This window comes from Strix aluco, chromosome 5 (genome assembly GCF_031877795.1).
Source record: "Strix aluco isolate bStrAlu1 chromosome 5, bStrAlu1.hap1, whole genome shotgun sequence".
Classification (NCBI taxonomy): Eukaryota; Metazoa; Chordata; class Aves; order Strigiformes; family Strigidae; genus Strix; species Strix aluco.
The window spans coordinates 20,687,254-20,975,611 of record NC_133935.1 but is presented as its reverse complement, the minus strand read 5'-3'; positions in this window follow the sequence as shown (position 1 = coordinate 20,975,611).

Below are 288,358 nucleotides of genomic sequence, written 5' to 3'. Positions count from 1 at the left end.
ATTCAATGTCCTTTTTGTAGTGAGGGGCCCAAAACTGAACACAGGAATCGAGGTGCGGCCTCACCAGTGCCGAGTACAGGGGTAAGATCACTTCCCTGTCCCTGCTGGCCACGCTATTTCTGATACAAGCCAGGATGCCATTGGCCTTCTTGGCCACCTGGGCACACTGCTGGCTCATGTTCAGCCGGCTGTCAATCAACACCCCCAGGTCCCTCTCTGACTGGCAGCTCTCCAGCCACTCCTCCCCAAGCCTGTAGCGCTACTGGGGGTTGTTGTGGCCCAAGTGCAGCACCCGGCATTTGGCCTTATTGAAACTCCTACAGCTGGCCTTAGCCCATCACTCCAGCCTGTCCAGATCTCTCTGCAGTCCCTCCCCTACCCTCGAGCAGACCAACACTCCCACCCAACTTGGTGTCGTCTGCAAACTTACTGAGGGTGCACTCGATCCCCTCGTCCAGATCATCAATAAAGATGTGAAACAGGAGTGGCCCCAAAACCGAGCCCTGGGGGACACCACTCGTGACCGGCCGCCTACTGGATTTAACTCCATTCACCACAACTCTTTGGGCCCGGCCATCCAGCCAGTTTTTTACCCAGCAAAGCGTGTGCTCATCCAAGCCTCGAGCAGCCAGTTTTGCCAGGAGAATGCTGTGGGAAATGGTGTCAAAGGCCTTACTGAAGTCGAGGTAAACTACATCCACAGCCTTTCCCTCATGCAATGAGCAGGTCGCCCTGTCATAGAAGGAGATCAGGTTTGTCAAGCAGGACTTGCCTTTCATAAACCCGTTCTGACTGGGCCTGATCATCTGGTTGTCCCGCATGTGCTGTGTGATGGTACTCAGGATGAGCTGCTCCATCAGCTTCCCAGGCACCGACGTCAAGCTGACAGGCCAACATGGGAAACCTCACCCGGCCCGGACACAGACAGGATTGACAGATTGAGAGCTCTTTCTCGATTCCGTGGGTGGTGGTGCATGGCCGTTCTTAGTTGGTGGAGCGATTTGTCTGGTTAATTCCAATAACGAACGAGACTCTGGCCATCACCACATGCATTTTTGGAAGAAAAGGAATGTTCTCCATCTACCATTTCTGCACAGGAGGAAGCACCACACTACAGGAATAAAGAGACTGTGACAATATTTAGATGAAGCTTTTAGCACTTCTAGGATGTACTCCATGACACTGTCTCAGTCTGGAGTACCTTATTCCTCATCTGCATTGTGTCGTGGTCGAGGTGCACTTGAAGGGGCTCTTATCCCACACTTGAGAGAGACTCTCTTGCTTCTCAGCTATGCAGAACTTGTCTACAAGCTTTAGAGACTTACATCTTTCCATACACAGTCAAACATCTCACAACTTAGTCCAGCCAGCCAGCAACTACTACTTGCAGACAGAGGGAATGAGGGAAGGAGACCGTGTAGGGTGATGGCAACCTCTCTCTCCTACTGAAATCAGTGACACTGCGACACCTGCAACAATACAAAGTAACTGGATCAAAACCTCCTAGTTTAATGCTAAATTCAAGTTGGAGATGTTTTCTGGAGATAACAACAAGATTTATAGCTGTGTAAGGGGATCCTCCAGGATGCCCTTCACTCTGGTAAGTACATGGATCTCCAAGTTCTCAGCAATGTAGAGGACAGTAAAGAGAAATATTGCTCCTGGAGAGCACACCCATACAGCTCTGTTGAATCCAGTTTCTATTCCAGACCAAGGTACTATCATATATTTTCATTTTTAGTATCTTCATTAATGGCCAGTTTTGGGCTTTGAATAGTTTTCAATTCCCTCCTAGGAACTGCGTAGAGGCAGAAACCGTGCAACAAGGATCCTTTCTGCATTGCATATCTCATATACTGTGGTATAGCCAGAAGTGAGGTCCCATTTCATCCTGCTCTGTGATCTCATGCTGAGGATGGAGCTGGACAGCTGACTCATCAGCAGCACAGTGCATGTGGCTGGCAGGACTGGATCAGAAAAAAACAATGTGCAAAACAAGGCATGACAAGCTCTGTAAATCCATGCCTTACGTGAGAGAGAATTGTTTGGAAATGCTTTTGGTATCATTGGAACTTTTATAGATGCAACAAGTGCAGAACTGTCAGCAGAGACATACACTATGAATTAGAAATGAGAGACGATTATTCACATGTGGGTAATACCAGGTAAGTCAGTTTACTTTGCTCCACAATGGAAGCCTTCATTGATCTTTGAAGATCGGGGCATCAGGAAAGTAATCTTTTTTGTTTAGGCATTTGTTAAGATATGGAATTTTACATCCTAAATAAGTATATTACTGTTACTAAAAGGAATGTTACAGGAAGCTTGGTACTGGGATTATTCTTTCACCCAGAGTATTGATTTTGTTCCAAGCTGTAACAAAAACAAAAAGAAATGGAAGTGTTCATTAAAAGTTTTAAAAAATATTTAGCTCAGTTACAGTATTTCCTTTCAATTGAAGTCATCCCACCTCAGATTTTGACTTCTGAAGAAAATAAGATTTGGAAATAAAAAGTAGTCTCAAAGCAAACAAAAAAGTTCATTTTGATTTAATTTAACTGAATTTCCTAAACACTGACCTATTCCCAGAAAACAATTCAGTCTCATCAGTGGATGAGACAGCATTTTCCAACAACAATGGTTTTGCTGAAAATTTTCTAACCCCCTTTAATTATTAACTCCATAGTCTTTTTATCTTTGAGTTTTCTTCTCCTTAATCCCACTTAACCCCAAATTTGAAGAGTAACTTTCAATTCATAATCCTATTGATGCATATAAGATTTTCAGCTCATGTTTCCCAACAAGCAAGGTAAAATAGACAGTGCTTAAATATTGTAATAAAGAGATTTTGTACTGAATGACAGTTATTCTCTTTATGATCCCGGCACTGGAGAAAAAGCACTGAACTGATTATATTTCTTGTTTTAAATATTCATGTGACAATGTTGAAGAGAGAAATGAATATCAGAATGAAAAAATGACAAGAAAAAAATGATTACAAGAAATCTCTAGACATTTATCACAGGCCTAGAGGATACAAACCAATCAACTTCTAAAATCCGCTCTTTGATCGAGATGCGCAGTTAAAGCCTACATTATTAATATATGATTCTGTTTAAAAAGTCTATTAATCAAGCAGGGATGAATGATTAAGTGGATAAAGCACTAGCCTTTGACCTGACAGGCAACTTTCACAAATCTCCTGTGAATTCAATTCATAAAAAAAGAAAAAGGATGCTTTGATGCTGTATAAATTATCTGGAAACAATGGTTCTCATTGTTTTTCTCTGTGTCATTAAACGATTTTCATTTGCATGCAAGACCATCTCCATTATACGATTGCTAGGCTGATAGCTTGCTACAGGATGGGGTGTGATCAATAAAACCCATGTTGGTTGTGTTCTATCTAATAATAACAGTAAAACAACAAAAAAATATTCTTTTACTACTCCACGTTTGTCTTCCAAGTCTTCTCCAGGCCTTTAGAGAGATCAATGGAAAAGGCCTCAACCCTGAAAACAGCTCTCTATACAGAGAGTATGTTTTGGTGGGATCCTGAGTGAGGAAACAGAACATCTTGAACACACTTATGCTTTAAAGCCTGAGGATCCTAAAGAGCTCAACACTAAACTCTGTCATGCACTACTACTCTCCAGGAGCACTGGAAAACCAAAGATTTCAATGAAGTGTGTATTGAAGTTAGTATTAAAATTAGTAACAAACTGAATATATGGCACTTTTTAATAACAAACAAATTCAGGTATTTCATACTCTAATAATATTGCTTTTTAAATTTTTTTTAAACATGCATTAGATTTTCTAGTGAAAATCAGTGTTTCCAGTACCTATTTGCACAGGCAGTAGAGATAGGGAGGAGTTTACAAATTCTAGTCGTCTAAGGCAAAAAGGCATCTCTGTCATTTAGCATCATGTGCGAGATCCTGTTGACTTTGGGCACCCTGGAGACTGCAGAGTCTGCTCTTTTTTTCCTTGTTGAGGAGAGGAAAGTGATGTTATTTTAGGCTTTGAACATTACCCAATAACACTAGCTCTATCTGCTCTCTCATTGAGACTTAATTTTTTGTCATACAATATTTATTAAATCATATTGTAAAATATTTCTCAAACTTTCTGTATCTTACTAGAGAGTTCTCCCCAAACATGGGAAATACTGACCTTATATAGATATACAGCAACTATGGACTTAATGTGGAAATTCCTGATTGAGGGTCTGTATCTATGCAATGCTGGTGATTAGATCAGATCATACAATGATCCTTCTGTTTTGAAATGGGGGATGTTGTAAATACTCTCTACAATAAACACTCTTGGCAATTGTTAGGCTTGCCAACTGTAGTTACAAAGCAGTAGAATTTGCCAAATACATCTCAACTCAGGTCAGTGTAGTAGAGCTTGGTGGTTAGCACGCATGCTTGTCCTTTAATTAAACAGTTTGTCTGGAGGACATGCAAAATCCTACTTAATTTATAAAGTAAATTCCTAAATATTAGGGATTATTATTCCTAAATAATAGTGACAACCAGCAACACAAGTAACAAAAGTTCTGCTGACAAAATTATGTCTTCTGTAACATTTTTGTAAATATGTTACCATAATGAGTTTTCTAGATGAAAATTGTTTGGAAATTAATAACCAGTTTTGTTGTTGAGTAAAGGGGAGTAATGAGGAGTAAAAAGAAGATACTATCTACCTCATGCTCTCTCCCTAGGTGAATGGATCCTGATGGGAAAAGAGCACAAAATATTTATTTATTAAAATAAGCAACAGTGGCCCTGGACACATACAGGAAGAGCTGTGTTATATGTTTGTGGTCTCTACTACTGAATTCTGATCCTAGTGTTGTGATTCTGATGTATTCCAAGACCCATTCAAATATCCCAGAAACTCTAGCAGGGATGACTAGAAAATTTCTAGTGTGAATTTATAAATTCAAGTACAATTGCTTTACCGACCCTTTAATTCACTTCACAGAAGTAGACTGAAGTGCCCCTTCTCTGTAGGAAAGGTTTGAGGTGAATCACAAAACAGATACTCTTACAACTCTCTTCCTTTTGAGAAAGGAAGAATACAGTCTAGCTTACAGCAGAAACTGAGCTCAGACATTGGAAGTATTTAAAAATTATAAAGTCATTCCTATTTTTAAATGCAACACAGTCTGAGCAGAGATCTGATGCCTGGCTTTGTTACATGCTTAAACCACATAGTTAACACAAAGTTTCACAAGTTAGATCTGCAGACACTGCACAGACATTGCATTTCTTAGCAAATGCCCCATAAGATTGACTTTATTGGAATTAGGTGGGCACAGGAAGTGGCAGAATATTGAAGACTTGATGTGAAACACCTGCTGGAAGCTATCTCAATCATGTTGCATCCTCAAGCAATCTTTAGGTTTTTGTGGGTTCATTTCAGTGCAGTAAGAGAAAATGAGACACTTGATATGAAATAGCCAATTTCCTGAGAGATACTCAGCTGGGATTCAGCATTGATTCCACCGAGTGTTGCTGTAACAAACAATTTGCTGCTGACATTGGATATGTAGCGACAGAATTAGTTACTTATGCTAATGAATGAGTACTGCTTAATTCTATAATGTCATGTATGATAATAGTTCTGGACTTGTGCAAAGCTTTTGACACTGTTCTGCACAACATCCTTGCCTCTAAATTGGAGACACATGGATTTGATGGATGGACCACTCAGTGGATAAGGAATTGGCTCAAAGGTTGCACTCAAAGAGTTGCGGTCAACGGCTCGATGTCTGGATGGAGAGCAGTGATGAGTGGTGTTCCTCAGGGGTCAGTGGTGGGATTGGCTCTCTTTAACATCTTTGTTCGTGACATGGACAGTGGGATTGAGCGCACCCTCAGCAAGTTCACTGACAACACCAAGCTGTGTGGTGTGGTCGACACACTGGATGGAAGGGATGCCATGCAGAGGGACCTTTAAAGGCTTGAGAGGTGGGCCCGTGCAAACCTCCTACAGTTCAACAAGACCAAGTGCAAGGTCCTACACATGGGTCAAGACAATCCCAAGCACAAATACAGGCTGGGCAATGGGTGGATTGAGAGCAACCCTGTGGAGAAGGACTTGGTATTAGTGGATGGAGAACTGACTATGAGCCAGCAATGTGTGCTCGCAGCCCAGAAAGCCAACTGTATTCTGGGCTGCATCAAGAGAAGTGTGGCCAGCAGGTCAAGGGAGGTGATTCTCCCCCTCTACTCTGCTCTTGTGAGACCCCATCTGCAGTACTGTGTCCAGCTCTGGGGCCCCCAACATAAGAAAGACATGGACTTGCTCAGCGGGTCCAGAGGAGGCCACAAAGATGATCAGGGGGCTGAAACACCTCCCCTGTAAGGACAGGCTGAGAGAGTTGGGGTTGTTCAGCCTGGAGAAGAAAAGGCTCTGGGGAGACCTTCTAGTGGCCTTCCAGTATTTAAAGGGGGCCTAGAGGGAAGATGGTGAGGGACTCTTTATCAGGGAGTGTAGGGATAGGATGAGGCATGACAGTTTTAAACTGAAAGAGGGTAGATTTAGATTATCTATGAGGAGAAATTCTTTACTGTGAGCGTGCTGAGACACTGCAACAGGTTGCCCAGAGAGGTTGTGGATGCCCCCTCCCTGGAAGTGTTCAAGGCTGGGTTGGACGGGGCTTTGAGCAACCTGCTCTAGTGGAAGGTGTCCCTGCCCATGGCAGGGGGGGTGGAACTAGATGGTCTTTAAGGTCCCTTCCAACCCAAACCGTTCTATGATTCTACGATGATCTTCTATAAATAATATCTGGTACTAGGATATGTTATTGTCAGGCAGGCTCAAAGTGAAGGCTGCAACTACTATTCAGGTGTGGGATTTTAATGGTGCCAGAGGAAGTATGAGGACAGTAGCCATCCCCAGGTGAGTTATTTCCTCCTACCAGAGATATCAGCTAAGGTGCTGGGCTGGATAAGATAAATGGGTGAGAAGTGTTACAGACCTTGTGCACATTTGGGTTTACGGAGACATTTGGTTCAGATATGTGGAAAAAGAAGTGGAGTTCCCATAACGCTTACCTAATGAGGTTAGTCACGGAGAACCAAATTCCCATGAAGGGGAAACAGAGCATGCACATTGGCCATGAAGATTCCAGATTCGTTGAGGCAAAACCAATTTTCATTGCATTCTTCATATCATGAGCTAGAACTGAACTGCTAATTCAATGGATAACATCATTAAGTTGTCTCAGGCTAGGTATTACAGAGATCAAACAACTGGTTAGCAGAGGAGGTAGAGGAGGTCCAGTGTTGTCACATGACCAGATGCAGAGGGAGAAAATGAAATAATATCAAATTATTGACCTGCTTTTGCTGAGAACCTTGACTGGGGTTCAGTGCTGAATCCCAGTGCCCCTGGATGCTCTTTTGAGAAAGAGCTCACTGACTGCATTAGATACATAGTGATAGATCTTAAAAAAAAAAAAAAAAAATCAGAGATAAAAATTTATTAGGAGAGATTCTGGGAGGCAGTTATATTTGGAAGAAAAGAATTGAAACTTTAGTCAATCCTCAAAATGATCAGCTATTTTAAATTTTTGACAACATGATGCCTATTGAATTCAGAGGGATTTTTGCTAGTCTCTAACTAGCAAAACTAGTCCCCACTAACTTATGGGGAAGAAGTGCCCAGTACCTCACTGGAAACAGTCTATGCACCTATGTCAGACAAAATCCTTTCATATTGTTCCTCATAAAATTTGGAAAATACATGTCCTCACAAACAGCAGAATTTCCTGACTGGATGTTGTGTCTGTAAAAATCCAAACTAAATTCTTGCTTATATAATCCTCCACATTCCAGAGAGACTCATATCTGAACTGATTTTTGACCTTCACAGATTAGGCTTACCTTTGTTCTTTATCCTGATGTATTTCTTCATTGCATTGCTCAACAGTAACAACATTGTCACAATGATTAGGAACCTTTGTAATATTGTGAAATACATCTGTCATGGACAGACCTACCCACAGAGCCAATAGGTAAATAGGGTTCACACCCACGGTAGAGATAGCAGTTAGTGCAGTTAAATCCTGGATGTACATTATGAACCTTACTCCAAACCTGTTGTTAGGGCTAGAGAAAAAGTCCTCCTCTCACTCCATTAGCCCCTAATGGGGCTCAGACTGATCTTTGAACTAGTTTATCTACCAGAAGTTGCAATGCTTTTTGTTCTTCACTTATCAACTGAGATAAGTGATCATCACTATGTAATAAAGAGGGACCGCACCTGCTTTTCGTATGGAGGGAAATCTGAAGGGAAAAATGACATTTAGAAACAAATACAGAAATGCCCTTGGTGTTTCAGAAGAAGGATGAACTAGGAGAAAAAGTTTATTGAAAGATGCTGGTCTGGGGACATACTGACTGGAATCCATTCATGTTATGGTTACCTGGAGGGTTATTTGCTTTCTCTCATGATTTATGAGAGATATTTCTTGTTAAATGTGTAAGTAGGTAAACATTTTGTTAAAGAGTGCACACAATATTCAGAATTCACAAATGCCAAGAGAGGCTAAAAGACAAAATCCTATATTCTTTAACCATCAAAAGTTCTGAGTATATTCATAAGCCTCTAGGTAATCTTGAAAGGTCAACAGACTTGGATTTTTTCTGCCTGAAGAGAATATAAGTTCCAGGGGGTAGGTTTGTCTGCTTCTTGCCCACTGCCAGCTGTTTAAAAATGCTGGAACTACAAACATGAACATCAAATTAGGAATATTACTTCTGTTAAGTAAAAGTTTAAGTTCTTTATATCTACAAAGCAGGCAATACTTCTTACAAACTGTAACTGGTTATACTAAGGGCTTAACCCAAAAATGTTTGGCTCATGCTTTATGCAACACAAGAGAAGAAAATAATTCCAAATTGTGATTTGAGCCTCTCTTGCTCTTAAATGTGTAAATTTTTGACATTACCTTTCTCACAATGTATATCTGAATACTGAAAATCAGTGAGGACTATAATGTTGTAAATAAGTGAAACAATCAAGCAAACTAAATTCAGTCTTTGAACTCTTCTCCATGCTTTGAGGATAAATTTTAAAAATTGTCACTTGATATTAGAAAAATTGATTATACTTTGACAACACATAATATTTAATAAATTTACTAAGCTGTTTTATAGTCTTTGCACAAGACTTATAAAGGTCATTTCACTGGCAAGTATAACACTGAGGCTACTTTAACACACACAGAAACAATTCCCAACAATTTAGAAGAGGATAGGAATTACAATGTCAGATCTAATTGAGAGTAGAGGGATGATTAAATAGAATTGCACACAGGATTGCTTTGGAAAGGTTAAAATCCCTGTTCTGCAAGTATTAAGAAAATTTTATGTAATAAAAGCAACAGGCAGGATTTCAGGTTTTTGTTTAATGTGTTAAAAGGAAACACTTTGGGTTATTCTGCACCACTCAAGACCTGAGTTTAACCCTGGTTCCAAAAATTCTAACCCCCACAGGTCCCAATCCCTTTTTGTATTGACATCCAGTCCAGAGCTCCAGCATCTCTGGCATTCTGGAGGAAGTTCTTATCCTCTAGAATCTGCTTCCCTCTACAAAACACTGTCCAGTATCTGTCATTGTTGTGAAGATATCCTTCCTACCAAATCAGTGGGGGGGAAGTGACAGATTATCACAAGCTGTGTGAAATATCTCATGGACTTTGAGTGTGCTTATTTTGTTGGCTGTGGGAAATCACCATTCCTTTCTTCTTTTACTCAGCCTTTAACCTAGGCATCCCTAGTCATATTTGACCTACTGATCTGGCAAATACTATTTTGATGAATTTGATCTACTTTCACAACTGAAAAGAATTATTCAAGGTAGTCTGGTAACCAGCTTCACTTTAGGTTCCATTTACAAACAACTATTTTACTATTCATTAAGAAACTTTAAAAAAAAAATCTCCTGTCAAGATGGTTAAAATTTATGAGCTCTACCTCTTAATTCCAGCTTATTTCCAGTTTGAATTTTAAGTAAAAATCTGGCTTGATCAGCTTTTACACATTTGATGTTTCTATATTTTCTGTTGAGCATCTCTGCTTCTGTCATTCAGCAAACTTTGAACTGTATTTCTTATTTTAAATCTACTTAAACATATGCGTATTTTTCTTAAATTCTGGTTCCACTTTGTTCTGTAAGCTTTTTATCTGTTCAGGATTTAATATCCCTATTGTCTATGCAGTATTTATGTACACCTGGTTGTTTCAGATACATTGCAACAACAAATTATTCATGTTACAAAGAAAGCTTAATATAGATACTGCTATAAATATTATTGGGTATTGTTTATAGTTACATGTCTGGTTTCTATCTAGTTCTGTTGAAAAGAATGAATAGAAGTAATATTTAACACTTGCCTGTGACATAAGCCTGAAGACTATATGGTAAAAAAATATCTGTTGTTTGCAGCAGTGTTTGTCCTCACTCTGAGCACTGGTCTGATAAGGCAGGCTTAAATAATCACTTCCCCTTGCCTGGTTTTAATTACAGTGACAGTAAGTAAACACTGACTAGAAATCAATCAGAATCAATGGCCTTATGGCAAACTGGTGGAGAAAAAGCTAATGTGTCAGTCAAGATCCGCCCAGAGAGCCAGTTTTCAGGCTGTTGTGTGGCCTGTGCTTGGAAGGGAAGAATGTAGATCCTTTAGCACTAACAAAAAAGGAAAAAAGACCCTGACTCAGCACATGAATGAGATGAACTGATAATAGAGAAAAAGGCAATCCTAACAGTCTACCTGTCTTTTACCCTAGTAGCATTTCAAAAGAAGAATAAGTAAAGAATGTTTTGATATCTGCTTTCTGATTTTCAGCTGTTACAGCCACTGGAGCAAGGTTGTAGGCTTTGGGTTCTTCTTTCAGTATACACTTAAGCTAAGCAGAGCAGATGTATACCAGCATATATCCAGTTGTTTTCCTGCCTAGTCATTTAACAAAAAAATATTTTCCCTGTATGTCTTCAGAGTCATGCCTTAATTCTGCACTTATATATTCCTTTTCTCTACTGAGTGTTCAGCAACTACCAAGTAATTAATAACCTAGAACCATGTCTTGCATTCCTACCTGTTTGGCTGATACAAGCCTGGCCTCAGAAAAGTTTAAGTGTGATTTAGTCAGGGAGAGCCAAAGTTCTGCCATTAGGATCTCTTTCTTTGCTCCAGTCCCAGGACTTCCCTCCCCCTGTAGCACTACTTAAACGTTTCTTCCTGTCTCTTTCTCTGCCCAAACATGAGACAGCCCATCTATTTCTGAGGAATATATCATGTTTGTCTTAAAGATAAATGAAGGTACATTTAAAGTCTAATGATTGGATTTTACTCCTTATCAAGGCACTTTCATTTTTCCTAAAAAAAAGTTGGATTTTAATTTTAATTTTAATGCTTGTAATGCTAAGGAAATTACACTTCTGAGTAACTAGTTTGTAATTTGTGATCATGCATGATTCTGATAGTGAAGGAATTTCATTACAGGTACGGTAAAAAGAGGAGAATGCATGTACATTTGCATGTCCATGTGCAGGTAAATAAATAGTAAACCACATTGATAACAGAGGCCATTATAATTTGAATAAGATTATATTCTCTCTAGGAGAGATAAAGGGTAATGAAAGACAATTCAAAGCTAGTTTGTTATTACTTCATCAAATACCTCAGCCTCAAGCTGATAAAATTCCCTTGTATAGCTCCCATGAGACATTAACTGCAATGATGCTGCCAACCATTTGTAGTGATCTCTAAAAACATTAATATCACTATTTAAATGAGTTTGTGATGTAGTATAACAGAGGGTAAAGCTAGAGGTGAAACTGCTACATAAGCTTTCATAAAATGACTACAAGTGTGTTACTGGGCATGACAAAATGAATTATTTTCACAACAGACAGGTGCTCCAAAGAGACTTTAATAGAGTTTTGCAGAAGGCAAGTTGGAAAGTGTTCTGCAAAGTAACTTTCACTGTCCTCACCACCCTCAATGAAAGCCAGAACTTTTGTTTTCCTTTCTTTTCAACCAAGTAAGGAGTATCAGACTCCAAACTGTTAAGGAGTTTGACTCATGTCTATTTGTTCCTGTCTTTCCCTGGCATTGTCATGTTTCTTCATCCTTAATTGTTTTAAGAATCTTTCCTTTGTGGCCTATGACGTTTTGGGCAAGGGTCCCCATTATTAACATAACACTATGCATGGAGCAAAATTTAAGCATATGTGTTGGTCTCTGCCACATAGTGACTTTAATGACTCAAAGATGGAGAATTATCACAAGGGGCTTATGTCATTCAGAGAACAGAAATCAGAAGCATGGTTTTACATCAAGGGCATCAGAGGGAAATGTGTCTAGATCCATTATATTTTAGATCCATACATTTTTACTGTGTTAATTCCTCCACTACAACCAGAAACAGCCAGTTTCCTATAGAATTAGGAAGTTGCTGGGACTGTTGACTTGCAAAATAACTTGTAAATCTGAAAAGTAATTAGTTCACATTTTCGGAACCAAGGAAGTGATGGGGAAAATAAGGCAAGTAGGGCAGCTGTTTGTCTTATTTTAGATCAAAATGTTTGTATACTTTAAAAAAAAATCATGCTTCACTACAGACTTATGTTGAAATCTTTTCATTGTAAGTCTGTCTTACTGAGAGTTTCTCAGGGGGAGCATTTCATTAACACTTGGAAAGAAGAGGTACAGAAGCAAAAAGTACTATTGTCACAGTGAGTAACTTGACAGGCTGTGAGGGAGTTTAACATTCTTTGGTAGAAGTTCAGTCCCTTCCAGGAATACTCTGGAAAACCAAAGTAATTTTATTAAGGGGATAAAATAGGCTGGGCTGAGGGATGGCCTAAGGCATGCATATCTTCCCTGTAATGTTTGGGTTTGTTTCTTTTCTTAAAAGAAACAAAAACCAAAATCCAAAACAGTGTTCAGAAGCTTCTTTTGGAAGTTAAGCCCGTCAGTTACATGCTTGTACAGCACAAGACTACGCTCCTCCAACGCCAATAATGAGTTAGTAAAATAACCGCTCCTCAACAAAGACCAATAATGTGGCTGCTGATCAGGATTTAACCATTGGCCATGAACTTCACTTACAAAAACCACGGATATCTAATTTAAAATCAGAATATTTTGACTTGAACTTTTATGTAGGAGATCAGGTTTGCTTAAAAATAATAATAATTATAAAACTCATGAAGAAATGAAGTAGAGAAATTATTCAGGTGTCTGCTAATTTAGAAAGAAATGAAGAAATTATTTACAAAGCTTACTGTAGTATTTGAGGAAAAACATTTAAAGACCTTGTATTGTCTAGTTTATTAGCTGGTGTCTTTAATTCAATGTCTGAAATAAAGTGCACATAATGCACACAAATGCTAGACAATGCTGTTGATTTTTATTCATACCCAAGGGTAAGGCAATTTTTTTCTCTGTTCTTCCACCCATCTATGATACCTAAGACTTGATCAGTAAAATAATTCAGACTGTGCTTAAATTGCCTTCCAAATAAAAATTCTTACTGGAATCATGAGGCTTTTACCAGAATAAGGACAAGGAGAATGTGAATTAATATGGATGTTAATATGATTATTCATTTTAGTATTAACACAATAGGTTATTTTCCCAAGAAGGGACACTACAAATGTTTAAGACTATTTTGTGGGTTTGATTTTCAGTATCCATTTTATAGACTCCTTTTGGGAATAACAGGTAATGTTGTCTTTTTTTTTTTTCCCCCCTTAATTGGGATTTTTGTTTTCTTAAAGGGCAGGAAAAGATTCTTATTTTTAAGATATGTAGTCTCTTTCTTATATCCAGAATTAAGTCACTAAAAAAAATCTGGTTGTAGTCAAATGGAATTTTCCACTTCCAATCTGTTCTTTGTTTGTCCTTTTACAGTTACCAAGTGACTGAGAATATTTCAAACTATATAGTAAGTACTATATGATTTTGAATTCAAAGCTGCCCCTTGTTCAGAGCTTACAAAATAATGAAGATAAGAGTGAAGTTGCAGAGAATAGCTTTCAGGAATAAACATTTTTTTTTAAGTTGATGTTTCTTAAAGACATCATACATATTCTTCATAGTGGTTTGTTTGTTTTTCTTCAGTTAAAGTTAAAAGCAATTCTAACATGTAACAATAAGCACTGGGCCAATAAAATACACGTCCATCTATCTCTTCAAGGATTGATATTTCAATCCCTGTCATACACACAGGCAGATTTAGAGCTTACTTGTCAAGATTGTTTCTGTCAGCGACTGAATCACACCCTTCTGTTGAAGACATGTTGCGCCAGGACTCTGGCAGCACCGACTGTTCTTTTGCAGCAGAAAGGCAACACTTGCTCTCCTTTTGCTTTGCTTCCAGGCTGTTCAGATGAGGATTGACTGCTAAGTGGCAGTGCTCTTCAATGCAATATGTTTAAGGATCTGGGCCTGACCCACCTAAGGAACTTCCCTACTGCATGAACCAAAAGGAGAAATAGAAGGAAGAGCCCTATGGGACAAAACTCAAAATGCTGTGAAACCAAGCCTGATTTCCTTCTGTATGAGTACCTCAGGGTACATTATATAGACAAGAAGCATCTCTTCTATAGGAAAGTTATCAGTTCACTAACATTCATACTACACAGACTATTTTATACTATGACAATTAGCAAAATCATTATGTTCCATCAGGACACAACAAGAAGCCATATCCCCACACAACTCCATCCTCACCAAGATAATCAGTAAAATATTTCCATCCATCTTAGTGAGAGCAGGACTGGGCACATAGTTAACATCAAAAGCCAGGAGGGAGGAGTTAACAAAAATATTTACAATAGAATTGCCTTTGTAAAGATTAGACTAGAAACCAGAGCTTAAAATATTATAATTTCAGCCATAGAGACACATCTAGAAATTTATCAGTATGACAGATCACACATTTTAACGATTTATGACTCAGAAAATATTTTTAAATGCATTTTCTTCAGACTATGCAGAAATATTCTCCTTTGGCATCAGAGACAACTTGCAGGGTAAATCACCTTCTTATGACAAAAGTCTTGCAAAGCTAGGGTAAAACATGCAAGCCACACTTAATTCATTGAGAGATTGTCTCAGTATTACTCTTCAGAAAACTGTGTTGTCATGCAGATGGAGTGAGAAATGAAACTTCTTCATTTTTCAACAGAGGACCTTGTCCTAGCATTTTTGGGCTGGGGAAAATGCAAAGTACTTGCATGGTTCAGCGACAGGATTAAAGACCAAGGCTCAGATCAACCTCAAATCCTACCCTAAGTGTAAAACCCCTGAGTGTCCCAGGACAGTCCTTAGGAGTCCCTCATCTCTCAGCCGAGGACCATTCCCTCTCCTTGTTTGTCTTTGCTTTGGCCTCCTTCCCAGAGGTACAGCTCTGGAGAGAGGAGTGGAGATGCCTACAGCTAGCTAAATAGGGTACTGAGGAATGAGGGCAGCAGCCGGTCTGGCCCTCCCTATAACGAAGCTCTTCTGCCCGTGCAAGTTATCCAAGGATGAATCCCCTGTGTAAATGGTGGACACCCATGCCAGTTATGCTTTAAAAAAAAAAAAAAAAATGCATGTGATATCCACACGTGAAGAGGTTATTTTGACATCTAAGTGCAGAAGTGGCTTTGTGAATTCCAGCCCCACAGCTGGGTTTAGAGAGGTATCCAAGCTTCAGGAAAATGAGCTTGGATTTCAACATTTCCTTTCATCAGCCTTTCCCCCAGTGCAGCTGGACAGCCATGAACATCCAGGTGCTGCCAAAAACCTTCCTCTGTAAGGTTAAGGATCCGGCTGAGGTCTGTGCATCCCACTCCCAGTGGTGGGACGCTGCAGGTAGGTGCTTACGCATATTGACCTTGACTGATGCTGAACCACAAGTCTGTCACAGCTGGTTTTAGTAGAATTATTAATGGAAACTTCAGAAAATGCTTATGAATCTTATACCCAGCTGGCGATGGGGCTTTCACAATAAGAGATAGATCTGCAAAATCAGCACAGATCCACATTTTCATTAAACAGTTCAGATGTTTTTCATGTTCAGCTTTTTCTTTCACATTGATCTGCAAAGTTTAGCTGCAGACCCAGCTCCCCAGATTTGACAGAGATTCAGCTCTCGCATCTCGCTTTCACACTTGGAGTCTTCACAGGGGAATATTATATATTTTCCACAACATGATAAAAAAGGCTAAATGTGTGTTTTAATGCCACAAATAAGTGATATTGCATTTTTCTATTGAAGAGTTTGTTCCCTGGGGAATAGGTTGGGTGAAGATTTTCCAGTCATATCCCAGACCTTCTTAAAATCACAGTAGATATAATCAGTTTTTGAAATGCCATTTATACCTGTCAAACTAAATAAAATTACAGATTTGTCTGCTCACAAAAGTGTGATGTCATATAGTCCCATTTTCTGCAGTTCAAGTCATTATCTATCTTGTCTGAAAGTGCAGTGTGCACGATCTGCAAGATCAATGTTGGGTTTGTTAAAGGGGAAAACCAAATATGACGGCTGCTGAATTCTCAAATGGAAAGGCAGAAGTGAAGATGCCATAAAACATGGCTATCCCTATATAAGTTAACTAGAGACAGGTAATTTCCTAATCAGCAAGAGGCAACTAGTTTAAGGCAAATACCAGGAAACGCAATAGGAGAGGAGAGCATTGGAGGAGCTTAGCTACATGTGCTTCATTTTCAGGCTGCTAAGCAAGATCAAAGCAGCAAGCATGAGCGAAAATAGCATGCCTTTTTTGCACAGATAACTAGAGCTGCTCTTAACCCATCTCTCCAGGTATTCCTGGGGTCACCATGCTTTAGAGTACCAACATTTCTCTCCATGCCACTCCCACACTAGATACACCCAGCTGCAGGAGACAACTGGCTGGTATATAGCATCCCTGCCAGCCCTAAGCTGCAGGGCTATAATTTGGCCTATGGAAAACAACTGGAAAGACTAGATTCAAAGGTTAAGAGATTGAAATTCTTTCAGGTGGAAGCTCTAAGTAGTTTCATCTCTTCTTAGAAGAGTTTTTCACACACAGAGGAAATTAGAGGGTCTTGTAGTGTCTTTCTTTCAGATGAACAGTTCTCCATAGATGTGCCTGAACTGAAACTCTCAACCTGAATTTCATGAAGCTGTGAAGAAATTAATATATGAACCCGGCTGCCAAATCTGTTAATCATTCAGGGCCTGTTCCATCCTCTAAAATTTAGCATTTTCAATTGTTGCCAATTACGTCCTATCCTAATCCCATACCAAAAGCCTTCTTTTTTTATTGTTGTTGTTTTGTCCTAGATATCTCAATGATGTTTTACTATCTGACCCAGTCTCAAGCAAATAGCATTGTAAAATGTCACTGTGTTTCTGTAAGCTTTCTTTAGCTAGCATGATGTTTGTAAGATTTCAGTGGAAGTGTCTGTTGTGGGAGGGGGAACAATGCCAGGCCAAGAATATGAGAGGCAAAATTCCTGGTCCTTAATGGGAAGGAGCACCCATAGAAATGCCACTGTGACTTTGCTTAGTGGCCTTGAAATTTTGCTGGGCAAATCTTTTCAAGAGAGGGCAATTTTAGGAATCTTCTTGATTGTTTGCAGTGACTTCTTACCACTTATTTTATACATTTAAAGATACAAGTCAAAAGTTAGATGACAAAATGAAAGGGTAGGAAAAAGACTGTACTGAGAATAAAGTATTGAGGTAAATAATAATCTATAGTAAAAGCAGTAGCAGTTAAAAAATCTATGAGGATATATCTACATGTTAACAATCAAAATTATTTTGTAGAGGTAAGTTATAAGCTCAAGATAGGCACAGATTCACAGGGAGATAAAAGTGACTCCTAGGTGTTCCATTGTTAAAACAGACCTATGCTTCATTGATAAATTCCTAAACTTAAACCCTGTTCTCTTTCTCTCTCTCTACCGTGTTCTTTCCATATTTGTGTTTGACACAAGCATCTTCAAGAATTGTAATATTATGGTAATTTATCAGCAGAAACTTATAACAGGTGAGAAAAGACATGAAGCTTGACTCCAAAACCCAGAAGAAAATACTGAGGAAGTCCTGGTTTTCAATGTAGAGAGTCCCGTGTCTGCTTTGGGGCAGAATTCTGACTGTTGTTGATTAGCAGAGCTCTAAATGAGGGTGTTCTACTTTGAACTGGGATGCCCTTCACCTTTTTTCTTAGAGACCAGAGCATTCCTAAACCAGCTTGCCTCATCTGGTTCTACAAATAACACTTTATGAGGGCTCAGATACACTTGACTAGGCAGAAGGGAATCTCTTAATTCCTGGTATTCAGTATGGACTTGGCTATTTTACAGTGCATTAACCACACAAAATGTATTATTTATTTTGCTGTCAAAAAAAATGTATGGCCTGCCAACTTTATTTCAACTTTACCTCAAACTGGCTTCACCCTTGCATGTGACTTTCTGACAGCATTAATCTCATAGTCTGTATGTACCATAATATACATATTTCTGGTTGTTAAACTCTGGAGTACAATTCCAGTTTTCTTTCTATACACCTACAAAGGTTTTCACTTCAAATCACCCATGAGCTATAAGCTTATCTTCCATATTTTTTAATGAAATCCCATACTGGGTCACATTGTTTACCAAAATCTCTGTCTTTTGTTCTACTAAATAATTAAATATTTATATATATTTACTATATATGATATTATATATATATTGTGTTAAATTATCATTGTTGCTTAATTTAATAAAAGCCAAAGCTGATACATATCTCCTTGCCTGTTCCATCTTTGGAGGCGAAATGGGACCAGGGAAGGAATGCTTTCACTGTTAAGTTTCAGCATTTTTCTTTGTGCTTGAATATTTAGCAGTTAGCTTCAGGGACTGATGATCTCAGTATTCCAGTCCTATAAATGGGACAATATAAGGAACCTCATAGATATAGAGTGAGAAAACTGTATCCAAACCCCTCATTTCTGACTGAAGTAACATATGCAAAGTTTCTGAGCAAAGATGTCCTTCATACAAAATTGATATTGAAACTTCTAGTATTTCTCTGTCAAAATGATTATGACAGAAATATCAAACTTATCATTGCAAAATCTTCTTTCTCCCTGTCCCAGTTGCCATTATTAGCTTAAGGGTAAGGTTTTTTGGGAGTGCCCAAAGGAAGTGTGGGGAAGAATCTAAGTTATTTCATCATCTAACAATACACAGTGGTGCTTTGTGATATTTTCAGTCATGTTTAAGCAGGTAAAGGGACACAACATTGACTTTTGGTGAGATTATGGGCCACGTCATCAAACTCCACTCAAAACAGTGGGGTTTAAGTGTACCTAAGAACCAAAGCCATAGGTGCCCAATTATTTGGCAGCTATATTCCTGCTGAGATTAAGACATTATGTCTCCCTGAATCTGGCACTTAGAACCTTCCAGTGATTACTCCCCTAATAGAGTGAGAAATACAAACCCCACAAGTGTCTCTTCTTCAATAGAAAGTAATTTGGCTTAGCTACAACTCATCTTTCTCAGCTGTTCTTACAAGTCCTTGCATGCCTCACCTACCTGACTGTATGAGAGGTAAGGTAACCAACTCAACTGCAGACCAGTAACAAACAGTACTGGGAGACAAGGAGATGGAAGAGAGATAATGTTGTTGTTGAAGGAAATTACATGCTTTGCTATTTCTAATTTGAAAAGGAAAAAGAATTTAGCCTGCAAGCTAGAAGCATACAAAAAAACATCTTAAGCATTAAAAAAAAGTAAAATGTAGTTTCCCTCAACTGGAGTGACTCCAAAATGTACTCATGTTGGGGGTGGTGGCGGTGAGGAGTTCATTAACAATTTTATCAGGTGCACATATTTTAGAATAGGTGTTCTACTGATGTAAACACTTAAGTCAATGAAGTTTCATGCTCATGAAATAAAGCTATAATTAATGAAAGTTCAAATTCAAATGTGCAATTGCAAGATATTACCAAAAAAAAAAGGTCTGGCAAAATGCAAGCCACCCCTAACTCTATGATCAACAGGATTGCGTTAAGTCACTCAGTCATGCTAATTCATCCAGTTTTATTACTAGCTCTTCATTAGCACTCATACTCTGTGCAATTATGCAAATATCGCTGAAGAAAAAAAATGTTCATTTCAAACCTGTTTTTTAATTCTGGGGGAAGTGTAACAACATATGTTTTTCAGACACTGAAAGGTAGCACCTATGAATATACCACCACTAATAGCATTTCACTAACTTAAACTGAACAGTTTCCTAGCATCAGTGTGGCCCAACCTTTTCATATACCTGAATCTAACTTTGACCTAATGCTGAAGTTCACTCTCCCCTGAGAAGGGGGTTGGACTTGTTGAAATTCCTTATATCCTTGATTATTCTATGATATCTCATTGCTTAGGATATACTCTGCTGTATTTGAATCTCCAGTTTTGGGAACTGTGTTGGCTTTCTGCATGTAACTGTATAGCCTTTCCTTACAAACCAGGCATGTTTGGGTTGTGAAACCAAATAACAAAAGAGAAGCAGTGGTGGTGGCTTCTTTTGGAGAAAGAGGAAGATGCTGTGTGGAGGGGTGACCCAGTGTAGGACTGAAGGTCTTGCCCTACCAAACAACCTGATGTGCCAGACTTCTGCCGCTCCGTGAATGGATGTGCCATCTCATGTACAAGAGAAGAAAGCACTTGAGAGTTCTAAGCATGATAGACTAGGGATCAAGTGATACTGCATGATTTAAATAATATTGTTTCTCTATATGCTTTATTTGGGGAACAGTCAAATTGAAGGCATTTCAGTACTGACTGAAAACCTTGAATCTGTAGAGATTTGCTGTCTCTGCTCAGAGATCACTGCTCAGTGATGCTAAGGTCAGCAGTCAATACAATACTCGAAAGATGTAAGAGAGAGAAACATCAAGCATTTGGGAGCCTAGGCTGGATCTGTCCAGATGCTGAAGCTCAGAGTCTGCTATATCTCAGTGTCTGTCTCATTGCTGACTAGGGGAAGCAAAAGAAGACATGAAGATAGTTTACTGCCAACTGATTATTCCTAAAGCAATTAGTCACGTGCCCTATGAGAACCTCCAGCCTTCTGCAAACCTCTTAGATCCCACGTCGGATCACAAATCACAATGGGTTGTGAGCAAATCAGGCATGTGTGGTTCCACTTTAATATAAAGTCACCCTTGACATCCTAAGGTGTTCCTCGAGTTGTTATGTTAAAGCATTGATCTTAAAAATGCAGTTTCTCTTATGTTTGTCCCTTGAGACTGGCTGTGTCCATTACTCAGTGCATTCAAAACTGAACCTCAGGAACAGTGGAGCAGTAAGAACCCAAGTAATTCTGATTAGTACAAAGACCAAAAATAAACATTAAATTTCCTCTCTGCACTTTTCCTTTCCTATACAAAAATGCAAGAGAGTTTAACATTATAATTAATTGTTCTGCTCACTGAATAGCTATTGGATCATGTTCAGATTTGACTTCATTTTTAAGGAAGGTTTGGGCGGGTGGTATTGTCTCTTTCTGTAATAGGGAAGATAAGCACTGAAGTCTTGGCCACAATGAATGTAAGAACAAATCAGCCTGCTGTGTTGTGGGAGTGTCAAGTGGAGTGGAACTTCTTTTAAGACAGGATGCCTGAATTACAGTTGCAACAGTATTAAGCAAGCCATATGACTGAATCCAAGATGGGGCACTACTTGGACAAAACACCCCTTGCCTGAAGGTGAGGAATCTCCTCCCAACTCTGCATCCAGTTCTGTATACATTCATCCAGATATCCAATTGCCAAATATCGTTATGTGACAAATACTTGAAATTATTTGCCTCTTGAATTTGGCTGATAACATTATTTAGCAAATATATTTTTTATCTTATAAGTCACTAAGGAAAAGAGCTGGATCTACATGGGTCATGTTATTTCAGCTTCTTAGGACACCATCATGCATAAAATACACACACACTCTCAGCCCGCTCCAGGAGAAGGACCAGTGTATAGCAGTAAATTCAAAAATAAGTGAACATATTATTATAAAGACAAGATTAACATGAAATGCTCTATCTCTGGGCACGTGCACACATATACTTCATTGCTCCATGATCTCACTCCTCACAAAAAACAAACTGTTTAATTCTGATTTTTAAAGAGCAAAATCATTTGCTATATTGAAACAGCCCATTCATCACATAAAGCATTTGATTCTGTCACCTCAAGTACTTGTTAAATCACTTCCAGCTGCTACAATCAAGGGCTAGGTACTTCCAAGGTCTGACACTTTCTGAGCTCTATTACACCTTTAAGTATGATTCTTCAATCCAATTCTAGCCTTCATAATAATCAAGTGCCCACTCCACTTAACTTCAAGGCAACTGGGGAACCTGGAATTCTCCATATATGCCTGTATCTGATTTTCAATCAGATCTCTTCAACCCAAGACTGAAAGCTCCTGAATATCAGCTAAGTATTAAAATGGCATCATTTGCAACTGCAGCCGTGTCACCAGTAGCACTTCCATTGTTAAGCTCCTGTTTTTCCCAGGGCTAAAGCAGTATGTTTAGATTGAGGCTGAAATCAAATATACAAGGCAGAATTTAACTGCAAGCATGCACATGAGCAAACTCTGTCTGCTCACACAATTTGGTTATGTGGGTCTTAACTAACCTGATGCGTGTTGCTAAATTATGCTTTGTATGCTTACAAATAGGGTTGTCACACACACTGTACACACTGAAATGCAGAGCTTAGTGTGGCTCCGGATGTTAGTAAGTTGCTTGTAATATTAACCTCACCATTGAAACACTAACATGAGTCATTCCAAAGGAAGTATCATTATACTTAGGAATTTTTTCCACTTCTATTGCACGAGCTGGAAGAACATCTATCGGTTTTCCTTGTCTTTCTCTCAAAGCATTAGCTCCTGTGCACCTCAGGAGTGAGGCACTTAGATGCATTATTGCACAGCAATTACTGAGACTCTGCAACTGTTAGTAAGACAGGAGATACACATAGATTACTTGAATATCCCTGTCCTCTTCATCCTTGATCAGTGTCACCTGTATTATTTGCCTGCTTGTGCAATCCTGCAGTTGAACAGCTCTGTCTATGCTTTCTTTTTCTTCTAAAGAAAAAGAGAAGATTTCTGTTACGGCAACCTGTAGAAGGAGACAGCAAGAAAAATGGGACAGCAGCACAGTTTTCCACAGACACTGACTAAGGAATCCGACAGAACTTCAATTTTCTCTTCTTCTGACAGAAGAAAAAAACCCACACTAGAGAACAGATGACATTTGGCCTCCCTTCTCTAGTGCCAGTTAGAAAACTACTGAAATATTTATCCCTTTAATAAAAAAAAAAAATCCCAAATGCTGAAATACCCCTCACAAGAGCAGCAGCACAGGTCAGACCTTGTGTAGCTCCATTTTGTGTGGTCTTGTGTACTGTGTTTGGGTTCTTTCATCTAGTAAGGCACAAAGAGAAGTTCAGTCTTTTTCTTGTGGTTGACTCATTCCTCCACCACTTTCAGGTATTAATTCTCTAGGGGCTAATAAAGTTTCCACTTCAGTCTTTCCATGAGAGGGACACTTGTGGGACTCTGTCCACTTTCTTGAAACTTGAAGGGACAAAAAGTGTCCTTAGAACTGTTCCTCTCTGCAACATGGTTAAAATTGGACAATGTATTCAGTAGTTATCAGCAGGGGCGGACAGACAGGTAGGAATTCAAAAGCTTAAGTTTTTCAGAACAACTTAAAAAGAGTCAAAACATACTGACATGCAGAAGCCTTTTTATTTGGTTATGGGTAACAGCGCAAAGGGTATTTCTGTTTAGTGTGCCAGTTACACTATTTAGAACACTTCAGAATGTTTTCTGTTGTTTCCCCTCCAAGCTTATTTTTTTTTTTAACTCTCTATTTCAAAATAACACATTTTTATTTCCTTATGGCAAAATCTTCAAATTCTTCCAACACAATTAGCTTAATAGCTTAGCTGCCTAAATACTCTTGGACAGACTTAATTAAACATCAGAACTGATTGTATGAAACATTTTTAAGAAAGAGGACTGTTTCCTTTATTTTTGAAACACCCCATTCCTATACTCTTCTCTGAATGTTACAGGGAATCTAAATACATTTTACACGCAAAGCTGAATATACAAAGCAAGTGCACACCAGCTAAAATACAAAGTGTCAAAGAACACTATCAATATTTTTTGAATTAAAAACCTCCAGTGTTATATCAGAAAAGCACCCCAAATACTCTTCAAACAAATGTATAAAATAAGGCACTTAAAGTTGGGTATTTTTTTCAGACAATTTTCAATTAGCACTCAGTCTGATTCTGTTTCTGCTGAGAGCTGTGCTACTGACTTCAGGAGGGGCAGGAGCACACTCAGTCCTTTTAATTCTTTCAGACTGGGAGTTGGAAATTCCAGATGCGGCACTTCTTGCTGTTAATGAGCGCACAAAAGCTGGTTGGTGACAGTAAAGAGAAAGAGAGGCAAGGGATATGGACACTATGAAGCACAGATGAGAAGAGCTAAGGTTTGACACAGATGCATTGACTGCTGCCCTGAAAGAAGGAAAAAAAACAAAGCACTATAGCTTTTTCTAGTCTAGTGAATGAATAAATAGAAGATGACAGAAAGTCTTTTGGATGCTTATGAATGTCAAATACTTTTAAGTGGCTGCCTTTCCTTGTCACTTAACATTAAAGAGCTATATAAAAATACACTTATGCTCAGTCATTTGGCTAGGGACAGAAGGCTTAGCTGACTTATAACTTTGATATCAATTAGATACAAATGTTAAGGCTGCCTTTAAAACAGCCCCTCCCTTGCTAGTTTATCCATTATCTTTGTACAGTTCTCCCACCACCTGTATGTATTACTTAAACAGATTAACAAGTAGAATTGTAAATTAGTCCCAAAAGAAACCCTTTCAAAATCAAGATCTATTTTTTTTTGTTTATTTATTCTTTTTCATTCCCAAAAAAGGTGCCTGTAATGGATATATACACAAATACCTTTCTCAGAAAGGTTTTGCAAACCAAGCATTATAGCATTCTGTTGGTGCATGAAAACAAAACAACCTAACATAAAGTGAAAACAACTAATCCTTCCTAACTAGAGATGTAAATTTTGCTTTCTAAGCACAAGTAACTGATCAGGAAAATAAAATCGTTATTGTTTCCTGTTCTCGCATTAGACATTTCCATCCTTTCAGCTGTGCTAAGATGCAAATTAACTCTTCGATGCCTATTCATAGACTGAGTGAGCAGGAATAGGTGGTCCTAAAGAAAACAGGAGTAAACAACAAAGGACAGAAAGTCTGTAATGACATCAAACAGCTGTATCAGCTGTTGTCTGTGAAAGATGGTTGGGTGGTTCTAATTCTAACACATAGGTGAGAAAACCCAGAAAGAAACGAAACAGCACAGTTTGTACTAGTAAGGAGTTAAAGTTTTCCTGCTTGTGACAGTGAACTGTGTTATTGTTAATTAGGGAAAGGAATTATTTTTATCTCCTTTCCCTGTGCCAAGCAAGCATAGTTCAGCTGCACCATTCAAATCTTTCTCTGTCACTGCTTTTTTTTTTTTCCCCTCTTCCAATTCGCTCATCTGCATGAGCAGATTCTTTTCATTTTACCACTGAAACTGCAGTGTATCTAAATCAGTATCTTTAGACTAAAATTAAATCTCAGTGAAGAGTTAGGTGTTTGGGTAGCTGCAGTCATTTCGAAGTCACTTAAAAAAAATTACCAACCAACCAACCACCAATGAACCAACCAACAACCAGCAACAACAAAAAAAACCCACCCCCCAACCCCACAACTCCTGTAGACCTCATATTACTGAGAGTTTTAGATGAAGGAGAGATGTTCACAAGGGTTTTAAGGGGATAGTGACAAAGCCCAAGCCCAGCTGGAGTCCTGTGCAGATATGTTGTTTCAGAGTATTATAGTATTAAAAAAGAGTATTAAATGCACAGCAGGATGGTAGGATGAACTCCAAACAGTCATATTACTCTTTTCCCTTTCCAGTAAGTTCCTGTTAAAACATGGTGCCTTAAATTCATTTTCTTTCCCTCACTTTTCTGTGATTAAGAGTTCAACTGTATTGCATTTTGAACTTTTCTTCCCCCTGTGCCACTGTGGCTTGAAGTTCAGCTACATACAGTAAAGAGAGGACAAGGCAGGAGCTCACCACTGACATGGCTTACCACATACGTAAGATATTTGGAGGTGGGGGTAAATAGCGATGACAAAGAGTGTTCATCACAGACATGACTTGCTGGCAGTACTGAATTGAGAAGTAGCAAACCCAAAATATGGTTGTAAAGATTTGTGAAAAAATTTCATAATACTATCATATAAACGTAATAAAATAGCAAATTAAACTGAGTGCTCATCGTGAAAAATAAGCCATCCCCTCATCTCACGGTGACCGTATGCTATTACCATTAAGGAACAGGATCTTGGAGCTATTTTAGCTAGTTCTGTAAATATGCCACCTCACAGCTTACTAGTGATCAAACAAGCAGACAACGTTAAGAATGAATAGGAGAGGAACAGTGAACAAAACAGAAAACATTGTCATGACACTGTATAAATCCACTGTGCATTCACTTCTCAAATAATCTGTGCAGTTCTGGTCTTCTCTCTTGGAGGGTATAACAGAATTAGAAAAAAATACATGACAGGAAAGCAATAAGGAGTAGCAAAGGTCACACGGCTTCTGTTTAAGGAGTGATTCAGTAGGATTCTCCATAAAGGAAGAGGTGGCAGAGAGAAGGCAATAAACATGAGAGACACAAAGTGACTAGGCAATGATTGTTCACAATTTCTCAGTTTGACCTAAAAGAGATTGAATGAAGTTGTGTTAAAAAAAAAGTATCTTTATTTTTTTTTTTTTTTCATGCTTCCCCACAAAACAAGCTGCTCACTGGCACAAGACATTGGGTTTGGTGGTTTGGTTTGGCTTTTTGTTTTCTTTTTCTTCTCCTTACATTAATTTGTCTAACCCTTCTACACCTTTTCTCATTATCAATCAGGGGCTATTAAAACACAGATGCACAATGTCAAGCTCATGAAGACCTGAACCAGCTGGGAAGGCAAAACAGGGGACACATCAGTAAGTGCTTTGTTATTTATGGCCGCTGCCAGGGGCTGAACACTGGGCTAGAGAGCGCTTCCGTTTTCCGCCAAGGATGAGATTCCCAAATACTCATGTAAATTTTCTGAAAGTTGCCAAAGGATGTGGATGTATGAAAATAGGTATTTGTTAGCATCTATGTCCAACTTCCAAACACTATGAAGTCTTAATGGTTTTGAGAGTTGGGAAAGGGAGGATAGTAAGAGTGAGAAAGTGTCTTCTAGAGCAAGTTTTGTTTAATAATACAGAGATTGTAAAATAATGAACTCCCTCACTCCCAGACAGAAGAACATCAAGTTTTTCAGACCTTCCACTACACAAACCGGTGGGACATGACATGTGAAAACCACACAAGAGTCCTGTTCTCCCATCTTGTGAAAGATGTTTTTATTTGGTAACATAAGTTAGTATAAGTGTGATACAATGCAGAGAATCAGGCACCTGAATTCAGAAATATTAATAAATGGCTAGAACAACACTATGAAGGGTGACCCTTCTTGGAGAAGGAACAATCAAATATTAAGGAAAGTTAAAAAATGGTTTTGATCTTTTGACCAGTGGACAATGGACATTGTGCTTTTATTAATCCTTTCCCATGTTCAATATGTATTAGACTTTTTAATATAAACCTTATTAACTATATAATCAGCTGAAGAGAACTAACCCCATTAAGAGGCAATGACTTTAGCAATACTCTGCCCTTCTGAGTAGAACAGGAGGGGTGCAGACCTACCTGTCCCATTACAGAGCTGGGGGAGTGTGTGCAAGCCACCTCCCTGGGACATTGCTCTCTGCCTTGGATTCTGTTCTGCAAAATAAAGTTAATTATACAGCTCTCCCCTCTTTTTACAGAGGTCTTTGAACTGCACTGCTGAAAAGCCATTGAAGAGCAAGGTATTAGAGATCAAAACCAGACTAGAACTGCAAACACAGATCCATCATCCATAAAAGTTTTGATTTGGAACTCAACTTCAAACTTTGCTCCTTTCTATCAGTTGCATTGGCTGAGGATATAAATATCCCCACAAGCTTCAATGATGTTCTGATACAAACCTGAAGGTGAACTTTCTGGCTCCTGCCCTTCTTTTGACTTTAAAGCTCATCTCAACAGCAGCCTCCTGCACATGGTACATTCTCACTGAAGTGCGTATTTTCCCGAGTAATACCAAGCTCTTCAAAGTACACTCCCCCTTTTCTCTACTGCTCATTGGCTTCAGCGGTGAACAGCAACAACAGCTAGTATTATGTCTGGCTTCTACTTCGATACAACATCAAAGGGACATATGTATATTTTAAAGAATTACAACTACAGTTGTACAAAACTTGCCTTGCAAGCCTCAAACCTTAGTAGTACGTTTCCATCTTCACCTTTTTTTATATTATCCTTTTCAAGCTCTGTGTTAGGTTCACAGAAAAAACACTGATAGAACAACTCCAATTATCCCAAATAAAACAAAGCTACTTTAAAGGTTCAGCTAATGAATGATGTCCTTGGTGTTTACAGGCACTGAGGAGACTAACTTGTTTCAGTTAAGAAGGCATGCCAAATAATCACACAAATAATACATGCCTGAAGTTTGTTACATGCTTGCAGTCCTTCCTTCTTACTCTGATGTGTATTCCCCCAAGTTCTCCCATTGTCTCCAAATCATTTGCATGACTACTCTGCCTCCCTGAAATAACAACACGAAAGAACTCCCCATTCCACAAAAAAACCCCACCACATAAACAATTTGAGAGGTTTTTAAACGTACACTTGACCTTTCTGAGTTTAGGGATGCAAGTAGATGTTTTTGCTGAAGTTGTTTACCTAAAGGTACTTTAGGTGCCCCCATTACCGGGTCACCATACAGTAGGGTCACCATACAGTAGCTACAGCTCTCTCAATCTTTCATGTACGCATCTTCTCAATATTCCACAGGAAGTCAAAAAGTGCTATTATCTCTGGTTTATAATCAGGAAAATGAAGACAAGAGAAGCAAAAAGCATGGTTTCCAAAAGTACATTAGATCCTAAATCACTTAACCCTCATTACAAGCAGTATTGTGCTGTGCTCCAGCAACAGTGTGGACAAGCCAGCAGCCTTTTCTGTACTGCTCGCTGGAACATAGCAGAGTGCTCCTCCGGGGAGCAGCCTACATGCCATGTCTGGAAAAAGAAACATTAGACATGTTTACATATCACTACACCTAAACCAGAAAGGCCTTTTTGAGAACAGCAGACTGTTTTGAGGCCTCAATTTGAAATGTTTGCAGTGTCACATTGTGTTACAGTGTTCCTACTAGCTCATGATCTTTGCACCATTCTGGCTTTATGCTGCAGACAAGTCCTGTTAAGTGATGCTTTGAGTTTGTAAGTGCTATTTAGGCTCCTGCAACACAAGTGTTCCTGAAAATTTTGCCTTTGCACATGTTGGTTGAAATGAAGTTTACCTGAATCTCCAGAAACCTGAAGCCCTGTCTGAACTGAAGCACCATCCTCAGACAGACCATTTTCATACATAAGTGTACACATGTGTGTGTATCTATGCACAGGTATATAGTGTCACTGGTTACCTCTGTCTCTGTTTATCGCTCAAAAAATCAGAAGAAAGTAACATACAAACATGTCTTGTTTGCTGCATTTTACAGTACTGACCATTAAGAAATACCAAAATTAATAAATAAAAAAATAAGCTTCCAGTGAACTTATCCACCTGCACTCATGAAATCCATGAAGTTGATTAAACCAGTGTAACTTGAAGCATGTTTTTCCTCCTCTTCTTCCTAATAAACAGGAAGATACTCTGATTAAAAAAAAAAAAAAATCTCAAGAAAAGCAATCGAACATAAAAATTTTCCCCCTTGCTGGTATTTTATAGATGACAAGTCATGAAATGATTGATCATGTACTGTAATGACGGATAAGGACAATTGGCTGAAAGGTCAAAACTATTAAGTAAATAGTAAAAAAAAAAAAAGAAAGAGAAGACGGTACATTTCTCTCTGAGGCATAGTAAGTTTAAATGGCAGGAAACCTTCATGTCATAGCCACACTGCTTCCATTTAAACTTTAAGAGTACTGAGCTGAAATATCAGCAATCAGTTAAACATTTTCAGTTATTCTTTGACAAGTAAAATTTGAGCAGGATTAAGGGTGTTTGGATTACCTCCAACACATATTCAGATTTTCAAATTTATACATTTTTTGCAAAGCTTTTCTTTAAAATAAGTGTATCATAGTATGACATCGTTACTAATTTCTTCCCCTTCGTTTATGAGTGTGCATCTACACAGTCAAGAACAAATTTAAAAAAAAAAATTGATGAGTATAATCCTGAATTTATCCTTATTTCAGGAATTACAGATATCTCTAGATTTTAACACAGTTATTCCAAGTCTGGATTTAACCAAATCTATAGATCTGATAGCTTGTGTGCTTCTAAAGTGCAGAGAGCCGTCCAGTGACAGCAACTCTTTACTTTGTAGGCTAAGCTCACCTACCTTGGGTAACAAAGGTTCAAGGAACTCAATGCAGTACCAGCTAACATGGCACAGAGGAGAAACCTGCGGAGCTAGTGTCTGCCCTCAGTGATCGTGTCCTGGTTCTCCTGGGTATGGTGCTACAGACTGAGAGGCTCTGTAGAAATTGTCAGTACCCCCTAACATAGCAAGACCGCTTTGTGAAGGCAGTTTCTCACCCCACCAACTATCAAGTTGATTTATTTCAATTTTCTAAAATCCTAAGCATTTTTCATTAACATTAATTTTCAAATGATTAGAGATGACACATTTTTGTTTATAAACAGTGGTTTGGGTTGTTTTTTTTTTTCCTTTCTTCTCTTCCTAAAGAAACCTCTGCAAAAATATGCCTATTACACCTACAAATCACTGAACCTACTTAGCATTTCTTGAAGAGGTGCAATTTTTTTTTTTTTTCAAATGTGACTTTTTTTGTGCTAGTGCATTTGTCAACATTAGAGTAATTAGCTCAAGTTTCATCAACTAGCTGGTGCAATCTGTTCAGAAAGCAACTTGGAATGTTAAAAATCCTAATAAGCTTCTCCAGCTTCACAGTTAAAGCCTGAGGGATTTGATTTCAGTTCTGTCTAAAATCAGAGGAAGCCTTTTAGAAGATAAATCAATACTGCTAAAAAGCCCAAAACAAAACAAAATTACTAAGTAAGAATGATGGTATTAGGCAAAGTTATTTTTCTATTTTAGGTTGTTGCATACTTTTTAAAATTAAGCAGTATTTTACACAGGAAAATCTGAACTAAATCAAATCTGGAGCTCCAAACCTGCAAAAGCTTCCATCCCTCAGTAACCTCACATTTGTGAGTAATCTAACCGAATTCAAAAATGTTTGAATGACAAATAAAAAGTTACCCAATATCTACTCCTAGTGAAATAGATATGCAGAAAATAATTTCTGTGCTGTTTTAGTTCTTGCTTTTCTTCAGGCTGTTTGTGTCTGCACACGCATGTATTTGTGTGCTTTAAGTGCAGATAGAATCACTTAAGTCAGAAACAAGGAAAAATATGCTTTTCAATGCATAAAAAGCACTTACTGATAGTGGTTTGTCTCCACCAAAAGGCAGCACAAAAAATGGAGCCTCTGGAAACATCTTAAACAGCTGCTTGATCAAAAGCAAAACATTATTTTTAAAATACCAACGCAATCTTTCTCCCTTAGCAGCCATTTACTAACACAGTTCAGGAAGACAAGAGGCTTGAAAAACTTTCAAGTATAGAAGTCACACAAAGAAACTACATTAACAGAACTGGATTGTATGGTAAGAATTACATGGGGATATACATTAAGGTACACAAAGGTGCACCCTGGGTAGATGGTGGCTTCACTGAGGCAGTTGTAGGGGAAAACTGGTGTGGGAATGAGACAAGAATGGACACCGACTTGGTTGCCTTGATTTATCAAAGTCCCATAAACCGTGAGATGAAAGCCAGGCACAGACTCAATAAGGATGGAAGGGGAGAGAGGGAAGCTTCACAGCCAGTCTGCTCCATGAAACTGGGAATAAGCGCTTACACTGTGGCTCAAAACTCCTGCTTTTCTTGGTATATTGTCCATTGCATACTCTGATAGAGCAGAATTAATAGTCTTCTCCATGTGTTATTTGCACAGTAATAGGACCAACAGATGAGAAGCAGAGAACAACTTTTCCTGAAAGGAGGAAGAAAATGGAAAGGGCTAGGGAAAAGGCCAGTAAAAATGCCACGGACATAAAATAAGAGCACTGTGTTTCAGCAGCAAAAAGAAGTAAAAAATAACCCTGACAATAGCCTCCTGCCTGTTTCATCACTTCACAGAAAATATCTTTTTCTTAAAAGGTGTCTTCTCTGAAAGATCAAATTAGGTTATAATATGTTTACTAATTAACAGTAATGTACTAGAAATTACAACTTGAAGGGTTTTAGTTAGTACCGATTATCTCTCTTGCAAACAAAATTAAACATTCTTTTACAGTCTGTTCCCTGACAATTTTCCTGGCTTTTCTTCCATTTTGCCTCACGCCAACAAAAATAGAGGGCCATGTTTTGATCTTTAGGCAATACACCTGCGCACCCATCTTCTGAGCACCGCTGGGCTCCAAAGCTAGGGAAGCAGGGAGGAGATGGTCCTTTGTTGAAACACTGGGTAAACTCAGACATACATTCCAAGTCACGTTTTGGTCCCTGCCATGTTTGTGTAGAGTACAGATACCGTAAATCCAGTCCTCAGTAGTTAGCTTGTAAAGCTGAATCTGCAACATCCACATCTCAAGCATGGCATGGGGATGCCAGAACCATGCTGTTCTGCAGGTTGCGCAGCAGCAGCATCTTGCAGGCAACCAAACTATTCTAGAACAGCTTTAAGGGCGTTCTGGGTTAGACTGGGATCCTGGGCAGCCATCAGGGACTCTCAGAAACTCAGAGGAGGGGAGAAGCAGTTTAAATCCCATGTCTACTTGTGCTGCAGCTAAGGAGTTGGGCCAATTTTCATTTACTTGCCTAGGGCCTTAAAGCTGTACATAAGTGAAATAGTTTTCTCACTCCTTTGCTGCTGTCACACCAATCAGCAGCCCCTGTAAGTGCATGTGCATTGTAACTGGGAACAAAGCTAAAGTCCTGCTGCTAAAGAACACCCCATCAGGAAGGATTGCAGGGGGCACTGGTGTCCCCTGGGGGATCACAGTTCTCAGGTGCCTGGTTAGTAAGTTCCATTCATATCTCACATTACACTGATCAAAGTCTGGGGAGTGGAGGGGAGTTTTCCTTCACAGATCACAGCAGTAGGTGCTGTGGAAAGGTTGGGGTTTTGGGGGGGTTGTTTTTGTTTATTTGTTTTTGTTTGTCTAGTTCGGTTTTGTTTGTCTTTTTTAGCGTGGTAGAGAGTCTACTGTTATTCACTGCAATATTGATAGTGACCTTGATCTTTCCTGCTTCAGTAAAACAACTGAGGACTTTGCATAATTTTTTTTTGGTCTCTTTTTCTGCCTAGTGCCCACTTCTTACTTATTCCTTTCGAAAGTGTGAAGTATATTCTCTGTGTCTCTGCTCTCTCTCCCTTCCACATAGTTTGTGGTGAGTTGAACAACTTCTTCCCCATAAAAGGGGTGGAATATGCAATTCAGTTATGCAAGTGAGCCTTGACAACCAGGCCCAGGACTGACACTTTTACCCAGTCTGTTATGACTACAAGAGAAACAATGTGAGCAAGCATATACAAATTGAGAGGGAGCAACACTTGTAAGTTCTGTTTGGGTTTTGTTGCTGTTTGTTTTTGCAGATCTATGTGAATAAGAGGCTATGAATAGTTAATCACATACTACTTATTACACACAGAACATCAATAAATAAATGTCAATTTCCTAAACTATATTTATTGCTTGAGTTTAACATGCATTTTTCAGTCTATTGCTGGGTTTTAATAAAATTGCACTATATATTATTACTTGTATTGCTTTAGTTATCTAGGTTTCCTTGCATATATGGCAGTTATACAAGCAACTTCTTTTTCCCTGAGTTGGTAAGCATAAGTGTTATAACAAACACTCCAGTGTAGAGCTCTGCAAGACTGAATGCACTGAATACTCTCACAGCTTAATTTGAAATTTGTTTTTTATTTCAGCCCTTCATGGTTGAATTCTGACTATATTGAGTATCTTGAGTGAAGGTTTATTTGATCCACTGTGCGCAGCCACAATCTGAGAAGAGAGCAATATCTACCAAAGAAATTAAACTAAATATTAAGCCTCGTGTGATTCAGAGTGATTCAGTCTCACAGGAGTATAGCTATACCATCTCTTCTTGCCAGAATGTGACAAACAACAGTCAATATTCAGCTGGTCCCACCTCAGGTCAGGATGTTGACCAGACTTCAAGGTTGCTTCCAGGCCTATTTTGTCTATTAGCAAAAGGCTGCCTTAAATGGCCATTTGGAAATTCTCCTCATGCAGGGGAAGTCTAACACTCCTTTAATATTTTTCCTTGTTGGTGGTACAAGACATGTAGCTAGGCAAAATGGTATATGAAAGGAAGATATTTATTGTTAGCAACCCCTGATTACAGGAACAGTGTGCTAAGAGCAGTTGCCGTAAGACAGAATAGCCTTTAGTTTGCTCTGACTTATGTTTCTTCCAATAGCCAAACAACTCACTTGAGAAGAGAGTAGATACTGAGGTGGCTTAGAATCCTTGCACACAGTTTGGCAGCATCTGAAGAACTAAAGAACAGAGTTACAGATACACTTATACATATTGAACAGCAAAAAAAAATGTTGGACAACAGTCTTAGTGCTCCATCCTTTCTAATATGGTCTATTGTGGCAGTAACAATTTATTTGTAGTCTTTTAAAATGGTACAGTATGCTATATTTCAAACAAGATTAAGCTGTTGACAAAAAAAGTCTTCCAACAGTCTGCATATTTTATTAAAGTGCTATAGTTTCTAAGTTACCATAAAATGTGGGATTTTTTTTCCATCTAAGCAAAAATCTTTACTTTTTGAATACCACTTGATCTATCAGAAGATAGCTGAGAAGACTGGATATTCATCTGCAGTTAATTTAATTCCACTGTAGTTGAGTATTATAATAATAAAACTATTATTTAATAATTCAACAACGGTCTTAAAGTCAATGGTTTTTCTGTTGTCAATATATTCAGAGGGTAAATCTGTATCACAAGTACAGCAGTATAACCAGTAAACAACATACACATTTCTGAGCTGGTGTTCAATAAGAAAGAAAATGGAAAGCCTAAATAACCTCCTTCAAATTTGATTTTGCAAGCTAAGGCTACACTTGATCTACAAATGGAGTCTCACTGAGGTGAAAAGTACTAATTCAACAAACTTAAAATTGTAAGAAGAATTTGGGATGTTATCAGATATCTAGTAAATTTCTAGCTGAAGTGACTACTAAAACAGAGTATAGATGACTTTTACATATTTTTTTGCTTGCCTGCCTGGAAAAAATATTGAACAGAGAATTTTTCTTGAAGTACTGTCTGGCATCCTTACTCCAAGAGGAGAACTCTCAAAATTCCCAGAGTATCACCCCTTATTTATATTACTGCACTCATGCTATCTGTGGGCCTCCCAGATTTTAAGTGCTTCCAGGGTCTACCTTGCTCCCAGTATAAATCAGAGTAGCTGCTTCCCAGGTTGCTGTAAGATGGGGAAGAAATCAATTCTTAGCTGTGCCATGGGCTCTGTGCCAGTGGAGGACACCCTATAGATATTTTCAATCAAAAACTTGCATCCTCAGAGCAGCATAAAACGTCTAGGGTAAAAAAAAATTAGGCCCTTTGGTTCCTCCCCTTTAGAGATACAGAAATGAGACCAAGCTTATTTATCAGCTCCAAATACACCAAAACTTCACAGAAAGTTTGGATCTATAGCTGTATTTTATAACACGAGCCCATTCCTACTCCTGACATATCTTGCTGTGCCTGTGATTAGGAAAGGTTATGGCTGTGAATCATGGCTTGAGGAAATGTGTAGTACACCTGTGTACAAGAGTAAACTAAATTCAGTTTGCTATTTATCTAGTGTATTTATCTCAGTTAAGTAAACTTTGAGTTTGTCAAGATTTCCTGCTGGAAATTCTCATGATAATACGAGTATAATTGCCTTTTTATTGCCACAGACATCTGCTACAGTTTTCAAACAAAGAAAATACTTCCCCCCCCCCCCCCCCCCTCCCCTGGATTTCTCTATAACAAGAGAAAGATCCTCTCTTATTTCATGTGTAATAGATGACAAAGCCAACTGAGGGGCAGTAGAAACCAACCAGCCAACCTTTCTTCCTCCAGACCCTCTTACCCTCCAGGAGGAAAAGAAATAAAAAGTTGTACAACAAAGGTTATAGTCCATTAAATGAGAAGTCCTCACACTAGAATGTGCAAGGGATCAGACAGTTCTCTCATAATCCTCTATTTTCCTACTAAGGACCTTGAGTACATTTAAAAAGCTTGTGTCAAACACAATGTGGCCAAGAAACCATTTCCCTTAATCCACTGGCCCTTCTGCATTCTGCAAAGAAATCCTATATTTGACTTGACCCCAAGGTGTCCTCCTGCCATTTGAGCAGACTGATGTAAAAGTACATGGACACTTCAGGACAGGTTGAAGGTGTCATATGCCCCCATGCCACCTGGTCCCTTAAGCAGACTTGTGACTTCATCCTCACTGAGGAAGACTGTGGGGATCACAGCTTTGCATGTATTGCCCTTAGTATGTTTTGGTATGAGAACTAAACTAAAGAAACTGAAGGAAAACTGGAATGTTACCAAGGAAGGTAAATATTGTCCTTGTCACAAACTGTTTATAAACAAGAAGCTGTTCATAAAGAGGATGTCTCAAACAACTTGAGTGGATTGCCCTGTGGGAAGGAAGCAGGGCAAGCTCTGTGGAGGTGGGGTGGTGGGCTGTATCTCTCCCCGCCTCCCTCCTGTGTTGCCCAGAGACAGAACTTGCCTCACTGCACCGGTACAAGCCAGAGAAAATGAGAACCTTCTGGAACAGCCTACCGGACATGCACGAGAAAGTCTATGTAAAGGCAACACCCCACATGTGTCTTTGTTGAGCCACCACCTATGGACCATGCTGCAACAACGTGGGATCCAAGGGTGGTGATTCTCCTTTTCCTACCCCTTCCTCCTCTCTTTTCTCTTTCCTCTTTCTGTTCTCTCTCTCTCTTACTTATTCATGTGTATAAGTTTTGTAGGAATTGAATTGGGATGGTTGTTCATTGGTGGGTTATAAGAAAAATAGTGCCTTTATTTGTTCTCCTGACGGTTATCAGTTGATTGTTGCCAAATTGTCTCTATTCACTTACTAAAGTGGTCAGTTAATAAATTCACCAGCACAATTGTTCCTCTGAGTCATTGTCATGACTCAGCCACCCTGTGGCTCTACCAAGCAGAGACCAGCTCTTCCACCAGCACAGAGGCTCTCAGGGAATTCAAAAGATTCACCCCCCTCATAACCCACCACGTGGGATGAGACAGTCCTTCAGCTAAAAGGCACTGACGAAATGTTTTGGAAAAAAGTGCATTATGCCCATGCAGAATCTGTCTTCACTGAAAAGACTTCATCACCCTGCAGGAGGAAGAGAAAAGAGATTCTTGAACTTTCATTTGCAGAGATATTTCTAGAGAGACCTGAAGTGAGGATACTCAGAAGAGCCTTCCTCAGGCTGCAGGATAAGATAAACCACCATCTGCTTTAACTCATCATCACAACGCCACGAGTTAACTTGTCAAGCAACCTACTCCAGGACTGGTTCAGAGATATCAGAGCAATCATCCACTATACGGGGATGAGCAGGAGCTGAGTGCTGATGAGCCATCACTTATATCTTGGTAATAGAAAACTACATGAGGAGAATGTAATCCATAGAGGAGACTGAGACACAGATTGGAGACATTGATTACTGTGGGATGCATCATTTAAAGCAGTTTTTGATCCCAGTCTTGCACTAGCAGCTGGACCTCTGCAGGAAAAGGACTGCCACACAACATTGGCCTTCCACATGTGATATCAATTCAACAAGTAGTTGCATGCCCAGCAGTCACCTATCCAGCAGCACGGTGTAGCCTGATAACAGCATGTTAAGAGGGACAGCCTCATTGCTAGCTTGTTCAGTCACTACAGGGAGCAGCAATTCAAAGGTAATGTTGCAGTTTGGCAGGACTGCTATCCCCCTCTTTCAGCAGGCTAGGCTACAAAGAGCTAGAAACATTTAGTTTCTCCAGCTGTAGCAGCAGATTTCCAACCATGCCCAGAGGAGGAGGAACACACAGCAGCTGACTGTAAGTATCAGCATATCAAGGGGACTTTGAGGTGGCAGCATAAGGCATAACTGGCGATACTGCTATAATCATAGACTCAGCTGCTAGCTGCCTATATTATGAGGAGTCTGTCCTCCACTTTTTTTTTTTTTTAAGACAAAACCAAAACACACAGATCTTAGGAGATAATTCCCCAAGGACTGTTAAGTGTGTGCTTGCTTTGTCAGAAATCACTCCTTCTAAGATAAGATTTTTATCTTCTTATGGAAAAGACAACACGCCAAGGCATTTATCTAGAAAAATGATGAGTTACATGGAAGACCAGTAGGACCTATGCTGAGTGAGCCAGTGATGGGGTAAAGACTTGAAAGTGTGTACCCTGCATCCTCCTTACATGCCTTAGCATGTGTCACAGGTTGTTGCATATTTTGCCTCATGGCAAATGTTGAACAGGGTTGCAGTGCCTGCCCCTTCCCCACCCCCACCCCCACCCCCATCTCCCAGCAGCAAGACAACAGGACAGTGAGGGCATAGCAGGGGATGTATGTGTATGATGTTAGACTTGAAGTGGACAGTTCTCTTCCCAGACAGGCTTTAAAACCTTGATTTCCACACTGATGTTGCCAAATGTAGTAGTCTCGCCACCAGCGGAAAGGGATTTAGAAAGACACTTCCTGACACAGGGTGGATAAGAGTGAAGAAGCAGCCCCTTTCTGTTATTTGAGGTCAAATAGCAAGGAGGTTAGTAGCAAGATGTTTTTATCCAATGATTTCTGAAGGTGACAAAGAATTAGAGATCAGGCTGCCCTGTCTTAGCCAGCTTGATGTCTGCTGTTAGAGCAATAGAAGGACCTGTGTGCAGAGCAAATGGGAAAGGAGACTGGTGCAAGACAAATGGGGAGATGTTTGTGTTGCTTCAGACTTTATTTTCTCTCAAATTCCAAAGTCATGGTGCTTGTGGGGAAGTTGGGTCTTCCAATGGTATACATGCAAGATTCCCACCTGCCAGCCAAGCTTGCTAAGTGATGCTCAGTCTTTTTTGTTGGATGATTTAAGGCCCAAGAGGCATACCACAGGACAGAAAGTCTTGAGTTAGAAGAGCTATCCAGTGTTCTCACACAGACTAACAACTACATTGTCAACCATGGCTACCCTGATACCCATCCAGTTCTTTTGACTGGTATTGAGTTAATCTTGTAATGAGCAACAACAGATCTTGAGATACTTGGATGTATGCCTAAAATATACCTAAAACCTTGCTAAATGTCTTCAGGGGCTATGATTGTTGTTGTAGGGCTACAAAGATCATGACACTAAAGCAACAGATGTGATCTTTTCAATGCAATGCTGTGTGTGATGAGAACAAGGAGATTGATATTTACCTGCTGGAAGAAAACTAAGTTTCAAAACATGTCATTTAGATGCACATAGGTAAATGAAGTAAACACTGCCCTTAGAATATGATGGATTACATGGTTACATGCTGTAGTCCAACAAAGCCCCTATTTAACAAAACACCAGTGGGTTGTTCCTGTGAAGAGTTTCAAACTATTGGATTACAAGAGATGTCAAGAAATCTTATTAAAACATAACACAGAAATGTGCTCTGGGCATTTCAAGTATGTAGTTAAAATTATACTATGGAAAAGTATAATTCTACCCCCTGCTTACACTTGGCCTCTTCCACTTCAAATTCATGAAAAACTTCACTGGCATTAAGATCCAGCTGGAGTCTGATATGTAGGAAATCAAAGATCTGATCCTGTAGTCAGACAGACAAAATTCAGACACATAGATAAAAAATGTGGTAACATGTGTTCTTTTCCATTTTCATATCTCAACCTTTGTTCTCTTCTTTATGATCCCATCATGAAATGTTAGTGATTAAAGGTACTTTTTGTAGATTATTCAATTTATTTCCCTTAACATGTAGGATATTTGAAATAAGTTTGTCAGAATGACAGCAGAAGGGCAAACTCTTCAGACGCACTGTGGTGCCTAAATCCCTACAAATTCATCACTATGTTCTCAAGGCAAACCTCAGAATACAGAATGCAGCAGCACAGAAGATGATCAGGTTTTGCTATGATAGAGATCACAGGTGAAGTCTGTATAGGTGAATTATTTCACTGTTCAGTTCGTGTTATGTATTAATTAGATTAAGGTATATAAAAGCACCAAAGCTCAACACTTAGCACTTACTTAACCTTCATGACAGGTTAAGCTTTCCCCCCAACTTTTCATCAAAAGTAATGGTTAAATAAACAGACAGGAATACCTAGTGACTCAATATGGACAAGTGACTCAGATGAACAAGCATTAAAAATCTGGAAACAGCACCACTTCTGTTAATACTGAACAGAAGAAGAACGCTTAAGCGAAGTTTTCAAATATTCTGGGTTGTAATCAAATATATTCCCAATGATAAGAATCATTCTTATAGTCAGCTACCAGGGACGGCAAGATATGTTAGACAGCTAGCTGGTAGCCATAATTATGCTCTGATATAAAAATATAACCATTCTGTTTGGTTTGTTAATAGCTCTGGAAATTTGAACCAACTTACTAAAAAGCAAAAACTGTATTTGGCTGTCTGAAAGTCATCATACAGCACTTGTACATACATTGCTTACTATAAATAAAGGGTTGATGCTGCATTACAACATTACACAACAGTTACAATTTTTCAAAGGACAGAAGTGGTTGTTAAATCAGGAGTGAATGTGTACTTGAAGTCACTTTTCAAGATGTTCATCACTTGTCCCCATGAACAGCACAACTGTTCAAAAGTCACTGCAGTCTCATTAGAGTCATGATCTTTGGGCGATTTCACCAAATTAAGAACTGAAATCCAGGGAGTGGCCAAGGGTCTCTGAACAACACAGCTGCAAAATAGGCCACTTAAAAACAAAAAAATTAAAGATGTTTTAAAAAAAATAATGAATCACAACAGTTATGAATGGACCCTGTTATGCCTTTCCACATTTTTTTTAATGATCTGGCTTGAAGAAGAGAACATATATCCGCACAACCCTAAACACATCAGAAACAGTGACCTTAGTTTTGCAGTGTGAGTATATAGTGGTAGAAAGGAATCAAAACCCATCAGCGTGAAGAACCTACTTCTGGTACATTGCCCTGTACACTTCTGGATTTCTTCACCTTGAAGTGAAGAATAGCTTCTACCCTCCAGATTTAAGAAGTGCTTAGTATAATGGGGAGAAATAAGATGCAAAACTAAGGGAAATTGAATGTACCCCTCAGGTTTTCCTTTTCTTTGAGATTAGAAAACACCATCATTACCACATTCTCCTGTGCACTTTCCAGAAAAATATTTTTTCAGAAAAATGTCTGGTCACTTAAATCAGTACCAGTTTGACTTAACATGCTGGGGATATAAAACGTACAAATCGGTGAAGGGCTTCATGAGAGACAGTAATTTATGGACTGACATACAACAAACCCTACCTGCTTATTCCCCCTGCCTTGTTCCTATATTTCCCACCCACTCAGCTCTGCCAATGAAGCTCTGTAGAGCTACAATCTAAACTAGCTCCATGGCAAAACCAAATAAAACCCCCCAAACCACATGTTCCTTGAATTTTACTTTTACTTTAATAGCAGATATATTCAGGCTTATCTTCCTTTCCTTGTCCATCAGTGCAGTCATATTTAGAGGTAAAAGCAAAATCAAGACAATCCCCTGCCACTTCCCACCAAAAATATACTACTACTAAAAATCACACACTGAAGCAATTAAAGACCACAGATTTGAACACAAAACTGACTGCTTAGCTATCCCTTTTGCCAGTAACCATCTTAGGCAATTCTTTATAAACAATTTTAACAGTCATTGCTTCCCTCCACTGTTCCCCCTGCTCCCCGTAGTAGCAAAATTCAACATCCATTTATTTATATCTGGACTTAAGCTCTTTTTAGTAACACTAATATTAGGGGACTGGACTGAGGGTGGTTGCATAATTTCTACAAAGTGAGGTCCTGAACTAGGACTGGAATTACTAATATCACTGGAATTCTCCTATTCCTAATAAATTGAAAATGACTGCTTGGATTATCTCAGTAAGTAACAGGAACACATAAAGACAAGTGCACTGAAGATAAATATTGAATATAAACTCCTGACAGCAAGACATCTTAGAATGAGAGATGGGAAGAAGTTCTTTTCCTTGAATTATATTGATTTAGAACAGGAAAAAAAGAGCAGAAGTGGTAACACTAGAAAAAAAAACATTGGACTGGCCAAAAGCACAAGGGGAATGGCAAAGAGGGAGAGAATATCATGACCTAAATAACTTAGATGATAAGCCTTCAGCAATTCAAAATAAGCGTTGGTCTAAAATCTTTTGTGTGATCATGAATAGATCAGTGTTATTAAAATTCATGGGGAAAAAAAAATCAGGAAAGAAAAAACATCAGGCTAATTAATCTTTAAGAATTGATCCACTTCAGACTGCTTTAATAGTTGAATTCAGTCCATCATGAATAGGATTTACCTCTGACATGACTTTAAATATTCTTGTTGGGTGCATCTATAGATACTGATACAGGAGTCCTCTGAAAGAAAGAAAAAAGGGGAGATGAGTTTCTTTATTTTTTCCTACACAGATCCCAACAGCTGCAAGAGGAGGTCCCATGCTTGTATGCAGATGTAGGTTAAAAAAAAAAAAAATCCTGGAAAACTAAATGTCATTTTGTCTTGGAATTGAATATTAGCCTTCTATCAACCTACCTATTGTATTTCTGATTATTAAGCAGACTAGCTTTTAGTGTCTGAGTGTCAGTGAATATCTAGTCTTCCTTACTGGTCAGCATTTACAAATACATACTGTGGGACAGTATCCTCACCTTTTCCCAAATAATAAAAAAGAACAGTTGCCAGTTACTTCATTATGATTTTATGGGTAACTGCTGACTTAAAATTGAAGGTTTATATTCACATTAATGGTAATTGCTGAAAGAGTACCCAAAACCAGAATCTATGTCATTACCTAGTAGCTATCCCACACTGCAATTCTGAAAAAGCTTGATGCTGGTTAAGTGATGCAGACTATAAATAAAGCAGGAATAAGACTTTGAGAACTGAGAGAAGTCAAGGTTTCATTTACGACCCAGACACTTGAAGCTCTTGTCTTCTGTACAGTCATAATCATTTACAAGTTTTGGAAAAATAACTCATTTTGTCATCTGTAGGTTTCAACATTAACCAATTAAATTGTTATGCCTATGGTTTCATAATACTCCAGTTTTCAAGGCAAAATTGACCTCAAATTCTTTTCCCTTTGATTTTCTTCTGGATGTTTGTTTTCCGTCTAGCTAAAGTTCTTTTAATTTTTTTTTTTTTTTTAAGCTGGACCAGTGAATTTGTCCAACTTGCACTGCAGACCCATGGTCCTTTGTAGCAATGTAAGCAAAGGGGAGGCACTCTGGGCCGGGAGGAGTTGGGGGAGAGATGCAGAGGGGAGAGCAGGACCCAGTGGCATGATGAGCAGGTCAGGACTCCTCCACATACTGGCATTACCCCATAAGATAATGAATGGTAAAATTACATTTTTCACCAGTCAACTGACAACTCCCAGCACCTCTATAGTAAACAAAGTGAGTAAGAGAAGGGGAGCAGACTTGCAGCAGGAATTTAACTGCATGTTCCAAATCCCCTCAGAAGTAACGGAAAGCCAATATGGATATCTGAATTAGTTTGTGGGAGTCTCCTCACCCCTCTCAGGGCTCTGCTACAGGGGTGGCTTCCTGCACCAGGAGAACAGCAAGTCAAATGCAACAAAAAGTTGCATGGCTACAGTGGGGTGGGGGGAATTTCACTGTTGCACTGCATTTCTCTCTTAACGACTAATGACAGCTCTCAGTGACTGCTGCCAGCCCCTCTTCTCCATCTTTTTAAAAAAGCAATTAATAGTGTTAATGTCTCATTGTGTTTAGCATAGTGGTAGGCAGGCTAATTTTGAGCTACCTGCTAACAATAAATAAATTTCTACAGGGACTTTGTGATTTTTCTAGTGCTTGAGGAGTCATCTGACAATTTGTGAAGCAGGTGCTGGCTACTGCTGAGGCCAGGATTCCCATGGCAGCAGTGCAGGGGATCAGAAAATTCAAAGCAGTAATGACCCAAGGTCCAAGCTATCCCAGGCTGAGCAAGGCTAAACCTAGCCTTTCAAGTATATTTACATTGCATATAGGCACCTCACTGTGCTGACCCTTGAGGGCACAGCAATTTTCAGAACATCTCAGAGCAAAGGAGCACTTAAATCTGGTTTTAACAAAGTCAACAGGAAGCAGTTCAGGCCTCAAGCCTGGGGATCATCTGGGTTTCACTTGCAGTGTAAACATGCCCTCTCTTGATCAGTGAGGAGTCTGGAGAAACTAGCTGACTAATCTACTGGTGGGCGAGACAAGCAATGCCCTTAAACCATGCCTGCTATTTATTATGGCCTTGAACTTCTGAAGTGCTGAACTTATTTTGGCTTCCAGTCGAATCAGCAAGACCACAGAGGATGCCCTGTCTTCCTGGGGTGTACAATCACAGTCAAGGTACAAAATTAAAGATATAAGTACCTACAAACACCTCCCCAATGTCTCATACCCTCTAATTCACCTGGTCCTGGACCCCAAGGACCTACCCTGCTGGCACTCCACCAGTGAAACCTTTGAATTCTTGATAACTCTCCTGCTGGCAGTCTCAGGTAAAAAGTGATAAGAGCTTGCTGTGATGGCCTTTTTATTCCCCTTCCACTAGGAACCAATTCAGGATCACTTAAAATTATTTTATTCCAGACTCACAAATAAATGCCTGCCACTGTTTATCTACTATAATATTCCTATCTCCAATCAGCTGGGTCACAGATAAACAGATAGAAATGGAATATATACACACACACTGTCTTCCCACATCATAAATAAGATTATTGCCAATATTTTCTGTGAAATGATGAGAGCAAATCTTCAGCAAGAGTTATTCATACAGTAATCACAACAATGCAACAAACCTGTATTTCTAACTTGAGCCTGGTCAGAATAGAATAATGCAGACAACGTGGCTCTGTCCATTACCTATTGATAAAAAACAACTTTTTGTCAGAGGGGATGTTAACAACTCCTCTAATCAGATGTTTCTCACACATTTTTATTTCACCCTGCACCTTCTGTTGTAAATCAGGCTTTGAAAAACAGATAGCAGCACTGTGATCTTATGTCAAGAATGAGAGATGTTTGTTTAATGGGCCTTTAAATTGTTTGTTTTAGAAAATACATATACCACTGCCAACACAATAACTTCCCACCATATTTTTTAACTTGTTCTGTCTTTATGCAGTAAAAAAAAACATGACAGGATAAGAATCAGTATAAATAACAATAAAGCTCTGCTTGTTTGCATTTTACCAAACCACTACCTCCTAGTTTCTCTGTAGTCAGCTCCTGGTTGCAATCAGTTTTTGAAATATGCCCTTTTCAACAATTCAAGAACAAGAAACAACACTGATTGTATCACTCTGAGCTGAACGGATGCTCTGTTTTACTTAGGAATGTTAGTGCAGCTTTGAGGTTAGAATGAAAATCAGAGGTCATAAAGCACATGTAGGTGTTAAAGTTGTGAATCTAGAACATGCCTAGAGGCTTGGGCACTTGGGTTTTGATTTGACTGTCTTGGATCCTCTCAGGGCTCCTTTGGGAAACTCAGCTTTTTTGTTTTTAATAGATGCTTGACATGTACTGTTTAAAACACAATGAATTATCTTGCTCAACTATGTTAAGTTTATGTCTCAGTCACTTTTTATAGATCTGATGAAATATAGTTTATTATGTACATGTATTATTTTTTCAGATGTCTTTTTTCCATTTTTCTATGTAGACTACTCCAAATATTAAAGAGTCCGCTTAGTTTTTTGTTTTTCTTGTGAGGTCACAACTGAAATGAAAATAGTTTTCAGCTTTTCCACAAGATGCACATTTTTCCCCTATTAAGTCCATTTTGCAGGCCTCTAAAACATGAAAGTTTTGAATATAATTTGTTCTTAATGGCAGAACAACTTTTTTTTTTTTTTTTTATTGCCTGTGGATGCATCTATGCAAATCTGCTCCAGTAATAGCGAGCCATTTCAGGTCACAAAAACACTCAGGATATGGACAGAAAAAAAGTAAGTTAGTTCTGAGGGTCTGTTGCTGAGGGCCTGCTGCACCTCCTAGTTTTCCTTAAAAGACAAAATTATTTTGCTGATTAACTTAATAAACTAGACTAATTATAGGAAGTTCCAGAAGACCTTGGACAGCCAGAAATTCCCTAGAACTAACAGCAGGTGATGCTATTTATATTTTGTTCTTATAAGTTACTAAACATTTTAGAAAATAAGCGTGACTTGGGTGATAATAAACAGATTAAGCATAAACTGAATGGAAGAAACATCAAAACACCCCTTCGTCCCTGATCCATAACTAAAGTTTCAAAGGACTGAGAAGGTTGATGAACTAGTTGGCAAAATCAGTTGAACTGAAAAAGGTAAGAAATAACATAGAGCCTAAGCTTTCTACACTTGTAACCCCAAAAGTACACAAATTAGATAGAATTTGTATTTTGCACAAGAGAAGAATCACAGAGAAGGGCTCTGACCACAACAGAATTAGTAACAGTGTTTGAAAGAGTACTAGAAACAGAAGGCTTTCAAAGAGTGGAAGAAGGTATTTATAGGAAAGAAAACTCTGGTCATTCTCACTTAAACCCTATTGTCAGCTATGAACAGAGTCAGACTCAGACTTTGCAAAGTAGTGAAAATAAATAGTAAATGATTCTTCACCCATATAAAATTAGAAGGAAAAAAAATAAAAGCTGCTGCTATGTAAAGGAGGAGTAGAAAATGAAAATAATTTAGATTTTTCATAAGCTAAACTTTGGCTTTCAATAAAAGTCATCTTGCCAAACCTAGTGTCAAAGGCAGGATAGCTAAACAAAAAAGTGGTAAGCTTATATAGATCTGAAGCAGGAAAAAAACAAAGGATCATGATGCATTCATGTCAAAACACTAGCTAATATATGCTCAACTATTATGAAAAGAACAAGGACATGAAATAGCAAGTTATTTCATAAGGATTTAAAAATATCTAAGTTCAGGCGGCATGATACACCATTAGCAACTCTAGTATCATACACGTATTTAAGGACTGGAGAAGAAGTGAGCAACTCTTTCCCTTGTTGAATCATCTGACCTTACTAGTCATAACGCTTCAGGAAATAAATCTGAAGTAAAGAATTTTGACAAGAGAAATGCAGAATAATAAAATAGTGTCATAGTAGAGAGTAAGATAAAATACAACACAGGTTCACTAAAGGTAGGAGTTGACAAACTTGACATCCTTCTTTGATACAATTTTCTAGACAAGGGCAACACAGCAGATCTAATCTATTTGGTGTTGAGAAAAGCACTGGATTTTGTGTTACACATGGCATTTCTAGTTAAAAGGGAGAGTATGGGGATTAGAATTGCATAGTTAGCAGCTATACAGTTACTATTACATAGGAACCAGCTAAAAGTTAACAGGGCTGGCAGGAGTAACTGCCAAGCCAGAGGGATGTCTGAAAATATTTTCTCAACGGCTGACCCTGGAACAACCTTTATTTTCATTCAGTACTCTGACACACAAAAAGGGGGTCTGTTGAAGTTTCCTGAGAACCATGAAATTCAGAAAATATTATCAATATACAGGAAGATCAAAATACTGAAGAGGAGGTGGGGCTGCATCCGCATTAGTGTTTTCATTTGTAGCAGTTACTGTTCTCTTGAAATGAGCTTTTGAAGAGGCAGTCCAGATGTTAATGGCTCTTTGCTTCACCGGACCAGGCTAGGGCTAGTGTCAGTTCTCCTCTGCCTTCATATCCCAAAGGCTTACATCACGGGGGACCTCAGAACAAGCTATTTCACCCATCAGCTCTGCTCCTGTTGCATGGTGCTACTTGCTAATGCAGATGTAGCACTGGTATCCTTGAGGATTTCAGTCACAGAAAAGATATGTAATGTACACAGTTCCAGGTCATACATCTAAGATTAAGAAAAAAGCCCTCATATTTGGAAATGCCAGAGGGGAAAAGAGGTTACTGCTTTATCAGAAGATGATTTTGAAACATAAATGTAACACAGTAAGTGTGCCTGTGAGGAGAGGGAATGCCAGAGCAGACTACCACAGAGTAGTATGCTTGCCTACCTTTAACTCCTAAGTTTGGGCTACCACATCTGCTGTTTCAGAGCCTCTCTGTCCCTCTTCAGCTCTCCAAGCAGGACTTGAATGAACAAGTGCATCTCCTCTGCTCAGTTCCCAGCAGGATGCACCCAGCAGCCCTAGTCCAACAGAGACTAGTATTTAGCCTCCTGAAAGGGAGAGGAGAGGGGCACTGCCATGACTCTGGTGCAGTGCTGGCTGCTCTGGCCTCCTGGGGCAGATGTTAGCTGTGAAGGAGGCTCAGCTCTTTGTGTTGACCACCCAGGTGCAAAGCTCGGTAGATACTTCACACATAAGGTAACGCAGCCATGGATGCTCAGGAGCATGGTTCAAGTGTGGGCTGTCCATCACTTCACTCCACTGCTGGTCAACTTCTTGACTGACCAATGCCTGCTTGAGCCACTGCAGAGAAGAGCAAACACTCAGATTTGAGGTTATTTTCCTTGAACAGAGAGGTCCAGGACTGCCTCTACCCCTTAGTGGAGAGGTGCTTATGAAATTTTCTGGTTCAGAGAGGCTGGCACCTGCTCCCTTCCAACTGAGACTCAAATTGGGCATCTGGAATGGCCAATAGCCCATGCTAAAGCTAGTAAGAGAGTCTGGGTTTAAAAAAACCAAAAAACAACCAAACCAAAAAACCCCCAAACAAAAGCATAGAAAATACAACATAGATGTATACACAAGCTGAAAAAACACCCCATCAGAGAGCTGGAGAGGAGACAAGGCCTGAGTATAAGAGAAATGGAAGGCAGATAAATGTGGTACAAAATTAAAAGGGGTCAGCATAGGCAGCCTCCCCGACACCTCACCCTCCTTGTTCTCTGAGTTAGTGGTCTTGCTAATGTTTTCAGTCTGTGAAAGGGAATCCATCCAGAGACAGTGTTATATGAACTATTCAGATTTACCTGGTAGATTTTGGGGGTTTTTTTGGTATGCTTGAAAGACATTGAAGAAGGAATAATTTTGATTCTTCAGTCTTGGTCAAGAATTCAGCAAGGTGGAAACCTCTCTGAAATCTGTCCTGAATCGTGAGATGTTAGCCTACTTAAGTTACATTATGCTCAAAAACTATGGTGCTGAATGACATGGAAAATCCAGAGAGAGCTAGATCAATCAGAAATTAAAACTTCCAGATGCCATTTTATAAATTAATGATTTGATTTCCCATTTGTAAAAGTGCTGATGTAAACAGCAATTCTCAGAAATCTCCTAGTATAGAAGAAACCAAAGGGCCCAGCAGCGTATTTTAGTGTTGCAGTAGTTCAATAAGTGTATTTATTGAAGTTCCTTGGTGGATTGTGTAATATGTATCATAGACATAGATCTATGTTTTGTGGGACAAATTCTGCTCTCAAACTTCATTAGAGGCGTTAAACTAGCATAATGGAAAATGAATGTAGTTCCTCAGAGATCTTTAAATCTCTTTTGAAATAAGGACAAAAATATTTACCATCTGGAAGGCACATATAGTCTACAAATGAAAAAAGATGCAAAATAGCCACCTACTCATTAGAGCTGATTACTTCTTCCAGATATAAATAGCCATCCACCTAAGTTTTCTTCTTTTGGCAAGCTCTCCCACAAATTAGAACTGTGACAATGATCAGATATGAGCGTGGACTTATTTTTGCTGAAATCATTCTACTTCCCTCCGTTTCCCATCCCTTAAATACCCAGCTTTTGCAATCGCATAGCAGTCTCAGATTTCTCCCCCTGCCCTCTGGTACACTTCTAGCTTCAGTAGTTGCCAAGATGAGCTTTAAAACTGCTAGCTTCAAACAGCAGATGAACAAAGAAGTGTCTACTGTTTGTTAGTTTAAACTCCATAATTTTTAAACCAGTCTCATGATTTTATGGCAGTGGAGTTCTGATGGATAGACCTTGTTTTACTTTTTGGTATAAAAGACATGCCGTGCTGTTTTCAAAGAGCAGCTGGGCAGCAGTGGGGCCAATTCATGTATCCTGTTCTAGTGTTGGACAGAAGATTAGTTTGGGGAGAAAAGTTACCCCTGTTTTAGTAGCAGCTGAGGGAGACACTTCCAATCCACAGGGTGAGGCAGGCAGAAGGACATTTGGAAGAGTAGGAGAACTCAGAAATGGGGCAATACTGTAAATGTTGAGATGTTGCTGGAAAAACAGGGAACTACTGAGGCAGCAAAAGTAAATGCTTTTCCTTGGACCCTAAAGAAGAGTGTGAAGAGCTTAAAGTAGACCAAAATCCCACTCATCTATAAAAAGAGACTGAATGAAGTGACACCTGCAAGATCAGTGGACAGATTTGTTCACAAGCCTTTTTATTTCTATTTTGTCTTACTTAGCTGATTTGATCTATCTTCATTAAAAAAAAGAAAGAGTCATTTGTTCTACTTGCACTTGAAGTAAATGTTCTGGTTCTTTGGGAGATCAGTCTAAGGAAAGATGTAGACACCACCCCATCTGAACTTCAGCTGTCCCATGTATCTTTTTTTGGTTACAGAGGGCTGGTGATGGTGATGCTGGTAACAGCCATACTTTAAAAAAAATTACAAATAAATATCTTAAATTCCTCTTCATTTTGATTTACGGAACTTGCTCAAGATCCTTCTCTGCCTAGGGACAGGAAGGTCTTGGAAGCAAACTTCTGAATGGCTCCTGTGGCAAGCAATTGTAGCTAAGTGTCAGCTTGCCACCAAGCTTACATGCATACATATAATGGAGATATGGAAGTCTAGTCATCCTAGTTTAATTTCTTTCCAGTCTCTTTGAAAGGGTCACTTGACTGATATAAGAGAAAAAAAAAAAAAAAAAAAAAAAAAATCAGAGGGAAAAGGTGTTCCTAACTCTTCTGTCAGTACTGCAGGATCAGCCAGCTGAAGTGAGAACATGAGTGAGCAGGGGGGATGGACGGGGGAAGGAGGGACTTTTCAAACCAAGTTCACTGCTAAAATGTTGTGTTTTGTCCATGTGCACTCAATGTCTAAATAAAAGAATTTGACTAAACTTCTAGAAACCAAACAATCTCTTTATTTTAAATTTCTTCCTACTTTAGTGCTAATTCAGTGCCAGCTGAGAACTGAAGATCTAGGCAGAAAACATCCTCAAGCTTCCAGAGGTAGAGCCAGGTATACTGAAGAAGTTTGTCCTTTGTTTTTCTGATAAAATGTCTGTATAACAAAATTATGGAAGCATTCAGTTACTCTCTATGCTTGAAGTCTAACAAAGACCCTAGAAATCACAATGCTCTTAAAAAGATATATGGTTGTTTTGGTTACTTACCACAATCATTCAAACAGATTTAAAAATACATGCTTCATTTTGCTTAATGTGTTTAAGTCCACAGTCAAGAAAAAAAGTATAAAAATGTATCCCCCTTTCCCCAGAAAAAAGTTATCAAAGCTGAAGGGTCCCTTTTATTCCCCTTCAGGCTTGCAACAAACCAAAGGCATTGCCTGAGAAATGACTATGGATAACTAGGGAAATAACCAGGAAATGACTAAGAAACTATTTTATTATGTCTAAAAGCATCTAGATATAAACCCATTACAAAAAGAAATAATCTTTTGTTGCACTCTACAATTTAGCTGTCTGTTCACTATTTTGAATAAATTAAGGTAATCTCAGAGTGAAGGAACAATGTATTGCCATTTCTACAGTAGGGGTTTGAACATGGCAATAGTGAATTCTGATGAAATAAACTGTGAGCCAATCCTTCTGTCTTGTTGTCCAAGGGTAAAGAGACAGAACTCAGTGAATATGCTGCTTTTCTTCTACAGTGCTGAGACACAAAGTATCTGGTGGAAAGGGATGTTCTTTCCTGAGGAAGGGAAGACAGGAAACAGGAGACTGTGTTTAGGAAGGTTAGAAGCTATGCAAATCTGCTGAATGGTCATCCTATGTTTAGGAATTATATTTCCATTGTGGGTTAACCTATTGCTACTTGCAGTTCCCCTGAAGTCAAATGGTTGCTCCATTATGCTCACTTCCATAGGAACTGCTTATAGTGCAGTATAGAGGTTGATATCAGACTAACCATAAACAATCTGGAGGAAAAAACCCCAGCAAAACAGACACTATACTGACCCATAGATCCAAAGTGCTTGTTATGGACTGCACACGTTCCTACCTGGGGACACCAGTTGGAATCAAGCAAAAATCAACAGGCATTTTTATCTTATGACATTTACTCAGTGCCTTGGAAAAAATACATGCAATAATCTCAGCACATCAGAAAGGATGTCTGCACAAACACACGCACATCAATTGTATATTGGCAAGCATTTTAACATCTGACAGTGAGTGGAGATAGAGATGAATAGAAACAGAGCAGTAAATACGGTTGTCAGCTCTTGAAGCAGATCATGTCTGGGATACATTAGAGGATAGTATAGAAATGGGTTTGAAGAAGCAAGCTATCAGATAAGGGTAGAACCTAACTCCAAGTAACATGCATCTATTGGGCAGTTACTCAATGTTTACCAAGTTCTAGTGGTTAGTTTTACAAGGGCGCACTGAACATGAAAAAACAGCAGGGTTGGGTCAGTAATGAGTTTCTTACTGCTGCTTTCTCAACCACGATAATGCAGCATCCCTACTTCCCAAGGAGATAGGAACAACTAATCAAGAACAAGTTATTTAAGAGATACCATCTGTTTTGTATCTTACTGAGATGAAGGCAGTATTGATTTACAGTCTGGGTATAGTCTAGAATCTACACCTAAAATTGCCCTAAGCAAAGGTAACTGGTTGTGTTTCAATGGAGTTTTGCTAGATTAGAACGTGATTTTTTTTGTTCTGTAGACATACGGGATGTTCAATTTATAACGTCTTCTGGAAGCTAGTTTCACACTGTAAACTCTTATTTTCTTATCGTTTGCAATAAAGAACTAAGAACATAATCCAAAGACAAAAAAAGTCCATCTCCTGACCCACTCCCCTTCAACTGTTTATTATTTCAGTTTCATGTAAGCTTTGTTATGATAATTTCTATAGTTAAACCTTAAGAACTACATGAGATTTACACTGAAACACAATTTTTATCCCCGCATCCAAGTTTCCATGCTCACAAAAGCAGCCAAAACACTTTGGCTAGAACCTTTTAGCTCCACATGAAGGCACTAAATGAATTACAGTATACGCTGTATTCAATAACAGTGAATACTTCAAAGCTTCCTAATAACTAGGGCATGAATGTAAAATGTGTTGCTCTGCACATCTAAGAGTTTTCCCCTTTCTCATCATGTTCTTTGAAAAGGTGGCTTTATTCAGATTTTTGTGACTGTTCTTGTTCTACAAAAGCACTTTTAGGATTTTATTGAGGTTTACATACACCAATGTTCAAGACGAAAGGCTTTCATGTCAATTATTAATAACAAAATCTTTCATCTGTCTATTTAAAAAAATAAAAACATGATCTTTTTTTTTCCCCTCATTTTGATGTTTAATTTAGAATGAAAATCTAACTCTTTAAAAAAGTTTTCCTCACTATCACAAGGGAAACTATGATGTTTTTAAGAATTCTCTCTATGAAGATAATGCCAGATAAAAATAAAATAGAAAATAATAAAATAAAAGGTTTAATCCTTCTAAAAAGATGTTGAGCATACTTAATGATTTTGACAGGTTTGGAAAGATACTCAGGATGTCATGGAACCAGAACACAAAATGCTGTTTCTACTAATATATTTGGGGATAATCAGTTCATTGGCTTAGAAAATGACTCAACAGGGACTTCAAGAGCTGTAAAAAAAGGAATTATTTCTGACTTAAAGAAAACTGGTTTGGTTTGACATCTATTCCTCCAAAACATCTCAGCAAGACCTCAGACCATCCATGTATTACCACTTAGCATGAGAGTTTGTCCTGTGATGACCTAGAAGTCCTGGTGCCCTTGTTCATCTTGCAGTGTAATTGCTCATTCACAGACTTTTAAGACTGTAGTACATGCAATTGAAGTCACTGGTGCTCTGCAAGGGTGCTTTTATACACTTGATTGTAGCATTGCTGCCCACACACCATCTCAGGTCTCTGTTCAGGACCTGTCTGTCATAGAATCCACTTAAAATTCTAATTTTAAAATGCCATTTAATTAATTTTTATTTCTGGAGCACTAACTACTACAGAAAAATTCTCCTCTCCCAAAACAATAATCAGATAAGTGTCACTTCATACAGGCTCCCCTCCAAAATTTCTAATAGTTCTACCAAATTTCATAGTTAGAGCCTAAAATGAAATGATTTCTTTTGAGACAGCAGTGCTTACAGTTCCTGGATTTTATTTTAAAAAGTTCTCGCCCTTCTGATTACATTTATGTTTCAATTAATATTTGATGTTTCTAGTGTGATTTGATGTTTCTAACACATATTTAATAATTTAATTTTAAGCTACAGCTGTACCTTTAAGTACTTTCATACAGCTTCAATAAAATACAAGAGCTAAAACAAGCTGCACAACAGAAGTCAGGCTCTCACACACCTTGTCTTGATGTGGTCTCTCTTGTCAGTTTTAGGAATCAGACATATCAAAGTGTTCTGCTGCTACAATACGCCCTGACTTCAATATTCTTTCGTTTCTTAATGCCTTCAGGACCACAGACTCAGTGCCTTTTGGTGAAACAAAAGTAAACAAAAAGAGAGTAACATGCATGTGATCACTGATCTCAAATAGCTGTTAACTGAATTCAGAGTGCAGGAGCTCTGCTCTTGGGACAGTGAAACTTGCCCATGCAGACACATTTTCCATGTGAACTACTGTGTCATGAGTGGTAGAAATGCACATGAAGTTTTCCTCAGTGTCATTTTGATTAGTTGTGCTCCCAGTAAGCTTAGGGGACACAGCTTTTGAAATCAGGGTAGCTGCCTGGAGAATTATTCTAAGTGCTGATTGCAGCGAGTTGCTGGTACTTGTGGTGGACCACCTTTAATTTATTTTGCTCTTAAAAACATCCTCTAGCTTAAGTCTGAGAACAGGCCTAGGTCTTCAGTTAACAGGACAGTTTGCAGAACAAGCAGGAAAGAATAGCCACACATATCTTGGAACATAACTTGATAAAATGTGACTGGATTTATTTTTTTTAAAAAAGGAACCAGTAAATAAAAGCCCACAAATATATATTTTTAGAAACTTTTCCTTCCTCTACACAATGTAGCTGCACTTCAGAGCAGTTCCACACTGCTTTCTCGGTAGTTGATTTTATACTTAGTTTTCAGCTAGCAGCTCCTACTGGCAATAGAAGCTGAACACCTTTCATGGCTTTCACAAAAAAATAGATGAATCTCTAAAAAATTTGGGAGTCATTCCAAAATACTCTTTAAAAAATCCACAAGAACAAGTCCACATCGTGCACTGGACCATGAAGAAAAACAAAGATATAAAAGCAGCAAGACCTAGTGTTTAGGTCAGGTGATGGGGAGTAAAATATTTGAACTTCCATTTCAACTTCAGTACTTATCAATCATATAATCTCTGACGTACTATAGCCACTCTATGCCTCAGTTCTCCCCTCTGTATTTTGAAGGCAATGATACTCACTCCAATTTCTGAAGAGGTTTGAAAGTTTTGTACAAAAAACACCAGGTAAGTATAAATAGTCATCATCACTAATTCGGGTTAGAGAGCTTAAGGGGCTCCTTTCTCACATGACTGATGGTTGCCTTGGGAGATAAATGAAGTCTTTGGGCAAGAATCTGCCTTTTGTTACCTTTTCTGCCTCTAATTACACACTCAGCTGCTCCTTACTTTTCATCTTCTGATTAAGATGATCTGGAGAACTTAACCAGACTCTTAAGTGAAATAAACCACTCACCTTTTTATTTGACAGCATTGAAAATCTCTCACTGTATATGGAGGTACATTAATTTCTTATTCTTATTTTCCTTCCTTCCCCCCTGCCACCCAAATGAAGAGGCTAATCCTGTTTTACTCTTCCTGAATGATAGCAAAGGTGTGATTCATCTGCTTTAATTTAGGCACCATCTGCCCAAGGTCTGAGGCAGGTACCCTCAGTTCCCTTTATTATCAGCAGAAAGAAACAGGCATCTCCAGAGAGCAATTTATCTTATCCCGAGACAGGGGTGTCTAAAATAGGTCAGAAAAATCACACTCTGGAGATATCTATTGTATTTCTGTGACTATTAAGGGAGCCTTAGGTGACTTGCTCAAACTTGGGCGCATAACTTTTAGATATCCCACCCAGAATATCCACGAGAGCTGTTAAAATGATCGCATGGTAGTTGATCACTTCAATATAATTCTCACTACAGGCTGATACAATCTAAATGGGACCAATAGTACTTCTGCACCTCACAGCACAGATAAAGTCTGGCACAGACAGTCATAGTAAGCAACTGTGAATTTGATGCCTGACATTAATCAGGAGAAAATAGTTAGATTGTAAGCTTCCAGAGACATCAGATGAACTTGACCCAGTCATCATCAATCAAACATACCTTGCTTTTACATCCCATACGCTGGGGCCATTGTGCATGAAGCAGTGGTGCTAAAATGAGCCACTGAGCATCTCTTTTCCTGCAACAACAAGTTTCTTATTTCTAATAGTAGTAAATTAGTTACTATTGATTCTCAAACACCCCGCTTGTCTCAAACTAATCATTAACCTTCCTGCAAGGTAGGAAGGTTCCCTATTAAGGGGAATCAATTTTAGATTTGGGGCCTCACTATAAAAAAAAAAAAAGTGAATGTTTAGGTTTTCTCATGATTGCTCAGAGGCTTGATTGGAGGTACCTTTGACAAAGTGGTAAAGATGTAAGAAGATTTATTTTATCATGTAACTCTGAAACACAATACACAGATCTCCCCAATATGTGGATAATCATCACTGTTGACAATCACCGAAATGCAGTTTTCTCACAGGGGACTGTGGTACATGTTTCACAGCATACTGCAACAACACATAACAGTTTAGGACAAGACTTAGCTAAACATATTGAGCTGCTGACACTCCTTCCCAAGAAACTTTGGTTTATATGTTATTAGCCAAGAGGCCTCAGGTGAGAAGATAGATTAACAAGGAAGCTGCCAACAAATTAAAAAAAAGCCAGGGTTTCTGTATAAATAAGCTTATTGGTACCTCCAGAAAGCTATCTGAATCTGTCTTTCCCTTGAGTTTTTTTCTCTTGCAGTCCTGTTGCCGTCCTAATCACTTCATATTTTGAATATTACAGTTTTTTATGCTCTTATTAAATCCCAACTCCAGACTTGAGGTGTTGAAGGCACTATATACTACCCTGGAAAGGGATTATATTCTCAGCAGCACTCATTTTCTTTACTTATAAAGTAGGCTTAAGTTAATTCAATGTGAAACCACCACCCTTCCCCCCAACAAACAAACAATTGCCCTGTTTTGAACTCACACCAATTCTGCTCATTATTTCTTTATTTCTTAGTTTCAACTGACTCTCTGTTTTAGCAGTTGTCCCTCACAACCTCATCCATAATTTCATCTCACATGAACATCACAGCTCCAAAACATGAAACTTTTTTCACCTCCCAGAAACGTCTTTCAAGAGGCCTTAGACTTTTAAGTCACTTGAGTTCTTGAAAATTTGACTTCAGATCTTCTCCCTTTTGAGAGAATACATTCCCTATTAGATATAAAAAAGATGAAATGTAAAAAATTTGGAGTACTGACAAGAGTGAAGACAGTACAACAACTAGCACTCCAGCTGCTAAGAAACCTCTTAAGCTACAGCTGCCCACCTCTCCCAAATTTAAAGGGTTAGCCTGAAAGGGGGTGGAGGGAAGGAGGGGATTTCTTGATGGATAAGAAATATGCAGACTTAAAAAAAATGTTTCTTTAAGAAACCACTACTTCTTTGTATTAAATACCAGAAAACATTGAGTTCTTCCATTGACAGTCTTACTCTTTGTTTTATATAATTTCCCGATCAACCGCATTTTGCATTTTGTGGTACCATGCATAACAGGGACCCTGCATAGAAATATGCATATTCAAACTCTTTGTATTTTCACTGGAAATTAGTATTGTTTACATGTTCTAAGCCAGCATTTTATTCAAAGAATCACAAGCATGCAGGAAACTTGCACCCAAACAACAACACCAGGACGCTATTCTTCTTGTTTACAAGAAACAAAATAGGTAATAGACTTACAGTAAAAATATATCTGTCAATAAAGGTCAGAATTCACAAATTTAAATGAACATTTGTGTATAGATATTTGCTAAGCAGTTGTACAAATGCTTTACTTATACACCCACATCTTAATTTACTGTGTTTATTAGGTTTAGATCTACAGGTACGTCCTTGTCTCAGTCAGCAATAATCTCCAATTTACATACTAAATGAGTAAAATTGGACTAGAAAGATGGTACCAAGGAATAAAATTATTTCTATAGATTTAATTCTCAGGTCAATAATGGAACTAGTAATAACACCAAATTCTCCTGATCCATGCTCTAGGGTCCTTATCACAGACCCAAGTTAATTTTATTCCAAATTGTTGGAAAACAGAGCAACACTTTGAGCACACAGAGTCTAAAATATATGAGTCTCATCTGAATGCAAAAATGCAGTCAGATTTTGGGCTTTGTATAACCATCATATTTGTCTACAGAGGCTTGTGTGTTTGTTATATACAAATGATTATTGTGATGATGGGGAAATCCTGATCTCATACCTCAGTCTTAGGGAACAAACTGAGCTGGGTGCAGAAGCACAAGGTCTGCAGCCTGCATCAAAGATATAATAGTCCTGACTAGTGTAGTAAAAATTAGTTAGGTCACACCACAGAAGTACTCAAAAATCAACACTGCCCTGAATGTAAAATGAGACTGAAACCAATAGTTTGCCTGAACTTTGTTCATAAATTCAAATTGCCAGCAGCAGCAATGCCAGCTCTCACTGTTTTCTTCAGGACTGTTGTGATATTTGTTATTCTTCTTTAAGTCCCAGCACCTGTGGTCAAGGGATTAGGTGATGATCTCTGCTTCCTTCTAAAATAAAACTAACTTTCTCAAGTTTGAGGAAATGCTTCTAAATGTTGCATGCGCATGGTAAGCTAGACTGGTTCTTCCTGTGCTCTAGATTAGCCAAAGACCAGCTTTGAAGTAGAAGGCACACAACCAGACTGCTGCTTAACCTGTGCTACTAACTCCTGCTGAGGTGTAAGATCTCCAGCTCTCCACTATTAAGATTTTTGTAGAGCCACTTGCTTGTCCTGCTGGCCTAAAGCATAGACAGAGCAAATTCCTGTCTACCTGTTAAGACAAAAAGACAGAGGAAGTGAAGAAAAAGGACCTCAAACTCATGTTTTTTCCAATATTTGCTCCAATTTCATGATTTTCTTGCCAGGTGAGATGTATGTGGGATGCAGGATGTTTCTGTAGTCTAAGAGGTTGTGAAAACACACCTAATACTGCATATGAGAAAGTTTTCCAGTGCTGTCCTTTCCGTGTCCTGCTCCAAGAGTGCTGTACAAATAGTGTACAGGACACAGTTCAATTTTTGGTCTTGCAATTTCAATCCACTTACACCTTTAGTGGGACTATAACACAGTCACTTTTCTAAACCTAAGCAATTAAGGCGAAGAGGTTGAAGATTTGTATATCATTTACTAGGCACTCCAAACAGATGCTGTTCATAAGATACATAAGCAACACAAATTAAAGACAAGAAAAGAGGAAACATCCTAAAAATTTTATTTGTGAGCAGTCACATGTGCAAAATTTGTGTTATTCTTAATTTTGCAAAGACTGGCTAGTAAAAGAGAACATTACAGAAATCAAACACTGCAGATGACCAATGCAAAGTAGAACAAAGTATGTCTTCATATATTTCCTATTTTGCATGATGTTTTCCTGGAATGACCTATCTGAATCTGAATGGTTTTGTTTATTATGCTTCTAGAGTGAAGAAGTGTGCATTCATCTACTGAGTGTATATAAATGGGGCTTCCCCTTACGCATGAAACTTTTTGTTTCTGTTGTTGTTTGAACCTCTTTAAAACAAAAGGTTTAAAATATGAGAAAAACCAGAAGTTCAGGAGTCAAATTATAAACATTTGTCTGATTTTGGGTTCTGTGACTTTCTCTCACTCTCACAAAAGACACGTGACCCCAGTGAAATTGGGCTGGGTTTCCACCTTTATAAGCAGTTCAGAATCCATTCCTGCATGAATTGGTAACATGCATGTTAAACGTGATCCACTCTGCAAAGCTTGCCTCAAAGTTATTCATGTTCAAGGGACTATTATCAGAACAGTCCTAACTCTCAAAGTTCAAATTCCAGTTAATGTTTGGAAGAACCATATTATCTACCAATACCTTTAAATGAAATCCCATTTCTAATTCTCATATACAGCTTCATCCTGGCACATACCTAAATCTACCTTTCAAATACTTTATGTTTTTGATAGCTATTTATTCTAAATGAAACAAACCAGGCAACATACAGAATAGATTTTTACCTGCTTCTCTGAGGCCAGATGTGAATATAACCAACACTGGGAAAATACATTTCTAATTTTGCCGGACCACAAGACTAAAAATTAAATGGGAATTCCCTTTCAGAGAGATCAGGCTTCCTTTTAGGACATGAAGGGAAGATGAATGAGGTAAGAAAAGTATATTTGGGTGTTGTCTGTCTTGATTTTAGCATCTCTTTTATTTTTTCTAAGGAATATCAAACTATCTGGCTTGAATTCTCAGCAAGTTAGGCTCACAAATATTACTGAAGTGTAATAGCTCCCCCTGCCAGGTTTAGATTACAAACTACATTTCACACACGTGTACACACACACACACTCAAGAAATAAATTAACACCTATGTTAACATTTGCTGTCACTGCTTTACTCTTCAAAGATTATTACAACAGAAGAAACAATATATGCACTTGATACATAATGTGTATTAAAGTAATTTTGTAAAACTTACTAAGAAGTAGATGTTAGTATTAAGTTGTATTCAGTGTGGGCATGAGAAATCTAAAATTATTCCAAGTGGAAAGGAAGAAATAAGCTAAGTACAAAAGCTTACTTTTGTTTTAATTTACTGTTTACTTTTCAATCTTCTATCAAATTAACCTATTTTTTCTCTTACATGCTTAATTTCATGACTGATAATTGTAGTCTAAAATTGTTGTCTGCTGGCAACCTAGGATCAAACTCTCTGTGTTGCACCCTGTTCAGTCCATTTTTGACTTCAGTAAAGCTGATGACAAGTCCAGAGCTAACAGCTTTAGCTGTCAAAAACCTATAGGTGTGACTGATTCCAAGAAATCCTATAGGATGATTTTAAAAGTCAAGCTATTCAACTAAAACTGTGTCTGAAAGGGTAGAAATCAAACCTGCCATGAAGTCCCCAATCTTAAAATCCACTCTACAGCTCTATGCACACATGAAAATATCCAGGAGTTAGAAACCTATGAAGATCAGATCTGTCTTTCCAACAGCACTCATTAATGCAGCCTTACAAGGAATGAATTATACTACACTGTTGCACTAATACAGCACTTATTTTCCAGGAAGTCTACCAACTTTGATTCACTTTTACAATACTCTTGGAAGAAAGGTAAATAAAAACATACATTTTATAGGTAGCTAAATTAAGAAAGGCTATTAATTTAAAAGCATAGGTTGATCTAATCTATTTTATGTCTCTGATACACAGTGGAACTCCAGCAGCATAATGTGAAGCACATGAAAGTCAATCTTTGGTGTAAGCTTTGTGTGAATTTAAATAGCGTTAATTTCAAGTAACATAGCCTACATGGGACACAGTGGTATACAGTAAATAAAACACCAGATTGAAACTCAAGATCATGGGGTATTTATCCAATTCTGGAACTTGCATACTAGAATATTTTACATCTCTCTGTTTTGATTTCTTCTACAAAAAAAGATATAATGCTAATGACTAGACTGAAGTCCTGAAAATCTATGTGTGAAAGTATCTCATAATAATAATAGAAACTTATTCAAGAAAAAAAGCATTATTTTACCATCCTCTGCTTCCCCCACCCCACCTCATCCCTGCCCTGGTTTATGCATTAATTTAGACCCAGAAAAATATTTAATAATCTTGCAGTTAATTTACAATGAGTCAGTCAGGCATCCTTCACATTTAATGAAAATTACCAGTGTATATGATGAATGAATTTTTTATTGCTGGCTGTTTATACTGTAGTCAGTTCAAAGTATTCAGAAACTATAAATTAGGTCCCATGGAAATCATGGAGTTGTGTAGGAAAATATGGTTATAATGTCATAAAAAAAAAAAAAGCAGGTTCTTCAGTTTTTGCCTTTTCAGCTCTTGGTAAGTCACTTATTTGAGATGCTTTTCACAATCATGACAAAAGATAAGATTTTCCAGTGAGTTCACCAAGTCCTTAAATTCAAAGTCATATTCTGGACGGAATTGGACACTGTGATAAGGATAAAAGGGGGGGGGGGGGGGGTGTGCCATGGCAGTTGTGCTACTGGGTAGCTGTGGGTATAGAAAAGGTGCTTGCTGAAAAAAAAAATCCCTCCAGGAAAAAAAGTTATGATTTTAAGAGAGAAGGCACTGGAAGAGCCAAGTAAATCTGGTGGTGGAATCTTTTATTATCTCTGTGAAATATGTTAGAACGGTAAGTGTTTATATGAAACTAAAAGACCACTTTAATCTCACTGTGGTGAGGGAGGTGACAACAGCAGTAAACAGTTGCAGAGAGATGATCTGTCATGATTTTAGATGCTGAGCTTTAAGAATACACAGGAGTAGCTAAAATTGAGATGAAGATAAACACGGTTATTTCCTCATGGTTATTCCATTTCACTGTCGTTAGCACAGGAATTGTCAGCCAGAAACAGCACCATATTCAGTAAAAGTTACTCAACAGGCACATATTTTTCAAGGCTGTCCATTGTTAAGCAGTGAAGACAAGCCCATACTTTAAAATTTTTTGCCCATTGTTTCACCATTATTCCTTTCACTATTTTTAAGGAGAAAAATAAGGAACAAATTCCTTTCATTTAATGCTTTGATATTAAGCCATTAAACACTTCTGAGTCTTGATCAACTCCAAGCTCATATCCTCTGCTGCTGACAACTGTAACAGTATGAGTATGGAACCCAGAAAAAGCTGCAGTAAATTGAAGCTAAGGAATTTTGGCAGCTTGAAGTCTTGTGTCCTTTATAAGTAAAATGGTTTTTTGATGCCTGTTTCTCTGAAAACCAAAAGCAAACTCCTGTTCGACACTGATTTATAAATAGGGATATATTTTGTCCATTTGACCAGAAGTTTGAGTAGTGAACACTGACTTTGACTGTCACCAAATAAGTAAAGGATCTTGACTTCCAGGAAATACTGGAAATAAAATTTGACAGCTAAAATTCCAGACTCCCCAGATCATTAGTCACTTTTGAACATCCTATCTTTCCCTTCTAGCAGCTGGTTTCAGGAATCTATATGGTAGGGGGGAAACTCCATAAAAAGCAAACAAAATTACCAAATTAAGCAGGCATCAGAAAGAAACCTTGTCTATTAAGTGCTTTGTGTTTCATAATAGCATTACAAAGACAGAGAATAAAACAATACATGTCGATTTTGGGAGAGGACAAGAAGCCAAGAATGAAAACCATCTAAGTTTGGATGAGAGGTAAACAAAATGCATAATAATTTGATATTATAATGGACTGCTTTCATAATGAAAAGACTTTAAATCTCTTTTGTATGCTTAAGGTGCATAGGTCTTAAAATATAGAAAGGTGAAATGGTCAACAGGTGAACAGAGGGGATAAGTACAGAGATAGAGGACAAATCACTGCTGTCCATGTCTAGAATAGGTTGTGGCACAGTTTGATTTGAGTTTATATCTGTTACTAAGCACAGGAAATTTTGTAAATGGATAATTAGCACGTCCATTTGACAGCCTACACTATCCGCCAGTATCTGAGGGAAAAGATCAAAGCAAAGAATTCACAGACTTGTGCACGCAACTATGAAGTTACTGTATGACGTTTTTCAGTTAACTACAAATTCTACTTGTATGTAAAAATGTCATTTACATTTTTTGCAGAGCTTCTTCTAAATTAACTTTCATTATTTATTAATTTAATCTGATGATGTCTTATAATTAGAACTGCTGAGAGATTGACTACAGTATGGCACTTTCCTATAATTAGAAGTGCATTGTTCATGATTGTAGAAGTTTTTAATATACTCACTTACACTTCTGGTTGCTTGAGGAATGAAAAAGATGAAAAGAGCTAAAGACACTGAAAATATGATCACATGTAAATATACATAACTACATTTTTTTTCCTACAATGTGAAAGGAATGGCAAGTTCCATTTGAGGGAAAGAGAACAGGAGAGATAAGAACAGAAGAATAAAAAAAAGTATATTGATCTTCAGGTTGAGAAAGAGTATCTGAACTATAGTAACGTGTTCAGTTCTGTACAACAAGCATATGGAGAGATGCATTTTCATACACAAATGTTTGTATTTGTGTTCTGTACTACGTTATGGCTTGTTTGCAGGCTCCTAACCTATCCCAGGCCCTTTTACACACTGAGCATGAAGGTTCTTTTAACATTGTACAAGGCATTTGCAACAGACGTGCAACCAGTCACATAGCCACACAGCCAGTTGCCACTGATCTGCTTACAAACGATAACCGATAAGCACAGCAAACTATTTACTTGGAATTATTAATTTGTATCTTCAAACAACCTTCCTTTTTGTTTTTTATACCTCTTGGTCATTTTTAAATGGAAATTATACTGCTACTTTTCTCTTGACTTGCAATTTGAACGCAAAATTTCACAAGTTTCCATTGGCATGTTTTTGGCTGTCATAACTGGCATTAAAAAATGCTACTTTAAACTTATCATACGGAAAATTAAGCAGATATGTTTGTTACTGGCTAAGAGTTTGCCCATAGTTAGTTATCAAAAGTGGTAAATCATTAATACATGTTAACTTGATTATGTACGAGGGAGGTTAGACTGTAAACTCTGCAAAATAGGCTGTGCATCAGATCACTGCGTGATTATGAACACTGTCACTTTGTGACCTTAAAAGGTAATAATGGTTACAAATATAGGCCAAGAATAGTTTATTTTAAGTAATTTAGATGGCAAAAAGTTATTCTGACATGGAAAGAAACAGTAGTAAAGTGAATGGTCACCCAGACCTTGTTAAATTACACGTATATGTTCCTTGGAGGTCTGGTTATATAGCTGTGCATTTCAATATAGGAATAATGACAACTGGTAGTTGCATATTGCAATAATAATTGCTTTTTGTTTATAATAGTATTAATTATCTCCATTTCATACTGGAATAACAACAGCATAGAGCTGGTCACTCATTTTCTCCACCAGCTCTTTCAGCCAAAGAATGGCAGAATGAGAAATTACTCCATTCTCTTTTAAAAGGAAGAGAAATCATCGAGTAAAGAAATCATCAAGCTATATCTCTAACTTGATTCCCTTTATTATATATCTGACAAATTGCTTTGTGCATCTGAGTTTTTAATGAGCCCAGCAAAGACAGAAGAAAGATGTTCTGTTCTCACTGACCTCCCTGGCTACAGCAAATCCCTGAGGTGCAAGGCAGGGAGGCGGGGATTGCAGCCGAAGTGTTTCAAGAAAACTAACATGCTGGGATGGCAAAGCAGCAAAACCTTCCACGTTCCAGATGGAGCATTGTTAATATTCTGGATTTGTGGCACTGCGCTATTTTGAAACAAATAAAGCCAAGCAATAAAAAAACGAAGTTCATTTGCCATATGGCTGTTTATTTCTCTGTGTTACAGCTCAGAGATAAGTAATGTATGGTTTCTCAATATGGCATATCCACACACACACCCCCCAGGTGCATACAATATAGCACACCTAGATTAACACAAGCCAAACTCCTTTTGATTGCATTGAACATGTGGCATCATAGCTTAAGGGATTTTCTCCTTCAGTTGAAGTATAAGATACATTTGACAGCCAGGAGAGGAAAAGATGCATTTAGGACTGAACGGAAGAGTGAAGGGGGAAGAAGCAGGTGAATGTAAAAGCACAAAAGATAATGCATGTTGTTGGTTGTTCAACATTTTCTATGCTAGTGCTCAGGAATGATAGGATTCTGACAACCCAGACGAACAAAAAATTGTCAAAAGGGAAAGTAAAACATGATCGACAGCATCCCTGGCTCACCACTATCAGGAGATTTGACTGGATGCAAATTTCTGGTATCCAGAAGAATGACCAAACAATGGCAATACTTCCATTACACCTCAAACACTGTTTGGGAGGAAGTGAGGGGCAACACACACACTCCCCTAGGATACTCCAAGTTTGTAGTGCAAGAAAATGCCTGTGTTACAGGCATTTCATGACATTTGAAAGTCAGAAATATAAAAACTAATACCTAGTTAACGTTAAATTGATTTCCAGAGTTTTCCTATTCAGCATGGAGCAGTCACAGTCAGTTAGCCTTTCTGTCCTCTCTTCTCTTATCTCAGCAGGTGTACCTTTATCTTTTAAAAAAAGCAAAAAAAAACCCCAACAACTTGCTAAGGAGATTAACATCATGAGTTACTTCATTTTCCTGAATTTGTCAAAACAACCCTGCCAAAGAAATGCCAACCCTGACACAGCTGCAAGCACCTCACAGGTTTGGAGTACCTGGGTCTATGTGTATGTTGTAGGAGAGTGGAGGTGTGCATTCTTGTACACTGACACATGAGTATAAAAACATGGTTGAGAATGCCAGCATTATATTATAGGTCCTTGAAAGACAACAGTTCAAATCCAGAACAGGTAACTTTAGAGCAGCTAATCAACTCCTTTCATATTCTTCAGTTCTGATTTGAGGTTTTCTGTCTTATTTCTGGGGCATGACTGAAGTTCTCATTTGGAGAGTGAACACCACACCATTGCCCGTAGACACAGAAGTACACTGGGTGGTAGTCCCACTTCTGGTCTCACAGGTCAGTGATGTAAAATTCTGGTGTTAGATGACTGAGGCTTACCTTGTGCTGACCATATAACACTCATGCAAAAAATTATATCTACTGAGAAGTTGACTCCCACAACAATTACTCTCACACTTTCTCAGTGCGTTCAATTAGGACAGTCATTTAAGAAAACCAATGATAATATATAATATAATTTAAATGCCTTTGTAATCAATTAAATCCTAACCAAAGGCCTAAAATAAGGAAATAAAGATGTGGTGCCCACAGCAAACCAAAAATAACCTAATTCTTTTTTTGAGATGAGAACTCAGAGATTCTGCAGGTTTCACTGTAAAGAAAGTTCTGAGTAGGCATCAAGAGTAACTTGAGGAGAAAAGGCATTGTAGCTCATCCATTTTATTTCTGGATAAGGCAAACTTATCTCCTGATAACTCTCTAGCTATTCTGGTGATAGGAACCTCAGTACAAAGCACTTACGCATGCACTTAATTTTAAACCCAGCAGTAATCCTGATTGAATCAAGACATCTACCTTTGTGCTTAAAGTAGAGCATGTGCTTAAGTACCTTTTTGTATAGGGGCCTTAATTACATTATGTGTGTGAGAGGATATGATAATTTTAGCTGGCTTTCCCAAGAGAGCCTTTAGTTAATAAAATAACTAGGTTTAATACTCCACAGAGTCGTATGGGAACAGAATTCTTCTCCTCCTCCTATAGCCCAGCACAGGGTAACTGTAATTTAATTGTTGGAAGCACAGAAAGTGCTGAAATGCTGTATGTCTTAATATTGTATTGCCAGAGCATGTTTGTTTCTATTGTGGAATACCATGGGAAATCCACTGTGCAATGCTACCACTAGTTATTCATAACAGTTTTTGAATGTACTGACATTCAGTAACAGACTTCAGCTGTTTTACGGGATCAGATAAGGGAGAAAAAGATCTAATTAACAGGAGTTTTTAAAAAGTGAAATAATTAAAACAAAAATAAACGTCACGTTCTTTCCCACCAGAATCACCTGCTCCAGTGAGAAAAATTCACAATAATAATAAATAGACCAAAATAAAAGTAGGGCAGATCTATTTGCAAATAATTCCTTCAAATATCCTTATTGTGATTATTCTATGTTATCTGTTTATGTGTGCAAATTCAGCCTGTGAAGTGCATGACTACAAGAGACATTAATGAGCAAAGGAAGAACTCGTAAACTCATTGTAGATCATCAGACATCATTCCCCTCCATAGGCAAAATTGTACAGATATTGAGGTGTCCATTTCAACCTGTGATCTCCACAACATGTCTCCACGACATTTTTCTTACAGAATCAGCTGCTCCCAAAGCTGACTCTTCAAGGGAATAGTTTGGGCTGGACAGCTGCAGGCAGGTGGAACCCAAGAGCCAGGTTTTTACCTGAACTTTACACTGCACAATTTACACTGACAGCTGTGGAGTCTGGTAGAGATTTTGCTTATTTGGTTGGCATATTTTGAGGGGTCATATAGGTTTAACATGAGTCTTTGCATAACATTACTTTAAGTAGTGCAGACCAGAGCTTCTTAAAAGTAGTTTCCCACAGCGGTAACTGACAACATGCCACTGACTTCAGAGGTGGAAATTCCAGTAATGTTCTAAAACAACTGAAACAAAGCTGATTCATATCTGATGAACTGACCTTCATTTTTCATCACTCTATTTGTTCTCAGCAGCAAAGATTATTATGTCTAAATGGCAAAGAGCAACAATTTCTACTACTTAATTAATACATGCTTTGGTTTTATGCCATAGACAGGTTTCATGCTATATTATTTTGACAGCATCACAGTGTGTTTTTGCTTAAAAATCAGTCCTCAGCTGGAAAAAGGAACCAAAATATTTTGAACAACCATTAGAAAGATATTAGAATAAAAAATAAAATAATAACAAATAAGTAATCGTGCAGCAGTATTTTTTTTTACAGAATGTTTTTAATAGAAAAAAAACATTTGCCTCAAGGTGGAGAATGAGATTCTATCCCACTGTTGTAATTTAGGATATGTTGTAATTTAGCATTAAGATTTACAAAGCTAAGGGTTAAAAAAAAAATCCGTTATAAACTATTCATTATAATAGTGTCTTCCTAGAATTTTCCTTTCTGTTCTCTATGGGCTTGATTCACAAAGGGATTTATGCACCTAGCTACTACCTCACACCCCCAACTTGCACAGTTTAGCTCCTTATAGTCTATCATCAGATGCCACCTTTTGGCCATCAGCTTGCCTGTAGCTCTATAGGAACAGATATTCCATACCTTTCCTAATGCTTGGGATGCAGTGGTTCTTTTACACCCATTCACTCTTCTTGGTGAAGGAGGGATGAGTAAACAGCAGTGACATACTTGTGTGGGTTTCCATAGGAAACTGAGGTAGCTACAACTGTGGGTCCCCACAGGTGTGCAGTGTCAGTGTAGGTCTGTGCTGCAGTCACTTCCCAGACTGCAGAGTAACAGAGAAATTACTATTTTAATAGCTACATGTTCAGAAGTGTCCTCCCAAAAATGTGGGCAAAGCTGACTGCTTTTCCAGCAGCATGCTAATAGTTGTGTGAGGTGTACAAGCCCTCACACATGATTTCAGGGGAGAGGTTTGATAAAATGAACCTCAGTGTTACTCAGGAAATTGCAGTTAAAAAAGTGATTTTCAATAATGTTACTATTTACAGGCTTAACCTTGTTTCCAGCTGAGTCAGCAACAGACATCCAATGATTTCAATACTGGAGGCTAAAGCACTCAATACCTTTCAAACTGTAAGGTCAGAACACAAATTCTTGATGTATAGACCCTTTGCTGTCGAGGGAAAGAGGGGAACAGATGAAGGTCTATAACATATATGTTCAGAAAATTGAGACCTCAGTTCATCTGCATCAATTTTCTATTTAAATATGTATAAATTCCCAAGCAATAGAGGAACTAAATTGGCAAAGTTATTAGTCTAGAATTTAAGTTCAGATACATGTAACAGACAACACTCAACCTCAATCACTTGCGTAGTTAAAGTGTTTGAATGGCTTAAATTTAGTCATATGCTTAAATCTGTAATGAAAAGAGACCAGACTGTTTTTTTGGAAAGTTTGACATTTAACACTTGCCTAAATACTGACTTAGGCTCCAGGACTTAAATCTACTGAATAATTTTAATATAGAAAGGACAGGGATAAGAAGGGGGAGGAAATTCTTTCCTTCTTCTGAGAGGAGATAGAAAATCATATACAGAAAGAGATCCTGATGTTCAACATAACACCCCTCGCCATTCTCCCTCTTTTACCTTCACTGTACATTGAAGTTTAATTATTGTCATTCACTTCACAGGAATCAACTAATTTAAAAACTGTTATTACATCTCCCTTCAGTTTTCTGATCTTCAGACTAAACAAGCCCAGTCCTCTCAAATTTTGCTTGTAAGACATTTTTCTATAGGCCTTTGATCATTTTTGTCACTTTCCTCTGGACTGCCTCTGCTTTCTTCACATCTCTCTTAAAATGTAGTAACCTGAACAGGAGATGAAAGTTGAGGGCTTTACCAAAAGATTGAAAAGATTACTTGCGTGATTTATGTCTGACATTTCTTTTTATACATCCTAGTGCAAGTGGTTAAAATTATTGATTTATGTACAGGTTATTATCCCTTATAACCCCAAAACTGCTTCTGGCAAATCGACTGCATAGGCAGGCCTCCATCACCTTGTATTTGTGCAGAAGTCATGAGTTTGGTCAGGAGGAATCAAAATAAGCATAGCACCTTGGTCTGGGCCTTATTAAATCAACTCTTATTTTTCCAGACTACGATTCTTATTTGCTGAGACTGTTTTGAATTCTAATCCTGTCCTCTAACATGCTTATGAGTGATCCTGACTGGGTATAATCTAGAAAAATTATTACATATGCACAATTCCACCCTCATTACTGAAAATGGGGAATAATGCTAAGCCCAGGACAAGTCAAAGTATGACTCCTTTCCTCCTTTTCTGCATTGCTCCAGTTTAACAGAAACACATTTATAACTATTTTTTTTAAATTCAGTTATCTAACTTGATGTGCTTACAGTACTTGCCCATTCTGCATTTTTTGGTTTATTTATGGTAACGTCTTTCAAATCATGTCAGAATCTGATGGTGACTCACAACTACTTCATTCCATGAATCCTGTTACCCTGCCATTGAAGGAAATGTGATTGGTTTGACAGATTCTTAGTTTGATGTATCTGTCAGTTGTTACTTATCACTTTTACATCCTTTGCTTACAGGTGGGTTGAGTATTGCTCCTTATCTATTTGGCCTAGAATTCCTTTATCTGCAATTCTCCCGTTTAAAAATCAGATACTACGTTTGCCCATTTCCTGTATTCTAGGTTTCCAATCATTCTCTCATTTTCCCGTTCACCTGTTCTGGATTATTTCAGCCCACTCAGAAACAACAGGAAAAGTTCACATTTGTCAAAGTGATCTCGAATTTATTATTTGCTTATATGAATCTCTTATTTCTTTGTGCTAGACAGCCAAAAAATTTTTTTAGTGAAGAATAGAGCAAAAACCTCTTGGGAATTTCAACATCATCTTTTAGCCACTCCAGTACCTAATGAGGGGACTAATAGGGGATTCTGTTGGGCAGAATCAAAACTAGCAGAATCTATCCAAAGCATACCCCAACAACTTAACCAAAGGCATGGGGTTTACTTTATTGTTTTTCCTATTAACATCAATCCTATCCTTCAAATCATCTTGTCAGCTGATTAAAAAATTCTTTGTGTATTTGATCTTCCTGTTTTGTTGGTGTATAAACCAAAAAAGATATGTTGCATTTCAAAGAAGATACCTTATTTCTGAAGCCTGTTACTGGAGCACAGTAGTAGACCAGTTTAGTGCGTTCACAGTCCACCAGCTCACAATTGCATTGCAAATGTGAGCACTTACTCAAGTGAGCCCATTTGCTCTCACAACTGAGATGGCGTGATTACAGTGTGGGCACACATATATACACATATATATATAACAAATTGCATACTGATCTCTTGAAAAATTAAATTAGCAAGAAGAAGAAATAGCTGTAAAGCTGTTTCAAAACCACCTTTAAAAATCTGTAAAATTATTAAAATATTGGAAGAAACCCTAGCTTATACTGTTTCTTAGAACTACAAATACAGTAATTATAGTTCTGTGCCATGTTGTTCCCAACTTATTATTATAAATATTTTACATGCATTTCTTTTTTCACTTTCTCATTTATTGAGCTCTGTGCAAAAGTGAATTTAACATGAATGCAGAAACACCAGTTAGGCAAGGTTCCCCTTTACATTTCATGGGAACAATTTATACACACTTCATTGATGGTTTCTCTACATTCATGTATATATTGTAATCTTTTCATGTATTTTATGAACAAAGGAAGTATACATGTAAAAGTGTTGGTATGAACTTGGTGACATGGTAGGGATTTTACTTTTTCAGCCTGATGAGCAGAGAAGTAGAGAGGTTAAGGAAAAGGAGGGAAAGGATCCATAATAAAAGAGTCATCCAACACCTCACCATAAATGGAAAGTTTTAAATTTGTCAAAAGTAAAAAACAAATAAAACCCCATGACTGTAACCCTGCACTATCACCCTAAGTTTCCAAGCCCACTTAAGACTGCACCCTGGAAACAAGGAGTTCATAAATGTTAAATTAGACAGACTTTGCTCTGTGATGCAAACCATGGCTGTGACCTAAAGCAAGAATATACAATGCCTTTCAGTTAGAGAGTCTGTCACTCTCATTCCCTTTGATGCTCTTCCTTCACTTTCAGGAAGAGAGCACAGGGAGTTAAGGTTTGTGGCCTCCTCCCCTGTTGTCCCTCATTTTACAGGCACTGAAATCCAGATGAAACCTCAAGCCGCACAAGAAACACACACACAAAAAATCCCGTTCACTTTCATCAGTAACTTTTTCCTTTATGAAAGTTTCTATCAGAGAGCCAGTGAGCCTTATTATACAGTCATCCAGCTCTAGTTACCACATAGTCATTCAAAATGAAGCTTTATAAAAACTCCCATAAAAGGTTTCTTCATCTGAACGAACACTCACCAAGGTCCTTTATTCCTTCCACTTTGAGGTGCAGTAGAAGTGAATGAGTCTCTCTGGGTGCTCTGGCTCCTGCAGATCACAGGGGCCTCTGTGGCCCCTCGTAACCTTCTCGGTTATCTTTAACAACAGCATCCCTATATGGATAAGGAAGGCTGAGTCAGCAGCCTAGACCTATCATCCCTTTGTTAGAAACTTGTCTATAAATATTAACTGTAAGCCTACGTTTAGTTACCCCACAGCAAACTTCTCTCTGTGTCAAAATTACACATATTTATCTTGTGTCTGGAATTTCTGGTTAAAGGTGGTAGGTGGTACAAAGTTTGCAGTCTCTCCTGTAACTAAAAATAGTTAAAATCAAACCAGGAGACTGGACTTGGATTTGGTCAGAACTACCTAACACATGTGCTCTGGGGGGCTCCCCCAAGTAGACAGGTGGTTCCCACTCTTCTGTCCCTCACTGCATATAACACAGCTGCACAGTATTTAACATATCAAGGACACGGACATCTTCAGAAATCAACATAATTGTAGTCTTGTTTCATTTTGTGTTTGCATCCTGAGTAGACTGCTATCTGTGTTGTCTATTCTTTGGGAAAGGTATCAAGAGCAATAGCATTGCTTTTTGGGACTCATGGGAGCATACTCCATAGGGCTAGAGCACACGGCAAAAGGTCTGGAGCTCGGTCTGTGTAATGCCCCTACTGTTGCTGCTGCTTGGAGGAAACAACTGGAGATGAATTACTGGTCTTAACTTCCCTAATTAAGGAAGAGCTGCAGGGAATACATCATGAGCAGTAGGAAAGAAACTGAAGAAAAAGAAATTTTTCTAGTTTATGTTTCAAATGATTCATGACTTGCAATACATCATATGCAGTCCTGATTCAACAAGATTCTTAAGCAAGTGCATTGCTTTAACTTGTAACCCTCTCTGAAAACTGTGGGAAAATTAAGTAGTGTTTCATTTCAAAAATGAAAGACTAAATGAGGATGGAATTTAGACCCAAGAGGAACTGGGTCCATTATATTGTTTTCACCACTTTTTAGAGACACTTTTTTCACATCAGTCATTTGTAGTTGATCCCTTTCAGTGGAACTAAATATTGATGTGTCTCTCAGTTCAGAAATATGTCTCATTTCGCTATGACTTTAACAGGTCTGTGAGACATAATAAAGTTTTTAGGGATGCAGAACTCACAAACAAAACAGAAGTAACCTACTCTCAGCTGTGGTTGTCTCCATGTCCATCTGAATAGATGACATGATCTCAGGGTCTGTCATATTTAAGCAACATCTATATGACACTGTTCATAGAACAACAGACCTAGAACAAAATTATATTAATGTTTTCCTTCTCTTCTGTCATAATTCTATAAAACTGATACTTTCCTGAAAAAGGCTTCAATTCAGCACTCCTACAGGGAAAAGCACCTGACCATGTCACATACACCACTCCAATGCAGTTCTCTCTGGGGAGAGTATGACATGTACCGAAAGACATGGGGTACTGTACAACAGTTTGTCATAAGGAAGATGGGAAAACAAGCTCCTGTTGGAAATGGAGGAATAATTTAAGGAGGCAAAATTCAGAAAGATCATACAGTGTTAATTTTTTTGCATTTAAAAAAACCATAACTGTGACACTGGGATTGAAATTCTTCTTGGAAACAATAAGTAGGTAGTGGTCAGGAATCATAAAGCCTACTACTGGATGTGGAAATACCATGTCCACACAGGGACAGTATGCTATCTCCTTAGGAGGATAAAGGCCCCATACTATTTTGGGCTTTTGTTCTGATCCCCAGAGCAAATCCTACTGGAGTAACAGCATTCCTAGGGAGAGTGTCTTGCTTAAATTGATAATGCCATTTTCAGCAACATTTTAAATTTTTGTATTTCTGGATATCAGCTAAATCTCCTTGCCTAGATAAACATGTGAAGAGATCTTCACCTAACAGTATTGTTATTGGGTGACCTGGGTTTTTTTTATCTGTTAATAGACTCCAGAAGTTCTAAGGAAGGATCATAAACATCATCCTACTTCCCCCGCTAAAAAAGTCTCAAGAAATATCTATGACATGAAAAAAAAGCTTCTGTTTTGAAAGATATGAAATATGTTCAAGTTCTTGTAAAAAACAGAGCATTACACTTTTAATTTAAATTTACAGTTTTTATCTAAATTTACAGTTTTTATTTAAATATGATTTCTGAAAACTAATAAAAAATTAGAAATGTTGATGCATAGAAAAATGACAAGTGAGAAAAAATTTATATAAAAATATCCAAAGGATAACACCAGGAACTAAATGGGGGAAAATTACTTTTGCTCTGGAGAGAGCATTATGTAGGCAAGGCAATTTTATTAACACAGTTGGATGTTTTCCTAATCTCAGAGACTTCAAAAGAGACTTTTTTGGAGACAATATTAATATCAAAGCCAGTTGTCACTATTATTAAAATGTTCTTTGCTCTTCATTAGTCACAAATGATCCCCTCGACTCACAAAAAGGTACTCGGTAAATTAAAAGCTTTTATGTAACACTCCAACAAAAGTTGAATGACTCCAGACTTAAAAGGCAACTCCTGTGTCTTCTAATATTCAAAGTGGTACCCAATTTCTTCCCTTTTTAAAGTAGCAATTTCCTTAGGGTATTTATTCATTTATAGATCTATTAAGAGACTGATTAGGAATGGACGATTAATGAAATGCTTTGTCATTCTAAGTTCTCACAAGCAATCATTAAAGGCCTGATTTTGCATTGTGGGCTGCCTGCTGGTGCCATGTAAAATCCCCCCAGAGGATAAACGGGTCCATCCATCTACAGGGTGAGTGAAGCCCAGATTTATGTCTGTGTGAGGGGAGAACAGTAATTCCTTGTGCTGGGTACGTTTTCTAATGCACTATGTCTAAACACTTCAAAAGAGTTTGTTTGCTGATCATGTTAGACAGAACACAGCTCATCCCTCCAGTGGGCTGCATTGTGTGACTTTTAATTGCTGCTTAATTGCGGTGTCACACTGCTGAACTTAATGGGAACTCCTCACTGACTTGCATGGTGAAAGACTGGAGGATAGGATTATGAGATTTTCTTCATGTACACTGAGAAATACCACACGTTATGCACTGAAGTTATCGTAATTTGACAACCACTGAAAGCAGGCAGTAGCTTGCTTGAAATAACGGCCACAGTAGAGATTTCTTTCCAGTGAGCTGTACATCTTTCTGAGGCTGAGATCTGGGGACTGAGGATTCACTGTTGATTTTTGTTGCCATTTGTATTTCCGTTTTCAGATAGCGCTGTTGGTGACACCTATTTTCCGTTTTATCTTTGCTTTGTGGTAAGGTTGGTGACAGAACAGTGGATGCAGCACTGAGAACCAGATTTTCAGGACTTTATGCCTGCCCTGATACTGATTTTTCTTGTGCCTTCAGTTAAATCACTTTGCCACTTTGTGCCTCAATTTTTCTATTTATAAGATGAGAACAAAAATGGTGAGCTAAGGCTGAATTAATACCTTTACTCTGCAATAGAAAGGTAATATAGTAGTACAAAGTATTAATTACTATATTATCTTTCTCTCTTTTTAGTGGATTTATATTTAATTCAGTTACAGAGAGAGGCTTTGTTCACATAATAACATTTTCTACTGCCTTTGAGGCTCGTAGAAGCAAGCTTGTGGGAAAGAAAGTGGTAAGTATTTGAATTTAGAAATGCTGCTAGTTTCAGTATATTTAAAATGCTGTTGAAGTTGGGACGATTTAAATGTGTGAGATTTCAAATGTCTCATTGACACACATCGCAAATTCCTTCATTGCCTGAGGGAGCTACAGCAAAAGGAAAAGTTGGAGTCTTTTAGTTTCACAGTTAAGGCAGCTTTTTTTAAAGTGAGTTAATGATGGAGCGTTTGCCTGTGTGGTTGTAACAGAGCAATCTGTCACTGTGAGAAGACTCCTGGGGTGACTACCAAGGCATGTTAACTAGCAATGGTACCATTTTACATGACCCGTTGCTCACCCCAGTGTTGCAATATACTGTGGCCAGATTCCTGTGTAAGTAATGTGAATGGATGGATCCATGTTTCGAATACAGACACGGGCCAAACTCAGCTTGCAAAAACTAAAGGTAAGGGAACTATGCTGATGAAAGCAACTTGAGGGTCTGTCCAATATTCTTTTTCTATTCTTGTTCTAGGCATTCAGATAATGTTGCTGTGAATAGAGGTGCATCTGTTGTGTTTTGTCACAGAGTTGGCTCCCTCTCAAATTCCTTTTATTGCACACCTCTCAGCATGCTGTGCTCAGGACATGTTGTAAGTACACACTCATTGATCTTTACTCCATATGATGACAGATATAAATTTGCTGACACTGCACCTTATGCTAATGTTCAAATGAAAATGAATAGTATCCATTGCAGCACACCAGGTTGTGTTTTATCTTCCTGTATCGTCGTACACATTTATTTGGGAATATGATAGTGACACCAGCCTTCTGGACCCATCTCTATATCTCAGCTACAGAAGAACATGAGATTTTCATGTATGTGATCTCCCCTACATTAGGACTTGTTTTCTTGGCAAAGAAACCAAGGTTTCTAGGCTGGAAAGAACTACAGTGTGGTCTGACAAAATTTTCACCCTGGGCATAGGAGAGTCAGCAAGTTTGCCGATGACACCGAACTGTCTGGTGCAGTTGACACGCTGGAGGGAAGAGATGCCATCCAGAGGAACCTTTAAAGGCTTGAGAGGTGGGCCTATATAAATCTCATGAAATTCAACAAGGCCAAGTGCAAGGTCCTGTACATGGGTCAAGGCAATCCCAAGCACATATACGGGCTGTGTAATGAGTGGATTGAGAGCAGTCCTGTGGAGAAGGACTTGGGGGTATTAGTGGGTGGAATACTAAATATGAGCCAGCAGTGTGTGGTCACAGTCCAGAAAGCCAGCTGTACCCAGGGCTGCATCAAAAGAAGTGTCGCCAGCTGGTCAAAGGAGATGATTCTCCCCCTCTACTCTGCTCTTGTGAGACCCCATCTGCAGTGCTGTGTCCAGCTCTGGGGCCCCCAACTTAAGAAGGACATGGACTTGCTCAAGTGGGTCCAGAGGAGGCCACGAAGATGATCAGGGGGCTGAAGCATCTCCTTATGAGGACAGGCTGAGAGAGTTGGGGTTGTTCAGCCTGGAGAAGAGAAGGCTCCGGGGAGATCTTATAGTGGCCTTCCAGTACTTGAAGAAGACCTACAGGAAAGATGGTGAGGGACTCTTTATCAAGGAGTATAGTGACAGGCCTAGGGGTAACAGTTTTAAATTGAAAGATTTAGATTAGATATTAGGAAGAAACTATTTACTGTGAGTGTGGTGAGGCACTGGAACAGCTTGCCCAGACTGTAGATGCCCCCTCCCTGGAAGTGTTCAAGGCTGGGTTGTATGGGGTTTTGAGCAACCTGTTCTAGTGGAAGGTGTCCCTGCCCATGGCAGGGGAGTTGGAACTAGATGGTCTTTAAGGTCTCTTCCAATCCAAACCATTCTATTTTTCTAATCAGGACCATAGTTTATGCCTTAGCTAGACACAGATACTAGCCTATTTGTTTCAAGGTTGCATTTTTTGTTTAAATGAGACTGGAAGAGTCATTTAGTTATGTTGGATTCAACATGACTGACATGGACTCTGCCATTCACGTCTTCCATGATGATGAAATATTAAAGTGGATGTGTTGGACATTTGGAACAGAAGAAAGCCAAACTGAAGCAAGAAAATTGGTCTCTTACCTTTCTACCTTCGTTCGGTATGTGATGTAATTGTAAATGACATGTGGCTGGAAGAAGCACATCTCAAAAATATACAGTGATATTCTGTGTGAAATTCTCTATTATAGGCAACTATCAAATCCCACATTTGATTCACCAAAGCCAGAATTTCAGCTGATGTCTATGTACAAATAAAAAAAAAAAAAAATCAGAAGTGAAACAAATGCAGTGTATCTCATATACTGCTCCAGCTCCGATACTCTGGAATTACAGCTGCTGGTTGTGAATAATATTTGAAACGAAAGACCCTAACCTAGATCTCAGACAAAGAATACAAATGGTGCTTTGTGGCAATGCCAAAACACAGTCATGTACAGATTATGTGACTTGGAGGCAAGAATAAATATCCTAATACTCTAACAATGTCACCACACTTATTAAATACTTCCAGTTTGACCCGCATTTTTTCCTATCCCAGGTTGCATCTGTGTCTCAGTATTGTGGGTATCTTTGTTTTCTGCTAGTTCAGCCATGTGTGCAGCCAGGTGTACTCACTTCCTGGTTCTAGATGACATGATGGTGTACTCTTGTCCCTGTAAACTGAAACTCAGGCTCAGGAGATTCCTTGTGGGGTCATCTCTACTTTGTTTCTGTCATGATCCTGTTCAAGGATTAGAAAGTGATTTTCTTTTCATATCACACCGCTCTACACCCAAATAAATTATTTGTTCCATGTGCAGCAATTAATAAAGTCTCGTTTTATCTGGAATTTTGTCCCATATTCTCTACAAATACCAGCCTCAACAAACTAGTTTTCTTTCCATCCTTCTCTTGAGAGCTTGTTCTAAACTTATTTGCCCATAGCATCCCACTTCCCCAGTTCCTCCCTGTGAAATGATGTTTCCCAAACCTGCCCCCAAATACCCTCTTGCTCCATGTGGTCTATTACAGATACTCCATCCACTTTGTGTCCCCTACCTGAGTTTTTTGTGGCTTAATAAGAGACAGTACATGCCATGGCTGATCGGATACGTTAGGCATGTTGACTGATTGACTTGCCAGCCAGCTGCAACCAAACAGCAGTGATTACTGCTGTTTTCCCTGTCTTTCCCTCAAGGAAATAATTAAAAATGGTACTGTTTTACCAGCATTTGTGGAAAATATCAACTACCAGAAGACTTGAAGGAACCGAGGACCCTATCCAGTCCTCAATCCAGATTTGAGAAAGTTGACTCATAGGTGTGACACAGACAGGTCAAGCTATTTTTATTTTTAGCTAGTTTCCTAAGAAAAAAGACCAAGTTGTAGCATGGTTTAGTCAATGGGAAAAGAAGATCAAGGACCTTTGTCATTTGCCTCAGTTTTTTACACCAGCCTTAATCTGACCTATCTAGTTATACTCTATGTATTCTGATACAGAGCTGATACGGGGCATTTGTTTGTGTAAGACTGAGTATTAATGGGCCCTAAACTCTGCTGGGACTTCCAGATGTCACTGTAGTAAAACTAAGTAAAAATAACCTTATGAAAAGTTTCTCTAAACTGCGACACATGCTCATAACTGAAGGGAATAAAGATACTAAGGTACATCATGAAATTACCCTGTTTGTGGGAAAGAAAAGCAACATTAGGGGGAAACCTGCATAGTCTCCCTCTAGGAGGGCAAGTTCTCCTACCACTCTGGACCAGCCCATTACCTGCATGTTAGGTATTGCTTAGCTAGTGAAATCATCCCTGCTTTCTCAAAACCAGAGATACTTAATGCCTGTTCACACACCACTTGGTTCATGCTATCTTGCGTTCTAATGAACATATCACAGCAATATCTCAGAGCTTCCCATATTTCCAAAAAGCATATGTTAAACAATGTAAGCAAAGAGAAACCATAACAGGCTTCACTTGTCCTAACAGTCCATCTGTTTCCTACTCCCCACTGAGCACATCTCTTTTCCTGGTTCCCTTTCAGGTGCACTCTTACCTTATGTAATGTGCTTTTTATTGGAGATTCATGCTGTGACCCTGTCAGAATTGCTACAGCAGGGGTGACCTCAGTAATGACTGTCCACAGCCTGCCAAGCTAAGTTGGTCAGTGTTAGCTGATTAAACTTTTAACAACATCCCCTGTGCGATAAAGGGCAAAATGACAACTTTGCCCATCGTCAAGGTGTCTGTATAATAAACTAATTAGTAAACCACACAGTCTGTGGAGCTTTTAATGAGTGCTATCGTCTGGCCTCTGTAATAAAAACCCAGTCGGCCCCCTTTTGGGATTCAATTAAGGCACAGACTGTCATATGCTTGGCCTGGCTGATCAATGAATCCATTCCGACCTTTGTCGGAGCTGTTTGCAAGGTCAGTGACAGTAGCGAGGGAAGCCAGCCTGGTGGTGGGGATACATACCCAACAGCACCCGACAGGCACCAATATCAGCTGCTAATGTCCTCCTGGCCATTTGACATCAGCAGAAGTTTCTCTCACACAAAGGTTAGCTGAAAGAGAACATGGCAATATGCATATATAAAAAATTATATATATGAGTACTGGTATTTCTGAACAGAAAGGTTCCCCTGTTAGTTAAAACGTTCATTAATTCTTTCACATCTGCATATACATAGGCATCATGTTTTTTTCATGCACCCCAATATGGTATCTAACGTTTGCTCTTTAAACTGTGTTTACTGATATGCTCCAGATATACAAACAAAACAAACACAAAGGAGTAGCTCTAGATTGTACAAAACACCCCCCTTTTCAGGTCCTTGCATACACATAATACTTATCACTATACAATTCCAGAAGGGGTTTATAACCATTGAAATAATCTTTATGACACTCCAGTACAACAAGTAACTACATTTTAATTTTACAGACAGGAAAACTGAGGTTTATAACCATTGAAATAATCTTTATGACACTCCAGTACAACAAGTAACTACATTTTAATTTTACAGACTGGAAAACTGAGGCAATGACCAAATCAGTTGCCCGGGCAGGACAGTGAAAGCATCTTTAAAAGTAAGGGTTTCAGTGCTTTCACCTCTGACTTCTATCCTCAGGAGGATAAACAGGAATCGTGGGACTAGTAGAGTGAAGACGAGACCTGTAGTTGCATTACCATCTGTACTGACCAGTGGCTAAATACCTGAGCTCCAGTCAAGCTGATCGATAGGCATATAGACTGTCTGCAGCCACACTGTCACCACAGTAGAGCCGATGATGCAAGGAGCATTGGTTTTTATTACTGCTATAGTAGCAGTATAGAACCAGTGTTCCCTCCAGACCTCTTAAACATAACTTCCTTTAGCAAACGAGAAAGCAATGCATTAGATTATATGGCAGGGCCATTAGAGATTGCATCCTATTGTGAAACGTATATTCAACCATATGAGCAAAAACTGGATGGAGTTTGTGTCTTCACTCTTCCCAGGTGAGAATCCTAACCTCTAAACAGAGTGCTTTTTTCCCTTCTGTCCTTTTCTTCTTTCATTTGAATTGAATAATCTTTCCTCTGTCACCTTCTCATGGTATTTTGTAACTGGGAACTAAGGAGATGTCTGAAAGGTGATTTTTAACTGCCATGATGCAATGAAATGAAAAAGAAGCTGGTCTCAACTGTCCTGCTGATTCAGAAATCAAGCAATCTCCATAGGCATAATCCACATGAATTTATAGGAAGAGACCAAGTCTTACAATACCAAAAAACAGAAGCACAGTGATACAATGGCCATGCCTGCTATCTGCATTCCTGCTATCTGCATTACATTAGAGGTAGAAAACACAGACAATGCAGAATTTTCTAATTTAGGCAAAATAACACTCTTCTGTTAGCCCTTGACTGTCCAGATATAGCAAGCGAAGAGTTTACTTAGTTATCAAACTAAAGACCTATTAATTTTTTTTTTTGTTTAATCCATTATCACTACTCCAGTGCATCCATCCTATGCCTCTCTGAGTCTCTTCCTATTTTTATCCAGCACTTCTGCATGCAACCAATCTTGCATTGTTTACTGATTCTTACCTGTATCTCAGTGGCAACTATGTTCCTCTTACCAGAGCTGTTACTTACAAGTCACAAAGGCCAGTGGTATTTAAGACACAATTTTCTGTATACTGATTCTTTTCAGTAGCGATAAGCAGTTCTCCTTCTGAGAATGTTTACTGTTTCCTATCCTAGCCCCAAGTCACCTAATTCAAAGTTATGGTTTCTGGTGTGGCCTGGATACCTCTGTTCAGCTCCATTTGTGATGAATAAATCACATTATTAATACAGTTCTATCTAAACCCATACAGAGGACAGATGTATCCAGAGTCATAAAATTATTTCAGACCATGAATTATATATTTTAGTGAGAGTTTTGTGTCACCAGCCAAGCCCCTAGTCCCAGCTCTCCACTAGGGCAACACACTTTGCTAGAGCTCCGCAGTACCCTTCAGTATTCCTTCAACTATTGCCTCAAAACTGCAAAGGAAAAGGTGCTCTCAGCCCAGGCTGGTTCATGAAGCAGAGGACAGAATAAGTGCTAACTAAAGGAACATAATTTTGCATTTCTCAGGCAAGCTCAAATGGTTATTTTTGATGGAGCAAGCCTTTCTCTTCTGCACCAGCAGGAGGTTTTTGTATCTGGTAGATATCACCCTGCTTTCCTCCTTCCAAATACAGCTATAGCAATTAGTTTCAGAATTTAGCCTGTTAAGATGATTGAGAGTGTAAGGAGTCACTGAAAGGGGAAATTTATAAAAGAAAACTAAAGAAAGAAGAAAAGCAAAGACCAACTTACTAAAAATAAATCTGAGAAATTTTTTCTTAATTTTGGAATTCAAGCAGAAATTTTTTTATTTTAATTAGATGTTGCGGTTTTCTCCCAAATTTTTTTGCCTATTTGAGTCATTCAACATTTAAAATGGGAAATTGCTCATTTTATAATATATTAAAATATTGTTTATTAAAACTAACAGAGTAAAATCTGAATTTATCTTTCAAATACCTCAGATTGAAGACAGACCAATGTGTATATGTCTCTAAATTTTTCATGGAAGACATGCAATTTGGTACAGTCTTCTGCTGATTCTGAGCATGGCTATAGGGCATTGGAATCTGTTTCTTTCTGTTCTATAATTTTTTCAAGCAACAATCTGTGACAGAAAATAACATGGTTTGATAGTTCTAATTATGTTGCTCTGTGCTGTTGAACTAACCCTCAGATGTATAAGAGAGGTTATACTTTAAATTATGCCTATATAGCCTTATCAACATCAGGATTTTCTATGCATATTTATAGATGTAGTGGTATATTATATGCTTATAGGGAAAAACTTTGAAAATTTTTCAAAGAAATAAACAATAGAAAATGTATATGTAGATGTAAAATGCTTTTAAGATTAAAAAAGTTTTGTCATTACAGCATGGCTTAAAACATTCTGAATGTTATTCTCCCTTTCATTCTGCCTCAAGAATTTGAAAATGTGCTTAATTTGAGAGAAAATAAACAAAATATAGAACAATTTTATAGTGTTTTGTTGTATAATTTCTGAGTTTCTCAGATCTCCCTTTACATCAGCTGCTTATTTACAGCCCTAACCTTAGAAATAACAAAAATAGTATATTTAGATGTTATCAAGTCAATTCTTACCAAATGCACAAAGTTTTTAACGAAAATTTAATGGCCCAGACCCCAAATTTAATCTTGTAGTTTTACTAAAGAGATGATTGGGTGAAAGCTAATGTTAGCTCTTCCCTGTGATGAAATTTACTTTTCCAAGGGTTTGCTGATGGCTGCCACAGCACTCAGAAATGGAATAATATGCAAGAAAGTATCACGGAGCTATACCACTTGTGGTTCACCAGTAGTGGCTGATTGTCATGCAGAGACTTTGGCCAGTTTGACTTTTGGGCTGACGGAATTACTGTGAATACTCATCTGCACATGACTGAACCCACTGCTAGAGATAGGAAGAAGGTGCTGAGACTCCCTCAGGTTTCCACTGTACTTGATCATTATTCACTGTGGATCTTTCCTCCCCAGTCCCACAAAATCTAGCTCTTCTTCACAGTCTTGAGGATTAAGTAGCAGATATCCAAATAATATAAAATCTTCTAGCTACCCTTTTCATTCACATCGCAGAATAATGGAAAATATTTTAGGAAAACTCTGTGAAGAAGCATATTAAAGATCAATACAGTAAAAATAAATATCCCATAAGCAAGTACTTGTTACACTTTGCATGGGTACTTTGTATCACCCCTTATGTAGCTGTAGCTGTGCAAGATGTGGCTGTGCAAGATGTGGTTTATCCACAAGGGTCCTCTCTCCACAGAATACATCTGGGACAGGCAAAGCAGGTCCAGTTAATTTGATCACTAGCATAGGAGATGTGATGTAGGAAGAAAGAATGGCAAGAGCATTCTAACTTGAGAGAAGCCAAAATATCTTCACCAAACATAGATTAGATGAAGTCTTGAAGCTGCTCCAACTTTTGAAAAGGGCTAGAGAGCCCTGACTGGTGCTGAGATGGCTCGGAGACTGCCTGCTGCTGGTGGTGTGCCAGGCAGGTCCAGAGGACAAGCGTAATCTGACTCTCTGCCGTTCAAGTGACCGGAAGCTCTTTTGGTGATGCACAATGTACATTTCTTCTCTTTTCAGTGCTTTTTTCTTGGACAGATATTCAGTTTAAAGAGCTAACATTTGATCACAGTTTCTTTGGATAGAAACTGAGCCAGAGGTTCTGGTGATTATTCATAATAACTAGGCTATTACTTATTTCAACCCAGTTTGTTAATTTGGGATTGGAGTGGCACTTTAGTTCAGAAGTAGCCATGAGAACTGCTCATTAATTTTATCTGGCATAAGACTGGTGAATGGGTAAATTGTGTGTGAGTGCATAAACACGAAGCTCTTGCTGTCTTTATTTTCCTTTAAATGAATGTTTTGTAGTATTTGGTAAGAAAGACTCATTGGGAAGCTGCAGCTAGGTAAAAGGCAAAAAATAGAGGCAGAAAAATATAAAAGAACTGAAACTTTGACACACTGTCTTCATTCTAGTATTTCAAAAAAGCTCTGAAAGAAGACTCTTCACATGAATTTACTGATAAAACCAGGAAGTTAAACTTTTTCTCAGGTCAGCTATTGCTTCTTTACAAGAAAACCTCAGATTTTGCTACTTGGGTTTCAGGATGAAGGAAATGCTTATAAGAGATTAGTTTCTTAATCAAGGGTTTATATACAATTCTGATTTAGCATTCTTGAAATTTCACCAATCATAGTTAAATTATATTCACCAGTCTGCTTTTTAGTTCCTTTGAAATAACTCTAAGCACAAGAGGCTGTGAATTTGTAAATCTTCAAGAATAAAAAGGACTGCTGAAAAAGATTTGGGCTATGACTTTTAGCGGTTTATCAGCTGGTCTACTGGCAGTTGCCTTTCTATTGTAAAGGGAAATGCCTTATAAAAATAGACTGTTTAAACTTCATACCACCTCAACAGGCCATATCACTGTCATCCTTTTAAAATAGAGATGTTAAAACCAGAATTTTCATACATTTATCAACATTTTTTCTACTCCCATGCTAAGACATTGGAGGCCTGATTTTCAGAAGTACAGAATATCAACTCCAGCAAAAATCTGTAGTTCAAGAAGCTGCTTAGTGCCCATGGAAAAATCATGACCTGCAGATGTTTTTCAAATGTGACCTTAGTGACTTGCCCAAAGCCAGCTAGTGAGATATCATTACTGCTGAAATGAGTTAGTGACATAGGTGTTTTTAATGCTATTATGTATTTGTATTGTGCTAAAATTGAAAAACACAAAGAGTAGGTCACCTTCCAAAGACATTTTCTTACTATTGTTCTGGTTTTCCCTTAAATTTTTCCTCCTGCAGTTAGAGCACTATGGCACTCAGTTGTGGTGCACGACGTAAGATCCACAGCCAGCAGGAAGACATCTGATCAGAAATCCAGCAGGGATACTTTTGTCCCTTTTGACCCTTTGCAAGGTCTGAGTTGATTCAGCAGGGCACTGTGACCTAACACAGCATTTTAGTACACACAACTTAAAGGAAGCTTAAAAATGTGTTTAAAATCAAATGCCTTGTACTTAAAAGTGGTTTTGGGTAAATTTTGCTAGTGCATAATCTACAAACATCATAAATATATATCTGTGTACAGGTAAGGGAAGAAAGGCATTGCAGAATATCCACATCATAGAAAATAAGTGTATTTCTAAGTCAAAATTGCCCAGATTTTTTTGCCATGAGCAGAAGGTAGAATATTTTCTTCAACAAGTGGTTGGGTGCAGATCCAAGCTGTGTCCCAGGAAAGCACGCAGAATATGCCACCTTCAATGAAATGTCTGCCTGAGTGTTTTCCCGAATCGGGGCTTCAGTGAGGAAGTTTCCTTTCCCTGCTCTGAAATGACTGTCAGATTATTCTTTTAAGATTCTCTTCCGTCTAGTGTTTAACCACTCTCACTTTCTTCTGAGCTTGCTCACAAAGCCTTTATCTTATTTGTCAATGTTTGATATTAAAATAAGAAAAGGTATTAATCTCTGCAATGACCTTTCTGCTTTATTTCTCCTGGAAAGGGATGCTGCATCTTTTGTAAGTAACTTCAAGGCAAGATACTACGTGGCATTCAAACATATGACTTTTATCCAGTTAATCATTGTGCATTACCTACTTTCATCAATGTTCGGAAACTTAATTCCAGGATTACTCATCCCCCAAAAAACCCAAATAAGAAAATCAAAAGAATAGACCCAAACAATAGAACTTTTATACCAGTATAATTAGAAAAGGAACCTATTACCCAGGATTATAATTACTGACTAACATATTAAATGACCTTTAACATTTACCTTAAGCCCCAGATTTCTAGAAAACCAGAAAGGTTATGAATGCCATATTAGTAATCTTTAATCTTTATTACTGCTGTGGACAGAATTTTAATGATTTTTAAATAGGCAGCGGTCACTAACATATCCCTATTAAAATAAAAAAAATCTCATAAAAAATTAAATGGATTAAGACTTCAAATGTACCATCATCAAAAGTATTATCTAATTATGGAGTTCAGTGAACAGGCCAAGTGAAATGGTTGGTAATATTAGTTACTTACCACATGGGAATGCCCAGGATTTATGCACAAATAGATTCTGCTTCTGTTGCAACATAGTAATTAAGAATTTGTCAGGGAAATTTGACCCTCTAGGGTAGATATTACTTTGTAAAATAAGAATGGCAGAGCACTAGTCTCCTTGCTGCACATAATTTAACTTGATTATTTATACATCAAAGGGAGTCTGCAGTGACTGCAGTATAATATTTAAGTAGAGGGATATTAGAGAAAGAAGCATCTAGTGAAATCTTTTTCCCAAATCTCCGTGAGAAAATAGAGGAAATTTTCATAAAGCATTTCATTTTGCATATAAATTGGTGCCTAGATTGTGCCTGTGAATTTACTGCTGTCAAATTTAATTTTTCTTTAATTCTTCAGGCCCAGATGTGAAAAGCTCTGTGTGCAGGCTGCAATTTTCAATGCTTACAGGTAGCACCCGGATCGATAATGTGTCTTTATGAGAAATTACCGTTAATGTTATTGAGTATGCATTTTGCTTTATAGGATAATAAGGTAATATGAAATGCCAATTCATTCATTAGGAGAAAGCTAAGTGCTTAAATGAAATGGGTGACAGGTCTGAAAAAAGATGTAGTTGTGGGCAGGAAGTCAAGAATGGATTTTTAATGACCTAATACCAAAAGGTTTTTACCACTTATTTGCATTTGCTTCCTATAAACAATATTAACTTTAAAATAAAAGTGCTTGAATATTTAAATTGCAATAAGTGATTCTACTTGAAGAGGCTATTTGGAAATGCTAGGTTTCTGGGAAATTCTCTGCTTAGTCTTTTTTGAGGACCACAAGCTGAACTCATCTGGTATAAAAATTATAACAAAACTCATTCAAATTGATAGGCATAAAGTAAACACATTGTGGACATGGCCAAAAGCCAGAGGTTAGTATGTGAAAAATTAAAAAAAAATACTTTAGCTTTTTGTTTTAAGTACAGTGTGCTCCCAGCTTGGTAAGGTAAAAATAGCAGGTATTGAAAACAAGACCCAAATGGTTTGTCCAGAGAAAAAAACCCAATCAAGCCCAGATCCCGTTATTGTTGTTCAAAAGAAGACTGCAGCCTCTTTAGAGTACAATATTGTGAGAGAAAAAAAAAAAAAAAAAAAAAAAAGTGTTGTTGTGTGAAAGTTTCTTCACAAAGTAAGAAATTAATTGTTTTCTAGATACATTCAGTGTCTGGCCGCATGAAGGAAAGTTAATGGACTTTTTTGCAAAACCTAACCTGGTTCTGTTTCCCCCCTAGCCAGGTCCTAACTTGTTTTTCTGAGTTTTACAGTTTTCACTGGGTTGTTTCTCCTCTTTTTCTCTGCACTGGATGCCCCAGATGTGATCCCTGGGGCACAAACTGTGCCAGCTGGCCCTGCCAGCCTGATCCAGCACAGGCTGGAGTCAGGGGAAGGTTCATCTTCCTCCACAGGGACAGGAGCAGAGCTTTCAGGAAGTGACTGGTGGTGCCTCACATGCCTGGAAGAAGGGATGGCTTTGCTTGGAGCAGTCCTCTCAGTTAGAGACACGGCCCCATTCCCTGATGCTGCCCACCACAGAAAGCCTCCGCCGCCCAAGCAAAGACTTCTACAAAACTGACTTAAAAATGCCAAGTTTTACCTCACTGATGTAATTTATTAGGATGTAACACAAGGCAGAAGAAGGGAGGAATTCATAAGCTTACCCAGTGAACAGTACCATGCAGGTGGTCCAGTTTTCCTCACTCCCACTGTAAAGCATTATCCCAGTTACAACTAAGTACATATGTAGCTTAATGCTAGTTTCCAAAGCTGCTCTTCTTTATAGAGTGATACAGGTAGCTGGCTCCAAATAAAAATGATGGCATTCTCTTCAATTAGGTATCCAAATCCTCCAGAATTCCTCAACAATGATTTTCCTAAAGTTTTCATTTGGTCTTTTATGAATTTGACATTTTTGCTCTTCAACAATAAATGATATTTTATTTACTATCAGCACCTTAAGACAAGAGTTTGAAAACAGAAGGTTTATTCTTTTTTCTTTTTTTAAACAGCTAACACTGTAAAAACAAAAGACAGATACTGGAAAAACCTTTAAAGTTTTTTTTATTTTATTTTATTTCTGCTTTAACTTGTAATGGCTGCTTTGCCTAACTTTTTTTTTTTTTTTAACTTTTATGTAGTACTCTTTTTCTTTTTTTTTTTTTTTCCTTGACCTTCAACATCTCAAACTACAAAGAGAGGACTTTCTCTAACACTGTTTGAATATACTGTATTTTTCTTTTAAGAAGCCTTCCACTGATTTTTATCCTTCAGGGATCAATGGTTCTTTCAGTTCCATAATCTGACAAGGTATAGTAAAAGCAAAAGGCCCCCACTTCTAGAGCCATAAGAGTTAACGTGAGATGGCAACGGATGTATTTTCACACTGAACTCACAACAGCCTAAGGAGAGCTTTAAAGTATCTTAGCCTAAGTCTCTCTCTTTGGGAGGAATGAGATATGGGAGGAACTTTAGTATTATTGTTAATCTGTGTTACAAAAGCACCTAACAGCTTCTACTGAGTTCAGGGCCCCATTAAAAGCAAGGATGGATAAGGCTGGTTCAAATGTGTGTTCATTTCAGCATAACCTATGCATGCCTTTCCTTTCTGTCAGTCTGACTGTTTTCCACAAAACTCTTGTTAAGTTTAGAAAGGGGGAAAAAGAAAGAAAATGGAAATGCTGATTCACTACTAAATTAAGCACTGTTCCATTTAGCTGCTATAGTTACTTGGAAGAAACAAAATTCATTGTTATAAAATTAACCTAGGCAGTTGATTTCCAAGGGTCTTTTAGATCAAATTCATCTACATATCACCCCATACTTCTTTGAATGACTCCTTCCCCAATGTCTTCTTGTGGTTTTTTGCACAGAATACCAATATTCCCTTCTACTCCATCACATACTATATGGAGAGTTAACTTTCTTCATTTCTTCAGTACTGCTTACTTTGTCTCACTGACATCCAAGCACCTTGACATGATGCCAACCATTCCTAGAGATTGAGAAACCAACCAGAAGGTCTACCTGGAGGAACATCCCACACAGGGACCATGTAATGTGAAGATGGATCAGTGAGCTGAGGTGTGGAGGATGAGGAAGCTGCCCTCCAACACTGGTGCTCCTACCAAAAAGGCTCAGAAACCTGGTTGGTGGGTCTCTGGGTGGTGTTCTCCGAGGGAGAGCAGCCATCAGGAGCAGTAATTCACTTTAAGTTCCCAAGCGTGCAAGTGAGGGAAGTGAAGCTGGGCCCTTGCTCACGTCTTGCTCAGACATTATTGTACTGCTTCTAGAGCATCCTAACTTCTAAAATCAGAGTGGCATCTAAGGGACATTGATAATTTAACAGCCCTTTGATATACACCAGTGCTCACACTGGGATGGTACAACTTAGGTAATGTTGTCACCATTTCAGATTTGTTAGAATTAATGCTGAAAAAAATGCTAACTAGGGTTTAATGTAAAGAAGTTAAATGGGATTCATAGGGAAGATAATGGCATATATTTGCAATGAGTCATATATTTATGTCCATTTTCTCTAGGAAACAACAACATATTGTAACCAGATTGTGACAGGTTTAATTTACACATATGCTTCTAGTTCCTGTCTTTAGTACTTGAACTATATGTACACTCCAGGTACTCCAGTTTCTACTTCTAACACCAAGGCATATGAAAGCCTCTTTGGCTGAGAGTGTGTAACAAGCAGCCTTGGCAAAAATGAAAATGTGTGTGACCAGCAGATCCTCTATATTTGCTTACCTTAAGAAAGAATTACACTACCTCCCCATCTATTTCCTGTGGCTATACAGGCACTGCTCTTGACTTCTTTGACCTTGTTTACTATGTTATCACTGTTTCAAGAGTATCATCCTCTGCTGCAGCCAGGGCTTTGACATTCCAGCTGACTTCAAGTGTGCTGTCAAGATCTCATGATTTCTCCTTCCCACTGTTATTTTAAATCAAAAAATTTCTGAGCTATGGTTTATATGACACATCCAAATAGTATTGCTGTGAAAAATATAGTTATCTTCTAGCAATCAAGTAGTCCCACTGAAATAAAGGAACCTAAGAGACTGAGTCAAAGCCTATTAAACTCCCTGGATATTTACTCCAAAGAGTTTTGGATCAGGCTTTTGACATACTTCATCTTCTACACATTGTCTAAGGCTGTAACAAAGATATTTACGACCAATTACTAACAGTAACAATTGTAGACGTTACTGATGATCTATAGACTGCAGTGGGACAATCACTACCATAAGACATTCTTCTCTTCTCATTGCAGACATGTGGGTAGTATTGTTACATTGCTACTGTTAAAGAGGTTGTGCAAGTGATTTCTCTTAATAATCTAATAAGTGCTTTGGGATTTTTCTGAATAAATGGATGTCTAGAGCACATGTATTCCTCTTATTATTACTTATCTGCCTGAGTACTGTCACCCAGAAATAGGGATTCTCTCCGTTTGTTTGGTTTTGAAATAATATATAATCAGTTCAGCTATAGATCTCAAGCATGTCACAGGAAGCAAAGCACTGTCCATTATAATTTATTAGCCAAATGTATTCAGACAAATGGATCCAACAGCAGCTTACCACAGACAACAAATTTCTCTGGTTCTTTTAGAATGTAGGGATGTGTGGGTTTTTTAATGTTGGTGGGTTTTTTAATAAAAAAAATCTAGTCCTATATACAAAATTTCAAGGTAGCTCCTCTGTCTCATTTGCATAGGCAGTTACTCAGTCTCTTTATATATTTACCTGTTTGGACATTGGATGCAGTGTCACACATTCCTTCCCTAAAATGAGGCCCACATTAAACACATTTTCCCTAAACTATTATTATCTCCTATGTGTAGTTAACTGAAAATGGAGCAGCTAGTTTGAGTATAATTATTCATAATTTGTTGAGCACTGATAGCATCCATCATTCTTCTGTCAGGAGAAAACTTGATTCCTACACCAAAAATCTTATCAACAAAATCAAGGAAATTTATAATTGATACTAAAAATACAAGCACAACATAACCCCTAATTATATCTGTGGTGAATTTTGACTGATATTTGGCTTAATTTCCTAATTTAGGCCAAACAAGTCCCATATGCTAGAGAAATTCAAATTTAGATCCTGACTTTGCAAATCTAGTCTATAATGGCATTTAAAATACGTGAAGCCTAGGAGTTTCAGAGAGGGGGACAGAAGTCCTTCAAGATAACTACATGTTCAGTGCATGCTGAAAATTCTGACAACAGAGCTTATTTTTTTCTTGTTTTAAAAAACAGAGGTAAGGATGATGAAAATGTGCAGTCTTACTCTTTTCTACACTTGTGTGTCTATATCTAAACAACTACTTGAAGTTTTATATTCAGGTTTTAAGTCACATAGTAGTGATTATTTTTGTGGGGGCTTACACAGTTCTGGCCACATGAAGTCTTCATCAATGACTTGGACTTGCAAGTATGGCCCCAATGCAGATAAATACATAGAGAGAGGAGAAAGTTGCAGTGTAAAAGGCAATGTAGAAAGAAATTCAGTAAAAAAAAAGACTCTTCAAGTTTAGTCTAAGTTTTCAGGAGAGTCCAAGATTTCTCTTCTCTTTTCTGGTTTGGTACTTCTGTGGCTTCAGGAATGCTGAAGGGTACAAAAGGTATATTTAATGCCTGTACGTAGCAAGGAATATGATACTTCATAAAGCATTAGAAGTACTTGAATGATGCACCAGTAGTTATAGGTAGTGGTGTTCCTTTGAACTTGGGAAAACTATTAATTTTGATCTTGAGTCTACTTCTTTGTGTTGTTTTTTTGCAAGCATACACACAAATAATGTTTATTGGCCTGGCTGCCTGGTAAACTGCTATTCTTAGTGGCTTAAATTGTCCTTCAGCTGAGGACCAGTTGCCCTCCAGTTGATGCAGCACAACTTGCAGTTCATGTGAGCCCTCTGTACTATTCAGTAGAGCCTACACAGTGTCACTCACCTTTCTCTGGATCCCTGGCCTTGACAGCAGTTTCTGCCTGGGTGAACACTCACATCCACATCATCTGGTATTCCTATGGAAAAAAGCAATCATTTTACAGCCTTGTTTTCCTGTTGAAAATGTATTTATCCAGGTAGAACCAATCCCATCCAAACTAAGGAACCAATTATGAACCAATGCACCAATGTTAAATGAGGGAAAAAAAGTAATAATAAAGAGCAAGAAGGTAGAAAAGGGGCAGTGGGAAGAAATCCTTGCTTAGCTGTGGTGCAAATATGTTTTTACTGGCTGGGTCTGCTTCCTTACTGAGACTGTATCTGACGTGCATTTATATAACAGCAAGGAACACTGGTGAGACATATACAGCTGTGGGTTTCTCACACCCATTTTTTCTGGGGGCATATTTACTAGGTTAATGCTTTTCTAATGATTAATGAATGGAAAAGTTAATCTCTTTGCATGAGACCATATAGACAAAGATTAGCAGCATCTAAACTACTGCAGAACAAAAAAGAAAAGATTATGTTCAATTACAGTGTTAATCTAAAAGCCAGGGAAGTCTCCTTCACTTCAGAGAGGAAATAAACAGAAAGTTCTCATCAAATTCACAGCCTCTGAAGAAAATTGAAATCTCTTTCACAAAAGCATGTATAAATTTTTCTTGTCTAAATACTTGCACCCTTTACTCTTGCACTTGATGTAAAAAGATGAGATTTCCTCCTGTCAAACAAGCATCTCCTGGAATGAGACAATGGAAACTAACAAACAGGGAGAAAATAGGTGAAGGAGAGACAATAATTCCACTAAGACAAAAGGTTTATCTTCTTTTGGCACATCTGTCTTTGAAAAAGACTTCTCATGTCCCTGAACTAACATGAGTTATTAGTGTCAGTAAACAGTAGTTGTTGCCTTACCAACTGGTAAACCAAAAAGTCTGTAAGGCACCCAAGTCCTCCTCCAACCTCCATCTTAACAAAATCTTAGCCAGATTAATAATAATGACTACGGATTCTGAACTAATCTTCATTCAGTTTTACAAAATTTAAATTCAATATGTAATTTAGGGGGAAATAATTTTGCAAGATGTTGCACAGTCTTCAGTTCACATTTCAGTTAAAAGGAGCAAGAAGTTAAAGGTAGAGGGTGAAAAATACATAATGTAGTCAGTCTCTCTTTTGCACAACTAAAGTGTGAGAATTTGAGACAGCTGTTAGTACTCACAAACACTTTTGTGAGCTACAAACACTTCTGTGAGCTGGCCTTGTGGGGTTTATCTCTTGAACAACCAAGAAAGCCCAAGGGTCATTTTTGGTGTCATTTGCTCAGTTACATGGGCTAGAAGAAATGGTTTCATGATTCTGAGAGGTTTTCTATGTATTGCTTCAGAGTATCTACTTTTGAAACTGGACAGGGCTCAGAAAAATCAATAAAATATGAAATAGAATTTTTTCCTCCTCCTTAATTCTATACCACCAACCCCCAACACATCATTCAGGTTTTAGGTGAAGGGTTGAGTCATGTCCCCTCCATCAACATTTTCATAGATTTGTTTTCATGCTTCTGCAAACTGTATCTCTTTCCATCGCACAAGAAATCAATCACAATGTTGGGAGAGCTGAAAATATGCCACTCCTCAAAAGAAAGAACTTTATGGTTGGAAAGTAATTATACTGAGAAAGCTGTTCTGGATGGACAAAGCTAACCAGATCACTTAAGAGTGTGACAAAATGCTAAATTGATCTGGGCTGTCTGGAGACAGTGTAAAATTTCTTCATGGGATATTCTGTTTTAAGACCTTATTACTGTAACTTCTCAGTAGGTATATGTCACGATCATGAGTTACTCCATTTCAATGTGTATTTATTTTCTGTTAATGTTATAACTTAGGAAATTCAAAAGGATGGAAAGGGTACTTGGTTCTATCCCTAAATGTCAACCATGTAAGTGCTTTGACTTTTATTTTCTATTTGCTTTGGTCAGTGTAAATTTCTATGGGTTTTGCTGGTTGGGGGAAGGGGATTTGGAGATGTGCAGTTCTTGGTTATTAATATTTGACTTTGTTAGTGCTATCTGTTTACCGTATGGCTTCAGGAAAAAGATAGGAAATATTAGCTGGTGAGTCCTTAAAATGCATGATGTGTGGGTGCACTCCTTGTGCCTGCACATTCATTGAACTGCTGCTTCATTTAGCCTGTGAACTACCGTTCAGGGGGTTTGATATTGTTTTTTGATACTACTTTGCTTTTACTTCATTAATTTACTCTTTTTACTTTTAATACATTTGGATGGTAGAGTTTGTTTGAGTGAATCCCACATGCTTTATACTGGCTGCTTTTTGCCATATTTCTGGAATAGAAAATATGAAGGCTGTTTTTAGCCTCCGTTTACATTCACAAGGCTAGATCCTGCACATAAATGAGTTTTTATACAAATGTTTGGGATTTTATACAAATCCCATTCCCCTTTTGCTCAGATCAAGTTACAAGACAGCTGCCTCCTAAAGCAGAAAGGACTGTTGTTAAGAAAGCAATAACAGGTCAGGCTTAAGATCCTTAGCAAGGCTCCTTTATTTTGGGACTTCTTTTACCAAAGGCTGAGAGGGACCAAAAGAAAATATCAAATATCCACTAATATCAAGGACCTGATACTCATACTTGGCAGGTTATTAAATTTGTTTCTATAGGAAATCACCTTATTTTACAGAAAATTGAAGCTGTGTGAAGACTTCTCTTTTTCCTTTCTCTTTTCTTTTCTTTTCTTTTCTTTTCTTTTCTTTTCTTTTCTTTTCTTTTCTTTTCTTTTCTTTTCTTTTCTTTTCTTTTCTTTTCTTTTCTTTTCTTTTCTTTTCTTTTCTTTTCTTTTCTTTTCTTTTCTTTTCCATGAAAAATTTGGAGGTTGAAGTTGATGGCATCTTTTACCGTGAAAAATTAGTTTATGCTCAAATGCCTTTTTCAGTCACAAAATGATTCCTTCATCTTTTCTTGCATTAAAATCCAAGAGTCAGAGGAAGCTTCTCCTCTGGGTTTTTTGCTGAGACCATTTATGATTTCCAAAGCTGGATCCAGGTCCCAACTGATGGAGCAGAACTGTCACTGCCCGAAAGCTGTCCTGCAGAATGTTTTCGAACAAGCCATGTTTCTTGTTTACTCTGCCTTTATTTTTCCCTCTAAAAAGTGACTAAAAAAGGAGAACGTCGGTGTCAGTTAGATTCAGTGAAATTTCCTGAAATGGTGCTGTGACTTTTATTATTTCATTGCTACTAAAGGAGGTTACGCAGCGTGCAGCATGGAGTGTAATTGTGCTGGCAAGCCACTGGGTGTCAGCAGGAATGTAAAAGCAAGGCAGCGACACTGGCTTTCCCTTCTCCATAAAATAACTTGATTCATACTATATTTATAACAACTCTGAAAAGCAAATACTGGGCAGAACTTTTTCACCCTGGAACCAGAATGAGCAAATGGCCCCTACATAACTCAGCTCAGCCTGAAGAATGAAACTCTTAGTCCTTCTTTATCATCCACTACCTTTGAGAGATGATTTGCAACCAGTTTTTAAAACCAGATTATGAGCTCGACTCAATGCTTCAGCCAGCTATCAGGATCACTCAAAATCAGAGCAAAATCATCGTTGAAGTGCATGCTGGGGCATAAAAGTCTTTCTAGCACATCTGCATTCCAGAGAGTCACGCAGAATTTGATTATCCTTATCATTAAACAGTACCAAAGTTTTGCACAGCTTCACTGGATTATTTTATATGCATTTCAATAGTACCCACAGATCATGTTCTGCTCTGTGGAAAGCCTGCTCTGTTCAACTAGCTGTTATACCAATACAGATTAATCCTTTGTTAATTTGGACCTCAACCCCCCCTAAACCTCAAGGACTCATCTTTCCTTGTGATCCCACAAAAACAACAAAATAGTTTAGGTCTATATGTCTTTTTAAGGTTTGTCTGTTTGCTGTTACTGGTACAGTGGTCTGTCTAGTTGTGAGAGACAGAAACTGGGATAGGCAACACACTCCAAATATCAAATTCAAAATAAACCCAGCTGATTTTGAGACATGAGCATTAATAACATCTTGTAGACATATTATTCTGGGTCCCAGTGTATGCCTTCTCTAAATCAGTAATGGAAACAAGGAGGAAGCAGCCACTGACACCTGGTTCTTCTGAAAGAGATGATGTATACACCAGGATAATTTTGGATGACATATTTCCCCCTAGAGACTTCTAGACTCACTACTGCAAAGTAACACCTGAGGATCAAAACCTTGTGAATTACAAAATGTCTTGAACCTTTGTGGTCTTCAGAGACCAGAAAGCACTCAGCTTCTTACACAATGAGGCATTTAGTCCCATACATGTTTTCTGCGTATTTGTAAATAACACAGGGATACTGTCACAATGGACTCAGTCAACGGCTGCTGAGAAAATGCTCTTCCCCTTGAGAGACATGGTTTTCAAAATACTGGCAACAAAGTATTAGCTCATGTGTCACTCTGCAGAGTGGCCTGATTTAAATAACTATTCATAATGAACAGGAATGCACTGATTTACTCACTCTTTTCCATCTCCTCCCCTCTCATTGCCCTTTTAAGGTGCAGAAGGTCATTTTAATTCTACTCAGAATTACTTCTCTAAAAATGTTGGTAATTCTGACAAAAGCATCACACTTTACTGTAAAGGCACCCAGTGAGCAACACTATGAAGGTTACAGGAGAGCACCAGCTATAGCTCTGTTGTTTTCATTTGCATACAAATTGTCAGCCAGAAGCAAACATTTTCTAACACTCTGAGTTATATAAAACCAGCTTTTTGGACCGAATTTTAATTTTATTTTTATCCACAAGAATTTCTAAAGACATCTTTTTTTTTTTTTAAGCTGGAGATCTGAATTCACTCAAGGTAATTTCTCCAGATGATAGATACTTTGAAATTGTTTTATAAGTTCTTTGTCATATAACAGTGTTTGAGGACTAGCAATCTGAGATTAAGACCCTATTATGACAGGTGGCCTACAAATGAAGACAGTCTTTGGGCCAGAATTGCAAAAATAGATTTATGACAAGAAAAAATCCAGACATACGGGAAGACGGCAGGTGGGAAAGCGGGGAAAAAGTACAAGAAGTGGTTTTTTTGCATAACAAGACAGTTTATCACCTGTGCTGAAACTGTCAGATGATAAAGTACCACAGTGGAAATTTCAGAGGCAGTGGAGGAGACTAAGGTTTTACTTGGGAGCTTAACAGATATGTCTGTAAAGCTTCCTCTGTTTCTTTCAGCCTGCACGGAGAAACTATGAGATGAATTACTTCCAATGCTATCCATGAACTTCACTTGCATATTTCTAACAACAAGAAGGAAACATTAATAGCATTTGATATGAAAGTGGATAAATAGAACAACCTGAGTTATAATTTACCTGCTTTATCCTTTGCCAATATGCTGTTACACTTATGAGAGTTTCACTTCTCACAAAGGCTCTTCTGTGTTCCCCATGACATAAGGTGAAATAGGACATGTGTGGCTCCTAAACCACCTGACACCCATTGTGGTGATGGACTCTGAACTCACCTGGGGCTGATGGCACTTTTGTTTAGGGGATCAGTAACACCTTTTCTCCCTGTAAAGTGGCAGGCTGTGGCTCCTGCCAAAGCTGGAAACCAAGAGCTTTTGCCAGGGGGACAGAGGCAGCAGACATAAGGGTATTGAGGCAGGAGGCTGGTGATAAGGTTATATGTTGACTATGTATTTTGTAAGGTAATGATATCTTGTTATTTTTCCCCAATAAAAGTTAGTTACCCATAAAGAAACTAAACAAAACTGTAGTATTATACAAATGAGTTTTAAAATATTTATCAGCGTTGTCTGTGACAAATGAAGGTCAGCAAAGTTTAATGTTGTATTGTCTACTTGTAGTTGTAATTCCAGTAAAAATATCAGTGAAATACTAATTTAAGTGCTTTTCAAAAGCTTGCAACATTTTGACACTGTACATTTTATTTTCTTTGCTCTTGGACTGTGAAAGATCAGGCACACCTGCACTAAAAGATAAAAGTTTGCTCAGAGAGATTTTACTGTGGTTCTTTTTTCTATTTGTTCTTCCTTCTTTCCAGAATAAAGACTAGGGATGATTCTCAGCTGGCATAAATTGGCAGAGCTCTCCGGTTAGGGAACAGTGCTGCACTGGTCTATAGACATTCAAAACAAGGCCTAGAAATCTGATAGTTGCTGAAAACCTGGATCTGTTGGATCTTTCTCAGCAATATCTGCATATATGCACACTATCTCATTTTCTCACACTTGGAAGTTACTACATTATTTCAACTTGACTAGTGCTGCTATGCAATTCAACTAATTAATTAATTAATTTCTTTTATGATATTTGTAAAGTTTGTACGCCTTGCTCCCAGCGCTCCCAAAGACTTTTGTTTTGGTGTGGTATACTGACTTAAATTCTGTGTCTATCCAAACAGACCAGGGTGACTTGATTTAAAGAACAAACTTCTCTTATGTCTGATGGCCTGTTGAGCTTAACAGTTGCAAGTTACTCACTCTGTGCAAAATGTGTGTGCATGTATGCATGGGTGTGTCCGCATGTACATAAAACCCAGGATCTAATTTACAGCAATACGTAACCTGAACATACTCATTGGCTGACCTTGTGACCATGCTAACATTTGATGGGAGAATCCAGTCATTGAAACAGAATTGTTATAGATTGCTCTGAAAAGCTTCTTTAGCCCAAGGATTGTCAACTCTGAGCTGAGCCCCTGTAGAGACCTTTTTATAGGCATCACATAATTGGCTGATAAGTTTTCAAAATCAAAGGATACCACATAGACTTGAGTGGGATCCATTTAACCTGTGGCAAATGTACCAGTTGATGAAATCTAGATCTGATATAGCCACTTAGACTCCTTTTATATGCACTGGAGTGATTTTAGGATGCAAGGATTGGAAATGTCTAAAATAGGTCAGATGAGTTATGAGCTAAATGTGCCTATTCCTCTTTATCGAGTAGAAAGGGCACTGAGGATAGCTGGCTGAGGTGTAAAAATTTATGCTGCAGGCATCTAAGTCTAGGTGAGGTGAATCCCACACTCACTGTCTTAAATAAACTCGTCAAAATAACATTGAACGAGTGTCCTTAACACCAAGCATGAGCAAATGCACAGCTCTGAATAGCATCTGTGTTTGCTCAACTTTTCGTTTCAAACTGAGCACTCCAGTATATCATCAGTTGAACAGAATAAAAGATTGGCTCTGCATAGGAGTATATTTTGTGGAAACATGCTAGTATACTTGAAGAACAGAAATTTTAATTGATGAAATTAAAAAAACCCTCAATACATTCAGGTTACTATTCTTAAGACATTGTATGAAATGAAGAGGCCTTTTTTTGGTAGATATTAGAGTGACTGAAAGGAAACAGATCCACTGTAGCCACACAATGTGGCAACAAACTGCATGGACCTATCCTTTAAATCTCATTCAAACAGCCCCAGAGAGAGGTCCTGTGGAGTTATGAACAGACTCACACTGAAGTACCAAATCGCAAGGCAAAGGTGTCTTTGAGTGGTATGGACCCCATTCTTTGCCCTGGACATTTCTGCATATATGAAGTGAAAGCTGCTACAAAATCAGAAAGGCTGCAGTCCTGCAAGCTGCTGTGCAAGGAATAATAGAAATTCAGGTCTTCTGACTGAGACAAAACTCTCCAAGAGTACTATTGGTAGGCAAACATCAGCACGTGAAAAGCATGACACAAATACCTGGCTCACAGAGTAAAAAGGCATGTTATCTGACTCTGAAGTGAATTCCTAGCTATGAAGATGTAAAGGGAGAGGGGAGGAGAAGGTCACTATGTAGTAAAAGACAAACATATCTGACGCATGCAATCAAGCAGGGTCTGTAAATTAATTTTCAGCTCTAAAAATTGACTATCTCCTGGGGAAATTCTATTATCGAAAAACAAGATATATTCCAATTAGGAGAGAGGTCATTTAGAGGGCAGGATAGAAAAGAGAAAAGGAAGAAGACAGAAAAAACTTTACATATTAGAGCTCTAAAGGTATGACCATCACTAAATGGGACAAAGGGGAGGAGGGTCTTAGAAACCTTAATTTGGAATGCCCTTGATTTCTGTCATTTTAAGTTAAAGCCTGCATATTTTAACACAGTAGTGCCTTACAGGATTCCAGCACATTGTGTGTACTGCTGCCTGCTGTGGATCTGGACCTTGGATCACTGCTCTGTCTCTCAGCATAGCATGAAACACTAAGGGGTACATTTTCAAAGCAATAAGTTGGGATTTCACTGTGTGATTCCCACTGAAGTCAATGTAAGATATGTAGCTGTAGGCCTGTGGAATGATTTGAATATTTCCCATATCACTTAGAACTGCCAAAAACATTTCTGGTATATAATGGGGTACTAGAAGTTTCCAGGGTCTTCTATTCAACTTCAAAGCCTTTACCTTGAAAATTTTGAACTTCAATAGGTTTTTGGAAGTAACCAAATATTGTCACCATCTGCCTTCTGTAGGTGTGGTCAGCCGATCAGTCTATGATGAAATTTGTTAATTGTTAATGGAGAGGATAGATATCCATAAAACGCTTCACTGTTTTGCTTACAAAACCTATACAAACATTGCATATTTTTGGTACCAGTTTGCCTGTCTAGTTTGTTTTGCAAGATTTTATAACATTTTGGATCACAGAATGGTACTCAAAAGTCTGTGCTAACCTGAGTTTTGCTAAATTTCTGCAAAGAGGAATTATTATTTTTCAAGCAGCCCCTCCCCCCAAATGCATATTTTTTAGATTTTTGTAACTGAATGATTTTTTCCCCCCCATGGAAAATCAGATATTCTGAAATAGAATAAATAAATTTTGTTTTTCAGAGAAAAAACTTAAAATGTAGTCCATCAACTAAGTGAGAAATTGACATCAATTCTCAGTAAAGGTAAAAGTAGTGAGCAGGTAAGGGCAAAGCAGGAGGCTGAGGGCTTGCACAAGCAGGAATAATGATTTTAATATATCTCACTGATGCAAAATGAAAGATGTTAATGTGCTTAGATAAAGAGAACTAGAGGATCATTGCAGCAGACTGGAGAGAGATGGTACATGGAGGAAACATTAATGTAAACCATCTTTTTTATACAGAAAATAATAAATTTACTACCTGTACTGAATACAGGTAACTGTTGAGTGACCTGAACAACTACCTTCTCATAGATTTGAATGCAAGAACAATATAGCTTTTAGCTAGAACCGGAAAGACATTCCTACCAATACTGTGCTGTAGACAAGGTAGTGGCTAATGGTAAGACTGCCATGGGTTGTTCTGAGAAGGCATGCTTTAAATTGGTTTAATTTCATGCTTTCACTGGTGAACCCAACATAAAAAGGAGCAAAACACTAGAGACATTCGATGACAAATTTGGGAGACATAAGCAGTATGGAGCAAGATTAGAAACACATCTAGAAAAAAAATGAGCAAGCAAGTAGAAGTATAAGATTTTTAGAAGCCAAAATAAACACTTGCTCTGTACTGAACATGACAAAGAGAAGGAAAAGTGGCTGTGAACCACAAATGCAATGCAGCAACAAGACAGGAAAATATAGACATGAGATATAACAATCATCTGAGCTGGAGAAGTGATTAATGATACCATACAAGTGTGCAACACCTGGTGAGACCTGAAATGCTGTATACAAGTCAGGTCATTCTCGTAAAAGAAATATAATGCAAAATGTTACTGATATAGCAAAGTACTATTAGTTTGGTCGGAAGAAGGGAGACTCTACTTCATAAGAGAAAATTAAAAAAGCTCCATGAAGCTGTGTGTCTGCACTCCAAGCTGATCTGTAGCCACAGATACAACTTAATACAGTACTGGAAGCAAGCTAACATGGCCTTTCATGAGGGTGGGTATATTAAGCTGAGCTCTACACCATTGCAGTTGGATACATTTCAATTGTCTTGACATGTGAGAACACAAGTTCCCCAAAAACTTGAACTTGACTTGTCTAACACAATGGTTAAAGGATTTGAATATTTTTATAGTCATAGTGAAAGGATGAATACCAGACAGCTAGATGAGCTAAAGTTCTTAAGTTTCAGAGTATTCTGGCAAGATGAAAAAAAGGTCATTAACTGCCCCTGGAAAAACTTCAGCTGAAAAATTACAAGAATCGTTCCAATTGCTGGTGGGAGTTGTTAAACAGTTTCCAGTAAAACTAGTGGAGAACAACTAATTTTATGATGAAGTCTGACAAGTTTATCAAATGGAATATCTAATCCCAAATGACTTTGGGATACCTCTGAAAAGAGACCCTATAGACATATACCTGGTGAACAAGGCAGTCATAGAGAGTCCTACACAGTTGTGAGAAAACAAAAACATTTTTCTCCAGTTTAAATTAATTTTATTTTATATTACCCTTACCTTTTGTTAAAAACAATTAATCAAACAAAAAAACCTATGAAAAGTAAAAGCCCTTTCTAGTTTCATTTCTTAGATCAAAAAAATTGATGGAAAGTTTGGTTTTGGCAAATCAGCATTTGAACAATAGAAGATATCCCACCAGAGAGTGTTGACAAGCTCTAGTTTCCTGGCTGTAACTGTAATGCTAATTCTTACAGCTATTTTGAAATAAATATGCTGAAGGGAGTAATGGGAAAAAGCAGCAGTGTGCAGCAGATGCTAAGTCTACCCTTGCAGTCTCTGCAGCAAAGAAAAATCTTGTAAGTAGGGTCAATTCTTACACGTTGCAACTGCAAAACAGCCTGTTACCCTTATTCAGTGAAGGAAGGAATGATCCCTGATCAAACCATGGCATAAGGGTCAGATGCAGTAGCAGCAGAAGGCAGACACTTAGTCACTCTTCTATGTGTCTGGCTGGCAGGACCTGTCCCAGTACTCATTCTCTGATCAGGCCTGCTAGATTGGCTCCATTCTTCCGTTAAATGGGTTCGCTGATTAGAGCATTCATATGGGAAATGTGGGTTCAATTCTTTTCTTTTTCTGAGCATAAACAAACCTGCATCTTCCAGGGGAAAACGCCAACCATTATGCTAACAGGTATTCTGGAATGATGATCTCTCTCACTCCTTCTTGTTGAAGCTTTGTATGGAATAATAAACATACATTAGGCCATAGAAGAAAATGATGTGTGAGCAAGACTTTGTAGCCAATGGTTAGCAGACTCGCACAAGTCTATGTGCATCTGTGCATGTGTATAGATTTGTAGACATACTGTGGTTATTTACTGGAGCAGTGAGTAGCCCTCAGGTTTCTCTGATTACCAATAGCTCCCATTACCAATAAAGAAGAGCGCCATGCTAATCCTTGCTGTTTTTCCACCCTGTTTCTGTTCCTTTAGTTCTTATACACAATATGTAGAGCGGGATGGAAGACTAATGAGATCCACCCAGGAACACACTTTTGGATGGCAGGTTCATAGAGAGTCGCAAGTTCAAAACCTTTTTGACAAAGCAGGAATACAAATCCAGATCTTCTACTGGGTAGGTTAAGCCCTCTGGGCATTTACCAATGTGATACAAACTAAGGGGTAGAAGTGGCTTTTCCTTCAACATGCATTGTGAGGTGGGGCGGACACTGGTATAGAACTCAAGAAGACACAGGCTTGGTCAAGACTTGGAAAAGGACCAGGGTTTAAGACACTTCTGTGTTCATGCCAGTTTGTAGAGTTTAGTTTAGATGACCCAGGTTTCTTTACACTTATATATACTTTTCTGGACCCAAGTTTTAGAACCCTATTGTCCTCATCTTAGGTAGCCTGAGGTCCAATATGATTGTACATTCTCCTGGTAGTGGCATTTGAGACTGAGGGTACTGGAAACAATCAGCATTGTGATCTGTTGTGAATTTAGCCCTAAATGAGGGCTGTAGATCTAGTCCTGGACATGTACACCTTTTTGAAAATCTTGTTCTAAGAGACTGAATAATAATTCAGTAGTTATCAGTTAATTACTGAACTGTGAAAAATGGCAGAGCAGATGAAAAAATATATAAAGCCTATATATTCATCTCAACAGCTACGTTTGCCTGATAATGTAGTTCAAAATTATTTATTTACGCTCATATTTACACTGCAGAGTAATAATAAATATTGTGAAGTATTCTTTTTTGTAAAGAATCTATCTCACTATATTTTGTAAAAAGTGAGGAAGTTACAATAAGAGACCTTGCAAAATATTGTATCCGCTATTAGATACTTGCTGAAAAATGGTGAAAAAACATTGGGTTTTATGTCAGTTTTATGAGATATGTGGATAGGTAAAATGCAACTTAGTGAGCTTTTACTGTATTGCTTACAGATTCCAGACATATAATTTACAGGATCGGAGGATGGATTTGCATGCATTTATCTTATTACATAAACCAAACAGAGATTTCTTGTAGATATCAAACAAAACCTGTTTGAAATATATTCCTATGGCTGCCAAAAGGGGGGTTTGTAATGTGTTGTTAGATTACGCTTGTCAGTGGTAAACAAAATTCAAGAAAACCCCAACAAATGGGCAGAAAAGAAATTTAAAGGTGCACTCTCATGGTAGTAATTACGTTTTACTGTTTTGTGAACTTGTTGATAGAAATTTTCCAAGCAGCCAGTTCAGGGAGATGTGCACTGACAATCCTCTCTGACTTACAGTATGCCCAAACACTCTACCAAACCAGGACAGATGACCCAAGATGTGAACTTGTCCACAGAAAGAAAATGCAGGAGGACAGTGTATCTCTGCTGTAGCAATACTGCAGGAAAAATATTTGACAATGGACAGAGTATCTTTTTCCCCCTCAGCTTTGTAAGGCATAGCTGTAGGCCATCTCTCCATGACATATTACCTTCTGGCATAGAGACAATAACATGTAAGGTTTCAAAGAGACATTGTCATCTCATTCACTGAATTTAAAGAAGGGGAGAGAGAAAACCCTCAGATTGGAAAGAGGAAAAATGAACAGGAGTTTTCAACAGTGATGGTAGGATTTTTTTATGCAGTGAAGTAAGAAGCTGGAGCTACCCACAAATCACACCACTTTAAGAAACATGGGGTTTGTCACAGCTGATCAGACAACTACTTTAACTTCTGCCTCCAGCTGTGGCTGATACCTGATGCTATCAAGGGGGAGAAAAAAGCCCCATAATACATTTAAGTCAACCGAATGGAGGGAAACAATCGAACCTGACTGTTACAGACCATAGCATGAGGCCAGAATTCCCTTATTTGTCTGTGCTGCCAGACTTACATCAGTTGAGTGCAATATGACATTTTTTGCACATTCAACCCTTTCTGTTAAGTCAGTGGGAATGTTGAGTGCACATGAACTGCAATGATCATAAAATTAGTCAGACTTATTAAAAATCCACTCACAGCATTTAAAACTCCATGACCATCTGTTGAAATACATTTCACAGGCCAACAAGGGAAAACTGAATTTAAAAAAACCCAAACCAAACACCACTACCAACAAAAATCCAGTCCTTACTGCTTCCAGTTGGACAACTGAAGTTTTTAAGCTTCCCACAACTGCAGGAGGTATGAACGGCAAGCAGGATGAAAGAGTACAGAGCAGGAGACAGAAGAGAGTCTGATGGCCTAAATTCCAGTCTGAAGAACACTTCTTTCAGCAACAGGTCAGCATAAATAGCCTCTGTGCCATCCTGCCTCCCACCATTACCACATGCTGTCCCTCTTAAATGCTCATGCAACTGTTTGGGGTTGTTTGTGAGTTATAAATAACCTAATGAGTTCCCTGACTCTGTTCAGAAGTAGCCCCCAAAATACACAGCAGACGGGAAAGCATGGGGATAGGATTGAATGGCCTTAGGGCCTGTGAGGTTTTTGTGACCTTGACCTCTGTGAGCAGTTTAAGAATTTAGATCCTTATAGTGCTTTTGAATCATCAAAATGTAGTTGAGACTATGCATTTATTTTAGGTTGTTTCGCAAGCAACTGTGCAGACAAATAACATATGCTGTGCTGCCACACTGGTCATTACGAAGCCTTGCTCTGCTTCTTCTGTATAGTGTGCTTCAGTATGGGGTGTCAGATGGTACTGCATCTCTTTCCTCAACATAAACGTCAATCACTTTTTCTGTTAGTATATTAGTTGTTCCATTTATTATGTAAAATTATTTGATTAAATCTCTATTGTAAATAATGTTTTTTATAAAATATAGAACAAAAAGAGGCTGTGGGAGGCTAGCTCTATGAATGTTACGAGTTGTGTTAGTATCTGGGATACTTTTGTTTCCTGAGGAGATTCCTGTAAAAGAAATGTGCTTATCACCTGAAGGCTCCTAAATAAACCAATACAGGGGATCACATACAGCAACAAGGTGAATTGACTATCTTTGTACGTAAGAATAATTTTTTGTTCTCCTTACAATAGTCTTTAAGCTCTGTCAACAAGAGTAGGGGAATTTTCTCTAGAACAATCTACTGGCACTATGACAAGTTAAAACATGGTAGATAGCATTTTAGAAATTTGTATGTCCCAAAGCTCTGTTCCCTGAACACGTCAAAATCTGTAATTAAAATATTTATATTTGCAACACCTATATAAGACAGAAAGGTACAGTTATGGCTGTAATACAGAGAACTGGAACAGGTAAGATTAGCTCCAATAAAAATGTTTATTCTGCCTAGGTAGAAAGTAAATGCTCAAGTTCTCAAATCCTCTGTATATTCCAGTTTGTTGTGTGAGAAACTGTAGGAAGCTGTGTTTTGACTAATGGGAGGTCTCTGGTACTGTCAGGTTTTGGGGACTCTGCTCATGATGAGGATCATACCCTAGAGACATGGGAGACACCTCAGTTTTAATCTTAATTCCCAACAATCTTCTTTCTTTTTTCAAGTGATTATTTTGTGCAAAATGCATAACCACTAACTAGAATCAATTAAGAGTTCCTCAATCTATTAAATAATATAGAAAAAAATGTAAAAATTAAAATGTGATTCTGCTCATGAAAAAAAAGCTAAAGATATATGACAACTCTTTATGCCACAGATATTTTCACAGTGCAATACGGATCATACCAGCATAAACTAGTGAGAAAAATGCACTTTTGTGCAGTTAGAATGGTGAGAAACTTACTTATCTGTTTTTCAGAAAGATATTTTGTAATTGTTTGTACTTTTATGATATTCTTAAATATTTATGGAAACTTACCATATTTGTAGAAATTTTGGTTCTAGGAACATAACTGTTATTGCATTCTATGACTGAAAGAAGTAACTTTCAAAGAGCTGAGTAGGACATGATGAAAAATCAAAATTCTAGCTGTTTCTGTCAGGAATAGAGAGATAAAGCACAGGATAGATGTATTCTGTAATGGGGAATACCTCAGCTGGAAGAATTAATTTTTCTTGTATTCTAAAAGGGGAGTAAAAAATTTTCATAAGATTCTCATTGCAGTCATTTAAAATATGAATAATGCCACTTTAAAATGAATGAACTTTTCCCAATTATGTGGTTTTTCCTGTGGGAAATTATGTTTTCAATGAAAGAAATCTCTGAGTCTTATTTCTTCTTTGTATCAAAAATACTGTTTTTCTTACCACCTAAAAATTCTGATCTTCACTATCACAGTGCTTCAAAAGAACTATAGTCCATGCCATGTTTTCTGTCATTCTAAAGACTGGTCACTGTCTTTTCCCATAACACATAACAATATGGAATTCCTATTAAGACTCTTTCCCTAAGTTCCCTCAGGGAACTGAGACATTACAGCAAATATTGTCTGAAAAGGAAGTTGGATGCTCAGTAAGAAGTCTTGGAAAGGACTTCTACTGTGAGGAACTGCAGTGGCATTTCTAAATCAAAATATTCTGACCTTAGCCAAATTTTTTTTATTTTCATTATTTAAGACAAAGCCAACCAACAAAATCTTTTTGGAGAATTGTTAAAAATGAATATGTTTTTGATTTCACTGACATTTTCTATGAAAAAATGGTTTGACCAACTCTCCACATACTTGAAAATCTATAGAAAGATCAGTGTTCAGGTTCCTTCTAGATCTACATATATTAATACATTCAAAATTCCTCTGGCTGAAAAGGGTGATAAGAAATAGGTGAGTGAATATACTAAAGCAATGGAAATAGATATTTCATCTGAAGTAAAATTTAAACATTGTATGGGATTGTTAAGTAGCAAGGCAGAGAGGGCTGTGGCTTTTTTTCAACTGCAGAAAATGAGCTTTGCAGGTTTCCCAAAGTCAAATTAGCTATTGAATAAAATTTACTTTATTGAAGTGGGAGAGCAGATTATTGTAAGACTGATATTTCTGCAAATGAGGCACTTTGATGCCGCCATTGTTACGTAATGTTGTGCTGTTCATGTAAGTCCTACTTTACCCTACCAGCCCTCTCTCTGAAGAGGCAGTGCTGCAGCCAAAGTGCTGAAATAGCACAAGGAGGGCTAGACTAATTTCATCCACAACGTAAAATGTGAGAAAACTTCTTAGGGACAGTTATACTGAACTTCAACACACAGTTTAAACAATGTTGAAAATAAGGCAACAGCTACCAGGAAGGAAAGGGCAAAGTACACACATTCAGGAACTTTTCCACAGCTGTCATTAATGTTTTTTACTTTTGTTGGTTGATAAAGCAAGATGGCAAGGTGCCCTGCATTCGATGACACTTTCTGGAACCCTCAAGAAGATACCTCTGTGCTCTCATGCAATTATTGGCATTTACACAGGGTGTGAGGAGAACTTTTATCAAAATGCAGCAGGGATGTAGCCCAGGGACTCTGTAAACAGAGACAGTAAGCTTACAAAAGCAATTGAAGAAGGTTTTTAGGAGGGCTTGACAGATTGCAGTCTGGTGACACTACTGTTACTTTCTCAGTGGCAAGCTGGCTTGATCTGATTAACAACAAAGGACTGGAACAGCACAAAACCAACACTGAAATATGGCTTAGAAGCCATGGAGCTTTAGGAGGTTTCTTTGTTTTCCCAGGAAAAAAATAAAGGAAAAAACTCTACAGACTTAATTAGATGAAACACAAACTCATAGTTCACTCTCACCTCTGTAGGGAGAGCTAGCTAAGATCAGCAACTTAAACTCTACTCCATGTTAAGCAATATCAACAGACTTCCAATAAGATCTATCTACACAAAACAGCTGAAGTCATGCCATCAATGCTATATGCCATATAAGGAAACCTGAAGTATAAGTGTTGTGGGAAGCAGCCTAATTTGGCAGAGAAAACCTTTCTAATAATAGAGAAGAGGTTGTGTAATGGTAAGAACAGCTTTTGAGTTTGTCAGACTAGCAATTAAAAGAAAAAAAAATGCTGCATTTATAGACCAGAAAGGTTTTACAGAGAATAACTAAAAGATGTTAAGCCTGGTGCTGTTTTAATGAATCAGATTTTAAAGCAGAATACTTAATATAAGTTGCATGCATCACAAAAGAAATACATGGTACTGCTAGGTATATAAAATGGGAAAAATTACAAGACAATCTGCATATGCCTCTTTGTTATCTGAAGATTCAAGTCCAGACCTGCTCCCAGTGAAAGAAACTGAAGTTCTGTCATTTTATTAAATGAGTGTGAATGTAACCCCTTTAGGTCTTATAGTCAAACTCTATATTTTAATGGATATAAATTCACACTGCCTACTAGTTAGAAATCACCTTTCCTCCTGCATAGATTTACTACCTGATGGTGATCAACTTTATATAGCTGAAAACCAGTGACCTAGAAGAAGAGCTCTACCACTTTGTTTCCTCAGTCTAGTTTAAATAACTACTAAAGTCAAAAACAAATAGAAAACAAGAAATACAAGATCAAGAAATTGATTAAATAGGGCAATATGTTTGTATTTAAGCAGGCTCAGCAACCTCCTAGGAATAACTAAGCATATTCTCCCATAGGGAAAAGTGGAGAAGAACACAGCCAATTCATGACAAGAGCCACAGGAGAAGGAGAGAGTTGAAATATCAAATGTAGGAGTACTGATAAAGTTTTAAAGGGCAATAAAAACACCAGGATGCTAAGGTGTTAACAACATTATTAATAATCCCCAGGTTAAAAATTAATGATTAAGGTAATCATCAAAATAAAATTCCATGCAATGTGCAGAAGGTGGCTTAAAAACAACTCTTCAGGTATTTGAACAGAACATTTCTAAATACTAGCAAGAGTTGGGCACAGTGCTTATATTAGTTAAAAAAAAAAAAACTTAACTGAAAGGCCTTAGACTTGCAGCACATAGCCACTGCCTTATATACATATTTGTCTTCAAAAAATATTGTATTTATCCACTGAGAGGAGATCTCTGATCTGCATAAAGCAGAACAGACTGGGAGGTATGTCAGAATGAACAAGAAGGAACACTGGTAGTCACAGAACAAATTCAGCTGGTGTTGCTGGTCATGGATTTCCAAAAAAGCGAAAGAAAGATCAATGTCCTAAACAGTTTCCCGGTCTTCAAAACAAATTCAGAAAACAGTATCTCTTACACAAACCAATCATACTATCAGCAACAATAAAACAATTAGATAGGCTCTGACACGTACTGGAGGATTTTCGGCTCCTCTTTTGTTACAATACTTGCCAGTCAAATATAGAGAGAACTCAGACAGAAAAATAGACAGAAAACAAACAAAAAAATCCATTCTGAAATCAGCCTTCTCAAAAATGGAAAAGTAGTTCTAAAGCTGTTGCTCTTTTGTTTGCATAATATTAAAAGTGATTTTCAGGGTTTTTTATCTTGAATTTTAGATAAAGTTGTTGATTTATCTTCTTTTTTGTGTAATTAAAGCTTTTTTTTCAGTAAAAATCTTGACAGCTCTTTCAATATAAACTCTGACGAAAAATATCATGACAGATTCCACAACAAGAGTTTTGGAAAAGATGGGAATTTTTTATGTAAATATATTCATTTTTGAGAAAGGTTCAGACTGATTGCTTTGCAATAAGCACATGCAATTTTTTTACTGCTTTTTTTTTAATTGGAATAACTTCAGACTGTTTTAAAATTTGGATCGATATTTGCATTTTTGAAATTCAAGACAGCTGTCAGTTTTCATATTAAAAACCCCCATCTCTTCTACTGAGAATTTAGCAGTATTTTAGAGCATTGTGAAAGCATAAAAACATACAAAATGTTTGCTTAGACACTCCATACTTTCTCCTTGTATTTGCCATGATGTTATAAATTTAAATTTTCCAAATATTGATGCTTTTGTGCTTGCTGTTTTGGTTAAAACCTTGCCATCATTGAAACAGCTAAAATTCTGGTGAATTCAATGAGAACTTTGCTGCAATGACCTGAAGAATCAAATTTTTATGATGTTATTGAAGGAAAAAAGAAACTCAAAACACTTTATCATGAGGATAAAAAGAAAAATTAACTTTTGATTCTTAAAGCTCTGCAATACTTACAGGAAAATACAAATCAATGCAAAATTGAAATAAAGTGTAAAATTCAAATTAATGGAATTAAATGAAATACCATTCTGCACTGACATACAGTCAGAGATGTAAGAAAGGTGTTGTATCTAAGATGTATTCAAGTCTATGTTAGAATGGTTGTTTGAGAAAATAATTCTCTGTTATAGTACTGATATTCTAGTCAATCTATCACATTGCATAACCATTTGTAACACTGCCAAATTAATACAGCATACCCCGACTCAGGTTTGGTACTGCTTGTACTCACAGAGAAAGCGAAAATATGAATGCAAAGCAATAGAGAAATAAGCCCATTTTTACCCCTATAACTTTATTAATTAGTAACTGAATTTCTAGTAAACTCATGCAAAGTACATACTGTGGAACATGGAGCTGCGCTTTCATTCCTTTTTTAAAAAAAATTATGGTTTTTTTAATTTCCAAAGGGCAATATTGTAGTTCTCTGTTTCTTAAAAGAATTTCACCTCTTTTTTGATCATGGAAAAGGGAATGAAAAACATTTTCCAAATCCCCAAATTATTATGCAAATGAGAGTGAGCTTCCTGACTAACTCTCACATCTACCCAGACACAGTAGTTCTCTACAAACAGTTCTCTGGTGTCCAGGCCAACAACAAAGAGGACTTATTTTGTCACTGTGACTTCCCCTCCTCTTTTCCAAGCATTCTCCCTGTCACCTGGTTTTGCCTGTTCAACACATGATTGGTATCACAGAGAAAGGGCAATACAAGCTCCAAAGCTCAACATAGCAGAGATACACATCTCTCATTATCCCCACTTTTGCTGTCTTCAGCATCATGTGCTATGGACCTCTGAAATAACTTCTGAAAGGTTTTATTTGATGATGATTTGCAGGGCAGTGAGGACTTTCCTATGTACATCAAAGCAAATAATGGAGACACATTGTTTTGTGCAGATAATTCACCAAAGGGAAAATGGGAGGGAGAGACAAATAAGAGGTAAATAAACCATCTCTACAGATTTGTGAGCATGTAAGGAAGACAGTTCTTTACACATGAATGTGATATTTAAGTTAGCCTAACAAAATGAAATCCCTAACCTGGTAAAGATTTAAACACGTATGTAGTTTGACACACATGAGTGATCCTTTGGGATACAAGCCTGTTAACATTCAACAAATGAAGCTCTTGCAGAGCACTTCACCCACAGTATATTCAAACTAATTTGAGAAATCTGAAAAAAGAAACAGCTGAGATATGAATATTTAAAATTTTGCTGCAGCAGTGGACATGTGTAATAACTTTTCAAAGAGATTTTCAGAGGATTTTTTTTAATACTGTACACAAAGCACTTGTCCTAAATACATATTTACATGATGGACTGGAAAAGCTCTTTTAGAAATTGTTCTGGTCTTCTGGGTAAATAATATTCCTTTTAAAAAATTATGAATACATATTTAACTGATAAACTAGGATGGCTCTATTAGGCATATCATAAACAATTTTTTTAACTGTCTAGTGAATATGTTTACTGCAGCACAGAAAAAGATCCAGATTATTTAACCTTCTGTAATTTATTTTTCAGCTGCAGTTCTTTTGTAATTTTAAGCCCCCTCCCCAGACAAAAATAACAAATTATCTTCCCTCTCCTCCTCTCAGTACTGTCCAGCGTAAAGTTTAGTAGAGGTAACTGTGAAGGAAAACAAGAATATTTCTGTGAAAGGTGTTGTTGAAGCACTGTGTTCCATACCATACACAAAGAATTCTTGGCTCCTAGACATATGATGTTTAGAAAACTTGTGTTACAAATTTTTCTGTCAATGATATGGGTGCTCTGGAGAGTTAGAAAAAGAGGTTGGAATAGTTTTTCCTTCTGCCCCCAAATAGAAAAGATAAAATCCCAACTGATCCCAAAGAACGCAGTTAAGAACTGAGTTCATCTACATGAAGCTCCACAACTTAGTGCCAAGACAGTGTTGGTTAAGCCACTTATATTCAACAGAAAAAAGTCAGTTTTGTCTTTTTCTACTGAGAAAATATCTAAATAAACAGATTTGTCAAAATGGTGACCATTCATAGGAAAAGAAAAAAACGTGAACCAACCATTCTACCTCATTTATTTACTCAGTTTCGTTCACTGTTTGTGATGTGTAAAAAACTAGTGGCAAGCTAGTATAGATATCCACCTTATCAGTAAGCATGTTTGGGCAGCATTTTTCCATGACTATTAACAGCTTTTAACGCAACTTAAAATTACCTATTTAGGTAGAGTTTAAAGTTAAACTTTGATTACTTAAAACCATGCACAGGAGTATAATGTGTCAGATACTGCTGATCTTAATAACATGAAATAGAAATAGAAGATATGGAGAAAGAAAAAAAACTTCTCCTCTATAGGACAGATTTCCAAAAGGGATTTGAGACAGATATTCTTGTGCTTAAGATTTTTAATGGCACGACATTTTTAACAGAGTGCCAACTCCATTTAGACACCTACATAAGAGCTAAGATTTTCAAAATGCTCCTTAACCAAAAGCTCCCATAATTATATTTATAGCCATATTTTCAAAAGCACTCAACATTCAAAGTGCTTTTGGAAATGTGGCTCCAGTTGTGAGCAGTGACCTCTCCTGAATATCTGTAGGGATCTCACATGAAGGCGTATGGAGCACTGCATTTAGTTGCGGGAATCTTAATTACCAAAAACATATTGACAAATTAGAGAGAGTTCAGAGAAGAGAAACAAAAATGGTCAGGGGACCAGAGGAATTTACATATGAGGAAAGATAAAAAGATCTATATACATATGGCTCAGCTATGAGATAATTAAGAGAGGATATATGTTAAGACTCCACAAGTGTTCCTAATCTTGTGTGGAGAATGAGAAGGAACAAATTAAATGGGATATGAGGTAATAACTCGAGCTGCAAGTAAAGAAGGAAAAAATAATCATCTGGGTCTTCAAAACAGCACCCTGGCAGGGAGATTGGTCAGGCTGTGAAATGTGGTCTGAGGGGACAAAGTCCCATTGTTAGGGTCATGTGAAAGTTTACCTGTGGAATAACGCTCTGAATGCTCCAGAGAAGCCTACGCAGATTCCACTTACGAAATAGATGGTAATTTGGGGTTATTGGCCTGAGTGGAAATCTCTTTTGAAATAGCTAAAGTTTCTCTGATGGGATTAATATAAATTCCTGGAGAGAATCAAAAACAGAGCAAACTTTGGGCCCAATTTGTGTCATGAGTCAGGTAGCGTACCAGCTACTGGAACTTGTGTTGATCATAACAGAGACACACACCATCTGGAATTTAGAGGAAAGAAGTGAAAACACTGAAAAACAAAACCAAGAAGTCAATACACTGGAGGAATTAACTTGTGAGGAAAGTGTACATGCAAAAAAAAGTGGTCTGGGAACTTGATGGGAGAATATCCCACTGCAGTTCTTCAAATCAGGGCACACTATTTCACAGACTGTCATGTTGCTAAGACACATCATATCATTATTTTAAAAAGTAGGAGGACTTTTGGCAGAAAAATCAAAAGCATATGTAGGGGTAGGTTTTGGAGGACCATGTGAGACTCAGTGCTAGTCAATGTAGTTCAATACCTTGAGTTGCAGGAATGAGGTTTGACAGAGCTATGACAGAAAAAACTGTGTTCATTGCCTGCTCCCAACATTATTCTGCCAGATTATAAAGAAAGAGCTCAGGTATTTACAACATTCTCTTATTTCTTTATTTTTCATTCCAGATGGTTAAGTATTGCATATAATACTGTTGCTCTTATTAGTATCTGTTGAACATTACCATTCAGTCTGGTCATATGAGTGCCAAAGACACATGATTTAAGAACACGTGCCCAAATATCTTCCTGGACATGACATTATCAAGTGTTTAGATTTCTAAAATATTAAGATACAAATCCATTTGAGGAAAAAACATTGAGAATATGTTTTCCAAAGTAAAAAATAGTCATTGAGTCATCATATTTATTAAGCCTCATTCCATTACTTAAAGTGTCATAATGTATAGTTGTTGTTGCCCTGATCTCAAAGGAAATACACAACAGATCCTGACCACAAATAGTATTTTAGAACTATGGAAATTAAGAAGAATAGCAAATTATGACCCATGAAGTCAGGTAGGTCACCAGAACCCTGGCTCAGATGACATGGCAAGCATGTGATTTTGCATACCTGCGTATAGACATACCCTTGTACAGACAGCTATTAATTAGTCAATATACTTAGGCTTATAATGTAGACAATAGCTATTAACCTTAATTGATAGCTGGAGGAAGTAAGGCAGGCAGGTAAAGTGAGATGATCTGGGCTGCACAGGGAGTAGTATCAGCACTGTGCTAGTTCCCTTGCTTCACTCTGTCTCACACGATATAGATTCTTGGGCCCCATGAACAAGGTCTGTGATCAGCTACACCAGTTCACACATGAGGAAAGTCTAGCTCTGGATGTTCAGTGAGACACAGTACTTGTGAACAAACAAACTGTAAACAGCACTTTGAAAAACCTTAAGAGATTTGTATCCTTGGGACCCCAAAGACATCCTTGAGCTACAGAAATTATAGACCTTCTCCTTGAGAGTCTTGTTTCCTTCACTGCCTCAAGTCTCACTTTGCAAAGAGAAAGGCTAAAACTATACATTTAAAAATGGAAAAGAAGAATCTAATTTCTGCTTCTAATCCTTGAAGCAGAGGGTCTTCCACAGGTGACCTCCAAAAGGGCAGCTCCCAAGAAGATGTTCTTATATAACAGCCTCTCAGGCACTAATCCTGCCACAAGCATGGCACAGTGACCCTGCAGAAGAGGGGTGCCAGAGGGCATTACTGAGGTTCTGCAAGGAATCATAGAACCATAAAATGGTTTAGGTTGGAAGGGACCTTAAAGACCATCTAGTTCCATGGACAGGGACACCTTCCACTAGACCAGGTTGCTCAAAGCCACATCTAACCTGGCCTTGAACACTTCCAGGGAGGGAGCTTCCACAATTTCTCTGGGCAACCTGTTGCAGTGCCTCACCACCCTCACAGTAAAGAATTTCTTCCTTACAGCTAATCTGTATCTACCCTCTTTCATTTTAAAACCATCACTCCTCGTCCTACACTCCCTGATAAAAAGTCCCTCACCATCTTTCCTGTAGGTCTTCTTCAAGTACTGGAAGGCCACTAGAAGGTCTCCCCAGAGCCTTCTCTTCTCCAGGCTGAACAACCCCAACTCTCTCAGCCTGTCCTCATAGGGGAGATGCTCCAGCCCCCTAATAATCTTCATGGCCCTCCTCTGGACCTGCTCAAGCAGGTCCATGGCTTTCTTATGTTGGGGGCCCCAGGGCTGAACACAGTGCTCCAGGTGGGCTCTCACGAGAGTGGAATAGAGAGGGAGAATCACCTCACTCTATCTGCTGGCCACACTTCTCTTGATGTAGCCCAAGATACGGTTGGCTTTCTGGGCTGAGAGTGCACATTGTGGGCTCGTATTCCATCCACTAATACCCCCAAGTTCTCCACAGGGCTGCTCTCAATCCACTCATTGCCCAGCCTTGACCCATGTATAGGATCTTGCACTTGGTCTTCTTGAACTTCATGAGGTTTGCACAGGCCTACCTCTCAAGCCTGTCAAGATCATGGCTTCCTTTCCCTCCAGCATGTTGACCACACCACACAGCTTGGTGTCATCAGCAAACTTGCTGAGGGTGCACTCGATCCCACTGTCCATGTCATCAACAAAGATATTAAACAGCACCAGTCCCAACACCAACCCCTGAGGAATGCCACTCATCACTGCTCTCCACTTGGACATAGAACATTGGCCACAACTCTTTGCGTTCGACCATCCATCCAATTCCTTATCCACCAAGTGGTCCATCCATCAAATCCATGTCTCTCCAATATAGAGACAGGGATGTTGTGTGGGTCAGTGTCAAACACTTTGCACAAGTCCAGGTAGATGATGCTCTTCCTTTATCCACCAACACTGTAACCCTGTTGTAGAAGGCCACCAAATTTGGCAGGCAGAGTCTGCCCTTAGCAAAGACATGTTCACTGTCACCAATCACCTCCTTATTTTTCATGTGCCCTAGAATAGTTTTCAGAAGGATCTGCTCCATGATCTTGCCAGACACAGAGGTGAGACTGACTGACCTGTAGTTCCCCAGGTGTTTCTTTTCTCCCTTTTTGAAAATGAGGGTTATATTCTCCTTTTTCCAGTCAGCAAGAACTTCACTGGACTGCCACACTTCTTAAATATGATGGATAATGGCTTACCCACTTCATCCACCAGTTTCCTCAGAACCCATAGATGCTTCTCATCAAGTCCCATGCACTTGGGCCCCTTCAAATTCTTTAGATGGTCTTGAACCTGATCTTCTCCTACAGTGGGCAATACTTCATTCTCCCAGTCTCTGCCTTTGCCTTTTGCAACTTCTGTGACAAAGCTGGAGTTGTGTGCATAGTACTCGCAGCTATGTGGTGGCACCAGCTTTACTGGTATTCACTGAAAATGGCTGCTAGCACCAGGTCAGATTAATGTCTGCATTATGCATGCTCCACATGTGAAAGAAAAACAGTCCATCTCAAGTAATTCAAATTCAGGGTCATATTTTTTTAAAAGGGACTTTTTGCTGGAGAACTCTAGCATCAACCGTTTTGAAAGAATGTCACTCTTTTACCTTCTCTGGATCTAGTTCCAAAGAGGAGCAGTGTTGGGCAGAACTAATGATACAAGAAGATAAAGAGATCAGCAAAATAGACCCATCAGAACATTCTGGGGCATTTTGACAGTAAGTTTTTATTCAGCTCTTCCTATCCTACCTTGCTAATTCTATAATCAATACAAATAAATTTTCCTCAGCAAAGCATAGTCCAAACCCATGGAACCAACTGCAGGAGGTCATTGAGTCAGATATTGTAGTTAGATTTTAAAAAGGGCTGAATACATTTTATGGCCAAACAACATCTGTACAGTCATCCAAGATAAGATAATGGTGATGAAATTTCATGCTTGAGTGTGTAAAATGATTGCTACATCACTCAGAAAGGATTTTTTTTCTTCCCAGGTAGAGGATTACACAATTGAGGAGATGCATTATAAAGAGGTTTCTGAGCTTATTTTTTTTACCTTTCTCCAAATAGTGAAAGATCAGCTCATGAACCTCACAGAATAATAACTTAGCCTTCCACTTCTCTTAAATATAATGAAGCTCTTAAATGAGATGTTTCATTTCAGGGCCTCCAAGTTTCTTTCATTCTCTCCACGCTAACTGATCTCACATGCAGGTAAAATAACTGAAGCAAATCTTAGCAGCTGCCAAGGTTACTAATTCACCCTCCTGACCCCAACAGGTGAGAGATGGTGAGTTTGTGTACAAGCGTGAAGAGGCCTGCGCCTGATATTTGATGCAACAGCTGGCTGCATTTCTCACATAACTTGCATTTACTGTACATCTGGCTTCTTTTAATTAGAAAACAAAACAAACAACCAGAAAAATTTGATCTTCCTTCAATAGTCAGCAACCTAATGATAATTTTGACCATCCTTTCCTGTTTTCATCAGCTTGATTTAATTTCTAGAACTTAATCAAGGAATTAATTAAGCAGGGACAGAATACAAATCTAACTAAAGATTTCTGTGATATCTTGCAGTAGATTTAATTCACTGGGAGTATGTAGGGGAGGAAACTGTGGGGTAGAATGACTGCTGAAACACTTAAAACCTCATTACCACATATCCCCACTTCACCCTGAGAGCCCCCAGCCTGTCCATTATTGTCCTGCCTCTACTTTCTGGGGGACTTTGAAAAGAAAAGGTTCAAAGAGCAAGACTTTCATGCTCCCCTTTCCATGTCAAACACTTTCAACTCCTGATTTCAAAGTGCCACTCGCTTGTTGTTCAAAGGCCTGTGGACACATAGGGGGTGAGATAGGAGTAAAAGGTTGCACTACAAAGCCTGCTGCATTCAGAGCAATACCCAGCTCGGAAATAGAAATGGTAATATAAACTCAAGTACCTATCAATAAAGCTGCCAATATATGAAAGGAATGTTGGAAAAATTCTAAATGGCCTTTTTATGCCCCCTCTCCCACACCGGCATTGTGTTGTTATTGGTTTGGATAAATGCCTAATTGGTATTTTGAAGTGCAGCTTTTTCCTCTGTTGCAGTTATGATCAGGGGACCGCAAAAGCAGAAGAGAAACCCAAACCCCAAATAAGTTAGCTAAGAATACCTAAAGAAGTTCCCACCAACATCTGAAAAACCTGCCTTGCTCTCGTTGAGTATTCATCTACCTCCCCTTCTCTCTCTGTATCCTTTTCATCTGCCTGCCCACAAGATTTGGAACACCATTAATTGGTCCTCAGGGAGGCTGACAGGCCTGTGCTTTTATGACTCGATTCTTTGTATTGTACACATGTGGGCATCTCTCAAGAGATAAACAAAGGGAAAATGTGCTGAAAAGGGGGGCAGAATTTGTATAAGACTAAACGCAGAACAAACCACCTCCTCAATTTACTGCTAATATCCTAAATTGCATGAATAAATCCACCCCCCTCCCCATTTTCCCTTTTCCCCACATCTGCTTCTCTTAATCTGCTTTTCCTGATCGCTACAGGCTCGTCTTCTGAGGAATTCCACCTCCCATTTGAAATCAAACACTCTAACTCTTTTTTTGCCCCCCCTTCTCCCTCCCCCTTGCCAACAAAAGAGTGAGGTGGTCTTATGGGAAGATAAAAAGAATAGTTGATCATAAGAACTAACCTGGAGCCAACACCTTGGTCTTTCGTCCCTTCAGCAGTTTCTAAACCCTGAGCACCTGCAGCTAATTCTCATGGCTTCCAGCCTTGGTCTTGGATTTGCTGAGAGTGAGAGACTTTTTGGCACAGCTTTCACTGCTCAGGAAAAATAAGCATAATACACTCAGAGACACACTGACGCACAAGAACACACGTGCCCAAGCACACACGACACTTTAGCACACATACATGTTTGTGGAGAAAACAGTCTGTGTTATATGGAGGTAACTGTAATTTTTTAAAATGTGTAATAACAACCTTTACTGCTAACCAACAACATGCCTCAATTTCCACCGATTTTTTATATTTACCAATGAAACAGGCATGGGACATTTACAAAGGAACTGTGGACCAAGTCCTCCTGGCTTTACTTACAGCATGTTTGATAGAAAGTCAAGGATTCATCCTGCTCTCATATAATTTATGTGTGAATTTATGTATCAGATTCACAACTGGGAGGCAGGTGCATGAGTGCTTTTCTGTGCATGTCAGCACATCCTAAAAATCTGGTCTGTAGTGTTCATGCTCAGAAGCTAAAACAACACAGGCAGAGCAGGATTTGAGAATCAAAATCCAGAATTTTCATTGCATCTTATTCCTCCCCTTTCTCCCTAGATTTGTCTATATCCCACGGTTAAGTAAGTCTGCCAGACATGGAAGCACATTTGAAACCTGTGACAGAGGAGAAAACTGAAACTACGTCTTTCATGGCTGGGAGGATTGCTCTGACTCCTAAACCTCTGTTTTAAATGTGGCACCTTATTGTACACTCTAATTTTCAAAGATAGGAGTGATTGGTTTGAAGGAAAGGGCCTAGGTAACCACGGTACTGAGTATTGCCAAGAAAGTCTTCTAAAAGAAAAGTGGAATTTATCACACTCTTGTCTTGAGCTTTCTTCTTTGTTACAGTATGGAGCTCCTTACTCAACATGCCATCTTTTGTTAATGATGCTCCAAGGCAACTAACTTTTCCTTTCATGCAGCATGTATATGCTGTGAATGCGTTTTGGAGGTTGGACCCTTAATTTGAAGTTGATGGCGGCAGAGTGTATTTTAATGACGTAAATCAGTTTTTGATGCTAAGACTTCAAGAGCTTAGATCTTGCAGGACTTTTTGAAGACCTCAGCTATATGAAGGGTTTAGCTATATCTCTGACTCAGTTTAGACACCTGAAAAATAGTGAAGCATTCACCACTAATAAAATTCTTAGGGAAAAACAAAAAATCTCATTTGCAGCTTGATTTTTTTAAAAAAAAATCCACAAAGAATGTTTTTATTCTTAACCTTTGAATATATACTCAACATTGGGGTACTATGGCTTGTTTTACATTGTTTCAAGGGGACTTATGTATACATGGCATGGGGTAATTTTTTAAAATTTATTTTTTTCCCAAAAGATAGCCTGTGAAAGCAAATTTCTGCAGGGAAACTAGAGAAAAGGCTACAGAAAGTACTACATATGTCTGTTCTTGTTCTTCCAACCTTTTACTGAAGCACGGCAATTTCTACCTGGCTTTCATACCATACTCAACAGTGGGAATTTCAGTGTGGGTTGTAAAACCTGCTTAAGAGCCTGTGTAATTTACCCCATGTTGACTACCCTGTATGGAACAGCTAATGGTACATGAGTTAATTAACCTATAGTTGCCATGCCTGTTTGTGCTAAAACAGTTATAGTGGTTATATCTTTGAAAATCTTGGGATACAATTTTTTAATCATTGCCAGTGACTTTGTGCACCTGGCAGAAATAGGTATTTAAATGACAGGCTGAGGTCGGATTTGATTCCAAGGTCTAAAGACATCTGTAATAGGAAAACTTCCTTGGAGAGAATTACAGTCCTGCAAGGCAGCCACTGTTCTCAGCCTGAGAAGACTCTACAGCCAGGCAGGGCAGATTTCAGTATGGGTGGAGGAGAACTAAGGAAGGCAGCAAGCTGCAAGATTTTGGTCTTGTATTGTTCTCACTATATGGGTTTGAAAACTAAAGGGCAGTGTGAAAGGCCCCATGTGTTAATACAGTTACATGAAATACTGTCACTATTAATTTCCTTTAGTTTCCCAGGAAATGAGCTAAGCAACCACTACTAAGTAAGGATTGTATAAAACAAAAGTCACAATTTAAATCTACTTAGCCCTGACAGCATCCCTGCTATGTATAATAATACAAACAGAGTCCAGCCACTGCCAGCCATGAACCACCACTGTGAGGAGCAACGCACCGCCATTCAAATGGTTGCAAACTGCTGGAATTATTTGCAGATCCAGACCTCCATATAGCACCCATCAGAGGTGGCAGTGGGGAGGATAGCAGGGAGGAGCTCAGCCCAGATCTGGTTGATGCACAGGTCCTACCTTAATTCCCTCCTGAGAGTGACTGATGCTAGAACCAGACCGAGAATGCCAGATGCACTTTTCAGCACAAAGCAGGAGTGCTGGCTCCTAATGCCACCCAACACTTCTCTGCAGCTCAAGACTCCATTTTTTTTTTTTTTTCTGGTTTGAAAACTGTAGTTCAAGACAGAGTTAAAGTAGTAGAGTTTAGGTTTTCATGCTGACTGTGCTTCTTGGCCATGTGTCTGTGGGCACCAGAAAACCACAGTAATATATATGCCTTTATACATGACAAAGAGATTGTTTAAATATAGTTGTTTGGCACTGGCTTATAGCCTTTCTGGCATCCAGTTCCAAAAATCAGTGTCTGGAGCCTGACTTTCAGAGACTGTGTGCCACTTTACATGAATACAGGACAGGTGGCACAGCTTTTCCTTTTAATGCTTAAAAATACATCATTGCACTAAAATAGTCACTTTTCAACCCCAGCTGAAAATGCCCCTTTGGGGATTTTCAGTGTATGGATAATTACATTGAAAATCAATTCTTTTGACATTCAGAGCTTTCTTTTGGAGAGGTTTATTTGCTCTACTAACCATTTTAAGCCTCTATGGCACCTTCTTACTCACCATAACTGCTGTGCTTAGTATCTACCTCATAAGCATTATTTGATTTCAGTACCCTGTACATCGTGTCACCTTTTAAATGAATATAAAATTGCTTCAGCAGTCTCCTTGATGATGTTGGTGTTAAACCTCTCCTGTAGAAATGTGAGTGGTGATGGAGAGTGTAGGGCATTAGGGATTCATGGTGTATGATCCCCATCTTCTCTGGAGTCCTCCCTCCCTCCCTCCCTCCATGCAGCTGTGGAGAGCTGTTCTCCCTGAGCCATCAGGTACATACTGAAGGCACTTTCTTCAACATTGGTGTTGAAGGAGGTACACGACTCAACTCACAGGTCCATTTCTGCTAGAATATGCAAGGAAAGTTATCTATGGGAAAAATAAAGAAGCAAAATGTTGATTTTGAGAAAGCTGGTTGAATAAGAACTGTTGTGGAATGTTACAAGACAAAATACAGGCCACGGGTTTACTTGCAAGTTGTCATCTTTTACTAATAGACCATAGAAAATATAATGGTTTACTTCCCTAGAGAAAGCTTCTTGATCTGAAGTGGTAGTAGCTTTGGAAGGGAAAATAATCTCTGATAACAGCTCTATTCTGCAGGTGTTATAGCAATGACATCTTTTGGCTACAAGTTTCTCCACTGGTCCAATTCTGTTAGGGGCCAAATAAGTCTTTTCTTTTAGTTCAGTTAAATATTTTCTACCAAACTTATTTTTCTATTGAATTTTTAAATTTTTTTTTAAGGAGAAGCTTGCATCTGGTGAAATACTTCAGTGTTTTTAAAGAAAATAAATGAGAAGAAAAATATTTATATCCACTTCTGTTTCCTGAAAATAATAAAAAAGCTCATGTAGATATCAATTTGGATCTTTCATATTCTAAAATTTAAAAAAATCTTATGAAGTAGAAGCTTATTGAAAAAGCAAATAAGTCTAGGGTTTTCTTAACATGTTTAGTATTGAAAATTCTCTTGGTATAAATGAGATTTCAATTTACTCCTCCACAGAAGCAGCTGTTGTTCCACAGAACCACACTCTTACTTCAAACTCTAATGTTCACTTCATTTGTAGATTCTCAAAGCCTCTTGCCTGTAACAGTAAAAATATGGTTAGTTTTCCTAGAGTCAGTGTTAAATTGCACAATGCTCTGAAATTGGTCAGTCTTAGATGCTAAGAAATAATGCATTAAAGAGCAGCTATCTTGAGACACCCTGGACAGACTGTTTTTTCATTCAGGTGGAGTATCATCAGCAAGAGAAAAATTCAAGCACCTAGTTTGGAAGATATGTTCTATCCAGCAACTGGTACAGTTAATCCTTTTTTTCTTGCCAAACTGGTCCAATCATTACAAATAACAGGTCAGCATCCCTAGAACAATAAACTATTTAAACATTTTTCTGGTTCATTTTTAAATGTCTTACTGTGACCTTCTTCCCTATTGCCCTCACTACCCTACTTTTAGGCCAAAGTCTCTTTAAGATGGGGAAGTTACATCAGCAATTTCACCTACTCTGAAATCACCTCATTCTGCCCTGATTTATACCCCATGAAATCCTATTGCCCTCAGGGGGTTCTGCAGAGTGTAAGGCTGGGTGGAGTTCGATCCAGAATGTTAAATACTGGAGCATCAAAGTTATAGGTTTATTGCAATTATTATTGGTCCCCATTGGTTATTTACTTATGCTGTATCTCAGCTACAGTTAAATTCTATGCTACAAAGTATGTGGGGAGAAATAAAAGCACAAATAGCAAGTGAGTGGATTGATTTGTAATGGGCTTGAACCTATTTTTATACCCCAGGACCCTGCAGACGTGGAGGGATTTTCAAGGCTCCCAACAAAGTGACCTGAGAGTTGGGATTCTGAGTTGTCTTAAAAAACTGCACTGTAAACTAAGGCAGCTCAGATGCTGATTCATAAGGGGCGCAACTTTCTCGATCTCAGAGGTTACTATGGCCACTGAGACCTCCACAGCTCTCCCTGCTGTGCCTCTCTCTCTGATGAAGCTCTTCAGAGTGACAAACATTTCCTCAGTCACTTGGGTATCTTCACCAAATCAGGAGCAACAGTTCTGATTCCTTCAGAACCCCTGGTAATGTGTTTCTGAAGTCTCAGGGGTAAATCTTGGTCACATTTCAGTTAACTGTGCCAGGAGAAGGGCTGCATCCTAAATCACCGAACTTTTAACTTGAGATTTTCCACATCTAATCACAAATTTAATAATCTGCTATTATATATAACTGGCCTTTCATTACAGATTCCCTCAGTCATGCTCTAGAAGTTAAGACAGAATTAAGAAACTAAAATCATACCCAAATATGTACTATTTCCACCCTCAGAAATTTTTTGTAGTGTATGAGCCCAATATCGCTACAACTACTATAAGAATTCTCCGTCATATGACCCAAAGATTTTCATAACAGACACATAGATCATTTCTGAACTCAGGTGCCTAAATGAACATCTAAAATCAAATGTTCACATAGAGATACTTTGTAAAGAGGACTAAAATAAAATAAAATATAAATAAACCCAAAACCAACCCCCCCAGACAACAGTATGAACACCACTGTGACTAAATTCCAGGGGATTTTACGTTTCGAGCTTAATAGCATTTTCCCTCGGTAGTGTATGGGCTGACTGAGATGGTCTAACCCTGATATGAGTACCGCAGATACAGAACATACTTCAGATGGACAAATACAGTGGTATAACATAGGTCACACTTTCCACTGAACTACCTTAGAGCTAATCACCATTATAGGGAATCTATCAATGTGCAATGAAATTTAAAATTTAAAACATACTGACTGAGGGGCCAAACAAATAAGTACCAAAAAGAATGATTGTTTCAAATTTACACCTTGTCCTGGTTCATACTATGTATGAAAAAGCAACCCAGAGACCTTTATGGGTAGCCATATACCTTACATCAAATGGCTGACTGATACGTTCCCTTCTAAACATTCTGGCTGGACATGTGGGCCTTCAGCATAATAAAAAATGTCTATGCTATGTATTTTCTTTCTTATAAAGCTTTCATTTTTTTAATCAAATAACTGGAGCTAAGAAGTACTCAAAATTAAATCTCTTTTTTCTTTCTCTATGAAAAATCAGCTTTTTCAGGAGTTAAAAAAAGAAATGCACTTTACAATCAGTTCTATAGCAGTGAGTTTTCAGGGAAGGAAAATTCTAATTGAGTGTGAGAAGGTCTCAGTTATACCATTTTATGCATGGCTTCTCAGTTTGGCCCACTCTATCTTGAATTTATGATTACCAAAAATTAACTTCCTAATTTAGCAGTCAGATTTGCTTGTCATAATAAATGTCAGACAGAATGTCATGTAAAATGTTTGTCCTGATAGTTATTACCAACTAGCTTCTCAAGACTCTTTTACTGGTCAACAAAACAGTCTTTTCTTTTTTATTGCACTCACTAATCAGGATCTAGTCTGCCTCAGAACAGTCAGCTGCCATTGTAACAAGTTACAGGAAAATTATAATGCTTCCTAAGCATTTCCACAGAAACAAATTTCATGTGTGTGGGGGTGGACGGTAGGAGGAGAATAACCTTGGGAAAACCACAATTATAAACAGCTGCAGCATTCATTAAATGTAATTATGATTGATTCCTATAAATAAATCTTTGTGTAAATTTCCACTTAAGCTGGATTTGCTGTTCGGGTGCAATGGACATTTCTGCATTAAGTGATTATCTTTTTATTATTATTAAAAATACAGATTCTTTTCACTTAGGAGAGGAGATGGGGAAAGAAGACTTATTGTACCAGCATGAACTGCTGAAAATTTGGACTCTCACAAGTAATGGTTGAACAGCCTGGATGCGATGAAATTGTTTGTGCCTGAACTACAAAGGATTAAAATGAAAAAGAGTGCATCATCCAAAGTTATTGTCAGCAAAACCTCATAATACTATTTCAACAAGATAATAAACATATAATGATAGATAGCATCTGATCAACCACTATGGAACAGCTGACTATATTAATAGGACTTCACATTTGTTCTGTTTAATGGAGAAGGTGCTGAACACCTAGGTTTCTACTATGCTAATTGCTTGGTCATTTGAAAAAGAAATCGATACAACACAGCTTTCACAGGAGAAAATCTTGACTGATTCTTTACACTTCCTACAGCAAAAATACTACTAAATCATGGTCATTAATTCATTTGACTAATTCAACACTTAAAATTTCATTCATTCTCATATAAGTTTTTACAACTGTATTACATGAACATACAGCAGTGGCAACAGCAGGAAAGATCATATAAAATGACTGGGAGAAGGACGAAGGTTTCCTTTGGAAGCTTTATGTATCATATTCCTGATCCCACTGAAATTAATTACAGCTAGCCATTTACTTCAGTGAGATAAGACAAGGGCTGTGTATAGGCCTTGGTATATCTGTGTGTTCTCAGTTCTCACTGTATATGTGAGAGCTACTAAGAGCTGTTTGGCACATTGGAAAAAAAAGGTCTTAAAGCAACTGTATTGCTACAACTGCAACAGTGATGTGCTGCAGCCAACCCTCCACTGAAACAGGAAGGTCTAGCCTCATATTCGGTCAGATATTTAGTCAAGCTCTTAATCATTTATAACCACTTCTCTTTTAAAGATCATAGAAGTCAATAGCGCATGCTAAAATTTAAGCAACTACTTAACTAATACTAAATAACTAATAATCCGAGGCTATGTTTCTACTCCATGTACCTCCTCATCAATGTAGGTTTTAATACAGACTTTCTTTCCAGCTGGGTTATACCCTTAGTTTTTTTGAATTGAACATATAGATACTGCAGAGCATATCAACACTTGTAAGAAAAAATTGGAAATATAGAAATCTGCTTTTCTCATAGGTATCTCTAAAGGTGTTCATGTTTTACTCTTTTTCACTTCCTTGACATCTTTCATCATGCTTTTCTCCTGTACGTCTGCAGAGCACTTTATTACCTAATCAAGCATTCTCTGTATGCAGTAGGGATGGGGCAACCATGCCAGAGGTTAATATCTTCTAGCTTAAAAATGTCACTTGGGTGGTTTGTCCAAATTCACACAGTGTCAAAGGCAGAACTGAATTCACAGTTGTGCTCTGCCTGTTTTTTAATACAGAGCAATGTTTCCTTAAGAAAAGGCTGCCTAGAGTACCTTCAAATAAGAGGGTTTTTATAGTGTTAGATCTATGGATGTTTTTCTATTTCCACCTCCTCTGCATGGCTGTGTGATTAGCTAAATTTAAAATAAAACTTTGTTTTCTTTCCCCATATAATTTTGGTGAAACTACAAATGAGACAGTTTGCACCTGACAAGAATTAGGTCATGTTTACAGACTTTTGTTGGAACTGCTGGTAGTTCAGAAGCTTTAAGCTCTGCATGGAAGAAAAAAGAATTATTTTCTCCAAAGTTATAGTAAACTAATATGAAAAGTTCTGCTGCTGCTTAGGTTGCATTTAGTACGCAGCATACAGAAAAACTCCACAGAATACCGATGATTTGCTTGCATACCTTTCAAACAAAAAATTAAAGCTAACACATGTTTAACCCCCTCAGGCTAATTTTTAAAGCCATGCCTCTAAGACTGCATCACAATATTTTGTGAATACAGTTTTGCACACTTGACTTCCATTTAGGTGTAGAAATCAAGTGCAATACAACAGATAGAGACTCAGAAATTTATCCTTCTGACCATAAAGACATTCCTTTATTATTCTTTTTCCTTATGACTGGATTGAAAAAGCTTTTTTTTAAGCCTCCGTCACCCTTTTTAAATAAATATGCAAAAAAAAAAAAAAATTCCAACTAACAAGGGCTGTATATATTTTGCAAAAAAACATTCTTACATCAATCAAGCAAATATACATTAGCAAGAAGGAAACACATTAAGACTCATTTTCCTTTTTCCTGTGCCAAGTTGCTTCTTTTGTACTATATATCAGAATGAAAGTAATTCACCTCTCAAAACAAAATATTAAAGAACAAAATATGACTGTGATGCACTTCTGCAGAATACAGTCAAATTTCCATAAAATGTCTGCAGGGTTTTGCACATTAAAATTTCTCTTACTAAAAATGTTTATGGAAATAGGTCATTATGCACATTACTAATAGAGAGCAATTTGTTGCTTTTAAAGGAGCTTTTATACTAATAGTTGTGAATAAACACATTTATCAGACATCCTAAATATAAACAATGTATATACTGGTGAGCATAGTACTCCTCACATACTCAGTAGACAAGGATTAAAGAAGTTGTTCATTTGGGGCCCAGTTCTACTAACATGGAGCCAAGAGGAATTTTTTGACTGCTTTTATTACATTGAAAGGAGACGAATGGTGTCTCAACTGTGGAAATGTGCTAATGGATGGTACTGCTGAATGCAATGCCTCGAGTCCTGCCTGCTTCCATGCAGTTTGGCCAGCACCACTATGGCTCTCCCTGTGTTTAGTGAAAGTGAGAGCAAGGGTAGGGATGTCCAGGTGGACCTCCCCTCTGCAGCTAGAGCTGCATAGTCCAGTCCAGCAAGCCCAGCCCCTGAAAGATATCCTCAATCTGTGGAAAGCTGCCCTGTATAGTAGCAAAACAGATTTTCAAATCAATGGTAGCAAATTGTGTTAGTATGGTATCAGTACTGGGTTTGAAGAAATACATATCCCATTATCAGCATTTAGAAACCATAGAAAAATGATAACAACCATTGCAATTTTACTTGACTTCTGAGGAACAAAAAAGGTACAGCCAGGTAATTACACTGTGTAGGTTATGATAGTATGGGAAGCAACAAGATACCAGCTTAAAACTGCTAGACTTACTGAGGAACATCTTGCAATATATTTGCACAGTAGCCAGCATCAAATCTGTTAAAAATCCCACTTAAACAACAGATTAGATCACCTAGAAAGAGCAAATGAAATTAGTTGTTTTAGGAAGATATGCTGATTCCTGTGGTCCCTTGCTTGGTTGTCAGTAAAAATGAAGAAAATGTAAAACATCCATCCAATTATTTCAGTTAATATACAAGCATTAGGCATTCAAATTCCTAATTAAGAGACAACATGCCCTGTCAGACATCTGCATGGGCTATTGAACATTGCCTAGACTCTTCCATAATTATCCTGGCTTAATAGCTCTAAAAATGTAAGCAATGTGCATCCATTGAGGAAATGCACTGCTTATCACATGAGGAGGAACAGCACACAGAACATGCTCTGTTACCATGTATTTGTGCTGCAGGTTTTTAGTGGAACATAGTTTAATTAACAGCAGGCAGCCTTGGCTTAGTAGCTGGCTTCTGTTGGCAAGGAGGAAATGTAACTCACATATGAAAATATATTTCCATGACCAGATTTAAACGTATTAAACTCAACTGCTGGAAGTGCTCCATTTCAGACTCCAGTGTCAGTTAGGTACCAAAAAGAAGAGATAGCATGTACAAAAAATATATATTTGTACTGATTTCAGTACGCTATTTCTCAAGCCTCATTTGCAAAATTCTTCATCTCCCAGCCCCTCCTCACTAAAATAAAAAAAAAAAAAATTCAGCATCCTCTAGGGCAGACATGTTGTCAAGGAAACAGATTTTTGCTATCTTCTATGATTTGCATTGTCAGTAAATTTGCTACGATTTCCTTCTTTTCAAGCTTGATGCCTCTGTTCAGGAGCTGACCAACGTTGCCTTGAATGCTGCAGCCATAGCATCAAGATGTCTATTCTTTCATACTCTCTGGTAAGGCTGGGCAAATCATGGATGCAGTCTCTGATTAAAAGTCTGCAAGGAACACAAAAATGAAATATTTCAGCTATTTTAAATGGATTTCTTCTGTCCTTTAACCAATAAGTTTTGTTTTGGAAAATAATACAAGATGTTTTAAGGGCTTCATGTCCGTTTCTCTCTCTCTCTCAATTTTCTCTTTGCTTTTAATAACAGGGGGAAAGGCAAAAACCAAAGAAAAGACATTTTAAAAAGACAGTGGAAATGTGAAGAAATTTGTAGAATAACTGATAATCTGCCAACAAAATATATTTTTTCAGCAATATTTTTGTTTTAGTTAAAACACTAATTCTAAGTTAAAAATTTAATGGTCTCTGACTAACTTTACTGTTAAGACACCTGTACATACATATTGTATGGCATGCAGCTTCTTCATATCTGTTTTCTTCCACCAGGCACAAAACTATAATTTGTTAATTTGGTAGCCTCAGGATGTTTCATGAAACAGAGTGAGGGAGCTACCCCTCAGCATTTCTCTTGAGACTACCAGGAAGAGTTGAAGCACTTCTCTGGTTTCCCTGTAGACTTACATCATATAAATAAATAACATGAATAAATCTATCTTCTTAACTGGGATAGATCCAGCAGCGTTGAGTTGACACAACTGGTTTTAGATGAATTTTATTTTCTTTCTCATGTCCTGGTAGGCATAATTGTCACTAATTGTGAACATCCATCTCTTTAAACTAAAGAGTTTTACAGTAGCATCTCATATTTATTTTGCTAACACTTGGTGTGAGAAAATTTTTCTTCTCTGTTCTTCTAAACAGGAAAAAATACGATTTAAAAAAATTTCATGTATTCACCTGTTCTTTCCTCTCCCTGTCTGTATATAACTAGAATTCTGTAGGCCATATCAGAATATAGTAGGCCTCAGCTGTGTATTTACTAGTCTGGAATTTGACACCATAATGGGTCTTAAATATGCATGCTTTTTTCTTTACTGAATATGTAAACTTTTTATTAATTAAATAGGAAAGTAATTATCCATCTGCAGGCACCAAAGGAATGTCAGTCCAAATGATAGAATTGATATATATTTTGGCTGAACTGTTCTTGTCAAAAGACAAAGGTTTTTTTCAAAATCATAATTATCTATATAATATTATTTAATGTTTTAATGAAATGCAGCAATGAACTTTAAACAAATTAAAATTATATATTTAAAGACTATTTTTAGACCTCAAATCATTTTTCTTTCCTTTCCCCTTCTGGTACAAAATTTTAAACTCTTTTTTTTGGCTCAAATTAGAAAAAAAAAATTGTCAATTTTCAACAGAACAAAAATTCTTGTTCCTTATGAGATCACAAGATAATTAAGGCACTTAACAGTATAGGTGTTTACAGTATTTAGGTCATTACTTTTGTGAACAGAGGTAACCCTGCAGATTAAGCTCCATAATGAAACACATTTTCAAAAGTATTGTAGTGAGTTAAGAAGGTTTGTGCATCTCTTGCATTTGAAAATCCGACTCAGCCTGTGTAAATGATTGAAAAGTAAATTGAAATAAATCTATGTATTTTTTATTTCTCCTCTCTGTGAAATAGTATTAGTGGGAACACTACACTTTGGATCCCTCTAACTTCCACACCATAAGAAGACTAGAGGTCTTCTGTGGAGGGATGAGACAGCATGCTCCCTGACACAGCAGTGTTGTGATACACATCTGGGCTTGCTCCAGGGAAGTCTCAAGACCTTCACCATTTCAGCTGCAAGACAAGTGGGCTGCACTCTAATTGCTTGTTAATATTGAAGACAGTGTTAATTACTTCCATGGTAAAAATCTCGTGATACTTTGAAGCCTTCTTTTTGCCTTTTTTTTTTTTTTTTTTTTTTTGAGGTTTGTGATGGAGACGCTGCCTCTCACCCCTTGGAGTGAGACCAAGCATGAACCACTTGGAGTGAGACCAGCATGAACCACTAGAGCATGCCAGGGATGCCTGTTTGAAAGCTTTGCACAGTTTTTTTCCCATAGGCATATATGAGGGAGGAGGGGAGGTAAAATTGAGAACTGTGTGCAGCACAGAACATTTTGGATGTATACCTTTGGGTACAGAAGTGAATAACTCTGAACTCACAGGCCAAAGGCAACCAAGGTGCCCAGTCTGCTGTTGTGTGGAAGACAGTCTACACAATTACTCCCCTTTCTAAACACATACATTTAGTTTGGGTTGCTTTTTGCAAGCCACTGTTATTTGCCTTCTCAGGCCTCAACCTCTGAAAAACCCATTTCTTCTGGACTGCTAAAACGTAAATTCTCAGAATGACTCAGAGCAGCCAGCTCCCATGAGACAGCTGCCTGCAGCTGGAAAAATTTTCAGTGCCAGTCCAGACCTTGATCTAGTAAAGCACTTATGTTCATGAATAGCCAGTTGATTTCCATATGCATTTGGGTGCCTCACTGCATTGGGTCCTATAGTAAATATGATAACAGTCTCTTACTGTAGGTAGATGGGTATTACAAGCTTGTGTCCTTCAAAGACTTATACATATGAGTAATACGACTCATATGTGTTTATAGTGTCAAGGTTGTTGGCTGTCCCTGTGATATGGGATTCATCAAATTTGGGTAAGCATTTCTTTCCATGACTTTCTTTCAGGCTGTTCTTTTTTTTTTTCTTTCCCCTCTGAGAGAGATTATTTACAAATAAAAAGGCAAGAAACACATATGGTATATGGGTAACTTTGAAACGACAGTGAAGAACATTGCTTAAGTGAGGGTCCACTGAGAGCAGCTAAATTTATTTTAAAAATGAAGAATTGGGGGGAATATGTAAACACTAGGTTTCACCCTATTGTTCCCTAAGACGAAATATGTACTGTCAGGCAAAAAGAAAGTTTTGTTGTTTAGTTTGTTTGTTTTATTAGATCATTCAAAGTCTTATTTGCTCAGTAAACTGCAGTCATATAAAGATCCCACGGGAAGCTCAAATTTTTCCAAAATCAAGAAGAAGGGAACTGTAAAATAGTTACTAACAGGCAAGGGAACTCATTATATTTTGTATTAAAGTTTGTAAACTAGGTTTACCTGTGTTGTAAACTAGTGTTTACCTGGACTGCTGTTTGTACGTGCAGAGTCTATTTTGTTAAGTATTCACACTTACTGACTTATTGTTTATAAAATCAGGTGCTCTTAAGATAAGAGTTATTTTTTACAGTGACTAATTCTGTTATGAAACAGAGAAGTATATATCAATTTATTAGAGATCATCTGCATATATAGCTGTGAAAAAGACGTCAGGAAGAAAAGTATATATAAAATATCTTCAGGCACCATAAATTTAGATGGCTTACCAGAAAACATTTATAACTTTCCCAACACAAAGGGCAAAACACCCCAACCCACCTACTAGACAGTTTCTATGTAGCATACTTCCCCAAAATGTCTCTTTTTCTGGTAAGCATAAAGTCTATTTTTAGATTTGTTAAAAATAATGGAAAAGAGTATGAAACAGTCTACTTTTTTCAAAGGGTGCAGGTGCTAGCCAATAAAACATGACTGCAGTGGCACCTTCATATCTTCTTCAATCTGCATACTTTCTACCTCCTTGTCCTACACTAAAAAAAGCAAATTGCTTAAATGTTTTGCTAAGACCTGCTCACCTCTTAGGAGTTTCAATTAATTTAGTTGATATGACTCCTTCATAATCAAATGCATTTTCATATGCCTATAACTTGTTGATTACAGCTCATTTCTTGTACTTGACTCCCCTGAAAAAGAGCTCTGTGTCAGTGTGTCTTTTACAAGCAAGGTACTGGTAAAAATTGAGCTACTTTCCTGATGAGCGCTATCAAGCCCATTTTTGGGAGTGGTATAAAATAATATATTTCTTCATCTTTTGGGCAAAGATACTTTATATCCTGACTCATATTATTTTGCATATGATCTTTTAGAAGTGTACTATTATCCTTTTCCAAAGTATATTGTAACATACAGGTACATCAACGTAGACTCTGAATCTCATTTTGGGAAGACTCAACAGTTTAGTGGTGGTCATCTTGGTATTCATCAGGGTATCATAATAGTGACACTGCAGAATTGTGTTATTGTTTTCTTGGTAATGGTGTTTCTGGCTAGTCTGAAATTATCCAGTATTTCTAGATATAGGAAAATGTTTTGAATGAAACAGGTACATTGTCTGGTAGTGGAACTATTTTGTAGAGGAGAACCTGGTACAGTAATTCATTATTCCAACCTCCCCACATAGGTTGGACTGTTAAAAGATGTTCCTCACATTGTTCTCCCTTCCTGATGACAGAAAGTAACATTGTCCAAGTACTTTCTGCCCTCAGTTGCAAAAGATCAAGACCAGAAGAGAACAGGGATCAAGGAAGAAAACCTGATAGTTCCTCTGCCCCTTCAGCTCAGGCCTTAGGTGCATGATGGCTTCTGAGAGTGACAACCACACCACTAAATTATTTATCCCTTGTGTAAGATTGAAAAGGATTCTGCCTAAGAGATATGAAAAAAATAATTGTATTTCCATTGTAGTCTCCTTCATTTGTCTTATCATATACTGGTGAGATGTGTTGAAGCTGCTAGTTAAATCTACAAATGCACTTTTAATTCTGTGGCCGCATCATACCTCAATATGTTCATGACTAGTTACCCAAGCCAACTTCATCATAGGTCTCAAGCCCCTTAGTAATTTTTCCCTATTTAATTACCAAATGCAACAAACTTTGAATTAGATATTTTCTATGTAAAAAATTAAAGTGAGGGGGTTACAAATTTTTAATCAGCCCTATCACTCATTTCTGTCTGGTATCTGATGGTTTTGTTTATATACCATTGAGACCCAGCACATCATATATATACTAAATTTAAACCTATGCTTAAAGTGCATTGTTATTCAGTCTTGTGTGTGCAGAATGGTTATGGAAAGTAGGGTAAGAATGAGAAAAAGAGGTATAATTCCCTGTCCTCCCAAATTCTTCCTTGCTCAAGTCTTTCCGCCTTCGTACTCTACCTGAAAAATATGGTTGACAATATTATTTTCTCCCTCCTGCATTCAGTCTATCTGTTATAAATATTATACTTTACTGTCAGGACTGTTAATTTTTCCACAATATAACAAGGGGCCTGGGCCAAAGTTAGTTTTTCTCTGCTACAGTATAGAAAAATAATAAGTGGATAGTTATTTCAGTATGGTCAGTGCCATTCTAATCTCCTCAGGTATAGCATAAATCTAAGTCAGTTGGATACTGATTATACCTTTAAGATACTACCTGACTTCCCCAACCAGACAGTTTAATGTCTTTCTCAGGTACTCATTATCCCTTGTTTTGATTATTGCATTTTTGTTACATTAGCAAATATGATCATATCCATGCAGAGTGCTGCTGCAAAGAGCACTCTGTCAGTCTCCTGTTCTGTCCATAAGGTACACATCTTCATTGTCAAGTGTTTTATAGCTAACCTTACCTTACCTGTAGTCTTTTACTGAATACTCACTTGGTAACTCCCCAGGTCTATAAATCTTCACTTTTCAACAAGTAGGTTTTAGAAAAGGACTTCCTACTTTCCTCTCAAAGATGCTCCTTGTCCTCAGAAGTCATCTGAAAACATTCTCAGTTACCTTAGCATCTTCTTTCAGATTTCTCCATAAACCTCTAAATTGCCACAATCCCTATGAAAAATTCCATAATGCACTACTGATGTAATGAGGCTGTCATCTGGCCATAGCCCTGATAGTAGCTTGCTATACTCTTACTTTCTCCCATTAGCCAGTTCACTTCTATTTTCTCTCATACTGTTACTACTCAGAGGCAAATACTATTTTTGGATTTAATATTATAGTGAGCTGGCCCAAGATTACAGTACGTAGTGTTAGTAATAGTAATAATAATAATAGTAGTAATAATAATAATAACAACTGTAATTGAAAGAAGACTCCAAACAAATTCTTTAAAATATATAAATAAATATTTATATATCGTATTATGCAAACATAACACATAACTATATAATAATATATTTTAATATAATATCATATATTTATATGTGTATATTTAAATATAGGTGTACATATATTTTACATTTATATAAAAATAAATATAAATTCAATAATGATAAACATTGAAATGATGCAAAAAGATCCTAAGCCACCAGTTCCTATAAACCTAATCTCAAATGTAACAAACTTAAAACCAAAGACATGCCATTAACAGACCTTCCACTATGCAAATACATGTCACATCCTGGACATGAAACTGAGAAGATTTCATCCCCATAGATCTTTTTCTATTGTGGAATCTTGTGTAGCTATGAGCCTCTGCCTTATTTTACTCTACTGAAAAATAACGTTAGTGGTTATTCCCTGGAAATACTTGAAGACAAGGAGGTCAGTCTTGTGTGTTTAAGTATGCATCTATCCTTTCACATAATTTTTTTAATGTTGTTGAAATGTTCTTAGGTGAACAGACTGAGAACAAGCCTTTTTTTCTCAGTCTAAAAAAGAACATAAATGAATCATAGTCCTAGTGTAAGTAATTTGAAAACAGCGGAAAAAATGGATAGGCAGCACTTTTGACGGTGTAAGGCACTTTAGTGACAAAGAAACTTCTGTTAAGTCTGTTCTATGTAATATGAGATCACACATATATACAGGTGGGCCAAAGTATCAGTGTCTGCCCAATAAAGCTGCTATTAATCTCTGATTGAAACATACCTGGTAGGAGAACAGAACTATTTAAAACTTTTTCCTTATTTGGCAAATGAGACATCTCAGAGCACCCTGAATAACTTTTTTTTTTTTTTTTTTAATTTTAAAAAAAAGTAGGAGACTCTGGGCTCCTCATGATCAAGTCCCCAGTGAGATCCTGGGTGCAACTACATCTCTTATGCTTCTCCAGAGTCATGACTCACTTTATACCCTGGGCAAATATTGGCCTGAGAGAAGTTCACATTCCATTATGGAAAATCCTCAGAGGAACCTGGCCTTTGGAAAAAAGTAGAAGGCTGAACCCCTACTCCCTTGAGTATTCACAGAGAAATGCTGTTTAATGGTTTACTGAACAATTTCAAAATAAAAAAATTCAACCTTTTTTAACAAAACAAAAACACTTCTGTATTTGTTATGCCAGATAGAGAGAGTCCAGCCGGTCTTCCTGAATGTAGGTGCTGGGGGACTGAGATGTAACCCCACACAAATAGGATTGGCAGATAGAGGACTGTCCAGTCCTCTGATACAGCTTCTGTACTCTGTATTTAGCTATGGTCTTGATCTGTCCAGCATTACAGCATGTATGAATGAGGCAGAGGAAAGATGTGCTTATCTCAAGTTCCTCTCTATGAAAGGGAGCTGTACTTAATGCTTAGAGTACAGGAATGGGGCAAGTGCTTTTCCTCCCATATTAGTGAAAACTGCAGTGCAACTATAGTTCTAAGCCAGAGACTGTTCCCTCGTGGCTCTATAATAGTTTCATTTGAACTTTTCTTTGATCAGTTTCCCAGACTTTATTTTGAAGCCATTTACATTTTTGAATGTTACAACATCACGGGGGAAAAAAAATCACAGTATAACTATGATTTGAATGGAAAATTACTTCCTCCAGTGTTACATCTCTTTGTTACCTCTATACATAAAGGTCCACTGGAAACAAGTACCTTTTATGACACGTAGGTATGATTAACTTAATTTGCAAAACAAGAATAAAGTAGGGAAGGGGCAACACAAGCAAAAATGGTTGTTGGATTTCTATTGGAAATGTGAGATCTGTGGGATCCCCATAAAACAAACATTTGTGTAAAAGTTCTGTTTTTAAGGAAGGCTTCAGATGGAGAATCATGTTTGCATAAACAGACGCATTCAAAGAAGTCAGTTATTGGAATGACAGAGAAAGACAGTTTCTAGCACTCTGACAAAGGAAGGGGCTATCATGCCGAGTGGGAAGCAAGTTTGCAAAACAAATGCTACAACTCTCAGCCTTCAAACCATTCCTAGTGTGTCTGCAGAAATGCCAGTAGCACAAATGACAAGTATTCTGTGTCTACTAATGAAGAGCAGAATATCAAAGCTTGTATTTTTTGAAGGGAACATCCGTTAAAATGTGTCTCTCGTATAGCTTGCTGTTTCCCTGTATACCTGTGTAAGGCAGATCACACAATGGAGACAACATGTGAAAGGCATGTGAGGTAATTCCAGGATGCTGTGAGTTTTAGGAAGTCACCTGGGTCTTAGTGGGACTTCTAAAACCATAATATTAGTTTGCAGCCTGCAAATCATCTCATCTCTGGAGACCCCATAATCCAGAAGATGCTTATTGCCTTTCCCCTACGCTGCGCTGCTGTTGACCTCAGTATTTCAGCGGGGATCTGTCCGCCCAGCCGTGTTTACCAGAGCTGGAGGCAGCTCGCGGCCAGCTCTGGATGACTGCTGTGGCCTGTGACTGCCCAGACGTGGCGCTGGGCCAGCCCCAAATAAAACATGAACCTCGGGTGGGTAGAAACTGTTCTTAATTCCAAACCCAAGATGCTCCAGGGGAGTTTGAAATTAAGCAAAAACACATCTGCCCATCCCTCATTATTGTTGTTGTTATTGTTGTCATAACCTTTCATTACACTAATTCACATTTTTGTTCCACATTGTGAGTATGCGAGAGGCTGGAAATAGTCATTAAAATGTGATAATGTTTAAAATTCTAGCACATTAACACTGACATTTTGCCTTCTAAACAATCTCAGGTAATGAAGGTCAATACAAGCAAACAGTCTGTCTATGGCCCTTCGTTAGAGGCTTTCTGTGCTTGGACTTCACAGCAGGGGACTGTCAGGCAGAGTGTTTTCCTCTGTGCGGCTTCTCTCTGACTGCTTGCTACAGCTGGCTTCAGCATATGGTAGAATATGAAGATATTTTCTGGGGTCCACTGCCTCAATCACTGTTTAATGATTAATTACTGCAGGCTGGTGTCAGGGTGAGACATTCAAGGCTTCAGGCAAAAGTCTTAACTATAGAAAATGACAGCAGGTGGGATTTTGCCAAAAAGAGTAACTTTGCACTGCTAGTTCTAATGATTTGCACTGCCTTTTGATCCATTTGTAAACAGCAAGATGGTAAAAGACTGAAACTATCAGGCAATAAATGCCAACAATAACAAGAAATTGTTCCCAGAGAGAGTCTTAGGATGCTTGGTCGTGTTGAGAAAACGCTATAACTAGATCTCTTGGAATAAAGTGGGGGCTTCTGGGCTATCTTCCGTCAGACCATCTCCAAGCAGGAATGAACTCAGCCTCCAACCACCAGGACAAGAAAGACAAACGCTCTCAGAGACAGGGAGGTGGAGACCCACGGGAGCTGTGAGGGCGAGGAACTGAATCTGGAAGTCCCGACTCAGCTGCGGTTGATGATTGGGTGATCACGCTGCTCTCTGGGACAGATCTGGAGCTAGCACCAACCCTGCAGGGAGCTCCTGGATGGCACACAGGCCCTCACTGGGCACAGCGGTACAGCATCTCCATCAGCATGGCCATCTGGAGTAATGTTAAGGGAGCTGGGATGTAGTCCTATGCTCTACAAGGCTATTAAGAGAGATAGAAAGCTACCTTTGCCTTACTTGTGGTTCTACACTGTGCACAGCTCCACCGGAGGAGACTGTGGCTCGCTGAGCCTTAACCTCATGATCATCAACCCTCCCCTCCAGTTACATCAGCCTGAAATTGACGTAATGAGGACATAAGGGATCAAAGCTGTTTAAAGACATTTGTTCATTTTTTAGAAATGCATCTTAAAAACTATTAATTTGCTGGCACGACTGTGTGTGTGTATACAACTATCCATAAGACACAATTACCTCCCACCTATAAAGATAAGAGTTGTATGTGTGCCTTAAAAAAGCCTAGGTTAATTTTCTTCAGATTGCCCTTCATCAGAACTGCAAAATGAGTGTAAATAATACAATTCACATTTAGTATCATGTTACAACTGCTTTGTGCTTGTGTCAGTGACTCTGTGGAGCAAGGGAGAATTCGATCTTTCATGTCAAGTGCCTTTGTCTTTGATAAAAATATGAAAAACTTTTACTTTGAAGTTGGAGTGTTTCATGGTGTATAGCTTGGAATTCCATCTTCCTTGTGTAGTGCCATTACTGAAGCCAAAATCTCACCATTTTCCTTCAAGTGAATGTGGAGCTGATTAACACTAGAAATGCTTTTGGTGATTCAGTGAAAATATCTTTCTTTCCCAGGGAAAAACAATATCCAGTATTGCTGGCTGTTGGAAGTGAAAAAAAGTGTGTGTTTTTGGAAAAGAGAAGAAAAAAAACCCCACTTCCATTTCTTCTGCAAATAGATAATTTTAAATGAAGTAAAAAAGAAAATCCTGTAAGGTGTATTTGTTGTATGAAAGGTTATTTTTTGAGGAAAGAAAACTGACTCTGGATGAATTTACTGCTTTATGAAAGTATTTTGTTTCCATGAATTAAATAATTTTTTCACAACACATAATCAAAATTTTTTTCCCTCCAAGTTGAAGATTACAAAGTATGGAAGGGACTCAGTTGTCTACTAATAAAAAACTAATTTTAGCTGTATATAATCTGTAGTTCTTTTATTATTATAGGAAGAGAATGATGCTAAGTGAGAAACAGCAGAGAATTAATGGGCAGGTTATCCAGCTTGTACAAGTCGCAATAAAATGCAACATTATTTGTCAGTTTTTAATGTGATATTAACTGGTGATGGGTGAAATACAAAAGGTTGAGAGACTGTTTGAATAATCACCAGAAGCCTAGATGCTTACTTAAAGTTTATCTGCATGTATAAACACTGTAGAGTTGGGACTAACTTGGTGCAGCTGCCTCAGTAAAAAAGGGTGATGATATAAAATGCCACACTTTGGAAATAAGACTTTTGGTTCACAGAACCACAGAATCGTCTAGATTGGAAAAGACCTTGAAGATCATGTAGTCCAACCATTCCAGTTCTTCCATCTGGAATGGAAATACTGTAAAAACAGCATTACTTCTTCTCTCTTGTTTCTTCTAGTAAAAAGCACTAGAGAAAACACATGAATAAAGTTACTCAGACTCTTAAAATCTCCAGAAAAAAACATGAACTTTTAGCTAATTTAAAAAAATTAATCTAAATTCTAAACTTCAAGGCCCATCAGACACAAAGGTACAACCTGTGGCTCAGGGCATTCCTGAGCGGCAGATTGTGGACCGTTAAAAGATTATATTAATGAAAAATCTGTGTGTGTGTGTGTGTGTGTTTCACTGGGAAACATCTGAACCTTTGCTATCATGCAGCACCTTCACCCCTATGATGAGTGGAGGCAGGAAGTGAAGTGAACAACAACCCCACTTGACATAAGATGCTTTACAGGACGTTTTCACCTGCTCTCTAGATGGGTAGACTGTGCATTAACTAGCTAGATAACCTGGCCAGAGTGGGGCAAATCACCTCAGAACCAGGTGTCAAAGAGACAAGAAGGTATTTCCTTTAATAAAGAAGCTATAGTATTGTTACTGTCTAAGGACAAGGTTAGATTTTTCTGGGGAGGGGGAGAGGGGTAAGGTAGTCTTTGGCCTCGAGGGTAACACACTGCTGTGAATTCATTCACAGGGTATTCGCTCTGCCCACAACCAACATGGAACTGTGGTAGTGACATGAGAATAAAACTTTATGTAAATAACTTTCAAGATGAGTCTCTCATTATCAATGCAGACAGTTCTAAAGGCAAAAGCAAACAGTATTTGGCAGCAGGAACTTTTAATGAGAATGTCATTAAGGAATTCAGTCTACAGACCACAAAGTGATGCACAGCAGACCCCACTGACTTTTCTGCATCTCTTTTCTTTACCATCCATTAAACATAAAGAAGATATTTTGGGTGAACCAAATATGTGGCCCCAAGTGAAGAGCCCTACTTGCAGCAAATCACAGATTTGCCAGAATGTTTGTATTAGCTTCTGTCAAATTGTCACCATGGGTGGATGATTTCTTGGATAGCATCTCTACTGATGTTCTGTCAAACTGCTGAAGAAACAGAGAAGGCCCATATGGAGTTAACATCTACCGTAATGAGGATGGGAGGTGTTTGACTAGAAAGTACAGTCTAAGTGGAGTTTTGGTACAGAACTGAAAGGCCAATGCATTCAGACCTAGCAAGCTTCTTTTCACATTGCAAAATATATAGGTTATCAGTCTAGCCAGGAACAAAATCTGTGTCCCTGCTATTTAACATTTGTAACTCCACCTGCTACCACCTGGAAGTTCCTAATACATCAAAAGAAGGACACAAGTCAAAACAAAGATGAACAATGAGTGTACAAAGAATCCTAAACTGAAGTTGTTGTTCTTTTGGGTTGGCAGACCTCATGATTAGCATCATCAGATGCTATTCAGACTTAGGTCAGTCTTAAATCTTCAAGTAAAAATTAAAGAGAATCTGAAATATTAATCATCCATATTAAAGAAAAGAAAAAATATTACTGTGCTGTTGTAACTGTCATTGTCTTGAGCTTTAACTCCTCCACTCCAGAAATAATGTAATAGCATTTTAGATGACCAAGGAATGTTTCCTGTTACCTATCTACTATTTCCTAAGAGTGCAGGACTCTCAGAGGTGTCATGTCACATCTACTAGCACTGCAATGATGTCCTAAATCTGCTAGGTTGTCTGCTAGGTTTCCAGATGACTCGATATGTTTAGAAACAAAAGGGCAAGAGTGTGATTTTTCTGAGATTAAGACTCCCCAGTAGCCTACAAATGGTAGAAATTCTTAAAAGATTTAGGTGAGCACTAGATTCTTGGATGCTACCCTATGAAAAGATGTATGCAAGGTCTCTGATCTCGTTTAGTTGAGCTGGCATATTTATATCTCAAATTTTATGAAGCTTGAGCTTTCAGAGTAGTGGTGTTATGATGAGTTAACACTACTGCTTAGATTGTTCACTAGCCAAATAGCAAAATTTCTTAATGACATTTTATGGGACTTATAAGACATTAAACTAAATATGATTGCTGCTCCATAAAGCAGAACAGTTCTCCATATACTGTATGTGTGCAAATACAAGATCCTATCTTAGCCTCCAGTGCCCGTAGTAAGTTATTCTTAGAGTTTGGACTGAATAACTATTATTGGTTTACATGCTCCTATATCTTTGCATTTCACATAACTAATAGAGAAGCTTTTGAAAAAATAAGAATGATGCCTTGTGTGCCTGACCATACAGCTGAGAAGCTTTTCTCTTTCTGCAAGAGTGGTACATCTGTGCAATTGAAACACATTTTGAAAATGCAGAAGAGATGGATCTTCAAAACCAGGCAGGTGAGATATTCAATTAATGGCAAAAGTTTCTTGAAAAAGCCACTGTCACAGAAAGCCAAACATTCACATGGATCAATGGACAAGGTAACCAAGGTATCTATCAATAGATCATACTAATAAAAATAATATCAGGTGGAAGTTTAAACATACCTATGGTTTAAACAATTTCTTTCTAATAGGTATGAGAAGAATGGCTTTTATCACAATTACCTAGTCTAGAAATTTAACATCAAAGCATATTGTCCACTCTTGCAAAGGAAATTTTGATCTATGTGGACCCCAGGTCTGTTTCTGCAAATACTTTCCTTCTGTATCATACAGTGTGGGGACAACCCTAACACAGGGCCATTACTATAGTCCTATGCTTGATGTCAGATATTGAACATAAGAAAATTGCTATAGTTTTCCAATAAATTCTGTTTTGGAATGCATTGTTATAGAATATTCACCAAATAATGCCTGAATATTATGAGTCTGAGGGCAGAAAGATGCGTGAATTTTTTAAAAGTTGGGAATTTGAAAGAAAGAGGAAATGAATCATCAACTTATGAAGTCACTAGCATATGAAAATCACCAATTAATGATTGCATAAATTAGAGAAATTCTGAAAAAAAGTAATGTGTGCAAGTCAAAGTAAATATTCATACAGCTACTGATCTTCGCAACATTACAGAGGTAACATTTTTACAAGGTTAAGCTGTCTTTGAATTTTTCTATAATATATTAGGTACAAACACAATTCTGTATCAAGCATACATGTCTTTTTGTTCCTTTACTTAAAAAATATCTCAAATTATGACAACTGTAAGAAAAAAAAATCCTGTCCATTGTATTTTACTTCTCCACATCACATAAAAAATTTCTGAAGTTATTAAAACAATTCAGTATTGTTCCACATCCCCAGTCTTTTTAGATGTTGATCTGACAAGACACAATCAAAGGTATTTGAGAATTAAAAAAAAAGGCTGTTATTGATTGCCTTCCTTGGGTAGCCTTGGAGATGTTTATAGAGGATAATGCCTGGTAATAATATAATAAGAGAAACAAAAGAGAAGAAAGAGAGCAGAAGAGGGAGTTCTGACAAAAGGCACAGGTTTGTGTAGTTTTTTGTTTTTGTGCAGAAGCTTCAGGCTCAAATCCAGTCTAGGTGTGTCATTGTTTAAATTTATTTTATGAAGGATGTTTGGTACCCTAAGTGAAATGGGCTGAAGCGCTGAGTGTGTTTTCTGGATGTAATGAATATCTAGCTATACCAACAGCCTTCGAAATGATTGGTAAGGCAAGTTGCCTGTGAGAAAGAAGACCATTTGCTATATATGTGTCTTCTCTTTTATATTCACTTAGTGCTGCTCTTTCAGAGAGACTCTAATTTTGGTTTTTTATTAATCTGAAAAGAGAACCACACATGCTGGAGAACTGTGTATGGAAAACTGTAAAGATGCATAAGTAAAACTGCCATTAAACTTAGAGAAGAGTGTCCTTATATATAAAAATTAGGCAACTCTGAGCGTAGGGGTCAGAAAATTCATTCCATGTCTTCTTTATACATTAGAATAAAAGTCTTTGATTCAGTTCTTTTCAGTGTTAGTGCCTGGTATTGTTGCAAGGACATTAATAGGCCTGTCTCACTGACTTCAGTAGGAATGGGCTCAGTCTCTAAACTCAGTGCCTAAAGCTCTGCTGAAACATACATGTCACTGTTTTGAGGGAATACTCAATATATTTTGTTCTCTGAGGTACATCAGTCTCTGAAGCTGCTTCAGTGAAAGTTAATGGAAACTGAGGATAAGTTAGCTGATACTTCCTGAATATCTTAAAGGAAAAAAAACAAGTGGCATTTTACCTTCCCCCACTTCTGTCACATTGCTTTTTGGCTAGTTTTTGTGACATTTATGCTATGTTTACTGAATAACTGTCTCAAACTAGTGGTTTAACTGAGTGTAAGAGATTTGGATCAAGTGTTTCACAAGCAACTGTCCCTAAGTTGGAAGTTTCAGTGTGCAGGGTTGTTAGTTTTGGGTCTATGCAGTCCCTTTTAGCAAGATTTCCAAATGACTGCAGTATTGCAGATCAAATTTTAGTAGATACAAGAACCTAGATTTACATTATTTCTTAATCTTAACAGTATTCATTAAGCTTGCTCACTTTACAGGTCCTGAAAACCCCATAGAAATAAGGATTTTTTTCAGTGTTAAGCACATAAACAGATGCTGAGCCCTCAAAGCAATGTTGTAATATATCTGTGCCACTGTGTCATGGTTTCGGCTAGGGTAAGTTAAATTTCCTTGGGCTGAGAGGGAGCACAGCTGGAGGGCTGGGCCGAGATTGGTCATTGGAGTATTCCATATCATGTGATGTCATGCTCAGTAGATAGGTGGTTGCATGCTTTCTCACACCCTGTTTCAGTTTTGGTTTTCCGGTCAGTCGACAGCAGGATTTCTGGTGCGGTTGGGATTGCTGCTGGGGGCAGGCTGCGTACCGGTTGCCAGTCGGTGAAGCCACTGCTGTATTTTACCAATGTGGACTTATTATTGTTACTGTTGTTTTGCTACTATTACTACATTTCTGTTATTCAACCGACAAATTTCTTTTTTTGTCCCTCCCCTATTTCACTGGGGAGTGGAGTGGGGAAGGGGAATTAAATGACTGGCCACGTGGTGATTGGCTACTGGCTGAGTTCAAACCATGACAGTCTTTTGGTGCCCAACGTGGGGCCTGAGGTTTGAGATAATGACAGTATGGGTAATAATGTTGATTGCTTGGCTTCTTAAGATTTTATCACTTCATTTGCAATATGCATTTCCCATGCTGTTGCTCACTGTCTGTGAGAGCTGGGTTAAGATTTTGTTTTTGCTGTACTGTGTAATGCTGATCTATGACAGGATGCAGTTATAGGTCCTGGGGCTATTAACAATTGTGTTTGAAAAATTTGGGAATTTCAAATATCCTTGGAATGTTGACATTAACATGGTCGTCTCACTGCTAGGAGCCAGTGTGTTCCTGCACGTGGTCCAGGTTTTGTTCAGGGTTAAGCAACTATTTAAGAGTATCACCTGGAAATCTACCCCAAGGTTGGAGAATTATGAGTGACTGGGGGTGTGGAGTAGCATGGGCAAGTACCTAGAACAGTGGGCACCTCCGGTGTATTGGAACTTCACTCCTGAACCGGTGCAGAATCCTGAAGAACAACTACAAAATGGGGTTCTTTTAGGAGAAATGCTGCTGCTGCTCCGGTTTACAGTAATCAAGTGCCCAAACAGAGCAGAAAGTTCGACTTTGCTCATGATCCTATGAGAAGAACTTCTGATTTGTATTCACAAGAAGTGAGTGATCAAGATGAGACTGAAACCCATGCACACCACACTAACCCATTTGCTGTTAGCGGGTATTATGACCAACATTAGAGGGGCCCTGCCTCCAGCCAGGCGGAGGACAGGGACAATCGAGTTTATTGGTCCGTGTGGATTCGATGGCCTGGCACATCTGACCCCCAGCAGTAAAAAGCTTTAGTGGACACTGGTGCTCAATGCACCCTAATGCTGTCAAATTTTAAAGGGGCAGAACCCATTTGTATTTCAGGAGCAAGGGAGAGTCTCAACAGTTGACTGTATCGGAGGCCAAGGCGAGCCTAACTGGAAAAGAGTGGGAAAAACACCCCATTGTGACTGGCCCAGAAGCTCCATGTATTCTTGGTATAGATTATCTCAGGAGAGGGTATTTTAAGGACCCAAAAGTGTATCAGTGGGCTTCTGGTGTAGCTGCCTTGGAAACAGAAGAAATTAAACAGCTGTCTGTGTTACCTGGTCTCTCATAGGATCTTTCTGTTCATAGAATCATAGAATGATAAAATCATTCAGGTTGGAAAAGACCCTTGGGATCATCAAGACCAACCATCAGCCCTACTCTACAAAGTTCTCCCCTACACCATATCCCCCAGCATCTCATCTAAACGACCCTTAAACACATCCAGGCATGGTCACTCCACCACCTCCCTGGGCAGCCTATTCCACTGTCTGACCACTCTTTCTGTGAAAAATTTTTTCCTAATGTCCAGTCTGAACCTCCCCTGTTGCAGTTTAAAGCCATTCCCTCTTGTTCTATCGCTAATTACCTGTGAGAAGAGACCAGCACCAACCTCTCTACAATGTCCTTTCAGGTAGCTCTAGAGGGTGATGAGGTCTTCCCTCAGCCTTCTCTTCCTCAAACTGAACAGTCCCAGCTCCCTCAATCTCTCCTCATAGGATTTGTTCTCCAGGCCCTTCACCAGCTTCGTTGCCCTCCTCTGCACTCGCTCCAGCACCTCGATATCTCTCTCGTATTGAGGTGCCCAAAACTGGACACAATACTCCAGGTGTGGCCTCACCAGTGCAGAGTACAGGGGGACTATCACCTCCCTACTTCTGCTGGTCACGCTATTTTTAATACAAGCCTGGATGCCGTTCGCTTTCTTGGCCACCTGGGCACACTGCTGGCTCATGTTAAGCTACTTGTCAATTAGAACCCCCAGATCCTTCTCTTCCAGACAGCTCTCCAGCCACACCTCCCCAAGCCTGTAGCCATGCATGGAGTTGTTGTGGCCCAAGTGCAGGACCTGGCACTTGTCCTTGTTGAAACTCATCCCGTTAATGTTGACCCACCGATCCAATCTATCCAAGTCTCTCTGTAGAGCCTCCCTATCCTCATGCAGATTGACATTCCCGCTTAACTTGGTGTCATCTGCGAATATACTGATAATACACTCTACGTCCTTATCAAGATCATCAATAAAGATGTTGAACAGAAATGGTCCCAACATTGAGCCCTGAGGAACACCACTTGTGACCAGCTGCCAGCTGGATTTAGCTCCATTGACCAGCACTCTCTGGGACCAGCCAGCCAGCCAGTGCTTGATCCAGCAGACCATTCACTCAACGGGTGCCAATTACCACTACAACAGTGCACTGATGGCAATATCGCACCAATTGAGACTCTGTAATCCCTATCCATAAACTGATTTGTGAACTAGAGAGTCAAGGAGTCATCAGCAAGATGCACTCCCCTTTTAACAGCCCCATATGGCCAGTGAGAAAGTCTAATGGAGGGTGGAGATCGACAGTGGACTACTGTGGCCTGAATGAAGTCACGCCACCGCTGAGTGCTGCTGTGCCAGACATGCTAGAACTTCAATATGAACTAGAGTCGAAGACAGCCAAGTGGTACACCACGATTGATATTGCTAACACATTTCTCTCCATCCCTCTGGCAGCAGAGTGCAGGCCACAGTTTGCTTTTACCTGGTGGGGTGTCCAATATACCTGGAATCGATTGTCCCAGGGGTGGAAACACAGCCCCATCATTTGCCATGGACTGATCCAGACTGCACTGAAACAGGGTGAAGCCCCACAACACTTACAGATGACATCATTATATGGGGTAATACAGCAGAAGAAGTGTTTGAAAAAGGGGAGAAAATAATCCAAATCCTTCTGAAAGCCAGTTTTGCCATAAAGCATGGTAAGGTCAAGGGACCCACACAATAGATTCAGTTTTTAGGAGTAAAATGTCAAGATGGACGTCGTCAGATTCCAATGGATTAATAAAATAACAGCTGTGTCCCCACTGGCTGACAGAAAAGAAACACAAACTTTCTTGAGTGTTGTGGGTTTCTGGAGACTGCACATTCCAAATTACAGCCAGATTGTAAGCCCTCTCTATCAAGTAACCCTGAAAAAGAATGACTTTATATGGGGTCTGGAGCAACAACAAGCTTTTGAACAAATTAAACAGGAAATAGTCCATGCAGTAGCCCACTCAGGCCAGTTCAGACAGGACAAGATGTCCAAAATGTGTTCTACACTGCAGCTGGGAAGAATGGCCCTACCTGGAGTCTCTGGCAGAGGGCACCAGGAAAGACTCAGTGTTGACTCCTGGGATTTTGGAGTCGGGGATAAAGAGGATCCGAGGCCCGCTTTACTCCAGCCGAAAAGGAGATATTGGAGCATATGAAGGGGTCCGAGCTGCTTCAGAGGTGGTTGGGACTGAAGCACAGCTCCTTCTGGCTCCTCGACTGCCAGTGCTGGGCTCGGTGTTCAGAGGAAGTGTCCCCTCTACACACCATGCAACTGATGCCACGTGGAGTAAATGGGTTCCATTAATGACGTAACAGGCTCAAATAGGGAGCCCCAGCCATCCGGGAATATTGGAAGTGATTACAAATTGGGCAAAAGGCAAAGATTTTGGAATGGCGTCAGAGGAAGAGGTGATGCGTGCTGAAGAGGCCCCACCATATAATAAACTACTGGATAATGAGAAGCGATGTGCCCTGTTTACTGACGGGTCCTGTCGCATTGTGGGGAAACATCGAAGGTGGAAGGCAGCTGTGTGAAGCCCCACACAACAGGTCGCTGAAGCTGCTGAAGGAGAAGGTGAATCAAGTCAGTTTGCAGAGGTGAAAGCTATCCAGCTGGCCTTGGATATCACTGAGTGAGAAAAGTGGCCAGTGCTCTGTCTCTATACTGACTCATTGATGGTGGCAAATGCACTGTGGGGGTGGTTACAGCAGTGGAAACGGAGCAACTGGCAGCGCAGAGGCAAACCCGTCTGGGCTGCTGAATTATGGCAAGATATTGCTGCTCAGGTAGAGAATCTGGTTGTGAATGTACGCCATGTAGACACTCATGTACCCAAGAGCCGGGCCACTGAAGAACATCAGAACAACCCAACAGGCAGATCAAGCTGCTAAGATTAAGGTGGCTCGAGTAGATCTGGACTGGCAACATAAGGGTGAACAATTTATGGCTCGCTGGGCCCATGACTCCTCAGGCCATCAGGGAAGAGATGCAACATATAGATGGGCTCGTGACCAAGGGATGGACTATGGACCCTATTGCACAGGTAATCCATGAAGGTGAGACATGTGCTACAATCAAGAAAACCAAATGGTTAAAGCCCATTTGGTATGGAGGACGATGGTTAAAATATAAATATGGGGAGGCCTAGCAGGTTGATTATATCATGCTCCCACAAACTTGGCGTGGGAAACACTGTGCTTACAATGGTGGAAGCATCCACCGGATGGCTGGAAACTTATGCTGTGCCCCATGCCACTGCCTGGAACACCAGTTTAGACCTTGAGAAGAAAGTCTTATGGTAGCATGGCACGCCAGAAAGGATTGAATCAGATAATGGGACACATTTCCAAAACAACCTTATAGACACTTGGGCCAAAGAACATGGTATTGAGTGGATATATCACATTCCCTACCATGCACCAGCCTCTGGAAGAATTGAGCGATACAATGGGTTGCTGAAAACTACACTGAGAGCAAGGGGTGGTGGAACTGTCAAACACTGGGACGTGCATTTAGCAAAAGCCACCTGGTCAGTCAATACCAGAGGATCTGCCAAGCAAGCTGGCCCTGCTCAATCAAACCTCCTACATACTGTGGATGGGGATAAAGTCCCCATAGTACGCATTAAAAATATGCTGGGGAAGACAGTCTGGGTTACTCCTGCTTTGGGTAAAGGTCAACCCATGCCTGGGATTACTTTTGCCCAAGGACCTGGGTGCACTTGGTGGGTAATGCAGAAGGATGGAGAAGTCTGATGTGTGCCTCAAGGAGATTTGATTTTAGGTGAAAATAGCCAATTAATTGAACTGTCAAATAAGCCTGTTATTGTAATTGGTGCCCTGCAAGATCCTCCTGCCACATCCAAAGCCTCCTGCTGCACCAGCTGAGCCAACTCCACCTCATTCCTCAAGCCTTAAAGACTCATGACAGATGGAACCCAAAGTTGTGGACTAAACGAACTCAGGAGACATTTTGGAAGGATGGTCCATAGACTAAGGGAATGATATCTGTGAGACCTGAGAAAGGGGTGGTGATTCCTTAAGATGTATTTGGAACCTGAGCATGACGTCAATGGTATGGAATAAGGGGTGGAGATTGTCCTGGTTTCGGCCAGGATAGAGTTAACTTTCATTGGGCTGAGAGAGAGCACAGCTGGAGGGCTGGGCCCGGATTGGTCATTAGAGCATTCCATATCATGTGATGTCATGCTCAGTAGATAGGTGGTTGCATGCTTTCTCACACCCTGTTTCAGTTTTGGTTTTCCGGTCAGTCGACAGCAGGATTTCTGGTGCGGTTGGGATTGCTGCTGGGGGCAGGCTGTGTACCGGTTGCCAGTTGGTGAGCCACTGTTGTATTTTAGCAATGTGGACTTATTGTTACTGTTGTTTTGTTACTATTACTGCATTTCTGTTACTCAACCAACAAATTTCTTTTTTTTGTCCCTCCCCTATTTCACTGGGGAGTGGAGCGGGGAGCGGGAAGTAAACGACTGGCCACGTGGTGATTGGCTACTGGCTGACTTCAAACCATGACACACTGATACATGACCAAATGATAAACAATGTATATTAAGGACAATAGTTGTTAATATTAATGTTTTACTTCAGTTACTGATTTCATATAAACAGGATTTAAGTATCTTGTGTTTTGGGAGTCTGACTGATCTGCTTTACAAAACCTTTTCATTTTCTTCGTTTTTCATAAACTATTTATCACACGTCTTTGTTCTAAAATGAGAGTAAATGTTTTGCTTTATAATCTTACTTTTTTAACTAAGTAAAAGTTGCTGCATAAGGTTTTAATATCATTTTAAAATATGTCCTTGTAGAAGTTGCCATTAATGTCGACATTTTCAGCAGCATGAATTTATGATGACACTGAATTTTTACGGCACTATAAAAGTCCGTAGTCATGATGACATCTACAGCTGCCTTTTTACTAAAATATAAGAAACTATATTAAGACACATAGTTCAACATTTCCAGGGAATTTAAGGTAGAAACTGTATACACTTAAGAGTGCTCACAGCAGTCTCAAGATGGAATAGCGATAACACCCTATGATTATTTAGCTGCTAAATCTTTTTTATATTTAAATGGAAATCAGCAGAGGGTTCTTGTGTTCCTCTTTAGTTTTTATTTTCTTCCATTGATTAGGGCAAAATGGCACTAATAGACCTTGAAAATCAGCTTGAATTGAAGCATTATTCTGCCAGGCAAATGTTACCTAATAACCTGCTTCCTCAAACCCCATATGCATTATGCATCTTCTCAGGAGAATGGACTATTTGCAGCGGTAAGGGTTTGGACCCTAATGAAGTCACATGAATGTGGTCCAGCTTCACAGAGAACAAAAATGCAACTCCATTATACGTTGGCTATATCTCAACTACTGGACACTGGAGTACTGCATCGCAACAGTGTAACAGGATACTTCGTGATATAAAGCCTCTCCCTGTTGGCTTGGTTCTGAGGCAAAGGAAAACTACTTTCGTGGACTGGAAGCAATAAGACATACTCCTAACAGATCTTTGTTTTGGGCTACTGAAGGACCAACACCCTCAGGTTATGATTACTACATTTCAAACCCACCCTTAAGTCTAGATGTAGACAGAGCATCTGGTTTTCATTTTGCAAACCAATAAAAAGTACCTCAGAGACACCAGAAATTTTCATATCTTCTGTAACCAAAAAGAAGACTGTACTTCCACATGGGATTCTGGTAAATGTGTGCTTAAATAGTGGAAATACGGAATTAGTGAAAAATTAGGTACCATAAATTCCTACACCTTGGGCAGATGAGTATGATTCATACTGCATGGCAGCAGCAAAAACCTCTACAATAACATTATTGTACTGGAGGTGGTGCTTGTATATATGTTCAAGTCCCAACCTATGGGAAGTTTTGCTTAAGGAGTCTTTAATACTTCCCTCATTTATATGAACCCTTCATTCAAATGAAATATTTCAATGGCGTGAATATTTCAATATTCAGGCTGTTGGTAAATTAAATATACCATTGGATAATATATTTCCTGATTGTCACAATAGTAAAAGCGTGGATCCACCCAACTCTTCCATCAATGCACACTCAACTTTTCCATTGAATTAAATGAGTTACATGTACATAGGGACTGAGGCAGTCTGTTTTAATTAGTGTGAAAATGTCAAGTCCCTGCATACAGTACAAACCTAAAACCAAGACATTTAACCCTTTCACTGCTATTGAGCATTGTATACAAGACAAGTTAGAAAACCTCAGAGGAATCAAGTGAGTGTAAAAAGGCCCAGATTTCTACTGGAAAGTTACTAGGAAAATAGGTGTCCAGAAAAAAATCCTATCAAATGTTTAAGGAAACAAAGGAAATCCTTTTAAAACTGACCTGAGTTTAACCCATCAAGTCCATTGTTAAGTAAGTGGTCAGATATTCAATATCAGTGAGAAACTGTTACTTTTCATTGATCTGGAAAAACCAAACCACTTAGGGCAGTCCATTTCTATAGGAAAAAAGTAATTATTAAGCTTGTCTGGGAATTCTATTGACTTCAATGCCCGAACATTTTATTGAAAACTGAAGCTGTGTATCATACAGAAATACTTTGTTGAATTGAAGTCCCGTCTTTTAACCATACACTTAAAAGAAAAAATTTGAGGTCTCAATTTCTTGAAAAAAAAAGGAGCTGTAAGAAAAATTGTCTCCATCTTTCAATGTAATTACTCTACACTGTTGTTAGATGCCCAGTTTAGAAATACTTGATCTATTTTTTTTTAGAGGACCTAACTCACACTTTTAGCACCATAGCTATAGCAGTATACAGCAACCCCTATGCAAGTTGTCTGCTGGGTGGGTCTCCTTTTTCTGGAGGCACTCGCTATCTTAAAGCTGTACTGTTTCCACCAGCTGTCAGTAGTCTTTGCACAAGTTCCTCTTGTCAAGGTTCTCAGCTTAAGAGACATTTGAGAGTGTCAAGGAAAACGCAGAATATGGCTCCAGCTAGCTACAAAAGGAGCTTATCCTCAATTTTGATATAGTTCTTCTGCATCAGGAAATCTTAAGCAGAGTTACATATTATCAATGCCAACATTCAGCCAGATAATGTGTAGAAGGAAGATTATTTACTATTCCAGAGCTTAATCTGTGGCTCTCAGATGTGTTCAGAATTAGTTCCGTGGTATGAGAATACAAACAGGTATATTCAGAAAGCTTCTCAGGGATGCAGGAACACTCTCCTGTTAGTAGGTAATGGAAATTGCTACCATGTTTTCGGAAAAAAAAAAAAAAAAAAAGCTCCTTAAATGCAAACTTTTCAGGGGAAAGAATCTAGTTTTCCCCGGTGACTACAGACTAGCACATCTTCTGGGCCAAAGTAGTAATCACAGTACATGAAGTGCAAGAATGGTACAGATGATCACAGACAGGATATGGTAATATCTGGAACACAACCACAGCACCAACATCCAGCCTTTCCACTTGGACGTTCAGCCTCACATACATACCATGCCTCTGTGCAGAGAAACTCCAGAAGAACAGCTCCAATGTATTTAGGGCCTTGTGCCACTCTGTAACCAGAAGAGATGATCATTAGTAAAAGAGTAATTGGACCACTAGACGGTCTCTGAGGAACTGAGCATTTTATATAGAGCTAACAGTATAAACACACATCTGCAGCTAACATTTATATATAAAGAATTTCAAATTAAGACACTCCATTGGCAAAAATAGACAAAAGAGTGTATGATGTAGAGTTCATACATGGTTATTTTTGTCTTGAATCAAACAACTGGCTTCATATAGCATAATTAAAATTACAAACATTTTAATCACAGCACAAGTTAGTAAGATATGGGCAGACATAATTACATTACAAAAAATTGTCTAGGCTCCACTAACTCCAATATTAAGATATTTCATGGAAAATGGTAAAAAACAATGTCACATTATTTCTCCAATTTATTAATAAGCATGTTTTTTGCACACTGTTCTTCATGGTGTATTAACTTATGACAGGGGTCAGAGCTACATTAAATTATAGGAGAAATTATTATAGTTAACAGTGATATTTGACAGCTTCTTAAGTATCTGCTGCTCTTAAACTTGTTCTGCATAGATTTTTTTAAACAGCACAATAAGAAAAGTCTTAAATAATAATGCATTGTACCTTGATTCCCACCTTTTGTTACACTTCCTCACACAGAGCAAGTGGTGACAGAAGATAACTATAGGAAAAGAATAAATCATAGTAGAACAGGTTTATAATACAAAACACAAGTTTGTCCTTCCCTTCCACTACTTTCAGGTAGCATCTGACCTCAGTTTCTCCAAATTCAGAGTGGTTTGAATACAGTAAGAATCTGGTCCACAGTCTTGAACTTCAATGTTTTATATGAAAATTTAAAAAGGGATCAGTTATTTTCTTGCAAGAGAGTATGTGCTGCATTATTCAAGGAAAGGTATGTTTGTATGTTCTGTAAGGATGTTTTGCTGTTATATATTTATGTTTACATCATTATCTATAGCTTTACACTCATGACCTCTTTTGCATCCTCACCCTTCTGAACAGTACTTTCTCTTCCTTACTGCATTTTGTTTACTGTAATCAAAGAGATATGTGCACAGAGCTGGATGGAGAGACTCCTCTGCCATGCACTGCATACATAACCACCTTCCTGAAATTCTGTCCTTCCCTTCTCACCTATGCATTTTGGTTGAGTCCTAATGTCACTTATTCCCACTACGTACCTGTCTCTAGGATTCTGTTTGACTATTGAAACTGCTTTCTCCGCTCTGCTTTTCATGTCTCTGTGTATAAGACGTGTTCTCTGAAAAGCTGTCTAATAACTCTCATCCCTCTAACTCAAAACTTAGTTATTGTAGCCATTATGGCTATATTAAAGGCCCATCTATGATTTCTTTCTTTTTTACATTTTATTTGTTGCTGATTATCTGAACTCGTGGGGTGTTTTTAATCACTAAATTTGTATATATCTTATATGTGCACAGGAGACCATCAGTCTCAGCTGGTGCCTTTGGTAACTACTACTCCTCAAAATTTAAGAATTATTAATAATCATAACAAAGACAAGTATAACTGCAGAATCTATGGGCTTCTGTAAAAAACAGACATTATTTTAATTATGTTGGTGTAGCAAGGAGAACCTGGATAGACATAAATCAGATACACAAATGCTTTTGAGCCATGGTGGCTCTCACAGGGACTCAGATGGTGTTGGACTAATGTGGAGCTAAAGTTCCTTCCTTTTATATGTATCAGAGTATTTCTACCTCCTCACTAGAAATAAAGATGTTGAACACAAAATTCAGAAAGAGATTAACGTAGTTTAGGAGGAGATGAACAGATGATTCCAACAGCCAGATGAAATGTAATCCTGGGACTAGGTTTAAATATTTTTCAATCATGTAGATTTAAATCACCACTTCTAAACTACTTCCATAGTATAAAAGAGGCAGCACAATTCCTGACTTAGCTCTGTGTAAGACAGAAACAGTGAGTCTATAAGTATCAACTTTATAGTCCCTAGATATTAGAAACAAGAATATAAGAAAGTGCAACACAGTTAGGGAAGAATCACATTACAACCTTGTATGTGAAAATAAACTTTGGAAAAATGGCATTTCAAAAAGTGATGAACCTATTCAAAAAGACCCTGAAGTCAAGAATGAGGAAATTAAAATCCTTGGACTTACCATGAGACTTACGCATAATATAGTAGCCACTGAAGGCATGAATGCCTGTAAACCAAAAAAAAAAAACAAACAAACAAAAAACCCACAAAAAACCAAGAGGGGAAAAATTCCAGTACAGTTAACTAATGAAGTTGAAGAGGTCAATGAAGCCATGTAGGCACCCTTCAGGCAGAGGAAACTGAGTCCATGTCTCTTCCAGTAAGTGTACCTTTCTTTCTTAAGTACTTTTCATATACTATATTTTTTTCTTTTTATTCAGTAATCATACCAGGTTTTAAGAATGCAGTAGAGGGTTATTTCACTGTTGAAATACACTTCAGAGTTAGAAATCCAATGTCTGAAAAAACACAAGTGTGGCATGGATAAATATTTTGCAAATATTCTATTCCATTGCACAAATGTGCCTCAAACTAAATTTGACAATAAAGCAGTTAGTTTAACCTCAACGGTCCATCCAGTCTTGACCTTTCTATGGATCTTTGTAACATTCCCAAAATCGAGATGAAATTAAATATGGATAAGCACAAACTTTTCCTCTTAGGAAAGAAAAATTAAATACACAAATACAAAAGAGGGATGACTTACATAGAAGAAGTGTGTTACAAACAAAACATCTTAACTGTAAACTACTTACAGCAACAGAAAGATAAATCTCGTTCTAAAAGGTGTTAGAAGGAACACTTTAAATAAGAGACAGGAAGCCACTATACCACTCTTTTCAAAGTACCCTTGCCAGCTGGTTACCATACCTTAACAAAGATGTAGGTTATCTGGAGATAGTACCAAGTAGAATAAAAAGAACAACAGAAAGTGGACAGGTTTAAGAAACTATTCTTTGTGTGTGTGTAGAAAAGCGAAGGTTAAGATAGGATGCTACAATGATGTTGAGGTTTGAACTCAGCCAGCAGCCAGACACCACGTGGCCAGCCGTTCACCTCCCCCATCCCCGGTGAAATAGGGGAGGGACAAAAAGAAGAGAATTCGTAGGTTGAATAAAAAGAAAGAATTTACTAAATATAACAAGAGAACAACAGTAAAAATAGTGAGTCCAAAAATAAACAGGTAAAATGCAGCAGTGACTTATCGAGCACGGCAACCACCCCCACAGCAACACGCAACCTGACTGGAACCCGAAAACGGCGCGCGCCTACCTGAATACCCTGGGCATGACATCACATGGTATGAAATACTCCAAAGACTGATCGGGACTCGGCTCTCTAGCTGGACTCCCTCTCAACCCAGGGAAAATTAACTCTATCCTGGTTGAAACCAGGACAAATGACTATGTAGATGAAGATTATCCATTGTTTATTTTCCTACTGGTGGGAGACACAGGAAAAATGGCTACTGCCCAGACCCAGTTTCTTATTTAGATGACAGCAGACAGATGGAAACTCTTCCATGGAGAATACAGCTGGTTGATTCAGTGATGCCAAAGTCACCTTGACAGATCTACAAAGATTTCCTGGTTTATATGTGAACTGAACATCAGCGATATAGGGCATCATATTCCCTGCGGAGCCATCAAGGGGAGGAAGTGGAAATACCACCGGAACAGCCAACTGCAAAGGATGATTTCTGTATGTGAAGTAAAGCAGCTCTCAAGCATGGTTGCTTTATCCAACACCAGCTATGATTACTGTCCCATGAATAGCCTTGTCTCTGAAAACACATCTTTTTTACTGTTCCTATGAGATTAGGGAGTGGGGTGTGGGGGTGAATTCTACATGACAATCTGTAATGCAGATTCCCTCAAACTGTATTTTGCATCTGGCCAAACTGTATTTTGCATCTGGCAAAAGTTCAGCAAACAAGACACATTTTGAGATAGAGGTTTCTGCATAATCTCTGATTTTGATTGCCAATTCCAGACAGCATCACAAAGGTTACAGCCTGGTGTCCAAATCATTATTCAGGGTTACTCTGCAAGGGCACTGGTGTCTAGACCCTCTTTACTGGACAAAGAGTTTTGAGGAAAAATTGGTAATCACATATTAAAGTGAACATGAAAATTCAACAATTAGCAGTAAAATGAAAATTTACTGCTTTACAATAGTAATAGAGCATTAGTTATGAAGCCAGCAAGTGTCCTATTATGTCTCCACTAAAAATTAGTCCCCGATACCCAAGTGTCACTTGCCTGTTCCAAAAACAATGCTTGTATGGTGTGAAGGAAATTGTGCGGGAGATGGGTTTGCTTAAAGTCAGTGGAGAGCTGTAAAGCTAAAATCTGTGTTCAGATTTTGAAAACTCTCTAAGTTCAGAAATCAGATTTTGTTTCACATTTGTCTTTAATCTTAAGGGAAACAATACTGATTACTGTGAAAAAAAGAAAATTGTGGGAGTAAGAAGAGGTAAATTTATTCTGGATGTGGAGAGTAGCCACGTATTTGCAAAATTATGGTAAGCTATTTCAAGTATCAACGGAAAAATGTTGTAATACCTTGAACCAGTTATCAGACTTAAGGCCCTTTCCAGACGTGACAGATCTTGTCATTTCTGGAAGCCAAAGATTTCTTTCTGTGGTGTTAAGTCTGGCCTAAACAAAGTTGCATCAGTTCAATTAAAAGTATATTTTTAAATCAATTTAGCAAGCCCATGCAAACCCTATGTGGGCACTTTTAATTTTATTTCAGACTTGCATTAATTTATCTTAAGTGAATTCCTTCCTGACTTAGGCTAAATCAATATAAGCCAGGGAAAAATCAATTTAGGAGTGTCCAAACAAGTGTTCACATCGGTTTAACAAAATCGATTTATAAAGCAATTCAAATTAAATTGGTGTAACTTTTGTGTGAAGACAAGCTTGGATTAGCTAATTTCCTCAAACTAGACTTTTTTCAAAATGAACCAAAGTTAAAATTATGGGATTTATTTTGGATCCAAGCTTATTTACATTGCAGAATTAATCATCTTCAAAAAGTTTATTGCATTTGAATAAAAAGAAATTCTGAAATAGGAGAAAAGCACAATTACTAGCTGGATTATCAGAAATTTATCTTATTTATTTATTTATGTATCTATGAGTTCTGTGAAATGTAAGAGGAACTTGCAAAATACCCAGGTGATAAGATGTTTTCTGGACACTCATCCCTAAAACTACTGTTTCACAGGTTAGACTGAAGAACAGAAAAAGTTCCCTTGAACTCTATTTTGCATCTGGCAATTGTTTTGCAAACCTGACACGTTTGAGATGATACAGTGGGAGAGAATCAGTCTGAATGCCTTTGAAAATACTAGCCTAGTGGCTGTGAATTATAAAAAAACCCCACACCAATCCACAGAGTTCTAGCAAAAGTGTTTTGAGCAAGGAATTCTCAAAGTGCTAGAGGAGTGCAAACGGATCAGTATTTGAAGCATTTCCAAAGAATGAAAACCTTTCTCTCCTCATACAAAGTACTTGATCAAACTAACATGAAACTTTGTAAGTTTCTTGTGTCAGGGCACATATTACAAACTTGCACCTTACAAGATTTTGCATTTGTCAACTAGATATAAGTTTAAAAAGTGCGGATTGTAGAGGAACTCACTGTCTTATTTCACTCACCTTCTGGAAGCTCAGCACATTTCTCCATGTTGCTCACAATTTCTACTAGCCCCCTTCTAAAGTTTTTAATGTTCACAAACCTACAGTTGACACCCAAAAATTAAATTCATATCTAATACATTCAAAAATTTACAACCAACATTGATTTATCTCTATGCAGTATTTCTTATTGAAAAGTTGATTATTATTTGAAGTTTTTGTGCAAAGATGTTTCTGAATTGAGCTTCTACAAGAAAAAATGGAAGGCTATCAGGAAATGGAAGTGGTTTTTCTTTTAAAATCCCAGTATTCCAAACAGAAATCCATCTACCAATGAGCTGTCCTCACAATTCTCTAACATTTCTTGCTTTAAGAATGAGGAGGAATATTTTCAGAAAGACAAAACAAGACATTGTTAATAAAATCAGTGGCAGAGGGGTCAAGCTGTATCATCTAATTGTAAGTGTAAGAAATGTTAATTATGGACTCAGTACTACAGTTTTATACAAAACCATCAGAGTCCCTGTTCAGTGTCAGTCAGACACAGAAGAAAAGCATTTCTGATGCATACTACAATCATCCCTGCAAAAGCTCAAGACGGTGGGATAATCTCACAAAAAAGTCGATTAGAAAAGCATAAAAATTCAGTATTTAGACTCTAATATACTATTAGGAGTATTTTCAATAACATAAGTTTTATATTTATAATACTCTTGTAATTCAAAGGAACGGCAATAAAATAAAAAAAAATAAATAATAATAAAAAAAAAGGTATTGTATACTGCAGATCCATAAATCCCCTCTGGAATGGAAGTGCTATGAATCGTCATCACAGATACCCTGCAGACACATTTCCACTTGTTCACATACTAATCCTGTGGCCTGTGGGAAAAGACCTTGTCTAAGATCTGAATACCTTTAACAGTGCTATCCTGAAGGTTTGGGCTATGCTTTGCTTTCTGCTCAAGTAATTGCAGGTTGTCAGTAGAAATTCAATTTGTGCTGATACATCAAATGCAGAGTTCACACTGGGAAAAACTGTTGTTGTGATTTTAACCAGCTGTATAAATGGGAGCGAGACACCCTCTGTTATTTTAAAGGCAAAGTTTGCTCAGGCACGGGCACCATTTTAGAGCAAGGTTGTGCACCAGCTTCACATCTTCTCCTCCTTGTCCTCAGGGTTTCCTAGGGTACTTCTGGCTCCACTGATAATGCCAGAGTGCAAGAAAGTGGGCCTTGAGACTAACAATGATTATAAAAAATGACATCAACTTACACTTCCACCTTACACATGTTTAAGACTGTTGAGCCTGCCCCTGTGTCCCTGTTCACTGATTTGCACAAGGGACACAGTAATGCCCTGTTACCCTGTCATGCCACAGTGTCCAAAGTCTCTGCAAAGATTAGGAAGCAACTGACTTTGTGCCTTAGATTTTCATGACAACCAAGAACCATGGTTTGATGTTCCTGAACACAGCCCCACCAGCTCATCTTGTCTCTTCAGAGAAGAACTAAAAGGTCAGGCTTAACAGACCCAGGGACAGATGGTGTCAAGCACTCCTTTTCCAAAGGAAAGGGATATGATCTACAAAGACATGAATGTAGGGAAGCAGAAGAAAAGAAAGAGAAAGGAAAGCATGAAACTCCAAAACTAGGCTGTTACATCTGAGTAAAAATATTGTATGAGAAACAGCATCACAGGAGAGGCCAAGAAACTCTGGTTCTGCACAAACTGGAAATATTTCTGTAGAATATACATATTTTTAAGCCTCCTGGTGAAAAAAGCAATCTTTGGAGGAAAGTATTTTGTGAAATCTGTTGTATATTAACCTGGAAGTAGGCTTTCTGAATGTAGTTCATAACACTTTTCTCATGGCATGTTTCTATATGACCTATCCCTGCAGCATCTGGAGCACCACTGAACTTCAACTTCCATGAAAGCTATTCCTTTGCTTATAGAAAAAAAAAAAATATTTTTTACTGCAGGAAGTCTGATCTCATGTCAGAAATCAAGGTGCTTTGCTGTTTGAGTGAGATATCTGAATCTTGACATGTCTTGTGTACTGGATGTACCAATGCTTTTGTTCTTTGTGGTGTTACCTTTTTCACACTGCTAAGCATCCTTTCCACTTGTAAAGATAGCAGTAATTTTGTCCTCTGAGTTGTCTGTCTGCTACCAGAGGATGCATGCAAACTGTGCTGAGGCTATCCTTTGCTCATGCTCTTTTTAGAGTAAATTAAGTCAACTTGAGTAAATGCACACAAGTGGCAAACTGCTTATCTTTGTGCTTCTTCAATGAGTTTCTTTCTTGCTTCCTTGTTATTTTAATTATATTATTTACCTATTGTTCTTAGAATTTACTGTTGTCTCATTAATATTGCCCAGTTTTATTACTGACATTTCTTGAACATTTTTGCTAATCAGTATCACATCTAGTCATGGCACCTGCCAAAGTGATACAGTGAAAAACATTTTTCTACTCTGAAAGATTTGCAGACATGATAGAGCCTTGGCAAAACAGATGATGAGAGCAAACAAACCCACTGGAAGACAGAAAAATCCAGGTGAGTAACCAGCACAGCAGAGGTGGTTGGTCATAGAAAAATGAAAACCTTGGAGATTTAAATTGGCCTCTGGCAACTCTTCATCTTGCACAGTAATTGAGAGTAAATTTGGTGGAATACTTGAGAAACTTACATGACTCCCTGAGGTCTGATGGGAGCTTTAGGTCTGGGCCAAACAAAAAGCAGCAGAGAAAAGCTGTGGGAAAGCTGTCTTTGTAATATCATGTTGTGCAGGGCAGGTTTTCTTTCTTACCTTTTAACTTGTCTCCAGAAGGGGCTGGCCTCTTGAGTACCTTTCTTCCATGTTTTGCAGCTTACATGGATCAAAAATATGTAACAAGATCTGGGTTGGATAGGGCCCTCAGAGTTACCTGGTGTCCATGCAGTCATTTGGATGATTATTTACATTTTCTTTTCTCTCTGTGAAAGCACTGTTGTGGCACACAGGAATCAACAATAATCTTCCTTCCATAATTCTGTAAGCTATTTTGCTCAGACTGCTTGCCAAAATACTCACTCATGAATATGCAATGAGGTGGAAGAAATATTTCTTTAAGTTTTAAGCCCTTTGGGCCTTTAATCTTGAAGCCTTTTAAATCCAGGATACGATTTTTTGTGCCTATGCATGTATATGTGCTGAAGTGTGTGTATTGGTGTCACTTCTCTTAACTTGTGTGCATACTTGATTGCTGGAGGGCTTTCATTCTCATTTAGATATATCCTGTACTCATGCACACATACAGTAAGGACAGTTTTTGCCTATTTTTGATAGTATGTAGGAGACTGATTATCCAAAGTGTTTCTTACTGCTGCTATAAGGAATAAATATTGATGCGTTTTGTAGTAGAGCAAAAAAGGTAAATGAAACTTTTCAAGGGCACCTGCAATACAATGACCACAAACATTATCTTAAGGATCCAGCATGATAGCCAGTTTCAGTATAGGACTCTGCATGAGATGACTTACGCAGTAATCAACTGGAAAATATAGATGCCAACAAAAATGTTTTCATGACAGGCTGGACACATTTTTAACATGGGAGGGGCCGCCTTTCTGTCTATATCCTTTGGACGACCACTTGACTACTTGGGCTATAGGGCGATGAAGAGAAGAATGCTTCAAGCATCTGGTGTGTGCAATAAGGAAAAAGGAAGAATGCAGTGCCTGTTTGCAACACCTCAGCTGGCAGAGAGCTGCACCTGGGCTCCACTCCCCTCTCTGCTTGAATAGGAACAATGATCCTAACCTGAACTTGTGTTTTGGGGTATACTATACTTTGAATGTGCATGCAAATCTGAAGTATTAATTCAGTTTAGGCTGACAGCCCTAACCACCATGGAGCCACTCTTTCTCGAGCCTACCTGTATAAATTTCCTGCTTAAGAGCTAGAGCACTTATCCAAGGGTTGGGATATTAATGTTCAAGACCTTTATTCAAAACAGGCAAGGGTGAGTTCCTCAATCTACATGGATTTCCTCTATCAGGCTATATTATTTATTGAACCAAGATAACAAGCACATCTGTGACTTCCAGTTATAAACAGCATCAAAATGGTAAATTCAAACTGATTTGGGAATGCCAAAATGCCCAGTTTTGTGCTTACAGAAAATACACATTAAAACATTGGAGGAGAAGGGAAGACAGTGATTCAGCTCTTTGACTCAGATTTCCAAATAAATTTGATGTCACAAAAATCACATTTTTTGAGCAAATAAGCAACCCTACAAAACGAAGTTATTTCTTTCCAAGAATTACTCACCAGTCATATAAACACAGTGCCAAGAGACAACTGTTGCCCAAAAGACTTAACAATCTAATGTCCCATGGAGCTCTGCTCTGTCTGGAGAATATACCATAAAAAATAATAATGAACTGGTAGCACAAGTTCTATATTCTGAAAGTGACCCACATATTTATGGATCAATTAAAACCTCAACTCTTGTCCTGCATTCTACCACTTCCTTGCTTAAATTTCTGGTTTTCCAGATTCTACTTACTGACTTTTACAACCAGCAAGGCATGCACTAAAGCCTTATGAATTCCTCCCAAAAAATAATTCCAGAGATGTGCAGTCAAGCATATGCTGTTTTCAGAGGAGCATGGAGATGAGTGACAGACAGTTGGATGGTTAAGTCTGAAAAAGACATGAGATTTGAGCACATTTGGGGAAAAATGCAATTTTTCCACCAGAGGTACAGCTGAGGAAGTTGCAGAGTAGATGCAGCGTATGTCCAGTATGCCCTGAATGCATCTAAAGTGAAGAAAGCAGAAAACAAATTGTCCATAATCATGAATCGCCTCTGTGAGTTCTGGCTCAAAATCATACACTTTACAAATTGGGTAGAATGAGTAAGGCTCTTTTTCCCCATTTGTTTTTTTCATTTATGTGTGTATGTGTGTATGAGTGCTCCTAAGCACTAAAAAAGGAGTCAGAGGAGAAAAATCTAGAAACAAAGAAAGGAAAAGAGATGTATCTGTCTGATGCTGTTAGATTAAATTAGACTATAATAATTACTGTGTGCCTTCACAAAAGACATTTTGTAACATTTAAGATTTCTGCTAATTGAACGAGGTACATTACCATGCAAAAGAATGTTAGTGAAGGTTGAAAAGGACAAACCAACTATTCTCGTACATCACCATAATTATGCAGCCCCATGTTCGAACAATTACATTTATGTAGACCCACTGTTAAAATCAATGTTACTTGTACAGCTAGTCCTTAATCAATGGAATCAGTCAATTTACCATGGTCACATCCTTCTTCTTAATTAAGACAGTGATATCTCTGGAGCGCAGGGTCTCAAAGAGATAAATAAGTACAGAGGTTGGGAAATGTCAAAGAGGTGACTCCCCGATTTTACTCTCAACGAACTTGGGAGGAAATAAGACAGTTCCCTCAGTTCAGGGAAGCAGCACAATCTTCTAAAGAGATGGCTTAGCATTCATTAAGAAAAGAGCAGGTAGCAGTGTCTGACAGAAATAGCACTAATGAGCAAAGAGTGCTTTCAACATGCATATCCTTCATAGTCATAGTCTGAATTATGAAGGTTGTGCCACCTAAGCCAATTTTAATTAGAGTGAGCATGGACCTCTTTGGACAGTTAGCCTTTCTTTCCAAAATCCATTTCAATATGGTGTCATTTTGTTGTCATAATCAAAATGGCAAAGTGATGGAATAACCTACTTAAAATGTCTGCAGTGTTAAAGCAGATATGGCAAACATCCTCTAATGACACATGTAATAAGGGTATTACCTAGAGGACTTTGACAGTGCGTTCTGTGTTGTCAGCATAGTTGGAATAATGATAGAGGTCTCCTCTGGAATAGGACACAGGTCTTTTAAGACCAGCTGTAATCTTCCTGTTCTACAGGTAAGCTATTAAACTCCCATGTGCTGAAAGAAAAGAGAAAAATACAGATCTACTGAGCTGCCAAATGCAGATGTGGTCATTACTCTAGAGGTTTTTTTCCCTCTGCAAAATATACTTGTACTGTCAAATTAAGATTATTCAGTCCTTCTACAGTAAAATACACATCGAAGACTACTAAATAAAGTGAAACAAACCTGAAGTTATTTGTACTTGTTTGTTTATAAAGGAATTACTTTACTATTTATTTCTAACATTATATTATTATGGCATTTACAGTATAGTAATAATAATAATGATAATGGAATAGAATATTTTCAGTTGGAAGGGACCTACAATGATCATCTAGTCCAACTGCCTGATCACTTTAGGGCTGAAAAAAAGCTAAAGCATGTTATTGAGGACATTGTCCAAATGCCTCTTAAATACTGATAGGACTTAAACTAGGAAAGGACTTCTTATCCTGAACTGTTTTAGGTGTTCTAGGTCCAAGAGTCAAGGTATTAAAGGTATTTAGGGGCACAAAAGCCCCCTAACTGGAATTTCTCTCTCTTTAACATCAGTTACAATCAATGACAGATTTCTTTAAATATGAATGAAATAAATCATCTTCCCAGTGTGTCCCTATCTGTTTTACCAGGTACCTTTGGGAAAGATTTGAAAAATCTGGCCACAAACTCTTAAAAAACTTAAAAAAAACGGGATCCAGGAGTCTAAATCCATGTCCAGGTAGCATAGTGCTGGACTGTAAAAAAAAAAACCAAAACACTTGTAAGGTCAAATCAGTGATTCCATAAACCTAAGCAGCAGAGGCAAAGTGAAATGTCATAATGATGCAACTTTACTGTTTCTTATACCCAAACTAGTACCTGTGTCTGGACACAGAGAGCATTTTTGAAAATAAAATTGAGGTTTGGGCAACATTTTCAGTTTTGTTTCTTTTCAAAAGGCAGTAAACAAAAAGAATATTAAAAAACAACTCAGTAGCCAAGAACATCCCCAGATAAAGTTGAAAAGAAAAGCAAAAATTTGACATTTTTCTTGAGGTCATCAATTTGGTTGAAGTAATCAAAAAAACAATTTTAGAGAAAAATCCTGAAAAACATTGTCCTTTAAAATGTCATTTGAAAAATATTTTATTTATTGAAAACCTGAAAAGAAAATCAGTTTCTAAAACATGACCTTTTTCTCAGAAAAAAAATTAAATCTTTCATTTGACTTACTGTTCCCACAGTTAATAAGAATCAAAATAAAAATTAAAATATTAGAAGCTACAAAAAAGTATACTAGGGGAAAAATACAGGTCTGTTATACAGATATACAATGAAGTTGTAAACGATTGTTTGGAGACAGTTGCTATAGACCAATACATAGCATGAGGGATTGTTTCATTTCTTATGAAAACTGAAATATATTAAGGTATGTTTCAGTGGGTTAAGACAATGATGGAAAAGAGCCACTTCCCTAGATTCAATCTCTGTTCTGTCTTACACTCACCGTATTGTATCATCATTGTAGCAATCTCTGTATTTCACAGCTTAAAATTGGAATATTTTCTCTCCCTTTAGGTACATTATTAAATTTAATAAACTAATGTCTTAAATGTGCTTTGAGACTTCCAAGGCAAAGTAGAGAAAGTTAGTGTTGTTAAAAATGATTATCTTGAGATGGAGACAAGAAAACATCCCTGATTTGGACTATGTATAAAGTCACGCATACAGATTCAGTTTGAAGTTTGCTGCAGCAAAAGCAGTAAGAAAAATATTCACACTACGAATAGGAATAAATAATCTAACTTACTATAGAAGAATTCTTCTTCTCCTTCCCTCTCTCTCCATGTTATGATTTGAAACTCTGTTTAACTCCTCTAGATGTATTTACTTCTGCATTTGGGGTATTCTGGTGAAAGCCAAAACTATAAACTTGAAATGGAAGTGATTTAATATTTGGGGAAAATTGCAATAAAAAAATGGAATGATTTTCACAGTGCTTTCTGTAAAGAAACAGAATTAAGGAAAAAAAGCCAAAAAAGCTGCAGGGATTAAAGAAGATATTTTATAAATTTGAAAGCAGCTGTTCAGCCATATGTGCTTAGCTTTTCATTTTTCCTGAGCTAGCACTCTTACTCTGGATCTCTATCAACCTGGCTTGTTTTTAATCCAGTGGTATCATTGCCTGAATAACCAATACCCTCCCAATCTTCACAGTGGAATCAGCAGTAAGGAGCCTTTGCTGTGTTAGGATAAAACACACAGATTATTAATTTTCTTTAATTTATTTTAAATCCTGTAGATTCCAGTATGTTGCAGTATTTCAAGATCATGAATTCCTTGAGCAACTTGGCCATGAACCTCACAGTCTGTGGCCATATAACAATACAGCCATACATCTGTTTAATAGCCCAGACTACTATGCCTTCCATTCAGTAAAGAATATACATGTGATTAACTTTTATCATATGCTTATAACTTTGCTGAAGAGGGGAAATATAAAGTAAATGTTTACCTATTTTGTTGATCTGAGACTTGCAACAATACCTGCACAGGTTTAAATATGATGTCCCTATAAATATAGGCGCATGTCTCATCACAGACAGAACTATGAATAAAATAACCTGAAATGAGAGCCAAATATTCCAAAACACTCATGAAATTCCCATCCAGCTCTCAATATCACCTTTTGGAAGAGCTTTCCATGTGCTATCATTTTGCAGAAACTATCTCAGAAGCTGCTAATTTATGTGGTATGCTGTCAGGTGTGTGTTTTGTTATGTCAAGAAGATATTTCTTATATACTAATTTAATATATTTTATACTGAACTTTGGAAAGACTGCCCATGCTTTTGTCCTTCTGGGTACTTATTAATGGAAAAATGTTACAAATGGTAGAACTGCAGCAAAGATAGCATATTTAGAAAAGGAAAATGAATCACTGCACATTCAACGATGGATCATATCAAAACTGTTCTTAGCCTTGCATACTTTACATTCAATGGTCAATCTTTGAACAAACCAGTGTCTGAGCTATAGGCTCCTCAACTCATTCATCACAGCAGAACTCTATCTTCTGCATTTCAGGAAAATTACAGAAAATAAAACTGCAGTAAAAACAAAAAGCTGGAAATGGAGATGACACCCATGACAACATTGAAAACAAAATACTGAAGGCGTGCAGGCATCCATTCAGCTTACAATTAATGCAACTCAAGATAGATGTCCACTTTTTTCTAATGTAATATCCATGAAGTAACCCATAAGAAGTAGTACAAGTTTGCTATAGTCATAGGACACAAATAGTAGTAGAGACCAGTTTCAAGCAGTGATAGAAGAACAAGCCACAGGAAAATCAGGAATATATTAAATATTTTTATATGAAGCCAAATGTGGAACCACATCATTGTGTAACTCTTGATTCAGATACAGTTGCAACACACAACACAAAGTCCGAAATCATGTACATGGCTCTTTTCCCTACAGTGACTTGTGATTCAGACACTGAAGTGACTGGAATCAGATCATGTTCTGACTTTGCAGCTTAATGCCACCTTTAAGAACTCTACTTCACACAAAGTAACTTATTTGAAAAAGTTACTTTTCTTATTTGTGAACTTCACAGCATTCTGCATATCCTGATTCCAGCCTTGCCAGAAGCACTAATGCCAAAAACATTATGACAGATCTTGAAAGTTCTCCAGCCAAGTTTCATCTCAGGAGGGTAGTGTTATTTACTGAAGTTCAATTAATTATCCATTTTTTGAAATACTGAAGCAGCCTCACAGGTGAATTTAGCTACTCTTTGAATTTATCAAAATATTTCAAAAGATTCTCAGAAATCAAATTGCAAGAAAAACTATTCTCTTCTCTATGGAGTATGAGAAATCTCGTGTTCACAGAATCACAGAATCATCTAGGTTGGAAAAGACCTTGAAGATCACCTAGTCCAACCATTAACCTGACACTGACCGTTCTCAACTACACCATATCCCTCAACGCTATGTCGACCCAACTCTTAAACACCTCCAGGGATGGGGACTCCACCACTGCCCTGGGTAGCCCATCCCAATGCCTAACAACCCATTCTGGAAAGAAATACTTCCTAATATGAAGTCTAAACCTTCCCTGATGCAACTTGAGGCCATTACCTCTTGTCCTATCATTTGTTACTTGGTTAAAGAGGCTCATCCCCAGCTCTCTGCAACCTCCTTTCAGGTAGTTGTAGAGGGTGATGAGGTCTCCCCTCAGCCTCCTCTTCTCCAAACTAAACAACCCCAGTTCCCTCAGCCGCTCCTCGTACGACATGTGCTCCAGACTCTGCACCAGCTTCGTTGCCCTTCTTTGGACACGCTCGAGTAATTCAATGTCTTTTTTGTAGTGAGGGGCCCAAAACTGAACCCAGGAATAGAGGTGCTGCCTCACCAGTGCCGAGTTCTTTTTGTCTGTGTATGCAACCAAGTGATGCTAATAGGAAAGGCTTGCAGAGAATCCATCCCATATGTCTACAATCCAACACCCACAAAACACCTCTAAAGAGCCTGTAACAGGCTTAAGACTCATAGATAATGAACATAATTCCACTTTAATATACCATAAAATAGTGACTGGAGAGATCAAAAGCACTGAGAGAATAGTGTGAAGACTGAAGTTATTCATGATGCATCAGCACTTTGACCAGGGATGCTTTCTTCCAGACCTTAGCAGTATGCTGGAATAGTAAAAAGAACTATTCAGTATTGCCTTTTAAAAATTCTGGTAGTCCAATAAATACATCATGAACAAAAACAAAATTTAAAATATGGCTTTTAGCTTTAGCTCGAGAAAAAAGAAACTGCTGTTTTGATAGCAGACCTTTAAGTCTTGTTACTTAAAAGGAGTTCCCTGCCATGTTTCATTACAGAGTTATAACTCTGCTGAAATAATTTCAAAAGTGAATGTCAAACATCAGAAAATACTTGTGTAGTAAAGAAAGAAAGGCTAGTGTAGTACAGTTAAGAATGGGTTTTGTCCTCTTCCCCCTCCCATTTTCTTCCCATCACACAGAACACTGAATATGTATTGGCGCAGCTTGGGCACCGTACAGAAAAGAATGGAATTTATTTAGATATATGGCCTTTCATATTCAAGGTATCTCAAAGCACTTTATGGAGCAATGACTTAAATAATGGAGTGACTGTGTTGGCAAACTTGACTCTCATTATACAGTCAGCAATAGATCATACATAGTCCAGATATCAGAACTGCAAGAAAAAGTAGAAAGGCTGGCCAAAATATGGGGCCTGTACCTTAAAAAAAAAGCCATAAAGAAGTGAAAAAAGATACTTTCCTTTTACCCAAAGGAGGGCAAGGTGCAGCATCATTTGATAACTCAGAGTTAGTACCATAATTGCTTGTATAATGGAGTCTTCTTGTGCTGTTCAATGTCATATACCATTCTTTTTCAAAAAATGAGGCATGTCTTAGTCACAAATCTGTTTGCATGATCATAAGTGGTTAGCAAATTACAGTGGAGTCATAAAGTAACTGTTTTACAAGATTCATATAAATAAAATTGCACCTTTGGAGACTACTTATGCTAGAATAATTAGACTAATATTCTAGTCAGTCTGATAAATGCAAATGCACAAGCAGACTCAACCAAGTCAATGGGATGGTTAACATTAATACTGCTCCCACATAAGGATAAATCTTTGTGTTGTTACAAATAAGTACTGAGACTTGACCAAGTGGTGAAAAACATCTTTGCCAAAAGGCTGACCAACCTGGTAGGGAGACCATTAAATTAGGAATGATGTTGGTGGGGAGTTGACTACTCAATCAAATGAGGAAGTGGTGGACTTCCTCATGAAAAGGGTGCAGGGTGATATGGATATGGAAGACCTTGTAATCACCAAAACAGTGCTGAAAAAGGTGTATAAAGAAATGCTGATAGGACAGCATTATGGGAATTTTTTTCTGGGGAATCAGCATGACTGGCTGTATCTCCGAGGTGCCTCTACAATAACATATGAATCACAGGGAGCAAACAGGGGGAATTAGAGATCTGCATGCAGATGCAGGGTTATGATCCCATTAGGAGCACAGAGACATGCTGGGATGATGAGCCATCTGAGAGCTTACTGGTCAGGATTAGAGGACAGACCAAGGCAGGCAACACTGGCATGAAAATCTGCTACAGGTCATGTGATCAAAAAAAAGAAGCAAATGAGACCTTCCTCAGACAACTGGAAGAAGTCTCTTATCTGCAGGCCCTAGTCTTCATGAAGAACTTGAACCACCGTTGTATGCACTGGAAGGGCAACATGACAGGGCACAAGCAGTTCAAGAGGTTTCTGGAGTACATTGATAAGAAATTCTAGACACAGGTGATTGAGAAACCAAGAAAGGGAGATGCTGCTGAATTTCATACTTAAAAACAACGATGAACTGGTCAGCAATGTGAAGATCAAGTGCATCATGGGTTGCAGGGGTGATGAGATGGTGGAGTTCAGGATCAGGAAAGGAGTGGGGTAAGGCTAAACAGAGGATCACAACCCTGGACTTCAGGAGGGAAAACTTTGCCCTGTTCAGGGATTTGATTGGAAGAATCCTTTGTGATATGGTCATGGAGTGTACAGAGGTCCAGAAGAGCTGGCTGATTTTGAAGGATCACCTTCTGCAAGAAGGGTCCATCCTAGTGCACAGGAAAACACGTAGATATATATAAATATGTGGCAGGGCAGGGGAAGTAAATAAGATGGAGCCATAGGCTTCTCTGTAGTACCCAGTGACAGACCAAGAGTCAATGGGCACAAGCTGAACTACAGTAAATTCCATTTAAACATAAGAAAAAACTGTGGGGGTGATTGGACACTGGACTAGGTTGCCCAGAGAGGCTGGAGACCCTTCATCTCTGGAGATATTAAAAACACATGTGAACACAGTCCAGACCAGACTACTTCAGCCGACTGTGCTTTCAGCAGCAGGGTAAGACTAGATCTCCAGAAGTGCCTTCCAATGTCAGCGATTGTGTGATACTGTAATATCTTAAAAATTAAAATGGATTACATTTATATGATGATGCATATGAACAGTTGAATGACACATCACTAAGACACACAGAATGGTTAAAAATGTATACCCATCTATCTAGAATAAAAATGAAGTCCAAAGGTGTAAATTAACTTCCTAAAATACAAAATGGTGGCCAAGGGCTGGATCAGTCTTTCCTATTCTTAAACCCATGGAAGGTGACTGAGAAGATAATGGCTTGATTCCTCTCACAGGAATGTGCAGATAGTAGTTTAATTTCCCCCTGAAAAAAAAAAAAAAAAGTAGTATCTATGTTACACTTTCACAGATTTCATCAGTTTTAAAACTCAGTTTACCTCCTCTCTAATCCTGCATACCTGGGGAATGACAGTGCAATGATGATTCACAGAACAGGAACCCAGCTCAAGTCATAGAGATCCACCATTTAAAGATAGATTCTCCCTGGGGTCTGTGATGTATTTCTACAGGATGAAAAGGGGTTTAATGTATATCTGCCACATTTGTCCCTTTGCTCCTCTAAGCTTTTAAGCTGCCATTCCAATGGGGCTGCATCAAATAAAGTGCACAGTCCAAAGTCTCATATAGAAAAGCACGGAATCCCTATTTCTTGCTTTCCACAGAGAAAACATAGAAAACCTATGTGGACCTTCCACATATAGATCTGGGGGGCACTGCTGCCCTGCCCACAAATGAGAAAAGATCAAATGAAGAGTAATTCATATTTATAAGGAATCAATTCCAGCAAGAAATTGAACCAAGAAGCTTTGGGCTCAAAGTAGTGTGGCTTCCTGCTGAGATAAGAAGAAATGACTTTGTCTGTCTCTAACCAACTAACTAGGTGTCACGTGTGATGTTCTTGCTTTAATGTCTGCCTTACATATGGTGCCTGATAACTGCATGGATAAGGGGATAGAAATACATGTCACAAAACACTACCAGCATGTGAGTGGGATATACATAAATGAATGGATGTGAATGGCTCTTTTCTAGGCCAACAGGCTTTCTATCGTTTCTTCATTATGTCTGAGAGTAATCTTCAAATATGCAAGTCTTCCCTTGAAGAATATATTTGCAAAAGAAGGGTGTAATAGGTTCTGTGTCATTAAGAGGACTTGACTTTAAGAGCAGTTTATGCTGCTTGGGAAAGGGTAAATAAAGTGCTGATTATAAAATTAATGTTCTACTATACAGCCCAGAGCGGGATGGTGCAAAATGCAATGATTTGTGCATTGGTAAAAAGATCTGACCAGCAGTTTGTCATTTGTATTGGACCTCATATAGTCATATAATCAGTAAAATGGGAAAATGCTACTTACCTAGTGTCCATTTAGTCAATAACTCCCTGTATTAGAAGTCTAAACTGTGAAAAATTATTATTCTTGGGAGAGCTGGGTCATCTTTGATCATAGAGCATCAGCAGTTTGTGGTTAGATTGTCAGGAAATAAGTGACTATTTCTTAAAGAGCTTTTGATTACCTAGAATTAAAGATAATCAAACAAACAAAACAACACACACACACACACACACCCTAAAAAACAAACAAACAAATAAAACCAACAAAACCACCTATTCTACCATGGGAGTTTTTCGGGCTAGGTTGTTGTTGACATGACACTGAGGGCACATCTATATTGTAATTATACAGGGTCAAAGTACAAACTGCAGTTTGCATAGGTACGCCTGTACAAAACAGCTAGTCCAATCACTGACAATCACTTCCATGTAGATGTGGGCTAGAAAACCCATTCAAGAACACGTTACCATTTAGCCATACACCATTGTGCTCTATACTCTTACCAGGGTAAACAAACAAACAAACAAACAAATAAATAAAAGCCTTAACCATCCTTACATGAAGAGCAGAGATTATTCAACTTCAGACTTCACCTTATGAATTCTCAGCACAAAAATTTTTAAGATATGTATGAATAGGGTCATTATACTACCATAATATTCCACAAAAACAGTGCCTGCCTTGAGGCTCATCAAACCTCAAGGCTCTTCTTTAAAGATAGACTATTAAGAAATAGCTCAGACAAACCAAGAGTAAGTCATGGGGTAACAGTACCAATGTGTCAAACACTCTTACTTTAACTTAGACTTTACAGAAATCACACTGAGGGACTTTCTTTTCTGCTTTGTTTTAAAGGCTTAGCTCTGACCCTTAATTAGAAGTAATTAGGATCATAGAAGTGAGCCAATGATACTAGATAATCACAAATTGCTTCAGATGATTGTAGGGATTTTGTTTGTGTCCAAAAAGCCATCTTTGCTTTGCAGGAAGCACTGACTTCAAAAGGATCAGGATTGATCCTTGGTTTCCTCATGTATCTATGCCATCCATAAGTATTTAATAAGATGCAGTATCATACAGAGGAGACTTCAAACAGTGAGAGGGAAAAAAAGGTGATTTTGACACATCCCTCCTGGTAACTTCTTAGGAAGGGTTACTGAACCACTGTGTTGCTGAGAATATCCCACCATCCACAATGTGTGCTTGTGAGTGGGAAGCAGGGAGAGAAAGAGAGAGAGAAAGAAAGAAAGGAAAGTCAAGAACTAGCTGATGAGTTAGTTGGTCTGGAAGGATCTCTTAATGATTGCCAAGTACTTAGTTAAAGAAGCAGGCGGAAGAAAATAATTTGCTTCCTACTCATGACTTGAGTCATATCCCACTCGTTCAGCCATTTCAAATGAGGAGCTGCTGCAGTGAGAGAAACACATTGTAACTGGCAGCCACACTTGATCTTTGTGGTGTTTAAAAATCAAAAGTTTTGTAAAAAACACCCAGGAAGATTTTGAAAGAACTGGATTTGGCCAAGCAGCAACAAATAAATAACAGCTTTAAAAATGTATTCGGCAAGAAAGCCAAGGAAGAGCATCAGATAAAGTATTGTAGGAAAAAGAAATGCAGGAATGGTTGAGAAAAGGCAGAGGAAAGAAATCCACAAGGGAGAAAAACTAAAAATTATTAGATGAAATAAAGCTAAAAACAAAACAAAACAAAACAAAACAAACAAACAAAAACAGAAAAGAAAGAGTGAAACTGCAGTAATAAATTCAATAATGGGGCCCTACCTTGAAATTCTTCATGTATTAAGTCTCCTCATACATGCAAAGAGTCCTAGTGCATTCAGTAATAGCCTTTGTACAAGGTTATCAGTGAAGTGGTATGAATAGATCATGAAGAGCTTTTAGAGGGGAGATAAGCAGTTTTCACTTATTGCAGTAGAAAAGGGGAAAAGAGTGAAAGAACCAAAGCGAAGTGGCACTATCAGAGACTGGATTATGAGGACAGTCTTGTCACAACTTCTGAAGTTGTATAATTAGGTTAAGAATATCTTTCTCAAAGCCATTGACTGAGGTTCAAGATGACAAGAATGTCAAAGAGATTTTTAATTATGCAGTTGAGTATAAGACACCTTAGAGATGTCATGGAGAAAGTAAGAAACACAATAATACACAACTTTATATTTTTTTATTGAGTATTATTATGTTGCTTGCATTTTTATGTGTCTCCCAATGAGTTATCCAAGGTCTTCTTTTCTTCCCATGTCAGTGTGGTTTGTGCCCTGATGCAATGCAGTGTTGAGGATAGAGAAGTCAGTGTTAAGGAACATATTAGACATCTGTAAATGAACAGTCAACAGGACAACTCACCTGAAATCACATTGTCTCCAAGATGATGTCAGGGGAATACATCTCTAGCTAACAATCTCTCTCCCACTGTCCTGGGGTAAGTAGGTACTAGTCTTTTTCAGTTCACAAGGTGTCCCTTGAATCCACTGGCCTACAGGTTTCCCTAAGCCTTAAGACATTTACAGAGGCTTACTGTGAAAACTGAATTGCTTTCATTTCTTGACCCCTTTCCTTCCCTTTGTGTTTTCATGAGTGGTCTCATCCTGCTTTCTTGCAGTCCTTTCACCATTTTTAGCATGGTCTATTTTCACCTGTTCCTTCACTGTTGTCTAGGTTAACATCTTCCTTGTGCTATGGCTCTGTGAACTGAACCTCAAATTTACAGAAAATTATGCAAAGAAAGATCTTCCCTCTTGAAAATTTCAAAATGACACAATGACAAAGCTTAAAAAAAAATCAATGTCAAAATTACACGTAATTTGATTTCACAAATCAGCATTTTGAATCAGGAAATGGTTTAGCCATAAATGCCAACCAACTCTACCTATCACTTCTCTCAGTAGTACACCAGGATCTAGTGGTGACTGCACAATCCATCTCTAAAACAACCATCCTGACAAGCCATTGTATTTCTAAGCATCAATGTTATGAATGAATAACTAACATGTGCTTGGTAAATTTATCCCAGTGGTGAAAAGTGCTGAGTATCTGCACTGAATCCAGCTGAACTGAAACACCTCTCTTTTATAACTACTTCTATATCAGACTCTTCACCCTTATTTTTTTTCTTCCTCCCTTAAGACTTTACATTTTCAGTAAAAATTTGATATAATCTAAAATTCACGTTAACTCATTGTCAAAAAAATGCTGTGATCTGAATTTTTCTTTCTTTATATGTATGTTCAGTTCCATATATACATAGACAATTGTGGATTGCTAAAAGCTATCACATGCAGAAGGAGAGGAAAAAACCCACCTCTGCTATCAGATTACTTATAGTTGCCACATTACTTATGGTTATGACTGTGCTATGTCAGTTATTACAATATTTACATGTCATTTACTACTCAAATGCTAATAAAACAAAACCAGAAAAATATAAAAATGGTAACATATCTCATTTTATTTTTTTAATCTTTTATGTTGATATTTTTTGTAAATACAGCAAATGTTTCTAATTATATTTTAACAAGCAGTTATGAAGAGGTATGCCTCCTATTGGATCCTAAATGACTAAAAATGACCTACTTTAATTTTATTCATTATCTCTAACTGTTATTAGAACCTGTATTTGACATATGTGGATATTATTTGATCTTTTCAAACCACATTCATTCTCATTAAGAAAGCCCCAAGACATTTTCTTTCAGAATATTTTTCAAATATTCTGAGATTTTGCTTGTTATGTGAAATGTGACAGCACTTTCAAGTTCTTTATTATAGTTTTCTTCTACGGCAAGAACCAATTATCCCTTCCCAGTACTAGTGTCTAGTTTTGAACTCAATATTTAAGCAATTAGTATCTGTATCTGTAAATTAATACATCTATATTGCTAATGTAGTTTTAATCATACAAAATGAGTAAGAACAGCCTTTTTCACTGTTGTTAAATGTAAAGAAATGTTTATTTAAGTTAAAATGAAATTAAACTAAGACAGGACAAGCCATGGATATAATTCTTTATGGCACTTCAGCTTTTCTTTTCTGAAGAAGACCACTTAAAGAAACATTACCTTTTTTCAAACAGAGTTGACTCCTTTACAGAAATTGAACTTATTTTTATACATTTAAACTCAGTAATTGCTGACTATATAGACATCTTCATGACAGCCTCAAATCCATTAAAGTATTCGAACTTTATACAAAAACCTGCATTTTCGGTTACTAATATGCTGAGTGTTATGCTGAAAATGTTTCAAGTCAGAAATTATATTTAGCCATAATTAAGTATCAGGGCTATGAGTTATTATGAATACAGAGTGATTGATATAGATTTTGCTGTTTGTTATAAAGCTCCCTTTTTGGGAAGTATCTGTGATATTTCACTAGATCAGAGAAATTAATCTGGATATGTACAGATGCATCAGATTTCAAAATGCATTTCATCAGTAATCTACACAAAATAGCTCTTCTGGCAAATGAAAACTAATTTCTTCATTTTGTTTTCTTGCCTGTAGAAAGTGAGTAATAACAAAACTGTACTACACTGATCTGAGTTCATTATTACCTTCTTATGTTAATCACCAATTAACAGTTTCTTTCTCTCATGAATAAAAATTCTATAAATATTTTAGGTCCACTTGCTGATATGCTGATGAATAGGTTTATCTGACCTGCAGATGGCTGTTGTTACTATTCATAGTGATGGTCTTGGAATGTCTATCCAGAAATGCTAGAGGAAAATAGAAAAATTGAGAATGAAAAGAAAAATTACTAAAATTACACTGAGTCTGCTGTTCAGTTCAAATTTCTTGTAATACTCATATCACTGTATTTCTTTACCGGATATGTAGGGATTATTCTTATATTACACTTATAACCAAGTGAACAAGCTGATGAGAAAAAAATTAAGACTTGTCTTAACATTTGACTATTGCAACTAGCATTGCCTTAACTCACCTTTGTTAGATTAGATGGGGAAAGATAAATGTAAAAATTAATTCAGGGGAAAGTTTTTCTAGGAGTTTCAATTACCTAAACAAGAAACCATTGAAAAAACACAGTAGGCCTGAATACTTTAAAAATTTAATGAAGTTCAGTTCTATATCCAACTATCACAGCTAGACACTGTCTCCAACACTGTAAACCAAAGACCCATATCTAGTTCATAATCCAACAAATTCCAGAAGTTAACTTGATGGTCAATCACCCTGCTCAAGAAACCCCAGGCAGTCCGTAACTGACTTACAAAGAAATAAAATCAGAAAAGGGAATTTCAGGCTGGCCTGATGCAAAAGAAGGCTCATCCTGCCCATACTCAAATGCTCATGATAGTGTGAGGGTACTGTGGTTAAAGAGGATATTGTATAAAAAGTGAAAAATTTGAGTAGTTATGCCAATTCATAGTCAATCTCTGCTGTCTAGGGGCCAGATGCTGCCTGAATAATTCATAACCTCTGCTGGCTCAGTGATCAAATCACACCCATCCTCAAATCAAATAACCACACTGGGTTTTGTCAGAGATATGCCTGCCCCTCCACTAGACTTTGCCCACACACTCTGACTGGTACTGAACAAAGCAAGGAATAGAGGTGGCAGAGCAACATCTATGCTTTGAATTTATAACTTGTCTTGTTTAGTCAGAGATCTGACCACTCAGTTCCTGCTGTCATTAAACACAGACATTAGCAAGGTTTTCTCTTAAACCTGTTCTAAATAATAGTTTTTAACATGAGAAAACAAGGCCTTTTTATCCTAATCTTGTTCTTGGAAAGAGTTGACTGTTTTAGCCTATTCAGCCTGAGGCAGATATTCAATCCAGAAAATTTCAACCATTTCTGAAGTCTGAAAAAGGTACAAACAGCTGAAAACTGGGTCCTATACCACAAAGCTTTAGTTAAGCAGAGAAATAGCTGTCCCATCTAAATGGTTCCACTCAGATCATTCAGATGTGGACAGAAATGTAAACATTTTGGAGCCTTCATTGCAAAGGAAATTGCATAAAACTGACCCAACAAGTTCAAGACAAAATTAGTCTCAGATATTAGCACTTAACACAATGAAGAAACAGGGAAAACATGCTTAGACTCAAGGCATCCTGCACCTACATCTTAGGTAAAGTGTCTGATCTATGTCCAGCTCACAGAGCAAGTATACTAGCTGCATCCTCTGTGCCTGCAAGCAACATATGTGAAGAGTGGTTGACTGTCCAGAGAAGAAGACATAGCCAGGTAGAGAAGGTTAGCAAACCTACTGATGCACTTTTTTTGAAAAGCAAGCCAAAAATAAAAGTGATTCTGCCCAAATAATTTATCTTCTGTTCTTAGGAGAATGTTCTTTTTCTACAAAAGGTATTTTTTGGTGACCCTTTGTCATAGAGACATATTCATTGTAGAGGAAAGGAGCCTAGGTTTTTTGTTTGGGTTTGTTGAGGTTTTTTTACAATACAAAATTTTGATGTGGGATTAGCAGTTTTCAAAATGTACTCTTCCTAATGGAAAGAAAAATTTCTGTGTTTCCTAGACATAGGTCACATCGAGTATGACACTATTTTTACTGCTCTCAACATTTTTATCCTTTATGCTTAAAAAGCTATTACAGCTCTTAGGACACCCTCAGATCAGTGGAATGAAGGTATGCAGTATAGGTATGTCCAGAAAAGTGCAGAAGACCAGCACAGGAAATCCTAAAGTGGGACCAATGACACTTATCTCAGGAGGTATTAATGCAGGTCCTCTGGGTGCATTATTTCAAGACTTCTGTTAACTGGTTCCTCATTCGTATATGAAAGGAGAAGGAAGTTTAATTTACACAGTAATCTGTAGTAGTTCTCTCTTTACACTTATCTGGTCTCTCATCCCAGTGTATGTTGATAAAGCCATGCAGTGACCCAGGCTGGGAGAAAGCTTCTTTTTTACTCCAGATTAGTTCCACAGTCTGGACCACTCCTCAGCATTGTGAATCCTTATGGGATGGAAAGAGCGGCGGGGGCATGGCTGAGTAACCAAGTCAGCTTAGTTTCAATTGCTTCTGGAGAGAAATTGCTTTCTAGTCAGGAATAACTTGTCCTGAACTTGCAAACAAGAGATACCTGGTAGATTCAGCTGCTGCCTTCTCCCTGTTAAGAACATGTTTTATTAGGTTTACTCATTGTAAGCTATGCCTGCACTTATTGCAGTGTTTTCACTTAGGTGTACGCGAACCATGAACTAAAGCATGTAAAAATTAACTGCTAATTTAAATTATCCTCAATGACAATTCAGAGCTTAGTGCAGGCCACAAAGAAACTGGGCAAGTCTTCTAGTTAGTCCATAACAAGCTCCATGTTACCATGACTATGTTATTAACTATAACTCTGATATAAGCTGTGAAAGTACTGTAACATCATTTGTCACTCTCTGAACTTCTAATCCTTATTTGCTCTTATTTGTCACTCAAGGATATTTTCACAATCCTTATTGGTGACAAAATGGGTTTGTTTCCACTGGTAAAATTTGAGTTAACTTTAAGACTTTTAATATTTTTACGTTCTGTTACTCAGAACTGTTACTCATTCTCAGACAGTGTAAAGATAATTTCCAGGGTGAAGTGTGAAATCTGTTACTTCTACTTAAATAAGTAGAGTGCAAAACTGTGTTAGGGAAACAGAAGCAAAAGTAGAAAAGGAACATTTTTATTTTTTTCTGTGCAAAAGTTGCTACAATTTTTCTTTAAAATTTTATTAGGCTGGATCTTTTTTTTTTTTTTTTTTTTTTTTTTTGTAAATTGAAAGCATTTCTCTCTTCCTCTAAATGCAGATTTCGACTATAGGGAGTCTGATTTTTCCATCAGTTATGTACCAAGCTAATAATTTTAGCTACACTGAGAAAGTACCTTCAAAGGCAGAAAGCCAATAGTTTATTTTAAGGGGCTTAGTCTTCACTGAAAAATCTTTTTTTCAGCCAGATGCTTTGTACCCAGATCATATTTGTTTCACACATTTGTAAACTTCGCTGTTCTTTCAGAGAATGCAGATATCTATAGAAATACTGATTGTTCAGGTAGTTCTGAATATGCTCAATGGAGAAGTGATCTCACTGGATAGGTGAGCTGACATATTTGGTATGTACTGGAGCCTTGACATTGGTTCTGCTTTAAATTGTGTACATACTTCATTACAGCAAAAAAATCACTGACCAATCTGAGAAGAGAGAAAACTTGCTTATTTTTTATTCCTACCATTACTACCAGGATATAGGCACAAATTAACTGACGGATTACGAGGCTACTTGATGTTTTGACATCTCAGGTACCTGTTCATCCTTTGTGCCATTTACTAGGCTTCAGACTGGGACACGAGCTCTTCAGCCAGAAGTTCATACCTTGTTGGCTACTATTCCAGAAGATAAGGTATGTTTCTAAATGTTACTAAGAAACAGCTACCTGTCCAAGTCAATATTCAACAGCTTGAGAAAAACATGATCCACCCCCACAGAACTATAGATAACTGGAAGCAAAAGAGACAGAGGGGCAAAGTTGTCCACTGCTAATCCCAGACTTGCATTTGCACTATACACTATGTGCTGTTACAAAGGCATGAGAAACATGTTGTGGTTGGGACCGTGATTAATGCTGCAGAAAGGCTGAGCAAAGTGGCGACTGGAGTCATCTTTTGGTGCTTGGGGACTTGGCCTCTGTACTGAAGTTGGCTGCAAACTTCCAGAGTCTCCCTTAGCAGATGTCACATGCTTTCAGATAGCTCAGGTACCATTTTCTCAGTGCCTCTGTCTAGCTATTAATGGGAACTGCCTGTGTATGCAGAAGAGGCTGGAGAGCTAATCTGTGTTGAAAGGTTTTGGGTTGATATGAGTGAGTATGAAAGTAAAATATATGTTTCTTAAGGAATACAGCCACCTTGAATAATACTGTGAGTTCTTTATCTCCTATTCAAATTATAATGGCTGTATTTTTAAGAATTACATCAATTTTCAAACATCATTCATCTCTACCTTATTTTAATTAAAATGTTCTCTGCCTAGTCCATATACATGCAAAAATGTAGTTTGCAGTTTGACAGGATATTATTGAACAGTATGTGAATTGGTTTAAAAGTAACCAGATTTGAAGCATCCATCAGTCAGTAACAGTGTACTCATAGGTCACTGAAGCTGTCAATTTCAATCAACTCTGTAATTAAATACATCACCAATATAGATTTTGTGTAAGAATGTCACTTGCTCTTCAGATGTCTGCTACTAGGACAAATCGCACTTCAGTGTCTTTGAATGTGCCTTCTAAATACAGTTTTTTAAAACAGCGTAACATCTCCATCCATCTCAATCTAATCTGCTGAATAGAAATCTGTTTAACTAATACATAGTCTAAACACTGAATTAAAAAACAATACGTGTGTTTCCCTTTCTGTTTAAATGAATGCTGTATCACTATAGTAGATATTTTATTGCTTCTCTTTAAACTCTTCTGCTGGTATTTGTTACATAAAATAAAAAGAATATCTCATCAAAAGGAGGAAAATTGTTCACATCATCTGTAATTAAAATTACTTTGCTTCATGTTCAAAAATAAAAGAACAGGATCTTCAGACGTGAGGAAATAAATCATTAATTCTAATTTTGCTATGGACAGAAATATCAGGCCTTTTCATATTAAAAAAAAGAAAAAAAGAAAAAACCACTTTGCACTTTTGAGTGTCAGTTTCCTCTATTATACTTGCCACTAGATTGGAAAAGTCTGAAACAAAGCTGAATTACCAAATATATATTGCCTGCCATTTGATTTAATCTTCAAATAAGCTCCAGGAAGCAGGTCCCTGGACAGTTAATCTTTAGTTTTGTAGCCAATGCACATTTTCAATAAGGTTACCAGGGAATTAGGCCCAGTAGGGAGGAGAAAGGCATATTGTCTTATTCTAAAGACAACTGTCGAGATCCTGCTAGCAAATTATAACTCCCTTAATATGAAAAAACTTTATTAGCTGGGTCCCTGCTGCAATGAAACAGTAGTCATTCAGAAGGGGAATGTTCTTCATGTTTTTTCCCTGAAATCAGAAGCTTGTCCAGTTTAAAATCTATAAACTGTAAATATCATAAGTATGCTATATTTTAAGGTGCAATTCTGCAGCCTAGAAGATGTTAAGGATGTTAAAACTGGGGATTCTGAGGGGAATGCTAGCGCATTGGGGTTGTGAGAGATTTACCACGTGCAACAGTTAGGTTATGGAAGGCTGCTTTACTTAACTCTTTAAGCAGCAGTATAGAGTTAACTGCATTTGTGGAAAACTGACACCCTTAATGATTACACTTTGAGCCAAGAGAAAGTTCTAAAAAAAAATGAAATGCATAAATAAAAACAGGGGTTTATTTTCTGTGTCATGCAATTCGCAGGGTATGAATCAAAACCTATAGCAATAGAAACACTTTAGAACTCTTTAGAATATTTAGGTCTACATTGCCATATCAAAAGCATATGATACAGACAAATTGTAAAACAAATACATTTTTCAATGACATGGAACACAAGATATCATAGTAAAAATCCAGCTAAAATATCCCAATGTATATGTCCTATAAGGGAAATGTCTATGTGTAATAGAATAGAAGAAAGATAATAAATAAACAAGGGAAAAGGGGACAAAATAAATATACTCTCTACAATGTGGCTTCAGGAAAATCTAGAGAAAGGTTCATAAGACCATTTTTAAAGAAGGATTGGAGTATAGAAGAGGCTAGAAGGGGATTGCATCAGATGGAAGTTCAATAGGTAATTTGTAAGAGTAATTTTGGTATTGGTTCTTCGAAGAACTGAAGAAACCTATATCAAATTAAGGTTAAGGTAAGCATGTGTCTCATTTAAATGCAGCAATAGCTTATAGTCAATTTACATTTTCTATATTGACAAGGTAAATAAACCCAAACCCATGTCAAGAAATATGAACAAAAGGTTCTTACAACTCATGGCAAATTCAGGGAAATACAAGAAATAGAACTTTGTGGATAAAGGAAAGCTTCATTTAATTCATAAATCAACATAAACAATTTCTGTTAACTGAATATTCTCGTTTTCATACAGTTGACAATGTTTTGGCTGTTGTTTCTGTCTGCAATCTCCTTTTATCTGTGAACTTGTTGACTATACTTTTTACAATCCCATCAAAAATACCATCATGTTCTTTCTAGTGCAATGAAATTATTCCTCCCAGTTTAAAATGACTGCTCTCTTACATCAGGATAACTAGGCCAATGCCTCCTTTCTCATCCTCACTGACCTGTTACCTGCCTTTGAAGCACTGAACCACACTCTTCTTGAAACTGTTCCCTTTTGGTCTCAGTGACCCTCTTATTTTGCGCTTTTCTTCCTACTTTTCTAATAATTCCTGCAGTGTACTCCTTGGTAAACCCTCCTTATCCTCTTCCAGTGTCCTACTGGGGGGACCTTTGTCCTCTGTCCACTTTTCTTTTTCCCTACTTTTCATCTCTGGGTAATCTCATGTGCAAACAAAAACTCAGTGGAATGTAACACTGACCTCTAATCAATACCTGAGACAAGTCTCCATATTCTTATGGACCTTGAAGTGCACCTCTTCCTCTTTATTCCATGCTCAGGCTACAAAGGGTATACAAGAAAGGAGGAAGATGTGCATTTCAAAATGTAGAAAGGATGAAGACAGACCTCAAAGGAATACCTTATTATCATCTGTAAAGCTAGCTCCTTATTCATCTTCATAGTCTTAAAACTCACTTGTGTGATGCCAACACAACCTGATAAATTCTAGGTCCCAGCTGTGCTGAGACTGCTACTGTCTCCTTTCTTTGCCTCCTCTTCTTGAATTCAACCATTGCCTATTTTTAAAAAAGTATTAATCTTGTAAAATCCCTAGGGCATGAACTATTTTTGTGTTTGTACAGAGATCAACAAAGTGAAATCCCAGATTTTGACTATATCATAGAGAGACTATGATGCCAGAAAATGTCGATAATGCACACAACTCAAGTGTCTCTACCATAAAAGAATTTGTGCTTCCAGTGAAAACATGTATGGAATTAGAATAACAAACAGCATTGACTTTGGGGATGTGCTAGTGTATCTGAAATGCACATTTTCTTTTCCTTAGAAAAGACAGAAATGTCTTCAAGATCTGACGCTTGGTAGAAAGGAGCATTGAAATTATAAGGGCAATATTACGAAATTAGTTAGTTCCTTCTCCAAGGAGTAGATTTTTCTGGGCCAAGTGGACATATTACCTAAGTCCACCTTCAAATGGCCTCAAAGACTTAATTTTATCTGTACTCAGACATGTTAAAGTATATTATTCTATCTCAGTGCTCCAGAGTTAAATGTGCAGGATTCAGACCATAGTAAATAGATTACTGGAGAGAGGAGTTTAAAAATCCGTTTGACCAAATCATGAGAACTTAATCACTCTACAACCCAACCAGAGAAATTCGAGTAGTATTTCAGGCACATTAACCTCAAATAGCTGGTTTGAACATTTTTTTTTGTGGTCATCAATAACAGGTAATAACTCAATTGCAATTTCTTATGAATTACATTACACAGTTCAATATATTTCAAAGGAATCCTTCTATCAAGACCATAACTCAACATCTATATATAGGTTTAAAAAAAGCAGCAGAGAAATACCAAGACATCAAATTTCCCCTGGAGCTTTGTTTATTTTCAAGAAACAGATAGATCTTACAGGGACTGTTCAAGGGTCACTTGTAGATAAAGAACTCTTATAGAATGACAGGCCTGTAACATGTGAAACCATGTTTCATTACCAGTATAGGCTCTATATGGGATAACGATGCAGATGACCCCGCTATTATATTATGTAAGTACTGGACAAAAAACCTGCCACTACTGTCAGTGAAAGAAACCCTGCTGCACTTGGCAACACTGTAATTTTACTCCTAAACATAATTTTTATTTCTATGATCTCATACAAGTAACATAGTAATGGTACTATGAGAACACCTCCACAGACACTGGCAATTGTTCATGATTATAAAGACTCAAAAAGAAATTTTACCATTGACGTGTACCAAAGAGTGGGATGTTGCCTTGGATGGGTGACTGAAGACAGGGAAAGAGATTTGGAGAAAAGCAGAATCAGGAGATTCTTTAAAGTTTGGTTTAAAGCCTAGAATTTCCATTTTGCAGCATAAATCTTAAATTTTTAGATCTGTTTTCCTCCTGTATCAGTAACAACATATTGGTGAGACAGAGACTGATGAATATCGTACAATCACTGACTTCCAGCAAGGGTATCAATGTATGTGTTTCAGGGAGCACCAAGAATGAGAGATTTCTGAAAGTAAGTTTTCAGCATCTGCTGGATGGGATCCCATGTGTTCCAACTCTGGTTCATGGGGGTTTTTTTCATATACAGTGAGAACAAGAGCGTTTCTTCATTTATTTTATTCCATTTAAGTAAAAATCTATGAGGGAAATTAATTTTGTTAGGGTTATGCTCTGCTTCTATAAAATTAAAATCTTTTAGTCTAATCTTGACTTTTTAAATCATAGATGATGGTTAACAATCCAAAATCTAATACATCTTGACACAAAACATTGCTTCAAATTCGAAAGTTTCAATGGTCCATTCCAAAACTAAAATGCTTTTTTCCTCACAGTATCACTACAAATTTGCTATATTCCCACAGAACATTTCAATGTTGACAACATAACATTTTTGATGCGATCTGCTTCATGGTAAAGGATTATTCTATTTTCCCCCACTAAGAAAGCGTCAGTTTACACCTTGGAGAGTCAATGAGTTCCCCCAGACATGTACAACTTCTGGGTATTGCAAAAAGCCTTCTTAAATGTTCTAGATAATTTATCCCTTGTAAGGTAACAAATTTTCCTTGAGAATGTCATCTTGAGCATTATAGTGCTTAGCCATTCTTTTCCAATATTACACTGCGATAAATAAAACGGGCAATGAAATTTCCTATGACTCTCAAAGGTGAAATTCAGTCTTAGATTGGCAACCATAATAAATATCCATGATTCTTAGATCTGGTTAACTGACCAGCCAAACAAGAAAGTGCTGAGGTGTCAAGCCTCTATAGTAAGGATGAGTAGCATAGGTGTAGTGCTGGGAGACCATACACCACAGCTTTTTAATGCATACTCCCGGCACAATAAGCAATGCGCACTTTTCACTAAGATGGACATGGCTTGAAAGAAAATCTTCAGGGGGAAAAAAAAAGTTCAGAGATTCCATCTACAAAAAATGCTGACGTGACCATGAAAGCAGACAGCTTACAGTATATGCCATGAAATTAATGTTTCTTCTACCTCTCCCCACCAGAAGTGGATGGCCAGTATTTCAAAGGCCAAGGATGCCAAATGACACAGAGAATGCTGTTCCTGTCCCCAGTGGTGATGTCTGCTCCATGGACAACTCCCATGGACTTCCTTGACACCTTCTGAAAGGGAAGTTTTTTATTTCAGTAATGCCTAAATGAAAATGACTCTTAGGCCAAATTTGAACTTTGTGGAAAGAACAAAAATTTCTCTTGCAAATTTACTTGGAAGCAATTTAACAAATCAGAATTAATCTGCTGAAGACAAGTGCTACTGCCCTTCCGTTCATCCTTTTGTGGTGGCCATAAAAGGAAGTCACTGAGCTGCACAGTTTATCATCTGTTTCATCAAAATACAGAGGAACAGAAGCAGACAAGAGGATGGGGAACAGGGAAGATCAAGAAAGAATATATGAACACTTCCTCCTACCTCGGGTATTCCTCACAAACTTGTGCCTGGGAGACCCCAGCCTCCAGGAGATACTTTGCCAAAAAAACAGTGCTGGAAGACAGGACATGTTGAACAGAGCTGGCATGGACCTGGTTTCTAGATCTCCTGAGACCTCTAAGGGCTTGTAGTTTTACTGTTATTTTACTTTTCCAACAGGAGAAACCTGCCTCCCTTATATAGTATGACAACGAAGGGAAAATGAGGTAAAAATCCAAGATGTTCTCAAACACAAGGAGTTCAACCCCAAAAACTTTTATGAAAAAAAGAAAGAAAAAGGTAAAAACAATACAGAAGCACCATTTAGCAAGGAATCTGTTGAATAATTCAATTTTTTAAATATTTATTTGCCATATTAGGAAAAAAAAAAAGTCAAGAATTAAAAAATGAAGTCAAAGTGTGACCTTACTGTGATGTTTTCAAATGACCCAATTTGCTTTAGGCATTAAAATCCCATTTTTTTAATAGAAACTCAGCGCTGGACTCAGCTAGATCCTTTTAAAAAATCTTTGCTTCATTTTTTAACAGCATGAGGATAAATAAGCTTATGGAATGCAAGACAAATGTGAAATAAACAGAATTTTTTAGACATGGCAGAAATCAGAAGACTACAACATTCAAGAAAGGATTTTTTTTTTTTTTCTCAAAATGGCTATATTCTTTGTTCTGTGGGGCCCTGTTTTAACTTCTCAGCCAAGGCTACTTGTAAAAATACTGTAGGTTTTGTTAAAAAAAGGTAGGTGAAAGGTTTCTTTAAGTACTCAGAACTTGCAGGAGAGATAGATACTGTCACATTCAAGCTGTCAAGTATCATTCGTATCGTGGTGTCTTGGACTGTCACCCGATCTGGAACAGAAGACTTTAACTCCAGAACATAGAGGTCCCACCAGAATTAAAAAGTAGGAAGTTCACCCATGACACTGGAGTTAAACAAGGAATCAGCTGAGGTAAGTGATAGTTTTTCATTTGCTGCAGAATCATAATAGGCAAAGAGCATTTATACATAATATAACTTATAATATTACTACACACTTACTTCTGCTCTGAGCAGGTGTGAGCTTGTTTTGTCCATGGTTCAGGCTGACTTGAAACTGTTTACTGACTGTATTTGGTGTTACGTATTCTGTCTCGCAGCAAACCTCACTAGCTCAGCTCAGTGCTATACTATGTCTACACACCTCTTGGCTTGTGTTCAACTTGCTTGGAGCACAGGGAAACAGAGCTCACACCTGGCTGAAAAATGTTAGGTACACATATATTGTATTAGAGATAACAGAGATATAATAGAAGAGAGATAAACAAAATTATACTGAGAATAATATCCTCTGTTTTTTTCACCCCTTTGGTACAGGACAAGAAATACACTAAAAAAAACCCCATTAAAGTTGATTTTGCTTAGAATTTGAAGAATATCCAGTTTACAGATTATTAAATTAATGACAATCTGACCTTGAAAATACCTCTATCTGCTGAAAGAGCAACACTCCATCACCTGTTTTGATTCATTAAGGTATCATTTAACTTGGTATGACACATGTTCAGCAGTTATAATTACATTATGGCCTCCCTATTACATCAGCTCTGCTCCAAGTTTCTGTCACCAGAAGTCCAATTTTCAACACAGAGCAATCCAGTGCACTCTTTCCTTATTAGTGTCATCTTTAATGTAGCACAGAGTCTGAACCATTACTTGGCACTGAGAGTTTAACAGCAATTAACCCCTGCTCTATCCCCAGGGACAAGTACATCAGCAACTTGCCAAAACACTGTAAACAAGCTGGCCAAGATCAATGCAAAACCATGCTGGCTGCAGAGCACCTACTGTATTAATTTAGGATTGATATAGAAAAAGAGAAAATAGTCTGCATGAAATTGACCTAAAAGGATGGCCCACACAGGTTACAAGATTTTCTTCAAGCTGAAAAAGGAAAATTCTATATCTCTAGTCTGCTAGCTTACAAACACACATTCTTTTCTATCTTGGCTCTTACTCAATGTTGATCATCATAACACTGCCAATTATCACAGAGAATAAACATTTATTATCTGCTAACTGGTTAAAAAGAAGATGAGATGAATTGTTCTTAAGTGAGGAATTAGATACATTTCAAGCATTATCAGGAAAGAAAGTAGCGAAAAGGGTGAAAATGCCAATTTCTCTTTTGTTTCCAGTTACTGAACAGGACAATGCATATCAAAACCTAAACCAGAGGTTAAGGTTCTTCCCCCACGGAAGCAAAACACGGCAAACCAAGGACAGCAGAAGTCCCTGCAGGTCCCTCTCACCAGCTTCCTCTGGGGTGGAATGACATCCTCAGCCATACTCTAGTGGGGTCACAAAAGGGAACCAAGAATGTGACTGCAGAGCAGGCATGACACTGGGTATGACGGGTGCCTCTGAGAACTGGCACCCCTCACAGATATCTGTGCCACTGTGTCTGCACTGCTGTTGTTAACAATCAGATAGGCAGAATGAATAGTAACTTTTTACTATGTGACTAAACCAAACTGCAAGACGAATACTTCAGTTAGGACATACAGGTAAAACGTTTTGGATTCAATACAGCAAAAAAGCCCCTCTCAGATATAGTTTATATAGGTTTAACTGATCCAGGATGAAATATTCCCTCTTACCAAGGGGTGATTTCTGGTTTTTTGACATCTCCATTTTCCTTCATAAAGTTTTGATTTTTCCACAAGCCAATGTTCAACTAGGAAAAAAACCAAACCAAAACAAAACAAAATAACCAAAAAAACCCCACAACAAGTAAACACGTTTCCAAGTGGAAAATTACCAACAAATTCTTCCTGTTTAGAAAATGGAAAGACATGTCAGGATAAATCATTTAACTGAAGATTTCAAAAATCAGATTGTTTTAAGAAAGACAATAAGTAAAATTTTTCATTCATTCATCTTGGTATCCTGCATAAATGGTACAGTATAATCATAAATCCTAATGAAAATCTTAGGGAACGTAAGAATAGGATTACCACTACTGGTGGGTTTTAGAACATAGTTTTTAATGTTCCTAGCTAGTGGAAATGGCAACAAGTCCAGGGTGGTTTCTGTGAACAGAATCTGGGAGTCTGGTCCTAGAGAAGGTGGGTTGTACCGCAGGACAACATTCCTGGTTGTCATCAACTGGGTTTGGGTTCTAAAATTTTTCATGTTTGGCTGGCTGGAAGGTTTCCTGGAGAGAGATGGTGGACGGAGAAGGAGAAGGATGATAATTGCAAGTTAAATACTTTCAATATCTTTGTCTTTAAACCAAAAAGGATCTGTGATTGAATTGTTTGAAACATATGACTCATGGAACAGACTTTTTTAATCAGTAACAGGCAAAAAGTAAATAGTGGAAAGTACAGCTCTTAAAACTTTTTTTTTAGCACTTCAGACTTACTGATCTTCCATTCTAGAAGTAAAAATACTGAAGTTTAAGCATGAAAATTTTAATGTCAGTTGGTTAAAAAGACAAGTTTTACACTTAGAAAAAAGCACCTGTAGTGCGGAAAAAATAGTATGTAGATTATTTGGAAAAAGACTAAAAGAAGTCTTACATTGAAATTTTCTGAACACTGGCTAGTGGTCCATTTCCATAAAATGAAAAATGGGGAGTTTCAAAACAGGTACTGTTGACCTAATTGTAGAAATGCATGCAGAGGATTTACATGTGAAACACGTAGTATTAATCTACTAAATCTTAGGAACACCAAAGCATGCTTTGGCATTGGACTGGTAAAAGATTAGTGATAGCATAGGACCTTTCTTTTTATACTTTGTAGATTTGGATATTTCAGATATACACATCTAAAGATATGTACTTAAATCTGCTTTTTCTGATTCCAGTGGGGATTGTCAATGCTTTCACTTTTGAAAAATCAGGCTGTAATTTAACCCTTCAGTTCTGAACTTTCTGAAGTCATTCTTAAGAGTGTTGCTTAACAATTTTAGTATATGATCATTTTAAAAATCATGCACACAATTCCCACACAAATATACATTTTTTTGTTTTCTGATAGATTAATATTTCAAGTAGAAATATAGCTTTTTTTTTTTTTAATTGCTATTTTAAAAAAATAAGAAAGAGAAAAAATTATGGTATTACTGGGTAAGTGGTGGGAATTTGAGTGGAAAAGCTAAAATGGACTTCCCTTCATCATGTTGTTCTGGATATAAAAATTCAAAATTCTCAGGACTCAGGGGTGGCTTTTTTCAGTTCATTTGTAGGAAGGAAAGCACCTGAAATTTAGAATCTAGAACCAAATTCAGTTTCTGTCTGAGTGTGACTACTAGCCAAAGCAGATCCAGCTCAGTGAAAAGAATTCTCAACAGTTATAAAGGTAACTACAGTATTTGCCTTTCAAGTTAGAAAGTTGTGATAACAGGAAGAAGATTGAATAGAAATGAGTGGGAATAAAGTGAAAATTATGAAAAACAAATAAAAAAGAGGCAGCTTATAATGCAGAGGAGTTCTTCCAGATTGCAAGGCTTTGACATAGTTGCCTGTGCTGATTAACTTAAATAAAATCAAGAAAGATCTGAAAGACCATGAAGAAGAAAGGATGATCAAGAATAGTATGTGGAAAGTAAACTAAGTATCAATATGACATTACAGTAAGAATGGAAAATTAAGTTCAGAACCATCTGGATACAATGATTCATTGTGCCTACCACATTCCAGGTGTAGATCATAGGGCTACATTATGCTCTTTATTGCTTGCCATCTTCATTGGCAACAAAAGTGTTGTCATCACAGTACCACTATTCTGTAAAAATATGCTTAGTTGGCAACTTTTTTCTGGGGTCTTTTGTTTTGCTGTTGTGTAAAGAAGTTAATGCTGAACTGGAACTAGGAGAATAAAGCAGAGCACAACTATTTTGCAGCAAATATTCTTCGCACCTTACATCCACTTCAAAATTCACAGCAAGGGTTTTTCAGCATCCATCTAAAAATGAAACAAAAAATCTTTATACCAGCAAACAAAAAATTTTTTCTGGAAATATGAGGATATTCTATTTTGGTCTGCTCTCTGAAATATGCAGTAATACAAAACATATTCTATCCCTCATGTTATTCTCATAACCAAATAAATTTAATAATGGAGGGAAAAAAACAATCTGCTAAGTCCTAGTTTAAAAAAATAATAATTTATTTGGCAATAAATTAAAACTCTGTCTAGCCCCTTTAGTCAACTATCTCCAAGTCAAGAGTCACAGATGTTAAGAGCTGTTACAATGCCAAGTTAATTTCTGGAAAATGAGTGCCTGAGGTTGGGTGAAGACAATCTTACCAGCGTTCAACATGACTGATAAAAGAGAAAAACAGAGCTTAGAAGAGATAAAAGAAAAGGTGATACAGCGGAAAGAAGGAAAATTGTTAACTTTTTTTTCCCTCTCAATAACAGTTCAGCTGATCATAAAGACCATAATGCAGATACTCCTGAAAAATAGTTCCTTGGCATGCTATTTCTTTTTTCCACTTGACCTAAGAACACCTACATTTGCTTCTTTTCCTGTGCTCTCTGCAGGGATGACATTTCCATAAGACATCACAGAACTCCCACACTGCACCACAGTTCTTGCTTCCAGAGGAGATCTAGCTGTATTATATACAGATAATCAATCTGCCCCACAGGATAGAATGGGAATGTGTTAGGAGAACAGCAAATCCCTAGGGATACCACCACAACAAAACACAGAATAATATTGAACTGGCTCATCACTAACTGTTTCTGGCCAGCTGAACAAATTGAGATATTTTATTCAGGTCCAACAAGCCCAAAATTCAATAATTTGGGCTTGGATTTCCTGATGTAAACTCAAAAAATATCTGCAGAAATTTTTTTTTTTTTACAGAAAACTTTTCTTTAGAGAGATACTTTTATGACAAAAAGTTCCCAACCAGTTCTGTCACTGGCCTTCTTCAAATCTTCTTGGTCTGAAAACTATATTAGGAAGCTTCTTAAATATTTGGCTTTCCAGTCTTTTGCCACGCTTCCAGTCCAGCTGCTTGCATGTGTACTTGTAACAACTGGAGGGTAAAGCCCATAATTTCTAAAACCAAAAACAGTAACAACAAAGTTGTCACATATTTGATCAGTCCATCTGTAATACAAAGGGAGATTTAACTGAATGACTATTATAGAACCAACTTCCAAAAGGGAGTAGCCCTAGATCTTTTTAAGTCATCTTTTTACATGTCTTTTAATGTTGAAAGTTGTTCTGGGTATTTCCACTGACTTTCTAGCACTTCAGGTATTTTCAAATACAAGGAGCACTCCAAAACTTCACAATCAAGACTGGAGACAGGACAGAGTCAGGATTGTCAAGCAACAAATATCAAGACCCAAAGATACCACAGACCCAGCTAGTGTGACCTCTTGCGTAACATCAGTGATACTAATTCATCCAGTCACCCTGAGAGGGTGACTAATTTCTTCTGCTTGGATGAAAGCTATATTGCACAATGACATGCTGGCTCTGTATCAACACTTTGGTCCACTAATTTCCTTGCTATGTTAATTTCAGTGATGAGAGGACTGTTTATATATCTAATATGAATGTGTGTGGGTTTATCTTCATGCCAATGGTCTTGTACTGCTTGGTACTCTTAAGGTATCACTAGTGTCTCTCCAAGAAGGATTTTACACCCTGTAACTAAATAATCTTTGATCTTCTGTTTAAAGAGCTAGTACTGCATTTTCAACATCTTGTTGCAAAGCACCTTTTCCACAGCATTTGCATAGTTACAGTAGCTCCTTTCCACACTCTTTCCAGCTGTTTAATATCCAAGTTAGATATAGGACTTGATTTTCAGGGACTTGTTTAGTCATTCACAACTCAGAAGAAGCATTATAAAAGAGAATCAGTAATGTGTTAAGCCAGCCAGGTAGCAGTGTAAATGACAACATCTGAAGACCCAGACATACAGCATTATCACTCGAGAGATTAACAGCAAAGTTTCATTTTTCTTCCTTTCTCCTCCAAAGATTGAGGATGTTAAGGTCACGTTTCAGACCCATAGTTTTGACATCATGTACCTTGAAGTTTAGTACTTTTGCTCTGACTTTCATCAAATGTCAAAGTCAGCAGATATGTCTTCTCACAAAGTCAAAGTCAAATTACAAGTTTGAAGAAATTCTTGTGAATTGAAACTGTACAGTTCTGCTCAGCTTTATCTTTAACTGTGTCTGTGTAAATCTTTCTTTCTTGCGATTCTTCCTTCCTCATTAAATTTGAGTCTTGAGTCACTGAACGATTGTTTCAGACTCAGAATCTAAAGTCTTTCTCATATTTTTTTCACCCAGATTGGTGTCATCTGTAATAAAATAAAGTATATTTCCAAGAACTAAAAAATGAAATTACAGCGTGAGCTGAAAACAAAAGTTAAAGAGAATACAAGCATTCTCAGGCTGAACCAAGGAAAAACAATTGCAAGACTTAAAAGCACTCTAATAATGGCTGGTAGCAGTATATATCTGGAACCTTTCACCTTCAGAATGGATTTGGTCCAAACTGAGAGCAATTTAAAAGAAATATTGACTTCTGGGTGCTTGGTGACCTGTGCAAAAATGAATTAATAATCCCAGCTGTTTCCTATAGGACATCACTAAAATTGTCAGCACTGTTGCCAAACCAAACGGCACCTTCATTGAAAGGTGTAAAAGATTTTTCACTTCATTTATCAATACAGCATGCATAAATAGGTCACAGACTATCCAAAGAAACTGAAATCCTTCCAAGTCCCTGGCAGATTTTGCTACATCCTGCAATCCATCACGTAGTCTATGCATGTATGGACAAGTAGCCCATGTATTCATGTATGGGATATTGGGTTGGATGGCAGATGACCAATTTCCTCAGGCTACTCACAGTCTTAGATTACTGGACAGACATCAGCTAAGGGTGCTGGGCTTCTCTGCGATGAACAGACAGGTACAGCATGAAATAAAAATTGAGGAGTAGAAAAAACATTGACTTTCTTTCCTACAACACAGCTGGACAATGCAGTTAAAGTCATAATTTGTTGTTGGCAAAGGCCAGCAATCAATTACTATTCAGTGGAAGATGGGCTATAAATGGAGGGAAGTGATATATCTCCTGAAAGTAGCTCTTAGAGATGTCAGGGATAGATCAGAGCAGAAGAAACATAAGCTCTTGCACAGATCTATGTGAAAATTCAGGTTTTGCTGAAAGAGCTGTTCAGTTATAAAAAGAATATTTTGGCATATATGTTTTTCTTATTTGCAGATGGTTAAAAATACATTGTGATCCAAAACTTTAAAAGTGCAATGAAAAATAACTAATAGGACAAATCAATATCTGTATTTTTTAATTAGCTAAATCATTTAGAAAAGCTGTTACCAAGAAACGGGTCTTAAATGCTATTTGTTGTATTCTCTTCTGTCATTGTAATTGTTCTGTCTTCTCTTTTGTTATTTGTAACAGTTACCTCCATCCTTTCTGCTCCTGAGAGATTTGCCTTCCTCATTTGAGATTAAAATGAGGAGCTGGAATGGGGTGGCAGATGAGCACAGATACCAGTTGTTTTTTTAATGATCTTAACTCCAGAATATCTCAAGAAACTTTTGTCAGCCACATCTACAGGAGCCATCAAAGCAGGAATAGAAATGAGAATTTCTAGGTTTTCAAACAGTTTTTAACACATTTACAACATGGCGGTGGGCAGATCACTTTTTTCCATGTGTAAAATGAAGAGGGCAGCTACTCAAAAATATTACTCAAAAAGGAATTAATTTGTATTGGCAAAACTCTTTGACACCCTTTGTAACCTACAAATGAAGGACACTACTAACTATACATATTTTACCAACTGGATATGTATTGTTTTACAATCACTACCAATATCTAGTAATTAACAGTATTTCTAAGGATCTTCAATTCCAGAGAGTGGTTAGTGAGAAAAACCAAGCAGCCAGGTTGTTTCTTTTAACTTTGTTTTTAACGGTGCAATTTAACTTTCTCCCTATGTCATTTCTAAAGGAATAGTCAAAACTGATTGAGAGTAGAGGGTCCCTCAGTCTCAGAAATGACCTTCGTATTTAGCAATAAGTACTGAGTCACCAGCCCAGCTGCTCCACAGGCTGGAGAGTTCAATCTATATGATCTTAAATCCAGAATTTGTCATGATATTAAGCCATAAAGGAAGAGGAAACCCAGTATCATATATTATGGTTTAAATGGGAGGATAGTATCCTGAACCTGCACTGGCACCCTGAAAAAAATGAATATGCCTTTTTCATACTGGGTAGGGCCTTGAAAGAAGACAATAGGGTTGGGAACACGTCTTCTAACTTCAGGCATCTTCAGACAGCAGATTACCTCTGTCTGACTTTGCTGTTTAAAGCTCCTGTCACCACATGAGGAAGAGGAAAAGACACTTCCAAGCTCCATTCATCTTGACCCAAAATAGCTGTCTGAATTAGCCAGATTAAGAAAATTTAGTCATCAAGCTTAGATGAAGATATCTACACTGCAGCCATCTAAAGTTAGGTGAGATGACTCCTGCAATAAAAAGGTGGGAGACTAGAAAATGGACTGTTTTCAGGAAGATGATTCTTGCGCTGTTCTGACATGGAGTTGAGTACCTCTAACAGCCTACAAACATCAAACCCACCTCACAATACCAATTTCAGACTGAGACTTTCACATCTAAGAAAGTGAATCAAAATAATGAGGCTCCCACTTGCAACATGCATATAATGAGTAAGTAAATGAAAACGTGATAATTAGAAACTCAAATGCAGGCAAAAAGTTGCACATAGATTGTGGATCTCTCTTTTTGATTTTTTTCCTCTCAGGAATTAACTTATCTTGGCCAAACCCTCCTTTCTATAAGTTCAGAGATATTTTAATTTTGAACTTCAAATGAAGTGCAAATAAAACACCAAACAAACTTAGGATGTTACACAATTGTCAGTGGGACCCATTTTAATATTTAATGACCTGGACACCTGTGACTATCGCAAGAAATAAAAAGAATTAATTTTAAAGGAATTATTGACATAATATAACACATGATAGTCTGTTAATAAAAATGCATACTTCTAATTGAATGCTGGCACCTAGCCACCAACTAAGCATAACTTCAAAAGCAACAGCTGGGAAAGCATCTTTTAGATTTTAATTACAGTAGCTTGTAAGCCACTTATCTTTTCAACTTTTTTCTTCAGAAAGCACTTCTGTTTCATAGGAGTGAGTTCAAAGGTATTTACAACATGTAGGGTAAGAGAACCAGCTCTGACAGTCAAACTTCACTTGTAAATTTGGATTCTGGACTGAGACAACTATTCTAAGATTTGAAGTGTGAGTTCTATTTGAGCCTGAAAGAACACAGCCTTCAGGCTTGTTGCTCAGGTTTTTTATTTCTTTTCTATCTCTAGATGCAGGATAAGAATTTCTACCATATTTGTTCTTATCTATTATTTGTATTTTAGAGTTATCTTATGCCACTGATATTGAAGCTTCATTGTGCAAGTATTTTACTATTCAAATACATAGTGAACATACATATCCCATATGATTCAGTCATGAAAGGGAGAATGAACTATCAAAGATTTTGGGAAATGGGAATGGAGACAGACCTGCCTCTTGTAAAATGATAAATTCTGAAGCTGGATCCAGAAAGCTGTTATGCTTATATTTAGGAATAAAATATGCCCATTGAATAGTTACAGATTAAAATTCTAAATGAGTTAAAATTATTTGCTAGATTGGCTACAGTGCTTGACATTTTTCAGGAACAAGTCCAGAGGGGGTTGTGACTTGCTTCATCTAAGATCTAAAGCCTTAAAGTCTAAGCAGCTACTCTAGACTTCCTCCACCATTAAAGAGAGAGACGGAGAGAAAGTGAGCAAACAGCCGCTGAATGACTTTTCCTAAGATAACCAACAGAGGTTTCTACAGCCCATCTCCATTCACTGACTCAAGAAATCCAGATCATTTCCTCAAATTAAGCACCAACATTTTAGCCAGCTAAATTTAAACTAATTGAATCCTACCTCCAATGTCTGTGGAACAATTCTTTCCCAAAAAATAGGAAATTAACAATCTATCTGTGATTCAAGACACAAAACTCATCCCCAAGACCATCTACCTTTCTCTCTAATATGCAAAGGCAACTGCTAGCTAAAGTGCTTTTAAGTGAAATAGAAACTATACAAACAAAAACAACCTTTTTTATTTCCTTTAGACAGTTAATAGAAAAAAGCTGTGACTATAGGGGCTTAAAAAGAGCAAAGGCATCTCATTTAAAATCATGCCAAGACAGCCATAAACTGTAACAACATTAGAAGATAACCACCAGAAAAAGATTACTGGGGTGACTTAATAAGTATATTTGACATAGTCAGGAGGACCTTTAAAGAAGACTTTCTAGAATGCTGTGGACCCAGTGAGGTTTTGTAATACAAGCAATAAGGCAAAAATATCTAACTCTTTTCTTAAAGATAGATTCATTTATGAAATGTAATATATAAACTGGCAAGCATCACAGAAGGAGACTGAACCTGAAATGCTCTGGAGGTCTTTTCCCATCCCACAGAAATAACATACATCACGAGTTATTAAACTTGTTGCAGGATTTTTTTGACTGTAATTCTGTTATCTAGTAATTAAAAGCTACCTCTAAAAGAGTTAATATAAAAGACAGATCTGTCTACCCTTTCTGCAAAACCAAAATTTCCTTTTGTCTTTTTGTAGCTTTTCAAGACATTACTCATACACAGATAACAGTATGTCTTTGTAAGAAGATAAATAGTATGCGGGAAGACTTGGAGTCCTCTGTCCACTCTGCAGACATAATTCAGGCCAGATTTTGTCAAGAGACTAAGAAAAACATCACTGCGTTTTGTGCTAAGGTGTCCTGTCCTTCCAAAATGTACAGGGCCTCCAGGAGAAAAGATGACAGATAGGAACTGTGCCTCTCCCTTCTTAGACATGCATGAAACTGCTAAAGAAGCTTAGAGCCTTGAGCAACAAATTTATGAAGGAACACTTTTTTGCATTCAACTCCAGTCCCTGAGGAAGTGGCAGAACTGTGCACTGTTCCCTGAATCCTGCTATCCTCTACTGAAATTGTGCTTGTTTGAATGATAGCTACATAGCAGACCACAGGAGTGTCTAAGAAAAATAAATTAAAACATTTTTTAAAAAGCATATACGAAAATAAGCATACCCAACTACGAAAATACCAAAACTTCAGTCAGCACTACTATAATCTAGACACTGCATGCAGAGTTCATCACAAGTTTTGGGATGCTATGATCATGGTCATAAAGCCCTACCTGATTACTTTTTGCATATGTAGCTAAGGCATCTTTCACAGCAAAGTCCAAGATAATTCCACAAACCTTGTACACTGCATTTATACCAAAGGATACAAAAAAGAATAGTTAACAAAGAACCTGTGATCCAGTGCAAACAGGATGACTGGAGTTTATTAATCATAAATGAAGGTGATGAGTTGTTCAGGAGGCATATAAATGAACCAGCAACCTTGCTGAAAGGTCAGCACCTTTCAATAGTAAACTGTCTCTGCTCATTTCAATGTAACTTTCTAGGTTTAGGGTCAGAGAGCATCCCAAAAGCAACTACATAATCTGAAGGACATTTTACATCATTTTAGTTTTGTCTTGTCCCTCTTGTTTAATAGCTGTGGGTTTAGAAGTGCAAATGACTTGATAGTTAGGTTTTTAAGGGATTCAACAAAAACGTTTTGACACAGGTAGCAACTGCAAAAGCAAGAAGATTCCCTTTCCAAGAGTTTGACCTTCTGTTTCATTGTAATTACAGTCCCTAGGCTAATCCTGAGGTAAAGGATTGGGCTCATAATTTTTTTTTTTTTTTGGTTATGAATGATGGTGTACTCCAGCCTGTGCTGAGGTTACTCTAGAATAGGGATCCAGTTTTAAAAACTCCTGTTTCTTCTTTGAGATAAAATTTGCTAACATCTCCATCTACTTTGAGATAAAATTTTTTAACATCTCCATCTTTGAAATTTGGGCTCAGTCCTTCTGAAGGCAAACTTTTCTGTATCTATGCAAATTTTGCTTTTTAAATTAAAATAAACAGTTTCTTGTACATGTTTGCTTTTGTCAAAAATATTTCAGGGAAGGGGAAGAGATTTCTAATGGCACACATCCATTTAGATGTCAAAGAGAGTTTTGTATGTCCACTAAATTAAAACATCATTTGCTGACAACCCTTAAAGAATGTGGCATTTCTTCTAATTTCTATTTATGACAGCTCTCAGTGGACACGCTGTGAAATACTTTTGCCTACTTTAGGACCAATTGCATGTGACAAATGCATTAGTTTTTAATACCAGAAGTGGACATATAATTTGATGAAGTATGTCTTTATGCCATCAGCTGTTGTCTGCCACCAGCTTTTTACAAAGGCACTCTAGACAAGATCACCCCCAGCTGCCTTGATAACTCAATCTTTTTCCCCTGTAACCAGACCAAAGCTAGCTTGAAATCAACAGAAAGACTTCAAATGGGATTTGGATCAAGACTGTAAAGCTAAAAATTTTTAGAAGTCTTTCTGTCATCTCTTTTTCATGGGAAAGAACAACATTCCCTGGTACACATAGGCTCTGTTCATAGCTCCTGTTCTGCACAGGTAAGGACCTGCACAACTTTTTCAGGCTGATGTAGGCAGTCTGGGAGGACCACGCATGGAAACAGGTACCCTGCTAGGATGTCCACTGTCAAATTCACCTGCAATGTCTCTCTGCACATTACTGAGCCCCCTTCCAAACTCATCATATCTCTGCAATTGTTACCAGGAATTCTTAGTGTGATTCCTGTGAGGTCATTTTTGCTATTCCAAAGATCATAGTACACCTTACACCATGAGCGAGAAAACAACATCTATGTATATTCAGAGATTTGACCATTTGGGTAAAGGTACAGCTACTTTAGACATCTGCCTTTTTTTTTTCCTTATAGCACATGATGGCAATGTATAGTCTGTTTTTACCCCCACAAAGTATATAAAAACATCTTAAACTATATGTTAATTATTAACACATCTGTTTGACTCACTGAACAGTTGAAAAACACCTCATTAAATCTTTCTTTTCTTGTCTGTTTCTTTTTCACTTTTCAGTAGTCAGCTGTACAGCTTCTGAATGTACACCTCCTGAACTGGTGTCACGGCCCAACAATAAAATTTCTTTCCTGTTCCAATTAAACAATTAATTAATGCCTATGGCACAAAAATAAATAAGAAAGTAAGAAGGAAGAGAATATGAGCAATGATTTTTTTTATTTTCACTCTGTTTTGTGAAACATTCTGGGACAGCTGCTATAGTCTTATCACTGTATTTTCATAGCTTTCATTTTGCTGATATGATTTTATCTAAGCCAGTCAAACACCAAAAAATCCAATACTGCAGATTACATTATTTGATGAACTTTTCTGTTATTTGCTAAATAATTTATTGAACAAAGCTGCAGAAGCTAGTCAAATGCAGCAAAATATACTCATCACATAAATTATTTGATAAAAAAATGGAAACAACTGTCGAAGGGTATATGTGAAAAATAGAATTTGGCTTAGGCTGTTGAATACCTGACGTATATGACAGTTTAAAGCGTGAAAGGGTTTTGAGATTATTTGGGTCTGAAAGCAGACTTAATAGTGCAGAAGCATTAAGAACGGGAGCTTCAGTTTGGAAAAATCACCACCCATTTACAGTTGTAGCTGCCTGACTAACAACATTAATGTTCTATTGGATGGTACTTAAATTCTGTTCCTTCTATTAACATACATATCTTTTTTAGTATTCTAGTGGAAACAGTGACAAAATTTTTTCTTCATTGAAAAACTAAAGGACATACCTAACTATAGTAGCAATGTCATCAGTGCTCCTCATGAATAGTTCTAAAATTTTAGGAGACTAAAATACGATTTTGTCTACTGACTTACTGCAACAGCAGGGGAAATCAAATCACCCATGAATGTCTTATTAGAGCAATCTCTCTTTGATACTTCTCTTACATCTCACTTTCACATCTTTAGAGCATTTTTTTGAATTAAAATAGGGAGTTACTGGTAAAAATATTTTAAGAAATAATCACATTAGTGCTTCTAGAAAAGCGCATGTGAAATAAAAAAAAAAAAAAAAAAGGAGATAACTGGGACTGTAAGGTGAACTACATCTCTCTCTTGCTTAAAACCTAGAGAGTTGTCCCTCCTGTAGACTGTTGCAGTCTCTAGATCTTTAGTCACAGTTTCTTTTCTTTCAATTCCTTTTTCAGACTAGTTTTTTAAGAGTTTTTGAGAATTGCCAGCTTGTGCCTTATTTCCTTTCATAGTATGAAGATCTGTATGAAAGGCAGCAAAGCTGAAGAAAGAGCCTTGATATGTGCTCTTTTTTCTCAATGAACAACTTCAAAATCAAGTAAAATACCTACCTTTATTTTTCCTCCTGATAGTTGAAGTAATGCAGTCTACCGGAGAAACTGCAATGCTTACCATGTTATTCAGATATGTCTTCCAAAGCATCACTGATATATGATCCTCAGAGAGCTTGCCTTATAAACTGTATGAATTGGCATGTCTATTTCCATTGCTTATATTATTCCTCTCTTCCCTCCACCTCCACTGTTAGGGGCAACAGGCAGGCCTTTTTTCTTAGTTGTGAGGTTTTAGTCACATGGGATATATGTGTGTGTTCTGCACCTTTTAAGGACTACAGTGATTAAACATTGCTGTTGACCAGGATTGCTACACAGAGTTCCAACTCAACAGACAGAGCTTTGTGCAAGAGTATAGCTATGAGAGGAAAAATGTAGAATGTAGGCGATTTGTGAGGTCTGTGGATTCACTAAATCCCCAGAAGCTCTTCATGACCTTCTAAAAGAAATTTTACAGGCTAAGTTATCTCCTAAGGTCATTCATAATAACAGTTTAATACCTGATTAGTAGGACTATCTTGAACTGACAGGAGCACGGACTTGGCCATCTAATATGTCATATCTGTCTTCTATGATCCATTTTGCCTTAAACAGGAGTTAAAAGCCTTCTCACTATGAAGAATAGAGCAACTTGGTAAAGAGGACACCATTCTTGTTCTTTTTCTCAGACGATCACAGAATGGCTGATGGACATTCTAAAAGAATACAGGAAAAGTATTGCAAGTTGTTTTAATTGGATTTTTTAAGTCACAAATTAGAAGCTATTGGAAAATCATGATGCATGGTCACCCAGCCCAAAGTGGAGTACCAGTGATGAGTCACTCTTTGCACTCATTTACATGCCAGCATGTTATATTTACTTGTATTACTGATACATAGAAAAGGAAATACATATTAAAAGAAAGAAAATCTTGCAAAGCAAAAGAAAGACTATGCAGGAATGTTTCTAGAAGCTGGCTATACTTCCCAGAGATTTGACAGAATCCCATGTTAAACTAGTTACTGATTAGGAGCAGAGATCTGCATGATTTTCAAGATCAGGGGTTACTTTTATTATAACAAAAACTCAACTGAGTATTAGAACTCATTGGGGTACATTATTTAACAATGATTTTATATCAACATATTTCTTTGGAACATATCAATTTAATTAAAAATTTATGTTGGCCATTACTGAAATATTTTGTTTCAAATATATCCTTTTATAATTTGGTGGCATACTAGAGAAGTGAAAATTTAATTTTTGGAGAAAGTTGAAAATTTTTTTTGACAAAAAAATTAAAATGTAAATATTGCAACCTGATACGAAATCAAATCAAATTTTGAAATATAAAAATTTTCTCAAGGAACAGAAACTCAGTCAGTTCTGTTAGATGAAAAAGAATAAAGGTCTATTTAACAGTGATTTTGTTGCCTTTTTTGTGATTGTGATTATCTTAGAATAAAAGTGTTACCTGAAAATCAGATTAAAGCACACCTTTAGGTAATGTATGAAACAACAGTAATGATTTCCCCTTTGTGTTGATGAAGAAGCAGTGTTGTTCTTTCCCTTTTAATAGGAATGCATTGTTGTTTTGATCTTTTCTCTAAGAAAAAAATAAGTCCAAACTAAAAAATAGTAAATCTTGCTGTATTTTCCCCTGAATCTATACATTCATTTCTTAATTTTACAGCCATGTGAAGGTTTACACAGTACTAGAACTTCTAAAAATCTCTTTCTATAGCAAATTCTCTTCATTATGAAAAGTCTCAGTCATCACCTCTTAGTGGGTAATTCAAAACTTTTAACCACCACAAGCAAGGCAGATTCATATTGATTTGATGCAGAAAACAAAATAACCATGTTAATCACAAAAGTATATTTCTCCCTAGTCACTAGGCAACTCACTTCTTCTCAGCCATCAAACACAACTCCTACGCTTAAGAATGCATCCTCTATATTTCGGTCAAATTCTGCTGACACAAACAGTTTTTTCAGAGGCAGAAAAGATATGATTTCTCCAATGTCATATGTTTATAAGTAGCAAAGCATGTGTCTTACATAAAATTTCTAGTCTCGTTTTCTTGATTGTTTTTCTTTTCTCTCTCCATTATCTTGATTGTTTTTCTTTTCTCTCTCCATTATCCTCAGACCTATGTGACAATAAGGGCAGCCAAAGTTTGAAGCAGGTTGCCAGAGAGGTTGTGTCACCTCTATTCTTGGAGGTGTTCAAGATTGAACTAGGTATAAGCAACTTGATCTGACAACACAGTCTTTGAGCAGTGAGTTAGACTAGATGGCCTCCAGAGGTCTCTTCAAACTAAAATAGTCTATGATTTTAGCTAAATATTTCATGACAGTTTCTATGGGATGTTTTCCTGATCAATCTCATTGCTCAGGAACAAGCAGCCTACTTTTTTTTTTTTGTTTTTGGTGGGGGGGGCGTTTCTTTGGTTTGCTTTGTAGTTTGGTTTGTTGTTGTTTTTCTCTCAGGTTTTGTCTCCTTCTAGTATTTCTTACACTTTTTGAGTGTCCCAATGTCTTGACATATTTCTCTCAGAGGAATTCTTCATCATTGGTACAGGGTTAATTTGTAAAGGAGAAAATGGAGTGCCTTTTAGTTTTTCATTGACATTCTTCCTGCTGGATAGCTGATGATCATTAACTATGGACTAAAAGTTCTTCTGTCTTTCATGTGGTTTAGGGTTCCTTGACTAGCTCTCGCTTTTAAAGTCATACCCAGCTGTCATATCTACTCCTCTCCACAGTTCTGGAGCTGGCAAAACAAAAAGTTTGCCTATGTCTCAGCTACAGTAACTCGAAGTATTAGATTAAACCACAGATAAAGGTGAATTCACATTTACATTCTAGATGGTGAAGTGGAATGTCCAAGTAAATACCACCTATTTCTGCTGCTTCTGTGATGGAAGCAAAAATTGTCAGTAATAGATGTGACAAACAGTTGGGTAGTATATTAAACTACTGCAAACATTTATCCAAAGACAATGGATAGGAACCCTTCAGTACAGTTAGCTGGACATTCCTTCTGCTGCTGGCTTAGCTAAAGTAATGTGAATTATAACACTATTTCCAGCCATGGTCATTAATATGTTAGGGATACTATTAAAAAATAATAATAATTAAGAAGAGATATCTTCAGAGCTCTCTTATTGACTTCCCCTCAAAGCTGATATATATGAATATTGCTTAGAATTTCACAAAAAAGCCAGTTTCACAATATAATCTATTTATTGTCATTCGAATGCATCCATTTTGTTTTACAAATTTTAGAAGCCTCATTAGAGATTTTAGGATCATTAGAAGCAAGGAAAACCCTTTCCTGATTAATTTCTGGCAAAATGCTCAGTGCTTGTTTCTACCCCTCTGTCATTCTGAGTCCCCAGATTAGAAACACATTATTCCAATAGCTTCAGTGTGATTCAATTGTTGTGAATAGGTCTGCATTTTTACATGTGAAGCAAAAGCAATCTTTCCTCAACTAAGACTTTAAGAAAATCAACTAATATGGAAAAAAAGCTTATTTCTATACCTGAGGAATTTGAGGAACCCCAAGAATTGTCCCCATGCCTACTTCCAAACAAGGGTCTTTTAGCCTTTTTAAAATAAAAAGTAGTTTCATGCTTGGCTCATTATAGTGAAACCACTGCAGATTAAACCTCTCTATCAATTACAAGCAGCTGAACATCCTTTAGCATCAAACAGAATGACAAAAAGCTACACTATAATGAGTAATGACTAAGGCCAATTGGTATTTAATTATGTAGATGACTTAACATCCTTTCATTGATGTTATCTGTATGTTTCAGGATGAAAGTTATAATGCATTGCTTTGCTACAGCTCTTACAATGTATGATAGCAGAAGCAAAAAGGAAACCTTTACCAAATAGAAATGGATATAACTAGCAAAATATATCAGCACAGCAATACAAGTCACACTTCACCATGCACCTACAACAGATAGGAGCTTCAACATACTGTGGAAAAAGGAAATTGATGCATGGCAGCTTACAGTGGGGAGGAAGTTTGAAAGAGAGCGTGACAACTGCAGCAGCAAGAGCGTACGTCATGAGCAGTTCCCATGAAGACGTCTGGTCTCTGAATTTTGTAAGTGGCAGATAACAAGGACAGTGAAGTTAGTCATAACATGAGAGATATTTTAGATGAGAAGGACCTGTTAGGTCATCTGTCCAACCCCTTGCCTAGGCAGGATTATACTTTGCAGTATCTTCTCTAAAAGATTGCACAGAACAATTTCACATGAGCAGAGGAATGGAGTAAAGGACATAATAGATCTCTTCCATCTCTAACTTCTACAAGTCAGGAGGTCCAGTCTGTAGCTGGTGTGAGGTGGCTGTGGGTACAAATACTGCAAGTGTTGTAAGAATGGAAATTTGGAGGAAAATTCTACCCTTGGATCAAATCATGCAAGTGTATACAAAATGCAATGTATGATGTTAGTGAGCACAGAAATTACCCCATAAAGGACATTTTCAACTCAGTCATAATCAGTGACCCCATTTTTGTGGGCATAGTGCTACGTTTTTGACAGCTTGTATACGTGCATCACATAATTCAGACGGATAGATCTATACTTCTTTAAAAGGATAAACTAAATACTTTCCATGAATATTATCAACAGAATCTTGCACTCATAATTATTTAAGCTTCCAGTTTGAGACCATAAAACCAGATATTGTTATAAAAAATATTCACTTGTATATTTTCAGTATGGGGATGACAAGCCTTGTTTAGCAACTATTATTTTTCTTGAATTAAATGGAAATAGCAGCACCTGAGAATATATGAGAGGTCAGTGCTAGAAGAAGGAGTGTAAGACATGGTTTGTATACACATTCTAAGTGAAAATTTCAGAATATGGAGAAAGAAGTAAATAATGATTCCTTGCAATCCTCATAAGAAGCATAAAGGAGGAGGTAGTACTCTTGAAAATGCAATTAAAAGACAACAATTAAAAGCCTTTTTCCAGGAAATCTTTACATGTGTTTTTAAAATTAAGAATGAAGGGAATCCTACTGATTAAATCTAACAATAAATATATTCATTTGCAGTATTTGAGCATGAAATATTAAGCAAGTAGAGAAAGAAAAAAAAAAAAAAACACAGACCAGATATTGGTTGGACAGATATTAAAATGAATTGGTTTGCCAAGACAAGGTTTTCCAGAAATCAAAAATTTAAATCTGTCTCCATTTTGTGTTCTCCCTCAACAACAGGTAATTTTTGTGATGACTATGATAAAATTGGACATAAAGGAGGACTAGCAGTTTCAAAATAACATGAAGATACACACGTTTTCCCGTACAGAGATGACCATTAGCAAAAGGCTGAATCTGAATTGAAAATAGAAAATGTCAGAACATCAAATACAGTGTTTTTTATTTAGCTGCCAATAGCACGAAGGAAAATAGTTGGCAAATTATGACCTCCTAATATTAATTTCTGTAGATAAAATTTTGTGATTAAGAATGGTATTCAAATGTGTAGATTACTGGTAGATTAAATTAACAAAATCAGAAATTGTAATTTATCATAATGGTTTACACATCCAGCACATGAGTTTATGAAAACATGTATATGGTGTAAGTACGGACATATGCACCTTTTTGGACCTCTTAAAGTTCCCCTGATTTCTCTCCTCTTCAGTTGTCATTTAAGTCTTTGTTAAATTTATGTCGTAGAGTACTTTATAGTTGTTAGATTCAGCAGATTTTCTTTTTCAAAACACTTTTTGATTTTGTACCTAATCCTATGGTAGCCTTTGAGTCTTGATTACAAATGCACAATCAATGTCATTGGAGTAGCTCAGCACTGGTCTGTCTGAGGGAGCAGAATCCTTTCTTAATTAGCACTTACCAAAGAGCAGCCAAGATGCTCTCTTTTATATTGATGGTGGGGAACTGATCTTGATGAAATTGTATATAGAGCTTTATTTCTTACAGAGATAAACCCACTACAGAGAACCTTTCTCGTATATCCTCTAAAAATTTCACAGTAAAAACTGTGTAAGTCTTCCATATCTTCACAATGAAGAGCACACCTGAGTAGATATACATAGTAAAAATGTTTAAGACTGATAAAGTTAGAAATAATCAGGTAATGAGTCTAGAAAAGGAACCTCATTTTGAAAACCACTCAGTTAACATGATGAAACCATGACAAGAGAAGAGGAAAATACTTTCACCATTTCTAGCTTTAAAAAACCAGGATAACAGCTAGAAATGGATAAGAGAACTAGTCATCTCAGCCTTGGGGCACAAACCTAGAAGGAAACTAGAGCAGACTCTAAAGCATATCAAATTATGTGTCTGATGAAATAACACAAAAAACTTTCCCCTATCAGCTAGCATAAATTAACAGGTACAGAAATCACTTTCCAAAACAGTAGGTGTGAGAGAAACACATTTGTTATTTCTGTTCTCATGTTGGTCTTTGTTACTAATGGCCAAAGAGATGTTTACTTTGATAACCACTGCAGTACCCCGAAGCCTGAAAATCACCTCAGCCTTTTACAGAGATGGCTGAGCACACATTTCCACTGCTAATTTTTGTTTGAGTCAGATACTACTAATTTTTTTTTGAGTCAGATCTGAATATCCGCATGCACTGTGGGAAAAGAGTCAGTGTACCTTTACGCAAGCACCACCGGGGGAGGCTATGTAGTTCAATGAATAGGGATCTATTTTCAGCCAGTGATTTTGTTTGTGACTTTAGGCAAGACACTTTACATCTCTCTGCCTGTTTGTCTAAATTCTAAACCCTTCCAAGCTGGGACTATCTCTCACCAGGTATTTGTATCACGCATAGCAAAAAGCTTCATCCTTTTCACTTGGGCTTATGGATGTTGCCATAATATCAATAGTATTAATGTATTTATTTATATCATTGTCATAGAAAGAGATGCAAGGACTCTACTATGCCAAGAACTGTGCCTACACAGAAGAAAAAGAAAGTCTGTGACTGCTAACTTTACTTTTCAAAAACCTGTGATACCAAATAAATTTGTTTTATTGCATAAATTACCAGGTACAGAAATCACTTTCCAGAACAGTAGGTGTGAGAGAGGATTGGTTTTTTGTGTGACATCAAATGTTTTACTCTTTGAGAATGTACACCAATGTTTAATAGTTCGATATCAAGAACACATTTTCTTTCTACTGTCCCAAAGTCATGCAAAATTTTCTATTCTTTCAGATACTCTTGTCTGCAAGCAGCACAAAATGAGATGTAAGAGATTTTCTTAAGGGGTGTAGAGTCATTCATAGAGATTTAACTCAGGTAATTTTACAGGGCATTTTACAATGGTCAGAATCATACAAATTTCAGTAACAGGGTCTAAGGCCTATGAAGTGGACAGTAGAAGTGGAACAGAGTTGGGATATTTTTTACTTTCTTCTGCTTGGGTTTTCATAACTTCATCATCGCAAGTATGTAGTGAGAAAGACGTGTTAAGATTTAAGAAATATGCCAAATACTTTATACTTCTTACCCTTCTGAAATAATGTGGATTTTCAGACCAAATGCTGTGATCAACTTTCAGCCTTTAGCCAGCTCTGAGTCTATGTCTGGGACCCCTCATTTTGCTCATGCAAAATTTTCAACGATGCCCTTTCAGCACCAGCACATAAGCTCCTCTACATTCAAATATCACTGTGGTAATACTGAGACATTCATTTAGCCATAAAAATCCATTCTGAAAATGCAAAGTTGCATTTTTTTGGCATATTGTTGAATCAAAAGCAACCTTGCCAGTTGCCATGCATGTCAATAGAAATCTAAAGAAAGCAGCAATATTTTTCCAAATGAAATCTTGCCATATGCACTATTTAATTTTAAAACAGGGTCTTTTGGTAGAAAAAGAAAAAGTCCTGATGGATTCACCATATTGTTTGCTCTTCCTGTACTATCATCTTTTCTCTCTAAGATATGCAAGTGACAGGCTTCTTCAACTCGATGGGGCAGCAGAAGGAGGGAGGTCAGCACACCATTTGGCCCCTTGTGCTTAATAATGGGCTTCTGATCCACCGAGAAGAACAAAGAAAAGTGGGTGAACATGTTGAAAAATTAGGAGTCATTTGTACCTTTTGAGATACTTGATGTCACAGCACTGTGTCTCATTCAGCAGTATAATAATGTACTGGCAGGTCTAGCTGGGTATGCTTGGTTTCTCAGACACAGTCAGGTGAGGATTTCTATACTCTTCTCTGAGCTTGTACTTCATGCAGTATAAGCAAAGCCCTGATCCACTAGAGGTATGCCTTGCCTGTGCACATCACTATAATATATCATTTTCACTTCATTCTTTTTAATTACTTTTTTTTTCTCCAGAAGATTTCTACAACTACAGGCAATCTTAATCCTAATAAAGTGAACATTTAATAAATATTACTTGTGCAATTCTTAAAGGCCCTGTTGAATTCTAATATATTACCTCTTTATTTTAAGCTTTGGGATGTAGATGATAAAGTGAACAGAGGTGATTCAGAGTAAGGGCAACACATTGCTACCTTTCTTACTCTAGAAAGACACTCTTCTGCAGTGCTTAAAATGTAGGGAAAAATCTAGTGATTGATTAGCTAGTTAAGTGATAAGGAGGTATATCAGGCAGGGATGCAGAAAAAGTGCAGATGATAAGGACAATCAAGTATCCTTGATCTGAAAAAATTACAGTGCTTTCTAATCATTTAAATTATATTTTTGAGTGAGAAAAATCTACTGCACTGAGTCTCTAATTTTTTACACACTTTTTTTTTTTTTTTTTTATTAAAGACAAAAGCTATGAGAATTGTGTCCATTTTTTCCGGTGGTGTAATCTTTTCTTGAAAATGAAATGACTGGATCATCAGACTTTCATTTCTCCATATAACATTTATATTCTTTGATCTTTTACTGGCATATTGGAATACTGATAATTATCTACTTCTCCTGTTTTTTATAATATCATGTGGCATTCTATTATGCTTTACATTATTAACAATATTATACATATAATACAATTCTGCCAAATCAGGTTGTGGAAGTTGTATGGTATCAGGTAGGCTATTAGGCTTCAAATTAATGATCTCTATAGGTCACAGGCACACTAAGGATACTCATAAAGTATTTTCATTGTGATTTTCAGGACCTTGTACAATTATATTAATATTTCAGCTACTTTATGCATTTTATGTTCAAAGGGGAGGGATCTTCATGATCAGATGACAACCCTCCATTTTCTCATTATTCAGCCTCCATTACCATAAAACCCTGTACTGTGGTGATTCTGGTTTTACTTGAAGAGGAGTTGCAACAAATTTCATTAATATGTTAGATTTATTACTGATCGTGTTAGAGTGATTGCTGCCAGTTCATGAGCTCCTGTTATTGGGATGTCTTCAGATCAAGTTGCAAAACATTTTTATTCCTTCATTGTTGTTATGGTAGGACCTGAAGACTCACTAATCCTTTCTTTTTTGGTTCCTCTTTTTTTTAGTCAGCTGTTAAGCTACAAGAAGTATTTCCTTCCTTAACCATGAAAGTTTATGTAGTCTTTTGATAAAGGGCACTGTCACAAGGAGCTTTTTTGTACACACTGAATCCACTTCTACTGTTTTGTCTGGTAGGCAGCATTAGTCTTCTGGATCACTATTTTGAAATACAGTAGTTATCATTATTTAAATATTATCTCCATTAAGAATAAATTTCCATTTTTACAGGAAATTTAATTTTCTTAACAAAACTGTTTTAACTTTACATCTTCATCACTTTCCTCTCTTTTTCTTTTTTTCTTTTTCTGTAAGGAGAAACAGTCATTAGTTTCTAGTGCTTTTCCTTTTTAGAAAATTTTGACTGTTATTGGAAGATTTCTAAAGTGCTTTATACAAAACTATGCAGTTTCCAGAAGATAGCCAATCACTGAAGAGTGAACTACCTCTGAGGACAAAGTCCAGACCTAATATATCGAATCACCAAACATGGTTATACCATGAAGGCAGATAAATAAATGTCTTAGGTTATATTTTTCCCAGAGTTGTCAATATTTTAATATAACTGCCAGATAACAGTGAAAGTGATAGGAAGTTAGGGGCAGAAATAGAAGAGTGTTTTGAGACGAAGTTTCTTGGAGATAAAAATGAAGTTCAACTAGTCATTGTTTTTTTCTCATACAGATGTGCACCAGGACAAGAGTCACAGTGTGACTATCCTCTCTGAAAGACTTAGATCTGCTACAGCCCTCCTCCAGTTATAGTGTTACTCATAAACACAGTTAATGCTACTGGTATCCACTTGACTTTCATCTAACCAGAAGTCTGTAATTGAGGCAGAACTGCTGCTAACCAGACCAGATCTGGGATATCATCTCTGCTTTTGGTGTCTTGCTGGTTGTTAAGGTCAATCCTGCTTTGCTTTAGTTTACTTCTCAAGAAGCAAATCCAGCTAGGTTCTGCTGTGAAGTCTCCTCTGAAGCAATGACATTAGTTCCCATCCCCATGACACTATGTTCATAGATCAAAGACTTACCAAAAGGGAAGCCAGAGCAAAATAATGCACCCTATAGCAAAATTTCTAGTCAACCAAAAGGAGTTGTCATCCTCTTATGCTGACCTTTAGCTTTGGTCAGATAGTGAAACCAACTATTTGGGAAGTTTTCACTCTAACTGTACTTCTGTACACTTTCATGAGTACAAGTAAAATAGCAATTATCATTCACACAGTCAGAAAAGAAAGAAAACTCAGTTAATACAACAAAAGAGATTTGAATGAAGCAACTATGGGTAATCAGTATTAAGCAATGTGATTTAACTTTTTTGAATTGGCTTTTCCATTTCTTCCCCTCAGATGAGCACAAAGATTTCCAAACTAGCAGTGCGTCCAGGTGAGCAGATACATACCTCACCAAATACTGCTATACCTGGTGTTTCAGATTAAAATACTCTTTTTATATAAAAAAGAAGTGTCATTCAGTCAATAACAGCTAGGAATTGGGGAGGGATTTATAAAAGTAGCAAAAGTTGAGAGAGGAAGTAATGAACTCAGGAGAAGTTCAGAAGGCTGAAATTTGTACCTTGCTTTTAAGCATCATTTTCCCCATTACTTAATTCAGCATAGAATTGAACTCTACGGGATTTAAACAAGTTAAGCAAATATTTATGTGCCTTGATGAAAATGGACAGTTTGCTGAATGGTGCTTTATTGAATCAATGTTCTGCTACCGCCAATGAAAATCTAACCACAATCAACTACAAATGACAATCTTGTGCTTTGTTTATTTATTTATTTATTTCCAAAGGTCATGCATTTGTATCCTAAACATCTCTTATATCCCATTTATTATACTATTTCAGGGTTGGTTAATCTTTACAATATTGAATTATGTAAGTTTCTAAAGCATGATTTCCCTGTTTCCTTTTTTTTAGCAGAAAATTACTACATGTTTAGAAGGTTATGAGAATTAATTATATCCATATTCACTTATAGCTGTGGCATTAGAAACTACTAAAAAACAAAACAAAACAAAAAAAAGAAGATATCCAGATGTCTTATTTTTGTGTTGTAGAAACTTATTCAGTTTTAGGGATTTAAAATCTGAATTATTTCCCTTGTTGTTAAATAAAATATATATAGACAGATGCTGATACAGATATCTTTGAATTACATCTGTAGGCCACAATGATGTAATCAAGTTCAAAATGCAAAAAGAAAATTTCACATTACTTTGCTATAACAATGTCTAGAAACTACAAATTAGACTGAGGCCTCCTTGTTCCTGAAGAAGTATCATAAGACATTAAGAGCTACTGTATTCTCTAGTGAAGTTCTTTCTTAAGCACATACATTTGGCTTTGCAATATCTTGGTTTAGAGATGAAAGCCTGACCAACAAAATGCTTGCACAAGGCCAGATCATTATTAGATATCGTAAGTGCCAGCAAGGTATGACTACCATGTTTTGTACAACCAGCTTCACTATACATACTCTCTTGCATTGCCACACTGCCTGAAGGCAGCACAGCCAGATCTAAATTGTCTTTTTCCTACATTTTGTAAAACCCCTTGTGATCAATCAGGATGAAAAACCTTATGTAACTGTAAAGTAATTTGTTTCTTATTTCATTTCTTCCAATAGTAAAGATTAGTTTCTAGTCATGACTTAAGTCAAAGCTGAGAACAGAAAGTAGGATTTATTATCTTACCATTTGTGAAAACAAACTTCAGTGCATACAGAAATCTAAACACTATATTTTCCCGCAAAATAAGCCACCGATCTTCATTATAGCACTACTAACCTTCAAAAGAAACCTTTTTTTTTTTATGCTAGGAATTGATTTCCTTAAAGTTTTTTATTTCATTCTCACTGGAATAAGTTAAGATTTAATACCAAATAATACCATTAAACCTCATCTTTTCCTTCCCTCCTGAATTTTAGGTCTTTTCCATAATCAGAAAATCCTTTTGTTCTGATGGACTATAGCATGTGCTCTATATTTGTAAGGTATTTTATAATCTTTTGTCACTGAGCAATAAAGTGTTTTACTTTATTTATCCTTAACAATAAACAAGATTTTCTCATTTGTCTTCATATTCACATTGAGATTGATACAGGCTTTGCTAATTTATTGTGCATAGCATTATGGAACATAAAATTTGCAATTTAATATAAGTATTTGGTATAGGTGCCATTACGTTAGAAGAGAGTTGTAAATGTCTCCAGCATTTGTTAAATTTTATGACTAATCCTCATCCTAAGTGGTCCCATTGGACAGAGGTGGTGGTTTTCTTCCATACATATTCTCTTTTTAGGCCTAAACACCCCCTTTCTGATGAGAGCCATTTAAGAAGAATAAAATTTACAGGAGTGCTTCATTGCCTTGGGCAATGCTTACTTTGCAGTCACTGCAATCTACTGTAGGCAAACTCAAACTAGCTCTGTAAATAACTAGTTTGTGCCCTGGTAACTACATAGCCAAAGTACCATGGCTTCAGTGTCAGGTTGCATCTCCTACCTGAGCTGCTGAGCCACCCTGCGGTGGTCAAGCCATGCAATGCTGCAGGCAGTTCCTAAGACAGACCCTGAAAGAAGACAGAACAGTTATACAACTTCTACAAGCTTGTGTGCCCATGGCAGTCAGAGGCATGACACACTGATACCAGTCTTATTCTCGGACAGTAGTATCCCAAGTTTTACATCAGATGGGCAATGTAGTAACTTGAGAGCCATATGCCTAGATATTCCCTTTATGATCTCACCAAAATGCAGGAACTCCCAATCTCTTGGTTAGTATTTGTCTAGTCCCATAATGATATATTCAAACTCTGTGATCCAGGTGCTCAGGGTTCCCAGTGTGGATGGTTGGACTCTCTAGTGTTGCATCTTCGCTATATCTATTATTGTTTGCTGAAATGAAGCTAAGCAAGCCAAGGGCACCAAAGTAGGACTTCGGAGAATAGGGGCATAACCTTTGCTGTTGCCAAGTTCACAGCTAATGCCACCTGCATATGTGTTTGGCTTCCAAGGGAAAGGCTGCATGTGCCACAGCTACACATACACTGCCTTATCTCACCTTGGTCCATGAAATACCTGTTTTGCCTCTTTTTGTCAAAGTCACTTGGGCTTAAGTGCTCTCATGTTCCAGGCATGCTGGGGAACAAGGGCCTCTGTTTCCACATTTTGAAAACACCACCTGCTGAAATGACATAATTTCTGTGATTCCTGTTTAAATTAACAGATTGGGACTTGCAGATCAGTAACAGTCTTTCTATGCATTGGAAAAAGCCTTTGGATGATACTGTGTTCAGCAAGACTATAGCCACTGTTTACGGCAGATTACAATTTTAGATAGACAGAAACTCACGTAGATGCACCATCATTGCTGTCACTGTCATCAGATGTTAAGGCAGGTATCCAGAATCACAGTTTCAAGGTAAACTGGCACCAGTAGTTCACAGTTCATCATACAGCAAATTCTGTGGTTTCCCGTAAGAAGGAAAAAGAAACACATCCATGAGAAAGAGATCAGGGAACCCCAAACTGACACAGTATTTCATTTTACTTCACTTATGCTGCCATAAAAATTTCTCATTTCTAAGTACTACATATCTTTAACTATCACTAATTTCAATGAAAAGAATAAGACACTGGCCTCCATATATGAACGGATCAAATTGAATCTCTGTCCTTAGTGATATTCAAAAGCTGCCTAGACATGGTCTTGGGCAACCTGCTGTAGGTGACTCTGCTTGAGCAGGGGGTTGGACAAGGTGACCTCCAGAGTCCCTTCCAACCTCAACTATTCTGTGATTCTGTGGAGTCTGGAGGTAATGCTAGTTTCAGAACCAAAACTTAATTAACTGGATTTCATGAGGAGTCTATACAACATGTTAGAAGACTTTCTCTATATACTCATCCTGTTAGTGACATAAATGACGATGTTCACAGGAATATATTTTTCCTTATTACATTACAGTTTATAAAGATCGACTCTACATGTCACTCTCTACAGAGTACTGAGAGTCATATTCTTGTTTTTATCTCAACTTTACTTAGCCTTGGAAAACAGAATTTGGTCTTGGCAGAAGAAAAACAATGATGTATAAGCATTTTCTATTGAATTGTGTGCTCTGTAGGATAACCACAGAGGGAATTTTATCTCTTGAAGTTTAAATTTCTAAAGCCTATTGTGAATCTAACATGGATAAGAGACTTGTCACTTTATTAATGAAGAGTGACCACTTGTCACCCCCACATGGGAAAAAAAAGATTGTGACACATTAGCAATGAAGGACCATGAGACAAACCAAATGTAAATACCGATGGTTTAAAGAGATAATTAAAACTCTTGAGACTGCAATTATGACAAGGCAGCATGACAAGGCACATGTATGTCGACAGAATATATTTATATTGACAGAATCTGTCCAAGAAATCCTTTTTGTACAATATATCTGTCTGTCACATCTTTGGACTGCACATGCATTTATTGACTTTGTGTTAGTGTAGATCTTGAAACTTGTCCCTTTGCCTTATTACTCAATGACACTTTGTTAAATATATCACGTTTTCAAACACCAGGCTCCTGTAGTTATTTTTCTAAAAGTTTGAATTCAGTGTGTAAATTACTAGATGATATTTCCATTACATTATGTACATTATACATATAATGTTACTGTCACTCACAGTTCCCTGTTAATATTCAGTTAATATGACTGAATATGTATACATACTATGGATATTTGTATACTATATATCCTAGGAATACAGAGGACTGTCAAAATCAGATCTGATTTTTGGATATGTGACTAATTTTCTAAGGAACTTACAAATACACAAGTTAAAATTAAATTTAAAGTCATTCTTGCTTAGAAACTTAGCACATGCACCTCTCCTCTCCTTGCCAGGACAGATGTGACTTCTTTCTCTGGTCAAGCCTCCTGACTCACCCCAGCAAAGATGGCCTCTGGCTGCAATGGAAGCAGAGTAGTGTGGCACAGATGAAAGGACCCCAACTCTTCACAAGGTCAGATGCAGTGTCATCTGGCTGCTGTTTGAGGACATCTGTTAGAGACAGACAGAAAGAACCTGAAAAACAAAAATATTCTCTTCAAGTTCTTCTCCTTTGCTTTTAGTAGCCAAATAGATTCTATTTTCTTACAGGGGAAAAAAAAAAAAAAAAAAAAAAAAGAGGCATAACAATTCATACTGACACATGAAAAGAACTATAAGAACAAAATTAATTTACATATACATAAAAATAGTATTTAGCATTTTTGTACAGAGATTCATTCATTTACATTTTGCATATTGAAGAAAAAAGGACAAAGTGTTGCCAAAGTGGGATACTCAGTAAATAAACACTTCAAGCTTCTCAATAACATTCTTTAGGTAATAAAACAAGAAATGGATTAGAAATAGTTTCAACAAATTCTTTAGCTGGAATCTGGTACTCTTTTTTGATTAATATTATTACTTATAACATTTGATTTCATTATACCAGCAAGAAATACACACCCTCTTTTTTCCACCAAAACAAGAAAAACCTTACCTTCCATTATGACCCCATCATTCCAGTCCTTTTTTAAAAAAATCTAATTAGATTTATAAATGAGTTTATACAGAGTTTGACTCAACTTTATAACTCAGTTGCCAGGAAGAACAAAGAATGTCTCCTCAAAAATATGCTTAAGCCTTTCCTTCTATGCAACTCATAATCTCCAAAAATCAGATGACTGAATTAAGAAGAAAATCATCTTTCGTTTAGAGAGTGATGCTTTTTGAACGCTTGTGGCTTGATAAAAGACAGCTAAAAATGTGACTCACTGTTTCAGAAGAAAACAGCAGACAGAAGGTCCAAACATAAGTTATTTTTTCTTTGTTTTAAAGAAAACCTTGTTTCAGATGGCCTGGCTTATTGATTTTGAAAGGTCAGTGGTAGAATCACAGAGATTTTATGATAAAAGTGAAGGTCTGCTACAAATGACTAATTTCCTATGATTCATGATTGTATTAACTCCTGGTTTTACTGACATGTGAGTGTACATTTTGGGAAGAATCTTCTACTGTTTCTCACTGAATCATGGTTGTAGAAATCCTCTGCTTAACATCACTGTTGACTCTGCTTTCACAAGATGCTGAGAAAGGGTTAATGCAGGGATATTTTTTTTTTTTTTTTTTTAAAGACAGAAGTTGCATATTTAATCCTGCTCAAAACTGTGCAAGTAATCAGCCCTTCTGAGAGTGAGATGAACTTGGAGGAGGGGAGTTTCTCTTGGCTCTTGAAAATTCATGGCCGAAATCACAATTCATAAAATATTTCTCTTCTGAACGTATAACGAGAGAGTAGGAAAAGGGGAATATGAACAAAAGAAAGAACCCTGGAAAATGCGTGAATATATAAGTGCAAGGAAACACCAGGAAATTGTGCTAGATGTAGACAGGGGAATGGAAGGGAGGTCCCAACAATGTGAACCTGGAGGACAGAAGGTAGAGGGAAAACTAAGGCACACTACCCACACTTTGCAGTGCTCTGCCAATGCAAAGCATCTCTAAATGCAGCTTAACTGGCCAATTCACTCTGGCTTCCTCACAGTGCTCCAGACTGACATAAGGCTGCTAAGGTACATGTTCAAATATGTCCATAAATAATTAAATGATTAACACAAAGAAAACCTAAGTTTGATGATTCTTTTTCAACTCACCATGAGATAGCACAGGGCAAAATTTTCTTAAGGTTTGCTGTGGAGACCTCATCCATAGGAAAAAAAAGTACTAAAAATAAAACAAAAACCTGATCTCTGTCCTGTAGTGATACAAATAGAGAACAATCAATATTTTAAAAAATCATTACATTGTAATGACAAGCATATTTTGTGAAGCCCAGAAGTGCAGGTGAGGGGATGGGTTACCGGTTTCCTAGAACATAGCATTGGAGAGAAAAAAAATAAAAAATCTGACTTTTTCCCCCTTTTCTTCAGCTCCCAACTTCAGAAACTCCTCCTGAGGTATGGTTCTTACTAAATCCTGCATCTTCGCTTAAAGTTTATATACTGTTGGAAAAAGTCCCTTTCCTCACTGAAACATAGATAGTAATTTCCTCAGTGAAAAGTGTTCTGAGGTACAGTTTTTTACCCACTACTACAATTTAATAATTCTGGAGACACTACATAAAACCTCCTCCAGTGCTCCTCCTCTTCACCTTTGAAGTTCTAGGAAAAACAAAATAGTACAGTCTTACTCATCACTCAGATTTGAAGAACTATCTTTGCTAAATACAATAGTCAGATCTGCTGTATCAAAGATGCCTTTCCAAAATCACTTTTCCAATGAGAGATATGAAATTTAAAATCTCTATTTACTGTTACCATTTGCTACAGCAGTCCGCTGCTGCCACTTTCAGCAAACCTAAGTCAGATGTGAAAGCTTTTAAGAATGAACCGCTGTCAACATGAATGGGCCCTTGCTAAACTGCACACATAGTTTTGCCTTACCCTCCTCTGCTGAGCTACTGCTCCACGAGTCCAGAGATCTTCTCCTTCATGCAAACAACAGGAAAATCACAGTTTGGGGAGGGGGGGGGGGTGAGGAGAGGAAAAAAAAAAAAAAAAAAAAAAAAAAAATACATATGAGTATAAAACAGTATGGCTTGCAAATTAAAGATGCCTTAATCCCTGTCTTCAGGCCTGGAAGTCAGCAGGAAGCACTGCCTGGAAGCAAGGCATGATGCCCATTATCCTTGCTCAAAGGAACAGAGACTCCTGCAGTGGCAGCTCTCTGTCTCCAGTTCTCCATCCACAGCAGAGTTATCAACAGCAGAGAGACTCTACCTGCTAAAATGATTGTAATCACTAACTCAGCTCACTAACATTAAACATTTCACCAGCAATAAGATACAGTCAGCTGAAGCCTTCAAAGAGAAACACTAAAATGTTTTTGTAGGTTCATTGATGCCTCTTCATTCAGGCGTATTGACCTAAAATCAGACAACTACTTGAGGTTAAAATAAAAACTTCAGCTATTAAGTTGTACCTTTAACTGTGTTGGTGCTGGCACTTGAGTATAATTTCATTTATGAATTTGCCAATTCTCAATTTTGTTTGGATTCTTAAAGGCTCCGAATGCAATATTATCTGATATTATCAACTGGAGAAACTTGCAGCTTTTCAGGGCATTGTACTGTAGGGAATCAGGAAGAGAAGATTTAAGGAAGAACTTACATACAAAAATACCCTCCTGTATCAATGAATTAATTTCCAATATAGACATGATTTTTATTAATTTATGTCCACAATTTGTAGTTCTCTGGGAGATCTGACATAAGTAAAATCTTATGATAGACAACGCATTCAAAAAATCTCTTCTACAATTCCCTTTAACGATTTTATCTAATAATAAATTTTTTTTATTTTAAAAATTAAAAAATATTTTTTCCAAAAAGTATTATTTTTTCAGAAATATTTTACCTCTTGACAAAAGAAAGAATTCTGAAACTTTTTTTATAAATGAAGAAGGCTTAAAAATCTTTGTTTACTTTTAATGTCATTTCATATCAAAGATAAATCCTCATGGACAGTTCTCAAGTCTTCCTGCTATCTAAAAACTCTTAAGTGATCCATTGGAATGGTTGATATCTGTCTACCTGGCCTGAATTTCAGATATGAATTTCCGGTTCAAGTCAGAAGCTGCCCTTTAATTCTACTCACAATTATGCACTGTATCTGATTAAAGTCTAAAAATGCTGAAATAAAGCATAACAAGTTTTCTTTCGGTATTCTACTGATATGTGTTTCCGTTCTCCCTCACTTCTATTACAAATGTTTTTATAATCTCAAAAGCTGCCAGCATTTTTTCAAACTAGGACAGATATCTGAAAATCTAGGACTATTTTTTTCTGCCACATGTCTCTTCACCATGGTTCTAGTATTGGTGTTATAATTGTTTACTTGTATAGAAAGATATTTTTGATGTATCGGTCACTATATTATGTAAATATAATATTAATCAAAATACATAAACTAAATATGTGCAATATATTTCTGTTTTGAAAAGTATCATTGGAAATGATTGGAAGTAGCATCAGATGTTTTCAGAGCTCTCTCACAACATCTGTCCCTGGAAACATTTTCACTACACTACAGTCTGGAAAATACAAAGCACAGATTGGGTCAACAGCAGACGATCTCGATGAACAACATGTTTGTTTTTATTGTTCGACTGGTCTTTTGCAAAGGTGCTTGTGTGATATCTTCATGCATTCAAATAAACTGAGAATATAGTAAGAGTCTACATAGCTGGATCACTAGATCCAGTTCAAAGAAAAACATTTTCAAAGGTTCAACAGGCCTTCTAAGACAGGAACAAATTTCAGTGTTTACCAGATGCCTCTATCCAGTGTGAAGAAGTGCTTCTCAAAGGTGCTAATATTTTAACCATAAATATGCTATAAATCTAACCAATACTTTCTTATGTCTGAAGTCTCTCTCAGTCCTTGCATGCATGAGCAAGATTTGAGGGGAATCTGAATACTGAATATCATGGATTTTATGCTATTCTTTTAAAAGAATCTCATTATCTTTACAACCAATAAGTTATAAAAGCGGCTGATATGCTCAACATATTGTGGCCAAGATAAAAATTAGCATTTCAAATGGATGGAGCTATTGTACTCTTAAGTATGACTGTTTAACCTATCATTCAAGCAAGGAAAATAAAACAGATGAAGGGCTTCAGTAATTTTTTCATCAAAGTCGATTCCAAAGATGGTGTCTGCTGTAACTAAGATCTGGATGTACCTTTAGCCAGAGTAGTGACTGTGCTTTGGGAAGCCACAATGCTATCCTTGGCTGTGAGTATGAGATAAGAACACTGACTAATAAGAACAGTTCTAGGACAAGCACAAATGAGATTACTTTAAGAAGACCCTAGGTGTGCCAAAATGTAGGCTGACTTTTTTGTCTTGAACCATCACAGCTGGGAAGGCTTAAGCATGTGTATCACACAGTTTTAAAAGGATGTTGCAGAACAAGATTTTCAAGGACAAAGTGTCAGTGAAATGACACGATGGTTGGACTTGCAGTAAGAGCCCAAAAAACTAAACCTATTAAAAAACTGGCACATTACAAATTTACACTCTGTTCAGCAATTTGGCAGAATCCGTTTATAACAGATTTCATGTTGGGGATTGATCCAAAAATGACTCCTCCCCTAATTATGAACTGAATCCCCTTCCTCCCCTCCCCCATTTCACTTTTTAATGCAAAAATAAATGTAATAAACCAACATGAAATAAAATAAAAACTCTTTGTTTTGACTTGCAAAGAAACACGATGGAAAATGAAAGGAAAGGGTGTGAGTGTCCCCATCAGGATATGTTACCAACTGGAAAATTTGGAGAAGAAGCAACACGGGATTTGAGGCACCAAGCTGGTGGAATCTGAGTATGTCATAAAGGTTAGGTACGGTCTCCAAAGGGGAGCCAGCATCCCATGCAAGAGTAGCCCCGCAGGTTGATGGCCAGCTAACATTGGCATTGCTGGTGTGGCAGATGCTCATTTAAACTTCCACCCTAAAACTTGCTGGAAGAAAAGTTACAGCAGTAGGCAGGGGAAGATGGAAAGAGCGAAATGGGAAAAAATAGTAGAAGGATTGAAGTCTGAAATAAACTGGCTATGGTACAAATGCATTTGAATTGTCAATGTGTAGCTAATGGTTCTTGGTCCCAACTGTCCCTTTGGCTGCTCTCTTTTTTTATCTTTGGGTCATTATAGCATAATACATCTGACAGTTACTAACTTTCCCTGCAGTTCTTTCATAGCAAATTGAATCATGGTTTTGCCACTATGGTCATACTTTAACTGAATTGTTATTCTATTACACTGGAAAGTGGAAAAAAGGTATTTGATAGGGTGTACTCCTTGTCACTTCATCCTGAAAATAATTTACCTGAAAAAGGTCTATCCAAAGTCCAGTTAGGAAACTGACTGACTTTGTATGTCAGAAGGTTCTTGATTGCCATGTTAAGAGTGAATTTGATTTTACATATACCTGTGTCATTATAGCTTGATGTGAGATTTGAAACTAGGTGCACTGACTTTGGAGAGTTCCTTAATGCAGGTAAATTGCAGCAGCAGCTTAGGCTGAGCTGCAAAAATGTGACCCAAATGATCAGCACAATTTCCAGGAGAGTGTATGCAAAGTGGCAACTCTAGTTCAGGATTTTTCAGGCATTTTCCATTGAGATTTACTACATGAGTTTTCCTACATGAAATTATGTTTTAACTTACATGAGATTTTTTTTTTCCTCAAAAATATATTTATATTTATCTCATTTTGTCATTTATTTCATTTAGAATGCCAGATGTGGAGACTAAAATCTAGACAGAAAAGGGAATATGAGGCACTGTAACTAGAAATCCTTGGGGTAGCAACATAGCTATATTAGAATATATGTAATTATGCTGAATATACATACTACTAGAATATATGATATTAGATCATAGATATTAATTGTAAAACATTACATATAAGTATGAATATTGATAAACATACATAACTAAAATAAAAATATATCCCAAAAGAAATTTTCTATACTTTCTGTCAAACAGGACTCCATTGCTTGCATTTTCAAAAGGCATTTATTTGTGCCAGCCTTCTCTAAGATCTAATATACAACATGGCAACACATCTTTTTTACTGAATTGGAAACTACTACTATATGTGGTAACCTGTTACTAACCTCTCCAGATTTTTTGTTAGTCTGGACACAGTAATGGCTTACAGAGTTCCTACCTTCCTATTCATTTTCATGTGATACCAATAGAAATATCTGAGGCCTGAATTATAAGTTGCAACAACCACACTGCATGCACAAGTTTTCTATTTATTCCAGACTATTTCAATGATCTAGTTAACTGTGAAACATCACAAATATTTGTGCTATGAAAACTAAGTGGGAAGTGAAGGTTTAGAAAGAGATGTGGGAGAGCTGTAGGAAGAAGACAACCAAGGTCTGCAGCCATCGACAGAGATTGCTGCTGAGGAAAAGGCAGATCGAGAGATGTTGGACCTCTTGTCCAGCATCCACCTCACAGTGAGGCTGCAGGCAGAAAAACTCTGATACATCTTATTTGTTTTAGGAAGCCTGCAATGGTACGTAGGTGAGTTAACCAAAATTATCTTCAGGCCCATCAGTGTAATGCTAGTTCCCTGGTATTGTGATGCCAATTAACTATGGATGTTGTTCACTATTTGTCATTTTAGTATGAAATTCCCAGCTACTTGGGAGTGCACACTGCTGGGTTTGGGTAAGGTGTTCACCATCATTCCCACTGCTCTATGTGACCTTGGATTAACAAATCTAGTTAGTTTATAAGGTGAAACATCTTAGTGGAATGAAAGCTTTGTGATAGTTTTATAATGCAAATGAAAAAGCTGTTGATTTCTGGAGCCAAGAGCTAACAAGTGCTACTAGTGACTAAGTCAGGTTTGTTGTAATCTTTACTTTGAAGATACACTGGAGTTCTCAAAGGTTAATGAACCGCTTGTGGTACAGCTTTCCTTCAGACTTTAGCTCTGTTTTATTCTTGATAGAACCATTAACTTCTACTCTAACCTTTCTACTTGTTACTATTACACATTTTCTGCCCACTAAAGCTTTCTATTGATTTTTGCCAGTGAGCTTTTATAAAATGTAGGTTTAAATACATTGGGTCTGTGGTTCTGCTAGCATTGGGTGTTATACAGACAGACAATGACTAATTTGTTGGTTTTAATTTATTTTAGATATATTTTACAGTCACACTGGCAATACCACTGTCCTTAGGTTTTGTCTCTTGAATAATTTGCTCTAATTATTCCAAATATCTTTTTAATTGCCATAGATTCCAGTTAAGAAAGTAAAATTTACAAGATATGATGAATAGTGTTAGCAAACTACATTGAGATACTTGAAATTCTTCCAATCCTTCCAAATTTAAGATCTGATCTATAAAGAATGATGCCACTGGGGCAAAGGACCAACATTTCTTGCTATCTGTAATCTAGACATGCATTAGAAAATCCTTTATTCACCTTTTAACATTTTAATCTCTTACCTCTTCACTTTGTTTATGAGGTTTTTATATCAAGATTCCAAAGACATTTAATTTTTTTCTTTGGTAACACAACCTGTGGTGAATGAATTAGGAAAAACTTCAGGACCAATTTAATTTTTAGGTTTTTAAAAAGTATTATTGTTATTTTATTGTGTTTTTCCCTTTTTATTTTCAAGATTTTTAAATATAATCTATATAGCTGGTCATCCTCCTCAATTTCCTTCAGTCAATGACTTATTTCTATTTCATCTCCACTTGAAACACTGAAGCACTACAGCCAAAATATTTGGTGAATAAAATGTTTGGTTTATCCAATATTTTGAGTCAAAGATGACTTTTCTGGTATTGCTGTATTTCTGGTTGTATTTTCCAAATCGAAAATCATGCACTAATCATGCCACTTGTGTGCCAATTTGTCACACAAACAAACAGAAAAATTTCCTCTGCTAAAAAAATAAAGCAGAGAATAAAAGTTTTTTGGGATTTTTTGATGACTATTTTTTTAACCTCATTGTAGGCAGCTAGTGAAAGCAGACTGCAGGTAAAGCATATTAGGCTGTTTGGAACCCTTGTGCTTTGCAAAATTACTTGTAGTTGTTCTCCATGGGGATTTTACATCAAGGCAGTTATTTCAATACCATTGTTTTTATAATGGATGGCAATAAAGGCTTGGATATTTCCTTGTTTGATTAGGAAAAAAACCCACATATACACAGTCCTGGGACCTGAGCATGTCACTACAATGAAGATGCTTGGAAATTACTTTCGATTTTAAAAATTACTAGCAAAAGAATTCTTTGCATTATGGGTCAAATTTCTATCTGTGTATTCAGGCTTGGATCCGTTGATTTGATTGCTCTATGCATTTCAGAAATCATTGTGGCTTTGGACAAGAATTATTTTCAATAAGGCATTATTCATGTCTGCCCAAGAATTAGACTTTGAGAGGCTTGTACTAATATTTTCTATTATGTTGGTCAACAGGGTGGCATTCTGTAAGTTTCACTTTGATATTCAGATTCAAATATTCACAACAAAAATATGAATGTCTCATGATTGCAGCTGTGCAAATAGCAAGGGATTACACCAACTTTGAAGTTGGATTCTGTTCTTATACTTTCTATTATTCATTACCCTATGAACAGTAATGGCAGAAATTTGGAGAACTTGCTTATATTGATGGACAATAATGCATATTCACATCTGAACTATTATTATTATGGTAAATAGCCCCTATGCAGCAGTATAGGTATAAAAATAGCCCTTCCCTAAAGTCTCAGGGCAGATGCCTGCCACTATAGGCGTTTAAAAATTTGAAATGGGCAAATGAGTAACATTACATCAATGCACTTTTAGACTGCTTAGTGCAGCCACAGCTGCATTCAGCACAGAAACAGTAACTATACAAGCGTCTCACTGAATTCTTCAGAAGTAGTATTGCATGCATTACTCTGTGGTATTAATGTAGCAAGAGAAAATTACATGTAAACATTTGCTGTAAGCAGCAAAAAAGTCTAGCATTCAGCAATTTAGGTCATGATCCCTCAGTCAGAAGGAAATAAGAAGTTTTAAAGAATCTGGTGTTTGTGAGCATTGCCAGAATGTGAGAGCAGCTGGATAATTGAGGGGATAGAATAAAAAAGGTTAATGTATCCTAATTAAATTACCTGAGCCTTACTTATCTTTTTCTAAAAACGAGTCAGCATTTTCTTCATTCAGGTATTCTATAATAGTAATTGCATCACATCAAGGATTAAATATATGGGAAGAAAATGACCCTATCAGCTGTAAAAGTAAATTCAGAAATAATACTTTAAGTGTGTAACGGCAGTCCAAAGGCAAGAATTTGTCAATAGGTATTATATGCTGGGTAATTTTGAGTGAGAAACACAATCTTAAGATCTATTTACAAGCAAGCTATGAACAAAGAGTTAAATCCATTGAATTAATGTATTAATAACACAAATAGTTCTGCCTTTCCTAAACCAGTCTAAGTTAGCTCAAAAATAAGACCACATTTACTTAAAAGCTTATGAACCACAGTGCAACTTTTCAGCAAATTAGAGTCTGAAGCAAAGCACAAAACCACAAGACCTTAATATGGTGTAATACTTCACAGTGAACATTTCATGCAGCTGTATAAATAAAACCACCATCATAGTGAAGACAGTGATCGATGATTCAGTGAAGCATGTTTCCAAGAACTGAGACAACTCCATACTGCTAAGATGGAAACCAATTTAGCATATACTAGTGAGTTAGGAAGTGATGGTTTGTTTAAAAAAAAAACCACCCAACAACCTTCTCTTCTTTGTAAACACTGAAGCAATATAAAATGGAATGTCACAAGTAAAGGTCTGAAAGCACAAATTTCAGCTGCAGTTCAGGAACAGACAAAGTCAAAATATGATTCTAAACTAAGCAATTTTCTCTGTGCAGAAAGCCACTATTTTCTATGGAAAAATAATTGGGTTTAAGTTAGAAAATTAAAGCACCACATATATATATACACACACACATAAACATACATAAATTTGTGTTTTAATATAATGACATTCATTATTCATTATATGCAGGACAACATTTATACATCTCTCTAACCTGTTCTTCTCTGTGTATCTGTACCTTCAAAGCTCTTTATCATAGAATTATAGAATGGTTTGGGTTGGAAGAGACCTTAAAGATCATCTAGTTCCAACCCCCCCTCCATGGGCAGGGACACCTTTCACTAACCAGGTTGCTCAAAGCCCCGTCCAACCTGGCCTTGAACACTGCCAGGGAGGGGGCATCCACAATCTCTCTGGGCAACCTGTTCCAGTGTCTCACCACCCTCACAGGAAAGAATCTCTGTCTTATATCCAATATAATCTACCCACCTTCAGTTTAAAACCATTACCCCTTGTCCTATCCCTACACTCCCTTATAAAAAGTCCCTCCCCATCTTTTCTGTAGGCCCCTTTAAGTACTGGAAAACTGCTAGAAGGTCTCCCCAGAGTTTTGTCTTCTCCATGCTGAACTATCCCAACTCTCTCAGCCTGTCCTCATAAGGGAGGTGCTCCAGCCCCCTCATCATCTTCATGGCTTCTTCTGGACCCACTAGAGCAGGTCCATGTCCTTCTTATTCTGGGGGCTCCAGATCTGGACCCAGTACTCCATGTGGTGTCTCATGAGAGCGGAGTAGAGAGGGAGAATCTCCTCCCTTGACCTGCTGGCCACACTTCTCTTGATGCAGCTCAGGATACAGTTGGCTTTCTGGTCTGTGAGTGCATATTGATGGGTCATAGTCAGTTCTCCATCCACTAACACCCCCAAGTCCTTCTCCACAGGGCTGCTCTCAATCCACTCATTGCCCAGCCTGTATTCGTGCATGGAATTGCTCCAATCCGTGTACAGGACCTTGTACTTGGCCTTGTTGAATTTCATGAGGTTTGCACGGGCCCACCTCTCAAGCCTGTCAAGGTCCCTCTGGATGGCATACCTTGTCTCCAGAGTGTCAACTGCACCACACAGCTTGGTGTTGTCAGTGAACTTGCTGAGGGTGTACTCAATCCCACTGTTCATGTCTCCAACAAAGACGTTAAACAGCACCATTCCCAACACCGACCCCTGGGGAAGGCCACTCATCACTGCTCTCCACTTGAACACAGAACTGTTGACCACAACTCTTTGAGTGTGACCGTCGAGCCAATTCCTTATCCACCAAATGGTCTAATCCATCAAATCCATTTCTCTCCAATCTAGAGACAAGGATGTCATGCAAGACAGTGTCCAATGCTTTGCACAGGCCCAGGTAGTGAGGTCAGTTGCTCTTCCCTTATCCACCAGTGCTGTAACCCTGTCGTAGAAAGCCACCAAATTTAGCATTAATGATCCTCTTCCAAAGGCTTTATCATATACCATGTAAAATGTAGTCCCATGAACACAGATACAGGAACATAACCTTAAAAACTGGGATATTATGAATCAGAACTACAATTCTTCTAGAGATTATATGGAACTAAATAGATTATATCCTTCAGCTGAGATGTCTTGATTTCTCAGATTTTGCCGCCAATAAACAGAGAATTTTTGATTCTTGCTAAATTTGTCAAGTGTTTTTAGATCACATTTTTATATTTAAGTATTTAAAACACAGGATCATTGCAAAAGTCGGAAGTGACAGCACCAAGATTCCACTACTACCACTCCAGTTCCTTATAAAAAATTTGATTCAGGTTGTGAAGTCGTATGAAGGATGGCTTTTTGCAGGAATACTGAGTAAAGACCATTCTCGCTTTTAAAAATGTATGAGAGAAATTGTGAATATAAATACAGGTTGCAAATTGTTCAGGGAAGGATTTAGAATGGTAATGTGGATAAAAATGTTTCCTTTGAGCCTATTTTGAATTACAGCGAAGAATTTTTAATACAGCTCACTCTTCTTAAGTCCCACAAACCCAAACACAACCATGAGGTTCTAATATATAATGAGGTCTAAAAGCAAAAAAAATAAAAAAAAAAAGAAAAAGTGAAAAAATAAAATGTGAAACCACCCATATGTTTATAACAGAAGATGAAAGAATTGGAAAATCTTACGAGAAATGAGAGTTAACATTGATAGGTAAATCATTTCTGTGCTATTAAACTAAACAAAGCACTATAGCAAAAGCATTATTTTAAGTTAATCGATTAAAAAAATTTGTAACCCATCTACAATTTACAATTTACATATTCTAACCTAGAATTTCAGTGTCATTTAAGATGCTAAATATCTCATCCTTTCTTACATTCTAAATTTAGATTCCTAAATCACTAAAAAAACCTGTTCGGTTTCATATTAATAAAAAAATGTTGAACATAGTTTCCAGTGCATGCAGTACAATGGAACACCATGCTCCAACACAGGGTCCCAAACGCATTGGTCAGAAAACTGTACATCTGCCACACACACTCCAGCCTCCATGCTGCAATGTGCATTACTGCTCTTACTACATGGTCTTTAAAGTCACTGCTTCTTTAACTTGCCTTTTGCTAAAAGGTTTAATTTCCATGCAAAAATCCTGAACTGCACATCTCAAGAATGCACACCCATCAGCATTGCAGTAGCATGAACTTTTGCTAATCTGAATGGTAAAACAGTCCCAGTGTGTTCGGATTAGAAGGACTCTACCCTGTAGTGGTTTGTATAAAATGATCATGAAGGTCGCAGCCCAATCCCCAGAAGACAAGTGCTGATATCATAAAAATCACCATGCTCAGTAACTGGCACCAGTGCTGACAGACTTGGCAGAGAGGCCAAAGATTCAATTGACCTAAAGACTAAACAATGCGCTTTTTTTCCAGTGGAAATGCTCCCTTTAGATCAGAGCTGAGATACAATGAGCATGGCAATGTTTCTCTGTGAAACAATGCCATTCCTTATAAAAATATCCTTAAAAAAAGAAAAGCATCAAAAACTGGCTTAAGACATGAATTTGAATAAGAAAAAGTCAGGTTCTTTTCCAGGAGGTAAAGCGTGTCTTTATTCATCCCATTCATTATTCAAAAAAATACACACACAGAGAGACATATGTGCACATATTTAAAAACAAACTGACTAAAAACTAACCAATATCATTCTAGTCCCAAATTATAACTGTATATCTGATTTCCATTTAAAGACAAACAAAGCATCCAAGATTAGAATATGTGCCTGGTAAAGAGAATATTGACCAGATGTTAATGCATGCACGACAAATTCAGTTCTCAGCCACACCATCTTAACTCTGGAGAATCCCCACAGATGTCAATGAAATGGTATTGAATTTGTAATGGAGTGAGAACAGAAAATTGCCCAGCATATCTTTTTTTTTATATATTTTATTTTAAACAAAACATACAGAAGAAATCTTCCTTTGCTCCCCTGTTATCAATCAATGACCATTGCTCTGTTAATGTATTTCAATAAAATATCTCAACGGTGCATTGAGCTGGTTGACTGTAATATATCAGCAGATCAATGGTTTGCAAAAAGAAAATGGTCAAATGCAAGACAACCTTCTCCAATTAGATAATTTTCAAAGATTTCACACACTGAATTCATAATGGCTTAGAAGGAGAAAGTCAACAGTGTTAACTGACTAACTGGAGATCTCACAGGGCTTTTCAAAGTGTTACCCTCCTTGTTGTTCCTCCATTATTAAAACCAAAAATAAATTATAAATTAATAATTTAAGGAGGCTTTTCTCCAGATCTGGATACTGCAGCTTGGGCATATCTCTGATGTCAAGAAACTCCTACACTAAAAAACCAGGAGAGAAAGTAACAACACAGAGAAATGGAGGTCTGCAGCCCACATCCTCAGTGTGGGAAGTTTTCACCCCTTTATGTAAATCCTGTGCAGCACCCATGCACCCACCAGGTCAAGCTGGTGCAGCCAGTCCTGCAACTGCTGCTGCAGCGTCCAGCACCCCAGGCCATCTGCCCCACTGGTCTCCTGAGACCCCATCTGCAAGCCTTGACAGTGTCATTTTTTTATAAGCAGTTCTCAAAGCTTCTAGCACCCATTGCAGACGTCTTAAAGGCAGAAGAAATTCTTCAAAAGATGATGTTTATAGCACTGAGGTGAGAGCCAGAAAATTCCATGAAAAGACAACATTGCATACCCTTGAGAAAAAGTGAACCAAATGTAAATGGACTTTGGCAGTCTCCTCTGTCAGCTATGTGTTTTTAATGCCCATGAATACACAGTTATCCTCATGAAGTCATTAGAAATTCTGTTTATCCAGAAAACTAACAACAATGTCTCTTTTCTATTATTGGTTTGGGGCTTTCTTCAGCACTTAATAACATTGGGACTGCAGAACTCAACTTTTTGGGCTCCTTTCAGGGTTTATTCATTTCCAGAAAAATCCTATGACACCACTTCAGTGTCACCCTGATGGGAGTCACATCACTGCAGCGTCAGTTCTTTCTGAATACATTTTCCGTTGTCTAAGAACTATTTCAGGTCTTTAATCATATTTATACATGGAACCGATGGTATTTACAGAGCGGACATGTATATATTTCTTAGTATGCAAGCAGACATCTGAATACGCAAAGCAAGAAGTTGTGCTCTTAGATGTGCTATTTCTTCCTCCTCAAAAAAATGCATACCCTTCTTGTGGATAAAATTGTTTACATGAAAAAAAAAAAAACCCAACTGTTCAACTTTAAAAACCAGAGCTAAAATCTTTGCCTTGCATGCAGTTCTGCTGCAAAGAATTTTTTATTCATACATCACTCTTTTTCATTGACATCATATATTTCCGTAATGGTGCATAATTAAACATTGACAAATCTAAATCAATAAACATCTTCATTGGTTGGGGTGGCATCAGCACTAAGAAGTGCTGCCTATAGAGAAGCTCTGGGGTCTCAAAGATCAGATTATATATTTCAAGATATTGACATTTCTGATTTGTTCTGGTCTGGGAATACAATAAGGAAACCCACTCTGTTTCACTTTGGTTTTTTCCTCATTGAGAAAGGAGAAGAAAATATTAAAAAAAAAGAAGCTTAAGTAACATAAACAGTTGCATCAGTTCAGTGCAGTCTCTACAATACACATTTTTAGAATAAGATCTTCACATAACAGAAGTACAACATGACAACTTCTCTGCAGATCCAGATTAGTGTCAAAGAACTAACAAGAGTAAGCAGAGAGGTGGGCTTTGCTGTATGCTGTGACTCACCAGATGGAGCTATTCTAGACAGTTATATCTACCTGGGAGTAAATGTAGAGTGCCTGAAGAAATGCTTCTTGTCAGATATAGTGCCTTCTTTTCAGCAAATTGAATCTATCACCAATAAAGTTTGTTCTCCATATACAAATTTGCCCCTGAAGCACGCAAGCAAACAATAATCCCTAGTGCCAAAGTATTACAAACTTCATCTAATTACTCAAAGCTCAACAGAGATATTTTAATTAAGTTTTTTTTCCTTTTTTTTTTTCTTCTAATGGTTACATATGCAACAAAAACAAAACCCAAGCAATGCATGTGTAGAAAATTGTTATTCTCTGCAATATGGTATTTCTGTTTCTGCTCAAAACTAGAAATTGCAAAACATACAACAAAAGTAAGCACAACAAACAAAAAAAAATTTCGCATTACTCAAAACATGTAACACCCCAGAAAACATCAAAGACCTGAGATGATATAAATGAGCATAGGTGTACTATAAGGTCAGAAAAATTGGAAGTTAAAATCAGTCTCTCCCATTTGTTTGATTTAGGATATAGTCTATTATTATCACCAACTATAATAGTGGAATTTAATAATTGAATATTAATAATTTGCATTTTCCAGTACTAAGTAATCTCAAAGGACTTTCCAAATAATTCGTCCTTACACCATACTTGTAAGTAGAAAGGAAACACTGTCTTGCCATTCTACATGGAATAAAGAAACAGATAAAGTTCACATAGAAAGCTAATGCCAGAGTTGGAACTAGTTCCTAGTTCTCAAATTCTGCTTACTGAAACTCAGACTGCAGGCTCTACTGAAGTACTGTAGTGCAATATAAAATATGGTGACAGTCTTAGAATTACATGTGTTGGATTTTGTGTGTTCCAGAAGTGCATGAAAAGAATTTGTAATACACAGCTTGTCATACAACACAGCATATATCACAAGAGTGCTAAGAAAAAATTTATGTTATTACCATTCAGTATTTGACAAATAATATATGATTCCATGATGACTCCTGAAGGCTTCCAATCTTTAGTCACATCAAAGTCAAAGAGAAGTAAAGATGTCCTTAAAGTCGTATAGAGTCTTAAGTAACTTGTGGACTGCCTGGAGATTACTGGGTTGCCTCAAGCAAGCAAGTTTAGCTTGTTAATATTTGTTAACAAAACATAAGATCCCAAGTAACTGATTAACTGCCACGGAAAGCAAATGAAACATTAACCATAACAATTCTGGCCTTCTAAACACTTGAACTTCTAACTCCAGTTCTCTCCTAATATTTAAATAAGGGTCTTGAATATATACAATTTTACTATTTTTTTTTTTTAAAAAAAAAGGCAACATACCTAAAAAGGACCAGGGGTATCTTACAAAGGAATATTTTAGCTATACAAGGTAAGGGCCACATAGCTTTCTATTACTTGATGGACAGGAAGGATGAGATAAGTTACCTAGACCAGCAGCTGTGCAAAACGCACAGTGAACAGTGCAAGGCATGGTGTGAGCGGAGCGGGACCTATCCCCCCCTAGCTCACAGGGGCACTGTGCACTTCCACAGAGATCCACAACGTGTCAGCACAAGGGGAAACATTACTGTGTTACAAGGACACTTATTAACACCACAGAGGCACAACAGCATCTTCTGTAATGCGATGCTGTGCCAAAAACATTAACACCTTTTACTGTGATATTTCCACTCAAGGTAGTGACTTGTTCATGTCACAGTGTACCTTACTGGACAAGCTGTGATAACTGGCAGCTCTAAACAACGTGTCTACTTCACCTCACAGTTACCTCTACCTGCAGGATTAAAACCAAAACCGAAATAACAAAAAGAAAAAACCCAAACAATTATATTTTTTGCAGCATTACAAGATAGCTAGGCTAAATTCTACTCTATTTAACCAATGTGCTCTACCATTTCTGACAGTTATTTCAGTATGACTGAGAGCAGAAATCAGGTTATTATTGTAGCCTTTGACAGAAAACATTGTTAAAGTGATGTTGTCTTCAGAGTCTTTCATGAAATCTGTAAACATGTTTAACATTTCTTTGAATGGAAAATATGGCTTGTCAATCTATATTGACTCAGTGAAAAGAAAAGCCCAATATATTAAGCTTAGATCCTTCAGGCATTTATTTTTTCTAATGATTAACTTTACAATATAATTTCATCCTTTCACAAATCAATCACATTAATCATAAGAACTCAAAATGAATGCTTACACTGCATTTGTCTTCTGGTTTAACTCTTTTGGACAGTGTTTGACTGAGCAGAATGCAGTATGGGGAAAAACATAGCATAGGTACTGCTGCTAAATTAAGACCGCAAATTTACTAATACAGAAAGAGTTACCGAGTCTCTAATTCAAGTTCTTCAGGGGATCTAAGCCTATCCCACTGAATAAGATGGCTAGCTTTTCTGATATAGGGTGATTAGTAAAAGCATGCCATGGTTATGCATCGTAGAAGTAAATCCATGGCTTATAATCTATATTGTTATATCCTACACAAGGATGTTAGTCATTCATAGAACGCCCTTATGGACTAGGAAAAAACAAGTTAATCTATTTGTGGGAAATTTAGAACTCAGAGAGAAAAATTTAACACTGTTTCTCTGTGGCAGAGCTTTTTCTGTGCTATGTCCTCCTTTCTGGAGTTCAGTTTGTATGTGGACAGAGAAGGTGGTCACCCCAAATCTGCATGTCATCCCTAAGCTAAAGGATGAAAGCACAATGGGTACAACACTATTCTGGCTTCACAGTGTATTTCCATAAAGCACATATTAGCACACTATGACTACTAATGGATAAATTTTCAAATAAATGAGAAAAATTAGACAAGAAAGTAGAAACAATACCCTGTGATATACCTGAGTTTTCATGAATAAGAAACAGGAAAGACAAAATGAATAGTTCATAAAATTCAATAGTTTAGGAAAGATCCAAAAATCCAGTAAGATGTGCATTTCTCCATTACTGTGATCATGGTAGTCAGGTTTTGATGCTAACTACTTAGTATTGTACCAGTACTATATAAACCTAAATACGAAGATAAGCAAATTAAAAAAAAAAAATAAATTTTACTTGTTGACATCAGAACATGCCTGTGGGACAAAACCAGATTTAATAAGTTTCTGTCAAAATTCAGTCAGGATTGCAAGACTGTAACAGGACATAGGTTTTGAAATCTTCCTAACAGTTGGTTTCTAACCAGACACTGGTTTACTGCCAGCAATGCTCTCCGACTCCTCAGAAACCTAGACAGCTCCTGAAGTCAAAGGTCCCAAGCTCTCAGCCTCCAGCCCAGCCACACTGAACAGAGAACAGTTATTTTGTTTTGTACAGTTTGAATGTAAAAAAGAAATATCAGAAGTGTAAATCCTCACAGACACAGAGGTTTTTTCTGCTCTAGAAGTAGGAATGACAACCTTTATGAAGACTTATAAACAGTCATGTTTGATGCGAGATTTCCAGCTGCGTGAATTGATCAAGGGGACTGAGGGGAACCAGCATGTGGTCTCTGCCTGCTGTGGCTCCTGTCCTGCATGGGGTGGTGCTCTGCCCCACTCGCTCATTTGATATTGTAACTCCACACACTGTAGTTACACTTTACGTTTCATGGAAACATCTAAATAAGCCTTTAACCCTGAAAGAGGGCTTGGATGTACCTCGCTTAGAAGTTTTGAAGTTTATTCTCAGGAGAAATTAATGCTAGTGGTCACAAAATCACTGCCTGTAATTTATTTGCATGTTTTATTTGTCCAACACTTGTGCACTACCAACAATTCATTTAAAAAAGTCATGACACATTTGAAAAGATGAAGGGTTACTTTTGCTAAGTAAGTGTTTGTTAATTAGGTCTGCATTGGTCCTTGTTGAGTAAGGTCCAAAAATTAAGCGAACCTGCTCCATATGACATCCCCTAAGTACTCTCACACGGGACATGCTAATGCTTCACCCAGTTCTCCTGCTGCTGCACTGATGCAGGGTCATACTCTAGGCCAAGTATGCTTCTGGATGTCTTCTCAACGATGGCAATGGTTTAAGTGAAGACTGTAACTGCTAACAAATTTGCACTCAATTTTATTTACAAATGAACAAAAAACAAAACGGGGGGGGGGGGGGAAGCAATAACCAAACAACCCAACGAAAAAGAAAACTCCAAAACAACCTACTCATGGGTTCAGAACCATCTCAATGCTGGTCAGATGGCTAGGGAAGGGACTGCCCAGATGCAGTAGGTTTTTTTCACAGAGTGGCTGGACTGTTCCTCCAACACAGTGAGTTAAATATTCAAAGGAGCATCTAGTCATGTCAGTCCTCACGTAAAGAACTTGCTACCACCAACATTCCCTTACTTCAGCAAATAATAAGAATCTATATCTTTCCAATAGATGGTGAGATAAGACATACTTTTTTAAACACCACTGTAGGAAGACTTTAATCAATAAAACCTCCAGTTTTGTACTACAGCCAGCCAGCCTATACCTGAGTACATATTTCCTGCAAAACAAGCCATGATTAGGCTGTTTGAGGGTCAGTCTTATTGTTTAACTTAACAAACTCTTAAGACTGTTTTAATTACATGTTTAATACCCTGTAACAACCAGTATTCAAGGCTCAACACAACTTTCCAAATATTTATGAACAAAAAAAATTAAGGGTAGGGATTTTTCTTTGTTTTACTGTGTAATAAAATTTTAATTTAGATTTTCTTATCAGCTAACTTACATGGATAGTCATGGGAAGTGTGCTAGTATCCAGTTAGCCATCATGAATTCTCATTTGAGTGAACAAAACACAGAAACTTTTTCACTCTTGTTTTCTAGTTCCTTAACAAGAAGCACATGCTCAGCATACCTCAGATACAGTATAGATGGAAGTTAAAAACCAAATTAACCAAATTTTACATCCCAAACCCAATTCCTGGTGCTAGATGTTCTTGATAGGCAGCAAGGCTTCGCTGTAATAAGACACAATTCTGAAATATGAAGGTACACCAATTCAGCTCGGAAATAAAGTGCACATGCCTAATAAGGTACAGGACAGTAGGACTGTAGTCAATTCTCATATCACTCATAGTGTCTATATCAGGACTTGTAGCAAAGGTGACATTGTAGCCCACAGTGACTTTACTGTCATGGCAGAATGTCAAGTGAATCTTGGTGGCTTGTGATATGAAACACAGATCAGATGGTCATCAAATTACCTCATGTGAGTTTTCAAAAAGTCTGTGAAACCTAACACATATACAAAATAATCAGCTATGTTGCCATAAACCAGCCTTCTGCTCCACAGCAATGCTAACATTGAGAAAGATGAAAAAAATGATATTATATGTTCTGTGTATCCAAGTATATACATACACATCAGGACAGTGGTCCCAGAGCTTGCACATTTTTGCTGTGCATAACATTATTAAACCACTTTTCTTCAAATTTGTCTTCATATGTAGATCTCAGCATGCTTTGCAAAAGAAAGGAAACTTGAATAAAATGTAAAATAGTTAAAGCTGCATATTTAAATTTAGCATGGAACTCCAGGAAGGCAAACTCAGAATACACAGCCAATATGGCCAAAAACTCCCAAGAATTTATGAGGGTGTGTAAACAGTAAGCAGGAATAGAAACAAGTTTTCTGGTTTTAATTATACTGGATGCTAACAGGCTGAATATATATAGATAATTTATAATGTAAATACCACTTGAGATTAGAAAAATTTAATTTAATTTTACAAAAACAGTAGTAAAGAATTCTTACTTGATTTATTTTGTGCAAGGTTTCCTCCTTCCCCCGAAAGCCACACAAACAAAGACATGGCCAGCTGCACATGTACAGGCCTTACCTGAAAAAGGTGCATGTGACACTGTGAAGTAAATCCAGAACCTTTAACCCTGGATCTTTGCTGCTCCAGCTCAAAAGAACCCTTCTAATACATGCAAGTAGAAGGAAAGTTTATACTCTCTTTTTAAAAGTTTCCAGCTACTGGAGAAGAATGTAATTACTAATGCTTGAGTAAGAATATTTTTTATTTGAAAAAGGGCAGTATTCATGCTTCACAGGTGATGCATCATAGAAGATGGCAGTGGGACATACATGTGTAGCTGCTTTGTTCCTAAACTTGTCCAGTGCATATATATTTATCTATTAAAATGCAGTCATTTCCAGGATTGATCATATTAACCTATAGCACACAGCAACATTATAGATCAGGTTAGGACAGGAAGTGAAGAATAGCTTTTCCAATTAATGCCAGATCAGAAAATTCATTAGATAGGATGCAATTACTTCAGCTGGAATTTGTCCAGAAGCTGGAGTTCAGCCAGGAGACTAGTTTAACATTAAAATACTAAATAAAATAAAATCAAATAAAAATAATAACCAAAAAACCTTAATAGTATCTAAATCTAAGAAGAATTTCTTACTTCTTGATCACATTACTTTATTATCTGACCAATGCAGAGCATTGCGATACCCAAAATGGGGTTTCTCTGAGATCTAAAGGTAGAGAAAAGGGGAAAAAAATTTATGAAATGTTCTCTGGGGTGCATTTATTCATGATAATCTCCTAGTTAAACATATGACACTCATGATTTTTATTAGAGATTTTGAAAATTTCCTGGCTTTAAGAAAATTTCAGCTGACTTTATAAATTAAATGAAACTCATAAAAATAAGGAGCTGACAATTTAAATATGCAAAAAATCCTCCCCCAAAACTAATGCAAATGGACACTTATGGTTGTTACACACCTCTAGTGCAGACAAATATATATGAGAACTATAAAATGTGCACAAATTTAAATGATCTACTTGTACATTATATGCAAATGATATTACCATCACTCATCCTGAAAATTACCATCATCACTTCGGATTTCCCGTGGATTTTCCCAGTTCTCCTTAGGAAGACTTCCATTAAAATCCTAGTGAATATCAGTACTCCAAAGTACACTAAAAAATAAATCTAGTTAATCTGAGAGCAGCAGAGCTAATGAAGACTGTTTCCCAAATCCCCACTCAATATATCCAAGTCCTTGATGCTACTTACAACCTCCCTCCGATCTTGCATTCTTGTTCAAAATGAGGATACAGTGCAGCCACCTTTCTCCCAGATTTCCTAATGACTGAACAGGGAAGAGGCAGCACAAGAACTATATTTATGCTGCTTGGCCAGCCGGCACATGCCTGCTCCCAGATAGAAAATAACACAAGCTCACAACAGAGTCTTCCTTGCAGCAGGAATCCTAATTTGCATCATCTTCTCCTCTTGCCAGTAGCCAGTTTCCGCAGAACTCTCACAGTAAACTTCAGCTGAAATTAATTAAAAGATTCCAAAGTTATGTGCAGAAGGCTGCCAGACAAACAGCATGACATCACAATCCATGTTTCCTTAAGCAAGCAAGCTAATAAAGGAAATTATTAGTAATTATTATTTCTGTATACGAGGCTCAAGTTCTTGACTAAGGCCTATAAACACTACCATGATAGTTATAATAAACAGAAAATTTGCCTAACAGAACAAACAACAGTAGATGAAATTATAACACAGCTTTCATTAATTAACAACAGAGCTCACTATTCACAGAGGAAGTTGCCGTAAGTATACAGACCTAAAGCCAAATTTTTGCTAGAGCTAATCTCCCATTTGCTGAGGATGCTAAGACAAGACAGACATTTTCAAAAATTCAGCAAACTATTTAGGTATCAGCAGAAATAGTAAGAGCTTAAAAAACCTGAGAATAGTCTCCTAGTGTGCATTATGGCTGGGAGCAAGGTTGTCCCAGCAGGAGCTCTGGTCCTTTTACTTGTCATGGGGCCAATGGCCTCAGATTGCCTTTTCTAAGCCTGACTATCTAAAAGGCAAATAATAGCTGTAGTAATAAACCCAACATAACTGAACAATTAATTCAGAGTAGCAAAAACCAAAAATAATTGTGGGGTATCATACTAGTACAGGAAAGTTGTCTCTTAAAGTAAACATTTAATGATTCAAGACACTGCCTCTCTTACCCCTTACCTCTTTCTTAGAAGACACTTAAACATCAGTAGAAGCTAATAAGATTTAATGGGATACATGGAAGGGACCTACATTCTGAAAAAGAAAATCCTTAGAAGACCATTCAGAGGTAGTGTAGAAGAGCACATAAAAAGTGATGATTACATGACAACAATAACAATACCAGTAAAGTTCACTGAAGTTAAATTTTTGCTCAGCAGCTCTCAGAAATCCCTTGAGAAAATCCTACCATCGTTCTGGGAAAAAAAAAACCCAACCCCAAAACCAAAACAAAACCAAACCAAAATCTGTTTTCAAACTTCTGACAAAATAGCATTTTCCTCAGATACCAACTGAAAAGCAACCTTTAGAATTTACAGTTGCCTTTGCAATTGTCCAGGTGCTCTGCAGTGCATCCTGTGAGTTGATATCACCAGATCAATCTAGAAAGCCTTTGTTTTACTGCACACTTAAAATTACACAGGTCAGCAATGCTCTCAGGAACAAATTGTAAAATGTTCCCATCAAGTGCTGCTTAATATGCATTTGTGTGCTAAGTGGTTATACTTCACCTCCTTTTTTATGGTTCTGCACTTATTTTTCTTTTAAGGAAAACAAACGAATAGATGTTCCAGTCTGTCATACCACCTTGCTGTAGAAGTAGTCAACCTATTATGCAGAGTTAATCATCAATTTTGAAATATATTTTGAAGGCATAGAGGGCCTTTAGAATATTTGCTGTATATCTCTTCAACCTCAATGTACCAGAGATATGGGTGTGTAAAAGCTCCTAGTAAATAGATCTAGAACACCTCAAAACAATGTCACACAATAACAAAGAATTAATTTTATGGGCTTAAGATGGAATAAGTATAACTGGATGTAATTCTCCTACAAAACAGGTTCTTAGCCCATTGATCTTGGCTTCAGGAAGGCTGCAAATATGCATCACAACATAAAATGCAGGGAGAAACCAAGCTAGAGAGTGGTCCTGGCATGGATCACAGTTAGGTCCTTTGCTAGGGATCCATCGTACAATGAATTATTTCTTTGGGTCTGTAAGTGCTTTCCAAAAGCACTGGGCATTCTGCCATTAATTAGATATACATCCAGTTATATTGAATGCTGGCAGCCCTTTCTCCCCAAAAAGATCCATATTTTCCCAGTAAATCACCATGTCTCTACCCTCCCACCCCTTGCTGCCTTCAATTTACTCTAAAAGGAGTGAATTTCAAAGCTCTGGAGTCTGTAGCAAAAACATACCTCTGTCAGAGCCCTCTTCTGTCAAACTGACTGAAATAATCCTGGTTGGAATATCAGAAGGATATAACCCTAAAACTTCCCCCCTCCTCAAATCAGATTTGGTTTAGGTCATTTAGTTTTTTAAGGGTTAGCATCCATCTCTGATATTTTATGCAGAAGTTTAGTGGTAACTGATGCAGGTTATAAAGCATAAGTCCCAAAGTGGGCTAGTTCTAGAGAAGCAGAGATCTCAGTAAGAATGGATGAAGTTGCTACTGGCAAGTCATTTTGGCGGTGGCCAAGCCACCTGCAGAGGAGTCAGAGAGTCCCCTCCAGCCCTGCAGCACTCTTCAGCCAAGCACCCTCCAAGTGCATGAAAACCCTGCCCAGACACACTCCTAACACCGGGGGATGAACTTGTTTACAGCCAACCCACGCCTCTCCACCTGTGATGAGGCCCGAAATGTGAGCTTATTCCTGGCTTCAAAAAACACAGCAGGTCTGGGGTGCCTCTAGACAACATGTCACTGTGCTGTAGTCAGGAAGCAAGATTCCTCCTCAGCAAGTGTATCTGGAAAAGGCTTACCTTGTCACAGCTACCATTTAATTATCTAAACACAGTGACTGGTCTAACTAGATGCTGAAATTATGAGCTTCTTAACCCCTGTGACAATAATGACTGTTGGTAACATCTATTTCTTTCTTTCTAGTCATCTGACACACCTTCACTACATGTAAATGAAGCCACAACTACATGAATTTACCATTTGTCATTAGTAGGAAGAGATCAAAAACCAAAGTCACAAATACCAGCTTTGTTTTATATTCAGGTATAAAAGCCATAGCAAAGTCAAAACCCCAGGACATCTGAAGCAAACAGAGTCTTGGAGATGACTTGGCAAAACCACCTCTATTAGTCTAATCAAAAAGGGAAGATAAACACTACCTGTGGCAAGACAGGTTGTTAAAGCCAAACAGTGATCTCTCAAGCAAAGGATAGTTGTAAAGTTGAAGGTTGTAAAGATGAAGGCTTGCTAACCTCCTTAATGATAACCTTGTCCAATAATAGATTTGATTTCTTCTTCACAACTTTTGACAATCAGGAGAGAATTAGGTTTAAAACAGAGGTGGTAGGTCATCAGTTTTCTACAAACACTAGTGTGCCTTAACAAGCCACATAGGCCAGAAGTAGTGCAGTACCATCAAATGTTTTATAATGAAAATCTATTTTATTGCAGGCTAAAGTAAATGGAGGGTTTCATTGTACAATTTAGAGAGAATATGGTTTAGTGGGAAAGTAGGAAGGAAAAGAGTGGGGAGACAACCTCAGGCACATAGGCAGCACAAAATGTCAGTCATTTGGCCTCTTTAAGAAGAGGCTCAGGAGAGTCGCAAAGAAACTGAGAAAGGACAAGGGCACCAAATACTCCTTCTTGTCAGGATAAGAAGGAAAAATGGAGAGTAGTGCAACCTTCATTTTGAAACTTGTAATGACATTCTACCAGAGGTGCTCAAAGCCCAATGCTTTTCTATGTTTTTATGAACATTTTGAAGAATGAGATGGAGATTAGTCTCATCAGACTGACCAGAGCAGTGGTAAACTACACCTGTTTTCTCTGAGAAAGCATCTATCCCAAACTTCATACTGGCATATTGAGCAAACACAGAAACTTTGCACCAAATGTTCAAATGGGATTTCCTTTTAATGTGAATATTAATGTTAGCTTAATAACTTTAAAGCATAGTCATCCTTGGTTAGGACATGTTATGACTGTCTGACACACAACACATGGAACTTAAAAAAATAAAAGGGCTTTATAGAACATTTCCAATTGTGTTTGTGGTTTAGGCCAATCTTGTCTAAACCAATATCTTCAGTGGATGAAATCACTCACATAATGAGTGATAAAAAATTTAGCTTTACATAAAATACATCATCTCCAGAAAGGGCAGTGATCCTTCTTACCAGGCTAGGTTGTGAAGGTGTGATGGCTGGCAAAAGAGAGGGAGGGAACATGCAAAGCTTGGGTCAGTAAGAGCTTCTGGCCATGCAGCGCTGGGATTTTCTACAGAGCTCTCTCCTGCCCCACATCAAAGACATCATCAGTCTCTGAACTAGCAGCTGTCTGTCCTGTCTGGCCTCCAAGCTTTTGCTTTCCTACCCTGAAGTGATTTCAAGAGGGCATGGCTGCGTGAGAGGTACCATCCTTTAGATGAGCTAGAAACATATGGCACTGACCACATGTGGTCATTTAAAAGTCCCACGCCAATTTTTGCAAGGCTAACAATATTAGCCCCACTATCCTGGCCAAATTCCAATATAGGTAATTATATTCCACGTAATGACATACTGGCTAGTTTTGTAAGGTTTAATATACATTGTGGAAAGTGGCTTGCACCTAAGGGCTCTGAGTTAAACTCATTGCACAGTCAGCTGGGATAAAATTAGAGAAGAAACTACCCAAGCATATCAAATGTTTAAGCTTTAAAACCCTGGGTAGAATGAAACAAAAGAGGAAGGGATCCAGGGGTGCTTTAGTGTAACCAAGCTGGCTCATGCCACTGAAGACACAGCTGGGATCGAGGGCTCACTGCTGTGAGGAAACTTGTAACAGTATTCCCACCCCACCTTCAGCAGTGGGTGTGCATGCATGTTAAATTACCAGGTTAAGGAAGAAGATGGAGCGGTACAATGCAAAATGCTTGCTGGGGTTTTTTCCTTGTTCCCTCCTCCAGTAAAATCTAACCCAATCAGGGTCTTCGAAAAAAACCATCCCTGTGACCCCAGCTCAAAATGCCAGGAGGAGTATGCTACTCTCTTCCTAACTTCTATTTGTCTCATCTTGCCCTGAAGTCATTCTGCCAGTACTAGCACAGGATCCAGCCATAAATGCACCCTGGCAGGGTATCCTCTAGGTACTGCTTGTGAAAATCTCAGAGGCTGATGCCCAGCCCCAGAATAATCTGGGTGGCAGGACATGTCCTCCAACATACCATTAAAATCAAAAAGAGGCATTGGGAATGTGCCACTCACACCTCAGTTGGGGCAGGAGGCATTCACTTGCAAGAACTTACTGGCTTCGTTCAAAATCTGTTGACGTGACACATGCATTTGGATGACATAGACCCTTATGATGAAACCCAAGTAGACACATCAGACCTATAGTTTGAGAGTACCATTGGTAACAAAATGGTTTGGCTCTTTTGATCCCATAAACCTTTCTGCAGACAGTGCATGCCATTTTATGCATTGTACAAGCCTGGAAACCACCCCCCACCATTTTGCACCATGCAGAATAGATAAACAGTTTCTAACTCAAAATCACATGAAACAAAAACCACAAAACCAGCTTTAGATTTGAAGCCCCGCCTTTGGCCAGCAGGACATCCAAAGCAATTGTGTGGCAGTACAAGGAACCATCATTTCATCTTGAAATGAAGTTCAAATTAAGCTTTGATTTTGTTTTCTGAGTTTATGAGTGGGCGTGGTCTTGTTTAGGTGGTACCATCCAGATTCCAAACTTTAATCCATGTATTTCATGTGTTGGTGTGTATATTCTATACTCCCAGGTGCACCAGCTCATTTCAAGATGCTCTGTATCTTTCTTGGGCTTGGATTTCAAGCTGTCAAAGATGGGAGACACAGGCTCTCCCCCCGCTCTTCGTGTACAGAACACTGTTTCATCTCCTCGATTCCTTTCTCCATTAAAACACATTCAAATATAATTAGTGTAACATTAAAAATGGAGGAAATTTTGTAATTGCCAGTTGTTCTGTAGCCATGGTTACATCAGAAATTTATACCAAGTGACTCCGGCCTGAGCACGCACAAGCAGTTAGCAGGAACAGCAGTAGGATAATGTTTGTGTGCATGTGCAGGTGTGCTGATGCGTGTTTGCCAAAAAAAAAAAGAGGGGGGGGAGGATGGAAGTGGGGGGAGAGGGGAGAGAGGCCGAGGGAGAAAAAGGAGGGAGGATGGGGAGGGGAGAGATGGAGAATATTCGGTGACATTTAAGGTGCTAATATCTGGAAGTCAACCTTTAATTTGACAGCTTTTAGTGCTAGTTAATTTCACTCATCCAGACGAGGTGTAGGAAATTTGCAGCACCTTTAAATTATCACGTTTTTCCACACTGCCTGAGGCCTATGTGGAATACCTGAGCCATACTTTCTGTCCCCCTCCCCGGCTCCCCCTCCACCTCCCCACACACCTCCCCCCTTTTTTCAGGTCAGTTGAAGTAAAACTTTTATTCCCTTTCTCAGACAATTAATCTTTAGCTAATTGAAGCAGGAATGCTGCAGGATGGGTTTCACTGGGGCCTGTAAATCTCATTTAGCAAAGTGAATTCCAGGCACATGCTGCACCTAATGATGTGACAGGTGGGCTGCACCGCAAGACAGCAGCCGCCGAAAAGTTGATTCTCATTAGACCCTCGGAGTCCTGCAGTCAGTTTTCTGATGGCTGAAGAACACTAATCGCATCTGTTTGCTGCTGCTGGGGTGGGCAGAGGGGGAGAGAGGCAACGATGAGAGGCGGGGGAGTGAGGGGGGAGCCCGTTCCTCTCTTTCATGAGTTAATATCCTTGACTCCTGCCCAAAAAACCAGCAGGCCTGCCTCCCACCATGCGATCAGCCTCCATTCTGCTGACTCCTACAGGGTGCACCCTTTTTCTAATTAACTGGAATGGCTATGGAAAGCAAAGGAGGCCTTGTGTTGGGTGAACCAATTATTTTGAAGGGTATTAAGTCATCAGATTTACTTTTATCTTGATTGCATTGTGGAAATCGTGCATAATTAATGGTGGGAGCTTATTAGGAAAATGATTAGGCAAATTACACAGGTGTCGGATGCATTTTTTATGATAAATTTGCTAGAACAATCCTGCAATTCCATCTGTTCAGCTCATATCAGAATGTCACTCTGGAAGAAATTAATGGTGCAGAGTCGCACAAAGTTACTGGAGGCCTTGGATGCAGATTTATGCTTTAAAAAAGATACGGTTAAAATTACCCAGCAATTTCCTAATAAATACTTGATGTCACAGTTCAATAAATTACTTATTTAATCTTAAAAGAAAATGATAGTCAGCTGGAAACTAAAAAGTGGAGAAAGCATAAACCTAATTTTGTCAGTTTGATGTGTATGTAAATAAAAAATAATCATAAGATATAATAATTCTTTGCTGTGGGATGCTGACTAGAAACAAGCTGTCAGTATTCAAGTACTTCTGCTAGGTATTTTTTCCACAGATACTAAGGCTTGTCTTACAAATCCTGTGCTGGTTCTGAGGTGGCAGACCCAGTTCCCTTTTCTGTAATTTCTGCAGTGTTTAACAGCAGATTCTGGAGCTCATATGCTGGGAGCTAGGGAGGATGCCAAATGCTGCGCTCATGTCCGTGCTTCTTTCATCTTGTGTTTCCTACCAACGCCAGAAGATGAAAATGATGAAACCAAAACCCACAAACACATTGTCCTTTGGAGTGAGCCAGTAAATGAGTGCATGGTTTTGTGTGTGTGTGTGTCTGAAAGAACATGTGTATGTGCATTTGCAGAACTAAAACAGTGAAGGACTGATTTTCTAACCCTGGAAGTGCTGAGAAACCAGTGATGGATCAGTTATTATGCAGCAAATATAAAAGCTCATGTGCCATAGAAGAAGCATAATATTATACTAGCTAATATAACATGATTTCTCAAAAAAAACCAAGTAAGGGGGCAGAAGTCACCAGAGCATGACAAAGAAGAAGTTTAATCAAGACTGGGCAGTCAAATTAACAGTCAAATATGATTTTTAGGAGTGTATTTTTCATAACCTGACTAGCTCACTGTAATCACTGCTTTTACTTTTCTTTCAGTATTAATTTTAAAAGATATTGACTAGGCAAACAGACTTGACATGGCTGTTGTCTTCTCCAGTGACAGTGCGGAGGAAGGTACAGCCTCAGATGTCAAAGTGGCTTGAGGTGTGCATCCAACTCTGCCACAAGACTCCACATCACCTTAGATAAGTCCTTTTGACCACCCTTCAGGCCCCTGGATATACACCACAAGACCTGTGGGCTAAGGGTAGCAGAAAATGTGGTGTTTTGCCCCAAGAACTGCTCTCAGGGTTGGAAGTACCCCTGCAGGATTATTCAAACAGCACAACAGGCCTCTGAAAGGGTATCTCCACACTGCAACTGCAGTATATATCCAACCAAATGAGCTACCAGCTAGTTTCATAGTACAAGATACTGTCTGGCACTGAAGGTAAAGGGACCTTGGCAGTGAAGGTCTCAAGCACAGTTTGCAAAATCCATCTAAGAAGCTGAGTAAAAGTGTTTGTCTGTTTATTTGCATGGCTTTGAAGGTGGCTCGAATATCCGGAACGTCTTCAAAAACACAAAGCACACTTGCCCCATTTTGTAGATCCCTCCCTGTGGTGCCCCAAGGCCTATCATCCTGCTCAAACTCCTCAGCACCACGGCTCTACTACTTCATTCCTCTCTTCTATTCCTCAGTGTCCTGAGAGCTTACTCATTGCCATAGGGTCCTTGGAAGGAAGACTTATTGGCAATGTGGCACAGTTCATTTGGACATTTCTGCTCTTTTCATAATCTTTAACTCATTGTAATGTTATCAGAATAGAAGTAAGTATCTCACTTTCTTTTGGCACTCTGAAAAGGAAGCTAGTAATGATTACCATTTTTTAAAAAAATGCTTGGAAATTTACAGCTAAAGAGAAAACCATGAGCGAAGTGCATTATTTTTCTCCCTAATATCTGAGTCTTGTTAAATACCAGTGATACCAATCTGTGACTTTTGCATCTGATTAATCCTTCCCTGCAAAGTAAAGCAGTTGATACCACTCACTACCATCTGCACTTGTGAAGGCAAAAGAACTGAATTTCAAACAGCCCGTCTGCAAGAGGGGCCATGGCAGCAACACCTCGTGGATGGTTTGTGTTCATTACGCAAGGAGTGCTCAGCTCATCGAAAATGCAGCTTCTTCTCCAGACCCTTTGCTAGGCACATTCTTTGAAATCTGCTTTCATACACCTCATTGTAGCGAGCATTTTCAGAAAAATTGCAGGGACATACAAGCAAATGTGGCAAATTAGTGTGCCCCTGAGTCAGTTTGTTACTGCTTGCTAATTAAGACTATTGATAAATCTTGGTTTTATCCCATGAAAGCTATCAGAACAATATAGATTAACGCTGTTAAGCACAGCAGGTAACCCTAATGGAGTTACTGAAATATTAGAGAATATCTGAGATAAATTTGAAGTTAAGGTGACTATCCTCCTACAGTTTAAAGGGTGTCCCTTATCTGGTGCCTAATGGCCCATGACCCATATCCAGTAAGGAGTTGCTAAGCATTTGATCAGATAAAAAGCATGTTTTCAAACAATCATTATTCAAAGGATCAGACACTGTGATACTAATGTATGATTTTGTACTATGAATAAAACATTTTAGATGATATCCCTCAAAAAATCTATACTGGAATTTATATAGGTGAGCAAGGAAGGGTCAACTGAATTTCACAGAAGGAGATAGAGACTTGTCTGGATTAAATTAAATGGGTTAATATAAAACATAGCAAGGCCAAGAGTCATGGGTTCACAATACATAGCCTTAAATGTAAACCTGACATACAGGTTACTTCCCAATTTCACATGAGTCTGTCCCCATCCTGTAAAAGAAACTAGTACTATTTATTCCTAGAACAGTTTAGCTAGTCAGTATTACTGGCAAGATAATCGACCCCAAGTCGGCACATTTGCATAGACATGCTCCTAGAGGCATCATAGCAAGCAGAAGACCTCACCAAAGCCAAGGCTCTCTTGTGAGTGGCTCTGTACCAAAAAGCAAGTATGGGCAGTCTCTGTTCCTGGGAGTATGGACCTCAGGCAGGAGGGAGAAGGCAATCAGAGAAGTTCTTACAGACAGGCAGGAAGTTAGTCGCAGTAAATGCCAGAAGCAAAATCTAACTCTCACTAATCTCAGTCCAAGTCTCACACACCAGCCACGCTGCTCCTTTGATTTTGAGTGCCGGCGTCATATTTCAAGTGTACCGAATCCCTCTAATACTGTAATCAATATTTGTTTTTAAATTAAACATTTTCTTTTCCAGAGCATCACTCAATTTTCTTTAAGCCCTACCAAAATAAGTCATTCCTAATCCTTAGTATAGATAACTAGCTCAAAACAAACAGGCCCTTTTGTAGCATTGACAGTATTACATTTTTAGCATATTATAAGCTTGCAGCTAACACCTAGACATTTCCTAGCGCTACATACTCTGAAATGTAGGTGGTAAAAACACCAAGCTATTTGTTTATCCAACTTTCTCAGTACATCTCCCACATAATGGTTTCAAAGTTTAGATTTTCAACTGCAGAACATACACTTGGCACTGGTTTTGCCCAGATCATATTTTCATTAGACAACAGACCGACTCATACAAGCTCCTGAAATTAAGTTATTTTTTTTTCCTTCTTGGTGAGTGGTGCAAAGCAACACTTCCCATCGAAGATAAGGGAAAGGGCCCAAACACAAATCATGTATCTAAACACCACAGAAATGTAGGACACTTTGGACAGACATTTACTCTTTTTCACTTTTTCATGTCTTACCCATCACTGTAGAAACAAGACCTTTTTCTGCAAGTAGATGTGACTTTAAGAACTGAGGGCTGATTGAAGCCTTTCACCAAAACACCTTCGTACTTTGTTTCAGAGGTGTGGGTTTGGATTGATGAGGAATGCTATTGGGATACTACTTTACAGATGGTGAGCAGCAGAGCAGGCAGTACTTCCCTCTGATGGGGAGGAGGCAAAACCTTCATTAAAACATCAGCTTCCCCCAGAAGCTCATACTGTCTGACATGCCTAACCTGTGTGCATATGTCAACACAGAATGCTTGCTAATGTTGCTGAGGCTGTAAATAAGGGTTCATACTATACTATGAGGGAGATTAATGAGTAGAGTGCTTCCTTCTCTGCTGGAGGCTGAAGTAGGTTACCTATTAAGATGCAGTATCTGTCACTGTCAATAGAGACATGCTGTGTGGGTGTGAGGGGAGGTTAAGAGGTGTCTCTGAATCTGGTAATTCCTTGCTTTTAAGGGTCTAGCACAGGGGACTGACACACTTGAGCAACATCAACTTCCTGAAACATGTTTTCCATTAAGGGAATAAGTCCAGTAATGTCTGTGGCCAAAGAGAGGGGAATGCAGAGGAAATGGAAATATTCCCTTTTGAGGAAAGTACAGAGTTTTCTTCTTAAACTTAGGAAAAGAGAAATAGAAAGAAACTAGTATCCTGTGCATAGGCCATGAAGATTTCAGGGAAAGGAGAAGGGAGAGAGCTTTCATTCTCTTAGTTATTCCCATCATATATATTGAGAGCTTTCTGTGTTGTTACGATAAATTTGATGTCTACCTTCCTTTCCCATGCTCCCTTATCTCCTTCCCTCTTCAGTTCAGGTAAATGACTATTTTTATTTACTTGTATAACATCCGTTTCTGTAGTATCAGAATGTCTTACAGAACTGTCTCATCTTCATGAAGCATTTGATACCATCCCCTGAAGGAAGGGTTATCCATTTTTACACATAGGGAAACAAAGCACAAAGAGGCTCGGTGCTTTGCCCAAGCTTACACTTTAAATCTGCCAGTGAAGAGGGGTCTTAATTCTAAACTCACAAACCCTTAACCATGTCTCCACCCTTGGACCTAGAATCAGAAAATAAGATACACCCCATGTGTGTGCTGCAGTGAGGAGTGCTGGCAGAGGTGGTCAGCTCACTCAGCCTGGGCTAAGGAAGGTGTTTTCTAGATCATTAAGGAAATCTTTTCTATGTGTTTGAACCATAATGACTTTCTAGATCAGAAACTTGCTTCATACAGTTGAATAATACACACAAGTTAAAAATGCCTGTGCATTTAAAGACAGATGTATAGCTCACTGGCTCCTCTTAAAACCCCAAAGGAACATACAAGTTTTTACAAATCAGCCTTTCTCCATTAATTAGAATATCAGCCTTTTTCCATTATTTAGAAGATTGAATAAAATGAATGTAACACAGCGCAATATTATCCATTTTGTCCTAACACTTGTGCCTAATTTACAGAAGCTGAAAGAACCTGAGGAACTTATCTAGCCAGTATAGCCATTAATTTGAAAAGAAAAAAAAAAAAAAAAAAAAGTGCAACAAAATATTCCATTAAGATTTTAAGATCTGGTTATGTTCAGCAAAACCAAAGAACTAAAAAAAGAAAGTGAAAATTTGAAAAGGGAGAAATCTGGGAAAAAAATAATGGGACTCTATGCCTAAAAAATAAATTAAAAAAATCACTTATAGATTCACATGTTAAGAATTTATCTCATTTAAATACCTGGATATGTAGCTCAAAGTCAATGGGATTTGTAAAGGGCATCACCTCTGAATAATAGATCACTTTTTTATCTCTCTTCTCAGTTATAGACATAAGGCAAATGCTATTTACTCTTCCTTTACATCACCAGCCTTACTGAACACCAAATAGTTCTCTTTTTTACTTAGAGAATAACTCAATTTATAATAAAGTTTCTCCATAAAAATAAAATTAGAAAACCTGCCTTCAAATCACATGTAAGGATTAAGTAGTCTTTGGACACTCACTTCAGAATGCTATGTCATGCCACTTGCAAAAGGAAAATCAAGGAAAAAATACATTTCCTAATTTATCAATAACATGTTAGTTTTATATGCGTAATAAGAAATAAATGTATTATACTACACCATGCAGTGATGCTTTCCCAGCAGTCTTGATAACGTCTCTGGAATTGCTCAAAGAGCATTTGACTCCAGCCCCGCTCATGGTGCACCCAGGCTGCAGGGAGGGTGTGTTCACTCTCAGCCGCTGCAAACAAGGAAGCACATACATTTTAGGCTTTATCACAAAGCAGGATAGCAGTGTCTTATTTGACAAAGGGGGAGAACAAGGGCTAAGCAGACCACCAGACTGGCAATAAAAATTAATAGAAAGTTATACCGGAGTGAGACATTCGGCCCGAGTGCTCAGCCCGCTCCAGAGGTGGGGAGCACAACAGCTTCAAGGCCAGCGGGAGGGAACCTCTCTGAGCTGGTGCTTTGCCCCTGGCATTGCAGGTGCAGAAAGCAGAAAAGCTCTGTCTGCTCCCTGCCTCTTACAGTGATAACTTCAGAAAGTTCTCAACACTTCAGGGGCTTTTGGGAGGGAGGAGGCTTGTTTTGCGTTTATTCACATTTATGAGAATGCTTATTATGAAAGGTTTATATTGCAATGATAGACACAGAAAAGATGGAGAACGTTGAAGCTGAAGGACCTTCAGGATGAACAGGGTGAAAGAGGATACATTATTTTCCACATTTGCATAATTCACTTATTCTTTAACCACCCTATTTTAAAGATTTTTATGAGTTGCTTCACCTTAATATTGCAGTATTTTCAGAGTCTAGACAGTGGGAAGTGCCATCCCCTTTTCCTTCAGTGTATGACAGATATAAATTGATCAGTAAATGGGGGACAAGGGATACTGCCTGTAGACACTTTAAAATTCATTATTAGCATATTTTGTTTGTGTGGAAGGAAGAGCTAAGCCAAAGAAACAAACTGTGAATTAAACTTCAGTGTTAAATTCATTTTCAGAGGTAAATGTAGTCCAACCCAGCCCTTAAAAAAACCCCAAACTTACAGTAAAATAAAATGTCCCAGATAAGAGTTGATATCTGGTCCTAAAAAATGTGAAAAAGTCAAAATTGTTTTTGTTGGCAAAACAAAACAAATGAACTCCTCCTTACTTTCAGCTGTCTAGCTTTTGTTCCATATGTATAGACAAAGGACTTTCAATAGTTAGTATGAGTCTTATTCTATAGATGTCATGTCCTAAATCTTAAGCTAACTCCTAACCCTACTTATTGACATTAGTTAATAGCTCAGAATGGGAAAGAGAGTACTTTGATGTAGAAGGAATACTATTTTACCAGGATCAAACACAGGCCAACACTGTGGATAAAAAAATCAAAATTAATTATTAAAAAAAAATCATTAAGAAGCAAATAAGACTTAAAATTCAAGGGTAGTCCTTTTGCTACAAATAATTCTCTCTCCAACTGTTATTTAGCAGTTTTTACTTTGTGGAAATAGATGCCAACAACATATGAAGTCACCAAATTTGAATGGCACTAGAGGTAATTTTTGGACTGCAATGAATGATGTCCATTAAAATGAGATCTATATAGAAAGAAAGATTATGTTTATAGGAAGGTGATCTCTGAAGTACCCAAATAGCTAAAGGAAGTCCTGTGGGAAATGGAAGTTATTGGAATAGCTAACTAGAGCTGGATTTCAATAAGAAGATATTATGGAAAGAGGAGATGAGTCCTGGGCATTACCTCAACAATGAGTCTGCTGTAGAAGCAGTGTGACACAAAGTGTGTACTGACTCTTGCCACTAAATTGATAAACTGCTTCATACCAGAATAAGCCTTTTGGGAGAGAAGGGAGACAGAGAGCCGGAAATAAACTCCTGTTCAAATCTCCAGATAGAAGATACCAGACCATATATATAAACCATGTCTTACAGAAACAGATATGATTGGTAAGATACACATAAAAATCATCTCTTTTGAGGAAAGCATGTATCTCTTTGACGATCTGATATGACTAAAAAACTCAAATAACCCCAACAGCTATTGACATATGTAAAAGACAATGTCAAGGGCACATGCCAATGTCAAGGGCAAATGCCATCAATTGTTATGTCTTGTTTGTAGAAAGAAGAGAAAAATTCTCCAAAAAATATTCCTTACAATTTTTTGGATGAAGAACAGACAGCTACAATAATATAACTAGATGTCAAAATGGTGGGAAGATGGCATTTTGTATGTTTGGAGAAAAAACAAAGAAGAGCTGAGAAGGGCTCTCACAGATGCCAAGCTCAAAAATCACAGAAAAAGAGTCCATATATATAAGATGAAATTTAACATAGCAACAGGCCAAAACACAGCTGAAAGAGTGAAATACAAAGATACAATTTTGTTGGAAGGAAATTACACATTTTTTTAGTATTAAAACCAATTCTTAGCCCAAAGTTCATCTTTGGATTACTTTTAATAGAAACATGGGGGCAGAATCCAAACTGAGTGACCTGATCTGTTCATTTTTACTTCGAAACAAATGCGTATTTTTCACTTAATGAAAGAAATAAAAAAGCCACAAAAGATCATATAATTCTCTCTCAAATATTTTTTATCTTAAAAGTACTATCATAAATTTTCCTTTTTAAAACAAGATTGTCTTTCATCATTTTAGGTTCTGAGTGTACTGAGAGAAAAAAAAATAATCACTTTTAAAAAATTTCATTACCAGCCTTTCAATTTTATGTAGTTCAGTCTGCATTTTATAAACTATTCGGGCCTTTCTGGCATGGAAAGGAAGCAGCAGTCAATTTCTTAGATGGAAGACTAACAACTGTCAAAGATTAATGGCATTACCGGTTACTTATTTGGCTGACAGCCAGGGACCACTTTTTTACATATCATCTGAGCAAAATATTAGTTAAAATAGGTGCAAATACCTATGCTGTGCATTAACTTATATTTATCTTCTGAGACAGCCCTGGGAAGCAGTGAATCCCATCAGCCTCTTTGACTGTTGAGGGGTCTCAGTCTCTCAATAGTCAGGCCCTGGAAGAGCCTTTTTAACTCTCTTTTTCAGAAGTAAATTATATGAAGGACTGTGAGAAGGAAGCGTAGATATATTAACACAGGTGGAAGCAGTCATTCGCACAAGTAGATTCACATAATACTTTCTATCAAATAATATGCAAATTATTTGTATCCCCAGAGAAGAAACCAAAATAAGGTCGGGAGTTACGTCTTTGCAACCAAATCCTGACACCCTTCCCTAATCATTGATATTTTTCTTTCAAGGGGCATTAGGATTTGTCACTAAGTGTATAACTGCTCTTTTCTAAAGCTAGGTAGAGCTGAAAAATACAAAATACTGACAACACATTTTCATATTTCAGAGTATGTGAATCATTATAGAGCCACTTCTGTTAGCAATCCTTGACACTCACTTCCTGGAAAAAAATTAATAGATTACAACCTTTGGGCATAGCATCAAAATGACCCAACCCAGCAAAGATATGTCAGACCTTGCAGTCAATTTAAACTGAAAGTGACAAATCTACAGTAGCAGAATTCAGGTTTTAGAAAGTTGCTCAGATGCTTAATTCCATAAAAAAAGACACTGGGGATTTTAATTACTCAAAATTGGGAAAATAACAATTTGCAATAGATGAGAGGAAAACCATACAGAACATTTTGGACATGACCAGATTCTTGAAAAGTCATTACAAACATTCTTGCACTTTGAAGTCAAGCTTCTACAGCAAAGAATTTCCATCCAAAATTGAGTTTTTAAGAATTCTGCATGAAGCCAGCTGCCTGTCTGTTCATTGCATTGACATAAGTGTCACCATGACAGAACAGGCCATTTCAACTGGTCTTTTCCAAATGGGTCCTTGATGATCAATTTTGAAGTTTCAAAGGTTGTCAGAAATCCTCTACAGTGCATTCACTGTACTATATCAATGAGGGAGCAAAGAGTTGTTTTTCATGCCAGATAGTCATGAAAGAAAGTCTTTTGAAAAACTGTGCTGGTCTTTAAAAAACAAATAAATATTTATTCACAGGGAATAAATAGCAGGGAAATTAAGAGGTATGAATGATTTGCCACACAACAGAAAGTAAGTAAAACTCGCCACAGTCTCAGAATTTTCTTCCTCTAACCTATCAATGCCATCAGGACAAGTAAACTAATAAGGCAGTCTGGACATACTCAAATAACATTATTTTCTGCAACCTTAGCATTACCTAGCTGATTATTCTTCAATACACACACACACACACACACACACGTACACAGTGCAACAATTTATTTTAATGTAATGCTGCCCCCTTGTGCTTTTGTATACAAGGAAGTTTTTGTCAATAACCAAGGTTTGTAGCAACTAAAGAAAAACAAGAAATCAGCCTTTTCCTCAGCTCTGGGCTCTGAGCTTTCTTACAGATTTTTTCACCGGAGCAGTAATATGATCTTATGCAACAATCAGCAGTCTTAGAGCCTAAGGAAATAGGAAACATGTATTAACATAAAAATTAAAGATAGGGTAAAAAGAAAGCACACCATATGTAAGTGAAAGATTAAAAAAAAGGACAAAGATCAGAACAAACAAAGTTACAATAAGCTACTGAAAATGAGCACAAAATAAATGTTTAGATTTCATACATTAAGTTGTAGTACGTCAACACAAAGAAGGTTTTACAAAGGAAGGCAAAGAAAAACTGCTAGGGCAAAATGAGAATGAGTACTCTACAGCTCAGGAAATCAGTCTCCTTCACATTTGAAATCTAGCACCAGTCAGCCTTGGGTTACCAACTTTTGGAAGTACCTGCCATAAAAACTTGTCAAGCGTCCCATGTTAAAGGCACTATAAACTTTGAGAAGTTCATAGGAGAAAAGTACCTCTTTGGGAACATTTGGCTCAAGAGTCAATTATTTATCTTTTGTAGATCCAGTAACTAGGGACTGTCTGGTAAATTTGTCTTCCTTAGAGATGGTCCCCCACGAAATTGCTAATTGGGTGAGTTATGAGAACTTGGTACCATTCCATATGACATAGTTTATGGCTGAAGACAAGAAAATTCATTCTAACACTTTCAAGAATACTAAAATTTTTTAAAAAATTATAAGAGAAAGTGAAGCAGGTAGGCAGGATACAAAGCCATGGATGTATAACATCAATACTTACAGGCATTTCTTTTGAACTGTGAGCAAGTCCTGCATCCTGACAAAACTATTTTGTTTGATGACTACTTCCTGAAATTCCATATGACAAATAATAAAGCTTATATGTGTTCATTTACTTTTAACATGCATATTAGGCAGAAGATTTTCTTTAAAAACATACCTTTTGTTTTCAAGCTTTCACAAAGCTTACTGATAATCAGTAAGCCCTTACAATCACAGAATAAATACCTATACATAGATATTATATATTTGCTCTTTACATGTGTTGTATTCAGGCTACTGAATACATGACCTTTATTCAACATTTTTCCTTTTATATGTCACAGCTGAAAAAGCTATTCATAAATAAAACAAAACAAAAAATGCTTATTTGGGTCAAGAAGATCATGACAATTTAGGCCACTTTTAGTGAAAAAACCCATGAAAAGCAAGTTGGAAGTATTTTGTTCTGATAACTGAAAGAAACATTCCCATTTTCACTAGAATTGATTTTAGTTACAAATTTACGATCTCTGTATTTTAAATATTTCTAAGCTTTGGCAAAGTCAATGAAAGTCAAGAAGCTAAACAAACCCTTTTGTTTCAATCTGAACAACACCTTCAATTTGAACTGAAATAATTTGTTTCAGCTTTTCAGAATGTTAAAGGAACATTGAGCATTTTTAATTTAGAGTTGACCCAAAATAATTTTTAATTGTGTATTTGGACATGGCCATTGACTTGACTAAAAACCAACATGGTTATGCAGGGAGGTCTACAGTAAATCAGATTTATCTTCAGAATTTTTATTCTTTACCTTGTTTCCTTACATCTTATCCTTCCTATTAATTTTTGATATGGAAACTCAGCGGATGCCTGGTGCAAATCTAAGAGTCTATAGTGTATTATTAGAATGTGTGAAGTAGTATGCGAGGTGTCATCATCTGATTTTCTCCTATCTCTCATGAACGTAGATCTAAAAGGTAGGTAATTTAAGTATGTTGGCAGTCTGTCTGAAGATATACTAGTCATTTTTAAACTGTTTGTTCTCACTTCTCAACATATACATCTTACATAAATTAACTTGGCCAGAATCACAGGCTGAGCATCATCCTCTGTGATACTCAGGTGACAAAAAAAAAAAAAAAAAAGGGCTGTAAAGAAACTGTAAAATCTGTTCAGGAATTTTCTGGTTACAAAAAAGAGATTGTGTGTCTTAACTGCCCATGCCTCTCTGCTGCTCTTCGGAAAGGAAGAAGCCACAGAGGTAGGTCCTGGGGCAGGAGGGGTTATGGGGGGAAGTCTGTGGCAGCCATGTGTTATTTTATCATTTCTGGTGCCAGACCTGAGATTTGGGGAGATGTAGGTAATGGCACTATGCCCATTCATAACTGAACAAAACTCAATGCACATAACAATCTGACTGGCTGCCAGTTATTTTGCCCAACAGCCATCTTAATAATGGTTCTAAAATTGTAAGTCTAATTTCAACTAATTCAAATTAAAAAAAAAAAAAAACAAAAAAACAAACTACAGTTCTATTAGTTTCAGTGACAATGTGGCTAAGGCCACAGGAGCTTTTGGCTAGTGACAGTCCTTCAGAAAGAGTTCGTGAATCAAGGAAAACCTTTTGCTTTCTGAGCAATACATAACTAGTAATATTAATATGCTTTCATTACTGTTTTTGTGGGCCTTGAAGGAAAAATATTGTTAACATTAATATTCCAGTGCTTATAATTTCTTCCAGTTTCCCTAATTGATTTTGCTTGGATTCTTTTTGGATATTATTCTTTTCTGGTTTTTGACCTACCGTGTATTTTTCTCACTTTCCTCCATTCTTTCTGTTTTTTTCAATCAATTATATTTTCAGATAGATGCGTATATTTTTTAAGAAACTTTTGCTATAGTTACTGTTGTCATTATTATTAAAGGACTTCATACACATGATTCACCACCTTCTTCCACCATTTCAAAAAAGCATGTGAACAATGAAATTATTCATGATATCTACAAACATCTATCTTAGGAGCGCTTGACCCTTCTGGTAAAAGCAGAAAGAGTCCTCTGGGGGCGAGCCATAGCAAAAGAAGTTTTAATTATTTTAAAATTTGTTTCTGAAGTTGTCTTTGACATTACATTGCCTATACTAGGATTTTTGTGAAATTAGGCTCCTAATCTAAACCAAATAATTTAACAATTATGTGTTAAAGTTAGGCTGTATGAATGCCCCTCAAATTATTAACAATGGGCATTAGTAAGCATTGTACTTCCTGATCGAATATTTAACCTGTTATAATCTAAAAAAACCCCAAAAGTTAATTTATTTGTTGCAGTATAGTGTGTTGTGGGAAAAGCCAGGTAGTCCAAAGCAAATTTTTTAAGTCTGTCTCAGACCAAAAGTACTGCCAGCATAAGAAACAATTTAGCCAATGAGTTTCTAAACAACTCCTGAATCTATTTGGCACACACTGGATCAAAGCTAGTCTCTCTTGTTAAAAACAAGGGGACTTGCTCCATTTAGAGAATGGAGAGTACTTGACCCACATGTAGGGTCTTGTTTTCACCAAAACGTCAAATTCAGGACAAATGTATTTGTGTGATGACCCAGTCACACTGTAAGAAAACATTCATGGTAATAGCACTGCTTATGCACCAAGTTTTGTTGCCTGAGTCACCGGCTGACACCATTCTTGTACATGACAGCTTGAAAGTCTGTGTTAGTTTTGTAGCCAGAAGCGTACAACATTGGAGACACGTCTGGAAATTGGGTTTTATCTCATCTAAGCCTGGAATCTTCGGTACTACTTAGATTTATCTGGGATGAAAGTAAAACCTTTCCTAATTGCTCGTGTATTTCTATTTCCAGTCTCTCTAAAAAAAAAAAAAAAAAAAAAAAAAAGAAAAATATCAACCCAGAAATAATATCAGTTCTTTTTAATGGATTTTTCATCTACAAGGGTAAAAATGCATTTTGATTAATTCTTATTTGACCTAGGCAACTTAACTCACTCCTAAAAGTAATAATAATAAAAAAATTAATTCTCTGACATTCTATTTCTGAGTGAATCCAAGATAAGTGTTTATTGAAAACATGTGTGGCATACCTTGTGAAAAGCCAATAGAAAAAAATCAAAATACTATTGCTTACAGTGAAACAGAAAGATTATGACAAGGATATTGAGACTTAAGTCTTGAGAATAAAAAAAAATTGGGCTGGGTTTCAGAAAGCATTTTTTAGTGGTGAGATCTGATGAACTACAGCATAGTCTCCCAAGACATCAGTCTTATTGCATGAGTTTCTTAAAACAATGCAGAGCACTCAAGAGTAGAATGTAGGGAACACTCTAAATTGGTCCCTGAGGTAAGGACTAGCTGACCTAATTGGTATTTCCCATCTTTAATTTATGTGATCATACAGTATGCTGTTATCTTTTTATTACATTAACCCATAGGGTCAAACATTCCTCTGGTGGAGTTCCATTGGCACAGGCACATTTGCACCAGGGCTCACTTTGGCCCACACTATTTAAATATGAAATGAATTTCAAACATAGCTGTAATCAGCCTTATGGAGTAATATTATTCTCAAGCAATAAGACCATGCAATTCCTCTCTATGAAAGACAGATAATTTTATCAATGCAAACTTTATAAAACATAATATCCATCAAATATTACATGCCAGAACAGCATTAAACTACTTAGAATGGTAAATAAAACATTAGTTTGGAAAAGTATTTGGATTCTTCCTCACATTATTGCAATGTTTTATTCATATCCCACTTACATATTCTCTTCATTCTGTTATTCTAAGTGACCAGCATGTGATCAAACCGTGCAGTTCTACATAGTTCTGCTTCCTTTGAGGTTGCACGACACCTCCATCACCTTCAGGGCAAGAGGAATGCCACCATGGCAGTCTCAGTTTACAAAGCTGTGCCTTTTAATTCGTCTATCAACCTCTTTTCACCAGGCCGCATCACTAATGTCAAGTAAAACACTGGTAAGTTTTGGAGCAACCTTCAAAATGATAGTTTCTGCAAAATAACAAATAGCAATTTTCTGAAAGTAAGTGAAAGCTGCAGTCCAAAATAGTTATCTTAAGAGATTTGCAAATGATGCAAAGATGTTGTCTTTAATAATCAGAAACATGGGCAATAATTCTCTCTTTTATTTTATTCTTGTCCTATCAGTTAATGAAATCAAAATATCTTAAGATATCATTGTGATTTTGCCTCAAAAATGCTAGGTAGGCATAAGCAAATGATGTGCCTTTGTTTACTCATCTGCCAAAAGACTTTGGAGTCTTTCTGAATTTATTGCAAGAGACCTCATGGTAGTTGTGACACTAAGTCAAATTTGCAAATTTACAGCATCACTAAAAACTTTAAGTATCAAATGAGTTGCTAAAAAATATTCCATCTAAACTGATATGTGATGGATAGACAGACAAATGGTTTCATATATAATCAATAAAGCAACAATTCAATTTTCTCTAAGAAAGCCAAAACCTGCTGAACCAAAATTACTTGATTCTGAAATTCAACTGTCCCTCACAGAATCTGTTGCTAACGCCTTTTGTATCTGGGCTTTGGGACCAAAACCCAAAGATGTACTAAATGATTAAGAATGTTGACAGTGGAACATCATAGATGATGTAGTTTATGCCTATACTACAGGAACCTCAGAGGACTTTCTGGTTTCTGAGCCTGCAACAATGGTCTGGCCACATCCAGCCTCTACATAGGATCTCACCTTGCTGCTAAGAACATAGTAGAATTGAAGTAACAGTAGTAACAGCTTCCCACAGCCAGCTGCAGAAATTATGGATTATATGGCCCATTTATATCTTCAAAATGGAGTCACTCAGAAACTGAAATTCTTGTCGTGACCAGTTAAGAAAAATTTGTCTTTAACCCATCTTATGCACTTTAAACATGTCCATCTCCGTGAGGACAGATAGCAGGACCCATCAACAGGACAGAATCCATTTAGAACTCAACACAAGATGGAAGAGTTAGAGCTTTATACAAATGGGGCTTCAAAATCAAATAGGCTTATTATTCTTAGGCATAAGAAGTTATAACAGAAATTACATTAATTTATCCTAAAAGTTGGGGGCGTTTTTCTGTTTAAAATTTTGCTTTGCTTTTTCAAGAGCAAATATTAATATTTTCCTTTGAAAATGAAAATAATTGTGTGAGTTTGTGTTCTTTTCTTGTCATTTTGTTTCCACAGCCTGAGAAATATGCTACTTTTAATCTTGTCACAGGGAAAAGAAAAAAAATAAAAAGAGTGAAGCTACTGATATGAAGGATAAAATTTCAGTGATAATTATTGTGCATCAAATAGGGGTATGAAGCCCAGTACGTAAAATGCTTTCATCATTTGGGGAAAAAAAAAAAAAAGCCCCTGAAAAATCTATGAACTGTCAGAAACAGGGTGAGAAATGCAAAGCTATCCTATCTGTTTTACCAAAGGGTTACTTCATCAAGTAACTTATAAGTTACAGGCACACATCACTGTTGAGGGAAACGTAATTTGTTGTAATCATTTTTAATTATAGTTATTCTTAATTATCTTTGCTGTATGTTTAAACATTAAAATACAAACAGTGCTGCCATAGCACAGATGGTTGGTGCCTGCTATGCAGACTGTCAAGCTTCATTTAAACACCACTGTCATTTTTCCTTACAGTTGTAACTTAAAGTAATAATGCACTTTCTGTGAACCATAATTATTCCTGATTTAAGAATAATACCGACCATAAGGTACCTAAACAAAGACATTCTGAAGCAAAAATCCATTCTACAAGTTCCTCTAAACCAGAGGCATTTGAAACCTGAGCCCAAATACTGGGTGTACCACTGAAATCATATTCATAATGGAGAGCCTACTGGATAATTCTAGCTGTAAGCAGCTGGGATCAGAGTGTTAAGGGCAGGGCAGCACCCCCTACAAAAGGAACAGAAAGCAATTGCTAGATTTTGTTATCCTTCCCCCTCCAACTGTGTTTTCTTTTGTCTTTAAAGATGTTTTACATAAAAATAGGTGGGGTTTTGTTCTCTTTTTACTTCTGCATGTATCAATACAAGCATACTGTTCCTTGCTGTGTTTATTCATAACATTAAGAACCATTTTCCTAAAACCAAACTTAAATATTTCTAAAATGAGATATCAATTTAGCACTAAAGCATCTTTATGTCCTGTGAAACCTCAGAATCATTTCATGTGACTTCTCAGCTCAGGAATGTAAAAATAAGTTCAAAATTAGGTGAGAGAAAAGTCTTATTTCTGGGTGACAAATATTTCTTCAGAACTGAACCCAGGGAAATCCAGAGCAGAGGAGAAACATGAAAGAGTTGCAAATTTAAGTACTCAAGAACAAACTGTGCAAGGCCAAAAAAGTTCTTCAAGGAAATTTGAAAGGTGTGAAGATGCTTTGTGGATGCTAGTTTGAAACACTACCTGGAAGAATAAACAATACAACATAAAAGATGGATCAGTGGGTGCAGGAACAACAGCAGGCAGGCTTATATGTTAAATGGTATAGTTAATTGTGCAATGAAGTGATTTATCACATACAGGTTTGTAGTAGCCTGCTACTTACTTTTCTGCTGTCACTACAACTTTATCATCATTCTGTCATGAAAATGGTAAATTCTTCTTTCCAGAATGCCATTAGCCTTATTCTAACTATTCTACAAACTACACATGCCATGTGTATTAATGATTCCTTCACTTTCATGAACAATTATTTTCATTCCCTTTTCCTGTAGATTCTCAATTACACAGTCCTAATTTGCAGGACAGAGCCAGTCTTTAGGTTGATCTAGAGAGATACCATTCCCATCTTGCAAATAAAAATATTTGATGACATTTTCTCATGACAGTACTGTTTCCAGAAAAAAAATAGCCACATGCACATATATTTTAGCAGAGTCCATTTAGAACACTTGTAGCAACAGGAAACCCAAGCCATTGTCCTGAGAACCTGGAACTTCCACTGTGGTCAGTGACTCAATGCCACAGATGAAAATTCCCTATGGATAAAGCTGACACAAATCTTGACTTACCCTTTGAATACAGATCTGAAACAAGCATATGGATTTTATGACAGGTCTTTACTTCACAAGTCTAGCACAATGAGACAAATTTGCTGATTGCATTTAGGCCCTACTGCAAGGTGAACATGGTTAGTTAAAGCATAACTTAAATGTTAGTAACAGTGGAAATATGCCTGGTTTGGATTTGTACACTTCCATCCATATCACATTTACTTGAGCCATGAATGCTCACTATGCTGCTCCATCAGCATGTTTTAGTTAATGCTTACTCCTGAAGAAGAAAGCCAAACTCTCTCTGTAAAGTCCCTTACTTCATTCTTGGTCCTAGTACCATAAGCATCCTTCAGTATTTTATGCCTTTTTTTGATGACAGAGTTCTACAAATGGGCTCATTTTTTTCTAGAAAACAGGCATATCTAATGTCTCATTTCTCATATGTCATCAAAAAGATATCACATAGTACTTTCTGACCTGGTTTGAAAGTCTCCTTATTCATTATCAATTTGCTGAGCCTCCTACTGCCACACTGTATAGTTTTAGTGTTAATTTTTAATATTATTTTCATGCATTTTTAAGGTAAGAGTTTGGGATTTTTTAACTAGAGTGCAATAATAGATTCTCAATATTAAATAAATAATGTTACAGTGTTGAGACAATTATGACTTTTTGACAGTGTTGATAAATTATTGTTTCAGTTACAGAAATGTATCTGTTTCATGTATTTTATGGGCACTTTTTTGTTCTTTACCCTTCTTTTTTGATTTTTGAAAAATTTAATTTGTCCAATTGCCAAGATGCTTCCCTCAGGCCAATACTGACAAACACTTCAGGGCTGGATTTCTTTTTTTTTTGCTATGAATCAATTCAACACACAATATCTACCTCCCTTTCCCAAAGATCTATAGCAAGATTCTAGGAAAAACGTGATAGAAGCAATGTTTTATGAATCAGGCTCCTTTTGATGTTAGGTAGTGGGTTTAAAACCTTTGTGAAAATTCAACATGGTGTTGTCATAAAATCCAAGTCAGCATGAGACCCCATGAGGTCTTGTGTCCTTCAGAAGACTTTTATCTGAAGAAAATAGTTTGTATGTGTGAAACCACCAGATGCACATCTATTTCCTAATAAATCTCAAAACAAATACACATGTAGGGAATGGGAGTCATGGGTTTTGAGAAGCCTAAACTTTTGGTGTAGACTTATTTAAGAAACTTGATCTGAAGAAATATATAAATTGCTACTTTACATAAAAATTGAATTTTCAGTTCGATACAAAATCCCAGTCTCCTCTCCTTCTCCTCACCACCACTGCTCCCATGTCCCTTCCCCAGTTTTGTCAAGTGAATTTCGAATTTTATGAAAAGTATCTCTACAGGCTGTTTATGGATTTGATTGGTAAAGATGAGAGAATAGTAGATATTATCAGAGACACAAGAGAGCTTTATAGATAAATGTTTTTTCAATAAAAATTATAGCCATTTCAATATATATCTGAAGATGAAAATTCCAGACGACAGAAGGGTTCCTAAGTTTAATACAGGTCATGAGGATTCAGTGCTTTCTTACAACAACTTCAAGAGATTTTTGGGTATGATTTAGCAGTAAATATATTCAGTCCTTGCTTAGAGAACTCCACTCAGAAACAATGAGACAATCTCAAAGATAATGGCTTCTATGCACTACTCTGATGCATCAATATGCACTTTCCTTTGTTCATGTTCTCCCTCTCTATCCCTTATTCGCAGCCATGCTGACTTTTAACTTGCACTGTTAGTAAAAAAGCTGAATGGGGAGCATTAGAATCTCCCAACTGATCTTTTTTTTAAAATATAAAGTAAAGTTAAAAACCACTTCAACAAAGGGTAATGCACTCTTAAAAACCACAGACACCTGCAAAGGTCAGCTTTAAATTAGAAGCCACTGCCATATGGGGCAGAGGGAGGAAAGCAATAGGAGAAGTCCAAGAAAACTAAAAAGGAACAAAAAAATAGTAAGAAGAAAAAATAAAAACACCAAGAAGTTTAACATTTTCTTTAAAATACACAGAACCACATTGCATAGGAGATGACGCATTTGTGAATGAGAACACCATCCAAACATACAATGTTTTCAGAATGTGAAGAGGTCTCAAAGTACTCAGGGTAGCATCTTCAAATGATGGTAATTGACTTACCCACCTCATTCCAATTAAAATCAGTGAGGTTTAGAATGTATCTTTGCATCCGTCTCATGATGACTGCCCAGTGCTGAGCACCAAAGGTATCAGCTTCATATACTACAGGAAAGCTGTTATCTGAGAAGAAAAGAATTTCCTTTTTTTGCAAATACCCTTAGATGTAGCTGGTATGTAGCCCAGACAAATCCACTTTGTCATTGGCACCTTGAGACATGGCAGATGTAGGTAGTTCAAAATTAAACACCTTTGCTTGCAATAATACTCATTAAGAAATGGGAGGAAAAGTAAGTCTTTAAAAATCATGATTTCCCATGGTCTGGAAAGTTAGGTCAAGATAAATGCTTGAGAATTATAGTTTAAATCCATATTTACATATCTGATAAGTAAGCTGGGTTCCAGAATTGGTGAGTTACCCATCAGATCAGACTGGATTCAAATTTTAATTCTCAGCACTTCTGAAAATCTTTCCACTTCCTTAAGTGCTTGAATATGGATTTGAGAACCTAAGTTCAAGTAATGTTTTAAAATTCAGTTCATATTTATGTACCTTAGGATCTTCCCTGAGAACCAACCACACTCATTTTTTTCCTCAAGCCATATTAAAGGCTTAGTAAAGGTTATGAAGTTGCAAATCCTGTACCATAAGAGCAAGTTCTAATTGTTCAGTCCCTCCCTGAGGACACATTTTCATAACAACTTCTCAGAATTAACCCTTACAAATTAACCTATTACAGGAGTCACAGGAGCCAGATGAAAGATTATGACCACACACATAGTGAATCCAAAAGTCATAAATCGCAAAGTCTAATTCCTAATAAAAAATTATAGACTTTTTAGCTTCTCTAACATCTTCTGTCTCAGTGCACTGACAGGTTTTTTTATAGACATGGACAACCTCAGCACAATGATGTGATATCATAATTCTACTTTTACAGGTTGGAATGTAGTAGTATCTGCTACCAAGAGATAAACTTACTACTTCAAAGTCAATGACAGAGCTAGGTATTATAACTAGATAATCTTTCTTCCATGCTGTAAGGAACTGTGTTAGACATTGTGTGTCTCAACATCGCTGCTCTGCGACCACCACTTCCCACCCCCAGCATCCTATTGTTCTAAAGGAGTACGCTACAGAGTCCCTGACAAAACCACGACATCCGCTCAAAGCGAGAACAACGACAGCCTTGGCAGTGCCTGCCAAGCTGTACCTGCGTGCGAGCTGGGTGCGGGGCGAGGAAGACGTGCAAAGGCTGAAGGCACTGCAGGTCGACGCCCCCCGCCAGACCACTATGAACACCTGGGCACGCGCGTATGGAGGACCACGGGGCGGCACATATTACAATGAGCTCCGTGGAAATGGGCGGACTCTTCGGAGAAATCGTGGGGACTAAAGGACTGCGTACTCCTCTCTTGGTGCCACCATCTTTGCAACCTTCTTTGACACCTGTTACTTGGAGCTGGGACCTCGGCGGAGCTTGGAGCACCATCACCTCCACCGAGGCCGAGCCTACAGAACATCGTTGGATCCCTGGTGGTGGCGGTAACTAGCTGCATCTCTACAGTTTTTTTCTGGCTTAGGGATTCTGACTTTCTCTTTCCTTTTCTCTCTGTCCTATCGCTGTTATCAGCTGTTATAGAAAATAAAGTTCACAAGATTGTATGGCATCTGACCTCATTTGTGTCTTAATCTCGCTCTTGGGATCATTTAAGAACCCGCCCCGATATTGGATTGGGACACATGCCTATATTTTAAACAATATCCAGAAAGCTACTTTAGTGCCTGCAAAGACACTGAAGCAGGCATAAGTGTCCTAGCATGCAAGTCCTGGTTCACTTCTGCTATTCTTTACTTCTGCTTGCAAATGTTTGACATTGGCAGGGGAAGTTAAAGTGTTTCCAGTACGCAAACGCTCAAATCAAGGGCCAGAATATCATGGTTCAACAAATCTATGCCAATTTACATGAGCTGTGGATTTGGCGCATGTTTTCTACCAGTGTAAAAGGTGCATGGATATTCCATGGCGCCTCTGATTACTGGACTGATTGCTTAATTGTCATGTTTCTCTCTCTGCTGGGGTCCCTGTGCCAATTAAGGAGACTCAACTGTGTTTTTCAGAAATTATTTTTAAAAAAATAGGCAAAGTATCTGTGTGCCTCCTATGTGTTTATTCAGTATATGAATCTCTTTGTTAGATATAGTGTTTGCTAATGGAACCGGAGGAACCTTTTCATTCCCTTTTTATATGTGGAGTTTGATTTGCAGGCAATAGGGGAACAGCATATTTGGATTGAGGGGGGATATTGGAAGCTAAGGAAACAACTTGCACACAGTTAATTTTGTTCCTTTGCTTAAAGAAACTCTGATAAAACAGCCATTAAATATGGAGAACTGCACACAACATGTTCAGTTCATTGTGCTGAACAAAAGAGGCAATACAGTGCCTCTCACAAAGATCCACACTGATTTTTTTTTTGTTCCAGCTCCATTAAAAGAGCAAAAGATCAGCATGTTTCAGGATCATTTCAGACAGAAGAGTCAAGTCTGATCATACTTATAACTACAAATAAACCTGAACTGTCTATACAGTTGCTGATCTGAATTCCTCTCAGATCTGTAGATGTTCAGTCTGGGATTAACCCCAAGTCCATACCAAAACCTACCAGATATGTTGATTAAAATCAAACACTTATGCAAGTGGGGACATTTTCATTGCTGTAATACTATACTGAGGGGCTTCATGCTGGAAGGACTAATTAATATGGAGTCCCATAAACCCCCAATAAGCACTAAAATCACAAGAGAGTTCAGCAGAAGACCCTCACAAAAAACAGAGGAGCAGAGAGTACGCAGGTCAAGGGATGGATATGGTGTGACTGTTTAGTAGAAGCGCACACAGCAAAAATCTACAAGCCAAATGTTGTATGAGTGGGAGCGCAAGGCCACAGTAACACCCTATGATATAGGATGTAACATGACATCATGTTGACTGAGCACCAGATTTATGTTCTCCAGGCCCCTGAATCTGTGGCCCTTCCCTGAGCAGACAGATTACATGAATTAATGCACTGTTTCCCAGGACTTTGTTCCATAATGTTGCCCAATTCAGATTTAAGATGTAACTTGAAATGCAATGACTGTATTGTAGAATGTACCTTGAAAAGATAAGTCATACATGCTTAATTTGTCCAGTGCTTCCTTCAGAGTGGTCTGTGTGCTAACCTTTTTTCACCTCACTTTCTTTTCCTTAAAAACATCTTTACACCATCAGGATCACCAGAAAAAATAATGTTCACTGCTTATTTTCTTCCTCAAGACCTGAATCAACCAGCTAATACTGTAGTTCCTACAGTTCTTTGCCACTGAGAGCCTAGCCCACAGTTGTTTTACTTTACAGTTAACACAGAAGAAAGTTAAGCCTTGAGTAAAAGAACTAACTGTAGCCTTGCAACCCCATCTATGGACAATAGAATTGCTGAGGATTTTTCTGACATTTTTGCCCTTTAATGACTTTTATGCTGACACTTAATGTACTTTGTTCATTCAGCAATGGCAGGAAAATCCAAGTTCTCTTAATATTTCATAGACTCTACACCAAAGGAATTGAGTCACTTTACATCACATTTTGAAGATACTGCTTTTGAAAACTGCTGTTTGTTTTAAGTAATGTTATTTTCACACAAAACCAGCCATACGAGAAGATCTGTTCATTCTGCACTTTCTGGCTATGATCATTTCATTGTAAATATATGTTGTACAGAAGTTACTCTGGATCATTTAATTGAGTTAAATCTGTTAATTCTCATAATAAATCCTGACACAGAAATTGTACTGTATTTTTTAAATCCTTACCAAGACTGATGCTGCTGTAAGAGCTTTTTGGAACAGATGGTTGGTTCTTGTGTGGTGCTTTTCTTTCCTCTTCTCTATTTTTTTTTTCATTTAAACCACATATTGTTAACACTTGACCTGATGTGTTACTTTGAATAATTATTCTGGCATCCTTAAAGCAAAGAAAAAAAATCAGAGATTTTTATCATTATTAATAACCTAAATATAATTTTAAAAACTAAGAAATGTCAAACATGCTTGTAAATAACACTAAACACGGTAGGCTTGGTGTTTTTCTCCATCAGCTCCGGCTCCATCTTCTGTATGTGTTACCTTCTCTAGGTGGGTCACTTCAGCAATTAAAAACTGAACCCGTGTGGCACAGAGTGATCTCAGTTACCCTAAGCAACCTAATTCCTCTGAGGAGTTTCTCAGTACATCACAGGACTGGATCCTCAGTTCTCTTTTAGCTGTTACCCAAGTAAATAATCAATGAGACTCCTTGACTGAGCAACAACTACTTAAATAGGAAAATATTAAAAGGTATCTACTCTATACAAAATACATTGTTAGACAATGCTGTAAGATGTTTATAGCTGCTCTCCCAGCGCTGAAGTATTTCGGAACTTGGTTACAGAACTGCAATGTCACATACATTTAACAAACCTCTTCGCATACTCCCAGACAACTACAAGTATTTTATTTATTTATTTTCTCTGCATACCCCGTGCTCAGATTTTAGAGAGAGACATCATCCTCCATCCTTTGTCTAGACTGTGAGGAACATAAACCTCTGACTTTACAGTGTGCTGAACTGTTCCTCTAACTCAGGGCCAAGCAGAGCTGTAGGAAACCACTTGTTATGAACTTACCCAGGGAAGGCACAAACAAAGGCATATGAAATTCCTTCCACTCTTTTAGACTTGCAAAGAAGCATTACTGACACATCATCTTACCTATCTGTTGAAGGACAGCTTTCATGGGTGTGGCAAGACGTGCTTAATTGTCATGTAATATAAAAAAAATAGAAGCAAATAAAAAAAAAGCAAAGATCATGAAAGGAATATCTAATGACAAAATGGGTCTATGCAGGTGAAACGTACCTTCACCTTTTGAGACTCTCCCAGGCATGAGGTTTCTGTGAGATTTCAACCTTGTAGTCAAATAGTAATACATCAAAAAGACAGTGAAAACTGCTCTTATCCAAGAAGTTTTGACATCAGTCTCTTAGCTCTCAAGAAAAAAAAAAAAAAAAGACTCTAAATTATCAACTCCCCCTAAACTTACAAGTCTCAGCTAAGATAAAAGTTTCTGAAAACACACTCGAAAATCTAAGCATCCACTCTTTTGAGATTACCAATTTAAATACTGTGTGGATGCCACAGGCAATTGTTTTTTTCTGTGAGGATCTACAGCACATGTCATTACTTACAGTGCAATGTTAATACTTACTATTTTCTGTCACTTTAGCACGATCATCTTAACTGAAACTGTAAATATTTTGAATCAATGTAAAATTAATGCATCTTTGCTATATTTTACTTGTATGTCTGTGAGTATGTGTGCATATAAATATATTCCCATACGCACAAAAACGTTAACAGAGAATTAAGGTCGCCTATATTCATTTCTTAAGTCTAACCTACATAAAAAGTACTGTGCTAGACAAATTCATGCTAACTGGAAATCTCAACCTACAGCCATCAAGGACTATTAATAATAAAATTGAGATGAGCAACCAGAGTAATCTCAGTCCATGTCTTAGCACATAAACATTCAGACTCATTCTCCTCCACAAAAAAGGTATCTTCTAGTTTTCATCAATACACTCTCTTGGATAGATTTTCAAGGGGGCTAGAGGAAGACTGTTCCTTCACTGGAAGTACATGGTGTGGTATGCATCCTGTTTCACAGTAAAGGCTGTGGTATTTCAACATACTGTTTTCATCTACTCACAAAATCCCACCCTCAGTGATACAGTGAACTCCTTCCAATAATATTCAGACACATCATCTTAATTTTAGCCTCAGCTACATTAATATCTGTTACCAACCCAGGCTTTAGAAAAATACAGAGCTGATTTATACTTTAGTAGAGAAATTAAAGATCAAAAAGATTTATTAGGGTTACTCTACCACCCCCACTACTAGTGCATAATCATTCCTCACCATATATTTTTTATGGTAATTAGACACTCAGGGCTCAGTCCTACAGAATGCTAAGTGTTGCTGAGTTGCTGAGGAGAGGGGCTCCAAGGCTCCGAGGAGGAGGATAGCGACGGGGGACCCTCCCGAAAGCATCAAAAACCCACGGCAAAACCACAAGCCGTGAAGGCAGAAGCCCAGGGAAGAGGGAGAGCCTCAAGTCGCCTTCCCCCCTGAGCGGGAAGAGTGAGCTACCGCTAACGAGGGCGGCGGTGAGTCAGAGTGGGTGGAGACTGGAGTGACACCCTACACCCCTCACGTACAAGAGCAGCCCCTGGGAGTGCGAGCGACCAGGAGCGCGATGAACAGGGCGTGGCGCGTCAGAAGGGTGAGGCGCGGCAGTTTGCGCGGCAGTTCGCGCGGACAGGGCGCAGTCTATCCCTGGGCTCTAGAGCCTATCTGAGCTAGTTTCTCTTATTGTCCTCCATGAGTAGACTGAACCATGGTCTCCACTCAGGTCAAAACCACCACCAGAAAGAACGTGGCGACCCAGACGGAACTGCCACGCAAACATGCAGCGGTCCAGGTTCAGGGCTGCAGGGAGTGTCTGAGACTGTCAGTCCTGTCAGAAGGCACCAGTGATAACACCTGTGTGCGCTGTGATCAGCTGGATGACCTGCTCAGCCTGGTGATGGAACTCAAAGAAGAGGTCGAGAGATTAAGAAGTATTAGGGAGTGTGAAAGGGAACTTGATTGGTGGAGTTACACCCTAGCACCCCTAAAGCAACAGGAGCAAATGGAGGCTCCAAAGGAGGAAGGTAATCCCTCAACTTCTTGCTACCAGGCAGAAGGAGGGGACCTAAGAGATAGGGGAGGCTGGAAACAGGTCCCTGCTTGGGGAGGCAGGAAAATCCTCTCCCAACCTCCCTCACCCTCCATGGTGTCCCTTCACAATAGATTTGGGACCCTGGAACTTTTGAGTGAGGAAGAGAAGGAGGAAGGAAATGAGACAAACAAGGAGGAAGACCAAGGTCCACCAAGGCCGGGTCATTCTAGACCAGGTATTAAAACCAGTTCTAAAAAGAACCCCAGAAGAGTCATTGTAGTGGGCGACTCCATTCTGAGGGGTACCGAAGGCCCCATATGCAGACCGGACCCGTTTCATAGGGAAGTCTGCTGCCTCCCTGGGGCCTGTGTCAAGGACCTCAAGGCAAAACTCTCCGCTCTAGTGAGACCCAATGACTACTACCCTCTCCTGGTTTTTCAAGTAGGTAGTGACGACATTACTAGGAGAAGTCCTAAAGCAATTAAGAGAGATTTCAGGTCCTTGGGGAAAGTGATTAAGGGGTTGGGGGCACAAATTGTGTTCTCCTCCATCCCTTCAGCTGGGGAGATGGATGAAGAAGAAAACAGGAGAACTCAACAGATGAACTTGTGGCTCCAAGACTGGTGTTACCATCAGGGCTTTGGATTTTTCAATCATGAGTTGGTATACAGGGCACCAGACCTTTTGGCAGTAGATGAAATGCACCTGTCCCAGAGGGGGAAGAGGATCTTGGGCAGGAGTTAGCTGGGCTCATTGACAGAGCTTTAAACTAGATCTGAAAGGGGAAGGGGGCAAAACATCAGCCCATCTGAAGTGGATGTATACCAATGCACACAGCGTGGGTAACAAACAGGAGGAGCTTGAAACAATGATGAAACAGGAAAATTATGATGCTGTGGCTATTACAGAAACATGGTGGGATGTCTCCCATGACTGGAGTGCACCAGTTGATGGCTACAAGCTCTTTAGGAGGGACAGGCAAGGAAGGAGAGGTGGTGGGGTGGCACTGTATGTTAGGGACTGTTATGATTGCTTTGAGTACAAGTGTAGTGAAGACAGGGTGAAGTGTCTTTGCGTTAGAATCAGGGGGAAGGCCAACAGGGCAGATGTTGTAGTAGGAGTCTACTATAGGCCACCCACCCAGGACAGAGAGGTGGATGAAATATTCTATAGGTATTTAGGAGAAATCTCATGATCACTTGCCCTTGTTCTTGTGGGAGACTTCAACTTCCCAGACATCTGCTGGAAATACAACACAGCAGAACGGGACCAGTCCTGGAGATTCCTGGAATGTGTGGGAGACAACTTCCTGACGCAGCTGGTGAGAGAACCAACCAGAGAAGGTGCCCTGCTGGATCTCCTCTTTGTAAACAGAGAAGGACTGGTGGACGATGTGGTGGTCGGAGGACAACTAGGGCACAGCGATCATGAAATAATAGAGTTGTCTATTCTTAGAGGGACCAGGAGAGGGCAAAGCAGAACTGACATCCTGGACTTCAAAAGGCCTGACTTTGTCTTGTTTAGGCACCTGCTTGAAAGGATCCCTTGGGAGACGATCCTGAAGGGTATAGGGATCCAGGAATGCTGGGCACTCTTTAAGAAGGAAGTCTTAAGGGCTCAGGAGCAGGCAGTCCCCAGGTGCTGTAAGAGAAGCCGGCGATAGAGAAGACGCCCCTGGCTGAACAGGGAGCTTTGGCTGGAATTCAGGGAGAAAAGGAAAGTTTACAGCCTTTGGAAGAAGGGACTAGCCACTCACAGTGATTACAAAGGGGCTGTGAGGCTATGCAGGGCGGAAATCAGGAGGGCTAAAGCCCAGCTGGAAATGACCCTGGCTTCAGCAGTCAAGCATAACAAGAAATGTTTCTATAAGTATGTCAACAGCAAAAGAAAGACCAGGGAGAGTATCCATCCCCTGCTGGATGCGGGAGGGAACATGGTAACAAGTGATGAGGAGAAGACTGAGGTCCTTAATGCCTTCTTTACCTCAGTCTTTAATAACAAGACTAGTTGTACTGAGGGAATCCAGCCTCCTCAGCCAGAGGACAGAGACTGGGAGAACGACCCCCCCGCAATCCAGGAGACAGTCAGTGACCTACTGCATCATGTAGACACACAAAAGTCTATGGGACCTGATGGGATACACCCGAGGGTGCCGAAGGAGCTGGCTGGGGTGCTCGCCAAGCCGCTTTCCATCATTTACCAGCAGTCCTGGCTGACCGGGGAGGTCCTGACAGATTGGAAACTGTCCAATGTGACGCCCATCTATAAGAAGGGTCGGAAGGATGATCCAGGAAATTACAGGCCTGTCAGCTTGATGTCGGTGCCTGGGAAGCTGATGGAGCAGCTCATCCTGAGTACCATCACACAACACATGTGGGACAACCAGATGATCAGGCCCAGTCAGCATGGGTTTATGAAAGGCAGGTCCTGCTTGACAAACCTGATCTCCTTCTATGACAAGGTGACCTTCTTATTGGATGAGGGAAAGGCTGTGGATGTAGTTTACCTCGACTTCAGTAAGGCCTTTGACACCGTTTCCCACAGCATTCTCCTGGCAAAATTGGCTGCTTGAGGCTTGGATGAGCACATGCTTTGCTGGGTAAAAAACTAGCTGGACGGCCGGGCCCAGAGAGTTGTGGTGAACAGAGTTAAATCCAGTTGGCGACTGGTCATGAGTGGTGTCCCCCAGGGCTCGGTTTTGGGGCCACTCCTGTTTAACATCTTCATTGATGATCTAGATGAGGGGATCGAGTGCACCCTCAGTAAGTTTGCAGATGACACCAAGCTGGGTGGGAGTGTTGATCTGCTCGAGGGTAGGGAGGCTCTGCAGAGAGATCTGGACAGGCTGGAGAGATGGGCTAAGGCCAGCTGTATGAGTTTCAATAAGGCCAAATGCCGGGTGCTGCACTTGGGCCACAACAACCCCCAGCAGCGCTACAGGCTTGGGGAGGAGTGGCTGGAGAGCTGCCAGTCAGAGAGGGACCTGGGGGTGTTGATTGACAGCTGTCTGAACATGAGCCAGCAGTGTGCCCAGATGGCCAAGAAGGCCAATGGCATCCTGGCCTGTATCAGAAACAGCGTGGTCAGCAGGGTCAGGGAAGTGATCTTACCCCTGTACTCGGCACTGGTGAGGCCACACCTCGATTACTGTGTTCAGTTTTGGGCCCCTCACTACAAAAAAGACATTGAATTACTCGAGCGTGTCCAGAGAAGGGCAACGAAGCTGGTGAAGGGTCTGGAGCACATGTCGTATGAGGAGCGGCTGAGGGAATGGGGGTTGTTTAGTTTGGAGAAGAGGAGGCTGAGGGGAGACCTCATCGCCCTCTACAACTACCTGAAAGGAGGTTGCAGAGAACTGGGGATGAGTCTCTTTAACCAAGTAATGAGTGATAAGACAAGAGGGAATGGCCTCAAGTTGTGCCAGGGAAGGTTTAGACTAGATATTAGGAAGTATTTCTTTCCAGAACGGGTTGTTAGGCATTGAAATGGGCTGCCCAGGGAGGTGGTGGAGTCCCCGTCCCTGGAGGTGTTTAAGAGTCAGGTTGACATAGCGCTGAGGGATATGGTGTAGTTGGAAACTGCCAATGCTAGGTTAACGGTTGGACTAGATGACCTTCAAGGTCCTTTCCAACCTAGATGATTCTGTGATTCTGTGTTCTGGCCCAGTCCAGAAGAGTGATTAGGTGTGTGCTTAACTGTAAATGTCTGAGCAATCCCTCAAAAGTTAGCTATGAGTAGGTGAACCATCGTCTCTACTTAAGCACATGTTGAATTATTTTCCAGGATTGGGTTCACAGGCTCAGCATCTGGTAGAATAGACCTAAAGCTTTGTTTATGTCACCTTTATATCTCTAAAATGTCCCACTGTTATTGTTGTAGGAACAAAACTTACATCAGTAGTAAACTAAGCTATTGGCACCCTGCTTTTAGCAGCAACTGGTGCTGGTTTTCACTAAACTAGTATACATAACATTATTGTACTACTTAAAGAGTGATCACTTTTGAGCCAAACCAGTTAGAGCAAAACTCCAAAACCGCTGCAACAACAACTTGAAATAAAAAAAGCATATCGAAAGCAAAACTTGTACTTAATCCAGCTGTATGCTCTGGGTAAATTATGCTTGTTTATAAGCCTGCTGCTACTGGAAGCATAGCATATTGCTGCAAAATGGTGACTGCCCATCCAACGCCACAAGGAAATTAAAACAGCAGAGGCAAGAGCAGCCCAGTGAGGGAAGATGACCACCTCTTCACTGTTTCGACCCTTTTTTGTCTTCCGTCTCTACCCTTTCTTCTTTGTTTTCCTCCATGACTTATAAGAACCTACTAAAGTACTGTCCATTGTACAAGCAGTTATACAGGGAAAGTTCTACGCTCTCTAGTCTTGGGTCTGTGGTGGTAGAACAGGACTGAATCAATACATTAAAATTGATTTGAACATATGCTTAAATGTCAAAATGTGTTTAAATGCCTTTAGGTTATTTATATTATACACACAGAGGAAACATTCTATCCCAACAAGAACCTCCTAATATTTTAAATAAACACATGAAACATATGGCTGACTCTCTGCAGATGTGTGTGAAGTTTATAATTTTTAATTTTTATTCCAAACACATTAATGTTTCTTACTTCAAAATGACCGGGGTAAACTGTGAAATTTGCTTAAGCTATTAAGAGTAAATCTGTCACACTGACAATTTCAAGCAGTGTCCTTATTGCTAAAAGGGCATATACTGTAAGTTACAGGCTTAATGGCTATTGGTTTTTGCCCTGATGTGCACAAGTCCTTTACCTTCACATTTATTTATTTCCTGATAAGCAATCAATGCACAAAAACAGAAAAGCCAAATGGATTAAGAGACTGGTTCTGCCCTGATCTCAGTCTAACAAAAAGGGTTTATTGTCATGAGCAGAATCAAATCTACAGTTAGAGGATTTTGTCACAGATGATTGAAGAGATCAGTATGAAACAGCATCAGAACAAGTACAGCTTGTCTTGTTCCTGAAGGTTAGAGGTCCCACACTCTATTTAAGTCATTGACATGGACATATGCAAGGCACAGGAAATTTATGTACATCTTCTGTAGTACACAAACACTTGACTGCCTAGCCCCATAGCAGTGGTCTAAAACCATGTCCTTTTGACACTTACATGTCAGCTTTCCTTTATCCGTGTAAACAACATAACTACTCATGAACATAAAGGCAAGTGCGTGTATGAATATTTGCAGGAGAGCTTTACCCATGTGGTCTTGCCTACAATTGACTTTAACAGGTCACCAAATAACTATGAAACTTTCATTTTCCAGATATTACATGGAATCAGATTAGTGGAAATAGAAAATATAATACTGCATACCACAAAATATAGCTGTACTGTGGGGTTTCAGAATTATCTCTTTTCATCTAAGAAATTAGACACAATTCCCTTTCATTGGTGAGACAGTGTATAAAATGTTTCACACCTATACACTAATTGTAACTTGAGAGTCATTTCCTAGCCCTTGTCACCAACACTGCATCAAGAGAACAACCAGTAGTCCCATGCCTCTGAAAGCAGTTCATTCCTAAAGATTACAATAAAATCCAGAGGGATTACAGAGAAGTATTCAAAAAGAAAACTAAAAGTGGGAGCTGTTTTAGAGAGAGCAAATGATTATGAATATATTAGGTATAAACCAGAGCACAGAAGAATTTAGTTCAAGGACCAGGAAATGATTCCTAACAGTGAAGTCTAGTATCAGGAGGGGAAAGTAGTGGAAGAGCTCATCAGCTGTGTCACTCAAATCTGCACAAAACAAAGTACCTTTGGTGTACTAGCTAGAGTAATTCTGCATTATCACAGAGAGGGTTAAATAACTGTTGACCCAACAGTTCTCTTCACCATGTCTCTGATTTGAAGCATCACATGCTATGTAGGTGGAGAGGTAAGGGTCATTGCTGCAGGAAAAAATTAACACATGTGGTGATGTGTCAGATGTTGCTGTACATACTATATACAACTGAAATCCCTGGGAGGAAAATACATGCAGGGCAGATTTGTGGATGACCTTCTAGTTTTATATGTCACACCAGACATAATGGGTTTTTACTCAAATAAGTGTTTTGTATGAAATTAACAGCTAGCGGCCTGATCTGATTCTCAATGCAGCCACAAATACAAGCCTATATTTACTGTATGTACAGAAAGGCATGTTCTCAAAAGGCAGACTTTGGAAGTCATTCCTCATCAGGCTTCATAAAGATGCCTTTTATAGAATGGAAGGATTTCAAAAGATAATGCAGAGGAGGTGAAATCATTAATAAATTACAAGGAAGAGAGAGAACCAAAACATGAGACTAAAGAAGAGTTATAAAGGAAACCTGATCGCAATGAGTGCAAAGCCTGTTAGAGACAGGCAGCTGATAGAGAGGGGACTGCAGCCAGACTGGAGCATTGCATACCCACTATTCCCTGCCCACTGCATTGCCTTGCAGAGACAGACATCCTCTGTTACTGGTTTGGCTGGCTGCTGGGGCCATTGATAACCATATGAAACCTTGGAGTTAAGTTGAGTCGAGTGCTTTCAGAACAGCTTATAGTGGGATGGAGTCAGGCTGTCTGTCCATTACAATCCACATTGTGAGCACCTAGGGTTTAATCTAAACAAGGGACTTATGACTGCAAGTATATCACTATATTGGCGTATCATATTGACTTTCTGATAATGTTCTAAGCCAGTCGGGTAAGAAAGAGAAAGTGCCACTGGGTACAAATTGTGGCATCAATTCTCTGCCAGACTGATCAATTGAATTTATATATTACCTCCAGCTGCGTACTTAAAATCTATAGTTTCACTCCCTCCAGTGAACAGTTCACAGTTTAAGTAATTGCAAATACAAATGAATTTTAAAAGGATTTAGCAGGCTTTAAATTAAAAATGTGTGAACATTGTTATTTTAAGCTATCTAAATTATTTACTAATATAACCCAGCTGATTCACTTTTCTCTTCTTTCTATCTTTGCTTGTTTTTTTGATCCCTGAAGTCTCAGTGGAGCTTAACATACCTCCAATAAGCTGCTAACAGGAAAATAGTGCTCTATTTTACCCAATTAAAAAAAAAAAATCTTCAAATTCAGTCTACAGAATAACTAACAAAATGTCAGCTGTACAAGGACTGTTAAATCCTGCATTAGAAGCAGGCAATTCATCAAGAGGTATAAACATGCAGTTAACTTAAAGCACGAGTCTAAACACTTAAAGTTAAGCAAGTATTTGGTGGATCTGGGCACTGCAATGATATAGTAAGATGAGAGGGTTACAAAAAATGCTTAGTGCAATACCTAAAAGGACTCTGGTTATAAGACACAGTTGCTGAGTCTAATTTACCTTAATCAAACATTGCAGCTGTTTTCTGTTTTAATCACATCTTTTGGATTAATCTGTAAAATACTTGAGTCATAAGATAAACATCACATCAAAGTAATAAATTAGGTCATTTGAACTTGTGCTAAAACAGTGAGCACCATCTTACATTTTTCTATATTTTCTGACAGTCTACTAATTGTAAAAATGGTTCATAAGCTTCTTCAGAGACAATAAGGGAGAGATTCGATGCAGTAAAAAGCATCTGAATACAGAAATAATGACAAGTGACTTCAGTGTGTCTACTTGAAGAGCT